This window comes from Budorcas taxicolor, chromosome 11, assembly GCF_023091745.1.
Source record: "Budorcas taxicolor isolate Tak-1 chromosome 11, Takin1.1, whole genome shotgun sequence".
Taxonomy (NCBI): domain Eukaryota; kingdom Metazoa; phylum Chordata; class Mammalia; order Artiodactyla; family Bovidae; genus Budorcas; species Budorcas taxicolor.
Genome location: NC_068920.1, coordinates 49,424,247 through 49,639,493, shown reverse-complemented (window position 1 = coordinate 49,639,493; position 215,247 = coordinate 49,424,247). Strand labels below are relative to the sequence as shown.

The 215,247-nt window shown below is 42.7% G+C and overlaps 3 protein-coding genes, 1 non-coding gene and 1 pseudogene across 6 annotated transcripts; 4 read left to right on the top strand and 1 right to left on the bottom strand.

Moving 5' to 3' along the window:
• Positions 1-9,081: 9,081 nt before the first annotated feature.
• On the top strand, positions 9,082-11,310 carry LOC128055627 (suppressor of cytokine signaling 5-like; annotated as a pseudogene).
• Positions 11,311-17,833: 6,523 nt separating this feature from the next.
• Positions 17,834-90,876, bottom strand: SLC26A8 (solute carrier family 26 member 8). Its single transcript, XM_052649154.1, has 18 exons — positions 90,695-90,876; positions 84,562-84,701; positions 73,064-73,180; positions 71,323-71,504; positions 61,294-61,458; positions 48,545-48,627; positions 43,200-43,347; positions 42,147-42,260; positions 36,831-36,908; positions 31,509-31,604; positions 30,083-30,189; positions 29,932-30,001; positions 29,447-29,539; positions 29,210-29,341; positions 23,556-23,921; positions 19,823-19,877; positions 19,538-19,722; positions 17,834-18,244 (listed from the first exon to the last, which is right to left on the bottom strand). Exons 1-18 carry the CDS (start codon positions 90,874-90,876, stop codon positions 17,834-17,836), a joined length of 2,724 nt encoding a protein of 907 aa, XP_052505114.1.
• Positions 90,877-100,365: 9,489 nt separating this feature from the next.
• On the top strand, positions 100,366-173,818 carry MAPK14 (mitogen-activated protein kinase 14). 3 transcript variants are annotated; one of them, XR_008200105.1, is made up of 13 exons: positions 100,366-100,863; positions 126,581-126,710; positions 133,033-133,091; positions 144,650-144,761; positions 145,521-145,550; positions 146,157-146,204; positions 147,582-147,696; positions 148,251-148,322; positions 158,810-158,889; positions 165,141-165,219; positions 169,840-170,013; positions 170,196-170,277; positions 170,991-173,818. XR_008200105.1 is itself a non-coding variant. In XM_052647787.1 (13 exons), exons 1-12 carry the CDS (start codon positions 100,748-100,750, stop codon positions 171,056-171,058), a joined length of 1,083 nt encoding a protein of 360 aa, XP_052503747.1. In that variant the 5' UTR covers positions 100,614-100,747; the 3' UTR covers positions 171,059-171,093; positions 172,849-173,812. The 3 variants fall into 3 exon arrangements, 2 of the variants coding, with proteins under 2 accessions (XP_052503747.1, XP_052503746.1); XM_052647787.1 differs by lacking the exon at positions 170,196-170,277 and having other exon boundaries at positions 100,614-100,863; positions 170,991-171,093; positions 172,849-173,812; XM_052647786.1 differs by lacking the exon at positions 170,196-170,277 and having other exon boundaries at positions 100,614-100,863; positions 170,991-173,813.
• Positions 173,819-186,955: 13,137 nt separating this feature from the next.
• On the top strand, positions 186,956-195,059 carry MAPK13 (mitogen-activated protein kinase 13). Its single transcript, XM_052648352.1, has 12 exons — positions 186,956-187,074; positions 187,932-188,061; positions 189,596-189,654; positions 192,225-192,333; positions 192,527-192,556; positions 192,937-192,984; positions 193,112-193,226; positions 193,369-193,440; positions 194,042-194,121; positions 194,365-194,443; positions 194,534-194,710; positions 194,977-195,059. Exons 1-12 carry the CDS (start codon positions 186,956-186,958, stop codon positions 195,057-195,059), a joined length of 1,101 nt encoding a protein of 366 aa, XP_052504312.1.
• A 10,165-nt stretch (positions 195,060-205,224) lies between these two features.
• Positions 205,225-205,286, top strand: LOC128057067 (U7 small nuclear RNA). Its single transcript, XR_008200252.1, has one exon. It is a non-coding gene; the product is annotated as a U7 small nuclear RNA (small nuclear RNA).
• Positions 205,287-215,247: the final 9,961 nt, after the last annotated feature.

Sequence of the window (215,247 nt, the reverse complement as noted above, 5' to 3'; positions counted from 1 at the left end):
GACTGTTAAAGAAGCGGGAGAATAAAACTTAGTATTTTCTTATTTTACCACTTTATCAACTTTTCAGTACAGATACACGCAGTTGTCTTTATAGAATAGTTTTACACTTTTCTAAGTGCACGGTCTCATTTGACGTTCATGACAGCTTAAAGGCAAGATAGTTATTACTTCCACTACACAAATAAGCTAACTCGGAGGGGATATGTACTCAGGACCTTGGTGTCCTGACACAGTGATCAGTCATCAAATACTTGTATAGCAGGGTTAGAAAAGTTTTTCTGTAAAGGGCCATGTAGTAAACTTAAAGGCTTGGGGATCATAAGATCTGTTAACTATTCAGCTCTGCCACTAGAGCTCAAAAGCTTCTCAGTGCTCAAACCAAGCCTTATGGTCCCTGAAACTTTGAATTTCATGTAATTTTCCGGTATCATGAAATGATATTTTCCTGTTGATCTTTTCCCATGATTTCAACCATTCTTGGTTCGGGCCTTAGTTTGCCAACCCCTTTGTAAAGTACTACAGCAGGACAGGTGGAAGCCTGCAGATCCTTGGTTTTCTAGAAGTTACTCTAGTGGGGAAGACCGAGAAGTAATTAATTAACCGAGAGGGGAAGATGAAAGTACAATAATGCTGCACAGGTCAAGCATGGGGGCTTGGGCAGGATTTTATTGAGCAAAGTAGGTCATTAAGTCCAGCCAGGGAGGAGACAGCATTTGTGCTGGGTCTTGGGAAATGTGTAGGATTTCCAGAGGTGGAGGAGATGTCACACATTCCTGAATGAGAAAATCAATTGAGCAAAAAGATGCAGGCTTGGACACTTACAGGCGGGGACTGAGGCTGGTAATGACTGAAGAGATGAAGTAGAATGTGAGGCTGGAAATGTAGGTTTGCCAAATTTGAAATTTAGATAATTAATATCTGTTGCAGGGAACCTGAATGATAGCATTTCTAGGCAGATTGCAAAAGAGGACAGCACCTGTTGTCCAAGGAAAACTACAACCCAGTTTCCTCTGAGTTCTATCCTTGAAAACAAAAGGAGATTTGGGGCAGACATTGAAACCCTGGAGTCTGAGGATTCTGCCTGCTCAGGATTTAGAAAAGACAGGAGAGTGCCGGTGGCTCAGGAAAAGTCCCAGAATGGGGAAATTACTTCCCACAGAAAGTAAACTCTATGGGAGTTGGAGTGCTGCTTGGGTTTTCCTTGGTGTATCCTAACAAGCACTTATTAGGGTGTCTGACACTTACTAGGTGCTCAAATATTTGTCTAATCAAAGAAGAAATGATGTGGGAATTCCCTGGTTGTCCAGCGGATAAGACACCAAGCTCTCACTGCCAAAGTCCCAGGTTCGATCCCAGGTCAGAGAAATAAAAATCCCAGATGCCACAGGGTGTGGCCAAAAAAACAAATGACGTGCAGTTTATGAGAAAGGTCTGGATGAGGGAGAGAAAACACTGAGAGGGACAATTGGAGAGCTGTGCTAAAACCCAAATAGGTTAGTATAGATCTATCAAAAAGGAATGTGTAGCTTGGGATGAATCAGTCGCACCTATTCTGACCCTGGGTGACTGTTTCTTCTCTTTCTTAAGAGCTTATCAGTCCTCTGTTTAATAACTCATTTGAGAATTTTTCCAGAGTCAACGTCAGGTTTATTGGACTGAGTTCCCAGAATTGACCATTTCTTCTTATTCTTTCTTCTGTTTTCCCCATTCTCCCAGCATGCTTCTGTTCTTCACACTTTTTCTACAGTTTCTATAATTGTTCACATAAGCTAGCTTGCTTGGGTTTTCCCCTATTCTAAAGCCTATATCATTTTTTATGCTTCTTGCTTTAAATGTAACCTTAAAAATCACCCCCACCCCATTTCACAAGGCTTAATCTATTTTGGATTTTACCGTTCCAGAAGTTATTCTTAAAAGTGGTGGCCATTCTTTGGTATTTATTCTCAATTAAATGCATACTCCTCTCCCACAACTGTTTTTCTGCAAGTTCTTTTAAAAGTAGAATTCAGAGAACATAAATCATTGTGGTTTTGTTGCTTATGGGCAGTGTGAGAATTTAATTTCTGCAAAGATCCCTTTCCTTATGAGCTAATTGATTTTTTAAGACTGTCCTGAATCATCCCTAATGCTTCTTTGGAATTTTGAAATACGAGCACCTAAGTGTATACTTATCTAATCACACCCAACATTCCCTGGCTTGGTTACCACAAACTCTCAAAGTTTTGATCTGAATTAAATCCAAAGTGTCACTTCCCCTTATGGATTTCCCTGTGTCCTGGGGGATGAAATAGACAAGAGAAGAAGAAAGTGAGAATAAAACAGATGCTTTATTTGAGTAAGATTCCTAGTAGACATCTGCATGATTGGAGAACCCCAACAGAACTTTCTCTTGCCTTTGTGATAATTTTGTGAAGTATGTTGGGAAAACATAATTACATTGTAGGCTTGAATATCAGGAAACATGGCACAGTCAGCAGAATAATTGGAGAGAACTGAAGAAAGGGATTGAGGGGCTTAAGGGAAACCAGCTAGGGATGGCGAGGCATCCAGGGACTAGCAATGGTGGGAGTGTTTACCACCCTAGGCCTGAAGAAACAAGGGGTGGAGGTGTTACCAAAACCCAATGAGGGCTTGTATTAGTTAGCTAGGGTTACCTTAACAAAGTACCAGAGGGACTTCCCTGGTGGTCCAGTGGTTAAGACTCTGCACTTCCTATGCAGGGGGCACAGGTTCGATCACTAGTTAGGGGAACTAAGATCCCACCTGCCATGAGGCCATACAAAAAGTATCACAGACCAGGTGGCTTCAACAACAGATATGTATTGTCTCACAACTCTAGAGGCTAGAAGTCTGAAATCAAGGTGTCAGCAAGGTTGGTTACTTCTGAAAATTATGAGGGAAGGGTTTGTCCTCTTCCCTTGGCTTGGGGGTGACTTCCTGTTCCGTGTCTCTTCAGGTCATCTTCTCTTTATGTGTGTCTTGATTCATGTCCAGATTGCCCCTTTTCATAAGGGCATCAGCCATATTGGATTAGGACCCGTTCTCAAGAGCTCATTTTAACTTGATTACCTCTGTAAAGACCCTGTCTCCAAAAGGTCACCTTCTGAAGTCCTGGGGGATAGGATACCAATACGTCTTTGGGGAGGGGGTACAATTCAACCCATAACAGAGCTGTAGTGGTAAGAAAGCACTGCCTGAATACAGCTGTGCCCTTTGATAAAGGGATAAAACCATCACTTGTGTGTGTGTGCTAAGTCACTTCAGTCGTGTCTGACTGTGTGACCCTATGGATTGTAGCCCACCAGACTCCTCTGTCCATGGGATTCTCCAGGGAAGGATACTGGAGTAGGTTGCCATGCCCTCCTCCAGGGAATCTTCCCAACCCAGGGATTGAGCATGCGTCTCTTATGTCTCCTGCGTTGACAGGCAGATGCTTTTATATTGGGGCCACCCGGGAAGCCCCAGCTGTCACCCAGCAGGGAAATTAATACCCAGCTTCTTTATCTAATCATAGATCTGGCTAGTGCCTCCCATTCACAAAACCCAACTGGAAGTTAGAAGACAGGGGTGCCTGGGTGATACAGTCCAGCCAGCCTCCCAAGGCACAGAGCAGGGTGGAAAGGGCGGAGGGTGAGTCTGGAGGGGCAAACAGAATATCCAGCACAGCCTGTCTGGGCAGTTAGCAGGCTCCACCCAAAGCAGACCGCAGTTTCCAAGCGAGTAAGTCAGCCTCTTGGGTTCCCTGGTCCCTGGAGAGGCTTGAGAACTGAAGTTGCTTGGAGATATAAACCCCTTTCTGGCTTTGTTCTATAAAAGCTTCCCTGGTGGCTCAGCTGGTAAAGAGTCTGTCCACAATGCAGGAGACCTGGGCTTGATCCCTGAGTTGGGAAGATCCCCTGGAGAAGGGAAAGGCTACCCACTCCAGTATGCTGGCCTGGAGAATTCCATGGACTGTATAGCCTTTGGGGTTGCAAAGAGTTGGACAGGACTAAGCAACTTTCACTTTTGAGACTTCCCTGGCAGTCCAGTGGTTAAGACTGCACTGCCAGCGCAAGCAACACAGGTTTGATCCCTGCTTGGGTAACTAAAAGGCTGTGTGTTACAACCAAAAAATTAAAAAAAGAAAAACCTTAAATTCCACAAGGAAATTGTGCTGGACTGAAGAGTTGAGGGGAGTAGGTAGAGCAGATATAAGAATAAAAGCCTTGGCTTGGTGGAGTGGGAAACTCTTGCCTCCTCTTAGATGGCCTCCTCTGGCCACGGCACGAAGGTTGGGGGTGTGGGTTCTCTAGCAATGAAGAGGTTGCAGAGACTGGCAGTTCTGGAGGCAGGTGGAGCCCCTTTTCTGCTCCCTGGAGGTGCGCTGGGGAGGCAGTAGGGTGTTACAAACTGACCTAAGCTGATCGGGTCCAACTCTAAGGTCTTTCTACTTGGTAACGAACTTCTACCAGACGAGTCTGAGTGACGAGGATTTGTCTGCCCCACATCCTCACTCCTGGGATATAAAGGAAGCGAGTTTTGACTAAAATCTGCCACACACGTTTGTTAACCTTCACTGGCAGGCAGGCACAGAACAGCTCCTATGACCTGTGTATGTTCTTTGAGATTTCTGCCCTTTTGGAGGCTCTGACTGCAGGTTTAATTTCTAAAGTTTGGCAGTCCCGGGGCCAAAATAAAGACAGTTTGAGAAACACATAAAAATGGGCCACATGGTTTAGACATTTGAGTTCTGATTTCTACCTGCTATGCAATATCAGATCTGTTTTTCTTTTCCTTCTTTCAAATCCTTTCCACCAGGCCCACCCTCAGGACAAGCATTTATCAAGTACCTGCTGCAGCCCAGGCATGAGACTAAGGGCTTCAAGAAGCAGAGAAGAAAAAAACATAGACCTTGCTCAGTAGGACTTAATAGTTAATTATTTAAAAAAAAATTTTGGTGGGAGGGATATAGTTGACTTACAATGTTGTGTTAGTTTTAGGTGTACAGCCAAGTGAGCCGTTTATATTTATGCAGATATCTGCTAATCCTTATATAGTAATGATTGTTTCCTGGACACTGTTGTCCCTCATCCTTCAAACAACTCTATGCAGTCAATACTATTATTATCATCTGTGTTTGACAGATGAGGAAGCTGAGGTACAACCAAAGTCACACAAACTATATAGTAAGAGGTAGAGTTTTGAATCAGAGCAGCCAGGCTCTCAAAAAGTCCTACTCTTCATCACACACCATATTATAAATACAGTAGATGCATGAAGTACCACAGGAGCACACACAAAAAGAGGCCCTCTCAGCTCAGGATTTGAGGAGGGATAAGGAGAGAGACATCTCCTGAATGAGATGACACTGTGCAGCACTGGACAGCATCGAATAAATGTCAGCTGGGAACAGAAGGCAGGGATGAAGCCCCACATGGTATGTGAGGGAACCATAAACAGCTTAGCATCACTGGAGTATAAAGTGCAAGGGGGAAGGTGGGAGGTAGTTTGCTCCACAAATGCTGATCGGGCCCTTTCTTTATGCAGGCACTATGTTCGGTGCGGGGGGTTGGGGTGGGGTATAGCAGGGAGCTTAGAGCTTCTAAGGAACTTGAACTTGAGCTTTCCAACATTTTACTTCCTTGGACTTCCCTGGTGACTCAGTGGTAAAGAATCCACCTACCAATGCAGGGGACTCAGGTTCGATCCCTGGTCCAGGAAGATTCCACATACCTCAGAGAAACTAAGCTCATGCCACAGCTACTGACCCCACGAGCCCTAGAGCCCATGCTTCACAACAGAGAAGCCTCTGCAATGAGAGGCCCTCGCACCGCAGCTCGAGAGAAGCCTCTGCTCGCCACAACTAGAGTAAGCCCGTGCACAGCATCGAAGACCCAGCACAGCCCAAGACACAAAAACACTTTTGTCTCCTACTAAAATAAGTTTTTGAAATTATCCCTGTGCAACACACTCAACAAACTAGAAATAGAACTTCCTTAACCTGATAAAGGCTGAGGAAAACACCCTCAGCATATTTAATGATGAAAGACTGAAAACTTTCTCCCTAAGATCAGGAACAAGAAAAGGATGTCCACTCTCACCATGGGTATTCAGTCCCGTGCTGAAGGTTTTAGCCAGGGTCGCTAGACAAGAAAATTACATAAAAGGCATACAAACTGGAAAGGAAATTGACAATTTAAAAGTGTTACATCACAGTGTTGAATGCCATTCAACGGAATTTAAATACAATAGCAATTTGATGCCCATCGTCATACACTTTTATATGTAAAAAAGTAAAATCATTTTGTTAATTATAAGAAATTTTACATTACCTCTTTTTCTCCTCGAACTTGTATTTCTATTTCATTTTACTCTCACAGAAGTTCATCCTCAGGTAATACAATTTTATGCTTAAAAGTCTTGTATTGAGACTTCCCTGGTGGTCTTGTGGCTAAGATGCCACGTTCCCAATGCAGGACCCTGAGTCCAATCCTTGGTCAAGGAACTAGATCTCACGTGCTGCAACTAAAAGTTTAAATATCACAACCAAAAAGAAAAAAAGATCCTGGATGCCGCAGCAAAGATTCAAATGCCACAACTAAGACCTGGCAAAGTCAAATAAATTTTAAGAAAAAGTCTTGCTCATCCTGTCATCCCTCACCACATACATGTGCATTAACATTTTAATTTAGTTTGCAAAGACATTTCCTAAGATCATGGTCCTCTAAAAACTCTCTTACCTATCATGAATATCACTGCATGATGAATCAAAATAACATACAGGATCATTTTGTGATAGATTAAATTTTGTTGCAAATATACATCAGTGCAAAGGTAGATGACGTTTCTTAATGAGGCCTGCATCATTCTATTCATTTTTTTTGGTAATGGGTGAGAAAACTTGGTCACATAAAATAAAAATTTTTATATATGGGAATAGAAAGGGTTTGGCACAGCAATATAGTTTAAAACATTTCCTTCCAAATGTGCCAAAAATCACATGGTAATCATCAAAATTTATATTCATGGCCATCAACAGACAATTCCAAGAGGTCCTTATTCAATTTTGTTGAAAGCAGGTAATTGGAAACCATCTGACTTGCAAAAAGATGTGTTATCCAGTCATTAAAGTTATTTACTGTCTCAATCCAAACGGCAATATTTCAACGTATTCCTTCGTTTGGACCCTTGAGAGGTTTATACACCCTCAGCCAGTGTACCTGAGCATTTTTTGGCAGAGGGAGAGGGCTTTTTGTTTGATTGCCTCACTGCTCCTTGGAATGACAGTGACTTTTGTTCACTGCTGTATCTCCAGGGCCTAAAAGAAAAGTGTCAGATACATAGTAGGTGCTCAGTAAATTATCTTCAGGAATGTTATGAAAAAAATATCTTTTGATATAGTTCATGGACTTCTCACGGAAAGAGTACTAGAGCGGTGTGCCATTCCCTCCTCTAGTAATCATGTATGGATGTGAGAATTGGACCATAAAGAAAGTCGAGCGCCGAAGAGTTAATGTCTTTGAACTGTGGTGTTGGAGAAGACTCTTGAGAGTCCTTGAATAGCAAGGAGATCAAACCAGTTAATCCTAAAGGAAATCAAGCCTGAATATGCATTAGGAGGACTGATGCTGAAGCTGAAGCTTCAGTCAATACTTGGGCCACCTGATGCAAACCGCTGACTCACTGGAAAAGACCCTGATGCTGGGAAAGATTGAGGGTGGGAGAAGAGGGTGACAGAGGGCAAGATGGTTGGATGGCATCACCGATTCAATGGAGATGAGTTTGAGCGAGCTCTGGGAAAGTGTGAGGGACAGGGAGGCCTGGCGTGCTGCAGTTCATGGGGTTTCAAAGAGCTGGACTTGACTTGGTGACTGAACAACAACAACAACATGGAAGAGTGTAAAACCATGGGTGTCTGGGTGTGCGTATGGTGGGCCGGGGGTGGGGGTGAGCGGGGACAGGGAGAAGAGGCAGAAACACAGAGGCACTCAGTGTACTGATGTGCATTTTTCAGTTTAAAGGCATCAGGAAGCCACCTTTCCCCAAATGGAAGCAGCACTGAGTAAAGACAAAGCCTGGGAATTCCTCGGCAATTCAGGGGTTGGGACTTGGTGCCCTCATGTCAGAGGCCCCGGTTTAATCCCTGGTGGGGGAACTAAGATCTTAAAAGCCAAACGATGCAACAACAACAGCAACAACAAACACACCTCCTCTCTGGTATCTCACTTGGGGTTGAATTTCAGCTTTGACATTGACTAGCTATGACTTTGGGCAAACTCTTGGTCTCAGAGCCTTACCCTGGATAAAAAGAGTAACTGTTCCACCCAAGGAGAGGCTTTGGAGGAAATGACAGTTACATATGGTATTACCGTCAAGTACCTGCAGCACTTCATGCACTCAGTCAACAGGCGTCTTCCTTCATTTGGACTTCTGAAGCTTCGCTGCCGCAGATGTTAAGCAGTAGACAAGATGCTAGAGTTGAGGCTTCAGCTGGAGTCTCGGGCAGGGGGACTCCTGTGCTCAGTTTCCTCATCTAGGAAACGGGGGTCCTAACAGCCCTGCCTCATAGGGTTGTTGTGCAGAATAATGTGTTAACTTTTGCAGCGTGCTTAGAACAGAACCTGACACGCAATAAAGAGTTAATAAATGAGTGCTACCTGGGAGAGAAGGTGCACCCTGATCATAGAGTGGAAGAGTGGGGACCATCTGAGTTGCCCTGTCTTTATTTTTTTGATATTTTATTTGGCCACACTGGGTCTTCGTTGTGGCATTTGGGATCTTTGATCTTAATTGTGGGACGCGAACTCTTAGTTCCGGCATGAGGGGGTCTATTTCTGTGTTCAGGGATCGAACCCAGGCCCCCTGCATTGAGAGTCCGGAGCCTTAGCCACTGGACCACCAGGCAAGTCCCTCCCACTTACTGTTAATCAGAATGTTTCAGAGTCAGGTTCTATGGAAGAATGAACACCAGTGGGGCGAGTTTCAGTGAGTATAGCAGGTTAAGGGCACCATGCGTATCTGTGGCCATAAGAACAGCGTACTTCCTTCAAGGCTCCCACTGCTCCAAAGCCCTGCCTGCTATTGGTCACAATATTATAATCAATGGGTAAAGTGGGGGAAATATGGAATAACTTCCAATCCAGGTGTCAGAATCTCTTCAGCCGTGAAAGAGGAAGCTGTAGTGAAAATGTGGGCCTGAGCTCCAACAGATGCTCGCCTGTCAGAGAAAAAAATCAGTATAGGAGACACTTCTCAGCCACAGAGCAGTCCCTGAAGAGGAAATCTTGCCTTACAATAGGGATTAAGCCCTTCAAAGAATTCTTCAAGGAGAAACCAAAATTGTGCCACTGAAACTCCTCAGGTTGTTGAAATGAGCATTGAAATGGACAATAATTCATGCATCACACCAGGAACAAGACTTGCAAGAGGAGATTTCTGCTACTGGCATGCTCCACAGGATATGGTTCTGCAGAAAGCTTGGTGGAGGGAATTTCCTGGTGTCCAGTGGTTGGGACTCAGTGCTCTCGTGGCCAGGGCCTGTGGTCAGTCCTTGGTTGGTGAACTAAGATCCCACAATTCTCATGGCAAAAAGAAATGAAAAGGTTTGGTGGTACTCAAAGTGGACTTCAAAGGAGAGAGGGGCGAAATGGCATAAGCTCTGTACGTGATATGAACATCACTTCCAGCAGCACTATAGAAAGTCACTATGAGACAGAAGTTGCAGGATACTGTGGGCTGGGGTTTTCCCATGAAAGCTTACTAATAGTCGAATCTCCTCTTTTCTAATAAAAGAAAAATATACCTTTCTAGATTAATGCTTGAGAAATGTCCTTTTCCTGCTGGCTCAGGTTAAACCCCCAAATGGACTTTGAGTAAACAACACATTCCTGGAACTTCCCTGGTGGTCCAGTGACTAAGACTCTGGGCTCCCAATGCAGGGGGTCCAGGTTAGACCCCTGTTTGGAGAACTAGATCCCACATGCTGCAGCTGAGACCCAGTGCAGCCAAATAAACAAATTAATTAATTTTAAAATAAAAAACCCAGCATATTCCTGTGAGCCCACATTCAGCATTTTTTGATACATTTGCTCCATCCTTGGCTTCTACAGAAGATAAAGAGGATAAGCTTAGAGAGAGAAGGCAGCTTAGTTTTGAAAAAGAGGTTGATCCCCTTCTCAACGCACAAATACATGCATTTTAAGACCTTTCACAGGTTAATTTGTTATATAAATGGGACCCAAAGTCAGCTCCTGGAACGACTGAAATAAATCAGAATGATTCTGCAATTTCACAAGCTAATTGTGACTCAGAAGAGGATACAACCACCCAGTGTTCACAGACACGTAGGCAGAGGCAACGTCAGGTATTAGTATCTGGAGACAGCCATGCCCATGTTTGCAATCAAGGAGCTTGGGATATACAGAGTTGATTACACCAATAAACAGGCTGATTATTTACACTGCTCTCATGCCTGATTTGCTTCAGATTACAGGCAGTCCCTGTCACTAGTGAGTGATGGACCATTTCTAAGCAGAAGCTGTTCTTGAAGAGAAACCAAAGGCCCGTTTGTGCTCAGGGGCTCAATGAAGAGTTCTCTTCTCTGTGAGCCTCCATCGTGACAATACATCCCTGCCTACTTGAATTGAACAGTGGAATCCCAACTTTAGTTTTAATGCTCACGACCCTTACATGATTCACTGTAACAGGACTTTTGATGAAGATCCCAGTTCTCGCATGGTTTTTGAACCGTTGCTTACTATATCAGCAAATAGGAATTTGCTTTAAGGCTGCAACGTATCTGCCGTGCATTCATCTGCGGGTGCCCCACAAATCATGGAACTGCTGGGCTCCCTTTACTTCCCTCAGTATTACAGGGTTTTTATTTACTTACTTATTTATGTTTATGTTTATTTGGCTGAGGCAGGTCTTAGCTGCAGCATGTGGGACCTTCAGTCTTCGTTGTGGCATGCAGAATCTTTAGTTGTGGCATGTGGGATCTAGTTTCCTGACCAGGTGCTCTGTATTAGGAGTGCAGAGTCTTAGCCAGTGGACCACCAGGAAAGTCCTCTACAGGGTTTTTTTTAAAGTGTTATTATAAACAAAGAGTTCGCTGGCTAGAATGAGAAACAGTCAAGGCCAAGTAAACTCTCTCATCCCCAAAGGGCATTACTTAGATCTACTTTTATGAGCATCGAACAGCACAGCTTCATAAGCACACATATCCGTGTTAGGCTTCTTTTGTACAGTAAGTGAGCTTAGTGTTAGTACCTGTTGGACGTGATTGGCTGTTACTTAGATAAACGTGGTGCTTATGGAGACGACAGAGGATAGAGCTCAGGTGTTCAGGAAGGCTTCACTAATATTTAGCTGATTTAGTTAACAGTTTTTACTTTCATGCATTGGAGAAGGAAATGGCAACCCACTCCAGTGTTCTTGCCTGGAGAATCCCAGGGACGGGGAAGCCTGGTGGGCTGCCGTCTATGGGGTCGCACAGAGTCGGACATGACTGAAGCAACTTAGCAGCAGCAGCAGTTTTTAATAGGCTTCCCACGTGGCACTAATAGTAAAGAACCTGCCTGCCAATGCAGGGGACTCAAGAGACCTGGGATCAATCCCTGGGTCAGGAAGATCCTCTGGAGGAGGGCATGGCAACCTCCTCCAGTATTCTTGCCTGGGGAATCCCATGGACAGAGGAACCTGGCGGGCTATATAGTCCATAGGGTCACAAAGAGTTGAACACAACTGAAGCAATTTAGCACGCATGCATGCAAGTTTTTAATGGCTGCTCTGGGGCATTTGCTATGAAGAATTCCATTCTTACTGAAGAACAAATTACTAACACTGGATGAATATTACAACAGTGTGACTACTGTTTGAAATTTTTCTAAGAATTTTTCTATAAACTCTCAAAAGTAGCAATGTTTGTAGTTACTATAAATCAAGCTTTGGAAGCCCCCCAAAATAAAGACTGCCTTCCTTTCAGGAAAAAAAAAGGCTAATTTCTGGCACTAGGGCATAGTGCATTTAAATGTTGCTGTAGTTTACTCAGTCTCCTAGTTGCTTTCATAAAAGTTACTGTTAAGTAAACCAGATTTCTGTCAACTCCGTAGTGTTTCCTTAAATTTATGACATTGAAGAAAGGATACTGGAAACAAACTTGTGGGCCTGGAGCTGCCTAGAGGGCTGAGGCCAGGTGGGAGCATCCGGCAGAGTTCCAGGTTGTTTATCTTAGTTCTTGAGAACTAAGTCATTGAGAACTCAATGCATGCTGGGATGAGGGTATTTTAGATTTAATCAGAGCACCCACGAATTTGGTAAAGTTTTAGAGTTCTATAACTTTGGGAGGGAAGAATTCCTTTATTATATGACAACTCCATGCTTTCTAGCAAAGCAAAAGAAACTCTCTAGAATGTTCACAGGATTTATCGCTAGGGAATGAAAGTACAGGAGATTTCTTCCTCTCTCAGTTCAGTTCATTTCAGTGACTCAGTCATGTCCGACTCTTTACGACCCCACAGACTGCAGCATGCCAGGCCTTCCTGTCCATCACCAACTCCCGGAGTTTACTCAAACTCATGTCCATTGAGTCGGTGATGCCATCCAACCATCTCATCCTCTGTTGTCCCCTTCTCCTCCCGCCTTCAATCTTTCCCTGCATCAGGGTATTTTCCAGTGAGTCAGCTCTTCGCATCAGGTGGCCAAAGTATTGGAGCTTCAGCTTCAGCATCAGTCCTTCCAATGAATATTCAGGACTGATTTCCTTTAGGATGGACTGGTTGGATCTCCTTGCAGTCCAAGGGACTCTCAAGAGTCTTCACCAACACCACAGTTCAAAAGCACAGTTCAAAAATTTTTCTCTACTCCCTGCTTTTCTGTATTTTATAGATTTTCATTAAAGAGTATTACTCTTATAATGAAAAACTGTATTTTGAGGACTTCCCTGGAGGTCCAGTGGTTAGGATTCCACGTTTCCATCGCTGGGGCCAGGGTTCATTCCCTGGGTGGGAATTAAGATCTTGCATGTTGTCTGATGCAGCCAGAGAAAAACACAAAAAGCTATATTTCGCCGAGTCGAACACAATTGAGTGACTTTCACTTTCACTTCAAAACTATATCACAAGCTCAAAAACGTCTCCATCAGCAGATTTTTAAGATAAGACAAAACTAATTCAAGCATGAGGCTCCTTTGATTTTGTTAAGTCCAATATTCAGAGCAATATTCACAGAGTTTTTAGAAAGACTTTGTCTCAATTTGGCGGAATAATTTAGCCCTATACAAATGATGCTCTAGTCTCACCTAACAATGCATACAAGTCATACCTGAAGTGATCAAACTGTTTCCCAGAACAAAACGCAAGATTTTGTTGGTGTCCACCCCAGCCGGACACTTGCTCCACAGCAGATGTAGCGCCTCTGCTCATCCTTGGCCCATCGAGAACCTCGGGTTTATCCCACTTAGTCTCAATTGAGCCCAGCTCAGGTGTCATTTCTTCACAGCAGTTTTCTCTGACTCATTTTCTTTCTAACCCTTCCTGTCATCTGTATTTCCATACTTCTCATTATCATCATCGTTTCATTTAGGAGGCATGACACTCCCTCCCTACACGGCCTATTTGTAAGCCTAGGAGCTTCTTGAGGGGAGACATCATATTTTATTCATTCTTTTATCCTCATGCTTCTCATAGTGTGGTGGTTTTAAAATGGCCATAAATTATTTCCCCTACAAGGAGTGGAGAATATGGGACTTCCCTGGCAGTCCAGTGGTTAAGACTTTGACTTCCAGTGAAGGAGGTGTGGATTTGAGCCCTGGTTGAGGAGCTAGGATCCCACATGCCTTTCGGCCAAAAAACCAAAACATAAAACAGAAGTGATATTGTAATAAAGACTTGTTAAAAAATTAGTAGCGTGTATTTGCCCTCACACTGAATCAAGGCTGGCCTTGTCACTTTACTTTGATTAGCAGAGTGTGGCAGATGACACGCTGCCTTGAGCCACCGTGTGAAGTCCAGGTACCCTTCTGGAGAAATCTTGCAGAGAGAGAGATCACTGCCTGGCCAGTCTCCAGCTCTTACTGCCATCTCAGCAGAGACACCACGACTTGTGAGCAAGGCCATCTGCAATTTCTAGCCCCAGGCGGATCTCTAGATGACTACAGCCTCATGAATGGGCCCAGGTAAACCCAACCCAGCTTGCAGGACTGTGAGCAAATATATGAGTATTGTTTAAGCCACTAAATTTGGGGTCCATTGTTATGCAGTAATAGATTATGGAAACATGGAGTATTTGGGATGCAGTGAGTCTTCCAATAAGTATGTGTTTAATTAAATTTAATTGTAGGAGCCTGGATGGGTAAAATTGGTCTAGATGACCCTCATGGTCCTTTTTAGCACTGAGATTCTATCATCTCAAGATTATTATGCCACCATGGATTATGGATTTTGCCATTACTTCCTGTATTTCTAGTGATAAATGAGCATTGAATCTAGATGCATTAAGTCCTTGGGCATGTTAGTCCATTTGGGCTGCTATAACAAAATACAATAGAATGAGTGGCTTATAGATAACAGAAATTTATTTCCCTCAGTTTTGGAGGCTGGAAAGTCCAAGATCAAAGTGCTGGCAGGTTAGGTGTCTGGTGGGAACCCACTTCCTAGCTCATAGATGGCTGTTTCCTTGCTGTGTTCTCATATAGTGGGAGGAGGGATCTCTCTGAGGCCTCTTATATAAGGCCAGTAATCCCATAAATAATTATAAGGATGACCTAATTACCTCCCAAAGGCCCCATCTCCTAACACCATTATCTTGGGGATTAGGATTTCAACATATGAATTTGGGACAACACATTTAGATCATAGCATTCCATCTCTGGCTCCCCAAACTTCATGACCTCACATAGCAGCAACTCAAAGGTCCAAGTACAAAGTCTCATCTAAACATCATCTAAATAAGATATGGGTAAGATCAAGTTACAATCCATTGGGCTTTGTGATGTTTAATGGATTTAAAGACAGCTACCTAGGGCCACCTATTTTGACCAATTTTTTTTCCAAACCTACTTTCCTACAGTTCTATTGATTTCACCTAGTTTTTAATATGTATTAATATAAATCATACCCCTATAATCCATTTACTGTAGAACATAGCCACTTTGAGGTCTTTTTTTTTTTTTTCAGTGAAAGTGAAAAAAGTCACTCAGTCGTGTCCAACTCTTTGCGACCCCATAGACTATGCAGTCTACGGAATTCTCCAGGCCAGAATACTGGTGTGGGTAGTCTTTCCCTTCTCCAGGGGATCTTCCCAACCCAGGGATCGAACTGGGGTCTCCTGCATTGCAGGCAGATTCTTTATAAACTGAGCCATCAGGGATTTGTGCTAAAATAATTATACTGTCAGATCTGGCCTATACTAGTTTTTTTAGCTTTAGAATTTTTCTCCAATTTCCCATGAGAGATATAGAATCTGCAATGATGACCATGCAATGAAAAGTGAGCCAATCCAAACCATGGCATTTTGTAAAGTCTGAAATGTCAGAATTTCAGGTGACCTGCATTTTGGAAGAAGACTCAGCCTTTGAATTGTTGCTCACTTTATTCTTTCTTTAATGCTGAACTATTTACAATCAGTTGACCATTTTTATTCTTATTTTGGGTGGGGATGGATGCTCTGGGTTTATAGATAATGTTCTTTGAAGATAGACTGTAGTCCAAGCATCAGGTTGGTCTTTTTGAGGTCATGCATTAAAGTCAATTTTTAGCTATGTTGCAGTTATAACAGAAAGGACCAAAGTCTAAACTCTACCAGTGTCAGAAGCCATTGGTTCTGTGTTGAAAGACCTTCCTCTGATGGAAATGTGGGCATGAAAGGGAGCTGGAATGAGAGGGCAGCCATTCACAGAAACTGGGCTCTCCATGCACTTCCTAGTCTCCTGTTTTAAATGTGAAATGTTTTCTTGGTTTTGAAACGTTTCTGTGCCTGTTCCTGCCACAGTTCAATGTTCCTGACAGTTCATTCCTGGTCTGACCCAGTTTCTGGTTGAACCCTTGGGGCCATGGTAATCACCCTGAGGCTCCACTTGTGGGTGTCCCTGAGTGCCCAGCTTCTGTACTTACCCACGGTCACCACTCTTGGTCACCCATCTGCTTCTGCTTTCCTAGCAGTCATTGGGTCCTGCTTTAAGTCTCTTTCTTGTCCATCAGATGCAAGGCCACATGCCATCACCATAGGAAGAGCTTCTTTGACACCCAAGATAGGTGCAGGTCCTCCTGATGTTATGCCCTCTGGGTTTCTGGCATTTTACCTTCAAGGTACTTATCACAATTTATTTTTGTCATCTATCCTGCTTGTTTTGTGTCTTCAGCACTTGGGATGATGGGTGGCACATAGTAGGAGTTCAGTAAATGTGCTGAGTAAACAGGAACAAACAAAGCTTGTGACTTGGGCTCCCACCTCTTTTAAGGTTGTCTATGATTGTGTATGACCTTGGGCTAGTTACAAAACTTATGTCTCACTTTATACATGTGTCAAGTAGGGAGGGATATTACTGTTTTACTTACCCCACAGCTTGAGGTGCAGTAAATGTCTGCAGAATGAGTAAATGCACCTGCTAGCTCTGTGATAAGAGACACACTTTAACAAGTATTTCTTTCATCTAACAGGTGAGAGAAGTTGATTTTCTAAGCAAGGGGAATCTTATTTACTGAGTGGGAAATAAAATTCAGTATTCCATATGCCTTTGCCTAGGAGATTCTATTTCTCTTCAGGTTGTACCTTAATACTAGAATTTTTTAATGGAGGAGGGGAAATTTTCTTTAATGAATTTGGACCAAACTAGTGACTTGATTGACTTTCCCCATTCCTAAGGGGTTTATGTCTGTCGCAGATTTTAACTAAATTTGGCCCACTGACAGTACAGATTCTAGGTTGCCTGTATCTTAAAAACCTGTAAGAAAGAAGTAATGGTGAAGGTCATCTGAAGACCACGGGGAGTTGTATACAGCTAACATTCACATCAGGTGGTCCAGTTTATTGGCCTTCTGAAACTGTCAAGATCCTGACCTTGGAGTGATGGCAAAACTGCTTTCAGCTTAACAGTTTTTTGTACTACAGACCTTCACAGGCTGGCCTAACTTAACCTATTCTCCCCAGTACAGTGGAGATAGCAGACTGTCAGTCTCTCAGCCGTGTCCGATTCTCTGTCCGTGGAATTCTCCAGCAAGAATCCTGGAGTGGATGGCCATTTCCTACTCCAAGGGGTCTTCCCAACCCAGGGATTAGAACCTGAGTCTCCTGCACTGCAGGTGGATTCTTTCCCATCTGAGCCACTAGGGAAGCCACAGTGGAGATCACTTACATATAAAGTACAGATGCTACGCAGTTTTCCTTTTTATTGCTCCTTTCTTCCCCACGTCTACCTACTTCCGGAATTTATTCCACCTGACATTTTCTTCGGCATACAGAACTCAAGAGAAGAGAGAAGATGCAGGAAGGGTCCAGATATAACTAGAGTTATGTATTTTATTTGCGCCTCATCTCTTTGGAAGAAGGGGAACAGAGATGAGGGGGATAAGTTAGAGGTGGTCTGAAAAAAATCTCAAGGGTGAGGGGTATGAAGAAGGAAGTCCTTCAGTGGCACATCTGGTGGTGAGATGAAATGAACCTGGATAAGGAATTCAGAGATGATTCTTGGTTAGCATTGTGATCTGGGAGTGCAGTCCCAGTGCTGAGCAAGGAAGGAGGCCAGCAGGTGGAGGAGTCGCCAAGCAAGTACTGCTAGTTTGTAACTAGCCTGCATCTCCGGACCAAGCGGCCCCCTTTGGGTGGGGAGGACTTGCCAAGGAAACGTGACGCCTTACTCCTAGATCTCCTCACTGGTGTCAGCCTTGGATGTATATGGTTTCACATTTTGATGCCTCCTGTCTACCGACTGTGTCCTAGCCTGAGTGTGAGTTGGGGATCTGGGAATTATAGCCCTAAACAGAGACCAGTACTTCTGCCTAGTCGGCTTGTGACTGGCCTCTGGGTCAGGCTCGAGCTCTGTCTCTTGATCCAGCTCAGATTCAGGCTCCAGCTCTGACTCAGGCTCCACCTCACGATCCAGGTCTAGGTCCAGATCCAGCCCATGGTCTTTAGACATCTGTATCGTGGAATACAGATCCAAGTCTGATTCCTCCTCCATCTCTGGGTCTGGGAGTAAGGAGAAGGCTGGACTTTTACTCCTGGGGGCTTCTATAAAACTTCTGCTTGTTTTATGTCTTGATTCTTCTTTCTGAAATACACACAGTTAGATGGGTGCATTTAATTTTTGAACAGTCAAGGAATTTCAGAATATAGTAGGACTCAATGGTATCAGAAAGCATGGGTTCCAAAGTAGAAAATATTTCTGGCCTAAATTTGCTTTTCATCTTCTTGGCACCCTCTAGTTTCCCAATTACTTACTATGCTTCAGGCTCCATTAATCCATAACTTCCAACTTCTCTAGTTTTTCTAAGCCAGCCTGGATTTCACGATCATCCATTTAAACAACAGTGGTCTTGTCAGCATTCCCGAATGTCTTGTCTTCTTGATTTTACTTGTCTTTCCAACCTCCTAATGTATAGTATGTCCCCTACATACACACCTTCACGTTGCGAGGTTTCAAAGACGTGAATGCGCATCTGGTTCCAGCAAGGAACCAGAACCTCTGCCGTCAGTGTCAGGCGTGAGTGACACTGCAGCTTGCCCTCCATCTCCTATTGCTGACGACCCTTCAGCTCTCCCATCTCTACTTCTTTTCCCCCACTCCAGTCAGTGACTCTTCTTACCTGTTCATTCGATGCCAGCCCCTGGATGCCAGCTGTTGCCCTGTACTACTGAACTTTTCAAGGTGCTGTATTGTGAGACTTAACATGTTTATTTTTTTGTGTTTGTTTTTATGTGTTATTTGTGTGAAAAGTATTATAAACCTATTACAGTACAGTACTATACAGCCAGTTGTGTTAGTTGGGTACCTAGGCTAGCTTTGTTGGACTTATGAACACACTCTTGAAGCAGAACTCATTTGTATGTAGGGGACTTAGTATAATCCCCGGCACTGCGTGTAAGGCCCTTCACGACCTGGACCCTTGCTATCTTCTTCAGCTTTGCGTCTGTCCATAATCCCTACCTTTGGCTCCAGTCATAAATAGACAGCCAGATCTTTACACCTGCTAGTTTGTCAGTTTTATTATTCATCCTAAGGGTAGGGTAGGGGTATAGCTAAGGGAGATATTTAAAATAGGTATTAATCGGTATGGCGCTGGCAGTAACCGAGCTTGCTGTGAAAGGATTCTCAAGGCCCCTTCTGGGTGGGGTAACCCTTCTTCGGTTGGGAAAGGATCCTGAATGACAAGCAGATGTCATGGCAGTGTGGGAACCTGGGGACCAGGTTGACTGCTCTTTACCAACTGGTAAGGGAACCCTTCAGCATCTCACGTTCTGGGACAGCCGCACTCAAACCTTCCCTGTGCATTGCTCATCTCTCTCTAATTAGAAGTTCCTCCTACCTCCCCCCCGCAACCCCCGCTGCCTCACATCATCCAACCTTGTCTGTCTCTGAGAAGGTTTCCTGTATGACGGTCTCTGATTCGTCCACACTTAACTCAGAGGACTCTGGCAGCTTCCTTGACAAAGCGAACAGCACAGCATCGTGGAGGGTGAGGAACAGCCGGGCCTTAGTGATGCCAGCGTCAAAGAAATCATTCTTCTCAAGTGACCTGACCACAAAAGCTACAAACCAAACCAGGAACATACACAGGGTCAGATACCTGGGGAGGTGAAGATCCAGGATTCAAAACGCAGCCCTCTGCATGGGAGGAAGGATACTCACAGTGACACCCTGCAATGAGCACCAAGATGTTGGCGTTTTGGAAAGCACAGAACATCTGTGAGGAGAGAGTAAACCAGTGATAGAGGTCTTCACACTCAGGAGAGGACAGGGTCTTTGAATTCACTGAATTTTTGAATCTCTTTGGTCATTCACTTGTCTGGGGTATATGTACCTCATACCCATTCAGCTCTGTAAACATCTGATAAGCAAACTGCAATAGGCCAGGAAATGGCCAAAGTGCCAGGAACACAGAAGAGAATCAGATGGTCTCGTGTGGGGTGGGGAGTGAGAGGGAGGGTTGTCCGTGGTCTGAAGTGGGGAAACAGTTCACATAAAGAGACAGTGTTCAAGTGAAGATGGTGCTAGGCTAGCCATGGGCACAAGCATGACAGGGACACACTGGACAGTCCTCACAAACAACCATAACTTGGTAGTATTGCTTAGTGTTTGCACGTGACTCCCTTCTCTCTGGAATTCACTGGACAGAGGGGGCAAGTTGTGGCCAAGAGACGGTCAAGCGACACAGTTGGGAACGGTATTCAGGGACCCTAACGGTCATATTCAGAACTGCTCTGCAAACCTGTATTTGAATTTAGTAAAACATCAGATATTTAACTTCAGATTAATAAACATCAAATACTGACCTCAAGTATACATTTCAGCCCATGCACACACACAAACACACACATACATACACACATACCTATGCTCTGGGACTATAAATCATAATGTTCAACTCAAAACAAGTCACCACGAACCTTAATACTCTTAAGACTTAACAGGTTCTAACCCTGGCGTCTAAGTTGAAGTGTCAAAAGAAACAAAATAGACAGACTCTACTTCTTTCACTACCAGGAAGAAATAAGAAAGTCATTCTTGATCAAATGGTACATTACAAAGTGATCTGGTAAACAGCCATCATAGACAGACTCTAAATGATAAGCAGCGGGAGACTCAAATCTCATGCATGTAGCTGAGGAATTCCCTGGTGATCCAGTGATTAAGAATCCGCCTTGCAATGCAGGGGACATGGGTTTGATCCTTGGGTCAGGAAGGTCCTACGCGCTGCGGGGCAACTAAGCCCATGTGCCGCAACTACTGAGCCCAAGCTCCGGAGCCTGTGAGCTGCAGCTACTGAAGCCGTGCGCCTAGAGCCCGTCCATGCTCTGCAACGAGAAGAGCCACTGCAGTGGCTTTTAAGTTCCAGCACTGAGAGTTCTTTGCACTTGTTGAGGCCCTTGCACCTCAATAAAGAGTAGCCCCTGCTCACCACACCTGAAGGAAGCCTAAGCTCAGCAGTAAAGACTCACTGTGGGCAAAAGTTAACAAATTATAAACAAAAGTTTTTTTAAAAAAGAAGCTTAAATGGAGTAATTATCTCTAATAAGACCAACCACTGGGATTTTTCTTCGTGAGTGTAAGTTATCACTTATGAAGTGAACAAAGCAATGATTTCCTCCAACAAAGCAGTATAGAGCAAAACAGCACAGTGTCAGGGAGGACAGAGAACTGCTGGGCCTTGGGGATGCTAGCATCAAAGATATCACTCCTCTCAAATGCCCTGACCGAGGAAGCTACAAACCAAACCGGAAACAAACACAGGGTCAGGCCCCTGGGGAGAAACCTGCAACTTTTTAAAGTGTGAGAGTGCGCGCTGAGTCTCTGACAGCTGCAAAGTGAAGGTGCCAGACATGACCTGGGGCAGAGAGTCATCAGCACAGGCCAGGTGTGGAAGGGTCATGCCAAGGACCAGAACACATGGTGCCTCCACAAAAATGAAAGACCAGGGAGAGGGAGGAGAGGATGGCACAGCTACAGGACAGGGGGAAGAGTGATACAAAGTCAGAGGCTTTACGTTCCAGTGCTGGACAGGTCCCTTCCTGGCTGTGAGCCCAGGACTCAGGGGGAAATATGGCTTGTCTCTCAGGGCTGTTGTGAGAACTAAATGAAACAGTGTATATAAATGTGTTCAACTCAGGCTGGCATGTAAGAGACATTCAATAATGTAAGGTCAATGAAATCTAAAGTTACAACTACAGTGTAAGACTGGGAGAAGACAGCATAGCCCAGTACTACAACCTAAAATGGGGAAGTCCCAAAGATAAGATAAAATCAACTATATCTGAGTCTACAAACGGAGTTGGGGGGGTTGGGGGGGAGAAGGTCTCATGGATGGGAAAACCCTTAATGTAAACCTCTTCTCAGCCTCTCATTTCATAGATGAGGAAACCAAGACCCAATGCAATTTAATAAGTTACCTTGGGTCCCAGGGGGTGGCAGTCAAGCCAGGACAGAGCACACATCCACAGACCACTTTCTGCTGTGACAAGCTTCCTATTGCCTTAGACCAAAGAGGAGCTGGATTCACTTAAAACAGAATCATATTTGCTTGGGAATAAGAAATAGGATAAAATATTTATAAATATTTTGTTACATAGAATTTGAGCATAAAAGAAGGAAAGTCAGCTGAAGGAGCAGCTCTCAAAAAAAAAAAAAAAAAAAGGTGGGTGCAGGCAGAGCCAGGAAGTGAGTGGATTCAGGATATGTGAAACTGAGCCAGCAGGAGCAATAGCGAGAGAGAATGAAAAGAGAAAAGCTGCCTGAGGAAAAGATACTTAGGAGATTTTAAAATTGGGATATGATTGCTTTACAATGTTGCATTAGCTTCTGCTGTACAGTGAAGTGAATCAGCTATGTGTATAACACATCCCCTCTCTCTTGGACCTCCCTTCTCCTCTCCCTGCACCCCACCCCTCTAGGTCATCCCAGGGCACTGAGCTGAGCTCCCTGTGTTTTACTGGCAGCTTCCCACCAGCAGCTTCCTACAAGCACTGTTCTGTGCTTGCTGTGTGCCGTGCTTAGTTGTTTAGTTGTGTCCGATTCTTGCGACCCCATGGACTGTAGCCCGCCAGGCTCCTCTATCCATGGGGATTCTCCAGGCAAGAATACTGGAGTGGGTTGCCATGCCCTTCTCCAGGGGATCTTCCCAACCCAGAGATCAAACCCAGGTATCCTGCACTGCAGGCGGATTGTTTACCATCTGAGCCACCAGGAAAGCCCATTTTGTGCTTATGAGACATTAAACAATAAAAACAGTATGGTTGGTTGTGCCCCTAAACTGTCCATATTTGTACAAGAAGGAGAGAAATGAAAACTGTCTGAGAAACCAGAAGGTGGGAGAGAAATCAGGACTCAGGGAACACTGCTTTTGAAGGAAAAATCTTTCCTGCCTTTTTCACCCAAAGAGGCAGGCGATGAAGAGGGAACCGGGGAAGATCCTTATGGATCTGGACTTGGGTACTGGGCTGGGCAACCTCACGCTTGTGTCACTTCATCACAACTTCTTCAAATCTCCTGAGGGCCTTTTAGGGCAGCTGAATAGTAAGAATTCTGTGTGAACTCTTTTCTGTAGCATTTGAACCTATTCCTTGAAATTTTTTGTAGCTAACTCCCAGGATGTGCAGAGAGTTGCTGGGCGTGGCACAGATCGTTGTTTCAATGGTGTTAAGAGTTTTTCGATTTTTACTCCTTGAGAAACAACATGCCATGCTTGGGGAAACCAACCCTTGTTTAGTAAATCAGAGTTGTTTCATTTTCTTTTTATTCTGGTTGACCTTAAACTGTCTTTGGTATGCAAGTTTCTAGTGGCCTAGGAATCACAGAGCAGCTGGTCAGTGACTAACAGGATTCAGTCAGGGATCAGAGCTCTTGTGAACACCTTCTTAGTACTTACCTGCCTTAATACGACCAAAGCCTGTGCGTCCACAAGATGTACCATGGAGAAGTCCAAGATGATGGTGTGGACGCTGGGTAGAACAGTTGAAGTTGAGTAAGGCAGGAGTTTTGTAGCCCTGACCTGAGTATCAGAAGCCTCAGGGAGTGTGACCGTCATGCTCCTGGAGGGGTCATCAGAAAGCCAGACTTTCTCCACCTCCTCATAGTTTGGGTTTCTCTGAGACGAGGAAGATGTTATGTACGGTACTTGGTCTTCAGACATACTTTGGCCTGTGTCCACATTCTCGAAACGTGAGCAGCGGACCAGGTTAATGAAGGAGGACTCTCGGCCCCGTTGAACTTCATATCGTTCTGTGTAAATAACCTGGGACAACAGAGTTAGGGGAGGACTACGATAAGACTCCAATAAGGCTGGAAGTATTTGCAACTATGCTGTTTCTATCTACTAATTCACTTCCCTTGCTCTTGGAAAACTTCACAGACCACGCACTATACCTTTCTCCTTAGATATTTCATTGTCACTTCTAGCTTGTGACTGAAACCATGTTGATCTTTTTCTTAATTGGAGGATAATTGCTTTACAATATTATATTGGCTTCTGCCATACAACAACGTGAATCAGCCACAAGTAGTATACACGTTGGAGAAGGCAATGGCACCCCACTCCAGTACTCTTGCCTGGAAAATCCCATGGACGGAGGAGCCTGGTAGGCTGCAGTCCATGGGGTCGCTAAGAGTCAGACACGACTGAGCGACTTCACTTTTCACTTTCATGCACTGGAGAAGGAAATGGCAACCCACTCCAGTGTTCTTGCCTGGAGAATCCCAGGGACGGGGGAGCCTGGTGGGAGGCCGTCTATGGGGTCGCGCGGAGTCGGATATGACTGAAGCGACTTAGCAGCAGCAGCAGCAGTATACACATCCCCTCCCTCTTGAATCTCCCTACCCCCAATCCCTCCCATCCCTCTAGGTTGTCACAGAGCACAGAGTTGAGCTCCATGTGCTATCCAGCAGCTTCCCATCAGCCATCTGTTTACGCATGGGCTTTCCTGGTGGCTCAGTGGTAACGAATCTGCCTGCCAAGCAGGAGATGCAAGTTCGATCCCTGGGTTGGGAAGATCCCTTGGAGAAGGGAATGGCTACCCACTCTGGTATTCTTGCCTGGGAAATCCCATGGACAGAGGAGCCTGATGGGCTACAATCTATGGGGTCACAAGATTCGGATACAACTTAGCTACTAAACAACAACAATGTCTATAAAGCCACATTCATCTTCCCTGATCCTCACCACTCACAGCATCCCCCTCTCCCCACCAACTTCCCCCACGTGCCTCAGTGACATTATCATTGTCCTAGTGAGCCAGACTTTAAATCATCTTTGATTTATTCTTTTCCCTCATCCCTGGGTTCTAATTAGTCTCTAGCACCTACTATAACTTTGAAGTATTGGATTGTAACTGCTTATGGAAAAGTTGAACAAACTTTTTGGCCAAGCCAGTATGCCTTCCATCAGTCCCTTTTCTCAACCCTCCTTTTTTGATCAGTGAAACTGTTGTCTGTCAAACTTCCTCCAGAAGACAGAAGTTCCTAAAGCATGGCTGTATTTACCTTCCACTCCTCTCACCCTCCTAATGGGCCTGGCATGCTTGGCATTGCTTAAGGACAGAACCAAGCCTCAGGAATACAATGGTAAGAAAGAGGCGAATGTTGACTCTGCGGTCATGGCGGCCAGATTCTACCTGGGGAGAGGGCATATGTCCATTTAAAGGATGAGTAAAAACCTATAAAGGAAATCTTAAAGGAAATCAACCCTGAATACTCATTGGAAGGACTGATGCTGAAGCGGAAGCTCCAATACTTTGGCCCACCTGATGCAAACAGCTGACTCATTGGGAAAAAAACCCCTGATGCTTGGAAAGATTGAAGGCAGAAGGAAAAGAGGGCAACAGAAGATGGGATGGTTGGATGGCATCACCAATGCAATGGACATGAACTTGGGCCAACTCCAGGAGATGGTAAGGAACATGGAAGCCTGGTGTGCTGCAGTCCATGGGGTCTCAAAGAGTTGGACACAACTTGGCGACTGAGCAAAAACAGCAACCTATATGGACAAGAACTGGAAGGCGTGTGGGAAAATGAAGAATTTGTTTGCTACAGAAGTATACGTTGGGATGATGTTTCTTCAAGAAAAATCTAATAATGCTGCTTGTGAAATAAACTTTAAAAATAGGGAAAAATGTAAAGATAATCATACATGATAGTATATACTGTATTGCTAAAAATGGTGTGGACAAGTGATAATATTACAGTTCAAAGAAGAGAGATGTTCCCCAAGTCTTGACAGTCACTGAGGCCAGGCCTTGGGGGGACAGCTGACGGTGGGGTTCAGTGGTGGGGAGATTCAAGGTTCTCCAGGCAGAATAAACCTCTGACGTTTATAAACTTCCTGGGTGGTCCAGTGGCTAAGACTCCACTCTCCCAATGCAGGGACCCTGGGTTCTATCCTTGGTCAGGGAACTAGATTCCACATGCTGCAACTGAGAGTTCGCGTGCTGCAATGAAGACCCAGGGCAGCCAAATAAATACAGAAAAATAAATACTAAAAAATAAACCTCCGAGAGCCTCCCCACTCCTCTCCATCTGCTCTACACTCCTTCAAGAGCTTTCACAATCCACTCCCTCTGGGTCTACCTGAACTTACTGCCCAGGCCAAGCCTCTTACTCTGACATGCTTGTGATCAGTAGTTCAGTCGTGTCTGACTCTTTGTGATCCTTTGGACTGTAGCCTGCCAGGTGGCTTTGTCCATGAGATTTTTCAGGCCAAAAAGAAAAACCCAAAAAACCGGAGTGTTTGGGCATCATCCCGACCCAGAGATCGAACCCATGGCTCCTGCATTTCAGGAGGACTCTTTACTGCTGAGCTTTTGGGGAAGCCGTTACCCTGACAATCCCATGCTCTCTTTTACCTCAGTGTCTCTGCCCAAGCCTGTTCATGGACCGGGAGTCCTCTTTTCTCCTACCTGACGTAAATCCAACTTTCTCTCTCCTGCCCGGTTAAGGCCATCACTACCGTGATGTTTCCCTGCCTTTTTGAGTGCATGCCCATCTTCCTTCACCTGGAGTCTTCGAGTGAGAGTACAGACACACAATTTAGAGCACAGCAATATGTTGCATGGTGTGCTTCACCACCCTATTTTCATCACCACTGCTTTTCGTGCTATCAAGAAAGAAAACGCTGCAAATTAAACTACAATATTGCCATTGATTATATCATACATCTAAATCTCAGAGATGGGAAATAATGTATATTTTTGGATGGAAAAATACAATAATAACCCTTAAATGTCACATTAATAGAGTGTTGTCTCTCTAGTTTGTTTCCTTTTTTTTGGCCATACGGCACAGCTTGTGGAATCTTAGATCCCTGATCAGGGATTGAACCTGGGCCCACAGCAGTGAAAGCGCAGAGTCCTAACCACTGGACTGCCAGGGAATTCCCTCAGTTGACCTAAAATTCCATGAATCACTTCAAAATAATCCTGTGATTTTGACGGATTATAGGTGGGTAGGGGTATTGATGAAATGATTGAATATAATGTGATAAATCTTAAACTGGTTGGTGGGCACATAGAGGCTCATTATACTTGTTTCTACTTTTGTATCTGTTCAGATTTTTCCATGAAAAACTTTTAAAATAAAGAACAACCCAACGGAACCTTGAGGACATTATGCTAAATGGAATAAGCCAGTTGCAAAAAGACAAACACTGTATGATTCCACTTATATGAGGTATCTAGAATAGTCAAATTCACAGAAGCAGCAAGTCTAATGGTGGTTGCCAGGGGCTGGAAAGGAGAGGAAATGCCAAGTTGTAGAATGGGTCAGAGTTCCAGTTTTTCGAGATGAGAAAGTTCTGGAGATACATGGTGGTAATGATTGCACAACAATGTGAATGTATTTAACACTACTGAACTGTACACTGAAAAATGGTTCAGATGCTAGATTTTATGTTATCTGCTTTATACCACAACTAAGAAGAAAGACCTAGAGGCAGAGGCCCCTAAACATTTGGTTTTCTTTTTCATAGTGTCATAGTTCTGGGGTACCTAGTATAAGCCCAACAAATACTAGATGATTGTACCCTACTCTGAAATATATTCTCCGATGCCCTATAAACACTCTCTACCATATTCAGTGCAATGTGGATGCAAACTAAAAATCAGAGACAGTGTTAATTCTACTAGTAGAGTTAGTCCTCTTGGCAGTGACGCTGGTATTTTCCAGGAGCTCAGGAGAAGCATGCTCCATTCAGCTGTATGGGAATGCGAATGGGCTTCCCGGGGAGGCTCAGTATCCACCTGCCAAAGCAGGAGACGTAGGAGATGTGGGTTCAATTTCCGGAATGGGAAGATCCCCTGGAGAAGGAAATGGCAACCCACGCGAGTATTCTTGCCTAGAAAATCCAATGGACAGAGGAGCCTGATGGGCTACAGTCCATGCTGCGTCTCTCTCACACACACACACACAAGCGCATGCTCTGTATTTGTCGGTGCCCATGTGAGGAGGGGGATGGGAAATGTGTGTGTGTGCATGTATGTGTGTGTGTGTGTAGATACAGCCACTCCAGGGTGTAGGTACACATGAAGTCCTCAAAGATGGGAATGAACAGCCCTGCTCTGGGGAAAGGGAATATTTAGACCAAGTCTGAGTTGGAAATGGATGAGCACTTTAACTCAGTTGCCAGAATAATCTTCTGAAGCCTGTCTTCTTCTCTGCCCTTCCCACCACATCATCATTTCCCTGGTCACAGGGTGCCATCAGGAGACCCTGACAGATCCTTGGGAACCCCAGCCAGCTTGACCCTGCCCTTAACCCTGCTGCAAATTAGGAAACAATCTTTCAGTCACTCGTTCTCAGGAATCTACAGCCAGGGAGCTAAGATTGAAGTCAAGGAAAACAGGGACAACCAGGGAACGAGTGACGATCCCAACAAGCAGACTGTGCTCTGAGCTCAGATAAGCCACTGGTCGTCGAGAAAGGGAGTCAGAGCTTGAGACATCTCCTCCCGCCTCCTACTATCAGGGCAAGATCCTAAAAGGGAACCTCTGTCTCCATTTCTGAGTAGAAACGGAGATTTCTGATTATTCATGGTTCATCTATGAGTTAAAATCCCTGGAGGGGTTTAGATTTTCTTTTCACTCTTTTTTTAGAAAACTATTAGTGCGGGGCTTCCCTGGTGGTACAGTGGATAAGAATCCTCCTGCCTGGTTCAATCACTGGTCTGGGAAGATCCTACCTGCCACAGGGCAGCTAAGCCCATGCGCCACATCTGCTGAAGCCTGTGTTCCCTAAAGTCTGTGGTGGTGGTGGTTTAGCCACTAAGCAGTGTCCAACTCTTGCAAGCCCATGGACTGTAGCCAACCAGGCTCCTCTGTCCATGGGATTCTCCAGGCAAGAACACTAGAGTCTGTGCTCTGCAACAAAAGAAATCACTGCAATGAGAAGCCTGTGCACTAGATAGCAGCCGCTTGCTGCAACTAGAGAAAGTCTGCTCACAGCAACGATACAAATAAACAAATAAATAATTTAAGAAAAAACTCTACCAGTGCATTTCTTTATAAAATGTAGGAGAAAAGAAGAGGCGTTTCTAACCCTGGGCGATGGCTCTGGTTCATCACAGTTGCAGTAACACCGGCAAATCTTTCCTCGCTGTGCGCCCTCTTCATTTGGACTGAACAGGGTATAAATTTCCTCTTCTGTAAGAGGCATCTTTACCATCTCAATCTGAAAGACAAATGCTGGGTCTAATTCAAGTGGTGAGTAGGGGAGGGGAGAACACTCTGGGACGGAGAGGGAAGCAGGTGGGGAGAAGCAGAGGACAGCCCTCACCTCCTCTAACACCTTGCGCTTGAGGTAGTGGACATTGACAAATGTGATGGCGTTGCAGCACTGGAATATCTTCACCCCTGGAATGTTTGCAACCTGCAAGACAAATCAATGTACACTTGAGGGCAATTTTTCAGCTCTTTTATGGAGTAAGGGAAAAATAATCCTTAGAACATCCTGGAGAATCTGTGTTCTTTATAAGCATCAAGAACTAACAAATTCCTCCCTCTGGTTTTCACCCCCTGCTTTCTTCTTTTCCCTTCTTATTTCTTCACACCTCTCTTTTTCTTGGCCCTCCTCCCTCTGAAGTACATTTAAAATTATCCTTAACTGGCTGCATCACTTTCCCCGCCTTTGTAAATGCGTATCTGCAGTGCAGCAGAGAGGAACAAAGGCGCTTAGGTTTTTTTTTTTGGTAGAAAAACTAAGCAGCAGGCCTGGTCCATCCCATCCTTTGGGCAAAGGATGGGACTCATTTGGATTCTTACCTCCCGATAGTCTTGGAAGCTTCTATAAATATTGGTGTTAGGGATCTGACCCAGGAGGAGAATCTTAGTTCTGTAAGGAAATGCGTTGGCCTTTAGGTCACAGTGGCCTCACCTTGATGTGGCCCACCTCCTATTACCCCAGACAAAGTACCTGTGTGACTGAACAGCGATGATGAAGAAGGCAAAAGTTACTGCAACGACTAGTCCGATATCCAGTCCCAGTAAAATTGCAGACATGAATGTCACCATCCAAATGAGCTTATGGAAAAGAGGAAGGAGGAGAAAGGGAGACCATGACAACAAGGAGACCTGAGAAAATCACAAGTCCTCTTCCTCAATTCACCTTTCCCCTTTCTCTCCCAACACCCAGCATTTAGAGAACAAATTCCACAGCCACGTGGACTGATGCTGTCACAAATGACTGGGCCCCAGGGCTGCCTAGCAATTCTTTTATGCATTCTCGGCCACATCTCTCTTTAATTTTCTCTTAAAACATCAGTTTCCGCTTGTGAAAAATTGGGGTAATAATATCTGCTTTATAGAAGTTATTGAGATTAGACATATTGTTTGGAAAGCAACCCAGAACACTCACCAAATTACTGGTTGCTATTTTAAGACCCATGAAAATCATTAGGAATCTTTAACATCCTTTTCAAGCCCCTGTCCCACCACCTACTGCGTCTCTCAGCAGGTGATATGACTTTCATTTCCATAAAGAAGGTAGGCTGAGGGGGCGGGATGAATTGGAAGGTTGGGACTGACATTCGTACGCGACTGCGTATATGGGGAAAGAGGTTTTTAAAGGAGTGGATACCTGTTTATGTATAATTGACTCGCTTTGCTGTACACCTGAAACTAGCGTGACATTGTGAATCAACTAGGCCCCAATAAACAATTTTTTAAAAAAGAAGATGGGTTGAAAATCCCTAACTGTTTACTCTACCTGCCATTTGTTTGTTAGTCTCTGCATTCAACCTTCCCTTATTCTCTCCAGGGCTGTTGGAAGTGCTGTCTCCACTGCAAAGACCAGAAGCTCTAACTGTACACTGTACCCCATTCCCCTCTTAACGTCTCAGGGACCTGGATCCAAAAATGATCTCTTTCCTCTTCCGGGTTCCTCTCCTCTCATTGCATCATCATCCCGTATCTTTCACTTCTTGCTATTTCCCCTATATGTCCTCTAGTTTTCTTCTCTAGAGAAAAGGGGAGCACTCCCATCAGTTACTCTTCCTGGCAAGATGCCCTCTTCTCTTGTTGGGATTTGTTTCCCCTCTCCTGGAATGTAGTTCTATTAACCAGATTAAAAGCCATTCAAATATGCCATGTATGATGAACCCTTTTTATTAGATCTGTGTGTAACTGCAGCTGCTTAATTACTTCTGTTTTATCGAACTTCATATAGTTGGAATAGGGTCTCAGTATTTCTGTGCACCAAATGACCTTGACTCCCGTTTTTTGAGCAACAGCAGAGACGCATCAGATAGTGGGTTCACGTTGGTCACTTCCGTTTGTTCTCTTCCTCTCTTGGCAGGTTTCCCCTCCGTCCTTCCCAACCTCCCCAGTGCATCTACACTCACACAGTCATACTGGTTCTGCCTCCACAGATTGGGTAGGGTGTAAACAACTTCAAGGTAGGGTAGGACGTTACTCAGGATAATACCAGCCACTATAGCCTGTGGGGAAAAAATAAACCCTGCTTCATTTTCCCTTCAGGGGTAAAGCTTCCAAATTTCCACAAAGGAACCACAGAGACTTGGTCAGCCTTGCCACACAGAGGTATTCTGCACTAATATTGCATACAAATACCAGGTCTGTGCTGCAACTCACTGTCCAATCAAATAAGTATTCTCTACATTTGTCTCTGCTCACCTTTATAATGTGTCAAACACACAAGACACAGCAAGGCCATGTGACTCATTTGTCCAGTGACAGCTCTCAAAAGCCCCTTTTATTTTAGTTTTTTGAATGTGGACCATTTAAAAAAATCCTTATTGAATTTGTTACAATATTGCTTCTGTTTTATGTTTTGGTTTTTTATGGCTGCAAGACATGTGGAATCTTAGCTCCCCGACCAGGGACTGAACTCATACCCCCCTGGATTGGAAGGCGAAGTTTTAACCACTGGACCACAACGGAAGTTCCCACATGCCCCTTTTAGAGTCAGATCGCTGGTTACTTACACAGACGGTGAGAGGAAGAGTAGCCACAAGTTACGATCATCTAGTCCCTTCCGTTTCCATGTTGTCACTTTTGGTGTAAGGATGAGGCAAGGCCCAGAGGAAGGCTGGCGCCTTTGGCCATGTGTCCTATTCTGTGCTTATTTGACCTTGGTTTGTCTAGTTTGCTTGACATAACCTATGTGACTGATGTTGCTTAGAAACCATTCTCAGATGGGATGACAAATTAAGAGAATTTCCACTCACAGAAATTCTGAAATAGTTTCAATTTGGTGTTTTTTTTTTTTTTTTTTATCCCAAGCCTAATCCTGATGTACTATGATTATTTCAACAGTGAGATACCACTGTTTTGGTCCATCAAATTAAATTAGCAAATTTAAACCACTGAGGACATTCCATTAAAAATGGGTATTGCCCTCTTGAAAAATAATTTGGCAATATATTAAGAAATACTAGGGCTTCCCAAGGGGGCATTAGTGGTAAAGAACCCACCTATCAATGCAGGAGACTTAAAATATGCAGATTTGATCCCTGGGTTGGGAAGATCCCCTGGAGAAGGACATGGCAACCCACTCCAGTATATGCCTGGAAAAGCCCATGGACAGAGGAGCCTGGCAGGCTACAGTTTCATAGGGTTGCAAAGACTTGCACATGACTGAAGGAACCGAGCAAGAAATACTGATTGATATGCTTTCATACAGAACTTCTGTTTTCCCCTTAGAAATCTATCCTAAATATAGAAAAGGGCAGATGTACAAAATTGCTCATTGTTGTGTTATTTATAATTTAAAAACTCAGATAAACTAATTTAAACTGACTAATAAGTGATAGTAAGAGTATCATGTTATATATGAAGTTAACAAGAATACCAGATTGTGTGTACAGTTAGATCACAATTACACAATGGAAAGGCTGCTTCCCTGGTGGTTCAGTGGTAAAGAATCTGCCTGCCAATGCAGGAGATGCAGGTTTGATCCTTGTGGTTGGGAAGATCCCCTGGAGAAGGAAATGGCAACCCACTCCAATGTTCTTGTGTGGGAAATCCCATGGACAGAGGAGCCTGGCAGGCTACAGTTCATGGGTTGCAAAGAGTCAGACATGATTTAGTGACTAGCAACAACATACAAAGTAAATACTATCTGTTTATAGAGAATAATATGGGTTAGGTATGTGCCAAAATGTTAATAGTGGTTTATTTGTGATTGTGGCTTCAGGGACTGCCACCTCAGTGTGTGACCAATCTATCTAAAAAATAGATTTTTATCTATTATGAATTTTCCAAAGTTTAAAAAGTAAGCATGTCTCCTTTCGTAATGGAAAGACAGTGTCTTAAGTATAAGAAAATGAAGATCAATATCCATAGGGGTATAAAATCATCAGGGCCTCAAAGTAAAATCTCACATACTTTAAGAAACGTTTCTCATCCTTTTCATAGCCATCTAGCCAATTAGAGCTGACCCCACTTTTGGAAGTGGCTTGGACCCAGGCTGACTCTGGTTCTCTGAGGTTACTCAGTGACCAGTTGGATGCAACAAGTCAGCAGAGGCAGGAGGAACAAAAATGAAGTCAGCAGAAATTACTTGTTTTGCAGCTTTATCTTCTTACCAGTCAAGAATCTCCCCAAATTTCTGCAATTAGCAGGGAGATGTGGTAGGAAAGATAAGAAATTCAACTTCAACTTTATAAGACTTTTGGCTTGAGGTATGAAGTACAAGGGCTCCTGAGGTATCTCAGTGGTAAAGAATCCACCTGCCAATGCAGGAGACACTGGAGACGTGAGTCTGATACCTGGGTGGGGAAGATTCCCTAGAGCAGGAAATGGCAACTGTTGCAGTGTTCTTGCCTGGGGAATTCCATGGACAGAGGAGCCTGGTAGGCTACAGTTCACGGGGTCACAAAGAGTTGGACAGGGCTGAAAGACTGACCACACACACAGAGTATGACAGGGAAACAAATCTTTTTCATGAAATATACAATAAAAATTTTACCTTTCAGAATATTTAAGATAAAACATGCTCATGTGCAAAGAAGAATTGAATTTATATATATTTCCCATCATACAAGAGATAACATTTTGGTATAGCCTATGTATTTTTTTTTCCACACAAAATTGGAACAATATTGAATACACTATTTGTATTACATTAAAAAAAATGTATATTGGTTCCCTTGCTCACTAGTTGAGATCCTTGCCAGGATGCTCTACCAATTACTCTCCCAAGAATTTTGCAACAAACTACCCATAGTCATTCACAGAAGGAAGGATAGGTGCTTCCTAGAGGGGTGGAATGGGAGGGGAAGCTCAACAGGGAGGGGACATATGTATACATATGGCTGATTCACGATGCTGTACTGCAGAAACTAACAGAACGTTGTAAAGCAGTTATACTCCAATAAAATCAGGAAGGAATCATTCATAGTTTAATCCTCAGAGAGAGCCACGGTTATAGAAATTCAGTTATTCCACTGATCAGATTGTGTTCGCATTTTCTCACCCAGCAACATCCTAACTAGATGATGTAAAAATAACGTGCTAGAACATGGTTGGCCAAAGGCAGGGGCTGTTCTATCCCCAACATATTTATTGTAAGGAGGGGCTTACCTGCTTTTATCACTGTGCATGCATGCATGTGTGACTCTTTGGAACCCCACTGTAACCTACCTCTGTAAGGTGGACTGTAACCCACCTCTGTCCATGGGATTTTTGAGGCAAGAATACTGGAGTGGGTTGCAATCTCCTTCTCCAGGGGATCTTCCCAACCCAGGGATCGATCCCATATCTCCTGCATCTGCTGCCTTGGCAGGAAGATTCTTTACCACTGAACCATCTGGGAAGCCTTACTTTTATCACTACCCTGCAGTGAATTCGGACAGATTTTTGTTTGAGATTTTTTTTTTAAAATTCTGATTCTTCAGGCTATAAAGGAAAAATACCACTGTCCAAAGTAAATTGAGTGGCCCACCAAAAATAGACTCCCAAGAGTTATAGCTCCAAAGATGCTGCATAAGCTCCATTCTGGAGATGACTTCTGCTGGGAATCAAAAGACAGCTTGTGTGATAAACACAAGCTTAATCCCACCCACCATGCATATAATCCATGGCTGGTTTCCAAGATCCCTGAATCACAAGAACCAAAGGCAGCAACAGGCTTAAGATGGTCCTGTTCTACTGAAATGTGATAGTCACCAGGTGGAAATGTTGTTTAGTTGCTAAGTCGTGTCCAACTGTTTTGTAACCCCATGGACTGTAGCTTGCCAGGCTCCTCTGTCCATGGGATTTCTCAGGCAAGAATACTGGGCTGGGGTGGTTTGTCATTTCCTTCTCCAGGGCATCTTCCTGACCCAGGGATTGAACCTGCGTCTCCTGCTTGGCAGGCGAATTCTTTATCACTGAACCACCAGGGAAGTCCCAAACATGTTCAAAAGGATGGGTATAATATTTACAACCACTCCAGCTTAGGGACTGCTACATCAGTGGGTAACCAAGTTCCTGGACCAGGAATAAAATCTCCTCCCTTGCTGCTGCTGTTTAGTCGCTTCAGTCATGTCCAGCTCTGTGTGACCCTATGGACTGTAGCCCGCCAGGTTCCTCTGTCCCTGTTATTCTCCAGGCAAGAGTACTGGAGTGGGTTGCCATGCCCTTCCTTCAGGGGATCTTCCCAAGCCAGGGATTGAACCCAGGTCTCCTGCATTGCAGGCAGATTCTTTACCACTGAGCTACCAGGGAAGCCCTACCTCCCCATCTTAGTACTATCTAAAAATGACTAAAGGGAACCTGGAGGAAATTTAAAAAGAAATCACGGACACTGGGCATTGACCTATACTGTAACTTAGAACAAATTGATTATAGTCAGTAATTAATGCAACTGGCATCTCTAAATGTAAAGTCATCATTCTTTTCACACAAAGGGAAGAAATGGCATGTAAGTACATAGAGGCATTCTAGCTGAATACAGAATTAAAACTCAACTTTTAGTGTTGTGAACTGACCAAAAGGCAGGATGGGAGCGGTAGGGAGATTGAGTTCACATGAATGCAGAACAAGGACTTCTGGAAACTGTTTAGGAAAACAGATGGCATGAATGCACAATGAGTTTCCAAGCCTGTGTTGGTAATGGGCGTTCTGGCATCTGAAGTCTATTTTGGTCATATTTAACTGAATCCTTACTTCTAAAAGCTTACTTTATAGCTAAAGCAATTTTTAAAAAAAGATTAATGAGGATGAGAAGAATCACAATTGTTTCTTGAGCGCTTATGATTAGCTCAAAACTGTTCTCTCTACATTATACATATTATCGTGTTTAACTCCTAGTCCTGTGAGGTGCTTAGTCACTCAGTTGTGTCCAACTCTTTGTGATCCTGTCCATGGGGATTCTCCAGGCAAGAATATTGGAGTGTTGAGGTTTGACAGAAAACAACAAAAATCTGTAAAGCAATTATCCTTCAATTAAAAAAAAAAAAAAGAATACTGGAGTGGGTTGCCATGCCCTCCCACAGGGATCTTCCTAACCCACAGATCAAACCTAGGTCTCCTGCATTGCAGGTGGATTCTTTACCGTCTGAGCCACCAGGGAAATCCTGTATGGTAGAGGCAGTTATTTTAAAGGAAAGGAACCAGAAATAGCCTGGGGCAACCACTGGAGATGAGCAGAATGCAGTTCCCCTCAGAGATGCCCCCACCAAGACGTGATCTGACTCAGGCATCTGATCAGGTCCACTTACGTTTGGCAGTTTGTAGAAAAAGTGTGCCATCTTCATCATCAGGAGCAGCATGATGCCTGCGCCTACCAGAGATGCAAACTGAGGAGACAGAGCCAGTTGGAGAGAGATCATCAGGAATGGACTGGTCCCCGTCTGCAACTGAGGCCTTCTGCTTGGTGACAAGCATGTCATTTTTGTTTCTTTCTTAGAAGGGGCTGCGTATGTATGACCAGCTAACATCAGTGCATTTTTGGTAAGCTGACACTGTCAGTTCTTGTCACAATCCTCAACACACACCAGGTACTCAATAAATACTCATTGACTGCATGTATCAAGGTTTCCTGAAAAGTTCCAGATGGGTTTGGATATCTGAATCTATTTTGCCATTGCTTTGTGCTGTGAATCTGAAGTCTCCTAAAATCTGGCCTTCATTTCCTCCAAACTTCAACCTTCTTTGAATAGTTTTAAAAAGCCCTGGTAGACCCATCACTGAAAGCCCTAAAATCCCAACTGTTCCACTTCGCTCTTTTGGGGTTTGGATAGCTTCCTATCTAACAGCTTCAGTGGTGCTTCATCTTAATACCATGATATTCACTTTTGATTTTCCTACTTTTGCTTCTCTCTGCCTCAATGCCATTAAAAAAAAAAGAAAAAGAAAGTTTAATGAACATGAGTCAGGGCTGTTGATAGCAGCTCTGGATCCTGTTCCAGCTGGGTTGACTCCTCTGGGTTCGTACTACTTGGGAAGCAGTGATTCATATTGTCAGACACAGGTAGAAAGCTAAAAAAACATAGTTCCCTTTTATAACCTTAAGGCTCCCTGGACATAATCTTGAACTCATTATATCCTCTGTTGATAAACTTCCATTGGTTAAGTCCCTACTTAAACAGAAAAAAATCATACAAAGCAGTGTAATTTCCCATGGTGATAAGGGTGGAGGGGGGGATAAAACTGTAGCCACAAATCAAAACAACAGCACATACTAGCACAAACAAGCAACTTTAAATCTAAACCATTAAGTGACCATGCGGCAATGATTGTCTAATTTTTTTCCTCTTTTTTATTAGGTGTGAAAAAGACTTCTTACTGGGTTCTCTCTCACTGCTCACTGCTATTTGCCATAGAAACATGTCACTGAAAATAATTGCAATGAAATCAATGTTCTGCTTCCTTTTTTTCCCACCCCGACTGGTTCACAGCTATGGGACCAACCCAATGTGGGAAAGTTGAACCCTGAGAGAAGAATGTAGGCAGAAGGATTCAGGAAAATGGATCACTGTAACTGAAACTCAGGAAGTTCTTGTGGCAAACATTTTATACACTGTGGAACTGAAAAAGGTAACTGAAGCCATAAGCTTCTCCAGCCAGTGTATATCTCAGCCTGTTGCCACACTAAATTTTAGGGTCTAGCTTCAGGTGATCTCACACTATAGAAGAAACTGCTTTGCTTAGCACAGGAAACCATATCAGGACTTCTCCTTCCTATTACTCTTTTCCTCCAGAGTTCTCTGGATTACTTTTAGGGGAACAAAGACATACAGACACCAAAATTAGCTGTATAAAACCTAGTTTAAAATGACGATAGACCAAACACGGAAATCCCATAAATCTGGCTGCTCAGCCAGGCCTGCCAATAATTGTCTGTCCCCCAAGGCTGCTTCCCTGATAGCTCAGCTAGTAAAGAACCCGCCTGCAATGCAGGAGACCTGGGTTCAATCCTGGGTTGGGAAGATCCTCTGGAGAAGGGAAAGGCTACCCACTCCAGTATTCTGGCCTGGAGAATTCCATGGACTGCATAGTCCACGGGGTCACAAAGAGTCAGACACGATGAGTGACTTTCACTTTCACTTTCATTGGCTGCACACGAGAGGAGTGGGCTTTGGGGTCAGAGGGCCATCCTTGGTGGCATTGTGCCTTAGGAGGATGCACGGTGAGTCTCAGAATCCCAGACTCAGCACATGAACGGGGCCTAGAGGCAGCAAGCATGTATTAATACAACTTGACATCTCACGCATGTTTTGCTTTTCCGCTCTGATTTTCCATCACTTTTTCAGGCTTTCTTGAACCAGGACTGACCCTACCTTCTTCCCGGAGACTCAACGCAATGCGAGTTCTCATAAAGCACAGCCACAAGTGACATGAAGAGCCTCAGACAACAACTGCTCCACCAGCAGTGGACAGAACATTACCATACCCCAACCAGCACACTAGGGACCTGGGGTAGAAGCTCTGCTGTCATCCAGTCTAATTCTCACAACTGAAAGGTTATCCTTACCTCCATCTTATCAATGAGGACTAGAGCCCCAGAAAGTGAAGGTAACTTCCCAAGGTCACACATCTAGGAACTACCGGGTCAGGTTTCCATCCACCTGACCAACTGACTCCAAAATCCAGGCTCTCTCCACAGCCCCATTTGTTTTCTCTAAAGAGAATGCCACTCATTTCCTTTTGTGATGATTTCTTTCTTTTCTTTTTTAAAAATAACAACTCATTTTTAAAAGCAGTTCTGGGAATGAAGTAAGTCAGAAAGAGAAAAACAAATGCATAAATGCATATGCATACATGTGGGATCTAGAAAAATGGTACAGATGAGCCTATTTGCAGGGCAGGAATAAAGACACAGACGTAGAGAATGGACACGTACATGGACACAGACCTGGAAGAGGAGGGTGGGACGAACTGGGAGAGTAGGACTGACACATGCTACATACATACTGGATGAAAAATAGTTAGTGGGGAGCTGCTCTGTAGCACAGGGAGCTTGGCTCCGTGCTTTGTGATGACCTGGGGTTGGGGAGGGGGTTGGGGACGATCCAAAAGGGAGGGGTTATGTGTAAACATTAAACAGACTCATGACAGTACAGCAGAAACTAACGCAACATTGCAAAGCTCCAACTTAAAAAAAACAACAAGGAATAGCGTAAAGCAGTTCTGGGAGCTTGGGGACAAGGCGAGAAGGCTCATCTTTGGAAAGCAGGGAACAAGGAAAGGAGCACAGTCATAGAGAACAGGGAAACAACAGGATCAGAACTGGATCAGCTAGAAGAGGGAGGGCAGTTCGGCGGGCCTGCCATCACTTAAGGTTCAGGCCAGGGCTGGAAGGGCTGATAGGTTTTGCTGCAACCAGTGAAGACAAGTTTCTAGACAGGGAGAAATTAAAGTGAAATCCAGACGCCTTTTACACAGTGTTTATGTATGTCAGACATACATACACGCACATGTAAGTGGCTCTTGGTGGCCGGTCATGTCAAATAGAGCCAGCCCTTGAGCTTCTCTTTCCTGCAGTCCTGGGGAGCTTTGAAAAAATGAGGGTGCTCTCAGGCAGACTTAATTAAAAAGTCCCAAGAGAAGAAGGGGAGAGAGAAGAACCCCTGCTAGGGGATGAAGAAGGCTGAGTGAGTCCAGATCAGAAACTCGGATTGGAGGTGGGGAAGCTCAAATGTGGAGGGTCAGGGGCCAGGGGCGTTCTCTGCTTGAACTGGCGATTTGCCCTGGGCAAGTCGGGGTCTTGGGGAAGAGCTTACCAGCATCCTGAGGGACATGCTTCCCTGTGAAGGGCCACTGCGCCACAGAGAGAGATGTCTTTGGCAGGGGAGAATGAAGCCACAGCAGAAAACAGGACAAGAGTCACTTTGCCCAACAGGCTAAAGGCAACGCCAAAGCTGAACTGAAGCCCGTCTTCCTTCCCTCCATCTACACATATTCTAAACCTCTTATGCGGATCCAGAAAAGCCCCACTTCCTCCATCGTTCTCCTTCCAGAAGTATTTATGGCACTTTAACATTTATTGTATTTATTCTGCACTTAATTTTACTTGCACTGTGGTTTTTTTCCCACCATGTACATCTTTTCTCCCCAAATTTGTTATGCTTGTATACTAAATAAACAAAGCGTGTGGTCACAGGTTAAAGGGAACTGATGTTTGGAAAAGCTATTTCCATTTCTTCTTATCATAAAATCCTCTTATTTTGACTTCACTTGCATAGAACATCATTGTTTTTTAATGAAACTCATCTTCCTTCTCTGATCAGACAGTAGTGCAGAAGAGCTACCCCTTAAAGGCCAGTGTGTTCGGTAGAAACTCTCTGACAACAAAACTCAGTCCACATAAAATTATACACTCTAGGCCCGTGCTCTCACCACTGGCCAGTCTTCTTTTATTAGCTTTCACCTGATATTTCACCCATAAGCTGTGACACTCTCTTTACCCATTCGAGTTTTGTGTCCATTCTTCTGACACTTAAAGATCTTTTTTTAATGTGGTCCATTTTAAAAGTCTTTATTGAATTTGTTACAATATTGCTTCGGCATTATGTTTTGGTTTTTTGGCCCCAAGATATGTGTGGGATTTTAGCTTCCCAGCCAGAGACTGATCCCACACCCCCTGCATTGGAAGGCAAAGTCTCAGCCACTGGACCACTAGGGAAGCCCCTGACACTTTCCTTTCTGACCACAGTGACGGCCCCCGCCCCCCGCTGTGCTGCTGTGGCCCCAGCTTGTCTTTGGCTTCTGCTTCTCTGCCTCCTGAACCCTGACTCAGTCCATGGGCTTATTCCAGGTTCAATTCTGATAGTTCTTTGACACTTACTCATGCTACGTAACTGAGATGGGATACCTCTCATGTTGTAAACTGTAACTTTTATCTGGTCAGTCTAAAATGCATGAATATTGGACTTAGAAAATCTCATCCCAGAAACCTGGACAGAGAGCTTGCCTTTAAAACTTTGCCACCATTCTTCTTTCCCTCTTCCCTTCCATATCCCTGTATATTTAGTTTACTAATTCAGGATACCTGAAGAGGATCTGACCTAGACAATTTTCTCTTACACAAAGGTAGAATGAACGTAAATTCCATAAGCTCACCTAGACAAAGACCAGAGCCTCCTGCCATATCCTTTGAGGAGTTAGAAAAGTTTCTAGTCCTGCTATCAAGAAGGCGAGAGTTATCTTATTACTTTCACAGACTAGGACTGAGAATATATCTCCCCATAGAAAAAAAATGTTAATAGGTGATAGTTGGTTTACCTGAAATATTATCTTTTAGCTTTGCTACATGGAAAGTAGCTTCTTATGGGCTAATATATAGAAGCCTTTAACAATAATATTTTTACAGAAAATGATCTTCAAATTCCTCATTGACAGATAGCTTTTAAGACAAAAGCTAAGCAAAAATTAAGCCAAGCATGAGATCCAGCAAGCATAATACAAATCTCTCCCAACAAGCATAACTGTAAAACGGCAGTAAGGTTAAACTAATATATAATCCCCTTCTGTGAATATACATATAAACAGATATAATTATCTCTATCTTAGAGATCAAATTCTATTGCACACACCTGTTGTCTTCCTCCAGTTTTATCCTGAATAATGGTCCTGGCAACAGCACCAGTAAACACGTAAGATCTGAAAAATGAACTGACGACATTGCAAAGGCCAATGGCTATTAAATCCTGTAAAGAAATGGCAAATGCTTTAGGCCCGCTGTTTGTCGACAAAGAAGGCTGACTTGAGTTTGCACTAAAGTTACACTGTTATTTCTTGTATATGAAGATACGGTTGTTTATATCACTTCAAATAACACTGAAAGATTACTGGAAAGAACTGAAGGATGGCAAATCTGATTTCTTCACTTTAGCTGAAGATCACAAGGAAAGCCCTCAAAGTGAGAAAACGAGACTTTTGCCTCATTATTCTCTTTCACATGCTCACTAGGATGACAGAGAGACACAAAGTACTATTTTCTTGCTTCCTTTTATACTATCCTAAAGTCAAAGCGGGACACCAATGGAACCTGGGCCTTGGAGTGAAAGCCTGGGATCCTAACCACGAGGCACCAGCCCACGCCAAGGGGCTTGTGTGATCTTCGTTCCCTGACCAGGGATTGAACCTTGGGCCACAGCAGTGAAAGCACCAAGTCCTAACCACTGAACCGCCAGAGAAGTCCCCATGTTTCCTTTTTGATTTCTAGGGAACGGGCCAAACTCAGAATGGTTGGAGACTCTTTTTAAAAAGTGACAATGACTATTTCTGGGAAACCAACTGAATTATGCTATTAGCCTAGTTTTGACATTCCACTGCATTTCTTGTTGTGCCTTGGTATGTGGTTGACTTCTAAGGACTTGGTGGAAAGGAAGCTAAAAGGAGAGGAGAGGAACCCTGCCGACTTAACAACATATGCCTCCCTACCCCATATCTATTCTAGAGTAACAACATGCATATTAATTCAGGTAGCTTCAGAGTTAAGGATGTCACACTTCTCCCTTATTTAATTGTAGCTCAAATAGTGGTCCAAGTGACTCTCTGGTTAGTCTTCATTTTAGCAGAAGGCTCAGGTTAGAGAACAAAGATCAAAGGGTCCAAGAAAGTAATAGAAAGGCTTGTCCTCTCACCTGGTTGGAATTGACATCATAGTTATGGAAACTGGCGATCTTCTTGCCCAGAAATATGAGCAAAAACGAGCTCACTAAAGCTAAGGAGAACGATTCTGCAAGAACTTCAGTAAGATTGCTCATATCTGGCGTTACAGGAAACAGGAAGCTGGAATAAAATGGTGGAATTATTCCTAGGTAGCAGGAGTCATTATGGGCACCTCCCCCCTCTATTCTCATCATACCTTCATCATCCATATCAAAAGGCCTGACACCTTTTAAACATTTATTTATTTTTGGCTGCTCTAGGCTCTCATTGCTGCATGTGGGCTTTCTCTAGTGGCAGCAAGCAGGAGCTACTCTCTAGCGTGGTGCATGGGCTTCTCACCGGGTGGCTTCCCTTGTTGCAGAACTCAGGCTTTAGGTGTAGGAGCTTTAGTAGCTGCGGCGCTCCGGCTCTAGAGCACTGGTTTGGTAGTTGTGGCCCATGGGCACAGTCGGGCTGCCACATGTGGGGTCTTCCTGGACCCGGGATCGAAACGGTATCCCCTGCATTGGCAGGTGGATTTTTTTTTTTTAACTTTTAATTTTATATTGAGGTATAGCCAATTAAGGCCTTCCCTGGTGGCTCAATGGTAAAGAATCTGCCTGCCAAGCAAGAGATTTGGGTTGGGTTTCTGGGTTGGGAAGATCCCCTGGAGTAGGAAATGGCAGCCCACCCCAGTATTCTTGTCTGGGAAATCCCATGGACAGAGAGGCCTGGTGGGCTATAGTCCATGGATTCGCAGAATTGGACATGAATGAGTACTCATGCACTTCTCCCCCAAACTGCCCTCCCATCCAGGCTGGCAGGAGGATTCTTAACCAGTGGACCACCAGGGAAGTCCCAGGCCTGACCTTTTTTCAAAAAATTAAGAGATAAGAAAAGACACTGAGGCAGCAGCTTGCCAAAACTGCCAGCAAATCAAGCCCAGTTACAAAGGCCATTAGGAGAACATGATGTGCTTATCTTCTAGTTTGAGGTTTCTGCTAAGTGCCAGTGGCAACAAATAGAGCAGGCAAAACTACAAAACTTGATGAAAAATGGCTTATTTACACTATTTGAGACCATACCAGTGGGTTAGCAATAGGCAGATATCGTATCTAAGATGGTTTAGAGCTACAACCTCAAGGTATTCCCTTCTAGTCAGACTCAAATCTTTCCAATTATAATTTTAGTCATTGTCCTTTATAAAAATTGTTCTGGTTCTTATCCAGTTTTTTAAAAACTGGGTAAAATCCTCATAACATGAAATTTACCATTTTACCCACTTTTAAATGTGTAGTTCAGCGGTTTTTAAATACATTCATAATATGCAACCATTACCACCATCTACCCCATAGTTCTTTCATCTTGTAAAACTGAAACTCTATACTTATTAATCAATAACTCTCCATTTCCCCCCTCCCTCCAGCCTGACAAAAAAACACCTGACTTTCTGTCTTTATGATTTTGACTACTAAGTACCCCAGATAAGTGGGCTCAAATAGTAATTGTCTTTTTGTGATTGGCTTATTTCACTTAGAATAATGCCCTTGAGGTTCATCTATGTTGTAGTTAATGCCAGAATTTCCTTCCTTTTCAAGGTTCAATAATATTCTATTGGATGGATATAACACATTCTGTTTATTCATTCATCCATTGATGGACATTTATTGTTTCTTCCACATTTCAGCCATTGTGAGTAGCGCTATTACGAATATAGGTACAAAAATATCTCTTCAAGATACTGCTCTTGGGGGGAGTATAATTTGGGGGAAGTACATTTCCAGAAGTAGAATTTCTGTGTCAGGAAGCAACAGTTAGAACTGGACATGGAACAACCGACTGGTTCCAAATGAGAAAAGGAGTACGTCAAGGCTGTATGTTGTCACCCTGCTTATTTAACTTCTATGCAGAGTACATCATGAGAAACGCTGGGCTGGATGAAGCACAAGCTGGAATCAAGATTGCCGGGAGAAATATGAATAACCTGAGATATGCAGATGATACCACCCTTATGGGAGAAAGTGAAGAGGAACTAAAAAGCCTCTTGATCAAAGTGAAAGAAGAGAGTGAAAAAGTTGGCTTAAAGCTCAACATTCAGAAAACAAAGATCATGGCATCTGGTCCCATCACTTCATGGGAAATAGATGGGGAAACAGTAAAAACAGTGTCAGACTTTATGTTTTGGGGCTCCAAAATCACTTCAGATGGTGACTGCAGCCATGAAATTAAAAGACGCTTACTCCTTGGAAGGAAAGTTATGACCAACCTAGATAGCATATTGAAAAGCAGAGACATTACTTTGCCGACTAAGGTCCATCTAGTGCTATGGTTTCTCCAGTGGTCATGTATGGATGTGAGAGTTGGACTGTGAAGAAGGCTGAGTGCTGAAGAATTGATGCTTTTGAACTGTGGTGTTGGAGAAGACTCTTGAGAGTCGCTTGGACTGCAAGGAGATCCAACCAGTCCATTCTGAAGGAGATCAGCCATGGGTGTTCTTTGGAAGGAATGATGCTAAAGCTGAAACTCCAGTACTTTGGCCACCTCATGGGAAGAGTTGACTCATTGGAAAAGACTCTGATGCTGGGAGGGATCGGGGGCAGGAGGAGAAGGGGACGACAGAGGGTGAGAAGGCTGGATGGCATCACCGACTCGATGGACATGAGTTTAAGTAAACTCCGGGGGTTGGTGATGGACAGGGAGGCCTGGCGTGCTGCGATTCATGGGGTCGCAAAGAGCTGGACGTGACTGAGCGACTGAACTGAACTGATGGCAATTCTATTTTTAATTTTTTGAGGAATCAGCATACTATTTCCACAGTGGCTGTACATTTCACACTCCCACTAACAGTGCACACGGGTTCCATTTTCTCCACATCCTCATCAAATATTTGTTATTTTCTGTCTTTTTTAAAACAGTAGCCATCCTAATGAGTATGGGGTGGTATCTCACAGTAGTTTTGATTTGCATTCCCCAAATGATTAGTAATGTTGAGCATCTTATGTGCTCACTGGCCATTTGTATATTATCCTTGGAAAAATGTGTATTCAAATTCCTTCCCCACTTTTTGAATCAGGTTGTCTGTTTTCTATTGTGTTTTAGGAGTTCTCTATGTATTTTGGATATTAATTCCTTATCATACATAATTTGCAAATATTTTCTCCTATTCTATGAGTTGTCTTTTTTCTCTGTTGATAGTGTCTCATTATACACAAGAGATTTTAATTTTCATGAATTTACTGCCCAAGTTTGTGTCAGTAAACCTTAAATATTTAGTATGATAACATTAATAGTACAAACCTACTGCTTTTCCCCTCCTGGTGTTCTCTGTACATTCAGCTCTTTGTTAGCCATTTAAAGAGGGATGTGGATGTGGGAGGAACTAACATAAATTATTCAATTTTCCTAATCTCTAGCAACCTTGGATAGACAAGCAATGCTGCTGCTGCTGCTGCTAAGTCATTTCAGTCGTTTCCAACTCTGTGCGACCGCATAGACGGCAGCCAACCAGTCTCCCCCATCCCTGGGATTCTCCAGGCAAGAACACAGGAGTGGGTTGCCATTTCCTTCTCCAATGCATGAAAGTGAAAAGTGAAAGTGAAGTCGCTCGTCGTGTCCGACTCTTCGCAACCCCATGGACTGCAGCCTACCAGGCTCCTCTGTCCATAGGGTTTTCCAGGCAAGAGTACTGGAGACGGGTGCCATCGCCTTCTCCGAGATAAGCAGTAAAGAGAGGTTTAAAGCAATACCTAAAATTAAATTTCTGAAATGTTTTTTCTCTATCTGTACACTTGAATCTTATGACAAAATATAAGCAGAGGTTAACTGTGTGGTTTTGAAGTCATTAATAACAGCAGCAATACTAAGTATAGTAGAGGGGTTATTATACTAGATTTTGGAACTAAATAGAAATGGGTTCAGAAAGTAGCTCTGATGCTACTTTCAGAGAAGTAGATGAATAATTTAAACTTGGTAACTCTTAGTTTCCTCAGCCAAAAAAGAATATCTTGTAGTAATACTACAAGGAACGAATGAAACAAAATAATTATGTCTCATTGTTGCTCTTGTCATTTTTCTGCAGAGGGCAGAGACTTATTTTCCATAGCATTTCCTGGTACCTAGGTTGTCTGCTCACAATTTTAAAAAAACTGAACAATATTTTAAAGGTATTTAATCATCACCAGATTTCACTGAGAAGTGGTAGTATATGAGATTATCTGGCTGCATCAAAGTAGCATCTGTTTTGTATGCTGAAGGTTAAGCGGTATCACTGACTCGTTGCTATATTCTCTGTTGAAGAGCATGAGGAAGTGAACAATGCTCCTCAAAAACCTTCTTATGAGTCAAGAAACTGTTATGTTGCCTTTCTTAGCTAAAATGATTCATCTGGTCAAGGTTAAAGAAATAATTCCCTAACAGAAGCAAGAGTGAGGCCCCATACTCACTGGTAGGAACCATAATGTAAATTAATTTCAGGTCCTTAAGAACTCTGTAATGCCAGACTACTTGGAGAAGGCTTTCCACTGAAAGTGATAAAGTGATGTAGCTCAAGGACACTGAGTCAGTCTAAGTAGGTGAAGACAGAAGGGATGCTGAACACTGAACCCCAGGAGAGAGGCTTGGAAAACAGAGCTATGTCTTGTCCCATCCCTGAGGGTAATCAGACAGGTTTGGAGGTTGAGAAGGTTCATGATGTGCTGCGAGAAAAATACAGGAGTCTCCCTGGTTTTCCAGTTTACTTGGGTTAGGGGATTGGCTCAACCATGGGAAGAGAGTCAAAGGCTGTCCAGAGAAGAAACACAGGCTTGTCCCTTAGAACCTCTGTTCTAAAGTGAACTTGAGTCCATGACCCAAATTTGCCTGTGGAACACGACTGAAGTGACCTAGCAGCAGCAGCAGCAGCAGCAGAGACTGTTACCTGAGAAATCTTTTTTTCTAATACATAGAAACTAATTAAGTAGAGTTGGAGACCAGCAGGGGGAGCACTCACACCCTGAGACCACTGCAGAGCCCAACAGGAAGAAGAGACTCCTTGCGGGCCAAGGACTCAGCTAATGAAAAGCCATAGACTCTGCTTACCTTGGCCAACCCCCCCTCCCCAGTTTTCTTTTTCCCTCTATGAAAACCTCTTCCCCTGCTGTAGGAGGACTTGCATGTGACTTGCCGTGCTTGCACACCCCAAACTGCAATTCTCTGCTGATCTCAAGTAAACCCGTCTCTGTGGGAGAAATAACTGGCATGCTATTGATTTTGGTCAATGATACAAATCCGACTATGTGGTCAGAGGCTAAGAGGAGGTAACAGGAAGGAGAAAGTAGTCTTGAAAACTGGAATTACCAACCTATAAGGTATCATCTCAATGAGCATCAGGCTGTTTTCCGTGGCCATGTTTACCTTGTTTGAAAATGCAGCGAAGCCAAGAATCTGTAGGAGTTTAAAAAGAAAAGGCATGTGATCACCTAAATATTATGCAAACCAGAGGTGCCCATAGTCTCTGGCAGGACAGGGCAATATATGGCAGTGCCTGTGCATGGAGGCTGGAGAAAGAGGCAGGGCCAGTTCAGTGGAGCAACAAAGGCAGAAGACCTTCCTGACTCTTTTGGCTCCAACATAACCAGAATGAAAAGCAACTGCACGTTTGACATAGTATTAGTAACGGGAACAAATGGATGGCCTGGACTTCTCTTTCCTCACCAACTTTAAACATCTGGACCAAGTATAAACATGCTTTCAGGTAATAGCTGTACCAAGGCTTCAATTTTAAAAGTTCTAAAATCTAGGTACACTGTCTTAATATACATAAGTCCTTAGGGGGATTGTTGACATGTATTGATAATCATTAATAATTGTCGATAAGGTGGCAGCATTTGATAGCACATACAAAAAAAAAATTGCTTTAGCAAAGCAATTACTTGCTTGCTTTTTCCTTTCTGTTCATTTCCTTCTGAAATGCCAAGTGTCCCTTCCATTTCATCTAGAATGAAAACAGACAACCTAGAAGCTGTTACACCTTATAAAGATCTCACACCAGAGCAAATTAAGGCAGAGACAAAAGAAGTCAATGCCCCAGTTTTAAAATAATAATTATATAGTTGCTTTACCTTGTTCCCCCTACTAACACATAAATCTTTTCCCAGCATCTATTCTAAGAGTTCAGCCAGATACTGACCAGGATAGCAGTTGGTTTACCTGTGATGCTCTGATCAGATGATGACCCCTAGGAAGCCTACAGATCAGAATGGAAGGAAGATCTGAACCAACAGAGAAGCTCTGTGATCTTTATATAGCTAAGGGACAAGAAGTGTGGCAAGTGGCCAAGAAACTCTTATTCCCAGTATAAAGGTTACTCTTGCTCATAAAGGAAAATAGGGAAAATATGAAAAGTTTAAAAACAGAAATAAATCACCCAAAGACAACTACCAGTGGTGCTGTTTTTGGTGTTTGCTATACAGCTTGAATATATACATATACAAATACACACATATACATTAATTATGAATATACAGTATATACAATTTCTCATATCTGTGGAACTCTTGAGTTGTCAGGTTTTGTTATTTTTTTTAAACCTGGATCTCAAATATTGCCTTGAAATTTTCCCTTAAGATTTGAGACTACCATCTGAAGGACAGATTGCTGGGTTTCCTCCAGCACATCTGAGCAGTTTCTGAGGGGGTGCTGTGAGCTTTTCACCACCTACACCACAGCAGCTCTCATCCTCTGTCCTGTACTTCCTTCATTTCCAGGGGAAACATGGAGGTCTTGTCTTTTTCCGATTTTAAATCCCTGCTATGTAGCAGAAAATGTTCCCTGTCACTTGACTTGACACGTGTATAAATAATGTTGTTGTTTAGTCGCTAAGTTGTGTCTGACTCTTTTGCGACCCCATGGACTGTAGCCCGCCAGGCTCCTCTGTCCACGGGATTTCCCATGCAAGAATACTGGAGTGGGCTGCCATTCCCTTCTCCAGGAGATCTTCCCCACCCAGGGATTGAACCTATGTGTCCTGCATTGGCAGGCAGATTCTTTACCACTGAGCCATCAAGGAAGCATAGTAATGTATTGCAGACTTCAATAACCTTCAAGTATAAATCAGGTCACAACAAAGTTTGATGCCTAAATTGCAATAATTCAAAGTCTCCACCAACATTTATGGCTGGAGCTCAGTTTATTCCCCCCCTTCACTTCATGGCGCATCCTAATTATTTATAGCATTCCCCAAAGAAACATCTTAACTGTGGCTCACAAACCAGTCTGTGAGCCACAGTCAACCTACAGCATCCTCCATCCAATTACTTTTCTCCTTTCCTAATAGCCCTGGTTCATGGGGTCGCAAAGAGTCGGACACGACTGAGCGACTGAACTGAACTGAATGTTAACATTAAAGCCTTTGAGGTTGCTTAAAGGGATATCACTACGATCCCTGCTGCTGATGTCTCTTAAAAAAGGGTTGATTTGGGAAAATGTGGATAGACCTTAAGGGCATTATGATAGAGAGAGACAAATACTGCATGGAATCACTTGTATGTGCAATCTAAAAAGAAAAAGAAAACAGTTGGACTCATACCAACAAAGAGTAGTTGGTTTACCTGTGATGCTCTGATCAGATGATGAGCCCTAGGAAGCCTACAGATCAGAATGGAAGGAAGATCTGAACCAACAGAGAAGCTCTGTGATCTTTATATAGCTAACAGACAAGAAGTTGGTTGCCAGCGACTGCGGGGTAAGGGCATTAAGAAAGTTGAAGAAACAGGGCAAACTTTCAGCTATAGGATGAATAAGATCTAAGGATCTGACATAAAACATGGTGACTATTGTTGATAACATCGTATTATATACTTAAAATTTGCTAAGAGAGAATATTCTCACCAGGGGAAAAAAAAAAGGATCAGTACATGAGGTATGGCTGTGTTAATTCACTAGATGGAAGACATCCTTTCACAATGTATACGTCTTGGTGCACACGTCAAATATCTTACAGTTTTATACCTGAATAAAGCTGGCGAGAAAGAGGGACAGAGAAAGAGACAGAGAGAGTGCACTGACGCCTGTGTCACAGATGCCATCTGCTGGCCACTCCGAAGCCTCAGCTTCCCAAGACGCAGGAGCTGGTCTGGGTTCCGTGAGGAGCGGCTGCCCCTGACTCCAGTCCCCAGACTCCTCATGCACACTGTCCCGGGTTCTAGGGCTCCACTCTTTGTGTACAGTGTTTGGGAAGGCCTTTTGTAAAAGCAGCCATTCACCTCTGCCCTTTATTAACTGATAGCTTTTTAACTATTCCAAGGAAGAAAGAATGTACCCCTCAAGAAGTAGACAACAGTTATGAGACAGAGCTTGGTGTCCGTTTCCAAAGCAATTCCCATACTCGTTCAATCATGCAGAGTGTGGCTCTGGATTAGTTCGCATAGAATAAGTTATACTGTGGCAATATACAGACCACGGGATCTTAGTGCCCTAACATGTGAAAGTTATTTTTTTGCCCATGAGAAGTCCATTGTGGGTCAGTGTCTCTTCAGGGCAGCTTCTTTGCAAACAGTGCCTTGGAGATCTAGGCTAATTCCACCTGGAGACTCTATCATCTCAATGTATAGCCCCTACGATCACTACAGCAGGGGAAGAAAGAACACCAGGGACTCATGCCTGTTTTCATATGCTTTGGCCCCAAAGTCACATGGTCCTGCCTAACTACAAGGGCAGCTGGAAGATACAGGCGAGCACATGGTGAATTCTAAATATCTTGGTCACAGAACACTTCTTAAAGGGAAAATAATTCTCATGGATGCCCAAAGATTCGGCGATCCTTGTAAGAAATGCTGACTTTAAAAACCTGAGCTTTATTTATGAAAATGGCTTTACTACTGTCAAAATGTTAAATATAACTGCACAAGATAAATTTTAAAAAGAAAAAAATTTTTTTTCGGCCATGCCACATGGCTTGTGGGATCTTAGTTCCCTGGACCAGGGATTGAACCTGCGTCATCCATAGTGAAAGCGAGGCATCCTAATCAGCAGACTGCCAGGGAAATCCCCTAGATTTCTTAAAAGAAACAAGAAATGTTATCATTTAGACAACATTAAAAAAATATATTCTCAAAAAGAAAAAGGAGCCATATTTATCCAGCGGTGCAATGGGTAATGCGTCTGACTGCGGACGGATCAGAAGGTTCCAGGTTTGACTCCTGACTGCCTCACAGTGCACATTTTGGGCCTCCCTGGTGGCTCAGGCAGTAAAGAATCTGCCTGCAATGCAGGAGACCTGGGTTTGATGCCTGGGTCGGGACGATCCCCTAGAGAAGGGAATGGCAACCCACTCCAGTGTTCTCGCATGACCAATCCCATGGACAGAGAAGCCTGGCGGGGTACAGTCCATGGGGTCGCAAAAAGAGTTGGACACGACTGAGTGACTAACACAACCAACCTGATCTTAAAAAACAAAAGATGTCAAAAAAACCTGGTCATACACATAAGCGCACACCTCCACCAGGAACGCTTCCTCCCTGAATCCAGCTCTGCCACTTGGTGACACGGATTCACTTAACATCTCATCTCCCTCAATTTCTTTACTGTAGCAGAATGAGAGTGAAAGGAGGCTGAATAAGAGTGTGGTTGCTGCTATGTTAAAATAGAAATGAAACCTCTACATGGAAGAACACAGAAATTCACCTGAGCATAGTCGGTTACGTATTTGTTTGAAAGAAGAAGATGTGAATAACTGAAAGTACAGAAATATCATTGTAGCTGACTTTGGATAGTGAAGCTATAGGAATTTCTTTTCCTCCATTTTTTCTTCTTTATAAAAAAAAAAAAATTGCTAGGATTCCGATAGTCCGTCCAGTGGTTAGGACTCTATGCTTCCACTCCTAGCGGCCCACGTTTGACCCCAGGTAGGGGAACTAAGACCCCACAAGCTGTGTAGCAGGGCCCCCCCAAGAAATGGATAGAATGAGCCTGTATTACTATCACAAGAGGGAATAAAAACCCTATTTTTCAAATAGTATGAAAAAGACGTAACAGATAAAAATCCTTTAAAAAATAAGCATGTTTAAAAAATATAAGCTAGCGTTTAAAATTAAATGTATATATTCAGCTTTGTTATGAATCAGCATATGTTTTAAAAATATTATTTTTACAATTCTCCTATGAACATTTCCCTTCCTAGGTTACTTGCTTTTTGTTTTATTTTAAATGACCTGAGCCACGAGTTTGGAGTATAAAACACCTACCAAAAAAACCCCTACTTACACCAATGGACAGATCATCTAGACAGAAAAATAATAAGGAAATACAACCTTTAAATGACACATTAGACCAGATAGATTTAATTGATATTTACAGGACATTCCATCTGAAAGCAGCAGTATCCATTTTCTTCTCAAGTGCACACAGAACATTCTCCAGGAGAGACCACATTTTGGGTCACAAATCAAGCCTAGGTAATGTATGAAAACTGAAATCATATCAAGCATCTTCTCATCACAACACTATGAGATTAGAAATCAATCACAGGGAAAAAAAAAACTGTAAAGAACACGAACACATGGAGGCTACACAATATGCTACCAAATAACCAATTAATCACTGAAGAAAGCAAAGAGGAAATAAAAATACCTAGAAACGAATGACAATGGAAACACAATGATTCAAAACCTAAGGGATGCAACAAAATCTGACATCTAAAGCACCTAGAGAAAGAAGAACAAACAAAACCCAAAGCTGATAGAAAGGAGGAAGTCATAAAGATTAGAGCAGAAATAAATGAAATAGAGATGAGGAAAACAATAGAAAACATCAATGAAACTACAGGTTAGTTCTTAAAGAGTTAAACAAAACCTTTAGCCAGACTTCTCAAGAAAAAAGAAAGGGAAATGGCTCAAATCAATAAAATTAGAAATGAAAAAGAGAAGTTACAACTGACACCACAGAAACACAAAGGATCACAAGAGACTACTACAAGCAACTGTATGCCAATAAAATGGACAATCTAGAAGAAAGGGACAAATTCGTAGAAAAGAACAAACTTCAAAGGCTGAACCAGGAAGAAACAGAAAATGTGAGCAAACCAATCACAAGTAATGAAATTGAAACTGATTAAAAATCTTCAAGCAGAACTTCCCTGGTGGTGCAATGGATAAAAGTCCAACTGGTAATGCAGGGGACACGGGTTTGATCCCTGTCCCGGTAAGATTCCACATGCCGTGGAACAATGAAGCCCATACACTGCAATGACTGCTCCCATGTGCCACAACTAGTGAGCCCAGGTGCTGCAACTACTGAAGGCTGTGGGCCTAGAGCCCGTGCTCTGCAACAAGAGAAGTCACCGCAATGAAAAACCCCACATGCCGCAACGAAAAGCAGTCCCTGCTCACTGCAGTTCTGCTCACTGCAACTAGAGAAAGCCCATGCAAAAGCAATGAAGACCCAGTGCACCCAAGAAAAAAATCTTTCAACAAACAAAAGTTCAGGACCATATGGCTTCATAATTCTATCAAGCATTTAGAGAAGAGTTAACATTTATCTTTCCAAAAAATTGCAGCAGGAGGAACACTGCCAAGCTCATTCTATGAGGCCACCATCACTCTGATATAAAAACCAAACAAAGCTATCTCACACAAAAAAGGAAAATTACAGGGCAATATTACTGATGATCATGGAAAAAGCAAGAGAATTTCAGAAAAACATCTACTTCTGCTTCATTGACTACGCTAAAGCCTTTGATTGTGTGGATCACAACAAACTGTGGAAAAGTCTTCAAGAAATGGGAATACCAGATGACCTTATCTGCCTCCTGAGAAACCTGTATGCAGGTCAAGAAGCAACAGTTAGAACCGGACATGGAACAACAGACTGGTTCCAAATAGGAAAACGAGTACATCAAGGCCATATATTGTCACTGTGCTTATTTAACTTATATGCAGAGTACATCATGAGAAACGCTGGGCTGGATGAAGCACAAGCTGGAATCAAGATTTCCAGGAGAAATATCAATAACCTCAGATATGCAGATGACACCACCCTTATGGCAGAAAGTGAAGAGGAGCTAAAGTGCCTCTTGATGAAGGTGGAAATGGAGAGTAAAAAAGCTGGCTTAAAACTCAACATTCAAAAACTAAGATCATGGCATCCAGTCCCATCACTTCATGGCAAATAGATGGGGAAACAATGGAAACAGTGACAGATTCTATTTTCTTGGGCTCCAAAATCACTGCAGATGGTGACTGCAGCCATGAAATTAAAAGACACTTGCTCCTTCGAAGAAAAGCGATGACAAAACTAGACAGCGTATTAAAAAGCAGAGACATCACTTTGCCAACAAGGGTCTGTATAGTCAAAGCTATGGCTTTTCCAGTAGGCATGTATGGATGTGAGAGTTGGACTGTATAGAAGGCTGAGCCCCGAAGAACTGATGCTTTTGAACCGTGGTGTTGGAGAAGACTCTTGAGAGTCCCTAGGACTGCAAGGAGATCAAACCAGTCAGTCCTAAAGGAAATCAATCATGAACAGTCATTGGAAGGACTGATGCTGAAGCTGAAGTTCCAATACTTTGCCCACCTGATTAGAAGGAAGAGTTGAATCATTAGAAAAGACCTTGATGCTGGGAAAGACTGAAGGCAGGAGGAGAAGGGAATGACAGAGGACGAGATGGTTGGATGGCATCACTGATTCAATGGACATGAGTTTGAGCAAGCTCTGGGAGATGGCGAAGGACAGGGAAGCCTGGTGTGCTGCAGTCCATGGGGTCGCAAAGATTGGACATGACTGAGCGACTGAACAACAACAACAAATCACTCATGAACACAGATGCAAAAATCCTCAACAAAATACTAGCAAACAGAACCCCACAAAACATTAAAATGACCATACACCATGATCAAATGGGATTTATCCCAGGGATGCAAGGATTCATCAATATAAGCAAATCAATCAATGTGATACACCATATACAGGTTGAAGAATAAAAACCATATGATCAACTCAACATATGCAGAAAAAGCTTTTGACAAAATTCAACACCCATTTATGATAAAAAAAAAAAAACTCTCCAGAAAGTGGATATAGAGGGAACCTACTTCAATATAATAAAAACCATACATGACAACCCACAGGAAATATTGTTCTCTCTGGTGAAAAACTGGAAGCATTTCCTCTATGATTAGGAACAAGAAAAGGATGTCCACTCTCATCACTATCACTAAGTAATAACTCAACATAGTTTTGGAAGTCCTAGTCATGGCAATCAGAGAAGAAAAAGAAATAAAAGGAATCCAGGTTGGAAAATAGGTAAACCTGTCACTGTTTTATAGATGACATAATACTATACATATAAAATTCTAAAGAGGCCTCCAGAGAATAACCAGAGTGTATCAGTGCATTTGGTAAAGTTGTAGGGTACAAAATCAATACACAGAAATCTGTTGTATTCCTATACATTAACAAGGAAATATCGGAAAAAGAAATTAAGAAAACAATTCGTACTTATCACTGCAACAAAAGAATAAAATACTTAGGAATAAATCTACCTAAGGAGACAAAAAGACTTGTATTCAGAAAACTATAGGATACTGATGAAATAAATCAAAGACAACACAAACAGATTGAGAGACATACCCTATTCTTGGATTGGAAGAATCAATATTGTGAAAATGACTAGACAACTGAAGCAATCTACAGATTCAATTCAATCCCTATTAATTTGTATGGAAACGTAAAAGGCTATAACCAGTCAAAGCAATTTTGAGACAGAAAAATGGAGATGGAGGAATCAGACTCCCTGACTTCAGACTGTACTACAAAGCTACAGTTATCAAGACAGTGTGGTACTGGCATAAAGACAGAAATACAGATACATGTAACAGGATAGAAAGCCCAGAGGTAAACCCAGGTACCTATGGTCACCTAATCTATGAAAAAGGAAGTAAGAATATACAATGAAGAAAAGATAGCCTCTTTTTAAAAAACTTGTTATTTTATAATTTCAGGTGAACAGCAATGGGATTCAGCCATACTTATACGTGTATTCATTCTCCCCCAAGAGACAGCCTCTTTAATAAGTGGTGCTGGGAAAACTGGACAGCTACATGTAAAAGAATGAAATTAGAACACTCCCTAATACCATACACAAAAATAAACTCAAAATGAATTAAACACCTATAAGGCTGTACACTATAGTGTAAGTCTGGACACTATAAAACTCTTAGAGAAAAAGTATAGGCAGAACACTTTTTGACACAAATTGCAGCAAGATCTTTTTTGACTCATATCCTAGAGTAATGAAAATAAAAACAAAAATAAATGAGACTTAATTAAACTTAAAAGCTTTTACACAACAAAGGAAACCATAAACAAAATAAAAAGACAACCCTCAGCATGGGAAAAAATATTTGCAAATGAAGCAACTGACAAGAGATTAATCTCCAAAATAAACAAACAACTAATGCAGCTCAGTATTGAAAAAAAAATAACCCAATGAAAAAATGGGAGGAAAACCTAAATGGACACTTCTCCAAAGACATACAGATGGTCAAAAGTCACATGAAAAGATGCTGAACACGACTAATTATTAGAGAAATGCAAGTCAAAACTACAATGAAGTATCACCTCATCTGGTCAGAATGGACATCATCAAAAAAATCTACAAACAGTAAATGCTGGAGAGAACGTGGAGAAAGGGAAACCTCCTACACTGCTGATGGGAATGTAAACTGGTACAACCACTATGGAAAACCGTATGGAGGTTCCTCCAAAAACTAAAACTAGAACTACCGTTCTATTGGGTAGCATACGTCCCAGAAACCCCATTTCCGGGCAAATACCCAGAGAAAACTATAATTCAAAAAGACACTTGCATTCCAATGTTCACTGCAGCACTATTTACAATAGCCAGGACACGGAAGTAACCTAAATGTCCATCAACAAAGGAACAGATAAAGAAAATGTGTTACATGTAAGATATACTTATCTGAATGCAAAGTTTCAAAGAATAAGGAGAGATAAGAAAGCCTTCTTCAATGATCAATGCAAAGAAATAGAGGAAAACAATAGAATGAGAAAGATTAGGGATCTCTTCAAGAAAATGAGAGATACAAAGGGCATTTCATGCAAAGATAGGCACAAAAAAGGACAGAAATGGTATGGACCTGAAAGAAGCAGAAGATATGAAGAGGCGGCAAGAATACACAGAAGAACTATACAAAAGAGATCTTAATGAACCAGATAACCACAATGGTGTGATCATCACTCACCTAGAGTCAGACATCCTGGAATGTGAAGTCAAGTGGGCCTTAGGAAGCATCACTACAAACAAAGCTAGTGGAGGTGATGGAATTCCAGCAGAGCTATTTCAAATCCTAAAAGATGAGGCTGTGAAAGTGCTGCACTCAATATGCCAGCAAATTTGGAAAACTCAGTCAGCAGTGGCCACAGGACTGGAAAAGGTGAGTTTTCATTCCAATCCCAAAGAAAGGCAATGCCAAAGAATGTTCAAACTACCCCACAATTGTGCTCACTTCACACACTAGCAAAGTAATGCTCAAAATTCTCCAAGCTAGGCTTCAACAGTACATGAACCGAGAACTTCCAGATGTTCAAGCTGGATTTAGAAAAGGCAGAGGAACCAGAGATCAAATTGCCAACATCTGCTGGATCATAGAAAAAGCAAGAGGATTCTAGAAAAACATCTACTTCTGCTGACTACACTGAAGCTTTGGACTGTGTGGATCACAACAAACTGTGGAAAACTCTTTAAGAGATGGGAATACCAGACAACCTTATCTGCCTCCTGAGAAACCTGTATGCAGGTCAAGAAGCAACAGTTAGAATCAGACATGGAACACAACAGACTGGTTCAAAACTGGGAAAGGAATACATCAAGGCTGTATACTGTCATCCTGCTTATTTAACTTTATATGCAGAGTACACCATGAGAAATGCCAGGCTGGATGAAGCACAAGCTGGAATCAAGATTTCCAGGAGAAATATCAATAACCTCAGATATGCAGATGACACCACCCTTATGGCAGAAAGTGAAGAGGAGCTAAAGTGCCTCTTGATGAAGGTGGAAATGGAGAGTGAAAAAGCTGGCTTAAAACTCAACATTCAAACACTAAGATCATGGCATCCGGTCCCACACTTCATGGCAAATAGATGGGGAAACAATGGAAACAGTGACAGATTCTATTTTCCTGGGCTCCAAAATCACTGCAGATGGTGACTGCAGCCATGAAATTAAAAGACGCTTACTCCTTGGAGGAAAAGCGATGACAAAACTAGACAGCGTATTAAAAAGCAGAGACATCACTTTGCCAACAAGGGTCTGTATAGTCAAAGCTATGGCTTTTCCAGTAGGCATGTATGGATGTGAGAGTTGGACTGTATAGAAGGCTGAGCCCCGAAGAACTGATGCTTTTGAACCGTGGTGTTGGAGAAGACTCTTGAGAGTCCCTAGGACTGCAAGGAGATCAAACCAGTCAGTCCTAAAGGAAATCAATCGGGAATAGTCATTGGAAGGACTGATGCTGAAGCTGAAGTTCCAATACTTTGCCCACCTGATTCGAAGAGTTGAGTCATTAGAAAAGACCTTGATGCTGGGAAAGACTGAAGGCAGGAGGAGAAGAGAATGACAGAGGACGAGATGGTTGGATGGCATCACTGATTCAATGGACATGAGTTTGAGCAAGCTCTGGGAGATGGTGAAGGACAGGGAAGCCTGGTGTGCTGCAGTCCATGGGATCGCAAAGATTGGACATGACTGAGTGACTGAACAATAATATATACAATGGAATATTACCCAGCCATAACAAGGAACAAAATAGTGCCATGTGCAAAGACATGGATGGATCTAGAGATTGTCATACAGAGTAAAGTAAATCAGAAAGAGAAAAATGTCATATAATATTGTTTATATTGGAATCTAGAAAAATGGTACAGATGAACTTACTTGCAAAGCAGAAATAGAGACACACATGTAGAGAACAAACAAAGGGGTACCAAGAGGGGCAGGGGGTGGCATGAATTTGGATATTGGGATTGACTTATATACACTACCATGGATACAACAGACCAGTAATAAGAACCTACTGTATGGCACAGGGAATTCTACTCAGTGCTCTGTGGTGACCTAAATGGGAAGGAAATCTTTAAAAGAGGGAATATATTAATATGTATAACTGATTCACTTTGCTGTATAGCAGAAACAGAACACTGTAAAGCAACTATACTCCAGTAAAAATTAACTTAGCAAAACAAAAGCAAAAAGACACCTACCAGAAAAACTTCCATGGGAAATTCAATGGGATACTGATTGAAGGAAATTCTGATACATTTGTTGATTCTCAGAGCAACAATAGTGGTTAGAAATAGTAAGATGCTGGTGGAATTAGCTTTAGGGAGACCTAAACAGTAGTTAATTATGTTCTGAAAGAAAACAAAATTACAGAGGCTTAGGAAAGGATGTAATAATTGCCTAAATCTAGAAAATGACACTTGCTAAATTAGTTCAAACAGAAGTCCCTGGGCAAGGTTGCTGTGCATAGAGATCTTTATGAGCATGACTAGAAAAGGGAGGGCAAGTAGGTGGATATACAATTTTTTAAGTTGGAAAAGATACGTTAAAAGACAATAATGTCCAACAAGAAGAGAATACACTTTCTGTGTTTCAGCGTAATGGAAAGGACCCAGGAGTTCTGTTTATTAGCCTACTCTTTATCAATTTGCCCAGACCATGTGTGTTTCCCTTGACTTCTGGGCCATTGTTGCATTCAGGGACAACTTTGCATTGTATATTCTTAAGATGCTTTAGGATACATGTCTGTTATGAGTTACATGATGGGAAGAATTATGATAGATACAGTTATCTAAAAGACCAAATTTTAATATAAATCGTGTTAGTTTAAAAGGCTGAGGGTGAAATGATTAATGCAACTGAGAACATGGTCCAACTGGCACCTGCAATTAATCAAGACTGTATATCTAAAAGAGGTGAAATTACCTCTAGGACCCTCTTGACCCAGCCACCTATGCAAGAGTCTCTCTACTTCTTTTTGGAGGCAAGGGGAGGAGCATCTGTTACTCTGGGTAATGGTAGAAATTACTCACATAGAAGAAGGCGATGGGACCAGAATTGTAACTGATCATAACTCCGAAGATGCAGGTCAACTGGGACAGCATAACGTGCAGGGCTGTGGCAGCCAGGTAACCACTGATTGCAGCCTCCGGAATGTAAGTGACAATGAAGCCAAAACCTAACATGCCCATAGACAGCTGTAGGAGGATTCAGATGGAAAAGAAAACCAGAGTGAGGAGGAATGTCATCAAACCAGCAATGGCACCCCATTAGGCCATCTCCAGAGGTTCCGACAAAAAAAAGTTAGTTTAGGCCCCTTTAATAATTTTCTTTTAACTTAAAGAATTGGGCGGGGGGAGCTGTGCTGGGTCTTTGCTGCTGTGCACAGGCTTTCTCCAGGTGTGGCGAGTGGAGGTCACTCTAGCTGCGTGGGCTTCTCATTGCAGTGGCTTCTCTCAGTGTGGAGCACCGGCTCTGTGTGCACGGGCTTCGGCAGTTGTGGCACACAGGCCCAAAGTAGTCAGGCTCAGCAGTTGTTGGTGCACAGGTTTAGCTGCCCCATGGCATGTGGAATCTTCTCAGATCGGGGATCAAATTTGGGTCCCCTGCATCGGCAGGCGGATTATTTACCAAAGGGCCGCCAGGGAAATCCCCTTTGATAACTCGTTTCTCTTTCCCTAATCAACTGAAATTGATGAGCTAAAAGCAGGTCCTTGGTATTGATTCAGAGGCTCCTTTACAAACATAAGACCACACTCCTTTCTTTCTTCATGAGTATGTAAGTCAACGTTCTTACCCTAGGATCTACCAATCTTGTGGATGTGGGGTAATCAGTGACAAAGTGATCAGAAGAAGACTTGGCTTTTTTAAAGTCCTTTTCACTAAAATCTTGTTTAACAATACTTTTTATTTATTTATTTTTGCGTGTGCTGGGTCTTAGTTGGTGCATGGGCTTTTCTCTAGCTGCGGTGCGAGGGCTTCTCACTGAGATGGCTTCTCTTGCTACCAATTACAGGCTCCAGGGTGCCTGGGCCTCAGTAGTTGCAGCTCCCGGGCTCCAGAGCACAGACTCACCAGTTGCGGTGCACAGGCTCAGCTGCTCTGCAGCATGTGGGACAGGGATTGAACCTGTGTCTCCTGCAATGGCAGGCAGATTCTTCACCACTGAGCCACCAGGGAAGCCCAGTGGAGCCTCTGATAGCCCTCCCCATGGCATGTTAACACCCCTGTGAGAAACGCAGCTTTTCACAAAGGAAAGCATTAAAACAACCTGGGCTCCAGATTAAACATTTGGGCCTTTGATGTTTAGAAGAATAATTAAACTGAATTTATGTCTTTCAGTTCAGTTCAGTTCAGTCGCTCAGTCGTGTCCGACTCTTTGCAACCCCATGAATCGCAGCACGCCAGGCCTCCCTGTCTACACCAACTCCCGGAGTTCACCCAGACTCACATCCATCGAGTCAGTGATGCCATCCAGCCATCTCATCCTCTGTCGTCCCCTTCTCCTCCTGCCCCCAATCCCTCCCAGCATCAGAGTCTTTTCCAATGAGTCAACTCTTTGCATGAGGTGGCCAAAGTATTGGAGTTTCAGCTTTAGCATCATTCCTTCCAAAGAACACCCAGGGTTGATCTCCTTCAGAATGGACTGGTTGGATCTCCTTGCAGTCCAAGGGACTCTCAAGAGTTTTCTCCAACACCACAGTTCAAAAGCATCAATTTTTCGGCACTCAGCTTTCTTTACAGTCCAACTCTCACATCCATACATGACCACTGGAAAAACCATAGCCTTGACTAGACGGACCTTTGTTGGCAAAGTAATGTCTCTGCTTTTCAATATGTTATCTAGGTTGGTCATGACTTTTTAATTAGGATTAAATATAAATACATGTAAAATATGGCATATGTAAATGTATTTTTTAAATGCTATGTAACACATAAGCAAAGGATTTAAAAGGATAGATGCCAAGTTATTAACAGAAGTTGCCTTTGGGGAATGGTTGATTAAAGGTTACAGGCAATATTTTGTAATTTATATACTCTTTTATTATTAGAGATTTTTGCAATATACTTGTTCATCTTTTATAATTTAAAAAAAAAGTGGAAAATTATGGCTAGAGGGCGAACTCCAATCCTCTTAAGAGGGCAGGTTAAGAAAAATGACAGCCCAATGAAGAAGATGGGGAAAGAAAAGCAAAGTCTTGAAACCTTCTCTTGTCACTGCTTCATATTCCGCTACACCAGGAACTCTCAGAAAACAAACTTGGAGGAGCAAATCTATTAGCCTTAAGAGCGTTTTGTTTCAAAGCTTTCAGTTAGTTGAGCACTTTGTCTCCCTTGATCTCTGGTCATTACTGCCCAGAGTGCTCCTTGACTCTAGTCAGGCCAATCTGTTTCCTGTCTTTTGTGTGATTGACTGATTTCTTCTGTGCTTACGCCCAAACCCCTCTTCCCTCTCTGCCAACCCAGGTTTATCATCTCTTTCAAGAGCTCAATAGGACTCCCCTGGTGGTCCAGTGCTGGGAATCTGCCTGCCAATGCAGGAGACACAAGTTTGATCCCTGCTCCAGGAGAACGCCACAGCTGGACCTGTGTGCCTCAGCTACTGAGCTGGCGGTCCCTGGAGCCTCTGCTCTGCAACAAGAGTAGCCACCACAATGAGAAGCCCACCCACCGCAACTAGAGAGTAGCTCCCCCACCCCGCTCCACACAATTAGAGAAAGCCCGTGGGCTGCAGTCAATAAATAAATAAAAACTGTAAAAAGAGCTCAATAAAACCTCTCTCCTTCAGAAAGTGTTGTACTGAGTGCGTCTGGACAAGTTTCTTAAACTCTCCAAACCTCAGTTCCCTTGTCTATGAAATGAATAATACCCAACATGAGTGTTTTGTATGGATTACATGACAGAATACATGTAAAACACTTAGCTCAAACCTGAAAACCTCAAATATATGTATCACTCATTCTCTTTCTTGGGGGGGCTGCCTTGGGTCTTACTTGCGGCGCTCAGGATCTTCCTTGTGTCATGCAGGGTCTTTTGTTGAGGCACAAGGACTCTCTATTTGTGGCGTGCAGGCTCAGCTGCGGCTGAGGGCTTAGTTGCTCCACGGCATGTGGGAATCTTAGTTCCTCGACCAGAGGTCCAAACCTGTGTCCCCTGCATTGCAAGATGGATTCTTAACCACTGCACTACCAGGGAAGTCTCTATATCACTCATTCTTCATGCTATGCCTTCCTTCAACCTTGTAAATGGCAGATATCTATAATGAACCATTGAACTCTTCCTTGCCCAACTGTGATGCGGCCTCAGAATCTGGTGTTAACATAATTTTCTAGTCATCACTGTCAATCAGCCAGAACTGGTCTGTGACATGAAACCTATTTCTGTCATCCTTATTGAAAACAGGTAGAGACATGTCCCAAATTACAGTCATTCTAATAGTTTTAATTTCGACTTTACAATGGTGTAAAAGCACTACACATTCAGTAAAAATGGTATTTTGAGTTTTGATCTTTTTTTCTGGGCTAGCTCTCTGCAATATGCTGCTCTTTTGTGATGCTGGGCAGTGGCAGTGAGCCACAGCTCCCACCCAGCCACACAGACATGAGGGGAAACAACTGACACACTAAGCCACTCAGCCACTCTGTTGATCACTTTCAGTACTATATTCAACAAACTACATGAGATATCCAATACTTCATTATAAAATAGGCTTTGTGTTACATGATTTTGCCCAATACAGTCTAATGTAAGTGTTCTGAGCATGTTTAAGGTAAGCCAGGCTAGGCTATGATATTTGGTAAGCTGGGTTTACTAAATGTATTTTCAACTCACAGTATTCTCAAATTACCATGGGTTTATCAGTATGTAACCCCATCATAAGTCGAGGAAGTTCTGTACTAAATGTTTGGCGAATGAAGGAAAGGTTTAATAAATGGTTGCTTCCTTCCCAGACAACTCCATCCCAATTAAAAACTATTCCTTCACTTCATATTTTTAAAATTATTTTTGGACAAGCCACATGGCATGCAGGATCTTAGTTTCCTGACCAGGGATCAAACCCATGCCCTCTGCGGTGGAAGCATGGATTCTTAACCACTGGACTGCCAGGGAAAGCCCCCACTTCATATTCTTTTGACAGTGAACTCTTCATTTTTATTAATACTAGTGTGCACTTTAAGATTTAGTGCACAGGTTCTAGAGGCAGACAAACAGTCTGAATCCCAGTTTGGGATCTTACTGGTTACATGATCGTCAGCAATTCACTTAACCCCTCTATACCTCTGTTTCCTTAAAATAAGTACAGAGTAATACCTACCCTCATACAGGGGGGTGTTGTGAGGACCAAATGAGGATAAGACATGTAAAGTGCTTTGAACACTGACAGCACATAGCAACAATCGTTAGATGTTATTATTTAGTTCAGACTTCTCTAAAACTTTTTATTGTAAACAATTGTAGGTTGACATGCAGTTGTAAAAAAGCAATGCAGAGATCCTGTGTACCCAGTTTTCCCCATCTTCCACAACTATACTACATGCCACAACTAGGATAGTGACATCAAATACAGACAAGATAAAAAATAATCTCATCAGCACTCTCACCTCCCATCTCTGCCTCCAACCTCCATCCTCTAATCTCTACTCATCTTTAATCCCTGGCAACAACTAACCTGTTCTCCACTTCTATAATTTTGTCACTTCAAGAATTTTACATAAATGGAATCATCAGCGTGTGAACTTTTCAGGTTTTAGTTTCATTCTCTTTTCCTCTTTATTGTTTCCTTCCTTCTGCTTATTTTAGGTATAATTTGCTCCTATTTTTCTAGATTCTTGCAGAGGGAGCTTATATTATTAATCTGAGACTTTTTCTTTATTCTACTATATGCATTTCAGTGCTATAAATTTCCTTTTCAGCACCACTTTAGCTGTGTCCCAGAAATTTTGGTACATTTTATTTTCATTTACTTCAGTGTATTTATTTCCCTCGAAACTTCCTCTCTGACTTATGGACTGTTTACAAGTGTGTTGTTCAGTGTCCAGGAATTTGGAGACTTTCCTGTCAATTTTTTGTTCTTGAGTTCTAGTTTGATTCCACTGTGCTCAGAGAACGCACTGTTTGACTTCAATTCTTTTAAATGTCTTGAGGTTTGTTCTATAGCCCAGGATGTGGTCTGTCTTGCTGTATAGTTCCATGGGTTGTTGAAAAGAATGTGTATTCTGCTGTTACTAGTTGGAGTAGTCTATAAATGTCTCGAGTCCTATTGGTGTTGTTGATGTTTTGAATTTTACTATATCCTTGTTGATTTTCTGTCCAGTCGTTCTATCAATTGTTGAGAGAGGAGTGGTGAGGTCTCCAGCTGTAACTGTGGATTTGCATCTGTCTGTTTCTCCATTCCAGTTACATCAGCTTTTGCTTCACATATTTTGGGGCTCTGCTGTTTGTTGCATATATATGTAGGTCAGCTCCATCTTCTTGGAAGAGCAAGCCTGTTATTATTACGTGCTGTCCTTCTCTACCTCTGGTAATTTTCTTGGCTCTGAAGTCTACTTTATCTGTTATTAATTTAGTCAGTCCTGCTTTCCTTTAATATTTGCATGATACATCTTTCCCTTTTTGAAATTTTCAACCTAATTATTATTTTTGGTGTTTCTTGCAGACGGCATATTTCTAAATATTTAGTTGATATCTTAAATGTAAATGTTGATATGTTAAGGGTTAAGCCTGCCATTTTTCTGTTTGCTCTATTTACCATCTTTTATTTTTTCTGATTTCACACATTACTTGAACATTTTTAGAATTTCATTTTGATTTATCTATAGCATTTTTGAGTGTATAGGTTTTGAAGTGGTTGTCCTAGGTATTACATTATATATACATAACTTATCACAGTCTACTGGTGTAAACATTTTACCAGTTTGAGCAAATTATAGAAAATTTACCTCCCAATATGTTTGTTTATAAAATAATTGTTTTAAATATTTCTTCCATATGCATTTTGAACCACATCAGTGGTCTAATTTTTGCTTCAACCATTGAACATAATTTAGAAAACTTAAGAAGACAAAGAAAACTACCATATCTATCCATGTTTTCCCTTTTCCATTGTTCTTTCTTCCTACTCGATGTTCCAAGGTACCTTCTTTTATCGTTTCCTTTCTGTTTAGAGAACTTCTTTTAGCCATTCTTTTAGGGTAGGTCTTGCTGGTGATAAATTCTCTTAGTTTTCCTTCATATATCTTGATTTCTCCTTCATTCTTGAAGGCTATTTTCAGAAATGCTGGGCTGGATGAAGTACAAGCTGGAATCAATATTGCCAGGAAAAACATCAATAACCTCAGATATGCAGATGACACCACTCGTGGCAGAACGCGAACAGGAACTAAAGAACCTCTTGATGAAGGTGAAAGACAAGAGTGAAAAAGCTGGCTGAAAACTCAAAATTCAAATAAAATAAGATCATAGCATCCAGTCCCATCACTTCATGGTAGATAGATGGGGAAACAATGGAAACAGTGACAGACTTTACTTTCTTGGGCTCTAAAATCACTGCAGATGGTGACTGCAGCCGTGACACTTGCTCCTTGGGAGAAAAGCTATGACAAACCTAAATAACGATTTAAAAGCAGAGACATTACTTTGCCAACAAAGGTCCATCTAGTCAAAGCTATGATTTTCCCAGTAGGCATGTATGGATGTGAGAGTTGGACCATATAGAAGACTTCAGTGAAGAAGAATTGATGCTTCTGAACTTTGGTGTTGGAAAAGACTCTTGAGAGTGCCTAGGACTGCAAGGAGATCAAATCAGTCCATCCTAAAGGAAATCAATCCTGAATATTCATTGGAAGGACTGATGTTGAAGCTGAAGCTCCAATACCTTGGCCACCTGATGCGAAGGGCCACCTTGATGCTGGGAAAGACTGAAGGCAGGAGAGGGGATGGCGGACGACAAGATGGTTGGATGGCATCACTGACTCAATGGATATGAGTCTGAGCAGCTCTGGGAGGTGGTGAAGGACAGGGAAGTCTGGTGTGCTGCAGTCAGACACAACTGAACAACAACAACGTTTTTGGATTAATAGTTCTTTCAGCAAATGAAAGAATATTGTGCAATTTCCTTCTGGTCTCCATGGTTTCGGATAAGAAATCTGCTCTCATTTAAATTATTTTCTCACTGAAGGTAAAGTGTTTCACCGCTTTCAAGATTTTTTTTCATTGTTTTTAGTTTTCAGACGTAGACTATGATTTGTCTTGGTATAGATTCCTATGGATTTATCTTGTTTTGGATTTTCCAAGGCTCTTAAAACTGTAGAAGTATATCTTTTGTCAAATTTGCAGCATTTTTAGCTATTAGTTCTTCAAGTAATTCAGTCCCATCTTTTTTCCCCTCCCTTTCTGGGATGCTTATGAGACACAAATGTTAGAGCTTCTGTTATAGTCCCACTCGTCCCTGAGATTCCATTAAATTTTTTTCAGTCTATTTTCTATTGTTCAGACTGAGTGATTTCTGTTGTTCTTTCTACAAGTTCATTGATTCTTTACTCTGTCTCTTCCATTTTGCTATCGAGTCCATTCTTTGAATTTTTAATTTTGGTTAATGTATTTTTCAGCTCTAAAATTTCTATTTGGTTCTTCTTTATATCTTCTATTTATTTTTTGAGACTTTCCATTTTTTCACTTTGTTTCAAGCGTATTCATAATTGGTTGCTGAAGCATTTTTAGGATGGCTGCTTTATAATTTATACCAGATAATTCTAACACCTCTCATCTCAGTGCTGGCATCTTTTTATTGCCTTTTTTCATTAAAGTCGAAATGTTCTTGGTTCTTGATATGACAAGTTATTTTCAGTTCAGCTACTGACATTGCATGTACTATGCTATAAGATTCTGGGTCTTGCTGAAATGTTCTGTTTTAGCCATCTTATTTTGATAAAGTGCTGAGAGGGGAAGGTGTTACCTTGTTACTGCCTGGTAAGGTAGAAGTCCAGGTTCTCCTCTTAAAATCCACTGACACCTGAGGCAGTAGGGACTCTTCATTTTTACTGGGAGGAGATGGAAGTTCTGGCTCCCCACTAGGCCTCCACTGATACCATCCTGACTGGGAGAGACAGAAATGCCTTTATTTCTCCCTGCATGGCCTCCACTGACACTGCTACAGAGGGGGTTGTCATCATTAATGCTGTGTTGTGGTGAAAGAACTGACTCTTCACTAGGCTTCCTCTGACACACCCCAGCAAGGAGTAGGAAGAGAGGCTCATTACTACCCAGTGGAGACGAAAGTCTCGACTCCCTATCTGGCCTTCTCTGACAACACTCTGGGTAGCTACCTCATTACAGCTGGGTGAAGGTGGAAGTCTGGGCTCCCCACTTGGCCACCACTGGCATGAGTAAGGATAACACCACAGAGTTTTGTTTTTTTTTCTTGGTGTTTGTCTGGAGTAGAGCAGTTATTGGGTAAATGTTTTCAGAACTGCTAGTCTTTCCTAGTTGTGTGGCTATATAGAACAGACTTTTGTTGGGACTTTCTCTTTTGGTCTGCTACACTGGCATTTTGGCTTTCTGGCTTCTTTAGCACCAAATTTAAGATGTATGGGGCAAAAAGAAAACCCAAGGAACTCTCCACTGTGTTGTTCCTTGGGTCTGAGCCAGTTTGTTGTCTTCTCTCCACCTTTCAGAGCCTTTTTATACTTGGTTTGTATATAACTTTCCAATTTTTTCAGTTGTTCTTAGAAGGAATAGGGAAAAGTACATATATTCTATCTTCCTGTAAATGGAATATCTTCTTCTTTGTTATATGAAAAAGGTGATGCTCAAACAAGGAAAAAGAACATGCCAAGGCTACTTATAATTAATAGATTGCTGACTTGCTGCCTGTTATTTTGTCTTCTCCTGCAAGACTGACTTTTTAAAACATGGGTATTATATCTTAAAAAAATTTTTTTTGGTTTCTATTAAAGTACCAATTTCATTTCTCTGTACTCTGTAATTATAACTTATTAATGCTTACTATGTGACAGGCTCTGGGCTGAATGCTTTACATGCATTTTCTCACTTAATCCTTACAAGATACAAATCTGCAATTTGTATTGATCTGCAATACAAATATTATTATTCCCATTTTAAACATGAAGAAACCGAGGCCTGCAAGTAAGTCATACAATTGGTAAGAGTCAGGGCTGGGGTCAGCCCACCAGGATAGCCTGCCTTTGTAGGCTCCCAATAAGTTTTTACCTAATAAAGGATGGCTTCGGGGAAATCAGAGAAAGTTAGCTAGAGTTTGGGTTAGCTGAGAAGACAGAGAAATAAAGCTGAAATATATGACTTTAGTTCAGTTGGTGATGCTTTAGATGGTAGACTCAGAAGAAATCAAAGACACTGCCCAAAATAAGGTTGGATATTTTAATAAATCATTGATATCATCATCCATTAGCTGTGTCCTGTCATTGGAGAGGAAGGATTTTACACCTGACTCTAATGCCCACTAACCAAAAATACAGTATGTGAGCCCACGAGTGCTATTCTTGTTGAAAGAATATAAAGGAATTTTTTAAAACATGAAACCTAGAACTCTAGGCCACAGTCCCTGAGACCCTTCTCTTATTTTTAGATTTTTTTTATATAGACCATTTTCAAAGTCCTTATTGAATTTATTACAATATTGCTTTTGTTTCAGGTTTTGGTTTTTTGACCACGAGGCATGCAGGATCCTAGCTCCCTCACCAGGGATTGAACTCGCACCTCCTGCATTGGAAGGTGAAGTCCTAACCACTGGACTACCAGGGAAGTCCTATTTGGACCCTTCTTTAGTCTTATAATATTAGAGATTGAGGAGAATGTTGAGTGTCTCATCCTAAACCAGGGGTGGTAGATTTCTGGGGAGGGAGAAGTTTTGTCACTGAGGAGTCAGTCTATCCATACGTCCCATAAGTTTTGGGAAAAAAAGAAAATCACTTAAGTTCCAGATATATCACAATGGGTAACAGAAGCAATTCAAGGAAAGGGTTCATGTCCAGCCCCTTTATTTATTTCTTTTTCCTTCAGGGATTCAGAGACTCAGGACCTACCTGAATAATCCCAGTTAGCAAAGTTACAGATGCCACAGAACTCAAGGATCTGTTATAGTTCTCATAGAAGGTTATGTTAGAAAAGTCATCCTGGATGAAAGTTCCCAGTAATAAGTGGCCACTGTTGAATGGCTCTGTCCTCAGGACATTGATTGTCAGAGCACTCACAAGGAAGAATGTACCTATGAAAGAAAACGGTTAGGCAGAGGGTGAGGTTTTAAGTCCAGGTAAACTGACAGATGGTGACAAAAGAAAAGCGCGGTCTCATACACTGTCCTCGAACTGATCAACTTTTCTTATCTGAAAGTGGCCACTGAGAAGTAAGAAAGAGCAGGGAAAAGCTCTCTGTTTCACATACTGTAACCAACTCCGAAATTTTAGATCTTTTTGGCCTAGGTAACAACCTCTTTGTATCAATGGGCATATGGAGTAGGAAGAGAGAGAAACTGGAAATGTATATTTCCAGCTCAGCTACTGGACCTGTTCTTAGAAACGGTGAAAAATGAGATGGTGGAAAAAGGATCAGGAAACAAAGCTAATCGATAATAAGAAAAACAATACCTAAACACTTAAGAAGGCTGTAATAGGTGCAAAATGACATGGAGCTAAACCTGTATCGAACAAAATTTTATTTACTTCTCATATCAACATGAATGCAGGAGGCAAAGGCAAATTTTACCTTTAAATTACCTAACAGAAGCAAAACTCTAGTAGCCCTTGTTATCAGTATTTGGAAGTGACTGTAATGCTCTCTGAGAACTTGGAGTAATTGGAATAAAATAGCTGTTTTAGTGTTTAAATGTAAAATCAACAGATACTAAATTTTAGGAAAGATGTAGAATAGTGTCCTTAAAAAGGCCCAGGTGCATGCCACAGAATGGGATGGAAACTGGACTGAATATACAAACACATCTGGAGAAAACAGTGTGCTAGTCAGAATGGTCAGCGTTGGTTGCCTGGTCAGTTGTTCAGTGTGGAAGCTCAGAAAAAGGTACTTGACTCATGAACGTTGGCAATGCCCTTCTGAGACTGTCAGGGCATTGTGTGGTTTGATTTCTATACACGCTCACCTAGGGGAAGTAATTGTGCTGATCACAGGACTTTCAGTTGGGTCTGGTCTCTGCAACAGTCATTTCGAATTATAAATTAGTAGATGGTCATTTGACTCAGGGAAGAAAAGTGCTTACCCTGTGGGTTTCAGTGTTTTGATTACTATGACAATATTTTCTCAATGTAAATTAATAATTTGATATGATTATTATAAATCAGGTTCATGGAGTATGGTTATTATGGGTTCAGCTGAAAAGTGGATTCATTCTAGGAGTTTTGGCAAAATCATTTCTGGATCGTCTCGGTCGAGGATAATCAGATTCCAAAGTGTGGAAATTTCAACAAGGAAGATGCCTCTTGTCTTTTCATTCCTTTAATAACTTAATGGGCCTGCTTGTCTGGTGGGGATATTAATAATAGCATGAAAGTGTTCAGTTTCTAAAATCTGAACAATAACCCTGTGAATAAAATATCACTGTGACTGATTCATGTCGATGTATGGCAAAAACCACCACAATATTGTAAAGTAATTAGCCTCCAATTAAAATAAATAGATTATAAAAAAAGAATATGCATCTTCTGCCTCTTTTCTTTATCTGTTAAACATAACTTTAACTTGAGTTCCTTAGCAATAAGTAAATAATCGAGATGGAGACTTCATATACTCCTGTGATTTTAGCACTGAACTCACCAATGGACATTTGATGACATGATCCAAAAATTCCATAAATTACTGAAGCACAGAAAGCTGCATAAGAGACATTGAGAGGAGGAATCAGATGCCTTGCCAGCAAACCAAGCATCAGGACTGAAAAGCAAGATAATTTAAGTAAGCAAAGGTGGCCTGGCTTTTTAAAGTCACCTGAAATAAAAACTGTAAAGAATGTTTAAAATAAAAATGCCCCATGTGCACAGCTGAATATGGTAACAGTATCCTTTGGCATACAGCCCTTAATTAGTACTTCTTATGATCTGCTTTGATTTCTAGCTTCTCTTCCCATTTTATCACATGTTTTTACACTTCAATTCTAAATCAGAGGCTTAAACACCTTTCATATGAATCATGGAAAGCAAACATCAAAGCAATAAGACCTTTAATCTCAACAGCTCAGAAGCAGACCATTCTCACCCTCAGTCTAGTATAAGAAGGCCCTAGGGATCCTCCAGGGTTGGAGATAAAGCTAGATGGCAAAGCAAGAATTGTCACACTTAACTGACTTGACTCCAAGTTGGTATGTGTTGTCTTTCTTTCATATGCCAATCACTCCAGCATCTTCCTTCAGCTCCTTCTTCAGTACTTAATTTCTTTTTTAAGAAGCACCATGAGATTTTGGAAATTTTGAGGCAAATGGACTGACCTACATGGTGTCATCCTTTGATGTCTCAAGTCCACAACTCCTGCCCTGAGCAACTCTCTTCAATTTACATCACACCAGTGTGCTCATCAGAAATCAATTATGAGTCTAGTGAGCCAAACTTATTGTCTGAAACAAGCAAGGCTTTTTTTTTTATAGAAAAGTTTAAACCTATACAGAAACAGAGTATAATGAACCCCCAAGCACCCATCACCCACTTCAACAATGGTCAACTCATGGCCAATCTTGTTTCATCAATGTCTTCATTCCTCTCCCATCCCATAATTATTTTGAGGCAAATCCAAAACATTAAGCCATTTCATCTGTAGGTATTTTCAGTATATATGTTTTAGAAAAAGGCCCTCTTTTAAGTACAATACCATCATCACACCTAAGAAACTAATAATGGTTCTTTATCATTATCAAACATCCAATATTCAAATTTCCCTGATTTCTCAAATATAGTTGTACTTGTAGACCACCTGTAAGATAATCTACAGTGACTAATTGGTACTCATGTCCTTGAGTGAGTTTCACCCCTTAAGTGTGAAATAACTTACTTCTTTTTTTAAAATTTATTTATTTTAATGGAGGTTAATTACTTTACAATATTGTAGTGGTTTTTGCCATACATTGACATGAATTAGCCATGGGTATACATGTGTTCCCCATCCTGAACCCTTCTCCCACCTCCCTCCCCATCCCATCCCATCCCTCAGGGTCATCCCAGTGCACCAGCCCTGAGCACCCTGTCTCATGCATCAAAGCTGGACTGGTGATCTATTTCACATATGATAATATACATGATTCAATGCTATTCTCTCAAATCATCCCACCCTCGCCTTCTCCCACAGCGTCCAAAAGTCTGTTCTTTACATCTCTGTCTCTTTTGCTGTCTCGTATATAGGGTCATTGTTACTATCTTTCTAAATCCCATATATATGTGTTAATATACTGTATTGGTGTTTTCCTTTCTGACTTACTTTGCTCTGTATAATAGGCTCCAGTTTCATCCACCTCATTAGAACTGATTCAAAAGGATTATTCTTAATAGCTGAGTAATATTCCATTGTGTATATGTACCACAGCTTTCTTATCCATTCATCTGCCGATGGACATTTAGGTTGCTTCCATGTCCTGGCTATTTGAAACAGCGCTGTGATGAGCATTGGGATACACGTGTCTCTTTCAATTCTGGTTTCCTCGGTGTGTATGCCCAGCAGTGGGATTGCTGGGTCATATGGGAATAACTTACTTCCATTAATAATAAATAGGCTACAACAAAAATGATAAGATGTCACTTTGGGGATTGGGTTGCTAGAAGACTGTGTTTTCTGTCTTTATTGCTCTCTGGCTCTCTTTCTCTCTTTCATTCAGGTCACCAGCTGCCAAAGTTGACTTCAAGCGTGTGTTCCCTACGCAGTCACAGAGTATCTTGGGCTTAGAAGGCTCCATGCTTGGCTTAATGCTCTACTCGGATCATCTTAAAATACTGGATAGTTTTTGAACTAGGGAATCTGCATTTGCATCTTGCACTGGGCCTCACACATCAGTTGTTCCTGCCAGAGGCGATGTTGTGAGGATACTCAAGCAGCCGTATAGAGGCCGATATGGTAGAAAACCCAAACCTGCCAGCAAACGTGAGTAGCCTGGAAGCTGATCCGGCAGCCTCAGCAGAGCCTTGAGATGAATGACAGTTTGACTGCAACCTTATGAGAGACCTTGAGCCAGAGGTATGGCAGGTTTGGGGTGATCTTTAAAAAAAAGTTATTTGCTATTACATGTTGCACTTTCTTTTGTGGTTGTTACACTTTTTTTTTTTTTTTTTACAAACTTTGTGTTTACATCAAATGAAGTCCTCACATTAGTTGATACATCTCTTAAGTCTTTTGTAATTTATGGTTCCCCTTCCACATTTTTTCCCTAAGCAAGTCTCTATTGACTGCAAGTAACAGAAAACCAGTTCAAATCAGCTTGAGCAAAATAGGAAAAATTTTTTTGGCTGAATGGCACAGTTTGCTGGATCTTAGTTCTCTGACCTGAGCTGGACCCGAGGCTCATGGCATTGAAAACACTGAGTCCTAACCACTGGACCATCAGGGAATTTCCAAAATAGGAAATACATTAAAAGAGGACCTCATCAGAGGCTGGAAGCATAACTAAATAGCCATCAGGATTCAGGCAGCTGTTTCCCCATTCTCTTTGTCTACAGGTTTACAGTCTCCTGTTTTGTTCCCAGTTTGGGGGCCTCTATGAACAAGACTTCTATGTATATTCTTGCACATGACTCTAGCAGCATAAGTGGATAAATTCCCTCAAGGTGATACACCCTGAAGCATAACTGATGGGGCATTTAATATATATATATATTATAGATTTAAGTCCTTTGTTGGGTATTCTATGGTTTGCTTTTCAATCTTCATTGTGTATTCTTTTTTTTTTTTTTAAATTTTGGCTGCACTGGGTCTTCATTGTAGCCCCACAGCTTATAGGATCTTAGTTCCCCAACCAGGGATCAAAGCCACATCCCCTGCATTGGAAGGTGGATTCTTAACCACTGGACTACCAAGGAAGTCCTCATCATGTCTCTGAATAAACAGAAGTTCTTAAGCCTTATTTAATTCAACTTTGCAGTTATTTCTTTTTAGGCTAATGCTTTTTGTGCCTTGTTTAAGAAACATTTTCTACCTCAAGTCCATAAAGATATTCTCCTCTATTATTCAAAAAAGGCTTTATAGTTTTGTCTTTCATATTTGGGTCTTTAATCTATCAGGAACAGATTTTTGTGTATGGGTGAGGTAGGGGTCTAAAAAATTGGTTTCATATAAATATTCAATTTATATGAAATATTTTGTTTCACATCATTTTAAAAAAGCCTGTTTCTATAGTGACACATCTGATACAAACCACGCAATGTATACATGTGTGACTCTTCTGTTCCGCTGCCCTAATTGTCCATTTCTATAATACCACAGTGTTTAATTACTTTTTTTAGTAATTAGTAATATTTTGCAATAAATTTAATAATCCCCATTTTATTGTGAAATATATACATAGAAAGTACATTAAAATAGATGCTGAGTTTAATAAATATCTATAAAACAAACACTGATGTTATCACCTACTCAGATCTTTCATTACAGCCCCATCCCTCCCCACAGAAGTATTCATTATTTTGACTTTTGTGATAATAACTTCTTTGCTTTTCTTTATAGTTTTACCACTACTGTACAAATCCCTAAACAATATAGTTTGTCCCACTACTGAAGTTTATATTAGTGGAATTATAATGCATATAATTTTAATTTCTGCTTCTTTTTCTCATTATTATGTATAGAAGCATCTTCCAGGTTGTCATGAGTTGCTTGAGAGAGCTCCTGTTCCTTCTTCTGTGGATTCCAACATATGTAAATATGAATGCTTACTTATTCATTCTACTTTTGATGGACATCATCTTAAACATTCTTGATAGCTGGAGATGCAAATCCTCCTATGGCGTACTTTAAGAGAACTTACATGTTCTTAGAAAATGTTATCTTTCAATTAATTTAGGCTTTTATTAATATTTTTCAGTAAAGTTGTACATTAATAATTTCTCTGTAGAGGTCTTGCACATCATTTCTTAGTTTCATTGCAACTTACTTCATATTCACTATGCTTTGGTGAATCATATTTAAATTTTTTTCCACATTTCATTTCTTGCAGGTATGAAAGAATATAATTGATTTTTATTTACACATCTTGTACCCAGCAACCTTGACAAAATCTTATTAATTATATCAATTTATCTGTAGATTCTTTTGAATTCTCTACATTAAAATAAATTATCTATGAATGATGAAGTTTTATTTCTTTGTAATTGCTATGTAATTTTTTACCCTTTATCTTGCTTGAATACACTGCCTCTGAATTCAGTATAATGTCAAAAAGCCCTGTTTACTCTTTTTAAGGCAATTTTTTTCAAATTTAATTTTATCTGTGGCTGCACTGTGTCTTCATGATGCCCATGGGCTTTCTCTAGTTGGTGTGTGGGCTCCTCACTGTGGTGGCTTCTCCAGTTGTGGAGTACGGGCTCTAGGTCCACGGGCTTCAGTAGTTGTGGCACACAGGCTTAGCTGCCCCCTGGCACATGGGATCTTCCAGGACTAGGGACTGAACCCCTTGCCCCTGCTTTGCAGGCAGACTCTCAACCACTGGACCGCAGGGAAGCCCACCCTATTTACTCTTTACAGCCAACATATGGTGTGAAGACTGAGTCTTTTGAAATGTAGGGTTTCCAATAACTCACCAATACAGGGAAGGTAAGAGAATTTCTTGGCAACAGCCCGAGAACTAAATTGTCTAAGTCTTAGTTAAGGTTAGACTGTGGAGAAATAGAGGGAAACCAAATCTCTAAACTTTCCAAAACCTTAAAAATTTTTTAAATTTTGAACTAAGTTTACACTTATAGAAAAGCTACAAAGATAATAGTGTATTTCCATATAATGGGAAAGGAGTATGTCAAGACTGTATATGGTTATCATGTGAAATGCTGGGCTAGATGACTCACAAGCTGGAATCAAGATTGCCGGGAAAAATATCAACAACCTCAGATATGCAGGTGACATCACTTTAATGGCAGAAAGCGAAGAGGAATTAAAGAGCCTCTTGATGAAGGTAAAAGACAAGAGTGAAAAAGCTGGCTTAGTACTCAACATTCATAAAATGAAGATCATAGCATTTGGTCCCAACACTTCATGGCAAATAGATGAGGAGAAAGTGGAAACAGTGACAGATTTTATTTTCCTGGGCTCCAAAATCACTGCAGATGGTGACTGCAGCCATGAAATTAAAAGACACTTGCTCCTTGGAAGAAAAGCTATGACAAACCTAGAGAGTGTGTCGGAGAAGGCAGTGGCACCCCACTCCAGTACTCTTGCCTGGAAAATCGCATGGACGGAGAAGCCTGGAAGGCTGCAGTCCATGGGGTCGCTGAGGGTTGGACACGACTGAGTGACTTCACTTTCACTTTTCACTTTCATGCATTGGAGAAGGAAATGGCAACCCACTCCAGTGTTCTTGCCAGGAGAATCCCAGGGACGGGGGAGCCTGGTGGGCTGCCGTCTATGGGGTCGCACAGAATCGGACACGACTGAAGTGACTTAGCAGCAGAGAGTGTATTAAAAAGCAGAGACATTATTTTGCTGACAAAGGTCCGTCTAGTCAAAGCTATGATTTTTCCAGTAGTCATGTATGGATGTGAGAGCTGGACCATAAAGAAAGCTGAGCGCCGAAGAATTGATGCTTTGGGACTGCGGTGTTGGAGAAGACTCTTGAGAGTCCTTTGGATGGCGAGGAGATCAAACCAGTCAACTCTAAAGGAAATCAATCTTGAATATTCACTGGAAAGACTGATGCTGAAGCTGAAGTTCCAATACTTTGACCACCTGATGCGAAGAGCCAACTCATTGGAAAAGACCCTGATGCTGGGAAAGATTGAGGGCAAGAGAAGAAGGGGGCAACAAAGGATAAGATGGTTGGATGGCATCATCGACTCAGTGGACATGAGTTTGAGAGAACTCTGGGAGATGGTGAAGGACTGGTGTGCTGCAATCCATGGGGTTGCAAAGAGTCAGACACGACTGAGCAACTGAACAACAATATATGCCTTACCTGCTGCTGCTGCTGCTAAGTTGCCTCAGTCATGTCCGACTCTGTGCTAGATCCCTTTAATGTGAATACTGTACATAATCATAGTATAATTGTTTGTATCAGGAAATTAACATTAGAAAATAACTATTAACAAATACTTTACTTCAATTTCAGCAGCTTTCCCCCTAATTTCCCTTTTCTGTTTCATAATTCCATCCAGAGTTCCCTATTTCGTTTAGCTGTTATTTCTCCTTAATGCTAATATCTGTTATTAGTTCCTCAGTTGTTACTTGTCTTTTTTGATTTTGTCACTTTGGGAGAGTATTGAGCTACTTTGCTAAATGCCCTTCAGTTTGGGGTTGAGCTTCCCTGGTAGCTAGGCTGATAAAGAATCTGCCTGAAATGTTGGAGACCTGGGTTTGGTCCCTGGGTTGGGAAGATCTCCTGGAGGAGGCCATGGCAACCCTCTCCAGGATTCTTTCCTGGAGAATCCCTATGAACAGAGGAGCCTGGTGGGCTACAGTCCATGGGGTCCCAAAGAGTCGGGCACGACTGAGAGACTAAGCACAGCACAGGCTCCTCATGATCACACCAAGGCTAAATGCTTCGGATGCGAATACTACAGAAATGACATTATGTCCTTCCTAGTGCATTATATCACAGACTTGATGATCTCCAGATGTCTTACTATTGGTGATGACAGTACTGATCACTGGGTGAAGGTGGCTGCTCCCAGGTTCTCTATTGTAAAGTAGTGGAGGAGTTAATAACTATCTTGAGGAGGATATTTGGAACTATACAAGTCCTGGTTTCCCTGGTGGCTCAGATGGTAAAGAAGCTGCCTGCAATGCAGGAGACCTGCATTTGATCCCTGGGTCGGGAAAATCCCCTGGAGAAAGAAATGGCAACCACTCTGGTATTCTGCCTGGAGAATCCCACGGACAGAGAAGCCTGGAGGGCTACAGTCCATGGTGTCACACAGAGTCTGACACAACCGAGTGACTGACCCTTTCACTTTTCAAGTTCTGTTACACAGTTTGCCAACTTTTACCCACTGACTTTAACCTCTCTTAGTGGATCTTGTCTCCAACAGTATTACTGTAGTCTTTTACTAATGGTGATTTCCTATTTTCTTTTACATGGATAAATTGGGTTCTACTGTAAGGAAGAGCTAGCATGTTTCAAATAAGGTTTTCACTGTGCAGTATTTTTAAAGGTTTTTAAAAATCTTGACTGAATTTGTTCCAATATTGCTTCTGTTTCATGTTTAGATTTTTTGGCGGTAAGGTATGGGGATCTTAGCTCCCCAACCAGGGATTGAACTCACACTCTCTGCATTGCAAGGTGAAGTCTTAACCACTGGATGGCCAGGGAAGTCCCACTGTGCAGTACTTTTGTTTCGTTTGAAGAAAATTATTGTCTAGTCCTACGTATTTAAATGCAGGTAAAACTTTCAAATTGTTTACACTACAAATTATTTCATTATTCATACTACTTAAAATAACATACAGTCCCTTAGTCAGCAAGAGTTGCTTGGATTTACTCATTCATACAGTTATATAATCATTATTCAACAAATACCTTGAGTACCAATTATGTGCCAAATACTGTACTAGATGTTAGGTATAGTTATGCACCCTAATGTTACTCTTATTTTGGTACAAAATTATACTGATGACTTGGAAATTTAGCAGAGAAATGTCCTCAAACCTTGACCATAAGTGAAGGATCTTTGATAAGTGGGGCTCAGTAGTAGACTCACAGGTCAAGCTATAAGAATTCAGGTCTCTCATTCCAGAACCACAGGAATGCTCTAGAGATGTTCTGATACTTTTCTGGAAGTGAATATACTTATACAAATGGGCCATTTTGGTTTGTATCTGCCATATGGAAATTAAAAAAACAAAAAAACCTAGTTACTTAGTTGGCTGCACCGAGTCTTAGTTTCAACACCTGGGATCTTTAGCTGTGACATGTGGAATCTAGTGCTCTGACCAGGGATCACACCTGGGCTCCCTGAACTGGTGGTCTTAGCCACTGGACTACCAGTGAAGTCCCTGCCACATGGAAATTAATGTAATCCATAGTCTACAAAATTTACAAATAGCTCGTGATGCTTAACAGCATCAAAACAAACAACCCACTTAAAAAATGGGCAGAAGACCTAAATAGGCATTTCTCCAGAGAACTACTGAAGTTCATGCACCCCAGACCTCATACTCCACAACAAGGGAAGCTTGAGCACTGCAAGCAGAGAGCAGCCCCCACTCACCACAACTAGAGAAAGCCCACGCACAGTGAGGAAGGCCCCGTGCAGCCCCAAACAGATGAGTAAACAAGTAATGTTTAGTAAATGACTATATCAAAGAAATCTTCCTTAGAGGAATGTACTACAATATCCATTATACATAAAAAAGAAATAGATCCACAAAAATATTGGCTATCTGATCTTTGACAAAAGTGCAAAAACAATTCAGTCGACAGTAGTTTCTAAAGATGCAACAAAAAATGAAAATCTTGATCTAAACTTCACATCTGACATAAAATCTTGATCCAAACTAAAAACTTCACATCTTACAAAAATCTTGATCTAAACTTCACATCTTACATAATGATTAACTCAAAACAGATCAGTTCTAAAAGTAAACCGTAAAATATAAGATTTTGAGAAGAAAACATAGAAGAAAATCTTTGTGACCTAATGTGATTAAGTGAAGAGTTTTTGTATATGACAGGAAAAACTCAATTCATAAACAGAAAAAAAAATGAACGTCATCAAAATTAAAAGCCTTTGCTCTGTCAAATATATTGTCAAGAGAATGAAAAGATAAGCTACAGACTGAGAGAAAATATTTGAAAATCATATATCTAACAAAGGACTTATTCTCAGAATATAAAAAGAATTCTCAAAAACTAACAATAAGAAAAAAAAATCCAGTTAAAAGATGAGCAAAAAACTTGAACAGGCACCTTGGCAAAGGGGATCTGAGGACAGCAAATAAGAACATGAAAAGATGTTCAAGTTCATTAGCCGTTAGAGAAACGCAAATTACAACCAAAATGAAGGACTCTCGTGGTGGTACAGTGGATAAGTAGCTACCTGCCGTTGCAGGGGACCCAGGTTTGATCCCTGGTCTGGGAAGATTCTCATGCTGTGGGCAACTAAGCCCATGCGCCACAACTACTGAAGCCCACGCATCGTACAGCCTGTGCTTTGCAACAAGAGAAGTCACTGCTATGAGGAGCCCGCCCACTGCAACTAGAGAGCAGTCCCCACTCACTGTAACTAAGGAAAGTCCATGCACAGCAACAAAGACCCAGCACAGCCAAAAATAATTAATTAGTTTAAAAATCTTTACTCTTTAAAAAAAAAAAAATTGGCTGCACTGGGCCTTAGTTGTGTTGTGCAGGCTCAGTAGTTGGAGCGTGTGGGCTTAGTCACTCCATGGCATATGGGATCCTAGTTCCCTGATCAGGGATTGAACCCATAATCCCTGCATTGCAAGGTAGATTCTTAACCACTGAACCACCAGGGAAGTCCCTAAAAAAACCTTTAAATAAAAAAAGGTGCAAGGGATCTCTCTGTTTTTTTTATTTTTTTTACAAATTAATATGAATCTATAGTTACCTCAAAACAGAAAGTTTAATTTAAAGATAGTGACAATATCAAGTGCTAACAAGGGTGTGGAGGAACTAGAATTCTCATATATTGCTGGTGGGAATATAAAATGCTAGGTTCAGCCACTCTGCATAAACAGTTTGGCAGTTTCTTGTAAAGTTAAACATATACTTCCCATATAACCTATAATATCACTCCTGGGGTATTTACCTTGGAGAAATGACAATTATGTTCACACAAAAACCTGTACATGAGTGTTCAGAGCAACTCTGTGATGGACCCAAACTGGAAACAAAATGTCCATCAATAAATGAATGGATAAACAAACTGTGATATAGTCATATAATGGAATATTGCTCTTCAACAAAAAGGAATAAACCATTAATGCATATAGTAGTTTGCATTGATTTTATAACGCTGAATTAAAGATGTCATCCTTCAGAAGTTATATATTATATGAGTCCATGTATATGACATTTTGAAAAAGACAGAGCTATGGTGATGGAGACGAGATCAGTGGTTGCCACAGGTCAGAGGTTAGCAGACAATGTGACTAAGAAGTGATGGCACAAGAGAGCTTGGGGGCTGATGGAACTGCTATGTAGCCTGGTTGTGGCAGTGGTTATACAAATTTATACCTGTGTTTTAATTCACAGAACTATAAGAAATAAGTAAATTTTACTGTAAGATAATTATTTTAAAGGGATCCCTTTTCCCCACTAACAGCCCTTTTGCCAGAGTTGGATTGGACAGAGGAGCCTGATGGGCTACAATCCATAGGTTTCCAAAGAGCTGGACATGCAACTTAGCATTCACTGAGTAAAGCGTTAACACTAAATCCTTTCGCTGATAAAGCTGATCTTGGGTTAGCTTTCTAGCTGTTTCTTTGGAAACCTGATAATGGTGGAATGTCAGCTGTGTCACCAAGCAATACTAGTCATGGTAAAAAGGACCTGATTAGTATATTCTAGCTGGACCAAGGGTGAATGAAAGATTAGTATCTGGTGGGAAGCCCTAACTTTGAGCTTCTCAGAGCACAATGACAGTTGCAACTGGACATGTCACTATGGGACCCCTGGAGGCATCAGCTATGGGAATTAGAAGAGATGGTGGTTCCTACTTGGGAAACAGGACTTCTAAAGCCCAGATAGCTCCCCTGCCTATCTAAGTGATCTTGTCTTATATCTGAACTGCCACTTGTAAGATCAAAGAGTGGCCCCTGGACTGCTGTGTGTGACTTGCTAAAGAGAAGCTAGCATGCTGGGTTTCTTATTCTTCACCTTTCTAAGTAAAATCAATGCCCAGTGAGATCTATCTATTGGAGTCCTGTGAGTATGAAATGACTAGTTAAGGAAAAAATGACTGTGAGCAGGCATTACAAGAATTCAGGGTTCTAAGCTAAACTGAGACATTTAGAACCACCCTCGAAGAGTTAGAAATTTGGCAGGTAAGGAAACAACTGGTAGTGATGGGAATGGAAATCACTTTTTTTTTTTTTTTCCTATTTATCTAGCACAAGTAACTTGTTTACTCTGGACAAGTGATATACTGTCTGTAGGTGAAAAGCCCTTGTATCTTTCTTACCTTGGGGAATTTGCACAAGGCCAACACTTATACCAGCAAGTAAGTCTCCAAGAAGCCAATCCTTGAATCGATAGAAACACATCCACTCTAGGAAGGGAAACACGGTAAGCAGGCATCTTTGGAACTTGTACCATGAGCATCTGCGAGAAAGAACAGACTTAAGTTCTCCGAAGAAAAAGTCCATAGGGCCAAGAAAAGCCACACCAAATACTTTCTTCTTCCCACACAGCAGAGTTTTTGGTCAATACTGCTGACATTTGGACATACTGGACTGGCTAAGTCTTCGTTGTGAGGCTGTCCTGTGCACTGTAGGATGTCTGGCCGCATCTCTGGCCTGTATCCATCCATTAGGTGCCACCAGCATCCCCTCCCCTAGTCTTAATAACCAAAAACATCTCCAGGCACTGCCAAATATTCCCTGGGGGACAGTATCACCTCCAGTTGAGGATCAGTGCCGTACATGATGAGAACTAAGGCTTCTAGGGGCTTCCCTGGTGGCACAGTAGTAAAGAATCTGCCTGCCAATGCAGGAAACATGGGTTTGATTTCTGGGTCAGGAAGATCCCCTGGAGAAGGAAATGGCAACCCACTCCAGTATCCTTCCCTGGGAAATGCCACGGACAGAGGAACCTGGGGGGCAACAGCCCACTGGGTCACAAAAGAGTCAGACATGATTTAGCGACTAAACAGCAACGAAAGCCTTGTAAGTCCAGTATGCAAATCAGGTGTGCAGTTTAAAGAATGTTTGAAGAAAAGTCAAGCTACCAAAATTTACCAGTAGAAAAATTGACTTTTATGGCTTTCTCTTGGTAAGGACAGTTTTCTGAGATGTGATCCTGGTGGGTGGCAGGGAATTAACACATTCATATCATTCCTGTATACTAAAATTTTTACCAAGCATTAAATCGATAGGACTTTGACCTGTAATAAAGAATCTGCCAGTAATGCAGGTGCAAGAGACTCAGGTTTGATCCCTGGGTTGGAAAGATCCCCCAGAGAAGGGAATGGCAACCCACTCCAGTATTCTTACCTGGAGAATTCCATGGACGGAGGAGCCTGTCAGGCTACGGTCCACGAGGTCGCAAAGAGTCAGACATGACTGAGCAACTATCACTTTCACTTTCAGGTAGAAATTTATGGAAAATATATAATATAGAGTCTTGTGCTCATGGCATTAGCCATAGAAAGAAAAGGCAATACAATAAGGCCTTATTATCTTTTAGCTCAGTGGATAACAACTAGAGGGCATTTTGTTTCCCAAGGGACACCAGGTAATGTCTGGAGACATTTTTGATGATCACAACTGGCATCTAGTGGATAGAGGCCAGGGATCAAACATCCCACAGTGTACAGGACAGCCCTCCATAAGAAATGATTTTATGGTCCAAAATGTCAACGATCCTGAGATTAAGAAAACCTACTTTAACCTTTAGATCATCCAAAACAGCAGAATCACTGTAGATCAATCAATCAGTTAATCAGTCAATCCATCAGTAAAACTAATACAGTTTTAAATTGCTTTTTGCTATTTATATCTCAGGATGGGCTGAAAACAAAGAGTATGGAGATTTTTCATGTATGAGCTATAGCTGAAAAACTGGGATTTGATCATAGCAACAAACGTAACTTTAGTGTATGCAAGGCTAAAATGTGTGCTCAGAAAAGAAGAAATTTCAACATGCTTGTCTCTCACAACGATGAGCATTACTGTCCCATAAGGAAGTTAAGGTCAAATAAGTATAAATGTCTTTGCCAAGGTCACAGTAATAAGTGTGGGCAGAACTGGGGCTAGAAACCAGATCTCCTGATTTTTAGATCAGTGTTCTATCCTCTCTGCTACCACTACAGTTCCTATTGACAGTGGTCAAATGCAAGACCATAGGTTTTCAGAGAACGTGCATTAGTAGGTGCTGTCGCGTCCAACTCTTTGTGACCCCATGGACTGCAGCCCGCCAGGCTGCTCTGTCCGTGGGGTTCTCCAGGCAAGAATACTGGAGTGGGTTGCCATTTCCTACTACAGGGGATCTTCCTGACCCAGGGATCAAACCTGTGTCTCTTGCACCTCCTGCACTGGCAGGCAGATTCTTTACCACTGCGCCACCTGGAAAAAGCCCCTGGAAAGAATCCCGTGTTGTGATTCTTATGAGAACCCCTGGGTGTTAGGCGGGTGTAGGGAGTGTGCTCTCTCCGATTATGGCCCTCTCTGTGGGTGGCAGGGGGAGCAGACCACGGCACGGGGACAATTTGTTTCGTATCTTGTCCAGCGTTCCTTCCTTTCCATGTGCCACTTGACTGAAGACCAGCCATCCTAGGGAGAGTCATCAGAACTCTTTAGCATGCCAGAAAAATAAAATGGACTTGGAATAATGAGGACCTAAGATGGATGGGAATCAAGGAAGGAACTGGAGGAACAGAAATTGAAGTTGGTGGAGGAAGAGTATAAGCACTTCAACACAAATCTAGGTCTTAGTTAAGGCATCTTAAAAGTGAGGGATGTGAGAGTTGATGTGAAAGCACAAGGGAGCACTCTAAAAGAAAAAGAGTATTTCAGTTGCTAACCAAAAGGGAAAAAATGAAGGGAGAGATGAAGTTTCTTGAAGAAAGGAAGAGATGAAGTTAATGATTATAATTTATTTTTTTATTTTTTTTACTATTTGCTAGCTGCTTTACAAATACTCTCTAATCCTCACAATCACCTTGTAAGGTAGGTGCTATTATCATCCCCATTTTACAGATGAGAATACTGAGGCTCAGTTGGGTTGGATAGCTTACTTAAGGTCACACAGTTGGGAAGCAGCAGGACTGGGATTCAAAACCAGGCAATCCGGCTTCAGACCCTTGCTCTTAGCCACAGCGCTGGGCTACCTTTCAGGTTAAAATTCAGAAATAGACATAACTGTGTGCTTTAGAAGTAAGGAATAAGAACTGTTATAAAAGCCCATGGGAGGCAGCGCAGGTCAGATTTAAATGTCTAAGGATAGGGCAGCTGGAGGAGAATAAGGCTGAAACTTCTTTGGTAGTGCCTGTTTATGATGAGGTATTAATTAGGAAAAGACTATGCTTTCACAGAGCAAAGCCAACGCAGCCCCCAAGTGCTCTCTTTGTCATATGACCTCTGACCCATCCTGGAGCAGAAAAAATGAGAGCTGTGATACAGGACAGGGAAGGGACGTCCAAGACCACAACTTGCAAAAGGCAGGATATGGGTAAAGGAAGCGGCTCAGAGGGAGGAAGGTCTGCAATAGGGCTGCGTGGAGGCCTTCCTCTCTTGTCACCCGACACATGCCAACTGTGGGTGAAACCAAGAGAAACCATCAACCAACCCTTGATGAAACCAAGGGATGACGGGGCTAACAAGTGTGCAGTGTGGGTGAGGACAGTCTGGGTAGTTAGGGTTAATATAGTGATGCAGGTCACAAGGGGTTTTTAACCTGATGTCTGTAGATGACCAAGGGGTCTCTAGAGGAAATTCAGGGGGTATGTGACTTTAGGAGAAATGATATTTTTATTTTCACTAACCTCCTAACTGAAATGCAGTATTTCCTTCAGTTATGTATGTTGACAACAAACTACAGTTGTTATCAGCAGAGCTTTGATTTTGTCACCAACAGAATCACAAATATTTTCACATTACAGTAAAACTGCTGCAGATATCTTAAGATATAATTTATACTCATCATTACTTAGAAATTACAGTTATTAGACCCACAATTATTAAATATCATGATTTTTGTATTTTTTTATATACTGATAACTATACGTCAATATAACTGGTTTCCTTCATAATGCTATGTATTTTATGCATTTTTAAATATTCTGGCCAAGAGCATTTAATGGGGAAAGAATGGACTCATCAACATATAGTGCTGGGAAAATGAGACAGCCACTTGGAGGAAAATGAAGTCAGACTCTTACTTTATATCATATACAAAGTTTACTCAGAATGCATCAAAGATCTAAATTTAAGAACTAAAACTGTAAAACTCTTAGAAGAAAACATAGGGGAAAATCTTCATTATCTTGGATTTCACAATAGTTTCTTAAATAAGACACCAAAGTCACAAGCAAGAAAAGAAAAAAATAGATTAAATCTAATTTCATTAAAATTAAAACTGTTGTACACCAGAAGACACTATCAACAGGCAACCCACAGAAGGAGAGGAAATATTTGCAAATCACATATCTGATAAGGGTTTAATATCCAGAATAAATAAAGAACTCCTACAATTCAACAACAAAAAGGGGAAAAAAATCTCATTTTTAAACCAGTAAAGGAATCGGCATTTCTCCAAAAAAGATATACAAGAGACCAATAAGCATACGAAAAGAGGCTCATCAAATTTAGTTATTAGGGAAATGAAAAAAAAAAAACACCCTACAATGTGATACCATTTTACACCTACTAGTACGGCTACAGGAGAAGGCAATGGCACCCTACTCCAGTACTCTTGCCTGGAAAATCCCATGGACAGAGGAGCCTGGTAGGCTGCAGTCCACGGGGTCGATAGGAGTTGGACAGGACTGAGCGACTTCACTTTCACTTTTCACTTTCATGCACTGGAGAAGGAAATGGCAACCCGCTCCAGTGTTCTTGCCTGGAGAATCCCAGGGATGGGGGAGCCTGGTGGGCTGCCGTCTGTGGGGTCGCACAGAATCGGACACGACTGAAGTGACTTAGCAGCAGCAGTATGGCTATAACAATAATTTTTTTAAAAGGAAAATTACAATTATTGGAGCGGATTTGAAGAAATTGGAATACTTGCTAATGCTAATGTGATACAGCAACTGTGAAAAAAATTTTCTCAAAAAATTAAACATAAAATTACCATTTCATCCAACAATTCCCCTCTTAGGTGTATACCTAGAAAAATTACAAGCAGAGACTCAAACAGATACTCCTATGCCTAATACTCATGGTGGGATTATTCACGATAGCCCAAAAGTGGAAACAATCCAAGTGTCCATTAACAGGTGAATGGATAAACAAAACAAGGTCTATACTTACAATGGAGTATCATCAGCCAAAAAATGAAGTATTGATCCATGCTACAACATCATGCTAAGTGAAATAAACCAGACGTGAAAGACAAATATTGTATGACTCCACTTAAATGAAATATCTATAATAGGCAATTCAGAGAGACAGAAAGTAGAAGAGAGGTTAGCAGAGACTGGAGGCGGGGGACATGGGGAGTTATTGCCTAATGGGTACAAAATGTCTGTTTGCAGTGATGAAAACGTTTTGGAAATAGCGGTAATGGTTGCACAACATCATGAATGTCATTAATACTGCTGATTTGTACACGTTAAAATGGTTAAAATGACCAATTTTATGTTGTATATATTTTACCACAATAAAAAATGTTAAAAAAATTATTCTGAAAAGCAGTTCACTAGGTCTGATAGATAGCTAAAAGGTTCAAACACAAAAACAGGTTACAAGCCCCTGAACTATAGCACTTACATAGTTGTTCTGGTATCATTAATTAGCCCACCATGGCTGCTTTTTGTTGTTATTGTTAGGAGACTGGCAACGGTGGTTAATCAAACAATGTATTTATTAAATATCATCCCTGGATGTTGTGGGGGACAACTAAGGTCTTTATGCCAAGTTTTCAATCAAGAAAGTGATACAGAGACTTCTCTGGTGGGAAGAATCTGCCTGCCAATGCTGGGACATGGGATTGATCCCTGGTGGGCGAGGATTCCACATGCCTCGGAGCAGCTAAATCCACGCATTGCAGCTACTGAGCCCAAGAACCATAGGGCCTGTGCTCCACACCAAGAGAAGCCACCGCAGTGAGAAGCCCACGCAACCCAACTAGAGAGTACTCCCCACTGGCCGCAATTAGAGAAAGCCCTTGTGCACTGACAAATACCCGGCACAGCCATAAATAAAAAATTTTTTAAAAATTTAAAAAGAAGGTGATAGAGGACAAACCACACACACACACACACACACACACACACACACACACACACAACACAAAAAACAACTGAAGAGAAATTATGCAATAAGCTAGGGGTTCTGATGACAGGAATTCAGAAGAGGAAAACAGAAGTAGGCACCAAAGGCAGCAAGTAGTTTCAGGGCTGCCAGCTTGGCTGCGGCTGAATGGCTGCACACACGCACCTGCACTCCACGTGGTGACTGACGGTGCTGATGTCGATGTCCACGTTCCCGGAGGAAGCAGTCTTCTTTCTGTGTTCCTGTTGAAAGTTTTCCTCATTGTACACGTCTCGCTTCACATCATATGTGAAAGAACTTTGCCTGTACCTAGAGGCAAAACTCTGGAAGCTCCTGTCTGGTTGCATTGTTCCTGGAAGAGTGGAAAGAAATTGAACAAATGACATTTTTTAAAAAAACCTAGATCCTTGACACATTTTTATGGAGATAAAATTTCCGTACAATGGTAGCATATCTACAAAACGTGGGAAAGAATCCACAGGCAACTCAGGAGACACAGGAGATGCAAGTTCCATCCCTGACTTGGGAAGATGCCCTGGAGGAGGAAATGGCAACCCACTCCAGTATTCTTGCCTGGAAAATCTCATGGACAGAGAAGCCTGGCGGGCTATAGTCCATGGGGTCACAAAGAGTCGGACACTACTGAGCAACTAAGCATACCTACATAATGCATCAGTTTTAGAAAACTTTCTCATTTAGTGTATAATCTTATACCTAAAACAACCCTATAAAAAAAGCCAGGTGTACAATGTATGGCAAAAACCACTACAATATTGTAAGGTAATTAGCCTCCAATTAAAATAAATAAATTTTTAAAAAGCCAGGTGTATATTCTCATTTTCCAAATGGAGACACCAAAGCCTGAAAGTTTAAACAGCTTTGGCTGTTGAATATTTAGTCAGGACTAGAACCCAAATGTCTGGCTAGAAAGCCTAGTTTTCTTCATATGTTGTTCTGTTGCAAAGAAAAGATTAAGAGGCATAAGTATAACCACTAATTTTCACTGAAAATGCTAAAGGTTAAGGGATCAGCATGGGGTTTTCTAACTCCTTTTTTTTTAAATCTAAAATAGCAGCCATCATTATCCCTTTATCTTTTCCTTTTCCTCACAAAACTTGATAGCGCCTGACTCAGTATTTGTCTGTATGTTCATTGTCTGTTTCCCACGCTAAAATATAATTTCAAGAGGCAGGACTTTGTTCCAGGGCCCCAAATACCGTGTGACATTTAGTAGGCCCTCAACAAATATTTTCTGAATGATGGTCGAGTATCTAGTTAGTGGCATTATAACGTAGCAGAAAAAGCATGGCGCAGAATATCAGGATTCTGGAGTTCTAGCTCTGGCTTTTTCTTTTTTTTAAAACAACTAGCTGTATGACTGGGGGCAAGTTTCTTAGAAACTGAGTTTCAGTTTCCCTGTCCATAAAATGACATGGTTTGACTGTAGGATCTCTAAGGGTCATGAAAAGTGAAAGAGTGAAGTTGCTCAGTTGTGTCCAACTCTCTGCGACCCCATGGGTTGTAGCCTACCTAGCTCCTCTGTCCATGGGATTTTCCAGGCAAGAGCACTGGAGTGGGTGGCCATTTCCTTCTCCAGGAGATCTTCTTGACCCAGGGATCAAACCCAGGTCTTCCTCATTGCAGGCAGACGTTTTACCATCTGAGCCACCAGAGAAGCCTCCTAAGGGTTATATCAAACTTTAAAAATATGTACTATCATCTCGCTCTTTTAAAAAGAATGAGAAGAAAGAGTTAATGAGGATGGATATAGTCCCATCTCTTGGAGAAAGTGCAACTATTCTTGATCGTCTGTGTTTTTGAATAATAAAAAGGGCACACAGCTAATATTCTTCCACATAAATGTAAAAAAGTAGATATATTTATCATCAACATCACATACGACATTCATAGAGCACTTAATGTATACCAAGCATTGCAGTTGATTTTTTCATGAGTTATTTCTTTTAATTCCCACAACAATCCTAATACTACTTTTGAAAGTAAAAGTGAAAGTCACTCAGTTGTGTCTGACTCTTTGTGACCCCATGGACTATACAGTCCCTGGAATTCTCCAGGCCAGAATACTGGAGTGGGTAGCCGTTCCCTTCTCCAGGGGCTCTTCCCAACCCAGGGATTGAACTCAGGTCTCTCGCATTGCAGGTGGATTCCTTACCAGCTGAGCCACCAGGGAAGCCCAAGAATACAGGTGATAAAACTGAGGTTTTAGAAATGTTAGGTAACTCAGCCATAGTTATATAATGTATTTTTACTCTCAAAACATAGGGTAGCAGGCATGTACTGTATAACACTACGAACCAATGATCAAAGAAGTGAGAGTATAGTTAGGGAATACAGAAGAGGATGGAAGAGCTGCTTTACAATGTATTACTTGAGAGGATCAGTACTCTGTGTCTTCCAGAAAAAAACAGAACTATACACTAAAACATAAGCAAAATTTTCCCCTTTACCCGACCCATAGGAATACTGACCCATCCTTCCTTACTTTTCCTATGTAATCTTACAATAAACTTCCATGACTAGAATCTATCTGTTCCTGGCAACTAAAAGAGTTTAATTAACCTGTTTATTATATTGAGATTATAAAAACTGCCATCCTGGGACTTCCCTGGTGGTCCAGTGGTAAAGAATCCTCCTGCCAACACTATTTACGATAGCTAGGACATGGAAGCAGCCTAGAGGCCCATCGATGGATAAGCGGATAAAGCAGTTGTGGTACTCAATGGAATATCACTCAGCTATAAAAAAGGAACACATTCAAGTCAGTTCTAATGAGGTGGATGAACCTAGAGCCTATTATACAGAGTGAAGTAAGTCAGAAAGACAGAGACAAATACTATACATATTAATGCAAATACATGGAATCTAGAAAGATGGTATTGACAATACTATTTGCAGGGCAGAAAAGGAGACACAGACATAAAGGACAAACTTCTGGACCCAGTCGGGGAAGCAGAGGGTGGGGTGATTTGAGAGAGTAGCACTGAAACATACACATGACCGTGTGTAAAACAGATAGCCAGGGGGCATTTGCTGTGTGACCCAGGGAACCCAAAGCTGGTGCTCTGTGACAACCTGGAGGGGTGGGATGGGGAGGGAGGTTGTCAAGAGGGAGGGAATATATGTCTGCCTGTGGCTGATTCATGTTGATGTGTGGCAGAGACCATCACGATACAGTGGAGTAATTATCCTCCAATTAAAAATAAAATAAAATTTAAAAAGAATCCACCTGCCAGTGCAGGGGACCGGGTTCCATCCCTGGTCCGGGAAGATTCCACATGCCGTGGGGCAGCTGGGCCTGTGCACCACAACTACTGAGGCTGCACGCCCTGGACCCTGTGCTCTGCAAAAAGGGAAGCGACCACGAGCAGCCCGTGCACCGCAACTAGAGGGCAGCCCCTGCTCGCCTCAGCTAGAGCAAGCCCACGGGTGGCAACGAAGACCCAGTGTGGCCAAGAAATAAATAGAAATAAAATGTAAAACAACTGCCATCCTGGGTTAGATGGAGAGTCTAGAATCCAGCACTTTGTTTCTGAAATGCCACGAAGCAGGTGGGAAGCAGGCAACGTATGGACAAGCATAATGGAAGCAGTGGGCCACGGAAAGGTGGTTGCGGCTACTCCTTTCTAGCAATTATTGTCATGGGGGATATGGGGCTCAGGATGGCCAGACCTGATCTTTCCCCAGGGAAGCCATAATTTCAGATTTTCATGTGAAATCTTCTGACTTTGAAATGTTGTCAATCACCTTACATATTTTTAAAAACACAGTCTGCATCTAACAAAACATCTCTGCAGGCCAGATTCAGTCTGACCCAGCAGCATGTGACCTCTGATCCAGAGCCTTATGGTTAAAAAAACAAAATATTCTCATCTCCTCCCATCACAAATTATAACTTATCCCTCAAGAATTTCTCTCTCTCTCAAAGCTAAAGCATTTATTTTTTCTGTTGTCACACCCTTGGGAGGTATTATATCTCATCAATTGACTCATGGAAAGAAGCATTTCTCATTATTGTCTTCAACCTACATCAGTTATATCTCAAAAGGTAGCCATGTTCTACTAGACTAGGATTTGGTAAGTTTGCCTGCTATAATTTTCACAATCTTATAAATTTCTACCATATGCAGTCTTGGCCTTCATTTATTTCTGACTCAAGAATGCTTTTCCACCTGTGGTCAATTAATTTATGGTTGTTGCTATTTAGTTGCCAAGTCAAGTCTGACTCTTTTGTGACCCCATGAACTACAGCCCACCAGAATTTTTTTATAGTCCATGGAATTTTTCCAGGTAAGAATACTGGAGTGGGTTGCCATTTCCTTCTCCAGGAGATCTTCCCGATCCAGGGATCAAACCCACGTCTCTGCACTGGCAGGTGAATTCTTTACCACTGAGCCACCAGGGAAGCCCTGGTCAATTAACTTAGTGTTCCACAAACATTTTCTGAATGCTAGGTGCTCAAAGGATACAAAAGGACAAAGACTACAATTTAGTAGAATAAAAATACCAAAATATGGTGCTATCAGAATTTAGAGGTATGAAAGGCAGAAATTAACATTTATTGCTGGCCTGCCATAGCCAGTTTCTTCACACACATCGTCTCAAAAGATAGATATTATTTTCCTGATAATAATTACCCTCATTTTACCAGTGACTTTAGTGAGTTCCTCAGTCATGCAACCATTAAACAGCAGAGCCAGAATCTGAACCTTGTCTTTTTGATTCTAAAATAGATGCCACATCTAATGCCACATGATGTCCTACAGAATGAGATTAATAACCCCAGCTAGGTGAAGGCCTCCCTGGGGAGATAGGGCTAAACTGCTCTGGCTAAACTGGAGGCAGGTAAGAGAATAAGGCATTTCAGGAAGAGAACAGGATAAAAATTACAGAGATAACATAAGGCAACTGATTCAACAGGTCTAAGTAAAATCAGTGTCAAACCCAAAAGGTTGAGGCCTATTTTTGGAGTGTCCTGAACGCTGGGTTGAACCTGGACTTTTCGGCAATCTAAAATGTTCAAGAAGAGTAGTAACATGCACAGACATGCTTTGGGAAGAATCATGTCAGTGGTAGAGTCTAGAGCTGTGCTGACCAGCACAGCAGTCACTGCTACCTGTGAAAACTTAAACTTAACTTAATTAAAATAAAATGAGGGAATTCCTTGGCAGTCCAGTGGTTAGGACTCAGCTGTTTCACTGCTGTAGCCCCAGATTCAATTCCTGGTCAGGAAAACGGGTGGCAATGCCTCACGCTCTGTGGCATGGCCAATACATAAAACGAAAACGTCAGTTCCTTAGTCACAACAGCTACAGTTCAAGGGCTCAAGAGCCATGCGTGGTCGGGACTAGCAACTAGACTGGGCAGGTATTAAACACTTCTATCCTCGCAGAAAGTTCTACAGGACAGCACTGGAGACAGGAGAGACCGGGGCAAAAAGACCAGTCAGAGCCCTTTATTATTATGGCAGTCTGGCAGAGAGGCAATCAAGTCACAACTCAGGGACCACAGTCTGAGTGGCTAGGAGGGGCGGGTGGAAAGCTGTCTTCAAAGGGCTTATCATATAACTGGCTAAAGGCAGCAAGGGAAAACATCTTTCAGTTACTGTTTTGTTTCCAGTAGTCATCTCTGGAATTTCTTCAGTTCCACTAGTCTTTCTTGACTTTACAGAAAACCTACTGGCTTGTTTTCTTCACTAACACAACCCTTCTCTTTAAAGTATGATGATCAGAAGCTATTACTGACAAGTGGCAGATGCACTTTAATGTGGAGAAGATGATGCATTTCAGAAGAAGGTCATCCGAACCACAGTGATGGGATAATGACCTTTCAGCTGAGACACAACACAAGAGGGACTGTCTCTTACTGATTCCTAACATTCCCTGATGCTTCCTGCCAGCAGACAAAAACATTCAGGTGGGTGGGCCATGATCTGAACAACTTTAGGTTTCATTTTCATATTCTACAAATGTGACATAATTTGGGGCATCTGGATTCACTACTAATTAATAGAAATTAATCTCTATAGCCCATACTTGGTCTTACAAACAACAGCATCATCTGGGAACTTGTTGGAAATGCTAATTCTCAGGCCCCACCTAACAAAACACAATTAATCAGAAACTCTGAGGATGGACCAGCAGCCTGTTTTAAGAAGCCCTCCAGATGATTCTGGTACACAGTGAAGTATGAAGACCACTGTAAATGTAGCTAATTATCTTTATTCAGTCGGACAATCAGGATTAAATTTGGAGCACTGTTAATATAGGCACTTTTGACCTAGCTCCTTCATCCACATACTACCCCTATCCATCCAGCCATCCACTGATTCTTTCACATAAGGTGCTAAAAGCACTTTAAAAGCCAAGAGTGAAATATTTAAACACAACCCAATTCAACCCAATTTTCTTTTACCCCAATTAATGTGAAATCCTGAAACTTAGTTTCAAGATTATCCTTTCATATGGTCAGCTTTCCCATGTTCTCTATAATCGTGGGAAAGGAAAATTCACTTTCAGAATTTCAAAATAAATATTTGTGATTCCATCAGAAAAAAACAGGCCTTTGCCCATTCTAACTATGCTTTTATGGTGGAATGTATGTGAAAAAGAAAGGCACAAGCAAAGGGCATTGCTTTCAGTACCTTTCCGTCACTTGGTCTGGTGGCTGGGGATGAATGATCAGAGGACAGCCCTCAAGGAGCTGACCATCCGACACACAGACACCTGCCTTTAATGCGACCCGGTGAGAGTATTACCAATGGGCTGGCTGGAGAGAAACTCATTGTTGGGCTGGGGATGTTGAAGAAGGGGCTGCTGTGATCCATCAACAGAACTTGAAAGGAACAAGGGGCTGAGAGGTGGGAGTGGGGACTCAGTTAGAAGGAACAACAAGAACGACACCAGTGAGGTCTAAAAAGCAGAAGGCGCGCAACTGGGCAGTCAAGCCTCGGGAGGAGGATGGCAGCGGGCTGCGTTGATCAGGGGGAGGCTCCGGCAGCAGGCTAGTTCTGGGGCTTATGACGGCTCAGACCAACGAGTGTGGAAGGAGTCAGCCTGCCAAACGCACGCGCCGTCTTTCCTCATGGACGTTCAAAAGCAGGGACCGCACGGAGAGAGAAGCTCCCAGGGACGACAGTCATTCATTCATTTCGCAAACACTGACTGAGTGCCCTCGACGAGCCTGACCCTGCGGTGACAGTGGCCCGGGGACTTCCGAGTATAACGCGGGGGCCGGGGGGAGTGGTCCCCGCACCCAACGCCGGAGCCCGGGCCCCGCCGCCGCCACCACCTGAAGCCCCGGTCCCGGGCGGCTCCCCGGGTCCCTCGGCTCACCTGGTTCCCGGGCTACGGAGGGAGGGCGGGCGCTGGAGCCGGAGGCAGCTCCCGCCGGGCAGGCGGCGCTGTGGACGCGGACGCCGGCGGTTCCCGAGCCGTTGCGGCCGAACCCGCGGGCCTCCTTGATGCCAGGCCTCGCGCGCCGCACTTGGCGTAAGTGACTCACTCAAAGTTTCCCGACGACTCTTGTGGACAGAAGACGCAGGAGGAAACTGGAGGCTAAGAGGGTCGCCGAGATCTCCAACCCCGACTGAAGGACGCTCTCCTGCCCAGCTCCTCCCCCCAAGACCCCTTAACCTTCTGAAGCTCAGTCCCTGTCACTGTCTCTCCGTGTGTCTTGCATTCCCTCTTTGCCCAGTTGCAGTTTTCCACTCGCTTGATTACTGTAGTTATGTCTAATATAGTATTCACTTTACCTACGGCTTTAAAATATATATTTACGTCTTTATTTAGCTGCATCAGGATTTAGTTGCAGTACGTGGACCTTCCATCTTCCTAGCTGCAAGTGGGATCTAGTTCCCCGACCAGGGATCAACCCAGGGGCTCTGCTCCAGGAGCATGGAGTCTGAGCCACTGGACCAACAGGAAGTCCCTACCTATACCGTTTGTAATCTGTCTCATCCCCAGAAGGGCAGGAATTTTTATGTCTATCTTTAATTGCTGTATCATTGGTGCCAGAGCAATGTGGTAGATCTAGTAAGTGCTCAATAAATCTGTGTTGAAGAATTGAATGATTGTGCCACTACTCACTGTAGGTTCCACGTAGGCAGCCGCTATCTGCCTTTCAACCAACTTCCCATTAGAAGTGCCTGGTACCTAGTAGGCATTCAATATATATATGCTGAGTGAGTGAGTGTATTGCTCATCTTTATTCTTTTGCTCACTCTCATGTCATCATCCCAATTTGCTGGATAAATACATGAATTTCTTAGAATTCCAGCTTCCAAGTTTTCTCCCTTTTATCCATGCACTCACCTTGATCCCCTACTCTTACAGCTGCATTTTTGCTCTTGCTTCCTCCTACCTCCAATACTTCTTAGAAAGCTCACTATCTGCAGTTTGGCTTGGAACATTTTTAAGCAGCATGTCTTCTAAGGCAAGAGAATCTAGGCTGTCACACTGAATCCAAAGAAAGCTTTCCGCAGATCACCCATGACCCTTGTTTTGGGTTTTATTTTATTTTTCCTTGAGAACTGAGGATCCTGCACTGCCTCCTAAGTTGAGATCATGTCCTTGTTCATAATTTGCTCAACAAATATTTATGGAGTAACTTCTATGTTCGAGGCCCTGAGCTAGATGCTGGGACAAGATAGGCAAAATCTGAGCACTTCAAGGGATGCATAACACAAAAGAGAATAGTCATGGATAGTGATAGGAAGTGTCCTGGCTTGAGCCCAGTTATTTCTGAAAGAAATGACCAAGAATAAGATAGGCTCCAATTCTGCTTATTGAAACAAGTTTTAGGGTAGGAATAAGTTAATAGTGAGGTGAAGGTATGGGGTTATAATGCCTTGCCCATTCACATTTATTATCTTGTTCAGCTTTCAGGTGGGAAAGTAGGGCAGCAATTCTTTTTTGCATAAACTGGAACTAAGGTCTAAGAAAGGTCAATTGACTTGCCCAACAGGATACTGCCAGAAAACCACTGTCTGCACTGTTCTTACTCTGAGAGGCATGATTACAATTCTTACAACCCTCTTTGCTGGAAGCTCTTCAAGGTAGGAATCAGTTTCAAACCTTCAGGGTAAAGGTTTTAAAATGTTTCTCCAAGGGAGATACCAAGAACTTTTCTGAACCTGGCGCATTTTGTAAAAATGCAGTCTTGGAGTCCCTCTGGGACCCATCTAATCAAACTCGCTGTGCATTTTTAAGCGCCCAAGGTGCTTCTTCTGCACGTAAAAGTTTGAGAACTACTAGAAGTGTTTGGATGGAAAAACCTCAACCTTAATTCAGGGCTAATATTTACCTTTGAGACAGATTTCGTCAGCATTCCGAAGAGTAAGTGTATGTCCTTGAGCAGATGGGACTACAACGGCTTTCTGGCCGGAATCTTTCTCTTTTTTATGCTAGTACTTCTTGGAAATTGGGGGTTTTCCGCCGAGCAGGTGCTCAGCTGCTGGTGATTACCCACCGTTTAAAGGTCTTTTGGCTCTTTTCCCAGACACCCGATTGATTTGTCACTGTCTCTTTCCAACAGGGAGCCAAGCACTTGCCCCGCCGACCACGATGGGGCGCGCGCGGCCTGTGTCGTCCGCTTCCCCGCTCCTTCCCGGGTCCGCCTTCGCGCGCTAAAGGAGAGCGATCCCTGGGAGTTCCTGCCTCTGGGGGCCAGCTGTTGCTCTCTTCTCGCGAGAATTACTTCTCCCAAGCTCTCCCTTCATCAACCCCCCTCCCGCGGGCAGGTTCCATATTGGGTAAAATCTCGGCTCGAGGAGAGGTCCGGGAGCTGTTCTCGCGAGAGCACGGCGGGAGGCTCCTGTTCGCTGGCTCTGGGAAAGGCGACCACTGGAAGCTCCGCGGGCGCTGCAGCTGGAGCTGTGACTCCGCCGCGCAGCCGGGAGTCGGCCGGGTGTGGAGAGAGCGCAGGGAGAGCTGGGCGGGGCGCCAGCCCAGGGCCCCGGAGCGTGCCCCGGCCCTTCGCAGTGCTTCCCCCGCCGTCGGTGAGGCGCGTCCAGCCGCTGCGGCTGACAGGGGCCGCGCGCGCGCGCGGGCTTCTTCAGGGTCGCCGCAGCCGCACCTGCGCGGGCGGCCAGCGCAGGGGTCCCCGCCCGGCCGGGCGGGCTACGAGGTCAGGGGAAGCGGGTGCGGGTGCAGGCGGGGCCCCGCAAGGGCCACCTCCTCGCCCCGCGGCCACCGCTGGAAGATGTCTCAGGAGAGGCCCACGTTCTACCGGCAGGAGCTGAACAAGACCATCTGGGAGGTGCCCGAGCGTTACCAGAACCTGTCCCCGGTGGGCTCCGGCGCCTATGGCTCCGTGTGGTGAGTGTCACCGGGCCGGGGGCCTCGCTGGGCCGGGTGTCTCCGTATGCCCTAGAGTCAGGCCTGCCCCCACGGCTCAGCAATGCACCCAGCGGCAGGAATTTTCCTTGGGGGGAGGGCATCCCAGCTCTCTTCGACCCCTGTCCTGCACTCCCTGTCCCCCTTGCACCCCCACCCTGCACGCCCACGTAGATGGTCAGCTGTGTGTAGGACCGCAGGTCCGCTGTGGGCGGTGGGTGATGGTGTTGGAGCCGGGCCCTGACTCGCACCCTGCGCGTTCCCTTGGCGGGGGGTTGGGGGGGGCGGTGCTGCTACGGGGGCAGGAACACGGGTCCCTCTTCGGAGGTCTCTCCCTGCTGGCATCGAGCAGAAGGACTCTCTCGAGATGTGCCTGCCCTCGGAGCAGACAAGCCCGGGGAGCTGCCCGGAGAAGCAGAAGGGCAAAGCTCGACTGCGGTCATCTGAACAAAACTGAGGACGAAGGGCGTTGAGTTCGGGCTTTTTTGCAAACCTCTGTTGAAATTGCATTTTGAGAAGGGTTCTTTTTGAATTCGCACTTGAATTAGCAGCTATCCAGGGAGCTTAAAATACCGACTTTATCTCGGTGAGCCCTGTGCCAGCTTGAGTGGTGTGTTTCCGATTCAGTTGAAAGCGTATTTCCTTTTCGCAGAGTGGGGGGTGGTGGTAGTGCCTGCAGCTTGAGAAGCTGGCGGCCTCGCTGATTAGTCACATACCACTGCTCATTTAAGTATTGTTTGACAAAACGATTTTCTCCTTTGGAGCAAGTGAGGTTCAGATCCGTTGGACGCCCTCAAGATCAAAAAGTTATTAACAATGCTGCGATGTATTATAAATATTTTTTAATCGTGATAATTCTTGTGAAACACTGTGTTTTTAAAGTCCTTTAGAGGGTTTGCAGAGAACTTAATCTGCACTTACAGCCGGAGAGGTACATACTGGTTTTCATGGGATATGGAATATATAGCAAAAGAAGGAAGAGACACTTTTCAGCTTTAATTCACACTATGAATATCTTTTAAATGAAACGCTACTGTAAAATTTCCAGACTCAGTTCACTAACTTTTCTAACTTCTAAGGTTTTATACACTGTATTTTAGATTTTGTGTAATTTGAGAGCTGACCTGAAGCTAATTCATGTAATTCCTGTGCATGCATTATTTGCAAAGAGGTCTACAAAATTAGTTTTTTGTTTCGCGGCAGATTCCAGGCTTTTAGACTTGGTAATCTTTGAATATAATTCCTGTGTTTCTTAAAGCCCCAGCATGAATTTCCTGTTTGGTAGAATCTTCTGGGTAATTGAGATTGTGCAATTGTGTCCAGCAACAGATCATATTGCGTTTTCTAGTTCAGGCTGCTTGAGTGATGTCGCTGATGGCCCTATGCTTGACATCTTTTTTCCATTTTTATAGCGTGCTGTTGATTTGCTAATTTTCGAAGATGTGTTTGGATCATTGCTGCTTTAATAGCTCACTTGTTTACGGCCAGTTTTCATTCTGGAATTGACACATTAATTTTTGTGGTACTGAATTTTTGTTTCCTATCATTATTGTTTAAACTTTAGTGGAGTGATACGGCTCAACTGTGGGGAGTTAGTGAACTGCTTGCAAGGTTTCCCTACAGTTGATGTGAATAACTCAGCCCTGGCACTGGAGATCCAGTGAAGTGCTGATAAAACATGAACTCCACATTTTTTAGTGCTTTATTTTTCTGGTTTATAGAAGCCATCAAAACTGACACTTGGAAGTAATTTTGTTAAACAGGTTTTTAAAAGTAGGCAGTACATTCACATTGTATAAAATGTAAAAGGCGTAGAAAGACAGTGAAAGGTTTCCATTCTCTTTGTCCAGTTGGACTAGTTCTTCTCTCAAGAGACCACCCCTGTTAAGTTTCTTGTGTGTCTTTCTGTGGAGGCGGTTCTGCTAAGGGTGTTTAAGGTGTAACCTATAACATATTGGTGGAGAAAAATAACCAATATTATGTGACAATTGACCGTAAACAAGTGTAGTTGATTTTGGATTGAAAATATCAGAATTTACATTCACGTGTTATCTCATTCAGAGTCGTTATTTCAAGTTGCTCTTTCAGTCAGCAGCTTTTAGGTGTGGCAGAAAAAAAAAAGTTTTTTAAACTTCTCTTAGAATCCACTTTGGAGCCTGTTATTTTTCACTATCTTCATTTTTTTTTAGAGCAGATTTGATTTTAGGAAATAACGAAGTTAGATTGAATCCAAATAATTTAGAGAATTTGGGCTCAAGTCTGGTGAAAATGATTAGGCAGCCAGGCTGGTGATACTGTTTGAGGTCAAATAGGAGTTGTAACCATAAAGTAATGACACAGAATTTCCTGTGGGACTTGTAGAACTGGATTGAAGTCTGTTCCAAAAAAGAATCTGAAAGTATTTCAAGGAATGCAACATCACTGAAATAATGTGTCAGTTTCCTAATTTGATTGCTCTGACGTGTGATACACTTTGATGTGTTAACTTTAAAAATTAAAAGAAATAATAAGCCAATTTTCAGTATTTTCATTTGTACTAAGTATCTAGTAAAGCAAGTGTGATAACTAATCGTGAATGAAAGATCAAGAAATCAAAATAGAAATTTGAGTATTAGAGTTTTACAAATATGCCTTTCCTTCTTAAGGGGTAAAGGGAACTAAACTAAAGCTTGCAACTTTAAGGAACTTTGTGCGCTGTCAGTGAGGGGAAATGAAGCAAAATTGTTCAAGTGTACGGTGTTGCAAAGCATTGATTTTGTGGTTTAGGGACGAAAGGGGCGGGGGAGGATCTTTGTGGTGAGTTTAAGGAAATATAAACAGGAACTTAAATGCCCTTCCTCTGGTGTATGCGTTTTCCAGACTCTTGCCTTTGATTATAGGAGGTTGCGGCAGTGGTAACCATAAAACAGGTAAGAGATCAGAATTATTCTTAAACCATGTTGAATCACTTATTAAATAATATTTATTGAGCACCAACTATGGACCAGCAGCTTAGCACGCACACCTCTTTAGGGGCGTCCCAGGGGGTGCTAGTGGTAAGGAAACCACCCGCCTGCCAATGCAAGAGACACAAGTTTGATCCCTGGGTGGGGAAGATCCTGTGGAGGAAGAAATGGTAAACCACTCCAGTATTCTTGCCTGGACACTCCCCATGGACAGAGGAGCCTGGTGGGCCTCAGTCCGTAGGGTTGCAAAGAGTCGGACATGCCTAAAATGACTTCACACACTCATGGACCAGATAGCAGGCTAGGTTTCTTGAGCTAGACTGTTAAACAAGACAAAGACAGTTCATTCCCTGGTAGGTTTATAGTGTGATGGGAATAGTAACTGCATTTTATGGATTGCTTTCTATGTTCTGGGCATTGTTCTGTGCTGTTTATATTTATCATCAGTATATAAAGTATATAGCAAAATTTTGGTAAAAGAATGGCAAAATTTACTAAGAGCTCAAATCCAACATCCACAATGCTTTGTGAAAATAAGTGTAGTAAAGATAAGTGAAGCTAAGTTTTTTAGTATTAATAGCCACTCATCATTTTAAATCTTGAAAACAAACAAACAAACAAACAAACAAACATGAGCCAGGGCACAAATAAATAAAAGAATGTCATTATAGAGTGTGCAGAGGTGACTTTCCTGACTCTTAATCAGTGAAAGGGGTGTATGTGTGTGTATTAGTTGCTAGTCGTGTCTGACTCTTTGCAACCCCATAAACTGTAGCCCATCAGGCCCCTCCATCCATGGGATTCTCCAGGTAAGAACACTGGAGTGGGTTGCCATTTCCTTCTCCAAAAGGAACTATAGAAAGAAAGAAAAAGTGAAGTCACTCAGTTGTGTCCGACTCTTAGCGATCCCATGGACTGTAGCCTACCAGGCTCCTCCATCCATGAAATTTTCCAGGCAAGAGTACTGGAGTGAGAGAGGTAGTCTTTTATTTTTCTAGTGGTGATAGTAAGCCCTTGCTGATCTTTCTTTGCATTTGCTCTTCTTTGTAAGCAAAAGCAAGGTGATTGGCTGCATGTTACCAGTACCAACCAATAAAAATTTAAACACCATGGCAAAATATTTGTATTATTGATATGTGAAGACTTTTAAGAAAGAGTTCGTTTAAGTTGGGTATAAAGTCATTGTTTGTCAGATTCCCATTTTCCACAGGCTCCCATTTGAAAATAAGGGTATCCTGAACCTCTTGCGTTTCAGTTCTGCCAGTTTAATTCCTTGCTACTGAGGACTACAGTGCCTTTGATTTCCCTCTGCTTTAGCCTCAAAGATCTATTAATATCTCACTTTAGTATTTACAAGCATTCTTATGGGATTTTATACTTTATAATATATTTGCATTCAAAGCATTATTCAGTTTTCACTAGCTCTGTGAAGGCTAGTATTAACCTAGGTTTATAGATGAGGGGCTGGACTCATTAAAGGAGTGGTATACAGTACTACTTTGGATTTGGTTCTGTGATTTCAGTACTTCAGAATTCTCCTTTCCTATGCTTTAGGCTGCTGAGATTGTCTGGTGGCACCTTCTCTGGTGCTGCTTGCCTCTCCCCACCTTCCTTTTGAGAAGAAAGGGGTTGCTGGGTCATTTGAAATAGTAGAGCTATGACTAACCAATCCCACCAGTGTAAGCCTGGCTAACCTGAGGTAATGACTGATTAAAGTCACATCTCTTCCTCAGAATTGATAGACCAGTTCCCAAAGAGCTATCAGTGCAAATAATGAATTCCTGAATTTATGAATCCCTTTGGTTTGAAATTCTTCTGTGCGCATTTTGGAAAGTTGAGACTATCTGTACATGTTTCTGTTATGTAAGTATAGGATATAAATAGAAATAACTGCTTCTCTAGGCCTTTGAAAATATCTTGGATTTTTGCTCTTTCCTGTGAAATTTGGTATTGATTTTTTCCTATCCTAGAGGTATAATTACTGTAGAGCTCAAAAAAAAAAAAACCAAATAAAAAAACACATCTTGTTATGAAGTGGGTTCCCTTGGCTCTGAAACCTAGAAATCTTTTCATGGTTGTCATGTACTTGGAGGTGATTCATGTGTTTCTTCAGGACAAATGAAAACAGAACCTCTAAACCTGAAGTTTTTGTTAGTTTGTTTAAGTAAATGAAGCTTTTAGTATTAGAAGTAGTTGTCTTTGCATAGTGTTTCCTTAAAGTTAGTACGTGTGCGTTAAGATTGTATAAAGTTAACCGAATGCCCAGCATTTTAGCCTTTAAATGATTTGTTCTAGGGAGGGAAGTAGGTGGTGGTTTGTAGGTTCTGCACTTTTGACAGTGGATCCTGGGTTCTGACTTACTTGGCCCCCAGGCTGAATGTTGGGGAGAAAAAAGTACAGAAGAGAAAGGAGTCCAGAATGACGCCTAAGTTTTGGCCTTGGACAGATGGATAGGTCTCAACTTTGGGGTCTTACAGGGTGTATGGTCGTGGAGTTAAAAACAGAGGAGGATGGGTTCGTGCTCATCTCCCTGAGGATAGGACTCTTGTGTGTTATGCTGATACTTATACACCTGCTGTGTGTGGTGGTGGTGGGGGTCACTTTTTAGGTGCTAGAGGTGGAATGTGAGCAAAACATAAAAAGTTCTGCCTGTAAGAGCCTATAGGCTAAGGGGAAGGGGAACAGAGGTAGACAGTAAATAAGTAATTAAGATTTATAGCATGCCAGGTGATTAGCACTACGGGGAAAATAAAGTAAGGAAAAGGGAGGGAGGGAGTGCTGGGATGGCTGTTGCACCTTTAAGCAGGGTAGGCTGGGGAGGCCTCGGTGATGGACTGACAGCTGAGCAAAGACCTGAACGAAGTGATGGACACTGGTTGGACTTGAGTGGGAAGGAAGAACATCCCATGCTGAGGGATCACCACATGCAAAGGCCCTATTCTCCGAGCTCACTCTCCACTGGGGTCCCTGCTTTTTAATTTCTGTTTCTTACCCATTCAGAGGTGCTAATCGTACTTTAGAGCAGAGTGGAGGAGTCGGATGAATTGGTGCGCAGCCGTGACCCATGCTCCTTCCAGAAGGCTCAGTGTCCCTGAGCCAGTACTTTCGGTGGGCCCTAGAAATTCAGGGTACTCTGGTCCAGCTCTTTAAATAACATGTGAAGCTTACTTTACTTTTCAGGTTTCTGTTGCCAAAAGGAAGGGAGCAAAGAGATTAGCTCTAGACTTCTGGTGACAAAAGAAGATTAGCCTGCTGGCAGGTTGAATGTTTTCTAACTTGTTTGGGCTTCTAGGTTTTTTCTTGCTATTGGGTTATTTTTAAAAAGTCATTTTTACCTTTTTTCAGCTCTTAAGATCTCATTTATTTTCTGTTTTATTTGGCTGTGTATCTACTTTACATTCCTCTGCCTTCCCCTATTACAATAATTTTAGTAGCTGTTGGATTATTATTACCTGTTAACAATGTGTTGGCTCCGAGCCCCCGGTGAACTTCTCCGTTAACTTGAATAAATCTTATGGATTGAAAGGTTGTACACATGTGGCCCCATTAAAAACCCGTAGGATTTATTTATTTTCTTTTCTGCCTTTACAGATAAAAGTTTCCTTCTCTTATGAAAGCCATTCCCCTTTTACTGCTCTATCATCTAGTTGCAGAAAATAAGTATGCCTAAACACAGATTCCCATGACAACATAACAAAAAGGTAATAGAACAAATGTTTATTTTGTCTAAGCCTGCTGTCTGAGTAACTTTATACCCTGAGCATGTTGGCTCCTGCTGCTTTGAATGATGTTACAGATTTCCTTGTTTTCCTCAAAACCTTCTCCTCTTAGGCCTTGGTGACATTGTCACTGTGCCTGGGACACAAAGGAAGATGCGTGAGTGTGTGTGGCTTACTGTCAGTCTACCCACAAGTATGCGCCTGTTGCTTTCCCAAGCTTAAGGGCCAGAGTATAGGCATCACATGTCATTATACCACCCACCCCCCCAAAAAAAAATCATGAAAAAAGCCACACCAATTTCTTCTTTGCTTTCTTAACTTCATTAATTTAGCTTAGCCAGTGCTAAAGCACCGTTGGAGGTGTTTTGTTTATAGATTGAAAAAAAAAAGCAGAAGGGGTTCTTGCTTTTAAAAACAGCAGTCTAGAAGGGGCACATTTTGGAAGTCCTTTGTAGCTTTTTTTTCTGCATTCTTTCAGCTTTAGTTGCCATCTCAAATCTACTTTTCTATTTCTAAAGCTTATCTTGAAATCTTTTAGATTTTTCAGTGTCTCTCTTGAATCTAGTGACATACTGGTAACTTTTGTACATCAAGGGCAACTTTGTTGCAAGGGTATGTGTTTGAAATCTCTGTCAGAGAGACCTTTCCATCTGATTCAGAACTAGAAAGTGATGACATCAGCATATGCCCACAAGAGGTCAGAACTTCTTCTTTTGATCTGCCGAGGGCTCAGGGAGGCTGTGTCTTAGGGGAAGAAAGGGACAATGAGGGTAAGAGTCCTCTACACACTCAGGTGCATGCGTGCTCAGTCATTCAGGCGTGTCCAACTCTTTGTGACCCCATAGACTGCAGCCCACCAGGCTTCTCTGTCCTTGGGATTTTCCTGGCAAGAATACTGGAGTAAGTTGCCATTTCCTTCTCCAGGGTCTAGATGCTTCCTGCAGCTCTGTAATTCCACACGGGGTAGTGTCTCTGACCTTCTCACCCGTAAATTGTTTGCTGTTGTTCGGTCGCTAAGTCGTGCCCGACTCTTTGCAACCCCATGGACTGCAGCACACCAGGCTCCCCTGTGCTCCACTATTTCCCAGAGTTTGCTCAAATTCACGTCCATTAAGTTGGTGATGCTGTCTAACCATCTCCTCCTACGCCACCCCCTTCTCCTTTTACCTTCAATCTTTCCTAGCATCAGGATCTTTTCCAGTGCGTTGGCTCTTTGCACCAGGTGGCCAAAGTATTGGAGCCTCAGCTTCAGCATCAGTCCTTCCAGTGAATACTCAGGGTTGATTTCTTTAGGATGGACTGGTTGGATCTCCTTGCTGTCCAAGGGACTCTCAAGAGTCTTCTCCAGCACTACAGTTTGAAAGCATCAATTCTTTAGCGCTCAGCCTTCTTTGTGGTCCAGCTCTCACATCTGCACATGACTCCTGGGAAAATGATAACTTTGACTTTATGGACCTTTGTTGACAAAGTGATCTCGCTGCTTTTTAATACACTGTCTAGGTTTATCTTAGCTTTCCTACCAGAGAGCAAGCGCCTTTTAATTTCACGGCTGCAGTCACCGTCCACACTGATTTTGGAGCCCAAGAAAATAAAATCTGTCACTGCTTCCTCTTTTTCTCTTTCTATTTGCCATGAAGTGATGGGACCAGATGCGATGCCCCAGGTCTGTTGGTGACACTTAAGTTGAAGTGTCTGGTTTATGCAGTATTTTCTGAACTCTTCATTCTTATATTTCCTTATCCTTGTGGTAAATATAACTTTATTCTTATAAATAATTGCTTTATGCTTAATATACCTAGTAGCAATTTCTTTTTCCCTTCTTCTGTCAAATCCCTCATATAGGATTGTTAGGTAGCTGGAACCTTCTTGAACTTAGACTTTTGAATAATAAGTTTCTATTTATGTTTTCTTCTCTGGGCTACCACATGCTGGTGAAAATCTTAGTTATCTTTCTCATTTGTTATAGTAAAATATGACTCCTCAGTGATCTTAGTATTAAATTGAAGTGAAATATTGGTGTTAGTATCTTATATTGCTAGAAGTTTAATAATTTCCTCACCTGACATTACGTGTTTGAGTTGCTTCAGTTTCTGATTCCTAGGTTAGTGTCCTAAATGCCTTATGCTTTGAATCATCTACTTTGAAATTAGCAGTCTCAATAAATAAATGATATTGATGCCATCACTTCATGGCAAATAGATGGGGAAACAGTGGCTGACTTTATTTTTCTGGGCTCCAAAATCACTGCAGATGGTGACTGCAGCCATGAAATTAAAAGATGCTTACTCCTCGGAAGGAAAGTTATGACCAACCTAGACAGCATATTAAAAAGCAGAGACATCACTTTGTCAACAAAGGTCCGTCTAGTCAAGGCTATGGTTTTTCCAGTGATCAGGCATGGATGTGAGAGTTGGACTATAAAGAAAGCTGAGCGCCAAAGAATTGATGCTTTTGAACTGTGGTGTTGGAGAAGACTCTTGAGAGTCCCTTGGACTGGAAGGAGATCCAACCAGTCCATCCTAAAGGAAATCAGTCCTGGGTGTTCATTGGAAGGACTGATGTTGAAGCTGAAACTCCAATACTTTGGCCACCTGATGCGAAGAGCTGACTCATTTGAAAAAACCCCTGATGCTGGGAAAGATTGAAGGCAGGAGGAGAAGGGGACGACAGAGGATGAGATGGTTGGATGGCATCACCGACTCAATGGACATGGGTTTGGGTGGACTCTGGGAGTTGGTGATGGACAGGGCGGCCTGGAGTGCTGTGATTCATGGGGTCTCAAAGAGTCGGACACGACTGAGCAACTGAACTGATGCAAAAGGGTAAAAAATAACAAGTTAAGAGAATAGACGATAACTATTATGAGCATCTATCAAGCTGTGTTTACATTCCCAAATATAGTGTAACACTAGGATTACTCATCCTGTTGACATCTTGGGTCGATATTTTTTTTGTTGTTGTGGGGACTGTCTTGTGCATTGTAGGGTATTTAACAACATCCCTGTATCCCTACCCACTAGATGCCAGTTGGAACCCCCGGTGGGACAACCAAAAATGTTTCTAGACATTGCCACATTTTAATCTGGGGGCAAAATCACCTTTGATTGAGAACTGTTTATAAACCCTGTGTGTTTGGATTGATTGGCCCTGAGTGAAAACTTGATAGGGTAAGTTGAATTTTCCACCTACGAAAGGAAACACTGTATTTTCTGTGCATATTCCTTTTGAATTCATTGTCCAGTAAGGCTCAAAAATGGCCTTGTTCATATACGTGTACATCCAAGTTTATAGTTCCAAACCTAATGTCAAGAATGTCTAGCCCTTTGGATTTCAAGGCTATTGAAAAGTAATGTTTCATGCCTCCCCCTGATTATTTTTCTACATATTTCTTGAGGACAGCCTCTGAGATATTAACTACCTTAGAATTAGACTCAGGTTATAAACTTGTATGGTTCAGCCTTAGGTATGTGGAGCGGATACTTGAAGGAAGCTTTTCATTAACACTGTTGAATGACAGTGGCCATGAAAATTACAGTCAGGAAATGAGCCAGTTTCCTAAAGATTTCTGTAACTCTAGGTTTTAAGGCAGCATAATTTTGGAAGTTTGAAATATGTATATTTTTGTATTTATGTTATAGGTTTGTTTTAGTGAAAAAAATCTGTTCGGCATTCATCTGACAGTGTTAAATGGCTTCCAGTGTATAAAAGAAACAGATATAAACAGATCAGTGAATATGTTATGTAATATATATATATATATATATATATATATATATATAGGACTTCCCAGGTGGCTCAGATGGTAAAGTGTCTGCCCCCAATGCAGAAGAATCAGGTTCGATCCCTGCGTCGAGAAGATCCCCTGGAGAAGGAAATGGCAACCCACTCCAATAATCTTGACTGGAAAATTCCATGGATGGAGGAGCCTGGTAGGGTACAGTCCATAGGGTCGCAAAGAGTCGGACACGACTGAGCGACTTCACTTTATTATGTTCACTAATGTGTTGTATCTGCTTCTTTTATACACTGGAAGGTAGGGGTGTGTGTGTGTGTCCTGGTGTCTCAGTGGTGTGGGTGGGTGTGGGTGTCTTTCCTGGTGTGTGTGTGTCCTGGTGTCTCAGTGGTGTGGGTGGGTGTGGGTGTCTTTCTTGGTGTCTCAGTGGTGTGTCTGTGTGTGTCTTTCCTGGTGTCTCAGTGGTGTGTGTGTGTATATGGCTTTCCTGGTGTCTCAGTGGTGTGTGTGTGTATGGCTTTCCTGGTGTCTCAGTGGTGTGTGTGTGTCTGTGTGTATGGCTTGGTGTCTCAGTGGGGGGGTGTGTGTGTGGGTGTGTGTGTGGGGGTGTGTGTGTGTGTGTCTCTCTCAGTGTTAAAGAATTTGCCTGCCGATGCAAGAGACATAGGTTTGATCCCTTACCTGGTAAGATCTACGTGCCATGGAGCAACTAAGCCCATGTGCCGCAACTACTGAGCCGGTGCTCTGGAGCCTGGAAGCTGTAAATACTCAGCCCGTGTGCTGCAGCTTCTGAAGCTCTTGCACCACAACTAGAGAGTAGCCCCCACCTGCTGCAACTAGAGAAAAAGCCCGAGCAGCAGTGAACATCCAGCACAGACAAATACATACATGAATAAGATTTTTTTTTAAGTATTGATATATACAGAAATTTGGAGGTCCAGTGGGCTGTAGTAGCTAGAATGTTTCATGGAGGAAGAAGGATTTGAGGATTATTTTGAAGGATGGGTAGTATTTGGAACATTTCTAGAAAGGGAACATTTTTAGGTGACAGGAGAAAAAAACGTAACTAAGAAAATTAGATATGAGATGGACTAGCCTGACAGGAGGAATATCTCAGATAGGGTGAACCCACTTCTGGTTTTCATTCTGCTTGTGCTTCAGAATCACTTGTGGAGCCTTTAAACATACAGGTGCTTGGGTCCTACCTCCAGAAATAATTGGGGGCGGGGGTAGGACTAAAGCAATTATATTTTTCTGGGCAGGGGAGAGTTAGCTATAGTTTCTTGAACTGTAAAGTAGGAGGGGGAGTATTTTAAAATTGATCTGATTGGAGTGTTACAGAATGGATTGCAGGAAGCAAATATGTTGCTTTGTAAAAGTCTTTAGTAATTTATGTGCCTTTCTGTTCAACCTCACTCCCCAGTTGGACTTCTTAATTCCTTGAGGTCAGGATCTTTGGTATTTATTTACTAATCTTGCATTATGTTCTTAAGGATAAACAGATAAATACATTATAGCTTCTGCTCTCCTTTAAAGTCTAAATTGGAAAACAAATATATAAGTAATACCTTGGTTTTTTTCAGTTCAGTCTCTAAAGAATTGGCTGTATTATATTGCTGATTGTAGTAACTTAGATTCTGTTAACTGCTGAGTAAATGTGCATTTTAACTTGTAGAAATGATATTTTAGTTTTCTATAACATAACATGATCAAGGATTTGAACCTTTGATTATGTTTTAATAACTGCTCTATCTTACTGTTACTTCAGAAATGTACTCAACCTCAAATTTCAGAGTAAGAGATCTAAAAATACATATTGAAAATTTGCCATGTGATAAACCCCATGCTGGAAGCTGACCATGAAACTCTTATATAGTAACACATTCATATCCATTTGGAACATTTACTACCTGTCTTTTATTGTTCATAAAGTTATAGTTCATACATAATTATCTTATGTGAGTCTCAAAACAGCACTGTAAGATAAGCAGGGTCAGTGACACCCCCATTTTATTGACTTGGAAGCAGACTCATAGACGCTTTGACAACGATCATCTGCTAGGAAGTTCCAAAACCAAAACTAGAACTGAGATCTTTTTACTACTAGTTTACTTTTCTCTAAATCAGACTGCCTGTGTTCATGCTTAGCAGAATTTTTTGAGATCAAACCATTGAAAGACTACAGAGGCCATTCACTGAGATGCAAACATAGCTTTGTTAAGTGGAACTTTGATGATTTTTTTTCTGGAACAATAAAAAGTACTTACATGGTATTAGCAAAAGTAAGCAGGGTGTTTTCCAGTATTTTTATTTAAAAAATCAAGTTGCTAAGTGTAACGATGTAAGAATATTTGATACTCCTGTTCCAAAGGAATGGTACTTAAATTTCCTCCCCTTGTGTGAAGGCGGTTATTTAGTGACTCACATTTCTAAAGTATAGAATATGGTAGAAATGATGGAGTGTGACTTCTGAGGGTAGGTCATAAAAGACGTTGTGACTCCTGCCTTGGTCTTCCTTTGAGGATCATCTGCTCTGGGGCAGTTTCTCAACCTCAGTAATATTGGTAGTTCAGTTCAGTGCAGTTCAGTCGCTCAGTCGTGTCCAACTCTGAGACCCCATGAATCACAGCACGGCCAGGCCTCCCTGTCCATCACCAACTCCCGGAGTTCACTCAGACTCACGTCCATCGAGTCAGTGATGCCATCCAGCCATCTCATCCTCTGTTGTCCCCTTCTCCTCCTGCCCCCAATCCCTCCCAGCATCAGAGTCTTTTCCAAAGAGTCAACTCTTCGCATGAGGTGGCCAAAGTGCTGAAGTTTCAGCCTTAGCATCATTCCTTCCAAAGAAATCCCAGGGCTGATCTCCTTCAGAATGGACTGGTTGGATCTCCTTGCAGTCCAAGGGACTCTCAAGAGTCTTCTCCAACACCGCAGTTCAAAAGCATCGATTCTTCGGTGCTCAGCCTTCTTCATAGTCCAACTCTCACATCTATACATGACCACAGGAAAAACCATAGCCTTGACTAGACGGACCTTTGTTGACAAAGTGATGTCTCTGATTTTTAATATGTTGTGTAGGTTGGTCATAACTTTCCTTCCAAGGAGTAAGCGTCTTTTAATTTATTGGTATTTGGGGGTCAGATAATTCTTTGTTGTGAAGGATATGTAACAGTATCCCTGGCTTCTACCCTCTAGATTCTAATAGCATCACCCTCTCATCCCCACCAGACATCCCTGGTTGTCTTAAACACTGAGATGTCTCCTGAGGGACCTCTATTGAGAACCACTGCTTTTAGGGAAGCCAGCTGCTCTGTTGAGAAGACACTGGAGCAGCCCTATGGAGAGGTCCACATTGCAAAGAACTAAGGCCTGCTAGTACTGAGGGAACCATGTTGGGAGTGGATAACTCCAGCCTCAGTCAAGCCGTCAGAGGGCTCTTTCAGTGGCCAGCATCTTGACAGCAGCTGCAGGACGGACCATGAGCCAGAACTACCTCACTGAGCTGCTCCTGAATTCCTTGACTCACAGAAACTGAAATACTAATCTTGTTTAAGCCACCAAAATTTGGGATAGTTTATTATCTAGTGATGGGTAATACTCTTAAGTGTTACTGTAAAAATATATATTTAATATGAGAGTCACAGAAATAGCAAAACCTGAAAGTTGTGAAGTCATGTTAATGCCTGGTATGTGCATCGCTAGTCATGTTCATAGCATATATTTGTAGGGTGTTTTTCTGGATGTGAAACCTATGAACACTATTATTGCAAAAGGCTTTCGATTGTAGAAGCAAGGCAAAGTTGATTGATGGTAATACCTAATAGTTACAATGTAATATATGATGTCTATTTAATATTTCAGATTTTCTCCAAAGGAGATAAAATTATTTAGTGACAACTTATAAAACATGTATTATTGAAACTTTGAAACATGTAAAAGTAGAGAAGATACATACCCGTGGTGGCAACATTCTAACAAGACTTTGGAAAATAATCCCCAATAAAAGAAGTGAAATAATCCATGTGTAATATTTTTGCGTTCAATGTGGGATAACTATTGCAGATATATACTTCACATTTGCAGTGAGAGATTTATGTTAATTGACACCACAGAGCTTTTAAAGCTTCAGTGAAGAAATATCTTATAGAATTACTCTTTTTCAAATGGAGCTTTCAGCAAATGAAGATGAAGTACCTTTTAATCGCAAATGGTTTGGGATTTTTAGATTGCATGCCTAAGTGAATTTCTGTGTAATTTGAATGTTAGTTTTCATCAGCTTGGTGAAGAATCCACCTGCAATGCTGGAGACCCAGGTTTGACCCCTGGGTTGGGAAGAGCCTCTAGAGAAGGGAGAGGCTACCCGCCCCAGTATTCTGGCCTGAGAATCCCTTGGACTGTATAATCCTTGGGGTCACAGAGAGTCGGACACGACTGAGCGACTTTCACTTCACTTCCCTTCTGTTCATCAGCCTAGTAGAAAGTGAAGCAGTTGTTAAAAAATTTTTGTTCCAATATATAGAAGCTTTTGCAGGAGGAATTGAACCAGATTAGAAATGGCAAGTATTAGGATATATGTTGCCATTCCCTGAGTGCCAGCCCCATGGCTCATGTCCCTAATAAATCCTGTCACAGATATGTTTTCCTGTCTGAGTGAGATTTTCATGAAAATAACTGCATTTGCCTAAAAGTTTTTGAACTCTAAAATCTGCAAGGCAAAGTAAGTGATCATTCATATAAGTTTTTCCCATTCTGGGCTATGTATCTATTGATAAGATTTTTCATATGTCATTTGTGTTTTAAGTCTCTGAGAGGAAGTTTTTGGAAACCAAAAAGCTGGAGATTGGTCATATTGCACGTACTTGTAACAGCTGTATTAATAACATCTGATTTTCTCCTAATCAATCTGAAAGTGTAATTGTAAGAAGCTGAAGTCCATTGAAAAATACTATATATAGTGCAAGTAGATCATTTTGTGATTTATTTTAAAAATCAGAGTGTTAGGAAGACATTAAAACAAGATATTTGAGAGTATATACTAAGAGAGAGCTGACAGTGTTTCAGTTGTTAAGTTTTTAAAGTCAGTTTTAAATCCCTTGCTATTCTCAAGAATATTTTTTGAAATTCTCAAATGAAAAACTTCAGTTTTTGCACGAAGTAGCCTTTAGTTTCATGACATTGTTTCCAAAATGGAGAGGCAGAGCATAAGCATCAAAAGTACAGTGATACTCACACACTTGTCTGAATTTAGAAGAAAGAACAAGCAGATTTCTGTAGTGGAGAGAGTGAAGTCGCTCAGTCGTGTCCGACTCTGCGACCCCATGGACTAGCCTGCCAGGCTCCTCTGTCCATGGGATTTTCTGGGCAAGAACACTGGAGTGGGTTGCCATTTTCTTCTCCAGGGAAATCTTCCTGACCCAGGGATAGAACTTGGGTCTCCCTCATTGTAGGCAGATGCTTTATCGTCTGAGCCACCAAGGGATATGTGTGTAGTGGAGAGAGATGTGTCAAAAAGAAATATTTCGAGTATGGTGTTTGTTGAAATTTGTGTCAAGTATAACAGGTAAAGAGAAAGTTCAAAGTTAGTCATCTGAATTACTTAGTTATTTAGAAGACGCATTTTGAAAACTCATTAACCTGGATTCAGTTGGAAAAGAGCCTCAAATTATATGGAGATGTTATCTCTTAGCACATTATTTCTCCTCAAGTAGGTATTTTAATTAATTTAGTGTATTAATGAGAGTTCATTAATTCAGCATGACTACAGATTTTAATTGGAGAAGGAAATGGCAACCCACTCCAGTATTCTTGCCTGGGAAATCCCATGGAGGGAGGAGGAGACTGGTGGCCCACAGTCCACGGGGTCGCAGAAGAGTCAGACACGACTTAGTGACGACATAGCAACAGATTTTAATATATTTAAATATTTATCTTTACTTCCAAGAATGAGTAAAATTGTGTTGTCATCTTAACCACTGTTGAAAGTTCCTTTTTCCTTATCATTCAGGGATTAGAGAAGATGTCTGTGACCATTAAGAGAAATTGTTAAATCACTTATGGTTCTTCCCACAAATTACTCAGATACTTGGCAGCTGTTGCTTATTCTTCATTCTGTTGGGGAAAAACCAAATTGTTTTTTGAGAAAATCTTGGTACGGTTGTTTGTGCTCTCATGCCCTGTGGATGTGGGCAGTTGTCCTGCTTAGACAGCATCTCACCTTCCAGGAGGTTGTCTCTCTCCCTTTAAGAAGCAGTTGACTCAGCATATTGATCTGCCTTTGCCTTGTAATGCAGACACTCTTAAAGCCAGGTTCCAGTCATAGAGCATAAACACAGAGTTCCTATGTTTCTTTACCTATCAAGAGCTCAGTTGACGGAAGTCATCTTTGGAAGATTGTCTGAGGAATATGGAGCTTATTATTTATTTTTCTAGAAGCACTTAAGGTTTCTTCTTGCATTGAGTCTTGCATTGAGTCTGTCAGAGAGCAGTTGGGCATGCCGCTTTGTCCTCTCCTCCCTGCCTTTGCTCATGAACTGTGTTTTGACCTTATGAGACAGTCTCTGCTGATGGATACTCTTAAGTGAAGAACCATCTGAAACCCACTATTAGAATTGTGTAAGGCTGTAGATTAGGACATTGTTACCACATTATACAGTGTCTCCTTCATAAACATACACAGGAGGAACTCTTCTCTGGTTTTATTACAGGAATAATTACGCCTCTCCTCAGTTCTCCAAGCACCTGGATTGTTTTTATTATATGGTTCCTATGATTCATGTCTTAACTGGTTGTATTCTCTTTGCGATGGCTTTAGTGGGCTCAGAGCCAAATTTGGGGCCCACCTCTAACGGGTATTTAGAGAGGACTTCATGATAAGCATTTGCACTAACCTCGCCCATACATTATTTCTTATTTATCTTGTTTATTTTCCCCTAATCATGTACTCTTATGTCAAATTGTTTATATATCATTCTAGACTACTTTAAATCCCTTGTAAAATAAAACAGGGTATATGTAAGTAAATTTAGAAGTTAAAAAAATTAGGATATTAATTAAGAATCTAGTAAGCCAAATTTTTTTTCAGAGAGGCAGAGGCTAGTATGGATAACAAAACATTTAATTTTATTTAATGAATATTATTGTGTCTTAGGCAGTAGATTCATAGTCAACAGTAGATAAGTGACAATGACGTTTTCACAATATAATAACGGTTTATAATGAATTTTCTATTTTTCCCTTTAATTTTTTTTTACTGTAGCAATGCCTTTTTTATAAAGTGTGAATTAATTTTAGGACTTTATGACTTTACAACTGGGGGGAAAACTTATTGAGCAATGTGTCCTGGACTTTAGTTTGGAGAACCTGATCTTCATAAAGATACTTCCATTTTATGATGATGTTCATGAAAACATGGTTTTATTTGTAGTTACAGTTTTTAAAATGTGCTTAAGAGGAACCTTCCCAACTATAATATGAGTAAGTATAATGATAAAGGCAAAGCCAGTTGGGGTTGTCCTTATCTCAGAAAGCTTGGCATACTGGAAAAAATAGTGAGCATTGAAATTAGATCTGAATTTGAATCCCACTGCAAATGAGTTATATACCCTTCAGTGAGTTGTTAATATTTATGACCATTAGTTTCTTATTTTGGAAGTAAATGATCTCCCAAAGTTATTAAAAGGATTAAATGAAATATTTCCCAAATAATATGTGGCATGATCAGCTATTCAATAATTTGGATTTCTTCTTCTCTCAATATTCAATTGATTTTTATCAGGTGATTTTTTTTTAAATTATTAGGAATTTCTTCTTTGGGTAATTACAGTGTTCAGTTTAGGATGAAAAATGTGGTTTCCTCTTTCTTTGAATATTGCTTTGATTAGTGATAGAACAGGTTAGGTTAGAGCAAGTTAAATGCTTAAAGAAATGAAGGAAGGGATGGAACATGTATTTGCTTTAGCAGCTTTGGCCATGGGATTACTAACTAATAATCTGAGAGCAGTTTCTCTGAAGAATTCCTGTTTGTTTGCTTTTGTAGGTAAAATATGTTTTAAAAAGTGAGAGTGTCCTTTGAAGTAAAAATTATTAGTCTGTTCTAAGGAAATCATGCAATTATGGAAGAAACAGTGTGAGTGAAGGTGTCTATTCTAGTAGTGTTTATATTATTAGTGTGTATGAAATAGCTATGCTGCTGCTGCTAAGTCGCCTCAGTCGTGTCCGACTCTGTGAGACCCCGTAGATGGCAGCCCACCAGGCTCCCCTCTCCCTGGGATTCTCCAGGCAAGAGTACTGGAGTGAGGTGCCATCGCCTTCTCCGATGAAATAGCTATAATACCTGTCAATAAGACAATGAGTAGATTGTGGTTCACATATTTTTGAAATTATGGTGAATGATTGGTAAAATGGAAAATGGTTATAGCTTAGATAAAGGGAGTAAAACTTGTTTGCATACTTTGAGGATAGCCCTATAAGTATCATTTGAAGGAAATATAGTTGTCAGTAGTGGTTTTATGAGATTTAGAAAGCTTGCCTCTTTTTGTTGGTGTTAGGGTAACAGAAAAGCATGGATGACTTATGCTTCTAACTTTAGTAACAGCCTTATTAAAAGATACAAGCTCATTTAAAAAAAAAAGGATAGAAAAATGTATATTAAAAAGTAAAAGTGTTAAAATCTTGAGTAAATTAGACACTGCTTCTCTGCTTATGTGTATATACCTGAATGAGTTTACATTTTTCCCCTACGGATGGGATAATCCTTTACTTCTAAAACTTGTTCTCTTTCCCATCATCAGTATAACAAGAGTCATGTTAATGTCTGCAGTGTATGGTACGTGTAATATATACCACAGTTTATAAACTCCTCTGTGTTGGATATTATGGTAGTTTGTAGTTTTGTTCTTATGAACAAGCTGCAATGAACATTTATGTATTTTGAATCCAACTTACATATTTATATTTTTATTGTTTGTTTTTATTTTTGTTACATATTTAAATCTTTAAACCCAACTTATATATTTTTAAGCCCCACTTTTTAAAAAGGGTAATAGTTACACTATATTATTGAGCATTCTTTGCTTTCAGGTATGTTTCATCATCTCAGTAGTTAGATGGTGAAGTTCTGTGATGTCAGTGTGTACTATTACACTATGTTTAATGTTTCTTTTGTATCCACAAAAAAATCTCATGAAGGAGAAATTTCAGTAAATACCTAGGAAGTGATATTTTGGTAATTATGAGATACCACAGCATTGACTAGTGTTTCAGAGTCACAGGAAGTAGTATAACTTATAGAGATTAAAAACTTCCCCTTTATAAAGTAATACATATTGAGTGAAAGTTATTTCTTATGAAATACTTTTCACTAATATTATTGTAAATTCAATGTAAGATCACCGGGAAAACTTTTTCCATATGAGATGCAATTAATAATAGTAGGACACATTTTAGAAAAGAAACAGAGTCCATACAATTAGAATACATTTTAAGTGAACTGAACTGTTAGTTAAGTTGAACTTGCTTTTCTGTTACGGTATAGTGGCTAAAGAGTTCATGCTTGAAACTCACACATGGATTTGGATCCCAGCTCTGCCATTTTTCTGTCTGTGTAGGTACTTTAGTCAACCTCTCATCTGTAAAACAGAAATAATTATAATGTCTTCTTATAAAGTTGTGATGCAGGTGTTCATTCATGTAAAAAAATTAAAACTGGTGCCTAACAGTAATAAACACTAAATACAAATGTAAGCTTTTAACATTAATATCAATTTCTTGTTGAATGCTCTTGAACTTATAAGAATTGAGGGCCAGATGATAAAGTTGAAGTTTTTTCTTTTATATTTCAGTTTATATTTTCATTAAGCATTTATTCAGACTGGACCATGAGCCAGGCATTACTCTAAGTCTTATGTAATATAGAACTGAATAAAACAGAATACCCTTTCTGCCTGCAAGGTGCTTATGATGAGTGGAAAAGACAAACATCATTATGTCTAATATTTGAACTTTACCATGGACCAGGCCCTTTTCTAAACCTATTACAAAAGTTATCACAGTTAATCCTAACAAACATCCCACAGATGAGATGTAAACATTATCCTCATTTTATATATGAGGCTGAGAGAAATTAATTAACTTCCTCAAGGTTATATAGCTTCTAACTGGCAGAACTGGAATTAAAATTCAGGTAGTCTTAATACCAAAGCCCCAGTCTTTATTTAACCACTCTGCTGGATGGTAGGTAAACATACAGTAATAAATTGTGATTATTGAAGTTTGCAGGGTACTGATTAACCCTAGCCTTCCTTTTGCTGAATAGATACAGAAGTCAAATAGAGATACAAATAGAGATAAAAATATGTACTTTATTATTGAACAGCTGATGCGGAGAATGACCTGGACAGGCAGCTCAAACGGGCGTCTTCTTTCTTCCCCAGTGAATTGAATTTGCAGGTCAGCTAGAAACCTGTGGTATAGCTTGCTCCTGGAGGCACCAGCAGGCTGCCGAGCAGAGGAGAGGGAGAAAGCGCTCAGCCTACAGGGAGGCAGGCAAGACTTTGAGGTGGAGAGCTGAGGAGGACGGGTCACACAGGAGCAATGGCCATTTTCCCAGTCTCAGGAGAACCTGAGAGGGCTTCCGAGAGGAGTGTAACTTAGTTGGTACTTCCATGAAGGGAGAAGGTCCTGTTTGCTGGCTTTGTAGGAACAAGGGGAGCGGGAGAAGAAAGGACCCCTGTCCCTTCACGTGGGGTAAGGAAGGGAACAAGGAGGCTGTTGTGACAGAGCATGGCTGCTGGAGGGGTTACGATGACTTAGAAACGTCTCTTAGACACTTTTAAGGCAGGGCTTGAAGGATAAGGATTCCGCTGCGGCGGGGGGCGGGCAGTAGAATTGAAAGTGGGGGAGAAGAGCATCTCAGGGCCCAGGGACAGCCTGTGTGAGGAGTTTAAGGAACTGAAGGGAGTCAGCGTGTTCAGAACATGGTGAGGGGAAGGAAGGAGTTGCATAGAACAAGCCGGAGTGGTTATTGGTGGTCAGGTCGCCTGAGCCTCGAAGGTTGTGACAGGAAATGTCCATTTTATTTTATATGCCCGGGAAATTCCTTGAAGGATTCAAGCAGGGGAGTGGTGTCATCTAATTTATATTTTTAAAAGGTTGTATTAGGTGGGGGTGGGGTGGAGAGCACATCGTGTGTGTCGTGCTCAGTCGTGTCTGACTGCGACCCCATGGTCCGTAGCCCACCAGGCTCCTCTGTCCATGGGACTTCCCAGGCAAGAATACTGGAGTGGATTGCCATTTCCTTCTCCAAGGGATCTTCCCGACCCAGGGATCAAAGGCACGCCTCTTGTGTCTCCTGCATTAGCTGGTGATCTTTTTTTTTTTTTTTAACCACTGAGTCCCCTGGGAAGCTGGAGAGTACTTCAGAAGGGAGTAAAACAGGAGGCAGGGAGATGAGTATTGGAAGACAAACTGCTGATGAGTGTGACCTGGACTAGGATGGAAGCACTGAAAATGAGGAGAAGTTGAATTTGAGTTGTATCTTGGAGGTGGAAAACCACAAGACTTTCTGATGCATTTGGTGCCAGGAGGCTGGAGGAAAAGGAGAAATGAAGGATGACACTTTAAATGTCTAGCTTGAGCAACTGAATGGAAAGTCTGTTTGTTTGAGATAAAGGAGGCAGGGAGAGGAACCTGGGTGTTCTGAACTTGGCGAAATTTAAGTTGTCCAGGAAGGTAGTCAGGTTCTGGGAAGAGACTTCAGTGGGAAACGTAGATTTGGGAGTTTTCAATATGTAGATGACATTTAATTTACAGTCATGGGTATAGACGAGAACCCCAGGAGAACACAGAAGAGGGCCTGGAGCTGTGTCCTAATGAACTCCAGCATTCGGAGTTTGAGTAGAGGGACCATAGAGGAGGAGCTACTGTGGAAGTCAGAGAAGACCAGGAGAGCGGCTTCCCTGGTGGGCCCGTGGCTGGGGCTTCACACTCCAGTGCGGGGGGGCCTGTTTGATCCCTGGACAGGGAACTAGATGCCACATCCCATAACTAAGAGTTCTTAGGCCACAACTAAAGATCCCAGGTGCCCCGACTAAGGCCTGGTGCGGCCAAATAGATAAAACATAAGTATTTAAAAATTAATAAATACTATAAAGAAGAAAACAGTAGAATGTGGTGACAGGGACCCTAGGTTGGAGTTGTTCAGAGAAAGGGAAAGTGTTAACCATGTCAGTTGCTAATCCAGAAAAGGGGCCATTTGGTAACAGAAGTCATTAATGACCTGAGAAGGGAGGTTTCAGTCGGGTGGATTGAGGAAAGAAGGAAGCAGAGGAAATTGTGCTTCGCAAACCATAAGATGTGTGTGAATTACTTGGAGATCTTGTCAAAATGCGATTCTACTTTGGGGCCTGAGAATCTCCATTTCTAAAGACCCGCCAGATAATGCAATGCTGCTGGTCCATGGAGTACCAGAGGTACAGATTAGTGGTCCTCAGAGTTCACTGTGTGTTAGAATTATGTGGTCAGCTTGATAAAAAATAGGGTTCAGAGTTTCTGACTCAGTAGTTCTGGGATGTCACCCGAGCATTTGCATTTTTTATAAGTTCCTGGGTGACATTGGTGCTGCTGGTCTAGAAATCACACTTTGAGAACTGCTGGGGAATTTTAACTGTGATGGGGAGGTTTCAAGGGAAACTTTTTGTTGGTTGAGAATGAGAAATAACCAGCACATACATAACTGATGAGAATGATCCAGGTGAAGATGAGAATAAAGAGAAAAAGGGGATGAAGGAGTGAATTCTGAGAATATGAGGAGGATGGCACTAAGGCGTGTATTGAGGTCTTGGATTTTGTAAGGAAGGGAGGGTGTCCTTAGTCACAGAAAGAGAAAACGCAGAGAAGATGGGTCCCAATGTAGAAGGGTGTGTAGGTAGATTTACTGGTAGACAGGTGGAGGTCCCTTCTGATGTTTTCTGTTTTCTCAGTGAAGACAAGAGCAGCTCCTGAGGGAGGAGGGTGAGTGGAGGTTTGAGGAGAAAGATAGTGTCAGATGGAGTTTGAGTAGAAAAATGGACTTAGTAGAGAAGTGGCAGCATTGGGGGCCTTATTTGTGATTAAGATCAGAAATTAAGAACGAAGCCATTCTGTATGTGCGTTCTTTTTTCTTCAACTACAGTTTTTGGATTCTCGACAAAGAGAATAAATAGTTAAGATCATCCAAAGTTAGGGTTTGTCTGGGTGAGTATATCAGAGAGGGTAGGGAGTTTTATAAGAAAATACAGTCTAAGGCAGGCAAGAAGGGAAATGAAGACGCGAGGGCTGAAGGATAGAAACAGTCAATGAATTGTTGTAGTCAGGATACAAATAAGCTAATAGGAGCAAAGTAAAAGGCATAGGAAGTTTGCGATGTCACTCACCATTTTGTGGGCAGGCAGCTTTTGGTGGTGATAGAGGCCCAGGGTGTGACCGCAGAGGTGGAGTTTGGATGACCTTGGCCAGGGTGGAGTTTCCTGGAGAGGCCAGGAAACTGAGAGGCCAGGAAGTTGCCTGTACCCTCCACCTGGATGCTGAAGTTGCCAAGAATGATGACAGAAGTTGGGAGGGGAGAGAGACTTTGAGATAGGAACCAACTTTTCAGTGAGTGATGGAAAATTCCAAGTCAGTGGATAACAGCAACTGAGAGGGAAGGATGGTGGTGAGCAGGAGTTTTTGTAAACCAAGGGGAAAATTATGGTCTGGAAGGGGAAACAGCTGGCAAGGAGAACACCTACCCCACCTGCTAGCCGTGAGGCACCTCAGATACGAGAGAGTCCACTCTAAGGCATGGCTGCCAGAGGAGTAGTGCCTTCAAGGGACAGCCTAGCTCCAGTTAAAGCGAGGAGATGGAGGAAAAGTTCGGAAGTTGAAGACTTACTGGAGTTTATTACACACTGGGAACTGAAAGGCAGGGACATAGTGCAAGCGTTTGGGAGTGAAGGGAGAGGAACTTCTGGAGCCATTGCATAGTCAGAGAGTTTGGTGAGAGTAGATAATCAGAAAGTCTTGAATGTGCAGATTACAGATTGAGATAAACAGGAGAGTGAGACATGATGGAATTAGCCTGTGCAGTCTCTAAAAATAGTTAAAATACACATCACGTTTCTTGCTGCAGCTGTCCTGTGTGGTCCAGCCTTTGCCTATATCTCTGACCTTACTCTTTCCCAAGCTCCCCGTACTCCTCCCTGTGCTCTGCCTACACAGGCTGGTTCTCCTGCCACTCCAGCAGGCCCTTGCTCTTCTGAGAGGCAGCATAGCCAAGTGGTGGTTGGCGTGAGCTCTGGGTCCAGACTTCCTGCACTGTTGCTTTCTAGATTTGTGGCTGTGGGCGAGTTATTTAATCTCTCTGTGCTTCAGTTACCTTATCTGTAAATGGGGGGAATGATAATAAAGACTCAGTAAACGTTAATAATATTTTTCTGCTTGAGGCTCTTTTTCCCCTATATCTTTACCTGTTTGCTACTTATCATTCACTTCCCTCAAGCTCAAATGTACTTCCTCCCACATCATAGCTAATGTAGCCTAGCTCCACCAGCTTTCTGTCACTCTTTATCCCATTATTCTGTTTTATTTAATCATAGCATTCATCACTGTTTGAAATTTATTTTATTATTCTGCTCTTCCCCTCTCACCCTATTCCCTGAGGTCAGAGATATGTTAACTTATTCCCGACTGTTACCTGAGCTTCTAGAAAGTGACAAACACTTTGTATTTCATAAAGAAATTTTTATGCCAATTCACTGTCCTGAAAACATGATGGTTTCCAAGGTCTCTGATCAGGCAGCATTTGGTGGCAGAGAGACAGTGAGGCCTCGGCCAGGAGGACGGGCGGAATCCAGCTCTTTGTCCCAATCTGTTGGCTCATCGAGATCAGGTGGCTGCCTATTTTTGTGTTATTGGGACACAGCCACTTCCATTTAAAAATGTACTATCTGCTGCTTTCCAGTTCCAACCATGGAGTTGAGTTGTTGAGACAGAGACCCCACGCCTCACAAAGTTTAAAATACTTACTCTCTAGCCCTTCACTGAAAAAGTCTGCTGATCCTTGATTTAGATGCATAGAAAAAAAAAAGATAAGAAGGAAACACCAAAAATGATTAACAGATTACTTTGCATGGTGGGATTATAGGTCATTTTAAGTTTTATTTTCATAGTTATTTTATATTTTATTATAAGCCCATTTAATGTAGAAATCAAATAGCCTTATAAATACTAATTTTGATATATTTAGAGAACATTTAATGATGAATTTCTTATTTTTATTTTTTCCTTAGTGCTGCTTTTGACACAAAAACTGGGTTACGCGTCGCAGTGAAGAAGCTATCCAGGCCATTTCAGTCCATTATTCATGCCAAAAGAACCTACAGAGAACTGCGGTTACTTAAACATATGAAGCATGAAAATGTAAGTTATTAATTTAAGGCTGAATAAATTCTGCTGTTTAATAGACTAGAAGAGTTGTGTTTTAATTACTACAAATGGAAATGCATTAGAGTACATTAGACTTTGGACCATCCTCTTGTACTGGAGTGTTAGAGGCCACTGCATTATGTCATGTAGCTACTGAAAGACTTGGGATGAAATTGGTACATCTTCCTGGAGTTTGAGTATTACTTAAAGATTTTCACAGGGAAAGCCTATAAAAAAATTTTTTTAATAAAAATGAGTATTATGAGATAAAGCAAAATTCACAAGAATTTTTAAGAGAAACTACTACAAAGAAGTTTTGTATTCTTGTTTTACTTAAGAGTATATTATCAGAGTATGGGAATCCATGGTATTTTGTGGTGTTATGGGTGTTTTCAGTGGAGGAGTTTGAGGAAGAGTGCCTTAGGTTCACTGAATGGGTATTATTTTCTAGATAATTTAATATTATAAATGTGACACAGACATTGTTTAAGTTAAATATAATGTTTTCTTTGCTGTCTGTTTGGAAATTTGAAAACAATGCCATCTTGCAAAGGAGGGCTTATAAATCCTAATAGCATAAATAAATGAATGCAATTGGATTATTAGAGGAAAGTGGGAAAAAAACAATTGACTGAGCACATTTATTTTCCATTTCAAAATCAGGTTTAAAAAGATTTATGTGATTGCTGTATGAAAGGAATTGTAAAATTTATAGCATTATAGAAACAATGGCCATAGAGATTTTAGAATCATTTGACCCAATTGATGGTTACTGTGTAGAAAAAAAATCACAATCTAGAAATTACCTGGCTATTCAGACTTTTTTGTTTCAGTTATTGAATTTCTTTGTCTTCAGAGTAAGAAAAATGTATCAAAATACATTTGTTTCACAAAGTGCAGATTTCTTTTAAATTGAGAGCATGGTGACTTAAATTTGGAGTTCTTCTTTATTTTCATGTTTTAATTGCATACTATTGAGAAAATCCTGTTTTCCACAGACAAATTCCTTTCCTAGGTGTAATTTTATATGTGCATTCATGTGCAAACTTGAATTTTTAAAAAGTTCAGTGCAGAGCTGCAGCCTTCCTAATCAGTGACATGTTTATAAGAAGTTGAAATATGTGGAAAGAGCTGGCTGGAGAAGCTTCATTCCGAAGTCTGCATAAAATCAAGGTGGCCTGGCAGCTTAACTGATGGGTTTACATGTATTTTTAACACAGTTGATTATGTATGCTGTTTTTCATTACATGTTAATAAATGTGACAGAGACACTGTCATAGCTTTTTAAATATAAAGAATACTTTGAAAGTGGAATGCAAGCCAAACATTTATGGAACCCCAAAGCACCTCCAAGAGGCCCCAGGATCCCACTGATGTTGCCTATGCTAATTTAAGAACGTCTAGTTTTAGAAGATTACCAGGACTATAATTTATTGTTCTGCTTTATTTCATGGTCATTTTAAGCCAGTGTTTATGGCAAAAAAATTATTTTGGGTTATCTGAATCCATGCCTTGGCTTTTCTAATGATCACCAAAACAACCTTATTTAGTATTTTCTATTTTAATTTTCTGTTCTGAGATCCTTTGAAATGTGTCTTATATGATATTGGACTGGTTACATTTGGCCCATTCTGTGTAGAAACGAAGGGGCCATGGTGATGAGATGCAATTACAAGTTTAATTGAAGATTGTAAGAGGAATTCCCTTTATCTTCTTCTTCCTTTTTCTTTCATTTTTTAAAAATAACTGGTCTGGGCCACTGTCCCAAGCTCACTGTTAGGCCTCCAACGACAACAGCAGCAACAGCAACTTAAAACTCTTGAAAATTTTAAGTATTGCTACCAAATAGAATTTTTAGGTGCCAGGTACACAAGCGATCTTTTACACAAAAATGCCTCTGACTTACAATTCATAGTTTATCTTATTTATACTATTAGTGATAATGAATGACATATACAATTTTCATATGGATTTACAAGAGCTAGGGAATGTCCTCTGTGACTGGTAAGAGTTATTCGAGACAAACTTAACCTGGCCCATTCCTGACTGAACTTTTGACCTTGATCTCATTAACACTTGGTCTAAGGCAGATTAAAGGGAAGCAGCCTGCTGGCTGGATCCTTTTGCTAAGTTGTTATTGCCTGGTTAAGGGCCTGGAGATCTGTGCATTTTAAAATTTAAAAATGATTAAGGGAATCCTATTATAAATTTTATTTGGGAGTCTTAGATTTAATCTTACTGCGATAGAACAAGTGGTTTTTGTGTTTTGTGTTAAATACATTAAATAATTGTCTTTGGTCACTGAGTTAAAGTGATTTTTGAGTTGTGTCAGTTTAATAAAGATGTATAACTTCTGTCTGTTAACTTTTGGATCATTATAGAACAGTGATTCAGATATCTCTGTCATCAGAGATATTTGCTGATTATTTGCATTATAAATGTCTTTTTAAAGTATTTAATTCCTAAGTTACTTTTTAAAGTGTCTGAAAGCGTATAGTGGCAGAAAGAATAAGCAAATAGTCTAAAATATAACTTGAATTACAAGTAAATTTCCATTTAAAAAATAAGAAATGAATTGATGATGGAATGTCCCCCTGATCTACTTTAATGCTGGGAAACTTTTGTTTTATAGTATTTTCTTATGATTAATACTCCATAAATATGATGAACATTTCACGGAAAGATGGGCACAGTAAAAGAAATGGCAAGGACCTACCAGAAGCAGAAGAGATTAAAAAGAGGTGGCAAGAATACACAGAAGAACTATAAAAAAAGGTCTTAATGACGGATAACCATGATGGTGTGGTCACTCACCTAGACTCAGACATACTGGGCTTGAAGTCAGGTGGGCCTTGGGAAACATTACTAACTAGTGGAGGTGATGGAATCCCAGCTGAGCTATTTAAAATCCTAAAAGATGATGCTGTGAAAGTGCTGCACTGAGTATGCCAACAAATTTGGAAAACTCAACAGTGGGCATAAGACTGGAAAAGGTCAGTTTTCATTACAATCCAAAAGAAGGACAATGCCAAAGAATGTTCCAACTACTGTACAATTGTACTCATTTCACATACTGGCAAAGTAATGTTCAAAATCCTTCAAGTAGGCTTCAGCAGTATATGAATCAAGAACTTCCAGATGTACAAGCTGGATTTAGATAAGGCAGAGGAACCAGAGATCAAGTTACCAACAGCCATAGAAAACCAAGGGAATTCCAGAAAAATATCTGCTTCATTGACTACACTAAAGCCTTTGACTGTGGGGATCACAACAAGCTCTGGAAGATTCTTGAAGAAATGGGAGTACTAAACCACCTTACCTGTTTTCTGAGAAACCTGTATGCAGGTCAAGAAGCAACAGTTAGAACCGGACATGGAGCAATGGACTGGTTCACAGTTGCGATAGGAGTACGTCAAGGCTGCATATTGTCACCCTGCTTATTTAACTTATATGCAGAGTACATCATGTGAAATGCCAGGCTGGATGAATCACAAGCTGAAATAAAGATTGCCAGGAGAAATATCAACAACCTCAGATATGCAAATGATATACCACTCTAATGACACAAAACAAAGAGGAACTAAAGAGCCTCTTGATTAGGGTGAAAGAGGAGAGTGAAAAAGCTGGCTTAAAACTCAGCTTTCAAAAAAACAAGATCGAGGCATCTGGTCCCATCACTTCATGGCAAATAATTGTGGAAAAGTGGAAACAATGTCAGATTTTATTTTCTTGGGCTCCAAAATCACTGCAGATGGTGACTGCAGCCATGAAATTAAAAGACACTTGCTCATTAGACAAACCTAGACAGCGTATTAAAAAGCAGAGACATAACTTTGCAAACAAAGGTTTGTATCGTCAAAGCTATGATTTTTTCCTGTAGTCATGTAAGGGTGTGAGTCTAGTTGCTTTGTCTGACTCTTGCAACCCCATAGACTGCAGCCCATCAGGCTCCTCTGTCCATGGGATTTCCTGGGCAAGAATACTGGAGTAGGTTGCCATTTCCTTCTCCAGGGGATCTTCCTGACCCAGGAATCAAACCTGCATCTCCTGCATAGGAGGTCGGATTCTTTACCACTGAACCACCAGGAAAGCCCACGAGTGTGAGAGTTGGACCATAAAGAAGGCTGAGTATTGAACAGTTGATGGTTTTAGTTGTTCCACAGTATGGGGGATTGTGCTGGATCAGGGATCAAACCCATGTTTCTGGCATTGGCAGGTGGATTCTTTATCACTGAGCCACCAGGGAAACCCGATTGAAAAACAGTTGAGGACGTGAGAATAGTCATATGTTAAGTGACAAGGCAGGGTATAAAATCATACGTAGTATTACTCCAGTTTAATTTATGTACATCAGAAAAATCGAAGTATCTCAAAATATTAGTGTTAGTGATAATGGATAGTACTATTGTAGATAATTTTGGTTTTCTTATGTACAGTTGTCTGAATAAGAAGATGATTGATAACTATCTTTCCTTTGGAAAAAGATGCAAAGGCTTTCCAGGGCCTTTTTTTAGTTTGTTTCCCTTTTGGGTTCAGTCTGTAGTTGAAATTAGTTTTAAAAATTGGTATTTGGTTGAATGGCATAACTTTCTGATTAGAAGGCTCTTTTTCATGATTATATTTTGAGTGTTAGTATATTTTACTTTTAGAGCTGTTATTTAGCTTGGTTGGTTAGAGCAGCTTGCTAAGGAGTCTGCAGTTATGGGTCAGTTTTCATGAAGACCATTTAGCTTTTGTTTGTTTCACTTCCAGATACTCTTAAATCTTGCTGGGCATATTACACATGAATTATGTGTCTTGCTTGCCTTCTTAGTGCCTAGCTTTGTAGAAATGTGTCGTCTGGGTTTCAGGAGGAACTGGGGAAGAGGGGTATGGTAAGTGTGGATTGAATGAGTGAAAGTCACTCAGTCATGTCCAGCTCTTTGCGACCCCATGGACTATATCGTCCATGGAATTCTCCAGGCCAGAATACCGGAGGGGGTAGCCGTTCCCTTCTCCAGGGGATCTTCCCAACCCAGGGATCGAACCCAGGTCTCCTGCATTGCAGGCGGATTCTTTACCTGCTGAGCTACCAGGGAAGCCCAAGCATACTGGAGTGGGTAGCCTGTTCCTTCTCCAGCGGATTAATCAGCATAAATCCATGACCAGAAAAACTGCTCAAAGACAGTGGGTTACTGAGTCTTAAGTAGCTCTTTGTTTTTTCTTTGTGTAAAGTTAGCTTTTTTTTTTCCTTCCATTTTTATAGTCTGATCTAAATACCTGATACTGATTAAGGGAATTACCTTGGGACTTCCCTTGGTGGTCCAGTAGTTAATAATCTGCCTGCTGATACAGAGGACATGGGTTTCATCCCTGAGCAGGGAAGATTCCACATGCCGCATACAACACCCATGCATCACAACTTCTGAGTCCTCGATATGCAGCCTGCGAGCCACAGCTGCTGCAGTCTTTGAGAGCTCAAGGGCTTCTTGTTGGTCTGCAACAGGAGAAACCGCTGCACGGAGAAGCCACAAAGAGTAGCCCCCACTTGCTGCAACTGGAGAAAGCCCACCCACAGCAGTGAAGACCCAGGGCAGTCAAAGTAAATAAATTAATTTTTAAAACATATATTTATTTATTTGGCTGCACTGGGCCGTAGTTGAGGCAGGATCTTCACTGAGGCATGCGGGATCTTTTGCTGTGGCCCCAGGGCTCAGTTGCCCCACAGCACATGGAACCTTAGTTCCCCAAGCAGGGAACGAACCCGAGTCCCCTGCATTGGAAGGCAGATTCTTAACTGCTGGACCATCAGGGAAGTCCCAATAAATGAATTTTTAAAAAATAAAAAAAATGATCTTAAGAATGTTATAAGAATAGTACCAAGAATATACTAAGAGGACATATTGGGGCTTTAGAATGTCAGTTTTGAAGAGTATATAGTAATTTTTATTGAATAATAATATTTTTAAAAGAAAACTGATACTATAGCAACAGTTGTAAAAGCACAACTTTTTTCTGATAATGTTAAACTATTAGTGCATGTGTAAGCTGAGTCCTAAATCTTTTTGCTTCCTGATAAGCTAATGGCTATATGTGACTAAATTCTAAAGACATGACGATTTTAATGGTTTATTATGAAAAGTGATGTTTGACAAGTAAGAAGCAAAAGCATAGTTTGGGTTAAAAATGAATTGGAGTCATTAAGTATATGAGGATGTGACGTTACTGAACTAGGAGCAGGATTTAATAAGAATTATTTCCTATTAAAATAACTAACTGAGACCTGGTGAATAAGTTCAATATTTATTTACTGTTTGATTTTTATGTTTTATTACAGGTGATTGGTCTGTTGGATGTTTTCACACCTGCGAGGTCTCTGGAGGAATTCAATGATGTGTGAGTGCATCTCTTGTGTTTGCCTTCCTCAGCTAGAGTTTGAAGATTACCAGCCCATTTTTACTCCTGAACCACTTTACAGTATTAGATTTAGATTCTTTATTCCTCACCCAGCTCTTCTGAGGGATGGGGGATGGATACAGAAGAGTGTATTTGGGTGATATATATTAGTATTTTCATCATCTCAGGCACGTTGTGCCCTATTTGGAGAGACAGTGGTGGGTTCTGGCAAGAATTCCATGGTGAAGAGTATAGGGAGTTTTGAGCATGATTTTTATTCTCAAATCATCTGTCCTAGCTTTAAAAAGGACATGTTTACATCAGGAAATGTAGTGGAGCCCCGTTGCATATGGTTTCTTCCATTTCTTTTACCCTATGGGGAATACATGCTGATCTTTGAGGTACTGTATTTCTGTTCAGGGACAAGGGGCCAGCGTCGCGAGTTTAGACAGCTGATAGATAGTGCTGATTGTCCCAGTTTTGTGACCATCTCTATTGTTTTAGCCTGGGACACCTGGAAAGCAGGGCCTGAGATTCTCAGGAACCAGTAGTCAGCATCTAGGGAGAATGAAACAGGGAGGGAGAGAAAGCTGCTATGAGGATACATTATTAAGTTGGTCACCATTGTGGGCAGCTGGGATGAGAATTACCAAGGTCTTGTAGAAAGCTGTATGGAACGCCGCTCAGATGGGAGCATTTACTTACCGGCTCCTGACTCCACTGGCAAGAGTGCCCTCACATGGGGCAGTAATGCTCTCACATGCCCAGGCTGCACGTGTGTGAATGCACGATAGATTCTAGAAGGTATTGTGGGAGTCGCACCTGTGTGAGTTCTCTATTGCTCCTTTCCCGAAATCTGAATTAGCATACCTCCCTCTGGTCCCCAATTCACAGATACGCTATACCATAAGAGGGAAGGAACACCTTGAATTCAGAGTTACACATTCTGTCTTATTGAAATTTTGGTATTACTGGAAAGGATGACTGTTGTGAGAAACTGCAGATCCTGGCTGCCCGCCCACAGTCTCTGCTCTCTGTTGATGCCGAGGATGAACTTAACTCCACCCATCCTGAGTCCCTTTCTCCTTCCCTTATCCTAGGCCAGGTGCCCATTTCCCAGAGAGCAAGCTTGGCGGGTGGGGGAGATATACTATGTTTGAGCTTGTGTGTTCTGTCTAATGAAAGGGGAAAAGAAATGTAGAATATTAAATATAGAAGGAAGAAAGATAACAAAACATTTCCCACCACTTGAGGTTAGTTGGAATGTGATATGACTGAGAGTGGACGATGAGAAAAGGGGAATCTGGTCTAAGTGCAAGAACTCCCACCCACATTAACCTTGATCCTGCTGATGAAAGTTTGAGACTCAAGCAAAGGAGGGGGAAAAAAGATAATAACTAAGAACATCTGTGCTTCCTGAGCCCTGCTTGACATTACTATAAAGCCTCCTTACTGGATGCCCCCCAGGCAGGGGCATGTGAGTTGCAAGTTGTTGAGTCCTGCTGTAGACTGTGCTTGGAAAAGAGAATATTGCAGTGCTGCTTTTTTTTTTTACATTGATTAATTTTTACTTTTTTGAGGAATTAATTTTTTAGAGCAGCTTTAGCTTTACCACAAAATTGAGAGCCTTCCCCATTATCAGCATCACTCAACAAGAATGATATATGTAAAAATACATATTTTTTTTACCAAGAATGAAGCTATTTGACACATCATAATTACCCAGAGTTCATAGTTTATTGTAGGAGTCACTGTTAGTATTGTACATTCTGTGGATTTAGACAAGTGTATAATGTCACACCATTATAATATGTTACAGTGTATTCTCACTGCCCTAGGAATGATGATTTTTTGTATTCTACGTGTGGAAAAATTGCTAAAGTATTAATAATATACTTGGAAAACATTTGAATCAGAATTGAGCTCTAGCTCAAAATGTTAGGTGTGATGAGGATTGATTTTTTCTTTTTTTAAGAAAGGAATTGATTTGTTGACCTGGGCTAATCCTGTATTTTGCCTCTCTCAGGCATATGAAATTGGATTATGAGCCTGTTTTTCCTGTGTCAACAAGCATATAAGGCTTGTGTCTTTGAGAGGTTAAGTTTTATCCATTGTAGGGCCTGTTGGCTCTTTATCCATTTGAAGGCCCATTGACTACAAGCATGCCCATTGAACAGAAGTTGCATTTATTTCTTCATTCATTCGACAAATACCAAGCAGGAATCTATTCTTTCTACTTAATGGTAGTGAGGTTCTATTTACTTATTAATTTCCAGCTTTATTGAGATATAACTGACATACAGCACCGTGTGATTTGGGTCATGATTCTTTATAAACAAGATCTTAGTTCACCTGTTGGGAGCGAATCTCAGTACTGTGTGTTGAATACTTGCTGAGCAGAGTGTTAGAACAGGGCTCAGGAAAATCAGAAACACTGGTCTTTTCCCTGATGAAATCAAAATCTTGTTAGGGGAAATAAGTTAGACACTTTTGGAGCCAGTTTAAGAGTTGGCTATAAGACCTTGGACAAGTCACTTTGCCTCTTTGGGTCCCCGTTAATGTCTGTAAAAGGATGAAAATTGGGGCGGTTCACTTCTCAAGTGTTTTCAATCCCAGAGAATCTCTGAAAATATAATGATGAACCTAAAGGATATCTTTGGGAAATGTTTCATTGTTATCTTTTTATGATGTATGTATCACTGAGAAAAAAATTAGTGCTTTTTTAAGACTGTGGTTATTTCAGTGTTTTTCAGAGTCATTTCGGAATTTGCACAAGAGGTCAGACATCTTCACTGACAGTTGCAGAGTGTGCAGATTTAAATACTTTTAGAAAACTGGCATAACCTGGGCTCAGTGTTATGCAACACAATACCTGCACTTCCTAAACGCATTCAAATGCACATTAAAATAGCATAAACAAAGACCCAGTATTTTGGCCAAATCAAACTGAAGGCTCAAATGATTCTGCAGGCTGCCATGTTTAGAGCAGGCAGTAATTTTGAACAAGAATTTTCTGTGCTAATTAAAATCTCTATTTTGCATATTTATAGTTGGCTTTAAATCATGTGTTATGTGTATTTGTCTCTTTACATTTCAGTTAGCACTTTTCATTTATCATGCACTTCAACTTTTTACTGAATTTTACATTTCTTGTGAATTTAGGCACCCTGCATACTTTCATCTGTAAGACTATACTTTTGAGAAGGGAATGATAAATAGGTGGTGAGTTCTGATCGTTAGAAGGATGTTCAGTTACGGAATCTGATAGATAAACCTGGCGTTTGGAAAATGTGGAGTTAGAAGATGAGTCCACCAAGTTGTTCTTGACTGCCATGTGATGGTTGTACAGATTACAAAATTTTATAAGATATAGCTAGATATTTTTAATGATTAGCTATCATTTGGACATTTCTGTTTGCTTCTTGATGGTAATATTTGGAAGGAGGTGGCATGCATATGCCTTAGTGAAGTCACTCAGTTGTGTCCAACTCTTTATGACCCCATAGACGGCAGCCCACCAGGCTCCCCCGTCCCTGGGATTCTCCAGGCAAGAATACTGGAGTGGATTGCCATTTCCTTCTCCAGGGGATCTTCCTGACCCAGGGATCGAACCCAGGTCTCCCACATTGTAGCCAGACTCTTGACCGTCTGAGCCACAAGGGAAGCCCTGTATATGCCTTATGCATTCTGCAAATATTTACTTGCCAATAGAAATCCAGAATCTTGAAATAGCCAAGTCTTTGCATACTATTTTCTGCCATTTCCCCCCTTATTTTACAGCTTCCCATCCAGGGTTTGTTACTCCCCTTGCTACAGTTCCTTATCTCTGTTGGTGAAAAGAGGTGTGGAAGTGAGATTTTCGATTCTACTGTGATTTAGCAGAAGACCTATAACAGGGTCAGTCAGCAGCCATTGTTTTAGTGAAAGCCAATGGACAGATAATTACCTAGTTTATTTAACCTTCCACTAACTAAAAATGATTGTTCAACCACTAGGTGTAGCCTTTTGTATCAGTGTAAAAGTTGCTGATTATACTGAATAGGTAAAGGACATTTCTAGATTTGTATTTAAGTATTCATTCTCTGGAGAATGTAGCAAATAAAATAGACGTGATCCTTGATAGATTGAGACTCTTGTTAATTGGAGAGAAGAGCAATGTAAATGACCAAACAAAATAGAGGGTGGTAGTTCTGAAAGATCCTGCATGAGTTTTGCTCCTGTACACTCTCTGACCTCATCCAGTACTTTCCCCACTCACTCTCTCCGTTCCAGCCGCTCTGGCTTCTCTGTTCTTCCCTGAATACAGACATCCATGTTCTCAGTAGGACCTTTGCCTGGGTTTCTAGTGTTGACTCGAAACACTCTCCCCATATATCCACATGACTGGCTCCTTCATTTCCTTCAAGACTCTATGAAAGGTCATTTCATCAGAAGCTTTTTTCCCCATCACCATCCTTGCTGAAACACTATACTGTGAGGGCCTACTCCTTATGCTACTTTGTTCTTAGCAGATTTTATCATCATGTGTGTGTTATTCTCTGTCTTCTCCCTCTAGCTTGTAAGCTCTATTATTAGAGCAGGGAGTTTATTTTCTTTCTAGTTGAGTCTTTAGTAGTTACACATTTTCAGAAATTGAGAGAGATGAACTGAACTATTTAACACCACAAATAAAATTGTACATATCTTAATTCTTTTTGGCTGTATTTCTAACTACATTTTTATTGATCTGGAGCTCTATTATTTGGATGTTTGCTGATCCTTCTTGAATAGATATGATATCAAAACTAAAGGCCTTTAGTTGCATATTGTCTCAATAATAAGATGAAGCATAAATGCTTACCTACAATAACTTAAAGGACAAAGTCAAATTGGCCAAATTGTACCCTGTCATAGCAGTGTACAGGGTTTTAAGTGATCTCAGACCATGAGAGAACCTTAGTGGAGGAAAACCTTTAAAGAAGGTAATAACTGTATTTGAAGAAACAGATGAGTAAGGATTGTGTGTAGAGCTTGAAACATTCCAGATAGTCAAAGAAGGAAATGTATAAATTATACAGAAAAAAGAGATTTCTGTGAAATGGAGACAATTAAAGGAGTAGATAACCCTTAATTTTTCCTTTGTTCTTGGATAAACATTGTGTTACTAAATTCTGATTTTGTATATGTGTGTATGTGTGTAGCAGAGGACAGTTGTTTTCCTAATTTGACTAATTGGCATTGTCTGCTTGGAAATAGGGCTTTCCTCCATCACTGAAAGAAATTCCTAGCCCAGTGGCTTGAACTTACCGAAATACTTATTCTTTGAAAATAGGTTGCGTGCTCAAGATATGTAATACAGGAACAGAAGCAATCTGGGAGAAAGATGAATGAGTTAGCTGTATTGACAGTTATATTTAAAATTTATATCCTTATCAGAGAGGTCTGCTAAAATGAGCATAGAGAGTTGGTAGAGCATGTAGGTGTCGTCACGGACTTACCTTTGAAATCTAAACAGATTATGCATCCTTTAAGACAATACCGTTTCATTTTTGTCTGATACAATCAGTAAGATGCCCTCTTTTTCTCAGATTAGCTGTTGTAAAGAGGTAAAGCAGCTTCAAGGTCTGGCTTTCAGTTTGAGACCCTCAAGAAAACTTTCCCTGATGACTTGCTTCATAATCCTGGGTCGTAGCCCTCCCTGTGTTCTCCAGGTCCTTGACGCCCCCTTATAGCTCTAATCACGCTCTATTGCACGTGTATGTATGCCTTCCTCCCGTCTAAACTCTGCATCTTTTCCACTGTGGTACTCCCAGTGCTCGACAATAAGGGTTTGTTGATGGAGCAGTTGAATGAATGAATAACCTTGTGCTTTCTAGTTTATGACTCGTTGGCAATCTAGTTGTCTGAATGCATGCCCAGTGCCTTCTCTTTTGACTAACTTTTTTGTTTTATCCTGGAATATAGACCATACGGTAACATTTTGAGTCTGGTTTGTTTGTTGTAGGTAATGTAGGGGGCACCTTTCAGTAATCTCCATTTCAAATGAGGAGAGTAGTTTGTTGTGAAATAAACTGGCTAAGCTGCCTACCTGGCTGCTGGTGCTTTTAGAACAGTCTGGTCTGCTTACCAGATAAGATCTTTGGCATGAGTATCTCAATAAGATATGCCCTTGCCTGGTTTTACTAGTAATGCTATATGAGTTGTTCTGGGTCATTCAATTCAGTGGTAATTGAGTGCCTGATATCTGCTAGACAGTGTTTTTAGGTACTTTAGATATTACACAAACAAAAAAGAGCCCTGTCCTCCTTGAACATTGTACAGATAGATAGCAGTAAACAATGAGCACGTAAAGGAGGAAATGAGATAGCATTTAGCAGGCCATAATGCTATGGACAAGAAGAAAAGTAGAACAGGGAAGAGGAATATTGGGCATGTGAGGGCAGGGGGAGAGATACAATTTTAAAAGGGGTGGTAAGGATAGACCTCATTGAGAAGGTGAATTTTAAGGAAAAATTTGAAGAAGTACAAAAATTAGACTTGCAGATATGTGGGAGAAGAGCATTCCAGGCAGAGGGAAGAGCCAGTGCAAAGGCCCTGAGGCAGAAGACTGCGTGCTGCATTGGAGTTGCAGCAAGGGGGCCTGCGTGGCTGGAGTGAGGGCACTGTGGAGCTAAGTGAGAGCAGCGGAGAGAAGCAGATGAAGAAAGGAGACAGATTATTGGGAACAAGATCCTGGTTCGTGTATGGGGTTATCTGCTGCTTAAAGGAAGTTTGTCTTTAAGTGAAAGAGAAGCCTTTTGAGAAGAGTGAGATGATCTAGTTTTCATTTTTATAGAATCACTCTATCTGCTGTTTTCATCCAAGAATCATTGGATGTATTTCAGAAGCATGTCATTACAAATTGTCAATCCTTGTGATTATTTTAAATACTTTGTTTTAATATGGATATGCTTCTTTCCCTTTCTGATAATTTCTTTGTCAAATAGGGCTGACAGAAGTAGACATGCCAAACTATAGATTTTTTTCTACATAGGTTCTTTCTGATTGTATTATGCTTTAAAGGCGGGGGAGTGGAGGCAGTAGGGTAGGAGTCTTGACAGTTGTATGTTTTCCAAGAAGCGATTAATAAACGAAGGTCTGAAAGGAGTGCTGTCTAGAGTCCTGGAAACCACGTACTGTAGAGTTCTGCCTTTTTGTTGTTAACAGTACATTTCACTTTGAGAAATGATCATTTATGCTTTTCATAGTTTAAAGGAGACCATCTTCCCAAGAAAAGTGGCAAGCAGAATTTGTATCATCGGGCTGTGAAATCATATTTTCAGTCTTCAGCCTGATAAAGTCCTACTTACTTAATTCCTTTTTAAATGTGGGGGAACTAGATAGCTTTCCAGCTGTTGGTTGGATTTAATTATTGGAAGTGTATGAACACCAGTGGGGCTTCCCAGGTGGCGCTTGCCTGCCAGTGCAGGAGATGTAAGAGACACAGGTTCGATCCCTGGGTTGGGAAGATCCCCTGAAGGAAAGCATGGCAACCCACTCCAGCATTCTGCCTGGAAAATCCCACAGAGGAGCCTGGTGGGCTACAATTCATAGGGTCGCAAAGGGTCAGACATGACTGAAGCCACTGAGCACGTATGCATGCATGAATACCAACTATAATAGGCACATCTTGACTAAAATGTAATTAAATTTGCTTCCCAGGGACTAATAGTGTAGAAATTATGTGGCATCTATTAATGCTCCTTTGGGATTGACTTATTTAAAATGTGCCTACCTACATTTTCATCGCACTCCCTTGTTCACTACTTTTAAAAGTTGACATGTCTTCCATAAGCATTCAGTAACTTTTCATGACACTTGCTTTTGTCCACTGTTGCAAAATGTATTTCGAAAACCTTACTATATGTGATGAGTTGGAATTTGACAATTGGTTGTCTTGGATTGGTCTTCTGGGCTTCGTGGAAACAACATGTAGTGATTAGGTTAGTTCTTGCCAGACAGGTCTGCCACGAATAATGTGGTTCAGTTGGTTTGACTGGAGCCTAGCAGCAGTGTTTGACAATTATTACTGTATAGACTGATTAACCTTATGTACTTACATAATGTCTTGACAGTCTCTCGCTGTCTGGAAATTTTAGTGATAAAATGGGCGCGGTCTCTGATGGAAGGGCATTTAAAGGGCATTACATAGTGGTGGAATATTCCAACCAAAAGCATACTCTCTTTTAGGCTGTGCAGTCAGTGGTCTTCTGACTGTATAGAATTTCTTGACTTGTTGGTAACTATTTAAACACAATACTTAGACTTAAAATTACTATGTTTGCTTTGGTGATACTGCTTAACACCTTTCTGAACTAGCACTGCCATTATAGGCTTAAGATCTTTAGGTTTTATTTCAAGGCAAATTAAGATAGATTCTAGTTAGAATCACACAGACCAGCATTTCTTCTGTTTACCTTTTCTCCTCAAAAATACAATATTTTTGAAAGTTGATAGAATAACCCTCTCACTATTCAATGTCATAAAATGTAATTATTTGCAAAACAGTCTTATAAAACAAAAGTTGGATTCCCTTTTCCTTAACCTGAGTCTTGCAAATTTTTATAATTGGTATTATGGGTATAGCAACTATTATTCCAGATTTTCTGCAGGAAGTCTTGTTTCCACAGTATTAACCAGTTTTTCACAGTGTTCTCATATTTGCTGGATTGTGTATCAATTTGGGATTAAAAATACAGTGATTGATTAGGATGGAATATTGCAATATTTGTAGAACTTAAATCATTCTCTTGACTAAAATTCTGTGTCATCTAGAAGAACTTGGAGGCTGTATGGGCCGTGATTTAAGATCGTGGTCTTTGAGATCAGACAGTTTTGGATTCAGCCCCTGACATGACCACTCTTTTAACCTTGAACAGATAATATATACTTGTTTTGTCTGTGTTTCTTCCTTTGCAAAATGGTAATACTAATAAAACTTACAGACTTGTTGGGAAGAGTGTATGAGACACAGGCATAATAAATAGTGGTTGGCATAGAATAAGCACTAATTCCTTTGGTTATGTTATGTTGAGCTTGGAACATCTCTTAAGTCAGAACACCCTTGAGGAAAACATTTCAAAACATCCAGCATAGTTAAAATGACATTTAGAGTTATCTTTCCTCAAGGCAATATAAACAAACATGCAAGTTTTAAAAATATGAAGTGCTGGACTTCCCTGGTGGTCCAGTGGTTAAGAATCCACCTTGCAGTGCAGGGGACATGGGTTCGATCCCTGGTCCAGAAGATTCCACATGCCACGGAACAGCTAAGCCCGTGCACAACAACTACTAAACCTGTGCTCTGGGGCCGTGTTCTGCAAGAGAAGCCACCGCAGTGAGAAGCCTGCACGCTGCAACTAAAGAGGGTAGGCCTCGCTTGCTGCAGCGAGAGAAATCCCAGGCACAGCCACAAAGATCCAGTGCAGCCAAAAATACAATAAATAATTAATTAAGAATCTTTAAATAAAATATATATATATGAAGTGCTAAAATCTTACTTAAGGTTACATCTATGCTGAGTCCTATTGCTCTTTATGAAATTGTGAACTGACCGTAATAGCCGAACAGTGAAATTAAGAAATAGAAAAAAAAAAAAAATTCTTGTTTGAGGAAAGAAAGTAATAAATATAGTGGGGTGTGTGTGAAGACAGGTCATACACATATATAGCCATGTAAGACATTAATAGTATATTTAAATTGCTGGCTTGGTTTCTTTTCTTCCAAATTTATCAAAAAATAAAAATGGAATTTGCTGGTGATCCAGTGGTTAGGACTCCATGCTTTCATTACCAAGGCCCTGGGTTCAGTCTTTGGCTGGGGAACTAAGATCCCCATAAGCCATGTGGTGGCCTAAAACAAACAGACAAAAAAACATGTTAAAAAACATAGTAATTGAAAAGAAATGAAATTAGCCTCTTTTTTAATAGCTCAGCTGATATACATTCTGCCTCAGGAATGAGTAATGATTCTTTTAATAAATAAAACCTAACCGAATTTTTTAAATTTCCACTTGTTTAGTACTAACTGTGGTTTTTATGTTCCCATAGTGTGATACACTAATGAGTTGGGTAGGGCATCTAGAATATCTGTGGTAAACCTGTTGGGCTTGAATGTGATCATTCCCTAATCCTGTGATGTGAGGACAGGATAAAAAAATACCCAGCGCCGCACCTGTGAGAAGTTCTAGAATGCCTGACTTACTTGTAGATAAAATATTTCATTAAAGTAAGTGCAGGAATATTGTCAGTGGCCAGCATCCTTTTTCCAGTCATTCCTAAAACAGAAGGAGAGTTATAATTTGAAAATTTAAAGATACTTTTTATTTTTTTTAACCAAAGTGTAGTTAATTTACAATGTTGTATTAGTTTCCGGTAGATAGCAAAGTGATTCAGATATATATAGTAGTTTGTATCTGCTAATCCAAAAATTCCTAATTTATCCCTCCCCCCTGCCTTTGGTAATTATAAGTTTGTTTTTTATGTCTGTGAGTCTGTTTCTGTTTTGTAAATAAGTTTCTTTGACGATACTCCTATTTTAGACCCTGAAATATGAACTGGAAAATGTAACAGTCGGTTTAAAAATATGGCCATGCATTTAGTTATAGTGTACATTTCTCATGCAATAATATTGTTTTTGAGAAAACTGATGCAAACACGTATGTCATTCTAATCTCCATCTTTTCTTTTTTTCTTTAATAATTATTTTTACTTTTGGTGGCACTGGGTCTTTGTTGCTACACTAGGACTTTCTCTACTTGTGGTGAGCAGGTGCTGCTCTTCGTTGTGATACACAGGCTTCTCATTGTAGTGGCTTCTCTTGCTGTGGAGCACAGGCTCTCGGCCCGCAGGCTCCGGTAGTTACGGCTCACAGGCTTTAGTTGCCCAGAGTATGTGGGATCTTCCTGGGCCACAGATCCAACCCGTGTCCCCTGCATCGGCAGGCAGATTTTCATCCACTCTACCACCACAGAAAGTGTGAAAGTGTTAGTCATTCAGTCATGTCTGACTCTTTGTGACCCAATGGACAGTAGCCCGCCAGGCTCCTCTGTCCATAGTATTCTCCAGACAAGAATACTGGAGTAGGTTGTCATGCTGTTTTGCCATGCCCTTCCCCAGGGGATCTTCCCAATCCAGGGATCAAACCCAGGTCTCCTGCATTGCAGGCAGATTCTTTACCAACTGAGCCACCAGAGAAGCCGCCACCCCACCACCACCACCACCACCACCACCACCACCACCACCACCACCACCACCACCACCACCACCACCACCATGGAAGTCCCTGCCTTTTTTTTTTTTCTCTTGTCTTTAGAGAACCTAGGAAAAGATGGCAAGTTGAAACAAGTATAAACATTTTTAGAAAAATAGACGACAGGCAGTAAAGTTAGAACAGTGATGTTGAAAATGAGCCCCCCATCAATAGTTACTAAGCTTTTAGCTGTCACTGTGGTACTTATTGAGTGGACTTCTGATAGTCTTATGAAGATCAGAGCTTTCTTAAGGTTCTGGATTATTGTGTAACTCTCCATTAATTTTTAGGTACCTGGTGACCCATCTCATGGGAGCAGATCTGAACAACATCGTGAAATGTCAGAAGCTTACAGATGACCACGTTCAGTTCCTTATCTACCAGATTCTCAGAGGTCTCAAGGTACAGACTAATAATTTTCAGAAATGAATTCTCCCTCTTTCCCTTCTATTTAGGGCTTAAGGGAAAACAAACAAGACTTTTCTTATGGAAGATTTCAAATACAATAATCACAAGTACAATCATAGTATAATGAACCCCTGTGTTTACTCAGCAACCACAGTTACCAACATACAGCCCATCTTGTTCCTTTCTTATTCCCCTAAACTCTGGATTATTTTAAGGCAAGTCTAGACCTCATATCGTTCCACCCCCGTGATACTTCTATATAGGCATGTCTGAGAGTTAAGGTCTCTTCATTATTACATCTAAAGAATAATAATTTTCAATGTAATCTGATATCTGTTGAGTATCATGTTGAAATTTTGAAAATATCCTCAAAGGGGTTAATTTGGGGGTTAAAAGGGGGGAAATATCCTCAAAGGGGTTATCTGCCCCTGTAGAAGGGGCAGATAAACAATGTTTTTAAATTAAACCAGCTTTAATATTTAGCAGCTTTGAGTCCTTGTTGAAAGCTCTATTTTGCTCATACTGCAGCTCTATGAATAGAGTTGATGGTATAGAAATCATAGTTATGGTCAGAGTATAGACTGCTGAGAATTACTTGTTCTGATTTCTAATCCTACTCTTAATCCTAACATTTCTTACTGACTCATAAAAAAGTAAAAATGCACTTCAGATATGTCATATAGTATGATAGGAGGTTGGAGATAACTTTTTCTTTCACTGATTATTTTTGTGTGTTTGTGTGCTTTTTCACAGTATATACATTCAGCCGACATAATTCACAGGGTAGGTATTGTATTTTGATTACATTATTGGGATGGTCGGTGGGGAGATAGCAAGATCCTAGTCTAAGTATTTTAGCCATTGAAATATTGACTGATTGCAACTTTACTCTAGGTTTAAACTAATTAAAGAAAGAGGATGTATAGATTTTTTTGTTTTGTTTTACCTATTTAAGGCTAATTAGAACTAGGTAGTGACCTCATAGACGGAGAAGGCAATGGCACCCCACTCCAGTACTCTTGCCTGGAAAATCCGATGGACAGAGGAGCCTGGTGGGCCGTTGTCCATGGGGTCGCTAAGAGTCGGACATGACTGAGCGACTTCACTTTCACTTTTCACTTTCATGCATTGGAGAAGGAAATGGCAACCCACTCCAGTGTTCTTGCCTGGAGAATCCCAGGGATGGGGGAACCTGGTGGGCTGCCGTCTATGGGGTCGCATAGAGTCGGACACGACTGAAGCGACTTAGCAGCAGCAGCAGCAGTGACTATAGAACGGAAATTGTTCATAGCTGGATCAAGTCTTTTATGTTTAGCTTTTCATTGTTACCTTTAGGGAGAGAATTTACCAAGCATCATAAAGTTGTTCCTGTCCTCTCTTGCTTCCTAGGACCTAAAACCTAGTAATCTAGCTGTGAATGAAGACTGTGAGCTGAAGGTAGGATAAAGTGACATTGGTAATTGTTTGTTCCACTTTGTAATTATATGTTTGACTAGCCAGGCAAGTTTATAAAGGGAATGAGTTTATAAAGCCATGACTTTTTATCTGGAAATTCATATTGTCTTGTCCTTAGAAATATCATTAGACTTTGAAATTTAAACTGGAGATTTAGTAAGCTTTAGTTTGAGTGATATTGAAGGTAGTATCAGGTATCTTGTTTTCATTCTAAAATGAAGTTAAATTAGAAATTTAATATATTAGTGATAAAAAAAAGGAAAATTATAGTATGAACACCAAGAAAGCAGTCCTCTTGAAATAATTATGGGATTATGTCAGTTTCTAAGAGAAAAAAAGGGCAGAAACCCACTCTTTCAAAATACTTCAAACAGGAGATAATCTGTAAAGAGCAAGCAGCTCTGGAATTTTTTTCTTTGTTTCATTTCTCATTTTACTCAATTATTTGGAAACAAAATTTACAATAAAATGCAACATTTTAAGTGTACATGTGACAAATTTTTATAGCTCTGTAACCAGCACAATTATGATAAAGAACATGTCCATCACTCCAGAAAGTTCCCTTGTGCCCCTTCCTAGCTAGTCCCCACCCTTCTACGCCTACTTCAGACGACCACTAGTCTGCTTTCTGGCACTGTAGATTTATCTTTTCTGGAGTTTCATACAGTATTTTTCTGTGTGTGTCTGACTTTTGCTTAGTGTAATATTATTGAGATCCATCTGTATTGTGTGTATCAGTAGTTTTTTCCTTTTTGTTGCCAAGTAGATCCATTTTATGACTGAACTGCAATTTGTTTATCTATCACCTATTTATAGACAGGGCTTCCTTGGTGTCTCAGCCATAAATAACCCACCTGTCAGTGCAGGAGACATGGGTTCGATTCCTGGGTCTGGGTCAGGAAGATCCCCTGGAGAAGGAAATGACAACCCACCCTGGTATTTTTATCGGGAAACACCATGGACTGAGGAGCCTGGCAGGCTGCAGTCCATGAGATTGCAAAAGAGGCAGAAACAACTTGCCAAGTAAACAAAACAACTGATAGACACAAGTGGTTCAGTTTCCCTTCAGAGCTATGTGAAGCCGCTATGAATATTCATGTTTGTGTGGAACATATATTTTCATTGCTCTTGGATAAGTGCCAAAGCAGTGCATTTTTTTTTTTTTGGTAATTTCATTATTTTTTTAGTTCTTGCTGTGTTCCCCATGCATTCTAAGCACGGACCAGGAAATATGTTATGCAAATGCTTTGTTGCTCTTGCTTTTTAATATGCACTACAGTTCCCCCCCCCCCCCCCCCCCCAGCTTTACGAGCCTTAAGAGTTGGACTGTTCAGCGCCTGACTGCTCTTCTCTCATTAGATCTTGGATTTCGGACTGGCTCGACACACAGATGATGAAATGACAGGCTATGTGGCCACCAGGTGGTACAGGGCTCCTGAGATCATGCTCAACTGGATGCATTACAACCAGACAGGTACTCCTTGAACTGGTTACTTAGTGCCTTATTGATACCATGTTAGGTATATTTGGGGTTCCCAGAAGTGGAGTTGGGGGAGTAGGAGGAAACATTCTTTTTCTTCCCTCAGGAAACATACAAAAAGAGGATATTTCAGTTGCTCAAAGAAAGTAGTTTTTCTCAGACTCTGTGATTTAATTGGCTTTTTACTTATTTTGAACATATTCTTTCATATTCATATTCTACCTGAAGACATTGGGTTCATTAATATTGACTTTCAGTATTGCTTGCGAGAATCCACCATTTCTACCAGTAAGAAACCTTTGCCCCTTTGTGAACAGCTTATTTCTCTTTGCCATAACTGTGTTTTGACTTAGCTCACCTATGAAGCCCTTTAATTGTGGTGAAGGTTTTAGCTTATTTTTTTCTATAAAAACGTTGAGTATGAGTGTTGAACTTCAGATACCTTAAATATTAACTAGAGTATTTCAGCCCTAGCTATAGTTCCGTTTGTAGCCAAGTTTGATAAGAGTGACTTTGTATATACTTTTATTTCTCTTTAATTTTGCCAGTTGATATTTGGTCTGTGGGATGCATAATGGCCGAGCTGTTGACTGGAAGAACGTTGTTTCCTGGTACAGACCGTATCCTTTAAAAAGTTTTGGGTTCTTGTTTCTTGTCTGTATTTTAGTGTCCGTGGAAATGTATCGCTTTTACCTGTCTCTTGGAAGGACTTTAAGTTACTTGTTTCTGTCGTCCATTGTGAGATCTGCCCTCCTGCGGAGTATCTTGCCTTGCCAAGAAAGAGGCTGCAGTTTACTTGTATGATTTGGAAAAGTTCCTCATAATCTGGCAAACCTTTAAAATCTTTCATATGTCATCTTTTTTTGCAGCAGGCTCCTTATTAATCTTCCCACAGCCATTCTGCGACTGAGTATGTTGGTGAGAAGTTCTAGACCTCAGTGACTGGTTTAGTCTGTACCAACACTCAGTGAGCACAAGATAACCATTTATAAATCAGGGATGTCTTGCTTTTATGTTTGGTTTACATATTAAAAAGGCTGTATTTGGTCCTTGTAATGATACACTTGCTGACTTGTTATATTTGTTGCTTAAAAACAAATAAAAGCAAGAAGATAAGGTCACCCTGTCGTGTACCTTTATCTCCCCTCAGCATGACTTTGTTTTTATCCCAGATTGTAACCAAACTTTAATTTACTTCCAGATTGATTGTCTAGTTTATAGTTTATCGTGACCCCTTTATTTTAGTCCCTTTTCTATCTGCTGCATGCCCATTTCACAGTTTAGTAATAATATCATCAAAATGTGATTTGTCGTAACCCTCATCAGTTCCATTTGGGGAAGATGTTTAGGCAAGAAAAAATTTTTAAATTTATATCTAGAATTAGATCTGAAGATTTTTGCTAAATTCATATGACTCACCCTCCACCAGTTTGGTTGAGCATTTAGAGATGTGGCCGTTCCCTGTGTTCTATCACAGTTAGAGACCTAAAAGCTGTTTTAGCATCTCACCTAAGCAGACACACTGAGTTTATAAACCAGAATGTCAGTTCACTGGCTTACAGTTGGGATCATGCTTCTGGGGTGACTGTGATGTTCATTTCATCAATCCACGTATTCTAACTGTCTTCTGCTAGAATCTACTTTGCTAATGAACTGAAAAGCCTCTTCCCTCAGCTGTCAATTCCCCTCTGAATATTACTGGATTGATACAGAGTATAATTTACCTATATGGCTCACCTTGTTCGTTCTCATCCCTGGATTCTAATTTTAATACCTAATGTTTCCCCTTTGTCCTTTGTTTCATTTACCTTATACCTGTTTCTTAGGAATTTGACAAAAAAAAAGAAATTTGACATACACATGATAGTCTAAGCTAAGAGAATGAGGGACAGTGTGTAATTTTCCTTTCCTCTGAGTCCCATTCTTTACTCTGTCTTCCTGAGCATTCTGCTCTGAGGTTCTCTGCTCCTCTTGCCCCTTCCTTTCCTTTATTTCCGAATCTCCATCTACAGTCAGTCGCAGACACTCATACCTACGTAGACACACAAAGTGGTGGAGAGACACGTACAGTAAAGCATGCTAGTTCGGAGCACATGCTCTGGAATCAGACTTCCAGGGTTGATATTACTTAGCTCTTTTACTTCCAGCCCTCTGACTTTGGGCCAGTTGTGTAACCTCAGTCTCTTGGTTTCCTTAACTGTAAAATACTGATGAATAGTACATACCTCATGTGAGAATTCAGTGAGATGATCTGGAAAGGACTGGGAGCAGGGCCTGCCAGTAGATGTTAACCATCATCCTCATCAGTGAGCTTTGGGAAGAGTTTCTCCCTTCACCTTCCCGCTTTATTGTCTACTTATAAATCATTAAAGGCTGTGCTTTTTTGTTTCATTAAAATTTTTTAACAGCTAGTAAAGGATGGATCCCCTTGACAGGCTACTGGTATAAAGGTTTCAAAGCAGTTGTGTGTGCCTTTGGATGTGTCTCAGTTACAGGTGCCCACTGATGGACTGACCCTTTTAAAATGCTAACTTTTGGCCTCTGTAAGAAGTGTTCCTTTTTATGCATACTTCTTTTCCTTCTGTGAGCTTTAGGAAGAAAACCCAGCATTTAAGCTTTTTACTAGGAGATTCTCTTTTTAATACATGAGAATTATTTTCAAAATTTTTATTTTAGTAATACACTGTTTCTTTTCTACTTGGCTCCTTTTCAGGCACATGTTCTCCTGGATCAGGAAACTCGAATTTGGAAGATTTGTATTTGTAATATGCATAACTCCCTTCTTGTCAGTTGCCACCTGTGTGGATGTAGCTTTGATTGCCTGACAAGGGGAGAGGAAAGTGTTTTCTGTTACTTTTTCAAGTCCCCAGTTGATTCTAATGTGCATCCAGTGTTGGGTACAACTAGAGTTTAACCAAGTTGAATTTTAGTTTTAATCTTTCAGGCTGAAAGTTACTTAGTTAGTAGTTTTTCCTCTTTTATTTTTTTTTTTTAGGTACCAATGAGATAAAAGTTAAGAATCTAGAATTATCCACTTGGGGATCTAGAAAGATGCTAAGAAACATCTATCGGGCCCCATGTTTTGATAGATGAGGAAGCTATAAGAACCCAGAAAAGATAGATACGAATGTATCCGACTCAGGTCTCCATTTCTTTCCAATATTCTGTTTGCTGCCTATTCTCCTAATTTCTAAAACTCATTTTCTTAAAACCTTTGCAGAATGTGCTGGCCCCACACACTCTTCTGTGGCTCAGAAAGGCACAGAGCTACTGCTTATTTATGATTTTAAAATGTAGCTGAATGCCGAGGCAGCCTCTAGAATGTGCTCTTTACTTGAATGCACAGTTCTCTCCCTGTTTTCCTCATTTATTGTTCGTCTTGCATTTGAAACTGGTGGTTTTAGCTTCTAGATAAGAACCATCTAATAGAACTTTGTGTGGTCTTCCAAGTAGTTTATGTATGTACTGTTCAGTATGGTGGCTGGTAGCTACCAGCCACAGGTGGCTATAGAACACTTAAAATGTGGCCAGTGGAACTTAGAAGCTGAATTAAAAATATTTTTGTAGTCAAGTGTTTTCACATATAATTTGCCACTTTATTTTTTTATTGTGGTAAAATAAACATCAGTTCAGTTCAGTTCAATTCAGTTGCTCAGTCGTGTCCAACTCTACCATCTTAATCCTTTTAAAGTATACAATCCAGTGGCACTAATTACATTCATAAAATTGTGCCTCTACCACCACTGTCTATGTCCAAAACATTTTCATCACCCCAAACAGAAGCTGCACCCAAAACTTCCTATTCCCTCTCACAGCCTCTCATTACCTCTCCTTTACTTTCTGTCTCTATGAATTTATTTATTCTAAAAGTTTAACATTAAGTGGGCTCACACAATATTTGTGTTCTTGTGTCTGAATTATTTCACTTAGCATGTTTTCAGGGCTCATCCATATTGTAGCATGGATCAGAACTTCATTCTTTTTTATGACTGAATACTGTTCCCTCATGTGGCTATACCATATTTTATTTATCCATTCGTATGCTACAGACGCTTGGCGGTTTCCCCCTTTTGGCTGTTGTGAGTAGTGCTACAGTGAACACTAACATACAGGTACCTGTCTGAGTTCCCCCTTTGGCTTCCATTGGCTGTGTTTCTAGAAGTGGAATTGTTGGGTCATGAGGTTACTCTGTGTGTAACTTTTTGAGGAGCAGAGCAGTCATTGTTTGTCAGAGCAGTTTCATTGTTTTAACATGCCCACCAGTGATGTATGGGCAGTTTCTCCACATCTTCACCAACAGTTGTTTCTTCCTTCCTCCCTCCCTCCCTTCCATCCTGCTTTTTAAAATTATAGCCATCCTAGAGATACCAAGTGGAATCTCTTTGTGGTTTTAATTTGCATTTCCTTAATGACTAATGATGTTGAGTATTTTTCCTGTGTTTACTGTTGGTATGTCTTCTTTGGAAAAATATTTGTTTGAGACCTTTACCCACCTTTTAATTGGGTTGTCTTTTTTGTTGTTGAGTTTTAGGAGTTTTTTATGTATTCTGTATATTAAGCCTTCACCAGATATGCGATATGCAAATATTTTCTCCCATTTTGTGGGCTGCCTATTCATTTTTTTTAATAATGTCGTTGGATGTACAAAAATTTTTTTAAACAAAGTTCCAATATATTTTTTGTTTTTTTGTTCATGTTTTTGGTGTCATTTCTAAGAGTGTATTACCAAATTCAAGGTTGTCAAGATTTACTGCATTTTCTGCTAAGAATGTTTTGTGTGTATCTCCTATACTTAGGTTTCTGATTCATTCTGAGTTAACTTTTGTATGTGATGTGAGGTTGGGGTCCAGCTTTATACTTTTGCATATGGGCATTCAGTTGTCCCAGGACCATTTTTTGAAGATTATTTTTTTTCCCATTGAATAGGTTTGGCACTCTTGTCAAAGATCAGTTCTCTTCCACTGGTCCGAATATCTACCCTTGTAGCAGTACCACACTGCTTTGATTGTGGTAGCTTTATAGTAAGTAAGTAAGTCCTTCAACTTTGTTCCCGTTTTCAAGATTTTTTTTTTTTGGCACTTTGGGCTCCCTTATAATTTTATATGAATTTGAGGATAGGCTTTAAACATGTCTACAAAGAAGGCTGGATTTTATTTATTTATTTATTTTGACTGTGCTGGGTCTGTGGCTGCACTGCCTTTTCTCTAGTTGCTGAAAGTGGGGGCTACTCTGTGTGTGTCGGGGGGGCTTCCCGTTGTGGTGGCTTCTCATTGCAGAGCATGGGCTCTGGGGCATACAGGCTTCAGAAGTTACTGCCCATGGGCTTAGCAGTTGTGGCTCCCAGGCAGTAGAGCACAGGCTTAATAGTGGTGACACATGGACTTAGTTGCTCTCCGGTGTATTTCTCTCAGTGATGTTTTATAATTTTCAGTGGACAAGTTTTTTACCTCCTTAGTTAACTTTATTTTTAGGTATTTTCCTAGCATCTATAAGATGCTATTTTAAATGGAATTGCTTTCTTAATTTTCTTTTTGATCTGTTCATTGTTGGTGTATAAAAACAGAACTGATTTTTATTTGTTGCTCATGTACCCTGCAACTTAGCACAGCTGAAAGCCGAGAACTCTGGTAGCTTTCTTGTGGATTCTTTGGTTTTTCTCCATGTAAGATCATGTCATCTGCAAATAGAGAGTTTTACTTCTTCCTTTCCAATTTAGATGCTTTTATTTTTTTTCTCTTTTATAATTTCTCTGGTTAGAACTTCCAGTACAGGGTTGAATAGCAGTAGTGAAAGTGGGCAGCTTTGTCTTGTTCTTATCTTTCAGTCTTTCGCCACTGAGTATAATTTTAGCTCTGCATTTTTCATAGATACTCTCTGTCATGGCAGGGAGTTCTATTCATAGTTTTATGAGTGTTGATCTGAATTTTAAATTTTATTAGATTTTTATGTAGATTACATTTAAATTAAATCACATGTGACTTGATATTTTATGCAGTTTTCGATCTCTGCAAGTCATCTTCCCATTCTACTTTTTTTCCTCTCTTTTTTTTCCCCTCTGTGATTAGTCTTCTTGATAGAATCTTCTTTTGGGGTTACATGGCTTGCAGGATCTTAGTTCCCCAACTAGGGGATCAAACCCAGGCCCCAGCAGTGAAAGTGCAAGTCCTAACCACTGGAGCTTAGGGAATTCCCAAGATTCCTTTGTTACTAGTTGTTAATAATCCTTAGCATTTCCCTAAAGAGATAAGATACACTAATTTTTGTCTTAAAGCTAATTATGTTTAAGAGTAGAGCCCTTCCTCATTAGTTTAGTTGACTAGGTGTGTATATATATATATATATATATATATGTGTGTGTATATATATATATATATATATATGTATATATGTACATATATCTCTCTCCTCTCGAGTGGACACACCTGAGAGAACTTTATATTAGAAGAGAGTGAGGACCCAGAATGTGTTCTTCAGGTATAGTGCTAACTTATTTCGAAAGCCACTGGTTCTGAAAAGAGTAAGCCAGTTAGGAAATGTTGTTACTAACGTTTAGCAGTCTGCGGCCTGAGGAAGAGAGAGAGTTTCATAACCCTGTGACCTGTCAAATACTGATTTCCCTTCCAGAGATCTCAGCCTTGGCTTACTATTGTTTTCCTTTTCTAGGTAATCAAATGAATTTCCTTCATGTGTTAGAACTTTTCTTTGCTTCTTTCATTTTTATAGAAATGGCACTCCTAAGACATTAACTAAGATAATGGGGTTCTTGCCATCTGCTTGCTGCCCTACTCCATAATGAATTTTCTCTGTATTAAATTTGCTCCTTAATTCTAGTTCATTTATTTATTCTTTTGATTTTTTTTCAAACATTTTATGAACTACTTCTGACATACAAAAAGACAAGAAATAATAAATGAACACCTGTGTTTATGTAGCCCAGATTACAAGATAAAATATTGCCAGTAGAGCCAAAACTTTTGTATATCCCCCTTCCTATCACAACTACCCCTCTCTTTCAGACGTTAGTTTCAAATAGTCTCTCATTAAAAAAAACAAAAACAAAAACACAGTTTTCCTTCAGACACTAAAAGCAGGTGTCCTAATGTTGAAGAAGAAAAATATTAGGTTACTTCTTGCCTTTTCTTCTCTAACTTGAGATTGTATTCCCCCCATTTGAAAAGGGTGGAATTCTCAGGTTTCTCCACAAACCTAAAACACCTTAAGAAATCTTCCATGTATGACAGTGAAAATGACTATTTGGTGACTAAGAAGAGAAGGAAATGGGCTAAGGCCCATTCTAGTCCATCCTGTCCGTCACCCGGAGAATATCCACAGGTCTGAGTTCCACCTTTGTCTCGTGGATTTTTTAAAACCTGCTGTTCTTAAGCAGCCGTAGTCGCAGGTTCTGCAAATGGTCCTTTTATTTATCTATTTTGATACTGCTTATGAGCAGCACTTTTTAAAAAATCCACGAGACAAATGTGGAACACTGACCTGTGAAGGTTCTCCTGGTGACAGACAGGATGGACTGGGATGAGACGTAGCTGAGTCCTCAGTATCTACCAACTCTGTGGCTTACAGAAATCTCCTGGGAGTTGCCTAGACCACTTAGAAGTGAATAGACTATCCCTCTTTTACTTTCTTTCCAAATAACCCATTACCCTTAGGCTTTTTCCCTCACCTACTCATTCTAGCTACCTCTCACTTTCGTTACAGAGGACCTAAAGAGTAATCTTAGGCCTAAGTTGTTTAAAGAAGAATCAGGAGATTTTTAATTAAAATTTTGACATTGTGATTATTACAAGTAGAACACATTTTTAACTACCAGTAAAAATATCTGCTGTCTAGGGGGAAATGGGGTTAAACCTGGTAAGAAGGATAGCTTGCTGTGGAAATAACTAATTGTCATAATGTGGTAAGTTTTGCTTTGCTCTGCTTACATAGTTACTTGAAGTTCCTTCTGGCCTTAACTGCCTGGACAAATTGTAGTGGCCTTACTGTAGCTGGTATTATTGGAAGACTGACCTGTATTTCAGTGGATTTGCCAGCTCTTGGAGAACCAATGGTGATTTCTTCTGAAGTTTGCAGCTTTGCCTTTCTTGATCCAAGTGCTTTTAGCTACTAAGTAGGTTTTTATTTTGCACTGTGTGTTTACTAATCTCCTAAGTATCGACTGTCATGCTGTACCCGCTCTCTTTATCTGTACCCCTTATGCTCTCATCGCACTGTAGACTCTTTAGAGTGTAAACATTTCAGATGACCATTTGCATATGAAATGAAGCAACTTTTCTTGACTTTTTTGTATATAGACTTCCCATTAGAGTATAGTTAATTCTAGATTTTTGAGGGCAAGAAAGAGGGGTGGAGTTGCTTTGAAAAGTCTATTACAGGAAGACCTTTCAAGTTAATATTTATTGAGCTATTCAGTGGAAGGTGCTAAAGATAAGATGGTACCTGTCCTCCAAACCAGAATGATCATACTTAGCAGAACGTGAGTTACAGGAGTCGTTTGAATGAAGGTCTGTTCTCTACTTATAAAACAAGACAGAGTGAACAGATACTGTAATAGAGTATAAATAAGTTAGGGAGAAGAAGCAGAGATTAATTCAAGTTCAAGATATGCAGGAAGACTTCATGGCAGAGTTCTTGTTTGAGCAGGACTTTGAAAAGTAAATAAGGAGAGGAAAGGTATGCTAGGAGGGGAGAATGGAGGGTATTGCTGTTTATGACTTCCATAAATAAGAAGGTGGAAACTTAAAAGTGCCTGGAATATTTAGTGTGAGTTGAAACATTGAGTGCATGAAGGAATAATAGTTTGAGGGAAGAGTCAGGAAAAACTCTTGATGCCAAATCAGCAAAGTCTGTGAACTTGAAGTTGAGGATTCAGGGCTTTACTTTATTCTTCAGCCCTGAGATTGTTTCTTACTGGCTGAGGTGGAAAAGGACCTGGGGTCCCCCAAATCATTGCTCTCATGACCACTGTGACCAGTAGGAGTGGCTTACTTTTCAGGTATATTGGGGTGAAGGTAAGATTCTTGAGAAACCCACAGCCCAGAGTCTTCCTCAGTGGGGGCATAAAACTTGACTCTCTAAAGTAGTTCAGTTTTTTCCCTCAGTATTGAAATTTTAGCCTCTAGAACACATTCATTTTTGCCCTCTACAAAGAACAAAATTCTCTCCTATTCTTTTTTCTAATTTAATTTTTATTTTATATTGGATTATAGTTGTTTTATAATGTTATTCTCTACTGTTCTAATTCAGAAGTAACTTCTGTGAGTGGGCTCCCCTGTCCGTGGAATTCTCCAGGCAAGAATACTGGAGTGGGTGGCTGTTCCCTCCTCCAGGGGATCTTCCCAACCCAGGGATCAAACCTGTGTCTCCTGCATTGCAGGCAGATTCTTTATCATCTGAGCCACCGCAGAAGCCCTTCTGAGAGTGGACTTGCTGTTAATTTATTTTCTTATAGAACATAAATTGTTTGGGTCTGGGATAGGATTCTGTACTTAAAGGGCCACCTAGTAAATATTTCAGGCTTTGGGAACCATACAGCTTTGCCACATAAGGTGAAAGCAGCCGAATGGCTTGGTTGTGTTCCAGTGCAGCTTGATTTGCTGACTCTTGTCTAGAATTTTCTTGTATTTAAGCCAATTTCATATCTGGAGGGGGAAAAAGAATAGGGCAAGTTACTATTGCATAACCAGTTCCTGTAACTCCGGCAGCTATGGTTCACAGTGGCCATTATCTTTTGCACTGCACTGCCTTCTTACGTCTAATCGTAAACAAGTCCTCTCTTCCATTCTCCTCCTCTCCATCTTGCTGTACCTTCTCGAATATTTTGAGTGCTGAGCATGTAGCAGATGGTAGTCTGAGCACTGGGGACGAGTGGTGAGCAGGCAGAGTAGCCCCTCTCTCAGATCAGTGGAGGTGACAGCCAGTAGCAGACAAAGCAGTTACAGATGTGAGGAGCTCACGCATTGTGCTGAGAGGGAGGGTGACCAGGAAGGCAGTGCCTCTTCTGTAGCGTAGGGGACGCTTCTCTGAGGAAGTGAAGGTTAAGCTGAGGCCCGAAGTTGAGAACGAGCTAATCCTGCAAAACCTGACAGGTTTTTTTATGGCAAGAGTCAGGAGATAGTCATCCTCTCTTCCTTTTCCCTCTGAATGTCAGTGTAGACATGGCATGGATAACATTTAAAGTTTCATTAAAAAAAAAAATACTGAGAGTTATAAGATTTTTTTCCTTTTTAGCTTTATAGGCAAGGCTAAAAGCAGTCAGAGTAAGTGGAAAGTTTCTGACTTCTGGTCAGTATATGCACATACATAATGAGTATGCATAGAAGAATTGGCTGCACAGTAAAGGTTTGGGTGTTGTGGCCTGTTATGTAGAGCTCGGGGGGTGTGTGAGGTCTGTCAGTACATTTCTGTAAGGTCGAAGCCTCCTGTGCCCTGTGTTACTGCCGCACTCCTGAAGGACGTGTGCTGCAGTGGGGTGGTGGGGCCCTCTGCTGGCCATTGTCGCTCACAGTCCTCTGCCTGCCACAGCCAGGGAGGGTCTCGGGAGGACGTCTCAACTGGTTAGGCCCTGGATCTTTGCAGGTCCCTGCCATATTACAGGCTCCTTAGGTCAAGCCTTAGAGGAATATTCACAGGTAGGCTTATGTATATCCCTAACTCCGGCGCTCTCTGCTGCTCTCTTCTCTGTGGCCCTCTGCTGACTGGTGTTCTTCGCTTGACTGGCTCCTGGTGCTTTGGTGGAAGGGGAGGTAGGTGTGGGCTGAGCGTATGGACTGAGTGCTGCTTATATGTTTTCACCTGCTGTCTTTGGCAGCTAAGTACCCAGCTACAGCTGCTTAACTCTACTGACAGGGGATGTTGACAGATGCACAAAATAAATATAAGTCGGGTATGTGTGTGGTAGCTTTTGAAAATTTGTACAGGAGGAGCATGTTCTACTTGAAGTGACCGTCCTGCCGAAACCTTGACCTAGATCAGTTCACCATTTTGGCTTGGTTTGGGGTTTTAAGTTTTTGTTATTGGGGTGTTTTGTTTGTTTGTTTTGTTTGTTTTTCATTTTTATTTTGTCCCAACATTTTCCTTTATAGTCCACCATTAGATATTGATCAGTTGAAGCTCATTTTAAGACTCGTTGGAACCCCAGGGGCTGAGCTTTTGAAGAAAATCTCCTCAGAGTCTGTGAGTTGCTGCCTTGATTGTAATTATCTGCCCTGTTGGGAGCCTCTGCCACTTCCCTTCTGTCAATCTGTACTTTGACCTGGGTATGTTTGTAAGCACATGTGCCCTTTGTGTGCTGACTCCAGGATGAGGTGTGTGTGTGTACGTGTACCTGCCTGCTCACATGCATGAGTGTGTTTTGTTTTCTCTCTGGGTATAGTACTGGAGCATGGGAGCTTGTGTTGGGCAGTAGTATCACAGTAAGTGAGATTTGAGACTCTGATTCATTCCAGGAGATGGAAAATGTGTTGTCTCCATTCTCCAGCCCTGACATCATCTTTCTCAAAGTTTCACTCAAGGGCTGCTTTCACTTTTTTGGTTAGTATTTATCCTCAAAGCATGAGCTTTACCGTCTGTCAGTCTAGCTTTCTCACTAAAAGAATGGAAAGTGCGTTGCCTGCACTCTCTTCCCCTTTCCCAGGAGTTACTTGCTTTTTATTGCTTTAGAATAAGACAACTTGCACATCCTGGGTAAGGTGTCTGTTCTCCACAGGGGTCGGTATCTACCCAGTCTCCAGACCGTCAGAGGTAACATCCCCACTGCTTACGCCTCGGATCCACAGGATGAGGGTTGTAAATCCTTCTCCCACAGCCTGCCTGTGTAATTACAAGTTTGAGTACCCTGAGAAAAAGCTTTGGAGCTAATGCCTTCCTGCTTCTAAGCAGGCATTTAGAGAGAAGCCATGGGAATGTGAGTCTGGCTTACTTGGGCTTACTTGGTCATTTCCTTGGGCCACAGGCATGAGAGAAACTAGGAAAGCCCAGTCTTTCTCCCTTTTCCCATCTGTCTGCTGCCAGGCAGTTGGATAAAAGGGAAAAAGAGCTGTGAAGCCAAGCTCCAGCTGTGCCTTCTGGATTCTCCTCCCAGTGTTTCCGACTGAAGGATTCCTTTGCCCTGTTGGAAAGACTGCTGGGTAGCCAGAGGCAGACTTTTCATTGGTTTCATTTACTTATTTAAGATGAGGAAGCAGAAGCACAGGAAGACTGGGACTTGCCCAAGTCACGCACTGAGTCACTTGACAGAGCTGAGTTTACATCCCAGATGTTCTGATAACATGTTCTAAACTTTAATCTCATCCGATTGCACGCTGTTTTGAAAGTCATTGTCAGTTATTGACCAGAGTGTCAGCCAGAAGGAGTGTTTTCTTTTGGCTTTTTGAAATGCAGGAGCTGGATTGGAGTGAACCAAAGAAGAGATGAGACGATGCTTAGAGAGGATGGTGCCTTTCTGTTTTAAATGCTTTTGCTTAGAAAGATTGTCTAATAGAGAGGACACAGGGGCAAGGGAAAGAGGTTAGGGAGGAGCTCAGTTTATTACTGAAGAGTGCTCATGAGACTGAGACAGCAGATGCATCCTCTGTCTGGAGATGTCCACTAGCAGTTCTTTCTCAGTCTTCTCACCCACCCTTAGCCATCTGCCCTATAGATGTGTGCTGTTAGAAGAAAAAGGGTGGGTTTAAAATGATAGTATTTACCTGTTGTAATCCATTTTTTATGTGAAATAGGGTGCATCATACATTTCAACATCTCTTGCATAGAGTTGAGCATAATAAAATTGAGTATCAGAATACAGAAGTTAAATAACACTGCATTGAATATAGGGATAAGAAAATGTGGGGTTTTTTTCTCCTACGTAGTTACAGTGAGTGCATAAAAAGTAATTTAAACATGGAGATTAATTTGATGTTAGTAATACTGCTCAAGTATCAGTTTATCTTAGAAGCACATGATGTGTGAAACATGATGTCTACATAGCAAAGCCAAGTGAGTAAAATTGTTTAAAGCTTTTCAACATGAAAAGAAAAACATATTAGTGAAGGAATATAGTAAACAGAGAAAGCCAATAGGTATTTTCCTTACTCCTGAAAAGTAGTGAAGTGATGCCATTATTATTGATTGATGGAATTCAGTCAGTAAATACTAGGACATTCTGAATAAGAGAGTACAGTAATAGTTGGACTGACTGAGAACAAGTTAGCATGTGCCGTGAGAAAAGGGGTAATGAGTCATGATGGGTGTCCAGAGAATATTTTTTGGTTGGTGACCCAATACCTAAAGTAATCAGTGAAAGGACAAAAATAAAAAATAAATCATGTGAAGAAAACAAAAGCCCTTTCACTGACTCACTCTCAAAATTTTTGCTGAAAATATTCCTGAACTCCTGACAAAAATGGGATATAATAACCTATTTGACTAAAGAAGACCCCAAAAAACACCACGGAAATGTACAGACCAAGTTATTGTTCATAGAAAAGAGAGAAATGGCAGGATTTTAACATTTTAAAACCCAGCTGATACTACTATTGCTGGTTTAGTTCGTGACCCCCTTTTGTTTTTCTCTTAGCATGCAGAGTACTCTTTTGTTTTGTAATTTGTTGAGAGGTAAACCTGAATTTATTGAGAATGTGTTGGAAGAACTTCACACCATCTTTTGGATTTGCTGGCCTGTCTTTGGGCCAGGAAGCGTGAGAGGCAGGGTGGAGCCGTGGCTCCAGCTCTTTCCTAACAGCCAGCCTTAAACATGTGTTTGTAGTAATCTGACCACTAAGGAATTTAAGTTCTGAGGATGAGCTCAACTGGAAAGATCATTGAGAGAAGCCACAAAGAAGTGAAATTATGTGATTACGGTACTTACTGAAAATGGTGCTACAAGAGAAGGAGGGAGTTAATAAATACCAAGAAAGGGAATATGGAAAGGTTTTTATTATGCTGAGGATTTTAAAAATCGCACCACTCTGCTTTAACAGCAGCACATGTTAAGCTAACAGTTCTTGTGGTTGTTAAAATTGATGGGCCAGCTAAAAGAGAGCAGGTTAGAGTGCAGCGTACCTACATCTGCGTACATTTGGAAAACCTCAGCATTCTTCCTTTGTCAGAGCAGATACTCAGTGTTTTGCCAGCTTCCTCCCGGATGTTTTTTGAGCGAAGTCAGTCTGTTCACCTGTTAAAAGAGGCTTGTAGGAGAAATCATTGTGGCATGCTGTAATACCGTCAGCAGCTGTGACTTCTGTTTTGTCTCTGCTGTTAGCTTCTCATTTTCCCCCACTTCCCCTTCACTTACCACTGTGTGTTTGTGGCATGTATTTTAAAAGTATCACTAACTACTGTCCTTGAAGCTTGGCCTTGCGTGTCAACACACATACCACCTTGGTCTTACATTAGGAGGGGTGGTATTTTAGAGAATCACCAGAACCTGTGCCACAGAAATTTAACCTGTACTTGAAATGGTTACACTGGACATTTTATTTTGTCTGAAGTTGAATCAAAATGTTCTGAATCTTCTTCATTTATCCCACAAGCAAACAGGTTGTGGCCATCAGTACTCGAAAACAGTTCTCTGGCTGGCATCCCAGATCAAGGGGCAGTCTCTTTCCAGGGACTGTAAATATTTAATATTAAAGATAATGCTAAAACCAAAAAAAAGTTTTTCTTCTGCACTTGGCCCATCACTGGCTCCACGGCTACTAACTCTCACGCCGTTCACAGATGCATGCTTTCACATGCAGCCTTGGCTCTACCTGGGTTGGGTGGGGTGGGTGGGAATAGATTTTTTGTTTGGGGGTGGCTTTTTGGCCTTTTCTAAAACTTTTTGAGTTGAAAGTTGTTTTTTGCACTGTATGCTTAACAATGCCCTTGACTAGGCATCTTAAGATATTAACCAGCTTCAGCAGATTATGCGTCTGACGGGGACTCCCCCTGCTTATCTCATTAACAGGATGCCAAGCCATGAGGTGAGAACAAATTGACTGTGCAGAAGTATCTAATTCAGAAGGCCACATTAGCATTTTATTGCCACTGTATAACCAACACAGATTGTAACGTCACTGAATGTTTGCATGCTCCCCTAGGGCGACTAAGGCAAAGACTGCCTATGTGCTATTACAACACTTGACGTTTGGGATTAAAATGTCACCCAGTCCTGTGAATGGAGAATATAATGTATAGGCTTGTACCTAGAAAATGATGTTATTTATGAATTTAGTGCTCAGGAGGAGGTTTGTGTTTTCCTAGGGTCCTATGCCTACAGTCAGGGTATGCTACCATCAAATAATTTTTAACTGGAGGTGTATTAACTGAAGGCCGTTAGCATGTTTTCCTATTTATCCATTGTCTTAATGACTAAAAGAAGAGCCTTTATTTAAAAACACCTATAAACTATCTAATGCTGAAAAGTTCTATATTTAAGATAAAATATGCAAATAACATAGAAAACTATGAACACTTAGCATTGGGTGCCTTTTTTTTTTTACCAATGCTTGACTGCTTAATATGTCTCCTTTTACCATCAGAGGTGATTGGGGCACTTCTTTGTAAGATGTCCGTAATCTTTCTGGGAATCAGATTGGCCACGTGGCTTTATTCAGATAGTCTTTTTATTTATCTTATTAGAGGCAAGACTGTTCTCTGTATGACGTGGTCTCTCTCACTTCTGTTTTCCCTTTCTTCTTTTATCTATATGCTCAAGTAGGAAGGGATAACAGGCTTGTCAGTAGTTCAATTCCTAGAGCTTTCTTTTCAAATTGAAATGATTCTCAACTGCTTCTCAAAGTGGGCCTCTCCTGTTTGCTCTGCACACAGTGTTTAAGAAGGTGAAGTTATTAAGAGGAACAAACTACTATGTATAAAAGAAAGCTACAAGGATAAATACAGCATAACTCTTCATGGAATATAATTTATAAGAAGTCTGAATCACTGTTATAGACCTGAAACTAATATTATATATATAAATATTAGAGAACTAATTTATATATATATGTAAATTTTAAAAAATTTAAAAAGATGAAGTTGCCATAGCAGCTAGAACTTTTTCTAACCTTGTTATGTGTGTGTATATACATACATACATAAATATACATGTATACCTTTACTGTTGAGCTGTATTAAAAACAGGAATTTCAAGGAGGTAGTTTAGATTTAAAGAAGTTTTACCTCAGCTACTTGGACTGATCATGAGATTTTTTTTCTTTGACACAGGGAAGGTCATAGATTTTATAGCTAATACCTGAAGCACGCATTTATGAACCATTTGTATTTATATGATTATTCTCAAGACCAGTTTTTATTTTTGCCTTTATTAAGAGCTATCAGTCCTTGAAAGTATTTTAGCACCTTGAGTTCCTTAGAATAAAGTCCAGAAATTATCAAGTTGAAACATCCTTAGAAAACGAGAGCAGGCTTTCCTTTCTAAAGGCAACAGTGATAGCAGCTGGTGTTTATTTGAGCTCTGCCTCTGAACCCAAGTGCAGCGCTAAGGAGGGTATTGGTTTGTTATCTCAAGTCCTCCCTTCAGCCCTTTGAGGTTAGCACTGTTGTTAATCCCACTTCATAGATGAAGAACTCAAGACTTAAAAGAGAGTAAGTAATTCAAGTCTGTCCCACCCCAAGAACCAAACATTATAAAATCTGAATTTGTATATAAATGTTCTTCTGTGTCAAAATTTTACTTGGAAGCTCTCTCACTAGTTTTATCTTGCTTGAGTATCACGATAACCATATGATATAGGCAAGCCAAATACTAGTATCTAATAGTAATACTAATATTTTACAGATGAGGTCATTGATATGCTAGTTAAGACTTGCCCAAGAAGATGTATCTTATAAGTGGTAGGGGAAAGATTTCTGCCTAAGCTGTGTAACTTATAATCCACTATTCTTTATTACTCAGACCTCTTAGCATAATATAAAGCTTATGTTTATTTCCTTGTTACCAAAAATATTTTGTTAACAAGGTTTAATACTGACATCCTTTTAATATACTAAGCGTCCCTGCCGAGATCAGCTCATCAAAAGATGGTTGATCTTAGACTTTCTTTGGGAATACTAAACCCTATGCCAACTTCAGCTTTTTTAGGAAGACTGTCTCAGGAAGGGCTGCTTCTTAGATATCTTGGCCTCATCGTTTTAAACTTCGTGTGACCAGAATGCTGATGAAAGGGAACTTAGCTGGTTAGCACTTTTGTTCATTTGAAGTTTTAACTGAGAGATAGCAGGAATAAATAAAGATGGTGATGGTAAACAAGAACGTTAGGATGGCAGTGAGAGAGAAGTCTGTGGTGAATAGCAACAGCATTCATGAACATTGAAGCCAACAGACTTTGTCAGTTACCACTTGCTCTATGACAGGACCAGGAATCTTTGAAAGCAGTAAATATTGAACAAAATATTGAAAAAATATTGAACAAAGCAATTTTTGAAAACCCTTTGTTTTACAGGCAAGAAACTACATTCAGTCTTTGACCCAGATGCCGAAGATGAACTTTGCAAATGTATTTATTGGTGCCAATCCCTTGGGTAAGTTGACTGTATCCTTGTCTTGTGGATATTGAATTGGCTGTGACATAAGTTAGGGATCCTTTTGACTAACACTGTTAATTAAATCTCGGAAGGTGATAAATAGTGCTGTGTTATCCATGTTTGTACTGTCAGGTTGTTTATCTCATGACATGCTTATATCAAAAATACATGATCACAGAATTTGATGGGGGAAATAAGCGGGAACAGTGAAGAAAGGAGAGAAAGCAAGGGGAACGCTGGGAGAAGAGACTGAGCGACATGGAAGAGAAGCAGAGGGAAGCCTGTGACTCGGTTGCCACTGCCGCTGTTGCCGGTCTCTGCGCTGAGGCTGGAAACAGCTGAAGCACAGAGGGTGGTTGGCGGCCCCACTCGGGCACCCTGCAGTGTGGCGCCCCCTGCCTGCAGCTCCCCAGCGCTGCAGAGCCTGTCGCCCTCGCGTCCTTTTTCCTTCCCCTTCCTCTGTTGCCTTCAGACACCTAGCCATTTGCGTCCTTTTCCCTTCCCCTTCCTCTGTTGCCTTCAGACACCTAGCCATTCTCTCTTCTTCGTGAAGCTTTGAAGAATGGCTCCATCTTCCTTCCTATCACCACCATTTCCAGGGTCTTTGGCAAAGGGGCGTGACAGTGGCAGCTGCAGGATGTGTACTGCCTTGGCTGAAAAGGAGCTGCTTCGTTCCTTAAAACTGGGGGCTGGTGTGTACTTCTTTTGGTCCCCAAAAGTGGCATTGCCTGAGGTTCTAATCCCCTGACTCTAGGAAAAGATGAGGGACAGTGCTCTCCAAAGAAAGGCAGTGCCAAAGAACATTCAAACCACTGTACGGCTGAGCTCATTTCACATGCTAGGAAGGTTATGGTCAAAATCACGCAAGCTAGGCTTCAGCAGTACGCGAACTAAGAACTTCTAGGTGGACAAGCTGGGTTCAGAAAACACAGAGGAACTGGAGATTAAATTGCCAACATTCATTGGATCCTGGAGAAAGCAAGAGGATTCCAATAAAACATGTACTTTCTACTTCATTGACTATGCTGAAGCCTCTTTGATTGTGTGGATCTCAACAAACCATGGGAAATTCTTAAAGAGATGGGAATACCAGACCACCTTACCTGTCTCCTGAGAAACCTGTATGCAATTCAAGAAGCAACTGTTAGAACCAGATATGGAACAAATGACTGGTTCAAAATTAAAGAGTATGACAAGTCTGTATATTGTCACCCTGCTTATTTAACTTACATGCAGAGTACATCATGCAAAATGCCAGGCTGGATGAATCATAAAAGCTGGAATTCAAAGATTGCCCAGAGAAGTAATCAACAACCTCAGAGATGCAGATGTTGCCACTCTAATGGCAGAAAGTGACGAGGAACTAAAGAGCCTCTTAATGAGGGTGAAAGAAGAAGGTGAAAAAGCTGGCTTGAAACTCAGCATTCAAAAAACTAAGATCATGGCATCTTGTCCCATTATTTCCTGGCAGATAGGAGTGGAAACAGTAGCAGATTTTATTTTCTTAGGCTCCAAAATCACTGTGGACTGTGGCTGCAGCTGTGAAATTAAAAGATGCTTACTCCTTAGAAGAACAGCTGTGACAAACCTAGACACTATATTAAAAAGCAGAGACGTCACTTTGCCAACAAAGACCCGTGTAGTCAAAGCTATGGTTTTTCCAGTAGTCAAGTACAGGTGTGAGAGTTGGACTATAAAGAAAGCTGAGCGCCAAAGACTTGATGCTTTTGAACTGTGGTGTTGGAGAAGATTTTGAGAGTCCCTTGGCCTTCAAGGAGATCCAGCCAATCCATCCTAAAGGAAATCAGTCCTGAGTATTCATTGGAAGGACTGATGCTGAAGCTCCAATATTCTGGCCACCTGATGCAAAGAACCAACTCTTTAGAAAAGCCCCTGATGCTGGGAAAGATTGAAGGCCAAAGGAGAAGGGGGCAGCAGAGGATGAGAAGGTTAGATAGCATCACCAACTCAATGGACATGAACTTGAGCAAACTCCAGGAGATAGTGGAGGACAGAGGAGTCTGACCTGCTGTAGTCACAGTCGGACACAGCTTAGGGACTGAACAACAGCAACGTGGAAAAATCAGACATGGCCCTCCCTATGACGAGAGTGGAGCAGTGCTGTGAAAATAGAACAGTCAACCTTCTTATTTTCCTGATCTTAGTAGTATGGTTTTAAATCTCAGTTTCGGTCATGCCTCTGCTTAGGGGTCCCAGCAGCTGTGCCTCGGATTTAGTTTCATCCTTCTGAGAGCTGACGACAGCCTCTTCAGAAGTTGGAGTGAAGGCTAAGTGGCTTTACCTTTCTAAGTACTCTACCCACAGTGATTGCTGAAGAGCGGTTTAGTGTTCCTATGATAATTCTTACGATAGCAGGGATGCTCATGCTTGGAAGTGTTGAGCTTGTCGGCCTTGTAGATGGAGAATGTGTCAGGGCTCAGCTGGATCACTCTCATGTCTAAGAATAAATCCACACACTCATCAGGGGTATACAGAATTCTGCCAGGGCTGGTTTGGGTCTGTATCTGCCCTGGTTTGCTCTCACCGGCTTTGTATGATTTATTTATACTGTATTATCTCGTTCAGGGGTCTGTGAGAAGCTCTCTTTGAGTCATTAAGTACTGTAGGATATTAGGAAATTATGTTGTAAGCTGGTAGCTTCCTTGTCTGTCATTCTGTTATGAATTTTTTCATCATCTCAGCTTATGTTTTAGACATGGCAATGCTCACTGTTTGATTTCCTGATGATTGGCTCAAAACGATTTGTTCATTCATTCTTCTAGGGAAGGGGGGATATGTGTGTCCAGCAGTTTATTGGGGTCACTTTCATCCCGATAAGCATCCGCCTTCTCTGGAATCATGACATTTAATCATTCAAGAAAGCTGGATACCACTTACAACTGTAGACTGCCAGTGAGCTGAAGGAGGCTTTGGGCCACCTGCTGCCCAGCACTGCAGTTCTCAGTATTTAGACAGACCTATCAGTCCACTGCCAAATGCTGGTGTCGTATAGAGTCTCTTCTTACAGGCAGAACATGGTGTAACCTGACCAGGAACTCATGCCCAGCATGTTAACCCAGCAGGAATACACCAACAGTGTAAATACTGACAGCCCTCTTTTGACCATCACTGACTTCATGTTTCACCATTATTCTCAAAACATGAAGTAAAACTTAAGTTGCTGTTTGATGTGTATGTATTTGTATCTGTCAAGGTCTTAGAGGAATCTTTTTCTTAACCTTGATCTTATTTATCAAGGTGTTATGAGGACATGGTTCATTTTACCCTGCGGTGGCAAAGACTCATCATATGATTGAGATAGCACCTGATGAGGTTATTGTTTCTAAGAAGAGAATGTATGTCTAGGCAATTTTCTGAGGGCTTTAAGGTGTAAACTTATGAACTTGACACATAAATATTCACTTTGTTACTGTATTCCTTGGAAACCCACATTTCTCTTTTGGAAGAAATTCAACTCTGGAATTGAGCCTGAAGGATAGGGATCTTTTACAGCCTCCAGCGTACACAGCGTGGATCCCTTCAGGAAAAGGACCCCCCCACCCCTCCACTTCACTACCCATCCCTGCCCCCTCCCACATTTAAAGAACAAACAAGAATTTGCAAAGCCACAAATGCCTTTGCTTCACAAAAGTGATAACTGTGGTCATTTATTATTTGTCCTCCCAGGTGCTACCATTCTGAAACTCAAAACATCATCATTTATAGAAATTAGATGGGAAAAAAAAAAAACCCACGATTCTGTGACCCCCCCCCCCAGCTAATGAAATAGTTGCTGGGAAGGAAGATCAATGGATGCTGGAAGCTATAAGTGAAAGAAACTGATACTCGCCTAGTACTGACAGGGTGCTTGCTTAAGGCGAAACAGAAACAGCTTAACCCAGTGATCAAATTCAGCATCACTATTAATGGGACAGATGGCCTTAATGTACCATTAAGTACACAGCATCACCTATGAAGTATTCTTGCCAAAAGTGTTTAACCCAATTCTTATCAACTTTTAGATTTACCAGGGTTTTCAGGAAATACAGGGGATAGAGGAAAACAAGGGTACAGATAACATGATAGCACAAAACAGTTTTGTGGGGAGTCTTTTCAGGTCAAAGCTAGGAAAAATGGGGGTGAGAGGCGGGGGCGATTATTCTAGAAATAGAAGAGACTAAGGAAACTCAGCAAAATGCAATGCATGGTCCTTAATTGGATCCTGGCTTGAAGAAGTTACTAGATATAAAAATCACCTTTAAGATAATTGAAGAAAGCTCAGTGTGACCTGGATTTTAGATGATGTTTGGGGATTATATATTTTTCAGATGTAATTATGATTGTATAGGAAGCCATCTTTATGGTGAAATATTTATAGGTGAAATTGCATATCTGTAATTTTATTTTAAAATGATTCAGTAAAAAAATGTATGTATATATAGATAAAGATATAAAGTAAGTAAAAAAGTAAAATATAAATAGTATATCTCAGAGCAGATACTTTGGAGAATGTTTGGGTATGAAGGGTCGAAACTCTGTGTTTGCTTAATAAGGCATAGATTTTTGGTAATGTGTTAAAACCTCTTCTCTTTTCCTTCCCGTCTGTGGTATTGCCAGCTGTCGACCTGCTGGAGAAGATGCTTGTATTGGACTCAGATAAGAGAATTACAGCGGCGCAAGCCCTTGCGCATGCCTACTTTGCCCAGTACCACGATCCTGATGACGAGCCAGTGGCTGATCCTTACGACCAGTCTTTCGAAAGCAGGGACCTCCTTATAGACGAATGGAAAAGTAAGTCATAGCAGGATGAATATCTGTCTACCTTTTTGAGAACCTAGCTTTAAAAATCTTTCCTAGGTGAGCCACTAACCAAAAGCTGTGAGGGTGGGGGGAGTTTTTTCTGGTTGTATCCAACGCGTTAAAACTTGCAGTGGGGGTCTCTTCCGTGGAATGAGTGTGTTCCTCTGTTGTAGATGACGCCCCTCTGGACCTTTGAGATGCTTCTGTCTGGTCTGATTTTGTGCACAGCCCCTCACGTCTGCATAGAGCTTTGAGGTTCTCAGAATTTCTGCATTTATACTATCTCTTTGAGCTAAGTAGGGATTAGGGAATTTTTACAGCTTTGCAAACAACAGAACTTTATAAACAATGAAGAGCATTTATATCTTATCTCTTAGCTTAGACCTAGTTAAGGATACGGCCAGAAATGGAACCCAGGTCTCCTAGACCCAGTCTCATATTCTTTTCATAAAACACAAATCCAGAACTTGAGTTAAATCCCAAAGCCAGGATTATCTGTTGCTGTAGCATGTGGGGGACTTCCCTGGTGGCTCAGCTGGTAAAGGATCCGTCTGCAATGCGGGAGACGTGGGTTCAGTCCCTGGGTTGGGAAGATCCCCTGGAGAAGGGAAAGGCTACCCCCTCCGGTATTCTGGCCTGGAGAATTTCATGGACTGTATAGTCCATGGGGTCGCAAAGAGTCAGACACGACTGAACGACTTTTTACATTTCCCAAATAATTGGTTTGCTACTCTTAAGTATCTTCTCCAGAGAGCTTTAAAGAGGAGGCACTGGATGACCCCAAAATTGTTCTTTTATATGCATCCTTGAACTTTTGGGTCATCCCATGTTCACATACAAGCAATGAGGCCCGTTGAGCCAGTAGCCTGGACCGGGGGGAAAGGGTCTTGAGCTTAGAAGTTAGGGTGGCTTCCCAGCAAAGCGAATGTCTAAACTCTCACATCCTGCTTTTCCTTCCCGATTCCTAGGTCTGACCTACGACGAAGTCGTCAGCTTTGTGCCGCCACCCCTTGACCAAGAAGAGATGGAGTCTTGAGTGTCTGGTTTCTATTCTGTTGATCCCACTTCACTGTGAGGGGAAGGCCTTTTCAGAGAACTCTCAGAATATCTTTCAAGTGCCTCTTGTTGCAAAGATTTCCTCCGTGGTGGAAGGGGTGTGTGTGTGTGTGTGCGCGCGCGTGCGTGTGTGTGTGTGTCTGACTTTGTGGGAGGGTAAAACATGATGAGCAAACTATCACAGTGACTCTGTGTGGAGTGACAGATGCTCCGTGGTGGCCTCCGCTTGCTCTTGTTCGTGAGAGGCCGCGAGGCAGGCAAGAGCGGCCACCTTGTATGGTTTGTTAAAAGCAAAGTAAAAATACATTAAACATCCCAGACCCTGGTCATGCTTTTGCCATCTTGGCCTCTCCTGTGGCCCTGCCTTGATGCTGAGGGTCGGCTTTGGCCACATCCCACGGCGGCAGAGAGAGAAGGCTCACACCTCCTGACTGCTTCACATGGGTGCCGTCCCTCATTCTCTGTCAGCCGACAAGGACCAGCCGGCTCCTGTGCACTAGGCTGTGACTAACTTGCTCAGTGTGGTTCTCGGAACTCAACAGGTATACCTGAAACCATTAAATATGTTCGTGCCTTAAAAGGAGAGGAGAAAGTGTGGTTAAGAGAGTGCAGCAGATGAAGTTCTGAGCCAGGCAGGTAGTCAGGATGTCGGGTGGCCACGTGTGAACCCAGAGTAGCCAGGGCGCCTTCGGAGGCACCACGTGTGCGTGTGTGAGCATGCGTGTATGTACTTCCCTCTCTTCCTCCCTCACCCCGCCCCGCCCCCAGGTGTCGTTGCCATTCCTCTGCATACCCCGCCTTCAGTGCAGAGATTTCTTAACTACTGGCCTCAGTAGTCAGAACCTGGTTGCTGCTGTCAGTGTACCTCCTGTGTGCTCTTCATTCCTAGCAGAGTGACGATCTGTTTTGCACGTCTTGCTATTTGAGCATGCACAGCTGCTTGTCCTGTTCTCTTTGGGAGGCCCTGGTGCCAGGCAGGTTTGCCAGTGAAGACCTTACGGGTAGTTCCGAACCCGTGTCACCTCGGCTGATGCTAAGGGCAGGTGACATCATCCTCTTTTGAGCCCCCAGTACTATTTTGTGTTGAACACCAGTGATAACTCCAGGTGCTTTTGATGTGAAAACTATGAAGAAATGGAACAGATGGATGTATGGCATTTCCATTCTTGCCATCTGGTTTTCAACAAACTATTTTTGGGGAGCCGTCAACCAGGAAAGATCAGGGTTTGTCCCAGGAATATCTTAGACTTTGGAAAACAAGTCATTCTTTTCACTCCTAGTAACCAATGCTAAGACATGCTGAAAATCAAAGTGAAAAATAAAAGCTCATGAGGCCAGAAACTCCTTTTGCTATCTTTGTCTAAATATGATTAGTTTTTAAAAAGTGATGAGGTATCTTTTCCACCCTTCTTTGGAAAAGGGTCTTCTTGGCAGCTCAACATTGACTTCCTGGTCTTGGTTTGGGGAGAAATAAATTTTGTTTCAGAATTTTCTATATGGCAGGAATCCTTTGAGAATGTGATTCCTTTTGATGGGGAGAAAGGGCAAATTATTTTAATATTTTGTATTTTCAACTTTATAAAGATGAAATATCCTCAGGGGTGGAGAAGAGTTGCTTTCATAATTTTCTGAATTTCAGGCACCTTGTGATAGCATAAGGGCCCATATATTTAAGCCTTTTGTGAAAGAAGAAAGTGTAGATCCACCTCCAGTGTTGGCTGTGTGACAGAATCTCATATTTGGGCTGAGATGTTTCCATTTCTCACACAGCACTGCCTGCACTCCAGAGGGACAGGGTAGGACCCCCAAGTCAACTGGAGCAAGAAGGAAGGAGGCAGCTGATGGTGGTCACACCTCACCCAAGATCTGCCCCCTCTTTAAAGGAAAATGAACACAAAGTCCTCATCTCCTTTATATGCAGTTCAAATCCTCATGATCCACAGCAAGATGAACTTTATCAGCCATGTTTTGTTGTAAATGCTAGTGTGATTTCCTACAGAAATACTGCTCTGAATATTTTTTTTCATAAAGGTCTTTGCACATGAGACCATATACATGTTAAGAGGCTGAATGTGCCAGGAGCCCGGACTCAGCTGGAGGAGCCTGTGGAAGAAGAGCTCCTTGTTTTCTGAGCGCAGTGCTCCCATCTCCTGATTTCTCTGAACAGGAAACGAAAGAGAGAATGAAGGAAAATGCCGTCTTATTTGTATTCATGAACTTGGCTGTAATCAGTTATGCCATATAGGATGTCATACAATACCACTGGTTAAAATAAAGCCTATTTTTCAAATTTAGTGAGTTGCTCAAATTTATTGTATTTTCCTCTTGATTGTTATTGTTCAATGCACAATATAGCATTATATCAGTGGTCTTTCAGCTGCCGCCTGGCATATGTTTCTGACAGATCTTAATGTGACTCCTGTAAAATGTAGAAGACATCTATAGAGCTCCTTGTGCAGTTTATAGTGAAGCAGATCAGAGTCTTCAATGTGGGTGGGAAAAGCAAAGGACAAATAAACAAGATATCACACTACAGTCTACACTTGGGTGTCAGAGTGGCCTAGGACAGAGGTCAGCACACTGGGGCCCAGGGACCAAATCCAGTCTACCTACCACCTGTTGTGTAGCCCCCTAAAAGTGGGCTTTTTCCAGTTTTAAATGGTTGAAGTCAAAAGAAGAACAATATTTTTGTAGCATGTGAAAAATAATGTAAAACTCAAATTCCAGTGTCCATAAATAAAGCTGTATCACAACACAACCACACATTTGTTTATGTATTGTCTGCGGCTGCTTTTGTGCTACAACAGAGTTGAGTTGTGACAGAGACCGTATGGCCTACAGAGTCTATACACTGTTTACTCTGACTCTTGACAGAAGTTTGCTGACCCCGGCCTAGCATTTAAGTTTCCTCATCTGAAACATGACGTCTGTTTAAGTATGAGTTGTTCTCAGCTCTGACGTTCTCGGACTATCTGTACAGACTTACGCTTTTACTTAAAATTGTAGGGAGAAGTTTGGATGTGTACACTGTTTATAGGCGTCTGAGCAGATGTACATGGTGAGTCTTCTGTTGTATGGCCCTGGACCGTATTCTTCCAAACTACTGGATTGCATCGCAAGATCAGAGTCACGAGGTCTCACAGCTGTTCTCAGGGCCTGTGTTGTGGCGCTTCCTTTCTCAGTCCTCCAGGAATGCTGACGGGGGTCCCAGGGTGGGTCGTGAGGCCCAGCCAGTGAGGGTGTGAAGAGTGCAGCTGGGGGTTTCGTCCTGTGCTGTGTTGGTCCTTGACTGGCAGCTGGGAATAATGCCAGGGAGAAGAGGCAAACCAGGCACAGGCTCTAGTCCTCATTCTTAACTCCTCCCCCCGGTGACTTCTTAACGAGCTAAGAGAAAAAGGACTGCGTTTTCGCATGTGATTCATCAGTCCCTATAAGGAGCAGACCATTGTAGGAAGTATTTTGCCTTTCCGTACAAAATCAGTGCTGTGACACAGCCTTCCTCCTAGGTTGCTGAGAGCAGAGGGCCTGCTTAGCTCGGGGAGATGGCTGGCACCAGGAAAATTTCACCTAAAAGTGAATCCACTTAAAATGGGGACCAGAGTTTTATTGTATATGGTGGGGATTGGCAGGGGGCTGGGGAGAGGAAGTCTAATGGGGACTTTCATCATGAAAACTGAACAGAATTATAATAGCTTGTAATTTCAAAAATATTAGAGAATTACATTATTCTTTTTTGAGTGAAACCATGTTTAGCATCCTACAGTATTCTTCCCATCTCATTTTTGCAGCATAATCATAGAGGGAATTTTTTCCAAAATACATGAGATCTGGGACTTCCCTGGCAGTCCAGACGTTAAGACTCCACGCCCCCACTGTAGGGGGCACAAGTTCAGTTGCTGGAAAGGGAACTAAGATCCTTTACTCTGCTCAACAAGGCCAAAAAAAAAATCGAGATCTTCCTCAGTTTTCCTGTGGACCTCAATCTCTCGATAGCCACATTGTTCTTTTTTATAAGTGATCACCTTGGTGGTCACCTTATCCTCTCCCTTTACTGTTCCGCTGAGCCTGCCAGATCCCAGTTTCCAGTGGCTTTGCTTGAGATTTGAGCAGTTTTCTAGCATTATTCGTCAAGTTCATCAAATCCACTATTTGCAAACTTTGTAATTATTGCAGTTAATCTCTATTATGTTTGCTGTTTGTCATATGCTTACAATATGATCAATTAGAGACTCACAAAAAGACTAGGATGGGCACTCGTTGGCTTATCTCATGCAGCCCATACTGGACCGCGCCCAGGTCCCAGCCCCCTCCCCTGCTTCCTTATCATCTGGGATAGACACGCACCTCCACCCTCTGGAGAGGCAGGCCAGTGAAGGGCTACAGCGGCCACTTTGTTCTCCCCTTCAGGGCTTGCCACAGCTTCATGTCACTCCCCCACCCCGCCACCGCCCTCCCCCGTGGCATTGCTCTAAAGGCACAGTGCTTTCTGTCTCCTGGTCTTTGTAGGTGATAGTCCCTCTGCCTAGGACCCCCTGCCTTCTCCTTCCCTACTCCTCTGGGCTAACTTCCCTGTCACTCCCTCCATAAACCTTCCCTGAGCATCCCCAAGCTAGGACTAGGCGTGCCTTCTGTATGCTTTTTTGGTACTCATCTGCCTTGATCAGGGGTGGCACTGATCACACTGCTTTGCCATTGCCTGGTGTCTCTATCACCTGCTCAGGAGAAAAAAAAAACACGAAGCTTAAGGACACAGGCTCTGGAATCAGTCTGCCTGAGTTCAAATCCCACCCTCTCCTCGTGGTACAATCTGGGAAAATTATTTTTCTCTCTGAACTTACCTCACAGGGTCATTGTGAGGATTAAATGAGTTAAAGTATGTAAAACTCTTAGCATACAGTAAGTGCTCAATAAATGTTAGCTTAGGGCTGTATGTCCTTGAGGGCACAGATTCTTACACACTAGTGTAACCTCACATGGTACCTGACGTACAGTAGGCATCTCATCTTTATTGACTGAGTCAGTGAATGACTGTCATCTTTTAATCACTTGCAAATCATCTTGTCCTCTGTTTCCTGTTTTTAAAACTGCCAGTCCATAGAAGCAAAGACCATCCAAAGAAGAAAAACAAATACGTACAGACTATCTGCCCTAAGAAACCGTGCTGTATGGAAGTTCCCAGTTTAAGAGACATATTAGAGTTAGTTTCTGATTCTCTTGGCGTCATCTTGCTTGTCATTCAAGTTGGATGCATAGCAGCTTAATGAACTGGAACAATAATCCAAAGGTTATTGAAGATAACTGTTATTGAAGATGGCTGTTGTCCATGATCTAGATAATTTGTTTTCCCATCCATCTGCCACTTTAAAGCAGAAACAACAGGGGCAAAGTAGGGGAATTGGAAGTCCTTAGGGTATCTTGTACCCTCATTCAGCCATTCCACAAACAGCTTTTGGATAAGTTCCACGTATCAGGCACTGAGAACATGGGAAAAAATAAAAGTCAGATTCCTCTTGGAGTTGAGGTTCTAATGGGGTGTGAGCGTCATAAACCATGACTGTACTGCTTGCTTCCTTGGCATCGCAGAACAGAAGCCCTGAGCATCTGTTGCTTGTGGCCATTTCTGTGCCAGATGCAACCTTTGGTTACACCCTCCTGGTACTCAGCAGACAGGGAGTGGGATTTTCCTGAGGGAATCCTGGGCCAGTGTGTCCTCCTCGGGTGTTACCTTGACCTGATCAGCCGGCTCCACTAGCAGGGCTGCTGACCATGTGGCCATCTGTTTCTGGTTTGAGGTGTGACGTCATTGTACCCAGGCACGAAAGCCCATTCCCGTGCCGCCATTGCTCAGACGTGACCCATCGCATGCTCATGGCTCTGCCCGGTGACCGAGGTGGTGACTCTGTGATAATAGCTGCTGACAAGGTGCCTATGGTAGGGAGTGTCCCCATCTGAAGGCTGTCCTCCCCCCGCAGGCCCCACCCTGCTCCCTGCTCCACCCAGCCTCTCCCAGGCCTCCATGGGAGTCAGGTACCCACTCTACCATGTTCCTGTAACTTGCACCAAGCTTAACTAGTGTCAAGGCACCTACTCGGGTACTTTTCCTAACAACGTATTGTTCTTTCATGACACAGATAAAGCATGTTTATTGCTGAAAAGTTTTGAATGTAGCTATGGAACATCTATTGTCCCACTACCCGGAAATGATAGCTGTTGGCAGGTTGACGTAACTCCTAAAAGATGTTCCTGAATCTGTAAATGTATGTAACTTTTATAAAAACATGCTTACTATTCAGTCATCTGTGTCAACAGACGGTGTTGAAACAACTGGACCCCCTCCTTTGCTCCCTTTAGCCGCGATCACGTCCAGGCAAATCGAAGATTTAAATGGAGAAAGGTGTTTGAATCATATCCCAAGCCCAGAAGCTGTAAGGCAAAGGCTAATGAACTTGGTGACACCCAGTCTGGCAGGATGTAGTAAAGGTGGACGCTACCCATCCCTATGAGCCTGCATTCTGTGTGCATGCTAAGTGGCTTCAGTCATGTCCAACTCTTCTTGACCCTATAGACTAACCCAACAGGTTCCTCTGTCTATGGGATTCTCCAGGCAAGAATACTGGAGTTGGTTGCCATGCCTGCCTTCAGGGGATGGACCCAGGGATTGAACCCACATCTCTTATGTCTCCTGCATTTGCAGGCAGGTTCTTTACCACTAGCGCCTGGGAAGCCCATAAAGTGAAGTTGCTCAGTCGTGTCCGACTGTTCGCGACCCCATGGACTGTAGCCTACCAGGATTCTCCATCCATGGGATTTCCCAGGCAAGAATACTGGAGTGGGTTGCCATTTCCTTCTCCAGGGGATCTTCCCAACCCAGGGATCGAACCTGGTCTCCCACATTGTAGGCAGATGCTTTACTGTCTGAGCCTCCAGGGAGGTCCGGGGAGCCCATAGGTGCCCAGCAAAATTTGGTTGAATGGATTAAGGCTTTATAAAGCATTGCTGAGTAGATACTGAGGACAGAGAGAAACAAGACACTCATGCCCTCAAGAAACTTAGACTTTAACTTTGTTTGAAATAACCGACAATTCTAGTCTAGGCCTGCTGAGCCATGATCCTACGGGAGTCAGAGGAGGGAGAGGCCTGTGGGGAGGAGTGGCCAGCCCCAAGAAGTGCTACTGAGCCAGGCCTTGAGGCATGAGGGTCCTCTCCATCCTTGGCAAAGCAGAGGAATGGCATTCCAGAAGGGCAGCTCAAGCAGAGGTGTGGCGACAGAGATGAGTAAGATGTTTGTGAGACGGCTAGCACAGACGCTGTGAAGGATCCGATTAGCAAGAAAGGCAGGGCCCTGATGGGGGCAAGCCTTGTCCAACAGGCTAAGAACTTTAAATTTGATCCTGAAGGCAACTGGGAGCTAAGAGGGTGGGGAGTGACAAGGAGGCAAGGCTGCTCTAACCAGGAAGATTAGTCACAGCTGGTTCGCCTGTTACACCTGCTCAGCTCGGCTCTCAGGCTGTCTGGCTGGTGTGCCGTCCTGAGGCCAGCAAAGCTGGATCCCCAGCCCCCTGTGGGTTAGGAAGGACAAGGGTGGCCTCAGGGGAGGCCTGGCAGGGCCTGTGAGGCAGGGTAAAGGGGAGCAGCTGGTGGTTTGTACCCCAGGAGTCCCTTACTAATCCCTGTTGCCACATCTTTGCTGGAGCTGCTCATGGTGGCTCATGGGAGCTGATTTTATGTCTCTCTTCTCAATTCTGTGTTCAGTGACGTCAGGTCGGTAGTGTGAACTTGGCCACGGAGGAGGTATTTACACCGCCAAGATTGACAAGCACTAGGCATCGGTGCTCCCATCCCCCAACGCTGATTGTCCCACACACCACTGGCTGTTTCCTTCTGGAAGTCAAGGGGATTCCGTTATTAGATTTGGAGAAGGGTAGGAAGCGAGATTCTTTTGTTTTTTGGCCACACTGCGTGGCACATGGGATCTTAGTTCCCTGACCAGGGATTGAACCCCTGCCTCCTGTGGTGGAAGCATAGATTCCTAACCACTGGAGTGCCAGGGAAGTCCCTGGAGATTCTTGTTTCAGGAAGCCAAATGGAGTCTTTAGAAAAATTAGTGTCTACCAAATAATAGAGCCGCCATCAGGAGGAATAAATTCAGATTCCCTAATAAGCAAAGGGTGACTCTTTACGGGCACCATCCAATGCTGCTGAGCACGGTGCTTACTAGCACTGACTGCAGTGAGACTCCTGAGTTTGAATCCTGGCTCTGCTATTTATTTACTAGCTGCGTGACCTTGGGCAAGTCACTTCACCTCTCTCTGCCTCATGTTTGTCATATGTAAAATAAAGGAAATTATTATCCCATTTCATAGGGATCTTGAGAGAAATGAGTTACATGTACATAAGCTCTTTGAACAATTTCTGGCAAATAATTAGTGCTCCAGCAAAAACATTTTTTTTAATACATAAAACAGAAAGATAAGTATTCAGAGAGGCAGTGTGACTTACTAAAGGTCACACAGTAAGTCAGAGGCAGAGCTAGGATCAGAGTCCAAGCCTCTGCCATAGCCGAGAGCCTGACTAGTCTTGCCTGGATTTCTTTGACTCTGACAAATGCCGTGGGGATGGTCCGTATGTCCTGGGGTTGGATATTTACATTGAGAGGGTGGAGCAGGCTGACCCAGTGACCTCTGTTCTGGAAGGGCAGGTTGTTGAGATGTACTCCGGGTGTACAACCACCCCTGCCCGGGGCGGGTCACACCAGAGCCGAGGCTGCACAGTGACCCCATTACCAAAGTTCAGCAGGTCATCGGAGCCACGACTGCCCCAGGCATAAAGATGAGTTTAGCCAACTTACCCATTACAAACGAGACAGAGATGTATGGTAATGACAGTAGCTCCCGGTTATAAAGCCCCTACAATGCACCTGCCATTCAGTGTATGCAGGGCACTGCTCTAGGAACTTGGGATTCAGCAACAAACAAAGCATAAAATTCTGACTCTTGTAGACCTGACATTTATAAGGATGTATATATAAGACAAATAATGGGCTTCCCTGGTGGCTCAGACAGTAAAGACTGCCTGCAGTGTGGGAGACCCGGGTTCAATCCCTGGGTTGGGAACCTACTCCAGTATTCTTTTTTTCTTTTTCTTTTTTTTTTTAACCCTCTGGTATTCTTGCCTCAAGAATTCCATGGACAGAGGAGCCTGGCAGGCTACAGTTTATGGGGTCACAAACAGTTGGACACGACTGAGCGACTGACACTTTCACTTTTCACACAACATGTAAGATAGAGGCTTGAAAGAAACTGAGGCCGGGAGAGACAGCAGGGGTATGGCTTGTGATGGGTCAGGGGGGCCTCTCAGAGGAGGCCCTGAATGATGGGAGGGAACACCAGGCAGAGGCCTGCAACCCGGCATCCCCAGGCTCATTAAACCCCCCAGCCGGGTTGGTGTCGCTCTCCTACTGGACTGATGAGGAAGTTCAGAGACATGCATTCAGCTGCTCAAGGTCACACAGCTCTATGCGTTGGCATGAGATTCAAACCCAGCTCTGCCTCCCAGTCCTCATCTACTCCCCACTGGTTCGGGAGAGTACAAGTCCACCCAAGAATGTGCGTGTCACAAAGCCTGGGGGCGTGGGGGAGAGCAGCTGGGGTCCTAGGGTGAGCAGGTCTGTGGTTCACTGGGGACCACTTCTTTGAAAAGGTGAGTTTAGAGCTGGTCTTTAAAAGACCGGGAAGGAAGAGCAACTTCAAAGGGTGGAGGGTTTGGCTTATCCAGAACCTCAGTGGGAGCAGTGAGGGCCGTAGACAGGGAGGGGCCCACTTTGGAATGAAGTTGGCGTGCAAATTCTTGGGCAGAGGAGAGGTCCCCAAGTTCGGGTTGTGCACCCTGGTTCCTAATCTAGTGCCTTTCACCACCACACGGGGATCCAGCCTTGCACATGTAGCGTGACACACCAGGGCCTCGCCTCAGGGAACGAGGGCAGAACAGTGAACTCGCAGGGAGTCTGACCGACAGAGCCCGCACCCTGGCTGCCTCCCGGGAGACAGACGCCAAGCATCTTCCCCCACATTGCTCCCTCAGGTCCGCCCTTTGGGTCTTCACACCACGACCCCTCACCGCCTCTGGTACCCACAAGAGACGAAACTATGTTTCATCCTTCACTAAATCTTTACGGTAAGTCCTCTACATATAAATGAGTTCCATTATGAGAGTCCAACCCAAGTTAGCTAGCTGCCCAACTAACACAACTGCAGAAAGAAAAGAAAGAGAAATCACTCAATCATGTCCAACACTTTGCAACCCCATGGACTGAAGCTGACCAGGCTCCTCCATCCCTGGGATTTTCCAGACAAGAATACTGGAGTGGGTTGCCATTTCCTTTTCCAGGGGATCTTCTTGACCTGGGAGTTGAACCTAGGTCTCCCAAATTGCAGGCAGACTCCTTATCGTCTGAGCCACCAGGGAAACCCAATTTCAGGGCAAGCTGCAATTTCACTCATGCCTGAGGTGACGGGACGCACGTTTCCATCTTGGAAAGATTGCAACTTGAAGGTTCGCATGTAGGGGACTTACTGTACTGAGCATCTGCTGGGGGCCAGGATGGTGCTGGGGGCTCAGCAGTGACCAAGACATTATCCTTGCCCTCACAGAGCCATTTTTCCAGTGGGGGAGATGGACACCTCACGGAGGACAATGCAGGTGAGTTGAAAGTGATGGTTCGGTGGTTTGGACTCTGTTCTTCCACTGCAGGGGGCCCAAGTTTGATCTCTGGTCTGGGAAATAAGGGGCTTCCCCAGTGGCTGAGCAGTAAAGAATCTGCTTGCAATCCAGGAGCCATTGCAAGCAGAGCCCGATCTCTGGGTCGGGCAGCTCCCCTGGAGGAGAACATGGCAACCAACTCCAGTGTTCTTGCCTTGGAGAATCCCACAAATAGAGAAGCCTGGCGGGCAACAGTCTGTAGGATCTCAAAGAGTTGGACACGACTGAAGCGACTGAACACGCACAAACACACCTGCATGCCTCCCGGCGTGGCCAAAAAAAATAAAGTGTTTCAAAAGTGTGACAGATGCTACAAAGGACAGTGCAGAGATCAGAGAGAGCTGAGACCCAGACTTGGCTGGAATCTTCCACCAGATGGACCCCAGGCTACGTCTGCACAGGACTGGGTCAAGGATGGGAGGCCCAATCCTGCAGGCTGGGTGAAGGGAGGTGGGTCTTGGGGTGGAGTAGGGAGGCTGGGAGGGACAGGCCGATGTAGGGTGTGAAGAGGGCGGTCTGCTGTCTTGGTCCCGCGAAGGCTGCGCGGAGCGCCGCCAGTCTAGCAGAGCCGTCCGTTCCCCGCACTGTCCACCAGGGGGTGCTAACGCCGAGGCAGGGAGAGCGGACGAGGTCGGCGCCAGGAGCCAGGAGGCTGAGCCGGCAGCTCCACGGAGGAGGGGCGCCGGCGAGCAGAGGGCGTCTGATGCTCTGTTCCTGGGACGGATGTTCCCGTTCCGGGCCTGAATCCCCTCGAAGTGGAAGAGGTGTGGGGGGCGGCGGGAGACAACCAGGTAAACCAGAGGCCAGGAAGCTACCCCCAGGTGTTCTGAGCTGGAGGATTTGACGGAGACTGTTGGGGGCGAGCGAGGAGGGGGAGGGCAGGTCAGACGGGGGAACAGAGTGGACCCCTTTGGAAGGCAGACACCTGCTCCCCCCACCCCGAGATCCTCCTGGCTCACTCCTGTGCTTTTTCAGGTGCTGCTCCAGTGACGCCTCCTCTGACAGTCCTCCTCTGCCTCTCCCACTCCTCCCCACTTCTCAAAACAGTCCTCGCAAGTCCTTCTTTATATATACTTAAGTAAGTAAGTAAGTGCTAGTCGCTCAGTCGTGCCCCACTCTTTGAGACCCCATGGACTGCAGCCCACCAGGCTCCTCTGTCCATGAGATTCCCCAGGCAAGGATACTGGAGTGGGTGATCTTCTCCAGGTGATCTTCCCCACCCAGGGGTCGAACCAGGGTCTCCTGCATTGCAGGCAGATTCTTTACCGAATGAGCTACGAGGGAAGTATTTTCTTCATAGCACTTAACACTACCTGACATTACATGTGATTGAACCACATAAAATTGTCAAATATCAGCAAATTCATTTGGGTCAATCCAATACTGTACATGTGCTTATTGATCCCTGGTCTGCCTCGCCACTAAAATGTCAGCTCCTCCCGGCAGGGACTTCTATCTCTTGCATTTCCTTTTCTCTTTTGGCCGCACCACACAGCATGTGGGATATTAGATCCCTGACGAGGGATCGACCCCACCCTCCCTGCAGTGGCAATGCAAAGCCCTAAGCGGTCAATGATCCCCCACACCACGTCCCTGCCTTCCAGCATTTCACAGACTCACTGGGAAGACAGCACCACAAGAACAGGCACTTCCCAGACACTCACTGGCTGGGCAGCCTGGCTGGTGGTTAAACGTGCAGATTCTGGAGCAGGACACCATGTTAGAAGACCATGCCCAGCACCTTCTAGGTCATGTGTGACTTTGGGCAAATTACTTAACACCTCTGGGCCTCAGTTTGTCAATCTGTAGGAGGGGAACATTGTATCCTGACACCCAGGAGCTGCCCAGGCCTGTCAGCCAGGTCCTGGCGTTGCTCAGAGCTGGCCTGGCGCAGCTCATTTTGATGTGCTCCTGCTGAACGCAGGCAAGGCCATCTGTGACCACAATGGGACCGAGACAAAAACAAGACACTCTGTAATCATGTCTGAGCACAGAGAAAACAGAAGTGTTGTCTAAACCACAAACATGACCAAACACCCCCATCCAGCTACTTTTGAGTGAAGGCTGCTGCCGCTTTACCGGTTACGGCTCCCTTCTCATTCTATTGGTCCTACTTCCAGGTAAGACTCATTAAGACACCTAACCACAAAATCACCTCCACTTCCTGATTTCATCTCATCTGGAACAAGGTCCGGCTTCCGTACACCTTCTACCAAATGACCTAACCTTGCAACAAGTCCTTTCCAACACTCGCTTACTGAGACGACTCCCTGCCCCCCTGCCTGGTTCCCATGTGCGTGTTCTCCCTTGATGCAACCAGTGACAAACCCAGTTTGTTCACTCACAGGTGTGTTTCTGGGAGGATCTTTGGCTGGAGATACTGACAGCCCCTAGCTCACTGGGTTGATGTTTCACTGCACTCAGAATGAACCATCCCCAGGACCCTTTTAATATACCTGGCACGTTTTAATATCATTTCCATGTTACAAGGAGGACAGCGAAACTCAGAGAGGGGAAGGAACTTGGCCCAGGTCACACAGCTGGCACTGCAGAGGCAGGATGGAAGTGCAGGTCTCATTCCAAAGCTGGTTTCCTTGCCCCCTGCCTTAATGTTAACAGGATAGAAACCAACCACACAGGGTCAGTGTCTGGGAGGAGAAGTGCAGAGGGGCCTCGGAGGAGCTCAAACAGAAGAGAGCCCAGGGGCTGTGAATGGGGAGCACCCAGGAGGTCCTCAGTGACCCCCTCCTCTTCCTCTCCCATTCACGACCTCCCAGATAGGATCACCTAAGGCCATCTCTCCAAGGCTGCCTGGCTACTGAGTCAACACAGGTCCAGTGGAAGCTGAAGGGGGGGGTCGGTATCCGCAGTCTGGGGCCTGAGTCACTTCCTGACCATTGCTTAAGAGGCGTCCAGAGCCACAGCCTGAGTGGCCAGCTCGTGCCGTTTCAGGATTGCACCCACTTGGGCAATGAGCACTTACTTCCCTGGCATTCGTCACCTTTCTGGACTCACCTCTGTCACACTCAGGTTTTCAAGACAAGCACAGAGGCTCAAGGCCTGTCTCTTCCCTGGAGAATGGGATCCTCAACTCAGAAGAACTGAGTCTCCTGGATTGGACCCAGCCCTAGACTCTGGCTTCCAGGATGGTATGCCAACTTCAGAATCAGAGTGCCTTCCTTTGGGGTCACCGACCCCCAAGGTCCAAAACTCCTGCAGCCCCCCATCCTCCACCAGGCTCCGAGCCCCTTCCCTTTTCCTCCTACAGGGCCTCAGGGCTGGAGTAGAAGGTCAGGTAGGGGAGAGGGTAGGGAATTTGTCAGATCCCCAGGGCAGGAGGTATGAGGGAGACACGGTTTGATCCGTAGACATAGATGGGTGAGGCAGATAATCTGAAGCACAGGCCATCTCCTTTAAGAAGCAATGCCTCTCAACCCAGAGATGCTGCATAGGCTTGGAGTCTCAAACCAGATGGTCTTCAGCTCAGCTCTGTCCCTTCCCAGCTGTGTGACCTTGGGCAAGTGACTTAACTCCTCTGGACCTCAGGTCCCTCATCTGGAAAATCAGGATAATAGAGTTACTACTGACTCATAGGCCTCTCACCAGGATTCAGGGAGTTGGGTATGTAAAACACTTAGAATAATGACTGGTACACGGCAAACACAAGTTAAGTGTTCATCAGATAAATATTTTTTTCACCTCTGATGGGCTGACTCTCCCACTCATTCTCCATACAGTTTTTCACAGCCTACTGTGTGACCGATGCACGTAAGACAGATCCCCCGCCTGCAATGCCTGTTGGGCATTTCTGTGGGATCCCAGCACCTCCCTCCCCCATGCCCCCCAGGGTCTGATGCCACGGGACTGTGTGGGGCTGTGGCACAGGGTTTGGGTTCTGAAGACTCCCTAGGGGGAGCTCCCTGGCTTTGAAGCACAGCATCTCCATTCCTTCCACAACCCAATTCCCAGGCCAGCAAGGGGTCAGCCGAGCCAGGTCAGGCATCTGGACCTCCTGCAGCCATTCTCTGCCGCTGACCCTGTTCATGGGAGGTCTCCGTGATTTAATTTGAGCCCAGAATCTTCTTCAGGATGCACGAACCACCCAGACACAGGTGGCCGAAGGCTTGTCATTGCCTTCACAGGGCAGTGGGAAGCCAGCAAAAGCTCATGCAAAACTGGAGATGTGAATCTAGGCCGGATGGTTCATATTACAGAATTACTGTTATTCATTCTAGGTGTAAAAAAGATACTGTAGTTGTGTTTTTAAAACAATCCTTATCTTCTAGAGATACGAAAATATATTTTCAGATGAAATGATAGGATGCCTGGTTTTGCTTCAAAACAATGCGGGAGGAAGTATGTAGAGGAAACAAAATTGACTAAGAGTTGATGTACTCATTGAAGCTGTGGGGTTTGCAATTGGGGTTATGCAGGGTCATTAGAATCTGCTTATCAACATGTGATTCAGAGATCCCTGGGCCTAGAAGCTGGGGAGAAATGCAGAATCTTGGCTCCACCCCGGATCTCTTGAACGAGGATCTGTATTCAAGGAAATACACCGGGGATTCGTGTGCGCATTCAAATGTGAGAAGCACTGGCTACTTTTGTATGTTTGAAACTTCCCATACCAAACAAGTTATGGGCTTTTGTGGGGTTTTGTTCCCCCAAAATTGTCTTTAAAATCTCCGAGATCTTCCTACAGAATCCTGCGCTGGCAGCAGCTGGAAGGCTGTCTTCCTGCCTTCTGCCCTCCGTGGGGGCCCCTAGGGCAAATGGGCCCCCAGGCCGACCGCAGCACCCGGCGGGAAGCGCCCCGCACCCCATCCCCTGCACCGCGGCGCACCTGCCGCTTCGCGCGGGTCTGTGGCCGGGGTTCCGAACTCGGACCCTGGCGGAAGCCCGGGGCTCCCGGGAGCCGCGGCGGGGCAGGCCCGGGCGGGGCCGCAGCGCACCTGGGCGCGCCGGCAGGTGGGACGCGTGGCCTGGACGGGGAGCCGCCCTCGCGCAGGGGAGGAGCGGCAGGCCTGGGCGGGCACCGCGGGCGGGGGCCAGGTGCTGGGAGCCCGGCGGGCCGCGAGCGCAGCCACCGCGCTGGGGCCGCCGACACCGAGTGCCCGGGATGAGCTTCACCCGGAAAAAGGGCTTCTACAAGCAGGACGTCAACAAGACCGCCTGGGAGCTGCCCAAGACCTACGTGTCCCTGACGCACATAGGCAGCGGGGCCTATGGCTCCGTGTGGTGAGACACCCCCTCCCCCGCGCCTGCGCGACACGGGGGCGTCGGGGGCGCCCGGGGCATCGGGCCAGGCCGCTGGTGGGCGCCCAGGCACCGGGACGCGGGCGGGGCCTCCGCAAGAGCCAGAGCCAGACCAATGCCCACCCTCACCTCGGATCTGCTTCCCGGATCCGCATCCGGGGGCCCTCACCTGCTGGGCGCGCGGAGCTGTGCCCCCACCACCTTTGATCAAGGACCCCAAGGCCCAGAGTCCTGCGGGTTGGGAAGACTTTTGCGGGTGCTTTTCCCAGGCTGAGCCCTGGGACTGGAGGAGGCAGCAACTGGACCTCGAAGTGGAGTAGCAGCCTCGGGCTGTGGAGGCTGGCCATGGGGTCGCCCCAGGCGCCAGTTCGCTTTTCGCAGGGGGAGTCTCTGTGGGTTGAATTAGGACTGAATCTGTTTCTCCAGGACTTACAAGGGACCCCAGAGTTCATCTGGCTGAATCCCGATCGATTGTTATTTAATACACATGGGTACACAGATAGGCAAACAGGAAGTGACTTGCCAAGTTGTTTGGGATCCTGTTGATATTAACTTGTGTTTGACCCTGGTGCAGGGCACCTCTCTCAGATCCTGCCTGCTCCCTCCTCGCTCCCCGAGTCCCACTGTGCTTTCAGCAACTCACTCACATTCCAGGTGGTGGGCATCAGCTCCTCCCAGCTTAGGCTGCTGGCCCTGAGGGATTGGGGTGAGGATGGCCGTGGCTCCCCAGATGGCCTGGCAGATGCCACCCAGGGTCTGGAGCCCTGCCTGCCTCTGGGCTGGGGCTGGGGGGGGGGGGGGGGGGCGTGCTCCCTGCTGACCTGCCTTTGACCCTACAGCTCAGCCATTGACAAGCGGTCAGGGGAAAAGGTGGCCATCAAGAAGCTGAGCCGGCCCTTCCAGTCCGAGATCTTTGCCAAGCGGGCTTATCGGGAGCTGCTGCTGCTGAAACACATGCAGCATGAGAACGTAGGCTGGGCCTGGGGGGTGCTTCGGGGAGGCAGGGACGGGAGGGCAGCCCCAGAGAGGGTCCTGACCAGCCCCTCCGTGTGTGTGCACATGCGCACACGCACACACGGAAGATACCCCAAGATGCTGACCCAACAGCGCCAGCAGAAAGGGAACCTCCTCCCTGCTCCTCTGGATCCTTGTTCCTCACCTGATTATTAAAACTATGTGCCAGGACCCACCCCGCCTACTTCCCAGGTAAGGTGCAAAGGAATTTTTGGCAGTGGAGCTGAATGAACTTGGTGTCTCCCTGTTATGAGGAAATGGGCACCGAGGAACTCCATAGTTGTTCTAGATCTGAGACCTGGTGCCCAGTATCCTGGTTAATGTTGTTTCCACATAATTACAACAAGGATAATAGAAACCTGTGAGCACTTATGTGCCAGGCACAGCTCTAAGAACTTTGCAGAAACTAGAATGTTTAATCCTCACAGTATCATATAAGTATCATTACTCCCTTATACAGACAGGGAAACTGAGGCACAGAAAGACTTACAGGTTATCAGATAAGATCAGGCACGTTCAGGGTGGTATGGCCGTAGACAGACAGATTATATGGTTAGTCAGTGGCAGAGCTGGGATCTGACCCTAGACAACCTGGCTCCAGGCCCCAGAGCCTGACCTTGAGACTGTCCTGTCTAATTGAAACAGCCAGGAAACTAGTGACCCAGTGCTGAGCCTGGCCCCTAGGCTTTGCTGCAGGATATCTGTATTGGCAGACAAGCGTTTTTAAAAATGTGCTAAGTCGCTTCCATTGTGTCCGACTCTGCGACCCCATGGACTGTGGCCCGCCAGACTCCTCTGCCCATGGGATTCTCCAGGCAAGAACACTGGAGTAGGTTGCCATTTCCTCCTCCAGAGGATCCTCCTGACCCAGGGATCAAACCCACATCTCTTGCCGCTCCTGCATTGCTGGTGGATTCTTTACTGCTAAACCACCCGGGGAAACCCAAGCATTTAAAACAATGAGTTCAAAACACTGTGCTTATTTTAAGTCCCATTACTCCTTGAGCAGCTCCTCCCCATGGCCTCCAGCTGGGAAGTCTTGCCCCAGCTCTGAATCAGCCCTTTGGCAGGCAGGGTTGGATGTGGTGAGACCCAAGGTCAAGGACAGGGAGCCTGCTGGCTGGAAGATCCCTTCTCTGTCCCCTCCTCGATTCCCTTCCCCACTCGAGGTTCCCTGTCTGAGCGGAGACTGGGTTTGTGCTGCTTGTCCTGAGCACCAGACTTGGGGTCGGTGAGCACAGACACGTCCACCATCTCTTATCCCAACCTGACTCTCCATCGCAGTGCACTGCAAATTCCTGCCCAGGTGGAGGAATCCCTCTCCCACCTCTGCCCCTTTTACTGCTTCTTCCCAGAAGGCTGGGAACCTGCCTCCTGCTGGAGGTGCTGTTCTAGGAAAGGGCAGGTGGTCCTGTGCAGGCCTGGGGCCTCAAAGGACAGATGCAGGGTGCGGCGGCTGCCTGGCGCTCACTGGCCATCTTCTCTTTAGGTCATTGGGCTCCTGGATGTCTTCACCCCAGCCTCCTCCCTGCGCAACTTCCATGACTTGTGAGTCGGGCTGTGCCGGGTTCCGGGATATTTGCAGGTCTTACTTGCCACTGGGGGGGAGGGGGGGGGGAAGTAAGGGGAGGGTCCAGGTTCTCTCTTCTGGCAGGGGGGGGCTTTCTGTCCCAGGAGGCTGTATGCCTTTGGGCTGGGGAGAGATCCAGCCCAGGGTGGAGAGAGCGGCTGGCCTGGGAAGGTGGGAAGGGCTTTTTACAGAGCCTGGCTGACACAGAGCTGTCTGCTCATCTGCTTCGCTTTACCCACCCTCAACACCACGGAGACAACGGCGCCAGTCCCCACAGGGTTTGCATCAGCCTCCCTCACCATGTCCTGGTGCGGGTGTGGGTCTGGACCTCAGGACTCTTCCTAGAATGGAGCGAGGATCACAGAGCCTTGGCCGCCCCAGCCAATGGGGATGTTTCTCAGAATTACACAGAACATGAAAATTTAGTTGCTAAATGCACAGCTTTGCTAGCGCAGTACCTGCTAAAATTTAGGAAACTTTGAGAGGGTGGATTTTTTTTTTTTTTTTCCAGTCCTAGTTCAACTGTAGCCGCAGTTCTCTTTATTAGGATGCTTTTGTTTTCAGTTTAACGCAGTGAGTTTGAATGGATTTTTCCCCCTACAATGCCGGCTGCTGGGCTTAGCATTGGGAATTTAAAGCGGACCAGCTCCTCCGGGACAGACAGTGGTGAATACTGACAGTGATGGTCAGTGCTCTAAGTCTGGGTAGAGCCGGGAACTGCCAGCTGCCTCAGCGGGCTTCACAGAGGAGGTAACTCTGAACTCAGCTCTGAAGGATGAGTCAATGTTTGCCTGAGGTTGAAGGGCTGAAGGCATCCCAAGGAGAAGGAACTGCGTGGACCAAGGCCATGAAGCATGTGTGAAAGAGGCTGGGCCATCCCGAGATGTGCAGTGAAGCAGTGGCTGATTTAGTTAGGCTGAGTCCAGACTTGATGCCACAGGCAGCCTCAAGGCTATAGAGGTTTTGAGCAGCGAGGTGAGGTGGTCAGACCGGATTTGGGGGATGCACTCTGGCAGCAGCAAGAAAGGAGCAGGGACACAGCTCTGGGAAAGCTAGACCTTGGTCTAAGTGCAGTCAAGGTGACAGGGTCCCAAGAGCTGACTTGAGACCCATCGAGAGGCAGCACTGTCAGAGTGCTGTATCCCTTGGGAGGCAGCGGTGAGGAGAGCCAGGGGATGCCAGGTTCCTCCTCGGAATACCAGGTGAAGGAAGAACAGATCTTAGGAGAAAGATAGTGAACTCCACTTTGGACACTTCATTTTTGAAAAGCCTATGAACATTCAAGTGTTTAATCAGCAAATAAACCCAGAGTTTAGGAAGGTCTGAGCCAGGGATGTGGATTTGGGCTGGAATAATCACTGGTGGATGAGAGCCGAAGCCCAGGGACAGGCTAGTGTAGAGCATGCTGCGATGCTGTGGGTTAAGATACCAACGTGAAAGAGAAGGTACACGAGAATGTGCAGGCAGAGAGCTGAGGCCGCCTGACCAGAGGTAGGATTCGCAGAGAATCTTGAGGGGGTGTCAAGCTTTGCACAAGTTCCAGTAGAAAGAAAGGGAGTCGTGGGTGTGTGCTCTGGGCTGGTGGGGCAGGAACAGACACCCTGTTGTCAGGGAACTGCGCATTAAGGCAGTGGGGTGGACAGGTGAGGACCACTCTTTCTAGAAGTTTGATCAGGAGGGAAAGAGAGGAGTGGGGTACGTGAAGAAATAAGGTTAAGGGAGGGTGGTTGTAGCACCGCAGGACATCAGTGAGCTTGTAAGCTGAAAAGAATCAGTTTCCACGTAAAGGTGAAACATGAAGGTGGGGAGGAGCCTGTGCTTGGAGCAGAGGGTCCCAGTGCGTGGGACGGGGCACAGTCAGGTGGAAGAAACCGGAAGTCACAGGCTCGTGGAGATGGCCTCCACATTCTTTTATTATTTTAATTCCTTTCTAGATCTTTATCCTTTTTTGTGCTGGACTTTGCTGTTACTGCCTTGAGTAGCAGTTACATTTTGCTGACTTTGACCTGTTTTGCAATCCCATTAAGAGAGGGTAATGGTTCAACTATCTCTTTCTTCCTTCTTCACCCTTCTAGAAACTGTTTTATTGTTTCCTTCTTGGAAGGGAGACATTTTTGGATGTTTGAGGATTTTCATGGCAGCTCATGACCCTCTGAGGTGGGGAGAAAATATTTGTACAGAAGCAGAAGGAAATCCTGGCAGATGTTTCTAACTCACAGCAGTGGCTTTCTGTGGGGCGTGGAGGAGGGCAAGGAGAGGACACCTTTGAAGAGCGGGAACACTGCTGCATTTGGTTTTCCTGAGCATAGCTCCAGCTGAAACACCCTGAGCTCTGCCAACAGGGCGGCCGCCAGGGCCAGGCTGGGAGCCAGGAGCCGAGAGGCCCACTGCCTGGGGATTTGGCTGGCTGTTGTGGGGCTGGCTCTTCTTGCACACGAAGGTCATCTCTAAGGCCTCTGTTCTGCCCCAGCCCTGTGCCCCTCCTCTGAGCTGGGACCTGGGGCTGGTTGGGGCTGGGGACTGTTCAGGAAGCCCTCATGCCTTGCAGCTACCTGGTGATGCCCTTCATGCAGACAGACCTGCAGAAGATCATGGGGATGGAGTTCAGTGAGGACAAGATCCAGTACCTGGTGTACCAGATGCTCAAGGGTCTTAAGGTGGGTGGGAGCCTGCCAAAGGGCAGAGGAGGGGGGCTGGGTGTTGAGACCTGGGGTCTGGGGGAGGCCAGGCTTCGAAGGTTTGGGAGGACATGCCATGGCAGGGCAGAGGCGGTCTCTGAGCCAGCCTGAAGCCCCTGGTGTGAAAGCCAGACTCTGGACTCACGCTTCTCCCTCTCTCTCCCCAACACAGTACATCCACTCAGCTGGGGTCGTCCACAGGGTGAGTGCTTTCTCCACTACATCCTCAAAGGCCCCGGCCACCCCTGGGGTCTTCTTGAAGTTGGAAGGGGGGAGATGGAGCAAGGGGAGCCAGGGATAGAGAGTTTTCAGACCCAGCCTTGGCCCAGGAAAGCCTGCTCAGAATTGCTGTGTTTGGGGGAACTTTCTGGGAAACTGTTACCAGTGAAGCTGAGCTGGGTGTTTCAGGCTCCAAGAATCAGGAGCATTTTAGAGCTGGATGGACCCTAGAGGACACCTGGTCCAACCCTCACTCTGCACAGGAGCCCGGTACCCAGAAAAAGGGCAGGGCCGCGTGCTGGGTGGCGGCCGAGTGGGGCCACCTCGCCTCTGCCTCCGCCCAGCGCTCCATCTCTCCTCTAGGACCTGAAGCCGGGCAACCTCGCTGTGAACGAGGACTGCGAGCTGAAGGTGAGTGGGCCCCGGTGGGGTCAGCCTGGGCTCGGGGTGGGCCCCTCTCCCACCGGAGCCCCCAGACGCTGCTCCAGGAGCCCCCTCTCCTCAGTGAGCTCTTTTTCTTTCGTGCCCCGAGTTGTAGATCTTGGATTTTGGGTTGGCACGGCATACGGATGTGGAGATGACGGGTTACGTGGTAACCCGCTGGTACCGGGCCCCTGAGGTGATTCTCAGCTGGATGCGTTACAACCAGACCGGTCAGTGGTCGGCTGCCCCGGGGAGTGGGCTGGGGGTCTTCTCTGATGGCTGCCTCAAGCCTGTCTTGGAGACTCTGGGTTGACAGACGGTCGGGCCCTGGCCAGCCGGCCCAGGTGACACCTCCTCCCCCTCCCTCTGCAGTGGACATCTGGTCTGTGGGCTGTATCATGGCAGAGATGCTGACAGGGAAGACGCTGTTCAAGGGGAAAGACTGTATCCTTTGCTGGAAAAGCCAGTCTTCATCCAGGGACTCATTCCTTCAACAGACACTTTATTACTTAAATCTCTCTCTTTTTCTTAATGTGAAAGTGATACATGCTTCCCAGTGGATTAATTTTAAAGTGCAGAGAAACAAAATGATGAAAGCCAGTCACCTGTGATTCCACCATCCTGCAGACAAATAGTTGATGTTTTGGCACCACACGCACCAGTTGAGCACCTCCGTGTGCCATACAGGGACTGGGGAGACGAGACGGGGTCTCCCTGCCAAACTCGGAATGCAAGGGTGTGGGGGGAGCAGACAAAGAAGTGCATGGAGGTGACGGAGTGGGATGAAGCTGGGAAGGTGGCACCTGCAGGAGCATTTGTGGGGAGGGACCCTTAACCCAGCCTGGCAGGTGGCAAGTCTCACCTGCGTCCTGAAGGATGAACCTCCCCTCCTGAAAGCAGGAGGAGGTGAGTGTCTGGAGCCTGGATGGTCCACCCTTCTAGGTGGGCCTGATGGAGGGGCAGCGGGAAGGGCAGCTCCAGACCACCCCCACCCCACCCCACCCCACCCCCAGCAAGTGAGGCCAAGCCTTAACCTGCTGCCAAGACCTGGACCAGCTGACCCAGATCCTGAAAGTGACTGGGGTGCCGGGCGCCGAGTTTGTACAGAAGCTGAATGACAAGGCGGTGAGTGGCAGATGGGCCCAGGCTGCCTGGGGCTGTGCCCTTGGCTGGCCAGGGTCAGGGAGATGGGCTCACCCCACCGCCCCTCTGCCCTGGCAGGCGCTCTTGCCTTTATCTCACTTTGGATTCGGACCTGAGCCCTCAGCCCTGCTCAGCGGCTTTTCTGGGGTCCCTGCTCTAGACCCTATGGCCTGACTCCCAAGGAGCTGACAACTGGGGATTACTCAGTGCTGTTCTGTCTTCCAGGCCAAATCCTACATCCAGTCCCTGCCACAAAGCCCCAGAAAGGATTTCTCTCAACTCTTCCCACGTGCCAGCCCCCAGGGTGAGTCTTGGGGGCCTGCAGTCTGTGTCCCCACGGGTGGGCTGGCTTCTCCTGGGCCTGGGGCATGAGGCTCACACTCCGTGACGGCAGCCACAGACCTGCTGGAGAAGATGCTGGAGCTGGACGTGGACAAGCGCCTGACGGCCTCGCAGGCCCTCGCCCACCCCTTCTTTGAGCCCTTCCGGGACCCTGAGGAGGAGACAGAGGCCCAGCAGCCGCTCGAAGATTCCTTAGAACGCGAGAGACTCACAGTGGATGAATGGAAGCGTAAGGGCCGGGTGCCTCAGCGCCTCCCCACCCCCAGCCTGCAGCCTCCCCTCTGCTGGCCTCGTTTCCCCGCCTGGCCTCAGTGGTCCTGGCATTTCTCCTGGAGACTGTGGCCTCTTTCTCTCTGAGCAAACACTGTCTCCTGCGTGCACTTCTTTCTCCCTGGGCTGAGCAGGCTTCCTGCTTTGCACCATGTCTGTTGGGGGAAGGAGGTAGGCGCTTGCCCTCAGCACCCACCACCCCCTGAACCCCCCTGCCTTCCTCAGAGCACATCTACAAGGAGATTGTGAACTTCAGCCCCATTGCCCGGAAGGACTCTCGGCGCCGGAGTGGCATGAAGTTGCAGTGACCCTTCTAGCCCAACCCTCGGCTGAGCCCAGGAATGGCCTCGTGGTACCACCTGCCAGGCACTGCCCCTGGGACCAATATTTATTTATCACTACTAAAGTCTGATCCCGTCTTGGATTATAGCCTTCCAAGCAGAGGATGGAGGGCTTGTGTAGGAAACAGGCCTAGTTTCCTAGACGCAGAATTCGGAGGTGTTGGCTGGGAGAATTAAAGCACATGATGTGGAGAATTGCTTGTGTGGGGGGTCCTTTCTTTCATGGCTGGAGTGGGACTGAACTGGGGTGGCGGTCTGCGTATTAGCTTGCTAGGGCTGCTGTAGCAAATTACCACAAACTGGGCGGCTTTAAAATCATAGAAATTTATTCTCACAGTTCCGGAGGCTGGAAGTCTGAAATCAAGGTTGTTGGCGGGGCTGTGTTCCCTCTGAAGATTCTAGGGAAGAATCTCTTCTGGCCTCTTTTTAGCTTCTGGTGACTCCTGGAACCTTTGGTGTTCTTTGATTTGCATGTCGCTGCATCACCCCCACCTCTGCCCCTCTTCCCATGGCCTTCTCCACTACTGTGTCTTTGACTGATCTTATAAGAACATCAGTCACTGAATTTAGGACCCACCCTAATCTAGTATGATCTCATCTTAATCCTTGGTAATTATGTCTGCAAATACCTTATTTTCAATAAAGTCACATTCTGAGGTTCTGGGTGGGGGACATGAATTTGGGGGGCACTTTATTCAATCCATGACAGATGGCCATGAGGGAGGGGCCCCTTCCCAGAGCCCCTTTGTTGTGGAGCCAAATGTGACTGGCTGCTAAATTAAGGCAGTTGCAGAGAGAGCTGCAGCTGGTGGAACACTGCATGCACGTTATTTTGGGTGAGTGAGCAGCAATCAAGACGTGAAGCAACAGCAGGCTTGTTGACTGGGAGCTGCGGAAGGCAGAAATGGGCTTTTTCCAGGAAAAGTTCTGCTCCTTCGCCCTTTGGGGAACTGTACATCGCTCCTGAGCTTTAACCTGACAATGGATTGTATCCTTGTGTTCAGGCTTGAATTCTCTGCTGGGGTCTCAAACTTCCCTGTGCACCAGGGTCTGGTTAAAAATGCAGATTCCTGGGCTCTGGCCCTGGGTTTAACGGGTCTGGGGTTGAGACCCCAGAAGGTTTGAACGAGGACCCTGTTACCTCAACCCAACCCTAGTGATTCTGATGGATATCAGGTCACACTTAATTTTGTTGATTTCAGTAACACTTTAATTTGTCAAGAGGCCTAAATTAGAAACCTACAATGGGAGGATGAGGGGATTTAGAGGAGTTTCACTTTCTCACTTCAGAGATATTAAAACTGAGGCTCAGACAGGGCATTTTTAGGGCAGTAAACTATTCTGAATGATGTCATGGTGGATGCATGACATTATGCATTTTTCAAAACCAGTGGAACTGTACAACACACAGAGTGAACCCTCAGGCAAGCTGTGGACCTTCTTTAATAATAATGTACCAATACTGGTTCACCGGTTAACACTTTCCTCTCATCCCTGAGCCAAGAAAATACAACTGTAGCTGCAGGAGGAAGAAGTTCTCTTGTCCCTTCTCCCTACACTTGGGTTTTGTTTCCTCAAATTGGGCTGGGGACTTCCCTGGTGGTCCAATGGTTAAGACTCCGTGTTTTCACTGCAGGCTGCGTGGGTTCAATCCCTAGCCAGAGAACTAAGATCCTGAGTGCTGCACAGCATGGCAAAAAAGAAAAGGGCGGGGCTGAAAAAACTCCCTAAGAACAACAACTGAGTGCTCCCTTCCCTTTATTCCACAGTGAGCTTGGGGCTCCATCCTCACGTAGCTGAAGGTAAAGAGGCTGGAGATCTCCTTTTTCACAACGGGCAGCAGAGGCCCAAGGCCACTCCATCGAGCGAAAGATCTCATGACTTGCCACGGTCATGCCTCACCCCTGCGTCCTATGCCAAGGTTTCCTGGAGCAGGAGCAGTGCCTGGTGGGATTCTGACCTGGTTCCTCCTGTGGGAGCCTGTGCTCAGCTGGGCAGCCATCCTCACTCTGGGCCAGCGTGTCAATAGGGACCGCTCCTGGTCTGGGGGCCCTTGACCTTTTTTTGTGCCGTGAATCCCTTCTCAAAATATTTTCCTTTGCATAAAGGGATCACAAAGGAAACTAGCTATGATGAAATACAGTTGTGAAAATATCGAAGTGTGTGAGGTTGTAATATATGGGTTTCTTTAACACATTAAATAACAAGAATCGAGGGGATGAGCCCAATAAACCACTGTCAACTTGAAGTAGAAATGAGTTTAAACAATGTTTCAAGATACCTGCAAATGTGAAAGAAAAAGCACGGCTTTCTACTGGCCCTGCTAATGCAACTGCAGTGTTTTTGCCTTTATTCATAACTGAGAAAATGGAGGTGAGCAGAGGTTAAGCTGTAATATTTTCCAATCTCAGTTCATCAACCTCTGAATTCCAGTGTACAGGCTGTGCTTCAGGAACCCTAGTTAAAAACTTCTGTCTTGGATACAAAAATGCAATTTTAGGGATCCTTTGCTACTTCTTAACCACCACCACCCCCTCCACCACCACCTGTACCCCAACACCTCACCTTGTATGATCATGGAGCCAGGCTGGAAATGCCCAGATCTGCCCCCGGATGCCTACAACACATACTTCCTGCCATTCCCCTGTCTCCCAGCCTTACCATCCAGGGAGGGATGGGTCTGACTGGGGCATTTTGCTAGGCAACTTGCAGAGGCCTCTGTATCTCGTTTTCAAGAAGGTGGACTCCTCCCACCCCCACCCCGACAGCATTCCTTCTAAACAGTTTTCCTGATGAAGACATTTGGCCCAGAGCAGAGGCTGGGGTCCAGGTCTCCTATTTAGCACCGCCCTGTTCTTTCCCCACAACGGTGGCGCAGTCACCCACTGAGACCAGCGTGCGTGCCCCTTGCTCCTGTGTTACTGTCCCCATCCCCTCAACAGATACAAAAGACAGGCTTGTGGCAACTGGCCAAGAGGAGAAACTCCCAGGAAGACACTTGCTGCTCTTTGTTTTCCCGAAGGTCTGCCCCTTGAGAGTATTTTAGTAAGACTCCGGGAGGGCATGAAGGTGAGGGAGTGAGGAAGGGAAGTGCGTTTGAGAAGTGGTGTGGCTTAGCAGGTGATTTCTCCTGACCGGAACGAGGCAGAGGGCCATGAGTGCCCACATTCTTCTGGGACTGTGTCCAGCTCCCTGTCAACACCCTGGAAAAACTCAGGAGGAGGCTGCTGAGTATGCTCGGGGAGGCTGGACCATAAGCCAAGGTCTCCTGGTCTTGGCTGAAATTATTCAGGGTTTCTCCTGTGGAGAGAGCCTGCTGCTGCTGCTGCTGTTTGGCCACTTCAGTCGTGTCCAACTCTGTGCGACCCCGTGGACGGCAGCCCGCCAGGCTCCTCTGTCCATGGGATTCTCTAGGCAAGAATACTGGGGTGGGTTGCCATGCCCTCCTCCAGGGGATCTTCCTGACCCAGGGATCGAACTCAGGTCTCCTGCATTGCAGACAGATTCTTGACTGCTGAGCCACCATGGAAAGCCTACACATTCTTAACTGATGCAGCACCTCAGGGTTTTTAAGTACAGATTCATGAACAGAAGAACGTTCCTCATATTGTGGGGCTCATAAGATCCCAGAACTTCTGTATAACTCCAAGGAGGAACTCCAACAGAGATCGTGGTTGGATTTCTTCCAGGCAAGCAAGATCCGGCCTTGGCTTTAGAAATGACAGCCTAGTCCAGCCTCGCCTTTTCATCCTGTCGGAAGAGTGGCACCTCTGTTTTACCCTCATTCCCTGTGTGGCTTCCTAAGGGGTTAAGTGTTGGGCTCTGCAGGCTACTCCCTGCTGTTCTGCCGTGTACCAGAAACTGTGACCTTGGGTCTCAGTTTCCTCATCTGTAAAGTGAGCCTAATAGTACTAAAGAAATTAACATAAGGGAAGCACTCGGAACAGCACCTGGCACATGGGAAGTGCTTACTAAGCATTAACCATTATTTTTGTTTTCTCTGCCACATGCTCTTCTCTCCTTGATTAGCCCATCTTCCTGACATTGTCACAACCTCCTTCTCAACAGTGGTTTTCTCCACTCAACTGGTCTCCTTCATATTAAACGTTCCTTCAGAGGGTCCTCAAGAGATCTGACCTCGGTCTCTTGTATTACAGCCCTAGTATCTGCAGCTTCTCAGGCAGATCTAGGAGGCAGCCGAGGGTGGAGCTGAGAAGCGTGGAGTTGTGGGGTTTGCATCGGAAAATACCTGGGGTTGAGAGAGAAGGGAGAGATGGATTTGAGGGACTGGCTCATGGAAGTGGGTGGGGAGTAGTTGGCAGCCTGAAATCTGAAGGGCAGGCTAGTGAGCAGGAAATTCAGGCAGAACACCTTATAGGTTTGAGGCAGATTCTGTCCTTTCTAAGACTCAATTTTTGCTCTTAAGGCCTTCAACAAATTAGATGAGGTCTGCAAACATTTATGCTTTACATAAAGTCAGATTGTAAATGTTTATCACATTTACAAAATTTCTTTCCAGCATCTTCTAGACTAGGGTCTAAGGATACCACTGGGCATACGGCCTATCCAAGCTGACACATAAAACTAATCATCACACCATGTGGTAAGTTTGTGGGGCAGGGTATCTACTCCTCTGAACCTCATTTTCTTTCTCTAAAAGAGTATAGCAGGGCCTACCACCTCATAGGACTGGTGAGGGGAAAGTGCATAGAGAGTCAATATTAGCTCTTGTACCAAGGGGTGCTCAGAAACACAAGCTGATGACGGTCATGCTCTTGGGAGCACCCAGAGATCCACGCCACAGCCGCCGCTCTTGAGCTCCGGTGCAGCTGCATGGGCCTCACAGAAAGCCACCAAGGCGCACCCATTCCCATCCGCTCCCGCCCGGCAGACGGGCTCAGAACCTTCAGTTCACGTGGAAAACGCCCGAAGAAGTGAACCTCACTCTCTTTTTTTATGGGGAAAGGAGGAAAGTTTCTCCACTGGCTTTCTTCATCTTTGAGACAGGGGAGGGCTTGGAGCAACAAGTCAGAAAGAATTATACTTCACTTCTTCAGCAGCCATTTCACATTTTGTGAGAACTGCATATTCATGTCGGTAAAACAGCCAAGTAGGAACCAGATGACAGCTCAGTTTTCCTGAAAATCAGGAAATCAATCAAGCTGCCAAAATGAGATGACTGCATTGTGAAATACTGCTAACAGTCCAGAAAGTTGTTTTAAGTAAGAATGTTTTGAAATGGAAATTCTCTGTTTCTCTCCTCCTTCTTCCTCCCTCCTCTCCCTCCTTCCTTCCTTCCCTTCACTCTTTTTTAAGGTTGATGGTTAAAAGCCCCCTGTTCAACTGTTTCTAACATGTTCAGCCTAGGTGTGAGTTTTCAAAAAATAGGCGAGATGACATGTGGCTCTCTCTGCCTCTCTCCCAGATTTTTCCTTTGTTCCAACTAACTGACACCCTTCTCTGCCCGTCCAGGCGCCTGCCTGCCATTGTCCACACCTGTCTCTCCTGTTTCCTGTCCTTTTTTAAACAGTGAAGCCATGACTTCAGCCACCTCCCCAACAATCAGGAATAAAATGATTCCAGAAAACTCTCTCTGTGTCTAGTGTTAAGCTGTACCTTTTAAACTTTGTTTAAATATATAAAATAAACTTCTAGTTTTAGAATAGTTTTAGATTTATATAACAGCTGCCATCCCTGGTGGCTCAGATGGTAAAGAATCCACCTGCAACGCGGGAGACCTGGGTTTGATCCCTGGGTCCGGAAAATACCCTGGAGGAGGGCATGGCAACCCACTCCAGTGTTCTTGCCTGGAGAATCCCATGCACAGAGGAGCCTGGCAGGCTACAGTCCACGGGATTGCAAAGAGCTGGACACAACTGAGCGACTACACACTTTTCTTTCCGTGAGCTCCATATCCAGTTTCCCTATTATTAATATCTAAAATTAGCATGCTATGTTTATCATAACTAATAAATAAATATCGATATAGCATTAACTAAAATCTATACTTTTGTATTTCCCTAATTTTTACCTATTCTCTGCTGTTCCAGGATCCCATTCAGTTCGCTACATGTCTCCTGAGGTTCCTCTCGGCAGTGACAGTTTCTAAGACTTAGCTTATTTTCAGTAATTTTAACAATTTTGAAGAGTACTCGTCAGGTATCTTGTAAAATGTCTCTCAGTTAGGGTTTGTCTGATGCATTCTCATGGTAAGACTGGGATAATGTGTTCTGGGGACAAAGGTCACATGGGTAAAATGTGATCATATTATGTCATGAGTTTGTCGTTGTTTAGTTATTTAGTGTCAAAGTGATTTATCACTGTCAGTGTTAACCTTGAATACTTAAGTAAGGTTGTGTTAGCCAGATTTCTCCACTGTTCGGTTACTTCCTCCCTCTTTATATTGCCATTCCTTGAGAAGGGAAATTATTTGGAGTTCCCTTGCACGGGAGATTTATTCAGCAACTTATTTATATCAGAATAGATTCATGGATATTTATTTTAAACACTGGGTTATAATCAAATAAATAACATAATAAAATAAAAATAATGAAAGTTTTACTTTTTGGCTTGATTTGCAGGTTTTCTTCCTTTTGTGTGGATTGAGCCCATCTCCCTGAAAGGGCCTGGAGGTACTGTCCACACCCAGAGAGTCCACTCATCAATCCTGCAGACACATGGCATCCTAGGGGTCATGGAAACAGTTTTCACTTCTCCCATCTGGATGCTGGTCGGTCCACAGAGCCCACTTTAGACAGGCATCCTGAAGGCCCTTCTTCCTCTTGCCCGTTTCCTTACTGATCGTCTCAGTCTTTTCCACCCCTATGTCCACTGACCCCTGGGTAAGGAATCTGGGGACCTTCATTCTATTTGCGTGAAATAGTAAAGCTAAATACAACAAATTGAACATTCACGGGCATTAGAGCTGTCCTCTAGGCGGATGTTTCCTGGGTGCACTGTTTCGGGCACTTGGCATACATTGTTTCTAATCCTCTAATGACAGGGTCATTGCTAGTCCCATTTTACAGATGTGGAAACTGGGACTCTGAGAGTTTAAAAAATACACCCAGGGTTTTTCTCCTGCCGCATGGTTTGCTCCTTCTCATAGTCTCCTTCACTAGGCCCTCTTCTTTGCTTCCACTTCCTATGTGACCACGTGCAGACCACTTCCCTCTGAGCCTTAATTTCTTGCCTGGAAATACTGTTGGATGAATTCAATGAGATACATAGAAAGTCTTCTGCTCAGGGCTCAATAAATAGCATCTGTTATTACTTTTCATTTAATGAGGATTAATTTTTTTAAAAAAGACCTCTTTCTACTCGTTTCCCGTTTACATTTTGCTCACCTCTTAAGGGTCTCATCTATTCTCATGGCTTTAAATACGATCTATATGTCAGTGAATACCAAATGTATATATCTACCTTGGATCTTTCTTTTAAATTTCAGACATCTTCACGTGAGTGTTTTGAAACAAAAGTTGGAGGTTCTGGACTTCCCTGATGGTACAGTGGATAGGAATCGCCTGCCCATACAGGGGCAGGGGTTCAGTCCCTGGTCCAGGAAGGTTCCACATGCTGTGGAACAGCAAAGCCTGTGCACTGCAACTACTGAAGCCTGCGTGCTATAGCTCCCATGAGTCACAAACACTGAGCCCATGTGCCACAACTATTGAAGCCTGCACGCCTAGAGCCTGCACTCTGCAACAAGAAGCCACCACAGTGAGAAGCCTGTGCATTGCAACGAAAAGCACCCCCCACTCACTGCAACTGGAGAGAAAGCCCATGCCCAGCAACAAAGACCCAGCACAGCTAAAATTCAATCAATTAATTAACGTGCATGCTAACTTGGTTCAGTCGTGTTCCTCTCTTTGTGACCCATGGACTATAGCCCACCAGGCTCCTCTGTCCATGGGATTCTCCAGGCAAAAATACTGGAGTGGGTTGCCATTCCCTTCTCCAGGGGATCTTCCCGACCCAGGAACAGAACTCGCATCTCTTATGTCTCCTGCATTGGCAGGCAGGTTCTTTACCACTAGCATTTGGGAGGCAATTAATTAACAACAACATCAAAAGAAGCTGGAGATTCTACTTCCAGTAGTTGCGGAGTATCCTGTATTGTATTACAATAAATATGGGCGCTGGGTAAAATAAAAGAATAAAATTATTTGAAGGGACTGGAGGGAATAAAAAAAAAAGGAAGAAAAATTGGAAGGGAGTTAACTGCTGATAGAAAGGAGGTGCAGTGGATAAGACTTGTGATTATGAGGGGTTTTGCCTGAAGGCACTACCCAGAACAATTCTAGCATAGGATGACCAGAATTCAAGCATGATGTTGCTGGTCTTACTGGTTTGACAAGTCAAGAGAATCAAGTTTAGAAAAGAAATCCAAGAAAGATCCAGAGGCTTCTTTAGAATGCATATAAAATCTGACCAAACCCTTGGCTGACTCCTGACCTGTGCATGTACAAGGGATACTCCAAGGAGCCCAGCAGAAAACAACCGGAAAAAGACAACTGGAAACTAAAAGAACTGAGCAGAAATATTAGAGGCTGCCCATCTCAAGGGACACAGAATTTGAAATTTTATGCCTGCCAAGTTAACTGCCTGATAAAAATAGTCTCTAGAGGAAGATAACAGAATCTAGGTTTTCTACAATGTATCAGCTACAATGCTCAGTATTAGAAGATTTGTTTTTTTAATGCTGAACTTGCAAATAAGCATGGAAATGCGAACCATAGCGAAAAGAAAGCAGTCACTAGGAAGCAATTCTGAAATAACTCAGATATTTAATTAGTTGATGAAGCTTCCAAAGTGGCTACAATATATATGTTCAAGAACCTTAATAAATGCACTCATAATGAATGAGCAAGTGGTCAAATTCATCAGAGAACTAGAAACTATTAATAAAAGGTAATTCTAGAGTGAAAACCATAAATGAAAAATTCACTAGATAGGCATCATATTCCATGATCCGTGGCAGGTTAGGACCATGGTGGCAGAGCCCTGGACACGGAGGACCCACACAGATGGAGGGCTGACTGTAAGTTATACACAGAGTTTTGACTGCATAGAGGATCTGTACCCCTAACTCCTGTATTGCTCAAAAGTCACCTGCACATTCTTTCTCAGAGTTTCTTTGAAAGAGACATGAGTACTTAAAGTGAAGAATATACCACTACATGGCAGAGTTTATAATATATGTCCATTCAACAAATATGAAGATAATAGCACAAAAGACAAGCTGGGGAAAGAACTTTCCTGTTTCAAGATTCTCATATTTAATGTGACATGATAGAAGGTAAGATCCAAGTAGACTATGATAAATTTAGGATGCATATTATAATCCCCAGAAGAGCCACTAAAAACTAATGCAAAACAAGAATTAAAACAAAATGAGTAAAACATTCAATTAACCCAAACAAAGGCAAGAAAAACATAGATGGAAATAGACCTAAATGCAACCATATTTATGGTTACATTAATGTAAGTAACCTAAACACTACAAATGAAAGGCAGAGACTGTCAGAAAGGGTAGAAAAGACCCAGCAACTTGCTATCTACATGAGTCCTTTAAAGAAAGACACAGGTCAGTTGAAAGTAAAAGGATAAAACATCATAGACTCTGAACACAGCAAACACGAGACAGCATGAGTGACTAGAGCATACCAAATCCAAAAGATTTCAGGGCAAAGTTATGGGAGGCAAAGAGGGGCATTCATAAAATCAAAGGGCCAGTTTCCATCAGAAAGACACAACCACCTTAAATCGTTAAGATTATGTAACACGTACGTAACACGTAAATGTGTCTGCGCCTAATAACAGAGCTTCAAAAGGCATGCATACTGACAGAACACACCCAATATATCTATTGCATTTTTTGTGTGTTTCGTATCACTAATATCCTTCCTTAGCTATTTTAATGTCTAATGTGCTTGTTCTAAACTTTTGGTTTATCTGTTTGAACACATATTCTTCTGAAGGCAGGGCTCCTTGGATGTCTTTTTATTTTGGCTTCTTTGTCTAACAATGAACAGTGGGGAAAAGCAAAGGTCATACCTAGTCTGTATAAGGATAAGATAGTGGACAACCTTGCCTTGTTTCAAAGGAAGTTTGCTACTAAAATACTTAATGTTAGTGTTACAGCTCTTTTAGAATTTGTCTAGCAGGCTTTCCGGTTCACACCGGAAAGCCCAAAAAAATAAAAAATAAAAAACTAAAATACTCAATGTTGCAATTGAGCATGAATGTTTACTGGGTTTTGGTGGATACAGTTAAACAGGTTAAGGAAGTTAACTTTTTTCCTAATTTGCTAGTTTTTTTAAATTGCATGACTTAAATTGCATTGAATGCCTTTTCTGTAAAAATATGTTTTCCCTTTTGCATCTGTTTATATAATGAATATATTAATGTATTTTCTAGTAGATTTTCATGGTGAATCCTTCCTGGCTACAACACATAGGTGCATATCTATTATAAACATCTTGTGGTATGGTTACAATCTATGAGCCAGTACTGATATACTCTCATTAGCTACAGTTCATAGCTTACATTAATGCTCACTCTCTGTGTTGCATAGTTCCACGTGCTTTGATAAAAGCACAATGTCATGTATCCACAATTATAGTATCATATAGAATAATTTTACTGCCCTAAGTGAATCCATCTATTAATCACCCCATCCCACATCCTGCCTGTTGAAGCCCTGGCAGCTAGTATTTTATTTTCTTAATGTTTCTATAGTCTTGCCTTTTCCAGAATGCCATAGAGTTGGATTCATAGAGTAGGCAGCCTTTTCACACTAGTTTCTTGTTTAGCCATATGCCTTTAAAGTTCTCCCATGTCTTTTTGTGACTTGATAATGCTTATTTTTCTCACTCAACATTCCATTGTCTGGATGCGCCACCGTTTGTCCATCCATTAACCTCTTGAAGGATATCTTGGTTGCTTCCAGTAGTGGGCAGTTATGAATACAGCTGCTATAAGTTTATGCGCAGGTTGTTGTGTGAGCACATGTTTTTAACTCAGTTCAGTAAATGCCTAAGAGCACAACTGCTGGATTGCATGGTAAGCCTTTGTTCAACCTCATAAGAAACTTTCAAACTGTTTCCCAAAGTGGCTGCGTCATTCTGCGTTACTGCCAGCCAGCACTGAGCTCCTGTTGCTTCACATCTTTATCCGCCTTTCGTGCTGTCAATATTCTGGATTTTAGCCAATCCAATAGTTGCGTAGAGGTATCACGTTGTTGTTTTAATCTGTAATTCCCTAAAGACATATTACGTAGATCATATTTTCATGTGCTTACTTCCCATCTGGCCATCTTCTTTGGCAAGGTGTCTATTCAGATTTTTTTTTTCCCATTTAAAAGGTTAGGTTGTTTGGGGAATTCTCTGGTGGTCCAGTGGTTAGGACCCTGTGCTTTCACTGCCGAACGCCTAGGTTCAATCCCTGATCAGGAACTAAGATGTAGCACAAGCCAAAAAAAAAAAATTGTTTTTTGCTGTTAAGGGTTCTTTGTATATTTTGGATACATGTCTTCTACCAGATACATGCTTTGCAAATATTTTCTCCCAGTCTGTGACTTATCTTTTCATTCTCCCAACAGTGTCTTTTGCAGAGTGTAAGTTTTCAGTTATAACAAAGTTCAACTTATGTATCTATGCTTTCATGACCCTGCTTTTCGTGTTATACCTAAAAACTCATCACCAAATCCAAGGTCAGCTAGATTCTCTCCTCTATTATATACTCATCTGACTTGAAATGCTTGCCTTTTTCATTCTTCTTTACAGTACAACCCTCTTCTGACTGCATCCTATAAGTTTCTGGGCTATTTTCTTTTGTCTTCATTGAATTCATTACAATCCTGCTTCTGTTTCGTGTTTTGTTTTCTGACCACTAGGCGTGTGGGATCTGAGCTCCCCAACCAGGAATCAAGCCCAGACCCTTGCACTGGAAGGTGAAGTCTTAACCACTGGGCCACCAGGGAAGTCCCTGGGCTATTTTCTGGTTTTCCCTATTTCAGCAGCCCTATTTCTGAATACTTTATTTCTCAGATACTAGTTTTCGTCCCTCTTGGGCAAACATTGCCCAGAGTCAGTAAAAGACAACTACTTTTTCAGTTTTCCAGTGTCTCTGATCTCAGAGCCGTGTCCTCTGACTTTTGGACAATCATCACTCCATTCTTTAATCCTCAAAATACTGCCAGAGGTCTAAAAGGGAAGAAAGCAAAAGATAAGGAGGCAGCATTTGCTAGTTTCCAGAACCAATCTCAGGACATAAAAGAGCAAACACGTCCCAAACTTTGTAATTCCAGTCTGTTTGATCTAAATTCATATCCAGTGCTCACTTGTTAATTAACAGCCTTTATCGATTTTCTTTGCAGACTTACTAAGGAAAAATTAAAGAAAAAATTTTCAGTTACAGAATTTAAACTGACAAAATCTCTTATAACAGAAATGAAAAACAAATTAATTTCTTCCTATTTGCCTTTTCCTTTTGTAATTGAGTAATTTGAGTTTCTAAAGGTTCTAACACTCATGTGTTCAATATTTTATTTCATTTGAAAACAATAACAGTAAGAAATGTGTTTGATGGACTTGTTAGGTAATTTTTATAACTGACTGCTGTTTCTGATTAAGTATGCTTTCACAAAGATAAACTATTAAATCATTCACATAATTTCTGTCTGACATGTTTAACTTAAGCTTAGGCAAAGAGAGTGTATTAGTTACTTAGGGGTGTGGTAAGAAACTTCCACAAACCGGGTGACTTTATAGTTTAAAGAGATTCATTTTCTCATGGTTCCTGGAGGCCAGAAGTCTGAAATCAAGATGTTAGCAGAGCCATGCTCCCTCTGAAGAATTTAGGGAGAAGAAGACTCCTCCCCAGACTCTTTCTAGCTTCTAGTGGTTACCAGCAATCCTTGCCATTCCTGGGCCTATAGCTACATCACTCCAGCTTCTGCTTCTGTCTTCATGTGACCATCTTCCCTGTGTGTGTATATGTTTCCAAATCTCCATCTTCCTTCTAAGGACACCTGAGGATTTAGGGTCCACCCTATTCCAGCGTGACCTCATCTCACTAATTACATCTGCAAAGACCTTCTTCCAAATAAGGTCATGGTCACAGGTATCAGGGGTTAGGACTTCACTGCATCATTTTGGGGAACACATTTTAACCCACAACAGAGTGCAAGCCAGAGGTCTCAGGTATAAAAACCAAAAGTGACACACTAAAGAAAGAAAAACACAGGACAAAATGTGCTGCAGGAAGAGTAACTGGGGGTGGTGGTGTGGTGTGTGGTTGGTTATAGCTGTCAAGAAAGGCTGCTTCAGATGGAGACAGTGCCTGCTCTAAACCTTCAAAGAGAAGTAAGGTCTAAATATGCTTGACTTCAGCCCCTGAAAAAATGAGGAAAGCAAAGGCCCAGATACCCAATATTAACTAAAGAAGAAAGAAGATAGTGCTAAGTTGTGTCTGACCTTTGTGACCCCGTGAACTGTAGCCTGCCAGACTCCTCTCTTCATGGGATTCTCCAGGCAAGAATACTAGAGTGGGTTGCCATTTCCTCGTCCAGAGGAACTTCCCAACCCAGAACTGAACCCAAGTCTCCCGTATTGCAGGCAGATGCTTTACCGATTGAGCTATACAGGAATCAAAGTGGCTGATTTAAGTTACAAGCAAGATAATCACAGCTGAAAGTGAGCAGAATGTGATGGACTAGGTCTCATACCTGCTCAGCAGCCAGGTTACTGAAGGCAACACACTCGCTATACCTTTAATTTTTGCTTCTTTTGTTTTGCTTCATTATTGGCTAATGAGGTGTTCTGGTAAACATTTCTCATCTATATTATTAGTTGGCATTTCCCTCAACCATTTGTTAAAATCTCAGAAAGCACTGGTTGTACTATCATGCTACATAAGGCCACGTAAGATTCATTATAATAATTTTGTGTGGGATTAATAATGATATTTTTCTACTGCTCCTTTTCTACCCCAGTTTTCATGAAATATATATTTATTTGACTGCTTTGGGTCTATGGAGGCAGTACATGGGTTTGTAGTTGCAACACATGGGCTTAGTTGCCCCATGGATGTGGGATCTTAATTCCCCAAACCAGTGATCAAACCAGCAACCCCTGCATTTGGAAGGTGGATTCTCAACCACTGGACCACCAGGGAAGTCCCTTAGGTTATTTTTTACCTGTGGTAAGATACATACTAAATGGTAACTGTCCATTTCCCTATGATTCTGATTATTCTAAGTACTTCATATAAGTACTTAGATATATATCCATCTTTTTGGGACTGGCTTTTTTTCACTCACCATAACGTCCTCAAGGTTCTTCCACGTTACACCATATTGTGGAATTCTTTTCAAGTCTGAATAATATGTGTGTACCACGTTTTTGTATCTGTTCATCTACTGATGGACACTTGGGTTGCTTCCATGTCTTGGCTATTGTGAATAATACTGCTATGCTTATATGGATGCACAAATATCAGTTTGGGATCCTGTTTTCAATTATTTTGGGTATATACCCAGATGTGGAATTGCTGACTCATATGGTAATTTATTTTTTTGAGAAATTACCATAATGTTTTCCACAGAGGCTATACCATTTTACATTGTCACCAACAGTGCAAAAGGGTTCCATCTTCTTCACATCCTAACCAAAACTTGCTGCTTTCTGATTTGATGACAGTGGCCATCCTAATGGGTATGCAGTGGTATCTCATACTCTCTCCATGCCTAGACCAGCAGCTTGCCATACAGCGCAGCAGAGTGGCCTATTGAGGATCTAGGCGAGTCTCCAACTGAGACAACACCTCATGAGGTTGGGGTGCTGGCCTGCAGGATGTACTACATGTTTGAAATCATAAAGCAACGTATCAGCACACATTGCTTCTTCTAATTGCAGGTATGGAAGCTATGAGGTGGCGGTGGGATAGACTTTCAATATTAAGTGAAATGACCTACCAAATAATTGCTGCTTATCTCTGTGACCTGGGACTCTGCTGACTTGGGACTAGGGATACAAGAGCTTATACTACTCAGTTCAGTTCAGTTGCTCAGTCGTGTCTGACTCTTTGCGACCCCATGGACTGCAGCACGCCAGGCCTCCCTGTCCATCACCAATTCCCACAGCCTACTCAAACTCATGTCCATTGAGTCGGTGATGCCATCCAACCATCTCATCCTCTGTTGTCCCCTTCTCCTCCCATCTTCAATCTTTCCCAGCATTAGGGTCTTTTCAAATGAGTCAGTTCTTCGCATCAGGTGGCCAAAGTATTGGAATTTCAGCTTCAGCATCAGTCCTTCCAAAGAACAATCAGGATTGATCTCCTTTAGGATGGACTGGCTGGATCTCCTTGCTGTCCAAGGGACTCTCAAGAGTCTTCTCCAACACCTTATAATACTATAAGGGGAAAAAACAATGTTTCCAATGTTGGTCATTTGGGGCTTTTATGCTACAAACAGTGAGGTGGAAAAGGGGTCATTGTGTTAGCTAGGGGAACTGATCCTGAAGAATCTTTTTTTTTTTTTTTTACTTTATTTTACTTTACAATACTGTATTGGTTTTGCCATACTGAAGAATCTTGACAATCAAAGTAAAAATGTTGTAGCTTCAAAGTTGGGCATGAGAGAATCTGAAATCCGATCTGTCGTTCTAGAGCAGGACTTATACTACCAAATCAAGTGGAAAAAGCTAATGTTAAGACCACCACACCCACAAAGGACAGAATTATCAAGGGCTAGATGCCTTGAGAAGGCAAATTTGACATGAAACCCCGAATCACTGAGTGCCTGTGTGAGGGCAAAGCAAATGTGGCATAAATTACAGAAGGAGAAAGTCATACATGCCAATTGCATTCTCATAAGCTGTTACAAAATAAAGACATCACCTCTAGCCATATTTCTTTCATTGCTGTGTATACATTTATACATTTTAATGAATTTTTTTCCTTCCTCTTCTCTACTTCCATTATTTATATTTGGAAAGTAAGTTGTGGTTAATTATACAATTTTTAAAAACCAGGTTGATTGAGGTGTAATTTACTATACTGAAATTTATCCTTTTAAAGTGTACAGTTCAAGGAGTATAGTCATATAACCACCACAATTGAGACATAAAATATTCCTTTTACCTCCAAAATTCCCTCATGCCCTTTCGAAGTCAATTTGCTCCCCTAACTCCCAGTCTTTGGCAAACACTGATCTGAATTTTGACCCTATGGCTTTTGCCTTTTACAGAATGTCATTAATACGGACTTGGACGCTACATACCCCTTTGTGTCTGGCATCTTTCACTTGACATGGTCTTTTGAAATGTATGAAATGCTTAAAGAAATAAAAACGCCGTCATCCTATGACTGAAAAACAAGACCCAAATTGGAACACAGAGAGATAAGAAGCTGACAAGCTCTGGAAGAGGGCTTAAAAGGATATGGGGGATAGGACAAGATGGTCTAATGTAATTTAATCAGTCACAGAAGAAGAGACTGGAGAGAAGCAATGTTTGGAAAAGCAATTAATGAGAGTTTTCCAGACTCGAAGCCTCTGATACAGAATGAAGAATGTATACCAAGCAAGATAAATAAAAAAGAACCACATCTAAAGCACGATATAGTAAAACTCAAACATCAAAGACAAGGAGTAGGCTTCAAAAGCAGCTCAAGAGAACAGGCAGACGACTTGCAAAGGAACAACAAACTGACTAATCGCAGCCTTTTCAACAGTAACAGTGAATCGAGACTACTGGCGCAGTGCCCGAAGTGCCAAGAGAAAACCAGCTCTCAGCCTGCCCTGATAACCAGAAAATGATCTTTCAAGAAAAACCATGAACTAAAGATATCTTCAGATAAACAAATACCAACTAGCCTTCTCTGAAGGAATTTCTAAAGTATATAATTACAGCAGAGGGAAAAAGATCCCAGTGAGAAGATGCAAGAACGAGTGGAAGGCATTAAAAAAAAAAGATGTAGGCAAATCTGAGCAAACATTTTGTATGGTGATAATGAAAATATCTAGTATGTAGGGTTAATAAAAGGTCACGGCTTGTGGTAAAGAGAGGTTGGTGAGAGCAATTTCTCTCTTCTTTAAGATATCTTTCAAAAACTGTAAGGTATATGGAGGATTAAAAACCTGTTAACTCCATTTTCAGGAAAGCTGAGTGACAGATATCTGTACAAGTCAAAAATGCCTAAGTGCTCCCAGAGGCATCACAGAAGCCGCATGGGGATCAAGTAGATACCATGGGGATAAAGTGAACAGAAAGAGGCCAGAGGTGACAGATCGCAGAAAATATTAGTAAAACTACATTTCCTGTGGCTGACGGGCTCATCCTAAAGTGAGCAACCTACATCCTTTACACACCACAAGAGATGAGAACGCTGGCAACCACCAGGCAGAAGGCAACTGGTCAGAAGCTTGTGTGGATAGAAGCACAGAAAAGATAAAGGGAGAAAAGAGGAATGACCCAGAGGTGGCAGATCTCAGAGAATGCCCACACAATACACTCACAGAACAAATCTCTTACAAACTGCTGGGCCAGAAAAATCCAACTCATTCACTGAATAAAGAGCCATTAAAAAAAAAAAGGGTCTGGCACATTATTATTACAAAGATACTGTAAGGAGAAAGGTGGAAAGAAAGAGCAAAAGCTAAAAGATGAAGAACCAGACAAGAAACAGATTTTAAAAATCTAACCGAAAGTTAACTATAAACAACAAAAAAACAACCAATTACTTCAATTAACAAAGTCTACATAGCAGAAATGCAAGAAATCAAAGAAGAGATGGCACAAAAACAGGAGAAGGAATATTAAAAATAAAAAGGAAAAGCTGAGATTAATAAGTTAGAAAACAAAAAGAACCAAGACAGAAAAACATCCTAACTTGATGAAGAAAAGATGCAAGAAAGCACAAATACACAAAAATAAGAAATAACCACAGAAACAAAAAAAAAGTTTAGAGAATCACTTAAAAATTACTTTGTTGGGAATTCCCTGGTAGTCCAGTGGTTAGGACTCCACACTATCACTGCCGAGGGCCCAGTTTCAATCCCTGATCAGGGAACTAAGATCCCACAGTTCAGTTCAGTTCAGTCACTCAGTCGTGTCCGACTCTTTGTGACCCCATGGACTGTAGCACGCCAGGCCTCCCTGTCCATCACCAATTCCTGGAGCTTACTCAAACCCATGTCCATCGAGTCGGTGATGCCATCCAACCATCTCATCCTCTGTCATCCCCTTCTCCTCCTGCCTTCAATCTCTCCCAGCATCCGAGTCTTTTCCAATGAGTCAGTTCTTCACATCAGGTGCCCAAAGTATTGGAGTTTCAGCTTCAGCATCAGTCCTTCCAATGAATATTTAAAACTGATTTCCTTTAGGATGGACTGGTTGGATCTCCTTACAGTCCAAGGGATGCCCAAGAATATTCTCCAACATCACAGTTCAAAAGCATCAATTCTTCAGTGCTCAGCTTTCTTTATAGTCCAACTCTCACATCCATACATGACCACTGGAAAAACCATAGCTTTGAATAGATGGACCTTTGCTGGCAAAGTAATGTCTCTGCTTTTTAGTATGCTGTCTAGGTTGGGTATAACTTTTTTCCAAGGAGCAAGCGTCTTTTAATTTCATGGCAGCTGTCATCATCTGCAGTGATTAGTGAAAGTGGTCAGTCATGTCCAAATCTTTGCGATCCCATGGACTATACATCCATGGAATTCTCCAGGCCAGAATTCTGGAGTGGGTAGCCTTTCCTTTCTCCAGGGGATCTTCCCAAACCAGGGATCTAACCCAGATCTCCCACATTGCAGGCAGATTCTTTACCAGCTGAGCCACAAGGGACAAGCTATTTGGCCAAAGGAATTTTTTTTTTGTTTAACCCTATGTAAGCAATTTTGAAAACCTATATGAAATATATCACTTGTGAGGAGTTATATAATTTATCAAAATAAATAAAATAAGAACATAAAAATATGATCGTTTTTAAAGAACACCTCTACCCCCCCAAAAAAAATCAGTCCCAGATTTCACAAGGAAGTGCTACCAAGCCTTTAAGAAGTCTAATGCGTAATTCCAAAATGCTTTTTGAAGCTATTTCAAGGGACTGAAAATTGAAGAAAACTTTCAAGTTATTTCTATAAAGTAGGTATAACATTAATATCCAAATCTGACGAGGAAGGAAATTACAGACCACTCTTACTTCTGAGTATTTATGCAAAAATACTGAGTGTTAGTTGTTAACTGCTTTGAGATAAATTACCACAAATACAGCAGCTTAAAACAATATACAGTTATTATCTCACGGTTTCCATTGCTTAGGAGTCTGAACACAGCTTAGCTGGGTCTTCAGGGTCTCACAAGGTAACAATCAAGGTGCCAGTCAGGCTGCACTCTCATCTGGGGATCACATCCTTTTTCAAGCTCACATGGTTGTTGGCAGAATTCATTTCTTTGTGGCTATAAACTCAAAACATTGACATCTTCAAAGGCAGCAGGAAAGCTCTGACTTCAGAGAAAGCCCTAAACTCTCTTTTAAAGCCTATACCTGATCAGGTAAGGCTTATCCAAAGTAATCTCCCTTTCATCAAGTCAAAAGTCAACAGATTAGGGACTTAATTACATCAACAAAATCCCTTAGTCTTTGCCACATTACATAAACATAGTCATGGGAGTGATACACTCTATTATATTTCATATATAATATATGATATATATGTCTACCTTCAAGAGAAAGGGATCATACAAATACTGCCTAAGTACACTAAGTAACATATAGCAAAGACAAAAACTAGGAATACATTAAAAACAACACGTTACAATCGAGTAAGATTATTTTAAAAATGCAAAGGTAGTTCAGTATAAGGATATCATTTTCAGAGACACTAAGAAAACTTTGATAATGTTCAACAAACCATCTTTGATTTTAAAATCCTTTAAAAAACAGGAATTGATTCTTCTTTATATCCCCAAAACAAATATAATGCTTAATGAGGAAACAGCAGGAGCATTTTCATTGAAATTAGGAAAAGTCTGTCTACTACCGAGACAGTTATTAATATTATACTAGAGATACTACCAACACAATGGGCGAAGACTGAAAAGAGTTCAGAAGTACAGAAATTGGAAAGGAGGGGGTCTATTACTCT

Coding starts and splice junctions, on each gene's coding strand:
- SLC26A8 (XM_052649154.1), bottom strand. CDS start 90,876: ATGCAACCAGACAGGAGCTTCCAGAGTTTTGCCTCTAGGTACAGGCAA. Junction 61,459..71,322: donor TGCTAACTGGGATTATTCAG/GTAGGTCCTGAG, acceptor ATCCTCCTACAG/CTGTCTATGGGCATGTTAGG. Junction 29,342..29,446: donor AGCGCAAGGTGTTAGAGGAG/GTGAGGGCTGTC, acceptor TTTGTCTTTCAG/ATTGAGATGGTAAAGATGCC.
- MAPK13 (XM_052648352.1), top strand. CDS start 186,956: ATGAGCTTCACCCGGAAAAAGGGCTTCTACAAGCAGGACGTCAACAAG. Junction 193,227..193,368: donor GATGCGTTACAACCAGACCG/GTCAGTGGTCGG, acceptor CTCCCTCTGCAG/TGGACATCTGGTCTGTGGGC. Junction 194,122..194,364: donor AGAAGCTGAATGACAAGGCG/GTGAGTGGCAGA, acceptor TCTGTCTTCCAG/GCCAAATCCTACATCCAGTC.
- MAPK14 (XM_052647786.1), top strand. CDS start 100,748: ATGTCTCAGGAGAGGCCCACGTTCTACCGGCAGGAGCTGAACAAGACC. Junction 100,864..126,580: donor GGCGCCTATGGCTCCGTGTG/GTGAGTGTCACC, acceptor TTTTTTCCTTAG/TGCTGCTTTTGACACAAAAA. Junction 145,551..146,156: donor CAGCCGACATAATTCACAGG/GTAGGTATTGTA, acceptor CTTGCTTCCTAG/GACCTAAAACCTAGTAATCT.